The sequence below is a fragment of the Taudactylus pleione genome, unplaced genomic scaffold, assembly GCF_031769625.1.
Source record: "Taudactylus pleione unplaced genomic scaffold, aTauple2 ptg000722l, whole genome shotgun sequence".
Lineage (NCBI taxonomy): Eukaryota > Metazoa > Chordata > Amphibia > Anura > Myobatrachidae > Taudactylus > Taudactylus pleione.
The window spans coordinates 1,654,068-1,942,425 of NW_028285124.1; the positions used below are offsets into that span (position 1 = coordinate 1,654,068).

Sequence of the window (288,358 nt, forward strand, 5' to 3'; positions counted from 1 at the left end):
TACGCAGGACGACTGTGAGCTATTACAGATGTGAGATAGCAGTAGTGGGCGTCTCTATGCTGGCAGAGCTGTGTCTGATGTTACAGATGTATACACAGGACTTTGAGGTATTACAGATGTGAGACAGCAGTAGTGGGTGTCTCTATGCTGGCTGAGCTGTGGCTGATGTTACAGATGTATTTACAGGACTGTGAGGTATTACAGATGTGAGATAGCAGTAGTGGGTGTCTCTATGCTGGCTGAGCTGTGGCTGATGTTACAGATGTATATACAGGACTGTGAGGTATTACAGATGTGAGATAGCAGTAGTGGGCGTCTCTATGCTGGCTGAGCTGTGGCTGATGTTACAGATGTATATACAGGACTGTGAGGTATTACAGATGTGAGATTGCAGTAGTGGGTGTCTATGCTGGCTGAGTGGTGGCTGATGTTACAGATGTATACACAGGACTGTGAGGTATTACAGATGTGAGAGAGCAGCAGTGGGCATCTCTATCCTGGCTGAGCTGTGGCTGATGTTACAGATGTATAAACAGGACTGTGAGGTATTACAGATGTGAGAAGGCAGTAGTGGGCATCTCTATGCATGCTGAGCTGTGGCTGATGTTACAGATGTATACACAGGACTGTGAGGTATTACTGATCTGAGATAGCAGTAGTGTGAGTCACTATGCTGGCTGTGCTATGGCTGATGTTACAGATGTATACACAGGACTGTGAGGTATAACAGATGTGAGATAGCAGTGGTGGGCGTCTCTATGCTGGCTGAGCTGTGGCTGATGTTACAGATGTATACACAGGACTGTGAGGTATTACAGATGTGAGATAGTAGTAGTGGGGGTCTCTATGCTGGCTGTGCTGTGGCTGATGTTACAGATGTATACACAGGACGACTGTGAGCTATTACAGATGTGAGATAGCAGTAGTGGGCGTCTCTATGCTGGCAGAGCTGTGGCTGATGATACAGATGTATACACAGGACTGAGATATTACAGATGTGAGAAAGCAGTAGTGGGTGTCTCTATGCTGTCTGTGCTGTGGCTGATGTTACACATGTATAAACTGGATTGTGAGATATTACAGATGTGAGATAGCAGTAGTGGGTGTCTCTATGCTGGCTGAGCTGTGGCTGATGTTACAGATGTATACACAGGACTGTGAGGTATTACAGATGTGAGATAGCAGTAGTGGGTGTCTCTATGCTGGCTGTGCTGTGGCTGATGTTACAGATGTATACACAGGACTGTGAGGTATTATACAGTAGATGTGATATAGCAGTAGTGGACGTCTCTATGCTGGCTGAGCTGTGGCTGATGTTACAGATGTATACACAGGATTGTGCGGTATTACAGACGTGATAAAGCAGTAGTGGTCGTCTCTATGCTGGCTGAGCTGTGGCTGATGTTACAGATGTATACACAGGACTATGAGGTATTACAGATGTGAGATATCAGTAGTGGGTGTCTCTATGCTCTCTGAGCTGTGGCTGATGTTACAGATGTATACACAGGACTGTGAGGTATTACAGATGTGAGATAGCAGTAGTGGGTGTCTCTATGCTGACTGTGCTCTAGCTGATGTTACAGATGAATACACAGGACTGTGAGGTATTACAGATGTGAGAAAGCAGTAATGGGTGTCTCTATGCTGGCTGAGCTGTGGCTGATGTTACAGATGTATACACAGGACTGTGAGGTATTACAGATGTGAGAAAGCAGTAGTGGGTGTCTATGCTGGCTGAGCTGTGGCTGATGTTACAGATGTATACACAGGACTGTGAGGTATTACAGATGTGAGATAGCAGTAGTGGGCATCTCTATGCTGGCTGAGCTGTGGCTGATGTTACAGATGTATACACAGGACTGTGAGGTATTACAGATGTGAGATAGCAGTAGTGGGTGTCTCTATGCTCGCTGAGCTGTGGCTGATGTTACAGATGTATACGCAGGACTGTGGGGTATTACAGATGTGAGATAGCAGTAGTGGGCGTCTCTATGCTGGCTGAGCTGTGGCTGATGTTACAGATGTATATACAGGACTGTGAGGTATTACAGATGTGAGATTGCAGTAGTGGGTGTCTATGCTGGCTGAGTGGTGGCTGATGTTACAGATGTATACAAAGGACTGTAAGGTATTACAGATGTGAGAGAGCAGCAGTGGGCATCTCTATCCTGGCTGAGCTGTGGCTGATGTTACAGATGTATACGCAGGACTGTGAGGTATTACTGATCTGAGATAGCAGTAGTGTGAGTCACTATGCTGGCTGTGCTATGGCTGATGTTACGGATGTATACACAGGACTGTGAGGTATAACAGATGTGAGATAGCAGTAGTGGGCGTCTCTATGCTGGCTGAGCTGTGGCTGATGTTACAGATGTATACACAGGATTGTGAGGTATTACAGATGTGAGAAAACAGTAGTGGGCGTCTCTATGCTGGATGTGCTGTGGCTGATGTTACAGATGTGTACACAGGACTGTGAGGTATTACAGATGTGAGATAGTAGTAGTGGGGGTCTCTATGCTGGCTGTGCTGTGGCTGATGTTACAGATGTATACACAGGACTGTGAGGTATTACAGATGTGAGATAGCAGTAGTCTGTGTCTCTATGCTGGCTGAGCTGTGACTGATGTTACTGATGTATACACAGGACTTTGAGGTATTACAGATGTGAGATAGCAGTAGAGGGTGTCTCTATGCTGGCTGAGCTGTGGCTGATGTTACACATGTATAAACTGGATTGTGAGATATTACAGATGTGAGATAGCAGTAGTGGGTGTCTCTATGCTGGCTGAGCTGTGGCTGATGTTACAGATGTATACACAGGACTGTGAGGTATTACAGATGTGAGATAGCAGTAGTGGGTGTCTCTATGCTGGCTGGGCTGTGGCTGATGTTACAGATGTATACACAGGACTGTGAGGTATTATACAGTAGATGTGATATAGCAGTAGTGGACGTCTCTATGCTGGCTGAGCTGTGGCTGATGTTACAGATGTATACACAGGACTGTGAGGTATTACAGATGTGAGAAAGCAGTAGTGGGTGTCTCTATGCTGGCTGAGCGGTGGCTGATGTTACTGATATACACGCAGGATTGTGCGGTATTACAGACGTGATAGAGCAGTAGTGGTCGTCTCTATGCTGGCTGAGCTGTGGCTGATGTTACACATGTATACACTGGACTGTGAGGTATTACAGATGTGAGATAGCAGTAGTGGGCGTCTCTATGCTGGCTGAGCTGTGGCTGATGTTACAGATGTATACACAGGACTGTGAGATATTACAGATGTGAGATAGCAGTAGTGGGCATCTCTATGCTGGCTAAGAAGTGGCTGATGTTACAGATGTATACACAGGACTGTGAGGTATTACAGATGTGAGAAAGCAGTAGTGGGTGTCTCTATGCTGGCTGAGCGGTGGCTGATGTTACTGATATACACACAGGATTGTGCGGTATTACAGACGTGATAGAGCAGTAGTGGTCGTCTCTATGCTGGCTGAGCTGTGGCTGATGTTACACATGTATACACAGGACTATGAGGTATTACAGATGTGAGATATCAGTAGTGGGTGTCTCTATGCTCTCTGAGCTGTGGCTGATGTTACAGATGTATACACAGGACTGTGAGGTATTACAGATGTGAGATAGCAGTAGTGGGTGTCTCTATGCTGACTGTGCTGTAGCTGATGTTACAGATGAATACACAGGACTGTGAGGTATTACAGATGTGAGATAGCAGTAGTGGGTGTCTCTATGCTGGCTGAGCTGTGGCTGATGTTACAGATGTATACACAGGACTGTGAGGTATTACAGATGTGAGAAAGCAGTAGTGGGTGTCTATGCTGGCTGAGCTGTGGCTGATGTTACAGATGTATACACAGGACTGTGAGGTATTACAGATGTGAGATAGCAGTAGTGGGCGTCTCTATGCTGGCTGAGCTGTGGCTGATGTTACAGATGTATACACAGGAGTGTGAGGTATTACAGTTGTGAGATAGCAGTAGTGGGTGTCTCTATGCTCGCTGAGCTGTGGCTGATGTTACAGATGTATAAGCAGGACTGTGGGGTATTACAGATGTGAGATAGCAGTAGTGGGCGTCTCTATGCTGGCTGAGCTGTGTCTGATATTACAGATGTATACACTGGACTGTGAGGTATTACAGATGTGAGATAGCAGTAGTGGGCGTCTCTATGCTGGCTGAGCTGTGGCTGATGTTACAGATGTATACACAGGACTGTGAGATATTACAGATGTGAGATAGCAGTAGTGGGCATCTCTATGCTGGCTAAGAAGTGGCTGATGTTACAGATGTATACACAGGACTGTGAGATATTACAGATGTGAGATAGCAGTAGTGGGCATCTCTATGCTGGCTGAGCTGTGGCTGATGTTACAGATGTATACACAGGACTGTGAGGTATTACAGATGTGAGATAGCAGTAGTGGGCGTCTCTATGCTGGCTGTGCTGTGGCTGATGTTACTGATGTATACACAGGACTGTGAGGTATTACAGATGTGAGATAGCAGTAGTGGGCGTCTCTATGCTGGCTGTGCTGTGGCTGATGTTACAGAAGTATACGCAGGACTGTGAGGTATTATAGATGTGAGAAAGCAGTAGTGGGCGTCTCTATGCTGGCTGAGCTGTGGCTGATGTTACAGATGTGTACACAGGACTGTGAGGTATTACAGATGTGAGATAGCAGTAGTTTGTGTCACTATGCTGGCAGAGCTGTGGCTGATGTTACAGATGTATACACAGGACTGTGAGGTATTACAGATGTAATATAGCAGTAGTTGTGTCTCTATGCTGGCAGAGCTGTGGCTGATGTTACCGATGTATACACAGGACTGTGAGGTTTACAGATGTGAGATAGCAGTAGTGGGCGTCTCTATGCTGGCTGAGCTGTGGCTGATGATACAGATGTATACACAGGACTGTGAGGTATTACAGATGTTAGATAGCAGTAGTAGGTGTCTCTATGCTGGCTGAGCGGTGGCTGATTTTACAGATCTATACACAGGACATTGAGGTATTACAGATGTGAGATAGCAGTAGTGGTCGTCTCTATACTGGCTGAGCTGTGGCTGATGTTACAGATCTATAGACAGGACTATGACATATTACAGATGTGAGATAGTAGTTCTGGGTGTCTCTATGAAGGCTGTGCTGTGGCTGATGTTACAGATGTATACACAGGACTGTGAGGTATTACAGATGTGAGATAGCAGTAGTGTGTGTCACTATGCTGGCTGAGCTGTGGCTGATGTTACAGATGTATACACAGGATTGTGAGGTATTACAGATGTGAGATAGCAGTAGTGGGCGTCTCTATGCTGGCTGTGCTGTGGCTGATGTTACAGATGTATATACAGGACTGTGAGGTATTACAGATGTGAGAAAGCAGTAGTGGGCATCTCTATGCTGGATATGCTGTGGCTGATGTTACAGATGTATACACAGGACTGTGAGGTATTACAGATGTGAGATAGCAGTAGTGGGTGTCTCTATGCTGGCTGTGCTGTGAATGACGTTACTGATGTATACACAGGACTGTGAGGTATTACAGATGTGAGATAGCAGTAGTGGGTGTCTCTATGCTGGCTGACCTGTGGCTGATGTTACAGATGTATACACAGGACTGTGAGGTATTACAGATGTGAGATAGCAGTAGTGGGCGTCTCTATGCAGGCTGAGCTGTGGCTGATGTTACAGATGTATACACAGGACTGTGAGGTATTACAGATGTGAGAAAGCAGTAGTGGGTGTCTCTATGCTGGCTGAGCTATGGCTGATGTTACAGAAGTGTACACAGGACTGTGAGGTATTACAGATGTGAGATAGCAGTAGTGTGTGTCACTATGCTGGCTGAGCTGTGGCTGATGTTACAGATGTATACAGAGGACTGTGAGGTATTACAGATGTGAGATAGCAGTAGTGGTGTCTCTATGCTGGCTGAGCTGTGGCTGATGTTACAGATGTATACACAGGAGTGAGTTATTACAGATGTGAGATAGCAGTAGTGGGCGTCTCTATGCTGGCTAAGAAGTGGCTGATGTTACAGATGTATACGCAGGACGACTGTGAGCTATTACAGATGTGAGATAGCAGTAGTGGGCGTCTCTATGCTGGCAGAGCTGTGGCTGATGATACAGATGTATACACAGGACTGAGATATTACAGATGTGAGAAAGCAGTAGTGGGTGTCTCTATGCTGTCTGTGCTGTGGCTGATGTTACAGATGTATTCACAGAACTGTGAGATATTACAGATGTGAGATAGCAGTAGTGGGTGTCTCTATGCTGGCTGAGCTGTGGCTGATGTTACAGATGTATACGCAGGACGACTGTGAGCTATTACAGATGTGAGATAGCAGTAGTGGGCGTCTCTATGCTGGCAGAGCTGTGTCTGATGTTACAGATGTATACACAGGACTTTGAGGTATTACAGATGTGAGATAGCAGTAGTGGGTGTCTCTATGCTGGCTGAGCTGTGGCTGATGTTACAGATGTATATACAGGACTGTGAGGTATTACAGATGTGAGATAGCAGTAGTGGGTGTCTCTATGCTGGCTGAGCTGTGGCTGATGTTACAGATGTATATACAGGACTGTGAGGTATTACAGATGTGAGATAGCAGTAGTGGGCGTCTCTATGCTGGCTGAGCTGTGGCTGATGTTACAGATGTATATACAGGACTGTGAGGTATTACAGATGTGAGATTGCAGTAGTGGGTGTCTATGCTGGCTGAGTGGTGGCTGATGTTACAGATGTATACACAGGACTGTGAGGTATTACAGATGTGAGAGAGCAGCAGTGGGCATCTCTATCCTGGCTGAGCTGTGGCTGATGTTACAGATGTATAAACAGGACTGTGAGGTATTACAGATGTGAGAAGGCAGTAGTGGGCATCTCTATGCATGCTGAGCTGTGGCTGATGTTACAGATGTATACACAGGACTGTGAGGTATTACTGATCTGAGATAGCAGTAGTGTGAGTCACTATGCTGGCTGTGCTATGGCTGATGTTACAGATGTATACACAGGACTGTGAGGTATAACAGATGTGAGATAGCAGTAGTGGGCGTCTCTATGCTGGCTGAGCTGTGGCTGATGTTACAGATGTATACACAGGACTGTGAGGTATTACAGATGTGAGATAGTAGTAGTGGGGGTCTCTATGCTGGCTGTGCTGTGGCTGATGTTACAGATGTATACACAGGACTGTGAGGTATTACAGATGTGAGATAGCAGTAGTGGGTGACTCTATGCTGGCTGAGCTGTGACAGATGTTACTGATGTATACACAGGACTTTGAGGTATTACACATGTGAGATAGCAGTAGAGGGTGTCTCTATGCTGGCTGAGCTGTGGCTGATGTTACACATGTATAAACTGGATTGTGAGATATTACAGATGTGAGATAGCAGTAGTGGGTGTCTCTATGCTTGCTGAGCTGTGGCTGATGTTACAGATGTATACACAGGACTGTGAGGTATTACAGATGTGAGATAGCAGTAGTGGGCGTCTCTATGCTGGCTGAGCTGTGGCTGATGTTACAGATGTATACACAGGACTGTGAGGTATTACAGATGTGAGATAGCAGTAGTGGTGTCTCTATGCTGGCTGAGCTGTGGCTGATGTTACCGATGTATACACAGGACTGTGAGGTTTACAGATATGAGATAGCAGTAGTGGGTGTCTCTATGCTGGCTGTGCTGTGGCTGATGTTACAGATATATACACAGGAGTGAGTTATTACAGATGTGAGATAGCAGTAGTGGGCGTCTCTATACTGGCTAAGAAGTGGCTGATGTTACAGATGTATACGCAGGACGACTGTGAGCTATTACAGATGTCAGATAGCAGTAGTGGGCGTCTCTATGCTGGCAGAGCTGTGGCTGATGATACAGATGTATACACAGGACTGAGATATTACAGATGTGAGAAAGCAGTAGTGGGTGTCTCTATGCTGTCTGTGCTGTGGCTGATGTTACAGATGTATTCACAGAACTGTGAGATATTACAGATGTGAGATGGCAGTAGTGGGTGTCTCTATGCTGGCTGAGCTGTGGCTGATGTTACAGATGTATACGCAGGACGACTGTGAGCTATTACAGATGTGAGATAGCAGTAGTGGGCGTCTCTATGCTGGCAGAGCTGTGTCTGATGTTACAGATGTATACACAGGACTTTGAGGTATTACAGATGTGAGATAGCAGTAGTGGGTGTCTCTATGCTGGCTGAGCTGTGGCTGATGTTACAGATGTATATACAGGACTGTGAGGTATTACAGATGTGAGATAGCAGTAGTGGGTGTCTCTATGCTGGCTGAGCTGTGGCTGATGTTACAGATGTATATACAGGACTGTGAGGTATTACAGATGTGAGATAGCAGTAGTGGGCGTCTCTATGCTGGCTGAGCTGTGGCTGATGTTACAGATGTATATACAGGACTGTGAGGTATTACAGATGTGAGATTGCAGTAGTGGGTGTCTATGCTGGCTGAGTGGTGGCTGATGTTACAGATGTATACACAGGACTGTGAGGTATTACAGATGTGAGAGAGCAGCAGTGGGCATCTCTATCCTGGCTGAGCTGTGGCTGATGTTACAGATGTATAAACAGGACTGTGAGGTATTACAGATGTGAGAAGGCAGTAGTGGGCATCTCTATGCATGCTGAGCTGTGGCTGATGTTACAGATGTATACACAGGACTGTGAGGTATTACTGATCTGAGATAGCAGTAGTGTGAGTCACTATGCTGGCTGTGCTATGGCTGATGTTACAGATGTATACACAGGACTGTGAGGTATAACAGATGTGAGATAGCAGTAGTGGGCGTCTCTATGCTGGCTGAGCTGTGGCTGATGTTACAGATGTATACACAGGACTGTGAGGTATTACAGATGTGAGATAGTAGTAGTGGGGGTCTCTATGCTGGCTGTGCTGTGGCTGATGTTACAGATGTATACACAGGACTGTGAGGTATTACAGATGTGAGATAGCAGTAGTGGGTGTCTCTATGCTGGCTGAGCTGTGACAGATGTTACTGATGTATACACAGGACTTTGAGGTATTACAGATGTGAGAGCAGTAGTGGGTGTCTCTATGCTGGCTGAGCTGTGGCTGATGTTACAGATGTATACACAGGACTGTGAGGTATTACAGATGTGAGATAGCAGTAGTGGGTGTCTCTATGCTGGCTGTGCTGTGGCTGATGTTACAGATGTATACACAGGACTGTGAGGTATTATACAGTAGATGTGATATAGCAGTAGTGGACGTCTCTATGCTGGCTGAGCTGTGGCTGATGTTACAGATGTATACACAGGATTGTGCGGTATTACAGACGTGATAAAGCAGTAGTGGTCGTCTCTATGCTGGCTGAGCTGTGGCTGATGTTACAGATGTATACACAGGACTATGAGGTATTACAGATGTGAGATATCAGTAGTGGGTGTCTCTATGCTCTCTGAGCTGTGGCTGATGTTACAGATGTATATACAGGACTGTGAGGTATTACAGATGTGAGATAGCAGTAGTGGGTGTCTCTATGCTGACTGTGCTCTAGCTGATGTTACAGATGAATACACAGGACTGTGAGGTATTACAGATGTGAGAAAGCAGTAATGGGTGTCTCTATGCTGGCTGAGCTGTGGCTGATGTTACAGATGTATACACAGGACTGTGAGGTATTACAGATGTGTGAAAGCAGTAGTGGGTGTCTATGCTGGCTGAGCTGTGGCTGATGTTACAGATGTATACACAGGACTGTGAGGTATTACAGATGTGAGATAGCAGTAGTGGGCGTCTCTATGCTGGCTGAGCTGTGGCTGATGTTACAGATGTATACACAGGACTGTGAGGTATTACAGATGTGAGATAGCAGTAGTGGGTGTCTCTATGCTCGCTGAGCTGTGGCTGATGTTACAGATGTATACGCAGGACTGTGGGGTATTACAGATGTGAGATAGCAGTAGTGGGCGTCTCTATGCTGGCTGAGCTGTGGTTGATGTTACAGATGTATATACAGGACTGTGATTTATTACAGATGTGAGATTGCAGTAGTGGGTGTCTATGCTGGCTGAGTGGTGGCTGATGTTACAGATGTATACAAAGGACTGTAAGGTATTACAGATGTGAGAGAGCAGCAGTGGGCATCTCTATCCTGGCTGAGCTGTGGCTGATGTTACAGATGTATACGCAGGACTGTGAGGTATTACTGATCTGAGATAGCAGTAGTGTGAGTCACTATGCTGGCTGTGCTATGGCTGATGTTACGGATGTATACACAGGACTGTGAGGTATAACAGATGTGAGATAGCAGTAGTGGGCGTCTCTATGCTGGCTGAGCTGTGGCTGATGTTACAGATGTATACACAGGATTGTGAGGTATTACAGATGTGAGAACACAGTAGTGGGCGTCTCTATGCTGGATGTGCTGTGGCTGATGTTACAGATGTGTACACAGGACTGTGAGGTATTACAGATGTGAGATAGTAGTAGTGGGGGTCTCTATGCTGGCTGTGCTGTGGCTGATGTTACAGATGTATACACAGGACTGTGAGGTATTACAGATGTGAGATAGCAGTAGTGGGTGTCTCTATGCTGGCTGAGCTGTGACTGATGTTACTGATGTATACACAGGACTTTGAGGTATTACAGATGTGAGATAGCAGTAGAGGGTGTCTCTATGCTGGCTGAGCTGTGGCTGATGTTACACATGTATAAACTGGATTGTGAGATATTACAGATGTGAGATAGCAGTAGTGGGTGTCTCTATGCTGGCTGAGCTGTGGCTGATGTTACAGATGTATACACAGGACTGTGAGGTATTACAGATGTGAGATAGCAGTAGTGGGTGTCTCTATGCTGGCTGGGCTGTGGCTGATGTTACAGATGTATACACAGGACTGTGAGGTATTATACAGTAGATGTGATATAGCAGTAGTGGGTGTCTCTATGCTGGCTGAGCGGTGGCTGATGTTACTGATATACACACAGGATTGTGCGGTATTACAGACGTGATAGAGCAGTAGTGGTCGTCTCTATGCTGGCTGAGCTGTGGCTGATGTTACACATGTATACACAGGACTATGAGGTATTACAGATGTGAGATATCAGTAGTGGGTGTCTCTATGCTCTCTGAGCTGTGGCTGATGTTACAGATGTATACACAGGACTGTGAGGTATTACAGATGTGAGATAGCAGTAGTGGGTGTCTCTATGCTGACTGTGCTGTAGCTGATTTTACAGATGAATACACAGGACTGTGAGGTATTACAGATGTGAGATAGCAGTAGTGGGTGTCTCTATGCTGGCTGAGCTGTGGCTGATGTTACAGATTTATACACAGGACTGTGAGGTATTACAGATGTGAGAAAGCAGTAGTGGGTGTCTATGCTGGCTGAGCTGTGGCTGATGTTACAGATGTATACACAGGACTGTGAGGTATTACAGATGTGAGATAGCAGTAGTGGGCGTCTCTATGCTGGCTGAGCTGTGGCTGATGTTACAGATGTATACACAGGACTGTGAGGTATTACAGTTGTGAGATAGCAGTAGTGGGTGTCTCTATGCTCGCTGAGCTGTGGCTGATGTTACAGATGTATACGCAGGACTGTGGGGTATTACAGATGTGAGATAGCAGTAGTGGGCGTCTCTATGCTGGCTGAGCTGTGTCTGATATTACAGATGTATACACTGGACTGTGAGGTATTACAGATGTGAGATAGCAGTAGTGGGTGTCTCTATGCTGGCTGAGCTGTGGCTGATGTTACAGATGTATACACAGGACTGTGAGATATTACAGATGTGAGATAGCAGTAGTGGGCATCTCTATGCTGGCTTAGAAGTGGCTGATGTTACAGATGTATACACAGGACTGTGAGATATTACAGATGTGAGATAGCAGTAGTGGGCATCTCTATGCTGGCTGAGCTGTGGCTGATGTTACAGATGTATACACAGGACTGTGAGGTATTACAGATGTGAGATAGCAGTAGTGGGCGTCTCTATGCTGGCTGTGCTGTGGCTGATGTTACTGATGTATACACAGGACTGTGAGGTATTACAGATGTGAGATAGCAGTAGTGGGCGTCTCTATGCTGGCTGTGCTGTGGCTGATGTTACAGAAGTATACGCAGGACTGTGAGGTATTATAGATGTGAGAAAGCAGTAGTGGGCGTCTCTATGCTGGCTGAGCTGTGGCTGATGTTACAGATGTGTACACAGGACTGTGAGGTATTACAGATGTGAGATAGCAGTAGTTTGTGTCACTATGCTGGCAGAGCTGTGGCTGATGTTACAGATGTATACACAGGACTGTGAGGTATTACAGATGTAATATAGCAGAAGTTGTGTCTCTATGCTGGCAGAGCTGTGGCTGATGTTACCGATGTATACACAGGACTGTGAGGTTTACAGATGTGAGATAGCAGTAGTGGGCGTCTCTATGCTGGCTGAGCTGTGGCTGATGATACAGATGTATACACAGGACTGTGAGGTATTACAGATGTGAGATAGCAGTAGTGGGTGTCTCTATGCTGGCTGTGCTGTGGCTGATGTTACAGATGTATACACAGGACTGTGATGTATTACAGATGTGAGATAGCAGTAGTGGGTGTCTCTATGCTGGCTGTGCTGTGGCTGATGTTACAGATGTATACACAGGACTGTGAGGTATTACAGATGTGAGAAAGCAGTAGTGGGTGTCTCTATGCTGGCTGAGCGGTGGCTGATTTTACAGATGTATACACAGGACATTGAGGTATTACAGATGTTAGATAGCAGTAGTAGGTGTCTCTATGCTGGCTGAGCGGTGGCTGATTTTACAGATGTATACACAGGACATTGAGGTATTACAGATGTGAGATAGCAGTAGTGGTCGTCTCTATACTGGCTGAGCTGTGGCTGATGTTACAGATCTATAGACAGGACTATGACATATTACAGATGTGAGATAGTAGTTCTGGGTGTCTCTATGATGGCTGTGCTGTGGCTGATGTTACAGATGTATACACAGGACTGTGAGGTATTACAGATGTGAGATAGCAGTAGTGTGTGTCACTATGCTGGCTGAGCTGTGGCTGATGTTACAGATGTATACACAGGATTGTGAGGTATTACAGATGTGAGATAGCAGTAGTGGGCGTCTCTATGCTGGCTGTGCTGTGGCTGATGTTACAGATGTATATACAGGACTGTGAGGTATTACAGATGTGAGAAAGCAGTAGTGGGCATCTCTATGCTGGATATGCTGTGGCTGATGTTACAGATGTATACACAGGACTGTGAGGTATTACAGATGTGAGATAGCAGTAGTGGGTGTCTCTATGCTGGCTGTGCTGTGAATGACGTTACTGATGTATACACAGGACTGTGAGGTATTACAGATGTGAGATAGCAGTAGTGGGTGTCTCTATGCTGGCTGACCTGTGGCTGATGTTACAGATGTATACACAGGACTGTGAGGTATTACAGATGTGAGATAGCAGTAGTGGGCGTCTCTATGCAGGCTGAGCTGTGGCTGATGTTACAGATGTATACACAGGACTGTGAGGTATTACAGGTGTGAGAAAGCAGTAGTGGGTGTCTCTATGCTGGCTGAGCTATGGCTGATGTTACAGAAGTGTACACAGGACTGTGAGGTATTACAGATGTGAGATAGCAGTAGTGTGTGTCACTATGCTGGCTGAGCTGTGGCTGATGTTACAGATGTATACACAGGACTGTGAGGTATTACAGATGTGAGATAGCAGTAGTGGGTGTCTCTATGCTGGCTGAGCTGTGGCTGATGTTACAGATGTATACACAGGAGTGAGTTATTACAGATGTGAGATAGCAGTAGTGGGCGTCTCTATGCTGGCTAAGAAGTGGCTGATGTTACAGATGTATACGCAGGACGACTGTGAGCTATTACAGATGTGAGATAGCAGTAGTGGGCGTCTCTATGCTGGCAGAGCTGTGGCTGATGATACAGATGTATACACAGGACTGAGATATTACAGATGTGAGAAAGCAGTAGTGGGTGTCTCTATGCTGTCTGTGCTGTGGCTGATGTTACAGATGTATTCACAGAACTGTGAGATATTACAGATGTGAGATAGCAGTAGTGGGTGTCTCTATGCTGGCTGAGCTGTGGCTGATGTTACAGATGTATACGCAGGACGACTGTGAGCTATTACAGATGTGAGATAGCAGTAGTGGGCGTCTCTATGCTGGCAGAGCTGTGTCTGATGTTACAGATGTATACACAGGACTTTGAGGTATTACAGATGTGAGATAGCAGTAGTGGGTGTCTCTATGCTGGCTGAGCTGTGGCTGATGTTACAGATGTATATACAGGACTGTGAGGTATTACAGATGTGAGATAGCAGTAGTGGGTGTCTCTATGCTGGCTGAGCTGTGGCTGATGTTACAGATGTATATACAGGACTGTGAGGTATTACAGATGTGAGATAGCAGTAGTGGGCGTCTCTATGCTGGCTGAGCTGTGGCTGATGTTACAGATGTATACACAGGACTGTGAGGTATTACAGATGTGAGATAGCAGTAGTGGGCATCTCTATGCATGCTGAGCTGTGGCTGATGTTACAGATGTATACACAGGACTGTGAGGTATTACTGATCTGAGATAGCAGTAGTGTGAGTCACTATGCTGGCTGTGCTATGGCTGATGTTACAGATGTATACACAGGACTGTGAGGTATAACAGATGTGAGATAGCAGTAGTGGGCGTCTCTATGCTGGCTGAGCTGTGGCTGATGTTACAGATGTATACACAGGACTGTGAGGTATTACAGATGTGAGATAGTAGTAGTGGGGGTCTCTATGCTGGCTGTGCTGTGGCTGATGTTACAGATGTATACACAGGACTGTGAGGTATTACAGATGTGAGATAGCAGTAGTGGGTGTCTCTATGCTGGCTGAGCTGTGACAGATGTTACTGATGTATACACAGGACTTTGAGGTATTACAGATGTGAGATAGCAGTAGAGGGTGTCTCTATGCTGGCTGTGCTGTGGCTGATGTTACAGATGTATACACAGGACTGTGAGGTATTATACAGTAGATGTGATATAGCAGTAGTGGACGTCTCTATGCTGGCTGAGCTGTGGCTGATGTTCCAGATGTATACACAGGATTGTGCGGTATTACAGACGTGATAAAGCAGTAGTGGTCGTCTCTATGCTGGCTGAGCTGTGGCTGATGTTACAGATGTATACACAGGACTATGAGGTATTACAGATGTGAGATATCAGTAGTGGGTGTCTCTATGCTCTCTGAGCTGTGGCTGATGTTACAGATGTATACACAGGACTGTGAGGTATTACAGATGTGAGATAGCAGTAGTGGGTGTCTCTATGCTGACTGTGCTCTAGCTGATGTTACAGATGAATACACAGGACTGTGAGGTATTACAGATGTGAGAAAGCAGTAATGGGTGTCTCTATGCTGGCTGAGCTGTGGCTGATGTTACAGATGTATACACAGGACTGTGAGGTATTACAGATGTGAGAAAGCAGTAGTGGGTGTCTATGCTGGCTGAGCTGTGGCTGATGTTACAGATGTATACACAGGACTGTGAGGTATTACAGATGTGAGATAGCAGTAGTGGGCATCTCTATGCTGGCTGAGCTGTGGCTGATGTTACAGATGTATACAAAGGACTGTGAGGTATTACAGATGTGAGATAGCAGTAGTGGGTGTCTCTATGCTCGCTGAGCTGTGGCTGATGTTACAGATGTATACGCAGGACTGTGGGGTATTACAGATGTGAGATAGCAGTAGTGGGCATCTCTATGCTGGCTGAGCTGTGGCTGATGTTACAGATGTATATACAGGACTGTGAGGTATTACAGATGTGAGATTGCAGTAGTGGGTGTCTATGCTGGCTGAGTGGTGGCTGATGTTACAGATGTATACAAAGGACTGTAAGGTATTACAGATGTGAGAGAGCAGCAGTGGGCATCTCTATCCTGGCTGAGCTGTGGCTGATGTTACAGATGTATACGCAGGACTGTGAGGTATTACTGATCTGAGATAGCAGTAGTGTGAGTCACTATGCTGGCTGTGCTATGGCTGATGTTACGGATGTATACACAGGACTGTGAGGTATAACAGATGTGAGATAGCAGTAGTGGGCGTCTCTATGCTGGCTGAGCTGTGGCTGATGTTTCAGATGTATACACAGGATTGTGAGGTATTACAGATGTGAGAAAACAGTAGTGGGCGTCTCTATGCTGGATGTGCTGTGGCTGATGTTACAGATGTGTACACAGGACTGTGAGGTATTACAGATGTGAGATAGTAGTAGTGGGGGTCTCTATGCTGGCTGTGCTGTGGCTGATGTTACAGATGTATACACAGGACTGTGAGGTATTACAGATGTGAGATAGCAGTAGTGGGTGTCTCTATGCTGGCTGAGCTGTGACTGATGTTACTGATGTATACACAGGACTTTGAGGTATTACAGATGTGAGATAGCAGTAGAGGGTGTCTCTATGCTGGCTGAGCTGTGGCTGATGTTACACATGTATAAACTGGATTGTGAGATATTACAGATGTGAGATAGCAGTAGTGGGTGTCTCTATGCTGGCTGAGCTGTGGCTGATGTTACAGATGTATACACAGGACTGTGAGGTATTACAGATGTGAGATAGCAGTAGTGGGTGTCTCTATGCTGGCTGGGCTGTGGCTGATGTTACAGATGTATACACAGGACTGTGAGGTATTATACAGTAGATGTGATATAGCAGTAGTGGACGTCTCTATGCTGGCTGAGCTGTGGCTGATGTTACAGATGTATACACAGGACTGTGAGGTATTACAGATGTGAGAAAGCAGTAGTGGGTGTCTCTATGCTGGCTGAGCGGTGGCTGATGTTACTGATATACACACAGGATTGTGCGGTATTACAAACGTGATAGAGCAGTAGTGGTCGTCTCTATGCTGGCTGAGCTGTGGCTGATGTTACACATGTATACACAGGACTATGAGGTATTACAGATGTGAGATATCAGTAGTGGGTGTCTCTATGCTCTCTGAGCTGTGGCTGATGTTACAGATGTATACACAGGACTGTGAGGTATTACAGATGTGAGATAGCAGTAGTGGGTGTCTCTATGCTGACTGTGCTGTAGCTGATGTTACAGATGAATACACAGGACTGTGAGGTATTACAGATGTGAGATAGCAGTAGTGGGTGTCTCTATGCTGGCTGAGCTGTGGCTGATGTTACAGATGTATACACAGGACTGTGAGGTATTACAGATGTGAGAAAGCAGAAGTGGGTGTCTATGCTGGCTGAGCTGTGGCTGATGTTACAGATGTATACACAGGACTGTGAGGTATTACAGATGTGAGATAGCAGTAGTGGGCGTCTCTATGCTGGCTGAGCTGTGGCTGATGTTACAGATGTATACACAGGACTGTGAGGTATTACAGATGTGAGATAGCAGTAGTGGGTGTCTCTATGCTCGCTGAGCTGTGGCTGATGTTACAGATGTATACGCAGGACTGTGGGGTATTACAGATGTGAGATAGCAGTAGTGGGCGTCTCTATGCTGGCTGAGCTGTGTCTGATATTACAGATGTATACACTGGACTGTGAGGTATTACAGATGTGAGATAGCAGTAGTGGGCGTCTCTATGCTGGCTGAGCTGTGGCTGATGTTACAGATGTATACACAGGACTGTGAGATATTACAGATGTGAGATAGCAGTAGTGGGCATCTCTATGCTGGCTAAGAAGTGGCTGATGTTACAGATGTATACACAGGACTGTGAGGTATTACAGATGTGAGATAGCAGTAGTGGGCATCTCTATGCTGGCTGAGCTGTGGCTGATGTTACAGATGTATACACAGGACTGTGAGGTATTACAGATGTGAGATAGCAGTAGTGGGCGTCTCTATGCTGGCTGTGCTGTGGCTGATGTTACTGATGTATACACAGGACTGTGAGGTATTACAGATGTGAGATAGCAGTAGTGGGCGTCTCTATGCTGGCTGTGCTGTGGCTGATGTTACAGAAGTATACGCAGGACTGTGAGGTATTATAGATGTGAGAAAGCAGTAGTGGGCGTCTCTATGCTGGCTGAGCTGTGGCTGATGTTACAGATGTGTACACAGGACTGTGAGGTATTACAGATGTGAGATAGCAGTAGTTTGTGTCACTATGCTGGCAGAGCTGTGGCTGATGTTACAGATGTATACACAGGACTGTGAGGTATTACAGATGTAATATAGCAGTAGTTGTGTCTCTATGCTGGCAGAGCTGTGGCTGATGTTACCGATGTATACACAGGACTGTGAGGTTTACAGATGTGAGATAGCAGTAGTGGGCGTCTCTATGCTGGCTGAGCTGTGGCTGATGATACAGATGTATACACAGGACTGTGAGGTATTACAGATGTGAGATAGCAGTAGTGGGTGTCTCTATGCTGGCTGTGCTGTGGCTGATGTTACAGATGTATACACAGGACTGTGAGGTATTACAGATGTGAGATAGCAGTAGTGGGTGTCTCTATGCTGGCTGTGCTGTGGCTGATGTTACAGATGTATACACAGGACTGTGAGGTATTACAGATGTGAGAAAGCAGTAGTGGGTGTCTCTATGCTGGCTGTGCTGTGGCTGAAGTTACAGATTTATACACAGGACTGTGAGGTATTACAGATGTGACAAAGCAGAAGTGAGCGTCTCTATGCTGGCTGAGCTGTGTCTGATGTTACAGATGTATACACAGGACTTTGAGGTATTACAGATGTTAGATAGCAGTAGTAGGTGTCTCTATGCTGGCTGAGCGGTGGCTGATTTTACAGATGTATACACAGGACATTGAGGTATTACAGATGTGAGATAGCAGTAGTGGTCGTCTCTATGCTGGCTGAGCTGTGGCTGATATTACAGATGTATACACAGGACTGTGAGGTATTACAGATGTGAGATAGCAGTAGTGGGTGTCTCTATGATGGCTGAGCTGTGGCTGATGTTACAGATGTATACACAGGATTGTGAGGTATTACAGATGTGAGATAGCAGTAGTGGGCGTCTCTATGCTGGCTGTGCTGTGGCTGATGTTACAGATGTATATACAGGACTGTGAGGTATTACAGATGTGAGAAAGCAGTAGTGGGCATCTCTATGCTGGATATGCTGTGGCTGATGTTACAGATGTATACACAGGACTGTGAGGTATTACAGATGTGAGATAGCAGTAGTGGGTGTCTCTATGCTGGCTGTGCTGTGAATGACGTTACTGATGTATACACAGGACTGTGAGGTATTACAGATGTGAGATAGCAGTAGTGGGTGTCTCTATGCTGGCTGACCTGTGGCTGATGTTACAGATGTATACACAGGACTGTGAGGTATTACAGATGTGAGATAGCAGTAGTGGGCGTCTCTATGCAGGCTGAGCTGTGGCTGATGTTACAGATGTATACACAGGACTGTGAGGTATTACAGGTGTGAGAAAGCAGTAGTGGGTGTCTCTATGCTGGCTGAGCTATGGCTGATGTTACAGAAGTGTACACAGGACTGTGAGGTATTACAGATGTGAGATAGCAGTAGTGTGTGTCACTATGCTGGCTGAGCTGTGGCTGATGTTACAGATGTATACACAGGACTGTGAGGTATTACAGATGTGAGATAGCAGTAGTGGTGTCTCTATGCTGGCTGAGCTGTGGCTGATGTTACAGATGTATACACAGGAGTGAGTTATTACAGATGTGAGATAGCAGTAGTGGGCGTCTCTATGCTGGCTAAGAAGTGGCTGATGTTACAGATGTATACGCAGGACGACAGTGAGCTATTACAGCTGTGAGATAGCAGTAGTGGGCGTCTCTATGCTGGCAGAGCTGTGGCTGATGATACAGATGTATACACAGGACTGAGATATTACAGATGTGAGAAAGCAGTAGTGGGTGTCTCTATGCTGTCTGTGCTGTGGCTGATGTTACAGATGTATTCACAGAACTGTGAGATATTACAGATGTGAGATAGCAGTAGTGGGTGTCTCTATGCTGGCTGAGCTGTGGCTGATGTTACAGATGTATACGCAGGACGACTGTGAGCTATTACAGATGTGAGATAGCAGTAGTGGGTGTCTCTATGCTGGCTGAGCTGTGGCTGATGTTACAGATGTATATACAGGACTGTGAGGTATTACAGATGTGAGATAGCAGTAGTGGGTGTCTCTATGCTGGCTGAGCTGTGGCTGATGTTACAGATGTATATACAGGACTGTGAGGTATTACAGATGTGAGATAGCAGTAGTGGGCGTCTCTATGCTGGCTGAGCTGTGGCTGATGTTACAGATGTATACACAGGACTGTGAGGTATTACAGATGTGAGATAGCAGTAGTGGGCATCTCTATGCATGCTGAGCTGTGGCTGATGTTACAGATGTATACACAGGACTGTGAGGTATTACTGATCTGAGATAGCAGTAGTGTGAGTCACTATGCTGGCTGTGCTATGGCTGATGTTACAGATGTATACACAGGACTGTGAGGTATAACAGATGTGAGATAGCAGTAGTGGGCGTCTCTATGCTGGCTGAGCTGTGGCTGATGTTACAGATGTATACACAGGACTGTGAGGTATTACAGATGTGAGATAGTAGTAGTGGGGGTCTCTATGCTGGCTGTGCTGTGGCTGATGTTACTGATGTATACACAGGACTGTGAGGTATTACAGATGTGAGATAGCAGTAGTGGGTGTCTCTATGCTGGCTGAGCTGTGACAGATGTTACTGATGTATACACAGGACTTTGAGGTATTACAGATGTGAGATAGCAGTAGAGGGTGTCTCTATGCTGGCTGAGCTGTGGCTGATGTTACACATGTATAAACTGGATTGTGAGATATTACAGATGTGAGATAGCAGTAGTGGGTATCTCTATGCTGGCTGAGCTGTGGCTGATGTTACAGATGTATACACAGGACTGTGAGGTATTACAGATGTGAGATAGCAGTAGTGGGTGTCTCTATGCTGGCTGTGCTGTGGCTGATGTTACAGATGTATACACAGGACTGTGAGGTATTATACAGTAGATGTGATATAGCAGTAGTGGACGTCTCTATGCTGGCTGAGCTGTGGCTGATGTTACAGATGTATACACAGGATTGTGCGGTATTACAGACGTGATAAAGCAGTAGTGGTCGTCTCTATGCTGGCTGAGCTGTGGCTGATGTTACAGATGTATACACAGGACTATGAGGTATTACAGATGTGAGATATCAGTAGTGGGTGTCTCTATGCTCTCTGAGCTGTGGCTGATGTTACAGATGTATACACAGGACTGTGAGGTATTACAGATGTGAGATAGCAGTAGTGGGTGTCTCTATGCTGACTGTGCTCTAGCTGATGTTACAGATGAATACACAGGACTGTGAGGTATTACAGATGTGAGAAAGCAGTAATGGGTGTCTCTATGCTGGCTGAGCTGTGGCTGATGTTACAGATGTATACACAGGACTGTGAGGTATTACAGATGTGAGAAAGCAGTAGTGGGTGTCTATGCTGGCTGAGCTGTGGCTGATGTTACAGATGTATACACAGGACTGTGAGGTATTACAGATGTGAGATAGCAGTAGTGGGCGTCTCTATGCTGGCTGAGCTGTGGCTGATGTTACAGATGTATACACAGGACTGTGAGGTATTACAGATGTGAGATAGCAGTAGTGGGCGTCTCTATGCTGGCTGAGCTGTGGCTGATGTTACAGATGTATATACAGGACTGTGAGGTATTACAGATGTGAGATTGCAGTAGTGGGTGTCTATGCTGGCTGAGTGGTGGCTGATGTTACAGATGTATACAAAGGACTGTAAGGTATTACAGATGTGAGAGAGCAGCAGTGGGCATCTCTATCCTGGCTGAGCTGTGGCTAATGTTACAGATGTATACGCAGGACTGTGAGGTATTACTGATCTGAGATAGCAGTAGTGTGAGTCACTATGCTGGCTGTGCTATGGCTGATGTTACGGATGTATACACAGGACTGTGAGGTATAACAGATGTGAGATAGCAGTAGTGGGCGTCTCTATGCTGGCTGAGCTGTGGCTGATGTTTCAGATGTATACACAGGACTGTGAGGTATTACAGATGTGAGAAAACAGTAGTGGGCGTCTCTATGCTGGATGTGCTGTGGCTGATGTTACAGATGTGTACACAGGACTGTGAGGTATTACAGATGTGAGATAGTAGTAGTGGGGGTCTCTATGCTGGCTGTGCTGTGGCTGATGTTACAGATGTATACACAGGACTGTGAGGTATTACAGATGTGAGATAGCAGTAGTGGGTGTCTCTATGCTGGCTGAGCTGTGACTGATGTTACTGATGTATACACAGGACTTTGAGGTATTACAGATGTGAGATAGCAGTAGAGGGTGTCTCTATGCTGGCTGAGCTGTGGCTGATGTTACACATGTATAAACTGGATTGTGAGATATTACAGATGTGAGATAGCAGTAGTGGGTGTCTCTATGCTGGCTGAGCTGTGGCTGATGTTACAGATGTATACACAGGACTGTGAGGTATTACAGATGTGAGATAGCAGTAGTGGGTGTCTCTATGCTGGCTGGGCTGTGGCTGATGTTACAGATGTATACACAGGACTGTGAGGTATTATACAGTAGATGTGATATAGCAGTAGTGGACGTCTCTATGCTGGCTGAGCTGTGGCTGATGTTACAGATGTATACACAGGACTGTGAGGTATTACAGATGTGAGAAAGCAGTAGTGGGTGTCTCTATGCTGGCTGAGCGGTGGCTGATGTTACTGATATACACACAGGATTGTGCGGTACTACAAACGTGATAGAGCAGTAGTGGTCGTCTCTATGCTGGCTGAGCTGTGGCTGATGTTACACATGTATACACAGGACTATGAGGTATTACAGATGTGAGATATCAGTAGTGGGTGTCTCTATGCTCTCTGAGCTGTGGCTGATGTTACAGATGTATACACAGGACTGTGAGGTATTACAGATGTGAGATAGCAGTAGTGGGTGTCTCTATGCTGACTGTGCTGTAGCTGATGTTACAGATGAATACACAGGACTGTGAGGTATTACAGATGTGAGATAGCAGTAGTGGGTGTCTCTATGCTGGCTGAGCTGTGGCTGATGTTACAGATGTATACACAGGACTGTGAGGTATTACAGATGTGAGAAAGCAGAAGTGGGTGTCTATGCTGGCTGAGCTGTGGCTGATGTTACAGATGTATACACAGGACTGTGAGGTATTACAGATGTGAGATAGCAGTAGTGGGCGTCTCTATGCTGGCTGAGCTGTGGCTGATGTTACAGATGTATACACAGGACTGTGAGGTATTACAGATGTGAGATAGCAGTAGTGGGTGTCTCTATGCTCGCTGAGCTGTGGCTGATGTTACAGATGTATACGCAGGACTGTGGGGTATTACAGATGTGAGATAGCAGTAGTGGGCGTCTCTATGCTGGCTGAGCTGTGTCTGATATTACAGATGTATACACTGGACTGTGAGGTATTACAGATGTGAGATAGCAGTAGTGGGCATCTCTTTGCTGGCTGAGCTGTGGCTGATGTTACAGATGTATACACAGGACTGTGAGATATTACAGATGTGAGATAGCAGTAGTGGGCATCTCTATGCTGGCTAAGAAGTGGCTGATGTTACAGATGTATACACAGGACTGTGAGATATTACAGATGTGAGATAGCAGTAGTGGGCATCTCTATGCTGGCTGAGCTGTGGCTGATGTTACTGATGTATACACAGGACTGTGAGGTATTACAGATGTGAGATAGCAGTAGTGGGCGTCTCTATGCTGGCTGTGCTGTGGATGATGTTACAGAAGTATACGAAGGACTGTGAGGTATTATAGATGTGAGAAAGCAGTAGTGGGCGTCTCTATGCTGGCTGAGCTGTGGCTGATGTTACAGATGTGTACACAGGACTGTGAGGTATTACAGATGTGAGATAGCAGTAGTTTGTGTCACTATGCTGGCAGAGCTGTGGCTGATGTTACAGATGTATACACAGGACTGTGAGGTATTACAGATGTAATATAGCAGTAGTTGTGTCTCTATGCTGGCAGAGCTGTGGCTGATGTTACCGATGTATACACAGGACTGTGAGGTTTACAGATGTGAGATAGCAGTAGTGGGTATCTCTATGCTGGCTAAGAAGTGGCTGATGTTACAGATGTATACGCAGGACTGTGAGCTATTACAGATGTGAGATAGCAGTAGTGGGCGTCTCTATGCTGGCTGAGCTGTGGTTGATGATACAGATGTATACACAGGACTGTGAGGTATTACAGATGTGAGATAGCAGTAGTGGGTGTCTCTATGCTGGCTGTGCTGTGGCTGATGTTACAGATGTATACACAGGACTGTGAGGTATTACAGATGTGAGATAGCAGTAGTGGGTGTCTCTATGCTGGCTGTGCTGTGGCTGAAGTTACAGATTTATACACAGGACTGTGAGGTATTACAGATGTGACAAAGCAGAAGTGAGCGTCTCTATGCTGGCTGAGCTGTGTCTGATGTTACAGATGTATACACAGGACTTTGAGGTATTACAGATGTTAGATAGCAGTAGTAGGTGTCTCTATGCTGGCTGAGCGGTGGCTGATTTTACAGATGTATACACAGGACATTGAGGTATTACAGATGTGAGATAGCAGTAGTGGTCGTCTCTATACTGGCTGAGCTGTGGCTGATGTTACAGATCTATAGACAGGACTATGACATATTACAGATGTGAGATAGTAGTTCTGGGTGTCTCTATGATGGCTGTGCTGTGGCTGATGTTACAGATGTATACACAGGACTGTGAGGTATTACAGATGTGAGATAGCAGTAGTGTGTGTCACTATGCTGGCTGAGCTGTGGCTGATGTTACAGATGTATACACAGGATTGTGAGGTATTACAGATGTGAGATAGCAGTAGTGGGCGTCTCTATGCTGGCTGTGCTGTGGCTGATGTTACAGATGTATATACAGGACTGTGAGGTATTACAGATGTGAGAAAGCAGTAGTGGGCATCTCTATGCTGGATATGCTGTGGCTGATGTTACAGATGTATACACAGGACTGTGAGGTATTACAGATGTGAGATAGCAGTAGTGGGTGTCTCTATGCTGGCTGTGCTGTGAATGACGTTACTGATGTATACACAGGACTGTGAGGTATTACAGATGTGAGATAGCAGTAGTGGGTGTCTCTATGCTGGCTGACCTGTGGCTGATGTTACAGATGTATACACAGGACTGTGAGGTATTACAGATGTGAGATAGCAGTAGTGGGCGTCTCTATGCAGGCTGAGCTGTGGCTGATGTTACAGATGTATACACAGGACTGTGAGGTATTACAGATGTGAGAAAGCAGTAGTGGGTGTCTCTATGCTGGCTGAGCTATGGCTGATGTTACAGAAGTGTACACAGGACTGTGAGGTATTACAGATGTGAGAAAGCAGTAGTGGGTGTATCTATGCTGGCTGAGCTGTGGCTGATGTTACAGATGTATACACAGGACTGTGAGGTATTACAGATGTGAGATAGCAGTAGTGGTGTCTCTATGCTGGCTGAGCTGTGGCTGATGTTACCGATGTATACACAGGACTGTGGGGTATTAGAGATGTGAGATAGCAGTAGTGGGCGTCTCTATGCTGGCTGAGCTGTGGCTGATGTTACAGATGTATACATAGGACTGTGAGGTATTACAGATGTGAGAAAGCAGCAGTGGGTTTCTCTATGCTGGCTGAGCTGTGGCTGATGTTACAGACGTATACATAGGACTGTGAGGTATTACAGATGTGAGATAGCAGAAGTGGGTGTCTCTATGCTGGCTGTGCTGTGGCTGATGTTACAGATGTATACACAGGACTGTGAGGTATTACAGATGTGAGAAAGCAATAGTGGGCGTCTATGCTGGCTGTGCTGTCGCTGAAGTTACAGATTTATACACAGGACTGTGAGGTATTACAGATGTGACAAAGCAGAAGTGAGCGTCTCTATGCTGGCTGAGCTGTGTCTGATGTTACAGATGTGTACACAGGACTTTGAGGTATTACAGATGTGAGATAGCAGTAGTGGGTGTCTCTATGCTGGCTGAGCGGTGGCTGATGTTACAGATGTATACACAGGACTTTGAGGTATTACAGATGTGAGATAGCAGTAGTGGGTGTCTCAATACTGGCTGAGCGGTGGCTGATGTTACAGATGTATACACAGGACTGTGAGGTATTACAGATGTGAGATAGCAGTAGTGGTCGTCTCTATACTGGCTGTGCTGTGGCTAATGTTACAGATCTATAGACAGGACTATGACATATTACAGATGTGAGATAGTAGTACTGGGTGTCTCTATGATGGCTGTGCTGTGGCTGATGTTACAGATGTATACACAGGACTGTGAGGTAGTACAGATGTGAGATAGCAGTAGTGGGAGTCTCTATGCTGGCTGAGCTGTGGCTGATGTTACAGATGTATACACAGGACTGAGGTATTACAGATGTGAGATAGCAGTAGTGGGTGTCTCTATGCTGGCTGTGCTGTGGCTGATGTTACAGATGTATACACAGGACTGAGTTATTACAGATGTGAGATAGCGGTAGTAGGTGTCTCTATGCTGGCTGAGCTGTGGCTGATGTTACAGATGTATACACAGGATTGTGAGGTATTACAGATGTGAGATAGCAGTAGTGGGCGTCTCTATGCTGGCTGTGCTGTGGCTGATGTTACAGATGTATGCACAGGACTGTGAGGTATTACAGATGTGAGATAGCAGTAGTGGGTATCTCTATGCTGGCTGTGCTGTGGCTGATGTTACAGATGTATACACAGGACTGTGAGGTATTACAGATGTGAGATAGCAGTAGTGGGTGTCTCTATGCTGGCTGAGCTGTGAATGACGTTACTGATGTATACACAGGACTGTGAGGTATTACAGATGTGAGATAGCAGTAGTGGGTGTCTCTTTGCTGGCTGACCTGTGGCTGATGTTACTGATGTATACACAGGACTGTGAGGTATTACAGATGTGAGATAGCAGTAGTGCGTGTCTCTATGCTGGCTGACCTGGGGCTGATGTTACTGATGTATACACAGGACTGTGAGGTATTACAGATGTGAGATAGCAGTAGTGGACGTCTCTATGCTGGCTGAGCTGTGGCTGATGTTACAGAAGTATACACAGGACTGTGAGGTATTACAGTTGAGAGAAAGTAGTAGTGGGTGTCTCTATGCTGGCTGAGCTATGGCTGATGTTACAGAAGTGTACACAGGACTGTGAGGTATTACAGATGTGAGATAGCAGTAGTGTGTGTCACTATGCTGGCTGAGCTGTGGCTGATGTTACAGATGTATACACAGGACTGTGAGGTATTACAGATGTGAGATAGCAGTAGTGGGTGTCTCTATGCTGGCTGAGCTGTGGCTGATGTTACCGATGTATACACAGGACTGTGGGGTATTAGAGAAGTGAGATAGCAGTAGTGGGTATCTCTATGCTGGCTAAGAAGTGGCTGATGTTACAGATGTATACGCAGGACGACTGTGAGCTATTACAGATGTGAGATAGCAGTAGTGGGCGTCTCTATGCTGGCTGAGCTGTGGCTGATGTTACAGATGTATACACAGGACTGTGAGGTATTACAGATGTGAGAAAGCAGCAGTGGGTTTCTCTATGCTGGCTGAGCTGTGGCTGATGTTACAGACGTATACATAGGACTGTGAGATATTACAGATGTGCGATAGCAGTAGTGGGCGTCTCTATGCTGGCTGTGCTGTGGCTGATGTTACAGATGTATACACAGGACTGTGAGGTATTACAGATGTGAGAAAGCAGCAGTGGGTTTCTCTATGCTGGCTGAGCTGTGGCTGATGTTACAGACGTATACATAAGACTGTGAGGTATTACAGATGTGCGATAGCAGTAGTGGGCATCTCTATGCTGGCTAAGAAGTGGCTGATGTTACAGATGTATACACAGGACTGTGAGGTATTACAGATGTGAGAAAGCAGTAGTGGGCGTCTCTATGCTGGCTGTGCTGTGGCTGATGTTACTGATGTATACACAGGACTGTGAGGTATTACAGATGTGAGATAGCAGTATTGGGCGTCTCTATGCTGGCTCTGCTGTGGCTGATGTTACAGAAGTATACGCAGGACTGTGAGGTATTATAGATGTGAGAAAGCAGTAGTGGGCGTCTCTATGCTGGCTGAGCTGTGGCTGATGTTACAGATGTGTACACAGGACTGTGAGGTATTACAGATGTGAGATAGCAGTAGTGGGTGTCTCTATGCAGGCTGAGCTGTGGCTGATGTTACAGAAGTATACACAGGACTGTGAGGTATTCCAGATGTGAGAAAGCAGAAGTGGGCGTCCCTATGCTGGCTGAGCTGTGGCTGATGTTACAGATGTATACACAGGACTGTGAGGTATTACAGTTGAGAGAAAGTAGTAGTGGGTGTCTCTATGCTGGCTGAGCTATGGCTGATGTTACAGAAGTGTACACAGGACTGTGAGGTATTACAGATGTGAGATAGCAGTAGTGTGTGTCACTATGCTGGCTGAGTTGTGGCTGATGTTACAGATGTATACATGTATACATAGGACTGTGAGGTATTACAGATGTGAGAAAGCAGCAGTGGGTTTCTCTATGCTGGCTGAGCTGTGGCTGATGTTACAGACGTATACATAGGACTGTGAGGTATTACAGATGTGAGATAGCAGTAGTGGGTGTCTCTATGCTGGCTGTGTGTGGCTGATGTTACAGATGTATACACAGGACTGTGAGGTATTACAGATGTGAGAAAGAAATAGTGGGCGTCTATGCTGGCTGTGCTGTGGCTGAAGTTACAGATTTATACACAGGACTGTGAGGTATTACAGATGTGACAAAGCAGAAGTGAGCGTCTCTATGCTGGCTGAGCTGTGTCTGATGTTACAGATGTATACACAGGACTTTGAGGTATTACAGATGTGAGATAGCAGTAGTGGGTGTCTCTATGCTGGCTGAGCGGTGGCTGATGTTACAGATGTATACACAGGACTGTGAGGTATTACAGATGTGAGATAGCAGTAGTGGTCGTCTCTATACTGGCTGTGCTGTGGTTGATGTTACAGATCTATAGACAGGACTATGACATATTACAGATGTGAGAAAGTAGTACTGGGTGTCTCTATGATGGCTGTGCTGTGGCTGATGTTACAGATGTATACACAGGACTGTGAGGTATTACAGATGTGAGATAGCAGTAGTGTGTGTCACTATGCAGGCTGTGCTGTGGCTGATGTTACAGATGTATACACAGGACTGAGTTATTACAGATGTGAGATAGCGGTAGTAGGTGTCTCTATGCTGGCTGAGCTGTGGCTGATGTTACAGATGTATACACAGGATTGTGAGGTATTACAGATGTGAGATAGCAGTAGTGGGCGTCTCTATGCTGGCTGTGCTGTGGCTGACGTTACAGATGTATACACAGGAATGTGAGGTATTACAGATGTGAGATAGCAGCAGTGGGTATCTCTATGCTGGCTGTGCTGTGGCTGATGTTACAGATGTATACACAGGACTGTGAGGTATTACAGATGTGAGATAGCAGTAGTGGGTGTCTCTATGCTGGCTGAGCTGTGAATGACGTTACTGATGTATACACAGGACTGTGAGGTATTACAGATGTGAGATAGCAGTAGTGGGTGTCTCTATGCTGGCTGACCTGTGGCTGATGTTACTGATGTATACACAGGACTGTGAGGTATTACAGATGTGAGATAGTAGTAGTGCGTGTCTCTATGCTGGCTGACCTGGGCTGATGTTACTGATGTATACACAGGACTGTGAGGTATTACAGATGTGAGATAGTAGTAGTGGGTGTCTCTATGCTGGCTGACCTGTGGCTGATGTTACTGATGTATACACAGGACTGTGAGGTATTACAGATGTGAGATAGCAGTAGTGGGCGTCTCTATGCTGGCTGAGCTGTGGCTGATGTTACAGATGTATAGACAGGACTGTGAGGTATTACAGATGTGAGATAGCAGTAGTGCGCATCTCTATGCTGGCTAAGAAGTGGTTGATGTAACAGATGTATACACAGGACTGTGAGGTATTACAGATGTGGGATAGCAGTAGTGGACGTCTCTATGCAGGCTGAGCTGTGGCTGATGTTACAGATATATACACAGGACTGTGAGGTATTACAGATGTGAGATAGCAGTAGTGGGTGTCTCTATGCTGGCTGTGCTGTTGCTGATGTTACAGATGTATACACAGGACTGTGAGGTATTACAGATGTGAGATAGCAGTAGTGGGCGTCTCTATGCTGGCTGTGCTGTGGCTGATGTTACAGAAGTATACACCGGACTGTGAGGTATTACAGATGTGAGATAGCAGTAGTGGGTGTCTCTATGCTGGCTGAGCTATGGCTGATGTTACAGAAGTGTACACAGGACTGTGAGGTATTACAGATGTGAGATAGCAGTAGTGTGTGTCACTATGCTGGCTGAGCTGTGGCTGATGTTACAGATGTATACACAGGACTGTGAGGTATTACAGATGTGAGATAGCAGTAGTGGGCGTCTCTATGCTGGCTGAGCTGTGGCTGATGTTACAGATGTATACACAGGACTGTGAGGTATTACAGATGTGAGAAAGCAGCAGTGGGTTTCTCTATGCTGGCTGAGCTGTGGCTGATGTTACAGACGTATACATAGGACTGTGAGGTATTACAGATGTGCGATAGCAGTAGTGGGCGTCTCTATGCTGGCTGAGCTGTGGCCGATGTTACAGATGTATACACAGGACTGTGAGGTATTACAGATGTGAGAAAGCAGCAGTGGGTTTCTCTATGCTGGCTGAGCTGTGGCTGATGTTACAGACGTATACATAAGACTGTGAGGTATTACAGATGTGCGATAGCAGTAGTGGGTGTCTCTATGCTGGCTGTGCTGTGGCTGATGTTACAGATGTATACACAGGACTGTGAGGTATTACAGATGTGAGAAAGCAATAGTGGGCGTCTATGCTGGCTGTGCTGTGGCTGAAGTTACAGATTTATACACAGGACTGTGAGGTATTACAGATGTGACAAAGCAGAAGTGAGCGTCTCTTTGCTGGCTGAGCTGTGTCTGATGTTACAGATGTATACACAGGACTTTGAGGTATTACAGATGTGAGATAGCACTAGTGGGTGTCTCTATGCTGGCTGAGCGGTGGCTGATGTTACAGATGTATACACAGGACTTTGAGGTATTACAGATGTGAGTTAGCAGTAGTGGTCGTCTCGATGCTGGCTGAGCTGTGGCTGATGTTACAGATCTATAGACAGGACTATGACATATTACAGATGTGAGATAGTAGTACTGGGTGTCTCTATGATGGCTGTGCTGTGGCTGATGTTACAGATGTATACACAGGACTGTGTTATTACAGATGTGAGATAGCGGTAGTGGGTGTCCCTATGCTGGCTGAGCTGTGGCTGATGTTACAGATATATACACAGGATTGTGAGGTATTACAGATGTGAGGTAGCAGTAGTTGGTGTCTCTATGCTGGCTGTGCTGTGGCTGATGTTACAGATGTATATACAGGACTGTGTGGTATTACAGATGTGAGAAAGCAGTAGTGGGCGTCTCTATGCTGGATGTGCTGTGGCTGACTGTGAGGTATTACAGATGTGAGATAGCAGTAGTGGGTGTCTCTATGCTGGCTGTGCTGTGAATGACGTTACTGATGTATACACAGGACTGTGAGGTATTACAGATGTGAGATAGCAGTAGTGGGTGTCACTATGCTGGCTGACCTGTGGCTGATGTTACTGATGTATACACAGGACTGTGAGGTATTACAGATGTGAGATAGCAGTAGTGGACGTCTCTATGCTGGCTGAGCTGTGGCTGATGTTACAGAAGTATACACAGGACTGTGAGGTATTACAGTTGAGAGAAAGTAGTAGTGGGTGTCTCTATGCTGGCTGAGCTATGGCTGATGTTACAGAAGTGTACACAGGACTGTGAGGTATTACAGATGTGAGATAGCAGTAGTGTGTGTCACTATGCTGGCTGAGCTGTGGCTGATGTTACAGATGTATACACAGGACTGTGAGGTATTACAGATGTGAGATAGCAGTAGTGGGTGTCTCTATGCTGGCTGAGCTGTGGCTGATGTTACCGATGTATACACAGGACTGTGGGGTATTAGAGAAGTGAGATAGCAGTAGTGGGTATCTCTATGCTGGCTAAGAAGTGGCTGATGTTACAGATGTATACGCAGGACGACTGTGAGCTATTACAGATGTGAGATAGCAGTAGTGGGCGTCTCTATGCTGGCTGAGCTGTGGCTGATGTTACAGATGTATACACAGGACTGTGAGGTATTACAGATGTGAGAAAGCAGCAGTGGGTTTCTCTATGCTGGCTGAGCTGTGGCTGATGTTACAGATGTATACATAGGACTGTGAGGTATTACAGATGTGCGATAGCAGTAGTGGGCGTCTCTATGCTGGCTGTGCTGTGGCTGATGTTACAGATGTATACACAGGACTGTGAGGTATTACAGATGTGAGAAAGCAGCAGTGGGTTTCTCTATGCTGGCTGAGCTGTGGCTGATGTTACAGACGTATACATAAGACTGTGAGGTATTACAGATGTGCGATAGCAGTAGTGGGCATCTCTATGCTGGCTAAGAAGTGGCTGATGTTACAGATGTATACACAGGACTGTGAGGTATTACAGATGTGAGAAAGCAGTAGTGGGCGTCTCTATGCTGGCTGTGCTGTGGCTGATGTTACTGATGTATACACAGGACTGTGAGGTATTACAGATGTGAGATAGCAGTATTGGGCGTCTCTATGCTGGCTCTGCTGTGACTGATGTTACAGAAGTATACGCAGGACTGTGAGGTATTATAGATGTGAGAAAGCAGTAGTGGGCGTCTCTATGCTGGCTGAGCTGTGGCTGATGTTACAGATGTGTACACAGGACTGTGAGGTATTACAGATGTGAGATAGCAGTAGTGGGTGTCTCTATGCAGGCTGAGCTGTGGCTGATGTTACAGAAGTATACACAGGACTGTGAGGTATTCCAGATGTGAGAAAGCAGAAGTGGGCGTCCCTATGCTGGCTGAGCTGTGGCTGATGTTACAGATATATACACAGGACTGTGAGGTATTACAGTTGAGAGAAAGTAGTAGTGGGTGTCTCTATGCTGGCTGAGCTATGGCTGATGTTACAGAAGTGTACACAGGACTGTGAGGTATTACAGATGTGAGATAGCAGTAGTGTGTGTCACTATGCTGGCTGAGTTGTGGCTGATGTTACAGATGTATACGCAGGACGACTGTGAGCTATTACAGATGTGAGATAGCAGTAGTGGGCGTCTCTATGCTGGCTGAGCTGTGGCTGATGTTACAGATGTATACATGTATACATAGGACTGTGAGGTATTACAGATGTGAGAAAGCAGCAGTGGGTTTCTCTATGCTGGCTGAGCTGTGGCTGATGTTACAGACGTATACATAGGACTGTGAGGTATTACAGATGTGAGATAGCAGTAGTGGGTGTCTCTATGCTGGCTGTGTGTGGCTGATGTTACAGATGTATACACAGGACTGTGAGGTATTACAGATGTGAGAAAGAAATAGTGGGCGTCTATGCTGGCTGTGCTGTGGCTGAAGTTACAGATTTATACACAGGACTGTGAGGTATTACAGATGTGACAAAGCAGAAGTGAGCGTCTCTATGCTGGCTGAGCTGTGTCTGATGTTACAGATGTATACACAGGACTTTGAGGTATTACAGATGTGAGATAGCAGTAGTGGGTGTCTCTATGCTGGCTGAGCGGTGGCTGATGTTACAGATGTATACACAGGACTTTGAGGTATTACAGATGTGAGATAGCAGTAGTGGGTGTCTCTATGCGGGCTGAGCGGTGGCTGATGTTACAGATGTATACACAGGACTGTGAGGTATTACAGATGTGAGATAGCAGTAGTGGTCGTCTCTATACTGGCTGTGCTGTGGTTGATGTTACAGATCTATAGACAGGACTATGACATATTACAGATGTGAGAAAGTAGTACTGGGTGTCTCTATGATGGCTGTGCTGTGGCTGATGTTACAGATGTATACACAGGACTGTGAGGTATTACAGATGTGAGATAGCAGTAGTGTGTGTCACTATGCAGGCTGTGCTGTGGCTGATGTTACAGATGTATACACAGGACTGAGTTATTACAGATGTGAGATAGCGGTAGTAGGTGTCTCTATGCTGGCTGAGCTGTGGCTGATGTTACAGATGTATACACAGGATTGTGAGGTATTACAGATGTGAGATAGCAGTAGTGGGCGTCTCTATGCTGGCTGTGCTGTGGCTGACGTTACAGATGTATACACAGGACTGTGAGGTATTACAGATGTGAGATAGCAGCAGTGGGTATCTCTATGCTGGCTGTGCTGTGGCTGATGTTACAGATGTATACACAGGACTGTGAGGTATTACAGATGTGAGATAGCAGTAGTGGGTGTCTCTATGCTGGCTGAGCTGTGAATGACGTTACTGATGTATACACAGGACTGTGAGGTATTACAGATGTGAGATAGCAGTAGTGGGTGTCTCTATGCTGGCTGACCTGTGGCTGATGTTACTGATGTATACACAGGACTGTGAGGTATTACAGATGTGAGATAGTAGTAGTGCGTGTCTCTATGCTGGCTGACCTGGGGCTGATGTTACTGATGTATACACAGGACTGTGAGGTATTACAGATGTGAGATAGTAGTAGTGGGTGTCTCTATGCTGGCTGACCTGTGGCTGATGTTACTGATGTATACACAGGACTGTGAGGTATTACAGATGTGAGATAGCAGTAGTGGGCGTCTCTATGCTGGCTGAGCTGTGGCTGATGTTACAGATGTATAGACAGGACTGTGAGGTATTACAGATGTGAGATAGCAGTAGTGCGCATCTCTATGCTGGCTAAGAAGTGGTTGATGTAACAGATGTATACACAGGACTGTGAGGTATTACAGATGTGAGATAGCAGTAGTGGACGTCTCTATGCAGGCTGAGCTGTGGCTGATGTTACAGATATATACACAGGACTGTGAGATATTACAGATGTGAGATAGCAGTAGTGGGTGTCTCTATGCTGGCTGTGCTGTGGCTGATGTTACAGATGTATACACAGGACTGTGAGGTATTACAGATGTGAGATAGCAGTAGTGGGCGTCTCTATGCTGGCTGTGCTGTGGCTGATGTTACAGAAGTATACACCGGACTGTGAGGTATTACAGATGTGAGATAGCAGTAGTGGGTGTCTCTATGCTGGCTGAGCTATGGCTGATGTTACAGAAGTGTACACAGGACTGTGAGGTATTACAGATGTGAGATAGCAGTAGTGTGTGTCACTATGCTGGCTGAGCTGTGGCTGATGTTACAGATGTATACACAGGACTGTGAGGTATTACAGATGTGAGATAGCAGTAGTGGGCGTCTCTATGCTGGCTGAGCTGTGGCTGATCTTACAGATGTATACACAGGACTGTGAGGTATTACAGATGTGAGAAAGCAGCAGTGGGTTTCTCTATGCTGGCTGAGCTGTGGCTGATGTTACAGACGTATACATAGGACTGTGAGGTATTACAGATGTGCGATAGCAGTAGTGGGCGTCTCTATGCTGGCTGAGCTGTGGCTGATGTTACAGATGTATACACAGGACTGTGAGGTATTACAGATGTGAGAAAGCAGCAGTGGGTTTCTCTATGCTGGCTGAGCTGTGGCTGATGTTACAGACGTATACATAAGACTGTGAGGTATTACAGATGTGCGATAGCAGTAGTGGGTGTCTCTATGCTGGCTGTGCTGTGGCTGATGTTACAGATGTATACACAGGACTGTGAGGTATTACAGATGTGAGAAAGCAATAGTGGGCGTCTATGCTGGCTGTGCTGTGGCTGAAGTTACAGATTTATACACAGGACTGTGAGGTATTACAGATGTGACAAAGCAGAAGTGAGCGTCTCTATGCTGGCTGAGCTGTGTCTGATGTTACAGATGTATACACAGGACTTTGAGGTATTACAGATGTGAGATAGCACTAGTGGGTGTCTCTATGCTGGCTGAGCGGTGGCTGATGTTACAGATGTATACACAGGACTTTGAGGTATTACAGATGTGAGTTAGCAGTAGTGGTCGTCTCTATGCTGGCTGAGCTGTGGCTGATGTTACAGATCTATAGACAGGACTATGACATATTACAGATGTGAGATAGTAGTACTGGGTGTCTCTATGATGGCTGTGCTGTGGCTGATGTTACAGATGTATACACAGGACTGAGTTATTACAGATGTGAGATAGCGGTAGTGGGTGTCCCTATGCTGGCTGAGCTGTGGCTGATGTTACAGATATATACACAGGATTGTGAGGTATTACAGATGTGAGTTAGCAGTAGTTGGTGTCTCTATGCTGGCTGTGCTGTGGCTGATGTTACAGATGTATATACAGGACTGTGTGGTATTACAGATGTGAGAAAGCAGTAGTGGGCGTCTCTATGCTGGATGTGCTGTGGCTGATGTTACAGATGTATACACAGGACTGTGAGGTATTACAGATGTGAGATAGCAGTAGTGGGTGTCTCTATGCTGGCTGTGCTGTGAATGACGTTACTGATGTATACACAGGACTGTGAGGTATTACAGATGTGAGATAGCAGTAGTGGGTGTCACTATGCTGGCTGACCTGTGGCTGATGTTACTGATGTATACACAGGACTGTGAGGTATTACAGAAGTGAGATAGTAGTAGTGGGTGTCTCTATGCTGGCTGACCTGTGGCTGATGTTACTGATGTATACACAGGACTGTGAGGTATTACAGATGTAAGATAGCAGTAGTGGGCGTCTCTATGCTGGCTGAGCTGCGGCTGATGTTACAGATGTATACACAGGACTGTGAGGTATTACAGATGTGAGATAGCAGTAGTGGGCGTCTCTATGCTGGCTGAGCTGTGGCTGATCTTACAGATGTATACACAGGACTGTGAGGTATTACAGATGTGAGAAAGCAGCAGTGGGTTTCTCTATGCTGGCTGAGCTGTGGCTGATGTTACAGACGTATACATAGGACTGTGAGGTATTACAGATGTGCGATAGCAGTAGTGGGCGTCTCTATGCTGGCTGAGCTGTGGCTGATGTTACAGATGTATACACAGGACTGTGAGGTATTACAGATGTGAGAAAGCAGCAGTGGGTTTCTCTATGCTGGCTGAGCTGTGGCTGATGTTACAGACGTATACATAAGACTGTGAGGTATTACAGATGTGCGATAGCAGTAGTGGGTGTCTCTATGCTGGCTGTGCTGTGGCTGATGTTACAGATGTATACACAGGACTGTGAGGTATTACAGATGTGAGAAAGCAATAGTGGGCGTCTATGCTGGCTGTGCTGTGGCTGAAGTTACAGATTTATACACAGGACTGTGAGGTATTACAGATGTGACAAAGCAGAAGTGAGCGTCTCTATGCTGGCTGAGCTGTGTCTGATGTTACAGATGTATACACAGGACTTTGAGGTATTACAGATGTGAGATAGCACTAGTGGGTGTCTCTATGCTGGCTGAGCGGTGGCTGATGTTACAGATGTATACACAGGACTTTGAGGTATTACAGATGTGAGTTAGCAGTAGTGGTCGTCTCTATGCTGGCTGAGCTGTGGCTGATGTTACAGATCTATAGACAGGACTATGACATATTACAGATGTGAGATAGTAGTACTGGGTGTCTCTATGATGGCTGTGCTGTGGCTGATGTTACAGATGTATACACAGGACTGAGTTATTACAGATGTGAGATAGCGGTAGTGGGTGTCCCTATGCTGGCTGAGCTGTGGCTGATGTTACAGATATATACACAGGATTGTGAGGTATTACAGATGTGAGTTAGCAGTAGTTGGTGTCTCTATGCTGGCTGTGCTGTGGCTGATGTTACAGATGTATATACAGGACTGTGTGGTATTACAGATGTGAGAAAGCAGTAGTGGGCGTCTCTATGCTGGATGTGCTGTGGCTGATGTTACAGATGTATACACAGGACTGTGAGGTATTACAGATGTGAGATAGCAGTAGTGGGTGTCTCTATGCTGGCTGTGCTGTGAATGACGTTACTGATGTATACACAGGACTGTGAGGTATTACAGATGTGAGATAGCAGTAGTGGGTGTCACTATGCTGGCTGACCTGTGGCTGATGTTACTGATGTATACACAGGACTGTGAGGTATTACAGAAGTGAGATAGTAGTAGTGGGTGTCTCTATGCTGGCTGACCTGTGGCTGATGTTACTGATGTATACACAGGACTGTGAGGTATTACAGATGTAAGATAGCAGTAGTGGGCGTCTCTATGCTGGCTGAGCTGTGGCTGATGTTACAGATGTATACACAGGTCTGTGAGGTATTACAGATGTGAGATAGCAGTAGTGGGCATCTCTATGCTGGCTAAGAAGTGACTGATGTTACAGATGTATACACAGGACTGTGAGGTATTACAGATGTGAGATAGCAGTAGTGGGCGTCTCTATGCAGGCTGAGCTGTGGCTGATGTTACAGATGTATACACAGGACTGTGAGGTATTACAGATGTGAGAAAGCAGTAGTGGGTGTCTCTATGCTGGCTGAGCTGTGGCTGATGTTACTGATGTATACACAGGAGTGTGAGGTATTACAGATGTGAGATAGCAGTAGTGGGAGTCTCTATGCTGGCTGTGCTGTGACTGATGTTACAGAAGTATACACAGGACTGTGAGGTATTCCAGATGTGAGAAAGCAGTAGTGGGCGTCTCTATGCTGGCTGAGCTGTGGCTGATGTTACAGATGTATACACAGGACTGTGAGGTATTACAGATGTGAGATAGCAGTAGTGGGTGTCTCTATGCTGGCTGAGCTGTGGCTGATGTTACAGATGTATACATAGGACTGTGAGGTATTACAGATGTGAGATAGCAGAAGTGGGTGTCTCTATGCTGGCTGTGCTGTGAATGACGTTACTGATGTATACACAGGACTGTGAGGTATTACAGATGTGAGATAGCAGTAGTGGGTGTCACTATGCTGGCTGTGCTGTGACTGATGTTACAGAAGTATACACAGGACTGTGAGGTATTACAGATGTGAGATAGCAGTAATGGGTGTCTCTATGCTGGCTGACCTGTGGCTGATGTTACAGATGTATACACAGGACTGTAAGGTATTACAGATGTGAGATAGCAGTAGTGGGCGTCTCTATGCAGGCTGAGCTGTGGCTGATGTTACAGATGTATACACAGGACTGTGAGGTATTCCAGATGTGAGAAAGCAGTAGTGGGCGTCCCTATGCTGGCTGAGCTGTGGCTGATGTTACAGATGTATACACAGGACTGTGAGGTATTACAGTTGAGAGAAAGTAGTAGTGGGTGTCTCTATGCTGGCTGAGCTATGGCTGATGTTACAGAAGTGTACACAGGACTGTGAGGTATTACAGATGTGAGATAGCAGTAGTGTGTGTCACTATGCTGGCTGAGTTGTGGCTGATGTTACAGATGTATACACAGGACTGTGAGGTATTACAGATGTGAGATAGCAGTAGTGGTGTCTCTATGCTGGCTGAGCTGTGGATGATGTTACCGATGTATACACAGGACTGTGGGGTATTAGAGATGTGAGATAGCAGTAGTGGGTATCTCTATGCTGGCTAAGAAGTGGCTGATGTTACAGATGTATACGCAGGACGACTGTGAGCTATTACAGATGTGAGATAGCAGTAGTGGGCGTCTCTATGCTGGCTGAGCTGTGAATGACGTTACAGATGTATACATAGGACTGTGAGGTATTACAGATGTGAGAAAGCAGCAGTGGGTTTCTCTATGCTGGCTGAGCTGTGGCTGATGTTACAGAAGTATACATAGGAATGTGAGGTATTACAGATGTGAGATAGCAGTAGTGGGTATCTCTATGCTGGCTGTGCTGTGGCTGATGTTACAGATGTATACACAGGACTGTGAGGTATTACAGATGTGAGAAAGAAATAGTGGGCGTCTATGCTGGCTGTGCTGTGGCTGAAGTTACAGATTTATACACAGACTGTGAGGTATTACAGATGTGACAAAGCAGAAGTGAGCGTCTCTATGCTGGCTGAGCTGTGTCTGATGTTACAGATGTATACACAGGACTTTGAGGTATTACAGATGTGAGATAGCAGTAGTGGGTGTCTCTATGCTGGCTGAGCGGTGGCTGATGTTACAGATGTATACACAGGACTTTGAGGTATTACAGATGTGAGATAGCAGTAGTGGGTGTCTCTATGCTGGCTGAGCGGTGGCTGATGTTACAGATGTATACACAGGACTGTGAGGTATTACAGATGTGAGATAGCAGTAGTGGTCGTCTCTATACTGGCTGTGCTGTGGCTGATGTTACAGATCTATAGACAGGACTATGACATATTACAGATGTGAGATAGTAGTACTGGGTGTCTCTATGATGGCTGTGCTGTGGCTGATGTTACAGATGTATACACAGGACTGTGAGGTATTACAGATGTGAGATAGCAGTAGTGTGTGTCACTATGCTGGCTGTGCTGTGGCTGATGTTACAGATGTATACACAGGACTGAGTTATTACAGATGTGAGATAGCGGTAGTAGGTGTCTCTATGCTGCCTGAGCTGTGGCTGATGTTACAGATGTATACACAGGATTGTGAGGTAATACAGATGTGAGATAGCAGTAGTGGGTGTCTCTATGCTGGCTGTGCTGTGGCTGATGTTACAGATGTATACACAGGACTGTGAGGTATTACAGATGTGAGATAGCAGAAGTGGGTGTCTATGCTGGCTGAGCTGTGGCTGATGTTACAGAAGTATACACAGGACTGTGAGGTATTACAGATGTGAGATAGCAGTAGTGGGTGTCTCTATGCTGGCTGAGCTGTGAATGACGTTACTGATGTATACACAGGACTGTGAGGTATTACAGATGTGAGATAGCAGTAGTGGGTGTCTCTATGCTGGCTGACCTGTGGCTGATGTTACTGATGTATACACAGGACTGTGAGGTATTACAAATGTGAGATAGTAGTAGTGCGTGTCTCTATGCTGGCTGACCTGGGGCTGATGTTACTGATGTATACACAGGACTGTGAGGTATTACAGATGTGAGATAGTAGTAGTGGGTGTCTCTATGCTGGCTGACCTGTGGCTGATGTTACTGATGTATACACAGGACTGTGAGGTATTACAGATGTAAGATAGCAGTAGTGGGCGTCTCTATACTGGCTGAGCAGTGGCTGATGTTACAGATGTATAGACAGGACTGTGAGGTATTACAGATGTGAGATAGCAGTAGTGGGCATCTCTATGCTATCTAAGAAGTGGTTGATGTTACAGATGTATACACAGGACTGTGAGGTATTACAGATGTGAGATAGCAGTAGTGGACGTCTCTATGCAGGCTGAGCTGTGGCTGATGTTACAGATGTATACACAGGACTGTGAGGTATTACAGATGTGAGATAGCAGTAGTGGGTGTCTCTATGCTGGCTGTGCTGTGGCTGATGTTACAGATGTATACACAGGACTGTGAGGTATTACAGATGTGAGATAGCAGTAGTGGGCGTCTCTATGCTGGCTGTGCTGTGGCTGATGTTACAGAAGTATACACAGGACTGTGAGGTATTCCAGATGTGAGAAAGCAGTAGTGTGCGTCTCTATGCTGGCTGAGCTGTGGCTGATGTTACAGATGTATACACAGGACTGTGAGGTATTACAGTTGAGAGAAAGTAGTAGTGGGTGTCTCTATGCTGGCTGAGCTATGGCTGATGTTACAGAAGTGTACACAGGACTGTGAGGTATTACAGATGTGAGATAGCAGAAGTGGGTGTCTCTATGCTGGCTGAGCTGTGGCTGATGTTACAGATGTATACACAGGACTGTGAGGTATTACAGATGTGCGATAGCAGTAGTGGGTGTCTCTATGCTGGCTGAGCTGTGGCTGATGTTACCGATGTATACACAGGACTGTGGGGTATTAGAGATGTGAGATAGCATTAGTGGGTATCTCAATGCTGGCTAAGAAGTGGCTGATGTTACAGATGTATACGCAGGACGACTGTGAGCCATTACAGATGTGAGATAGCAGTAGTGGGCGTCTCTATGCTGGCTGAGCTGTGGCTGATGTTACAGATGTATACACTGGACTGTGAGGTATTACAGATGTGAGAAAGCAGCAGTGGGTTTCTCTATGCTGGCTGAGCTGTGGCTGATGTTACAGACGTATACATAGGACTGTGAGGTATTACAGATGTGCGATAGCAGTAGTGGGCGTCTCTATGCTGGCTGAGCTGTGGCTGATGTTACAGATGTATACACAGGACTGTGAGGTATTACAGATGTGAGAAAGCAGCAGTGGGTTTCTCTATGCTGGCTGAGCTGTGGCCGATGTTACAGACGTATACATAAGACTGTGAGGTATTACAGATGTGCGATAGCAGTAGTGGGTGTCTCTATGCTGGCTGTGCTGTGGCTGATGTTACAGATGTATACACAGGACTGTGAGGTATTACAGATGTGAGAAAGCAATAGTGGGCGTCTATGCTGGCTGTGCTGTGGCTGAAGTTACAGATTTATACACAGGACTGTGAGGTATTACAGATGTGAGATAGCACTAGTGGGTGTCTCTATGCTGGCTGAGCGGTGGCTGATGTTACAGATGTATACACAGGACTTTGAGGTATTACAGATGTGAGTTAGCAGTAGTGGGTGTCTCTATACTGGCTGTGCTGTGGCTGATGTTACAGATCTATAGACAGGACTATGACATATTACAGATGTGAGATAGTAGTACTGGGTGTCTCTATGATGGCTGTGCTGTGGCTGATGTTACAGATGTATACACAGGACTGAGTTATTACAGATGTGAGATAGCGGTAGTGGGTGTCTCTATGCTGGCTGAGCTGTGGCTGATGTTACAGATGTATACACAGGACTGTGAGGTATTACAGATGTGAGATAGCAGTAGTTGGTGTCTCTATGCTGGCTGTGCTGTGGCTGATGTTACAGATGTATATACAGGACTGTGTGGTATTACAGATGTGAGAAAGCAGTAGTGGGCGTCTCTATGCTGGATGTGCTGTGGCTGATGTTACAGATGTATACACAGGACTGTGAGGTATTACAGATGTGAGATAGCAGTAGTGGGTGTCACTATGCTGGCTGACCTGTGGCTGATGTTACTGATGTATACACAGGACTGTGAGGTATTACAGATGTGAGATAGTAGTAGTGGGTGTCTCTATGCTGGCTGACCTGTGGCTGATGTTACTGATGTATACACAGGACTGTGAGGTATTACAGATGTAAGATAGCAGTAGTGGGCGTCTCTATGCTGGCTGAGCTGTGGCTGATGTTACAGATGTATACACAGGCATGTGAGGTATTACAGATGTGAGATAGCAGTAGTGGGCATCTCTATGCTGGCTAAGAAGTGGCTGATGTTACAGATGTATACACAGGACTGTCAGGTATTACAGATGTGAGATAGCAGTAGTGGGCGTCTCTATGCAGGCTGAGCTGTGGCTGATGTTACAGATGTATACACAGGACTGTGAGGTATTACAGATGTGAGAAAGCAGTACTGGGTGTCTCTATGCTGGCTGTGCTGTGGCTGATGTTACTGATGTATACACAGGAGTGTGAGGTATTACAGATGTGAGATAGCAGTAGTGGGAGTCTCTATGCTGGCTGTGCTGTGACTGATGTTGCAGAAGTATACACAGGACTGTGAGGTATTACAGATGTGAGATAGCACTAGTGGGTGTCTCCATGCTGGCTGAGCGGTGGCTGATGTTACAGATGTATACACAGGACTTTGAGGTATTACAGATGTGAGTTAGCAGTAGTGGGTGTCTCTATGCTCGCTGAGCTGTGGCTGATGTTACAGATGTATACGCAGGACTGTGAGGTATTACAGATGAGAGATAGCAGTAGTGGGCGTCTCTATGCTGGCTGAGCTGTGTCTGATATTACAGATGTATACACAGGACTGTGAGGTATTACAGATGTGAGATAGCAGTAGTGGGCGTCTCTATGCTGGCTGAGCTGTGGCTGATGTTACAGATGTATACACAGGACTGTGAGGTATTACAGATGTGAGATAGCAGTAGTGGGCATCTCTATGCTGGCTAAGAAGTGGCTGATGTTACAGATGTATACACAGGACTGTGAGGTATTACAGATGTGAGAAAGCAGTAGTGGGCGTCTCTATGCTGGCTGTGCAGTGGCTGATGTTACAGATGTATACACAGGACTGTGAGGTATTATGGATGTGAGATAGCAGTAGTGGGCGTCTCTATGCTGGCTGTGCTGTGGCTGATGTTACAGATGTATACACAGTACTGTGAGGTATTACAGATGTGAGATAGCAGTAGTGGGCGTCTCTATGCTGGCTGAGCTGTGGCTGATGTTACAGATGTATACACAGGACTGTGAGGTATTACAGATGTGAGATAGCAGTAGTGGGTGTCTCTATGCTCGCTGAGCTGTGGCTGATGTTACAGATGTATACGCAGGACTGTGAGGTATTACAGATGTGAGATAGCAGTAGTGGGCGTCTCTATGCTGGCTGAGCTGTGTCTGATATTACAGATGTATACACAGGACTGAGAGGTATTACAGATGTGAGATAGTAGTAGTGGGCATCTCTATGCTGGCTGAGCTGTGGCTGATGTTACAGATGTATACACAGGACTGTGAGGTATTACAGATGTGAGATAGCAGTAGTGGGCATCTCTATGCTGGCTAAGAAGTGGCTGATGTTACAGATGTATACACAGGACTGTGAGGTATTACAGATGTGAGTTATTACAGATGTGAGATAGCGGTAGTGGGTGTCTCTATGCTGGCTAAGAAGTGGCTGATGTTACAGATGTACACACAGGATTGTGAGGTATTACAGATCTGAGATAGCAGTAGTGGGCGTCTCTATGCTGGCTGTGCTGTGGCTGATGTTACAGATGTATACACAGGACTGTGAGGTATTACAGATGTGAGATAGCAGTAGTGTGTGTCACTATGCTGGCTGTGCTGTGGCTGATGTTACAAATGTATATACAGGACTGTGAGGTATTACAGATGTGAGATAGCAGTAGTGGGCATCTCTATGCTGGCTAAGAAGTGGCTGATGTTACAGATGTACACACAGGATTGTGAGGTATTACAGATCTGAGATAGCAGTAGTGGGCGTCTCTATGCTGGCTGTGCTGTGGCTGATGTTACAGATGTATACACAGGACTGTGAGGTATTACAGATGTGAGATAGCAGTAGTGTGTGTCACTATGCTGGCTGTGCTGTGGCTGATGTTACAGATGTATATACAGGACTGTGAGGTATTACAGATGGGAGAAAGCAGTAGTGGGCGTCTCTATGCTGGATGTGCCGAGGCTGATGTTACAGATGTATACACAGGACTGTGAGGTATTACAGATGTGAGATAGTAGTAGTGGGTCTCTCTATGCTGGCTGACCTGTGGCTGATGTTACTGATGTATACACAGGACTGTGAGGTATTACAGATGTGAGATAGTAGTAGTGGGTGTCTCTATGCTGGCTGACCTGTGGCTGATGTTACTGATGTATACACAGGACTGTGAGGTATTACAGATGTGAGATAGCAGTAGTGGGTATCTCTATGCAGGCTAAGAAGTGGCTGATGTTACAGATGTATACACAGGACTGTGAGGTATTACAGATGTGAGATAGCAGTAGTGGGCGTCTCTATGCTGGCTGAGCTGTGGCTGATATTACAGATGTATACACAGGACTGTGAGGTATTACAGATCTGAGAAAGCAGTAGTGGGCGTCTCTATGCTGGCTGTGCTGTGGCTGATGTTACTGATGTATACACAGGACTGTGAGGTATTACAGATGTGAGATAGCAGTCGTGGGCGTCTCTATGCTGGCTGTTCTGTGGCTGATGTTACAGAAGTATACGCAGGACTGTGAGGTATTATAGATGTGAGAAAGCAGTAGTGGGCGTCTCTATGCTGGCTGAGCTGTGGCTGATGTTACAGATGTATACACAGGACTGTGAGGTATTACAGATGTGAGATAGCAGTATTGGTGTCTCTATGCTGGCTGTGCTGTGGCTGATGTTACAGAAGTATACGCAGGACTGTGAGGTATTACAGATGTGAGAAAGCAGTAGTGGGCGTCTCTATGCTGGCTGAGCTGTGGCTGATGTTACAGATGTATACACAGGACTGTGAGGTATTACAGATGAGAGAAAGTAGTAGTGGGTGTCTCTATGCTGGCTGAGCTGTGGCTGATGTTACAGAAGTATACACAGGACTGTGAGGTATTACAGATGTGAGAAAGCAGTAGTGGGCGTCCCTATGCTGGCTGTCATGTGAATGATGTTACTGATGTATACACAGGACTGTGAGGTATTACAGATGTGAGATAGCAGTAGTGTGTGTCACTATGGTGGCTGAACTGTGGCTGATGTTACAGATGTATACACAGGACTGTGAGGTATTACAGATGTGAGATAGCAGTAGTGGTGTCTCTTTGCTGGCTGAGCTGTGGCTGATGTTACCGATGTATACACAGGACTGTGAGGTATTAGAGATGTGAGATAGCAGTAGTGGGTATCTCTATGCTGGCTAAGAAGTGGCTGATGTTACAGATGTATACGCAGGACGACTGTGAGCTATTACAGATGTGAGATAGCAGTAGTGGGCGTCTCTATGCTGGCTGAGCTGTGGCTGATGATACAGATGTATACACAGGACTGTGAGGTATTACAGATGTGAGATAGCAGTAGTGGGCGTCTCTATGCTGGCTGAGCTGTGGCTGATGTTACAGATGTATACATAGGACTGTGAGGTATTACATATGTGAGATAGCAGAAGTGGGCGTCTCTATGCTACCTGAGCGGTGGCTGATGTTACAGATGTATACGCAGGACTGTGAGGTATTACAGATGTGACATAGCAGTAGTGGGGTCTCTATGCTGGCTGAGCTGTGGCTGATGTTACTGATGTATACGCAGGACTGTGAGGTACTACAGATGTGAGAAAGCAGCATTGGGTGTCTCTATGCTGGCTGAGCTGTGGCTGATGTTACAGATGTATACATAGGACTGTGAGGTATTACAGATGTGAGATAGCAGTAGTGGTCGTCTCTATGCCGGCTGAGCTGTGGCTGATGTTACAGATGTATACACAGGACTATGAGGTATTACAGATGTGAGATAGCAGTAGTGGGTGTCTCTATGCTGGCTGTGCTCTGGCTGATGTTACAGATGTATACACAGGACTGCGTTGTATTACAGATGTGAGATAGCAGTAGTGGGCGTCTCTATGCTGGCTGTGCTCTGGCTGATGTTACAGATGTATACACAGGACTGTGAGCTATTACAGATGTGAGATAGCAGTAGTGGGCGTCTCTATGCTGGCTGAGCGGTGGCTGATGTTACAGATGTATACACAGGACTGAGTTATTACAGATGTGAGATAGCGGTAGTGGGTGTCTCTATGCTGGCTGAGCTGTGGCTGATGTTACAGATGTATACACAGGACTGTGAGGTATTACAGATGTGAGATAGCAGTAGTTGGTGTCTCTATGCTGGCTGTGCTGTGGCTGATGTTACAGATGTATATACAGGACTGTGTGGTATTACAGATGTGAGAAAGCAGTAGTGGGTGTCTCTATGCTGGCTGTGCTGTGGCTGATGTTACAGATGTATACACAGGACTGTGAGGTATTACAGATGTGAGATAGCAGTAGTGGGTGTCACTATGCTGGCTGACCTGTGGCTGATGTTACTGATGTATACACAGGACTGTGAGGTATTACAGATGTGAGATAGTAGTAGTGGGTGTCTCTATGCTGGCTGACCTGTGGCTGATGTTACTGATGTATACACAGGACTGTGAGGTATTACAGATGTAAGATAGCAGTAGTGGGCGTCTCTATGCTGGCTGAGCTGTGGCTGATGTTACAGATGTATACACAGGCATGTGAGGTATTACAGATGTGAGATAGCAGTAGTGGGCATCTCTATGCTGGCTAAGAAGTGGCTGATGTTACAGATGTATACACAGGACTGTCAGGTATTACAGATGTGAGATAGCAGTAGTGGGCGTCTCTATGCTGGCTGTGCTGTGGCTGATGTTACAGATGTATACACAGGACTGTGAGGTATTACAGATGTGAGAAAGCAGTACTGGGTGTCTCTATGCTGGCTGTGCTGTGGCTGATGTTACTGATGTATACACAGGAGTGTGAGGTATTACAGATGTGAGATAGCACTAGTGGGTGTCTCCATGCTGGCTGAGCGGTGGCTGATGTTACAGATGTATACACAGGACTTTGAGGTATTACAGATGTGAGTTAGCAGTAGTGGGTGTCTCTATGCTCGCTGAGCTGTGGCTGATGTTACAGATGTATACGCAGGACTGTGAGGTATTACAGATGAGAGATAGCAGTAGTGGGCGTCTCTATGCTGGCTGAGCTGTGTCTGATATTACAGATGTATACACAGGACTGTGAGGTATTACAGATGTGAGATAGCAGTAGTGGGCGTCTCTATGCTGGCTGAGCTGTGGCTGATGTTACAGATGTATACACAGGACTGTGAGTTATTACAGATGTGAGATAGCAGTAGTGGGCATCTCTATGCTGGCTAAGAAGTGGCTGATGTTACAGATGTATACACAGGACTGTGAGGTATTACAGATGTGAGAAAGCAGTAGTGGGCGTCTCTATGCTGGCTGTGCAGTGGCTGATGTTACAGATGTATACACAGGACTGTGAGGTATTATGGATGTGAGATAGCAGTAGTGGGCGTCTCTATGCTGGCTGTGCTGTGGCTGATGTTACAGATGTATACACAGTACTGTGAGGTATTACAGATGTGAGATAGCAGTAGTGGGCGTCTCTATGCTGGCTGAGCTGTGGCTGATGTTACAGATGTATACACAGGACTGTGAGGTATTACAGATGTGAGATAGCAGTAGTGGGTGTCTCTATGCTCGCTGAGCTGTGGCTGATGTTACAGATGTATACGCAGGACTGTGAGGTATTACAGATGTGAGATAGCAGTAGTGGGCGTCTCTATGCTGGCTGAGCTGTGTCTGATATTACAGATGTATACACAGGACTGAGAGGTATTACAGATGTGAGATAGTAGTAGTGGGCATCTCTATGCTGGCTGAGCTGTGGCTGATGTTACAGATGTATACACAGGACTGTGAGGTATTACAGATGTGAGATAGCAGTAGTGGGCATCTCTATGCTGGCTAAGAAGTGGCTGATGTTACAGATGTATACACAGGACTGTGAGGTATTACAGATGTGAGTTATTACAGATGTGAGATAGCGGTAGTGGGTGTCTCTATGCTGGCTGAGCTGTGGCTGATGTTACAGATGTATACGCAGGACTGTGAGGTATTACAGATGTGAGATAGCAGTAGTGGGCATCTCTATGCTGGCTAAGAAGTGGCTGATGTTACAGATGTACACACAGGATTGTGAGGTATTACAGATCTGAGATAGCAGTAGTGGGCGTCTCTATGCTGGCTGTGCTGTGGCTGATGTTACAGATGTATACACAGGACTGTGAGGTATTACAGATGTGAGATAGCAGTAGTGTGTGTCACTATGCTGGCTGTGCTGTGGCTGATGTTACAGATGTATATACAGGACTGTGAGGTATTACAGATGTGAGATAGCAGTAGTGGGCATCTCTATGCTGGCTAAGAAGTGGCTGATGTTACAGATGTACACACAGGATTGTGAGGTATTACAGATCTGAGATAGCAGTAGTGGGCGTCTCTATGCTGGCTGTGCTGTGGCTGATGTTACAGATGTATACACAGGACTGTGAGGTATTACAGATGTGAGATAGCAGTAGTGTGTGTCACTATGCTGGCTGTGCTGTGGCTGATGTTACAGATGTATATACAGGACTGTGAGGTATTACAGATGGGAGAAAGCAGTAGTGGGCGTCTCTATGCTGGATGTGCCGAGGCTGATGTTACAGATGTATACACAGGACTGTGAGGTATTTACAGATGTGAGATAGTAGTAGTGGGTGTCTCTATGCTGGCTGACCTGTGGCTGATGTTACTGATGTATACACAGGACTGTGAGGTATTACAGATGTGAGATAGTAGTAGTGGGTGTCTCTATGCTGGCTGACCTGTGGCTGATGTTACTGATGTATACACAGGACTGTGAGGTATTACAGATGTGAGATAGCAGTAGTGGGTATCTCTATGCAGGCTAAGAAGTGGCTGATGTTACAGATGTATACACAGGACTGTGAGGTATTACAGATGTGAGATAGCAGTAGTGGGCGTCTCTATGCTGGCTGAGCTGTGGCTGATATTACAGATGTATACACAGGACTGTGAGGTATTACAGATGTGAGAAAGCAGTAGTGGGCGTCTCTATGCTGGCTGTGCTGTGGCTGATGTTACTGATGTATACACAGGACTGTGAGGTATTACAGATGTGAGATAGCAGTCGTGGGCGTCTCTATGCTGGCTGTGCTGTGGCTGATGTTACAGAAGTATACGCAGGACTGTGAGGTATTATAGATGTGAGAAAGCAGTAGTGGGCGTCTCTATGCTGGCTGAGCTGTGGCTGATGTTACAGATGTATACACAGGACTGTGAGGTATTACAGATGAGAGAAAGTAGTAGTGGGTGTCTCTATGCTGGCTGAGCTGTGGCTGATGTTACAGAAGTATACACAGGACTGTGAGGTATTACAGATGTGAGAAAGCAGTAGTGGGCGTCCCTATGCTGGCTGTCATGTGAATGATGTTACTGATGTATACACAGGACTGTGAGGTATTACAGATGTGAGATAGCAGTAGTGTGTGTCACTATGCTGGCTGAACTGTGGCTGATGTTACAGATGTATACACAGGACTGTGAGGTATTACAGATGTGAGATAGCAGTAGTGGTGTCTCTTTGCTGGCTGAGCTGTGGCTGATGTTACCGATGTATACACAGGACTGTGAGGTATTAGAGATGTGAGATAGCAGTAGTGGGTATCTCTATGCTGGCTAAGAAGTGGCTGATGTTACAGATGTATACGCAGGACGACTGTGAGCTATTACAGATGTGAGATAGCAGTAGTGGGTGTCTCTATGCTGGCTGAGCTGTGGCTGATGTTACAGATGTATACATAGGACTGTGAGGTATTACATATGTGAGATAGCAGAAGTGGGCGTCTCTATGCTACCTGAGCGGTGGCTGATGTTACAGATGTATACGCAGGACTGTGAGGTATTACAGATGTGACATAGCAGTAGTGGGGTCTCTATGCTGGCTGAGCTGTGGCTGATGTTACTGATGTATACGCAGGACTGTGAGGTACTACAGATGTGAGAAAGCAGCATTGGGTGTCTCTATGCTGGCTGAGCTGTGGCTGATGTTACAGATGTATACATAGGACTGTGAGGTATTACAGATGTGAGATAGCAGTAGTGGGTGTCTCTGTGCTGGCTGAGCTGTGGCTGATGTTACAGATGTATACACAGGACTGTGAGGTATTACAGATGTGAGATAGCAGTAGTGGGTGTCTCTATGCTGGCTGAGCTGTGGCTGATGTTACAGATGTATACACAGTACTGTGAGGTATTACAGATGTGAGATAGCAGTAGTGGTCGTCTCTATGCCGGCTGAGCTGTGGCTGATGTTACAGATGTATACACAGGACTATGAGGTATTACAGATGTGAGATAGCAGTAGTGGGTGTCTCTATGCTGGCTGTGCTCTGGCTGATGTTACAGATGTATACACAGGACTGTGAGCTATTACAGATGTGAGATAGCAGTAGTGGGCGTCTCTATGCTGGCTGAGCTGTGACTGATGTTACAGATGTATACACAGGACTGTGAGGTATTACAGATGTGAGATAGCAGTAGTGGGTGTCTCTATGCTGGCTGAGCTGTGACTGATGTTACAGATGTATACACAGGACTGTGAGGTATTACAGATGTGAGATAGCAGTAGTGGGCGTCTCTATGCTGGCTGTGCTGTGGCTGATGTTACAGATGTATACGCAGGACTGTGAGGTATTACAGATGTGAGACAGCAGTAGTGGGTGTCTCTATGCTGGCTGAGCTGTGGCTGATGTTACAGATGTATACACAGGACTGTGAGGTATTACAGATGTGAGATAGCAGTAGTGGTGTCTCTATGCTGGCTGAGCTGTGGCTGATGTTACAGATGTATATACAGTACTGTGAGGTATTACAGATGTGAGATAGCAGTAGTGGTCGTCTCTATGCCGGCTGAGCTGTGGCTGATGTTACAGATGTATACACAGGACTATGACGTATTACAGATGTGAGATAGTAGCACTGGGTGTCTCTATGCTGGCTGTGCTGTGGCTGATGTTACAGATGTATACACAGGACTGTGAGGTATTACAGATGTGAGATAGCAGTAGTGGACGTCTCTATGCTGGCTGAGCTGTGGCTGATGTTACAGATGTATACACAGGACTGTGAGGTATTACAGATGTGAGATAGCAGTAGTGGACGTCTCTATGCTGGCTGAGCTGTGGCTGATGTTACAGATGTATACACAGGACTGTGAGCTATTACAGATGTGAGATAGCAGTAGTGGGTGTCTCTATACTGGCTGAGCTGTGGCTGATGTTACAGATGTATACACAGGACTGAGATATTACAGATGTGAGATAGCAGTAGTGGACGTCTCTATGCTGGCTGAGCTGTGGCTGATGTTACAGATGTATACACAGGACTGTGAGGTATTACTGATGTGAGAAAGCAGTAGTGGGCATCCATCATCCTCTTCACCTCTTGTAGAATTAAACCCACCATCTCTTCACAAGGGAGGACCTTTTTCCTTATGGTAACAAGACACTGTGCGCCCCACGTGTGAAATCTAACTGATTAACTAACTAAATAAATTGTGTTCAAATTAAATCCACTGTACCTTCTGACTGCATCATAAGCCCATTCAGGGTAACTGAGACCCAAAAGGCATGGGATTTCAAGGGCCCTTGATACCTCCTCATAAACTTTTACATTATAGGGACACTCAAGCAGGAAATGGTCCATCGTCTCCTCCACCCCTGGACACTCCTCCCGTGGGCAACCACGATCATTGGCATTCCTCCACCTGAGGTTCCCTCCAACATAAAGCTTTCCATGAAAAGAGAGCCAGGCGATATCTTTAAACTTCTGCGGTATCCTCTGGGAATTTAACAGTTCAGCTGGTCGAAGCAACATCGTCTGGACAGTTCCTCAGTGACAGCGGAACATGGAAGTGGGTCTGCAAAATTCTCTTCCCCAACTCCCTTCTGGAAAAGTTTTTGACTTCACCCACTTCCACCCCATATTACCTTATCACCTTCAAGCTCTGGATGACATAGATCGCAAGGTAACCATGCCGAATCCGAAAGCTTCTCACTTGGCCTCCCTCTATCCACAAACTGAGGAAGAGAGACACCCACAATCTGAATCCCTCTACCCACCAAGGGGGAGTATCTAAATACATAATCCCAACATTCAGTTTTAAAAAGACTGTTACAAAAAAGATGACAGGGTTTACCATGTCTAAACCCCCGTCTCTCCTCGGTCTGTAGGTGATGCCCCTCTTGACTATATTGATCCTATTTTGCCACAACAACAGTAAGAACAAAGAATTCAATCTGGACCACATAGATTGAGGCAAAAAACAGACATAACTCACATACAAAAAAATAGGAATCAGGTAAGATTTGCACAGGTCAACCTTTTCCCTGAAAGACAAAGTCCAACTTTTCCAGCTCTCTACTTTCCTGGCTGCATCTTCCAGCTTTTTATCGCAATTTAGGCAGGGGTAATCACCATGGTTAAATTTGATACCTAGAATTTTAATTTAATTTGCGACCGCTGATTGGCTCCGGCTACTGACAGTTCCCATGTGAACCCTGTGCAGTCCCATCAGCTGGCATTCGGGAGGTATCAGTATGTGTGGCAATACACATACTGATACCGGGTGCGTGGATCGGTAATATAATTTTTCTGTTTTCCAAAGTCCATGGATTACTGCGGTGACCAGCGCCAGGATATAGGTGAGTATGAAATCTTTTTTGCAGGACCAGTCATTATGGAATCTACTGGAGAAGGGGACAGAAACATCTGGTACAGGTAAGTATGTGTGAATGGGTAGGTGTATGTAATAAAATTATACTTGGCACGGTGTGTATGTTTTGTCTTTCTTTAACTATTTATTTTACAGTGGGGGTACAGGTGCCACCCGTCTGCTGGCGCTTGTAGTTCCACAAGTGCCAAAGAGCAGCATGCTGGCACCTGTAGTCCCACTGTAAAATACAATAGTTTACTTAAATTTCCCCACTTTATTACCCCCGTACCCAATGCTCCAGGGGAGCGGGGAAGACCCCCCGGGCTTCAGACCAAGCCTGGGGTTAAGTTAGAGGGGGGACCCCTTATTTGGGGGGTCCCCACCTCCCCTGAGATCACTGGCTTGGCCTGACCAGCTTGGGCTGATAATGCTTTGGACCTGGAGCCCCGGTGAAAGGGTCTCCGGGCTGTGGCATTACAGCCCGGCCGTTTTGGGTCTGGTGCAGGTTTTAAATATAGGGGAGACCCTACGCAATTTTTCCCCGCTATATTTAAAATCAGGACTGGCCCTGCAGCCTGGTGTTGGTTTCTAAATTACGGGGGAACCCTACACATTTTGATCCCCATAATTTCAGAAACCAGGACAGGCTGGCAAGCCTGGGGCTGGTTAAGCTTTAGGGGGGGACCCTATGTCATATTTTTTTGGATATTTAATTTTTTTCTATATTTACAGGCAGAAACATACATGGATCACAGCGATCTGTGTATGTTTCTGCCAAACTCTCAGATCACAGGCAGGTGTATTTTTTTCATGAGTTATTACAGGAGAGTTTTCCCATCTCATGAGAGTTTAGAAACTCTCTGCTTGGTAAATTCCAGAATCCTATCTTCACTAGTGAAAAGGTTCTCGAGTTTTGCCGATGGTGAATTGAAGAGAGTTTGCTAACTCTCCAGTATTTTCCCGTAGCAGAGGAGATCTCTCTCCCTAGTTTTACAGTAGTAAATTTGAGAGTGGGAAAAAATGACCCAAACTCTCAGCTTAGTAAATTTACCCCCTGGTGTCCCTCTCAGAAATTCCTCCATCGTCTCTCTGACAAGTGAGTGCTCAGACAAAAGATCCAAATAATAGGACACAATTACGTCCAGAATGCACTTCTTATCAATACAAAGAACACACAGTCCGCCTACCTGTCCTCTGATCTGTTTGGCATCGACTGACCTCCTACAACTGTGGTAAGGATCTGGTGAGTGGTACATTCCGTAATCCCTTTCCAGAACCGAGGATGCCAACCGGTTATACTGAAACTCCTTCATCTGGTTTCCCCGCTTTCTCCCACTTCAGAGATCAAGAAATCCAATTTCTTTCTCAGGTTATGGTAGGCATTCTGCTTTATTAAATTTTTCTTAGCTATGAGCCCACGGAATAACGGAAGGATTCTCTTTTCTATCATCTCCCACCACTGAGATCTACTCCAACAAGATTCCAAAAGTGTCTCCTGAGATTGAAAGAAGCCATGGAAGGATTGCCTAACCCTCTCCTCCTCTAGAAGCTCTGAGTTCAAACGCCACAGGCCCCACCCTTTCTGAGGCTTTCAAAGTTACTGAGAGAAAACCATGATCGGAGAACTCCACCAACCTCACCACTAGGGATGACGTTTTAGAAGACTCCTTAACAAAAAAAACTATTCTAGACCTATGGCTACCACTAAAATAAGTGAAACCTGTGAGGTCAGGGGAGTGACGAATATGCACGTCCACCAGACCAGCCTGACTAACCGTACTAACTAAAAAATTGGAATCAGGGCCCAGAGGTCTCCTTGAACCTCCCCTGTCCTATGTCCTAACAACGGTATTAAAATCACCACCAAAGATAACCTGCTGAGCCATAAAAAGGAAAGGTTTAATCTCCATAAAGAGACATTTCCTATCCCAGGATGTCTGTGGTCCATAAACATTGATCAGCCTTAGGTCCTGTCCCTTCATGTTGATATCCAAAATCATACATCTACCTGCTTGCAATTCTATAACCTTGTGCACAGTTACCATGTCAGTAAAAAGTACTTCCACCCCACTGTACGGCTCAGCCGCAAGGGACCAGTAAGAAGGACCCCTCCTCCACTCACGCTTTGCTTTGTGGAGGATGTCCAATTTACTAATCCTAGTCTCTTGCATAAAACATAAAATCAACCTCAACTGTGTTGAAAGGTTATAAAAAAACAAGACCTTGCTTAATTTTACCCTGTACAATACCCATCACACAAAACAATACAATAATCTATAGACTAACCCCTTATGGGCCAGCCTTCCCTGCCATAGTGATTCCTGTCACTACCTGCATTTCCCCCTGATCACCTACAAGGACCTCTTCCTGCTGAAAGGATCCAGAATCAGGTGACTTAGGGACCAATTTTGTTACCTGACATCCCAACCCAGGTACATTACCACCTTGTGCCCCACTGGGCCCAACCAAGGAACCCTGAGACTCCTCCTGTTCTTCTTCCACCACCAGATCCTGAGTTTCTCCTACCACCTTAGCAGTCACCACAAGCCTATCACCTCCCCCTTTCTCCAGCTGAGCCAAACTGGGTCCCATTCCCGGCCATCCTGACCCTCCTCCTCCTGATTTTTTCTCCTTATTCTTTCTCTCACCACCCTCCACTTTCCTCATCTTCTTGCCTCCCACCTTCCTTCTTGCTTTCGTAACCAAGAATAACTCCCCATTCTCCCTTACCATGTCTCCATCTTCATCACCTGAAGAAAACACCTCAAATTTATTGCTCAATATAATTCCTCTGCCTTCACCTTTCCTTTTATTCTTTTCCCCTCTCCTAACCTCCTGAAATGGTACCTCCTCCACCCTTTCCCTCTGCTCTGATACCGCATTAATCACTACTGGTACCTGCGTCCTTCTTCTTACAGCCCCCCCCCCCTCTCTTCCTGCATTGGTTCGCTATTGTGGCTGGCCCAGGGGCATCTGCTATAAGGGTGCCCATCTTCCCCACAGAGATTACATTTTACACTGCAGCACTCCCTGGAAACATGTCCCACTTTCCCATATAAGGAACACTTTATTACGTTGCATAGTGTTCACTCTAGCTCCGGCGGGAGGCAGGGCGCCGGAGCTAGAGAGGGCACGTTTGCGCGCGCGCCCGAGAAGGGGGAGTGGTCATCGAAAAGGGGGCGTGTCTATAAGACGCATCCCCTTTTCGTCACTCTTGGGGGCGTGCCCTGCACTTACGGACACGCCTGGCAGCCCCCAAGCCCTGCAGACAGGGAGAATAGATGCCGGGCGCATGCGCCCGGCGTCTATTCTCAGGCGGTGACCAGGTCACCGCACATTTCTTCACCCGCGGGACACTGCGACCCGCGGGTGAAGACAGCTCCCGCAGGCTGTTAGGGCAGGGCACTTTTTGCCTTCCAGAAGGAGGGCAGGGCGCCACGCCCCGCTAGAACAGCCTAGCGGGAACGCTAGTTGCAGTTACTGCTTAGGTGCCTGAAGTCATCACATTTAAAGCAAGTCCGCATCTGTCCATTATAAAAACATTGTACCCTATCACGTCCAATGTATGCCGCTGAGGGTACATGCACAAATCTAGAATCAGAATAACGTAACTTAATCATCACCTCCCAAACTCCGCCCCATACCCCCAAAGTATATCCTGATTTCACAAGGTCAGATTGCACATCACAAAATCTCGTTAACCAATACTTTATATCCTGGACTGGGATAGATTCATTTTTTACTAATATTGTTGCTTTCACTCTATCGTGTTTTGTTACTAAACTCGCCCTGTATACCTTGAATGGGTCAACTGCCTTATGCGCCTGCCATTTGCCCCAGAATGCTTGTAATCCTCTAGCCAAAGCTGTGCCAAAATGATGCCCATTTCTGCCCTAAACACATCTACAGCCGCCTCATCAGCCACACCACTTCCCCCCCCCCCTCCAGCAGAACTGGTCCATATGGGGCACCTTTGGGCACACCAGACAAAGAGAGACCCTCACCAGCCATGCCCCCCGCACCCTGCATACCATCACTCACCTGGGGGTCTGTTGGTTCACTGGAATTGCCCTCCACTGATCCTCTCCTTTCCATGCTGGAATCCTTCCTCTCTGGCCCCTGCACCTCCAGTCACTTGCTGGAATCTGCCATGTCAGCACAATCCACTTCATTACTGCCTTCAGCACCACACTCCACAGCAGCCTGCAGCTGCTCTGCCTAATTGGAAACTCCTTCAATGCAGATGTTTGCAGTAATTCAGCCTGCCTTTGCTCAGCCACTTCATTCTCTTTCTTAATGCTTTTTAATGCAACAATACTTGCTTTAACCCTTTCAAGGGCTGTCAGTATCAACTGAACTTCATCATTTAATGCTGGCATTTCCCACTTATAGCAGTGGTTGTGTTTTTTCTCCTTAGCATTTATCTTAGCAATAACTTTTTTGATTCTTTCACTAACTCCTCAGTTGTTTGCCCAGCATACTCTTCATCCTCCTCACTGAGGACACTTTCTGCTGCTGACTCCATGTCACTGTCCACAGCTCACTCTCCCTCCATCTCAGGCCAAACAGACCCCCCTGCTTCAGTCCTGTTAGGGCAGGCGGGCGCCGCTGCCCCTCCACACTGAGTTACTTCACTTGGGGGAGCACCCTCCGGAGGTTTGGGGGGAGCCATCCACAGCTCCAATTGCTTCATTGGAACTGCGTCAGCACCGCTGTCTCTTCTAGCACTGGGCTGGCCAGCTGCCAACAACACCCGGGCACTTGTCCTCCTCAGCTTCGCAGACCCCTGATCAGCACAGGGTTGGGGATTCTTTCTCCCAGGAGGATTCATCCCTCCTGGGGAAGCTGAAAAGGAAGCCCACGCTCCACTGCCATGTCAGCAGCACACCAGCAGCACAGCAATCCAGCACGGTTGCTCACAGAAATGACCTCCTTCCAGGACACACCTCTCCAAAATAGGGGCAGTGACATGATGTGAGGAGGGGAATGGAGGCAGCAGGAAGTCACACACTGCGAGTTATATAGCGGGAGGAGCAGTGTCCCCAGCAGCACAGAGTATATCAGGAGATGAGTGACGTGTCAGTGAGGACAGGGGCAGTGACATGATGTGAGGAGGGGAATGGAGGCAGCAAGAAGTCACAGACTGAGAGTTATATAGTGGGATGAGCAGTGTCCCCAGCAGCACAGAGTATATCAGGAGATGAGTGATGTGTCAGTGAGGACAGGGCTGCATGTGACAGGGGCAGTGACATAATGTGAGGAGGGGAATGGAGGCAGCAGGAAGTCACAGACTGAGAGTTATATAGTGGGAGGAGCAGTGTCCCCAGCAGCACAGAGTATATCAGGAGATGAGTGATGTGTCAGTGAAGACATGGCTGCATGTGACATGGGCAGTGACATAATGTGAGGAGGGGAATGGAGGCAGCAGGAAGCCACAGACTGAGAGTTATATAGTGGGAGGAGCAGGCTCCACAGCAACACAGAGTATATCAGGAGATGAGTGATGTGTTAGTGAGGACAGGGCTGCATGTGACAGGGGCAGTGACATGATGTGAGGAGAGGAATGGAGGCAGCAGGAAACCACATGCTGAGAGTTATATAGTGGGAGGAGCAGGGTCCCCAGCAGCACAGAGGATATCAGGAGATGAGTGATGTGTTAGTGAGGACAGGGCTGCATGTGACAGGGGCAGTGACATGATGTGGAGAGGAATGGAGGCAGCAGGAAACCACATACTGAGAGTTATATAGTGGGAGGAGCAGGGTCCCCAGCAGCACAGAGTATATCAGGAGATGAGTGATGTGTCAGTGAGGACAGGGCTGCATGTGACAGGGGCAGTGACATGATGTGAGGAGGGGAATGGAGGCAGCAGGAAGCCACAGACAGTGTTATATAGTGGGAGGAGCAGGGTCCCCAGCAGCACAGAGTATATCAGGAGATGAGTGATGTGTCAGTGAGGACAGGGCTGCATGTGACAGGGGCAGTGACATGATGTGAGGAGGGGAATGGAGGCAGCAGGAAGCCACAGACTCAGAGTTATATAGTGGGAGGAGCAGTGTCCCCAGCAGCACAGAGTATATCAGGAGATGAGTGATGTGTCAGTGAGGACAGGGACAGTGACATGATGTCAGGAGGGGAATGGAGGCAGCAAGAAGTCACAGACTGAGAGTTATATAGTGGGATGAGCAGTGTCCCAAGCAGCACAGAGTATATCAGGAGATGAGTGATGTGTCAGTGAGGACAGGGCTGCATGTGACAGGGGCAGTGACATAATGTGAGGAGGGGAATGGAGGCAGCAAGAAGTCACAGACAGAGTTATATAGTGGGAGGAGCAGTGTCCCCAGCAGCACAGAGTATATCAGGAGATGAGTGATGTGTCAGTGAAGACATGGCTGCATGTGACATGGGCAGTGACATAATGTGAGGAGGGGAATGGAGGCAGCAGGAAGCCACATACTGAGAGTTATATAGTGGGAGGAGCAGGGTCCCCAGCAACACAGAGTATATCAGGAGATGAGTGATGTGTGAGGACCGGGCTGCATGTGACAGGGGCAGTGACATGATGTGAGGAGAGGAATGGAGGCAGCAGGAAGCCACAGACTGAGAGTTATATAGTGGGAGGAGCAGGGTCCCCAGCAGCACAGAGGATATTAGGAGATGAGTGATGTGTTAGTGAGGACAGGACTGCATGTGACAGGGGCAGTGACATGATGTGAGGAGAGGAATGGAGGCAGCAGGAAACCACATACTGAGAGTTAAATAGTGGGAGGAGCAGGGTCCCCAGCAGCACAGAGTATATCAGGAGATGAGTGATGTGTTAGTGAGGACAGGGCTGCATGTGACAGGGGCAGTGACATGATGTGAGGAGAGGAATGGAGGCAACAGGAAGCCACAGACTGAGAGTTATATAGTGGGAGGAGCAGGAGGCCCCAGCAGCACAGAGTATATCAGGAGATGAGTGATGTGTCAGTGAGGACAGGGCTGCATCTGATAGGGACAGTGACATGATGTGGGGAGGGGAATGGAGGCAACAGGAAGCCACATACTGAGAGTTATATAGTGGGAGGAGCAGGGTCCCCAGCAGCACAGAGTATATCAGGAGATGAGTGATGTGATAGGACAGGGCTACATGTGACAGGGGCAGTGACATGATGTGAGGAGGGGGATGGAGGCAGCAGGAAGCCACAGACTGAGAGTTATATAGTGGGAGGAGCAGGAGGCCCCAGCAGCACAGAGTATATCAGGAGATGAGTGATGTGTTACTGAGGACAGGGCTGCATGTGACAGGGGCAGTGACATGATGTGAGGAGGGGGATGGAGGCAGCAGGAAGCCACAGACTGAGAGTTATATAGTGGGAGGAGCAGGGTCCCCAGCAGCACAGAGTATATCAGGAGATGAGGGATGTGTCAGTGAGGACAGGGCTGCATGTGACAGGGGCAGTGACATGATGTGAGGAGGGGGATGGAGGCAGCAGGAAGCCACAGACTGAGAGTTATATAGTGGGAGGAACAGGATCCCCAGCAGCACAGAGTATATCAGGAGATGAGTGATGTGTCAGTGAGGACAGGGCTGCATGTGACAGGGGCAGTGACATGATGTGAGGAGGGGAATGGAGGCAACAGGAAGGCACAGACTGAGAGTTATATAGTGGGAGGAGCAGGGTCCCCAGCAGCACAGAGTATATCAGGAGCTGAGGGATGTGTCAATGAGGACAGGGCTGCATGTGACAGGGGCAGTGACATGATGTGAGGAGGGGAATGGAGGCAACTGGAAGCTACAGACTGAGAGTTATATAGTGGGAGGAGCAGGAGGCCCCAGCAGCACAGAGTATATCAGGAGATTAGTGATGTGTTACTGAGGACTGGAACAGGGACAGTAACGTGATGTGAGGAGGAGAATGATGGCATCAGGAAGCCACAGACTGAGAGTTATATAGTGGGAGGAGCAGGGTCCCCAGCAGCACAGAGTATATCAGGAGCTGAGGGATGTGTCAGTGAGGACAGGGCTGCATGTGACAGGGGCAGTGACATGATGTGAGGAGGGGAATGGAGGCAACTGGAAGCTACAGACTGAGAGTTATATAGTGGGAGGAGCAGGAGGCCCCAGCAGCACAGAGTATATCAGGAGATTAGTGATGTGTTACTGAGGACTGGAACAGGGGCAGTGACATGATGTGAGGAGGGGAATGGAGGCAACAGGAAGGCACAGACTGAGAGTTATATAGTGGGAGGAGCAGGGTCCCCAGCAGCACAGAGTATATCAGGAGCTGAGGGATGTGTCAGTGAGGACAGGGCTGCATGTGACAGGGGCAGTGACATGATGTGAGGAGGGGAAAAGAGGCAACTGGAAGCTACAGACTGAGAGTTATATAGTGGGAGGAGCAGGAGGCCCCAGCAGCACAGAGTATATCAGGAGATTAGTGATGTGTTACTGAGGACTGGAACAGGGACAGTAACGTGATGTGAGGAGGAGAATGATGGCATCAGGAAGCCACATACTGAGAGTTATATAGTGGGAGGAGCAGGGTCCCCAGCAGCACAGAGTATATCAGGAGATGAGTGATGTGTTAGGACAGGGCTACATGTGACAGGGGCAGTGACATGATGTGAGGAGGGGAATGGAGGCAACAGGAAGCCACAGACAGAGTTATATAGTGGTAGGAGCAGGGTCCCCAGCAGCACAGAGTATATCAGGAGATTAGTGATGTGTTACTGAGGACAGGGCTGCATGTGACAGGGGCAGTGACATGATGTGAGGAGGGGGATGGAGGCAGCAGGAAGCCACAGACTGAGAGTTATATAGTGGGAGGAGCAGGAGGCCCCAGCAGCACAGAGTATATCAGGAGATGAGTGATGTGTTACTGAGGACAGGGTTGCATGTGACAGGGGCAGTGACATGATGTGAGGAGGGGGATGGAGGCAGCAGGAAGCCACAGACTGAGAGTTATATAGTGGGAGGAGCAGGGTCCCCAGCAGCACAGAGTATATCAGGAGATGAGGGATGTGTCAGTGAGGACAGGGCTGCATGTGACAGGGGCAGTGACATGATGTGAGGAGGGGGATGGAGGCAGCAGGAAGCCACAGACTGAGAGTTATATAGTGGGAGGAACAGGGTCCCCAGCAGTACAGAGTATATCAGGAGATGAGTGATGTGTCAGTGAGGACAGGGCTGCATGTGACAGGGGCAGTGACATGATGTGAGGAGGGAAATGGAGGCAACAGGAAGGCACAGACTGAGAGTTATATAGTGGGAGGAGCAGGGTCCCCAGCAGCACAGAGTATATCAGGAGCTGAGGGATGTGTCAGTGAGGACAGGGCTGCATGTGACAGGGGCAGTGACATGATGTGAGGAGGGGAATGGAGGCAACTGGAAGCTACAGACTGAGAGTTATATAGTGGGAGGAGCAGGAGGCCCCAGCAGCACAGAGTATATCAGAAGATTAGTGATGTGTTACTGAGGACTGGAACAGGGACAGTAACGTGATGTGAGGAGGGGAATGGAGGCAGCAGGAAGTCACACACTGCGAGTTATATAGCGGGAGGAGCAGTGTCCCCAGCAGCACAGAGTATATCAGGAGATGAGTGACGTGTCAGTGAGGACAGGGGCAGTGACATGATGTGAGGAGGGGAATGGAGGCAGCAAGAAGTCACAGACTGAGAGTTATATAGTGGGATGAGCAGTGTCCCCAGCAGCACAGAGTATATCAGGAGATGAGTGATGTGTCAGTGAGGACAGGGCTGCATGTGACAGGGGCAGTGACATAATGTGAGGAGGGGAATGGAGGCAGCAGGAAGTCACAGACTGAGAGTTATATAGTGGGAGGAGCAGTGTCCCCAGCAGCACAGAGTATATCAGGAGATGAGTGATGTGTCAGTGAAGACATGGCTGCATGTGACATGGGCAGTGACATAATGTGAGGAGGGGAATGGAGGCAGCAGGAAGCCACAGACTGAGAGTTATATAGTGGGAGGAGCAGGCTCCACAGCAACACAGAGTATATCAGGAGATGAGTGATGTGTTAGTGAGGACAGGGCTGCATGTGACAGGGGCAGTGACATGATGTGAGGAGAGGAATGGAGGCAGCAGGAAACCACATGCTGAGAGTTATATAGTGGGAGGAGCAGGGTCCCCAGCAGCACAGAGGATATCAGGAGATGAGTGATGTGTTAGTGAGGACAGGGCTGCATGTGACAGGGGCAGTGACATGATGTGGAGAGGAATGGAGGCAGCAGGAAACCACATACTGAGAGTTATATAGTGGGAGGAGCAGGGTCCCCAGCAGCACAGAGTATATCAGGAGATGAGTGATGTGTCAGTGAGGACAGGGCTGCATGTGACAGGGGCAGTGACATGATGTGAGGAGGGGAATGGAGGCAGCAGGAAGCCACAGACAGTGTTATATAGTGGGAGGAGCAGGGTCCCCAGCAGCACAGAGTATATCAGGAGATGAGTGATGTGTCAGTGAGGACAGGGCTGCATGTGACAGGGGCAGTGACATGATGTGAGGAGGGGAATGGAGGCAGCAGGAAGCCACAGACTCAGAGTTATATAGTGGGAGGAGCAGTGTCCCCAGCAGCACAGAGTATATCAGGAGATGAGTGATGTGTCAGTGAGGACAGGGACAGTGACATGATGTCAGGAGGGGAATGGAGGCAGCAAGAAGTCACAGACTGAGAGTTATATAGTGGGATGAGCAGTGTCCCAAGCAGCACAGAGTATATCAGGAGATGAGTGATGTGTCAGTGAGGACAGGGCTGCATGTGACAGGGGCAGTGACATAATGTGAGGAGGGGAATGGAGGCAGCAAGAAGTCACAGACAGAGTTATATAGTGGGAGGAGCAGTGTCCCCAGCAGCACAGAGTATATCAGGAGATGAGTGATGTGTCAGTGAAGACATGGCTGCATGTGACATGGGCAGTGACATAATGTGAGGAGGGGAATGGAGGCAGCAGGAAGCCACATACTGAGAGTTATATAGTGGGAGGAGCAGGGTCCCCAGCAACACAGAGTATATCAGGAGATGAGTGATGTGTGAGGACCGGGCTGCATGTGACAGGGGCAGTGACATGATGTGAGGAGAGGAATGGAGGCAGCAGGAAGCCACAGACTGAGAGTTATATAGTGGGAGGAGCAGGGTCCCCAGCAGCACAGAGGATATCAGGAGATGAGTGATGTGTTAGTGAGGACAGGACTGCATGTGACAGGGGCAGTGACATGATGTGAGGAGAGGAATGGAGGCAGCAGGAAACCACATACTGAGAGTTAAATAGTGGGAGGAGCAGGGTCCCCAGCAGCACAGAGTATATCAGGAGATGAGTGATGTGTTAGTGAGGACAGGGCTGCATGTGACAGGGGCAGTGACATGATGTGAGGAGAGGAATGGAGGCAACAGGAAGCCACAGACTGAGAGTTATATAGTGGGAGGAGCAGGAGGCCCCAGCAGCACAGAGTATATCAGGAGATGAGTGATGTGTCAGTGAGGACAGGGCTGCATCTGATAGGGACAGTGACATGATGTGGGGAGGGGAATGGAGGCAACAGGAAGCCACATACTGAGAGTTATATAGTGGGAGGAGCAGGGTCCCCAGCAGCACAGAGTATATCAGGAGATGAGTGATGTGTTAGGACAGGGCTACATGTGACAGGGGCAGTGACATGATGTGAGGAGGGGGATGGAGGCAGCAGGAAGCCACAGACTGAGAGTTATATAGTGGGAGGAGCAGGAGGCCCCAGCAGCACAGAGTATATCAGGAGATGAGTGATGTGTTACTGAGGACAGGGCTGCATGTGACAGGGGCAGTGACATGATGTGAGGAGGGGGATGGAGGCAGCAGGAAGCCACAGACTGAGAGTTATATAGTGGGAGGAGCAGGGTCCCCAGCAGCACAGAGTATATCAGGAGATGAGGGATGTGTCAGTGAGGACAGGGCTGCATGTGACAGGGGCAGTGACATGATGTGAGGAGGGGGATGGAGGCAGCAGGAAGCCACAGACTGAGAGTTATATAGTGGGAGGAACAGGATCCCCAGCAGCACAGAGTATATCAGGAGATGAGTGATGTGTCAGTGAGGACAGGGCTGCATGTGACAGGGGCAGTGACATGATGTGAGGAGGGGAATGGAGGCAACAGGAAGGCACAGACTGAGAGTTATATAGTGGGAGGAGCAGGGTCCCCAGCAGCACAGAGTATATCAGGAGCTGAGGGATGTGTCAATGAGGACAGGGCTGCATGTGACAGGGGCAGTGACATGATGTGAGGAGGGGAATGGAGGCAACTGGAAGCTACAGACTGAGAGTTATATAGTGGGAGGAGCAGGAGGCCCCAGCAGCACAGAGTATATCAGGAGATTAGTGATGTGTTACTGAGGACTGGAACAGGGACAGTAACGTGATGTGAGGAGGAGAATGATGGCATCAGGAAGCCACAGACTGAGAGTTATATAGTGGGAGGAGCAGGGTCCCCAGCAGCACAGAGTATATCAGGAGCTGAGGGATGTGTCAGTGAGGACAGGGCTGCATGTGACAGGGGCAGTGACATGATGTGAGGAGGGGAATGGAGGCAACTGGAAGCTACAGACTGAGAGTTATATAGTGGGAGGAGCAGGAGGCCCCAGCAGCACAGAGTATATCAGGAGATTAGTGATGTGTTACTGAGGACTGGAACAGGGGCAGTGACATGATGTGAGGAGGGGAATGGAGGCAACAGGAAGGCACAGACTGAGAGTTATATAGTGGGAGGAGCAGGGTCCCCAGCAGCACAGAGTATATCAGGAGCTGAGGGATGTGTCAGTGAGGACAGGGCTGCATGTGACAGGGGCAGTGACATGATGTGAGGAGGGGAAAAGAGGCAACTGGAAGCTACAGACTGAGAGTTATATAGTGGGAGGAGTAGGAGGCCCCAGCAGCACAGAGTATATCAGGAGATTAGTGATGTGTTACTGAGGACTGGAACAGGGACAGTAACGTGATGTGAGGAGGAGAATGATGGCATCAGGAAGCCACATACTGAGAGTTATATAGTGGGAGGAGCAGGGTCCCCAGCAGCACAGAGTATATCAGGAGATGAGTGATGTGTTAGGACAGGGCTACATGTGACAGGGGCAGTGACATGATGTGAGGAGGGGAATGGAGGCAACAGGAAGCCACAGACAGAGTTATATAGTGGTAGGAGCAGGGTCCCCAGCAGCACAGAGTATATCAGGAGATTAGTGATGTGTTACTGAGGACAGGGCTGCATGTGACAGGGGCAGTGACATGATGTGAGGAGGGGGATGGAGGCAGCAGGAAGCCACAGACTGAGAGTTATATAGTGGGAGGAGCAGGAGGCCCCAGCAGCACAGAGTATATCAGGAGATGAGTGATGTGTTACTGAGGACAGGGTTGCATGTGACAGGGGCAGTGACATGATGTGAGGAGGGGGATGGAGGCAGCAGGAAGCCACAGACTGAGAGTTATATAGTGGGAGGAGCAGGGTCCCCAGCAGCACAGAGTATATCAGGAGATGAGGGATGTGTCAGTGAGGACAGGGCTGCATGTGACAGGGGCAGTGACATGATGTGAGGAGGGGGATGGAGGCAGCAGGAAGCCACAGACTGAGAGTTATATAGTGGGAGGAACAGGGTCCCCAGCAGTACAGAGTATATCAGGAGATGAGTGATGTGTCAGTGAGGACAGGGCTGCATGTGACAGGGGCAGTGACATGATGTGAGGAGGGAAATGGAGGCAACAGGAAGGCACAGACTGAGAGTTATATAGTGGGAGGAGCAGGGTCCCCAGCAGCACAGAGTATATCAGGAGCTGAGGGATGTGTCAGTGAGGACAGGGCTGCATGTGACAGGGGCAGTGACATGATGTGAGGAGGGGAATGGAGGCAACTGGAAGCTACAGACTGAGAGTTATATAGTGGGAGGAGCAGGAGGCCCCAGCAGCACAGAGTATATCAGAAGATTAGTGATGTGTTACTGAGGACTGGAACAGGGACAGTAACGTGATGTGAGGAGGAGAATGATGGCATCAGGAAGCCACAGACTGAGAGTTATATAGTGGGAGGAGCAGGGTCCCCAGCAGCACAGAGTATATCAGGAGATGAGGGATGTGTCAGTGAGGACAGGGCTGCATGTGACAGGGGCAGTGACATGATGTGAGGAGGGGAATGGGGGCAACAGGAAGCCACAGACTGAGAGTTATATAGTGGGAGGAGCAGGGTCCCCAGCAGCACAGAGTATATCAGGAGGTGAGGGATGTGTCAGTGAGGACAGGGCTGCATGTGACAGGGGCAGTGACATGATGTGAGGAGGGGAATGGAGGCAACAGGAAGCCACAGACTGAGAGTTATATAGTGAGAGGAGCAGGGTCCCAAGCAGCACAGAGTATATCAGGAGATGAGTGATGTGTCAGTGAGGACAGGGCTGCATCTGATAGGGACAGTGACATGATGTGAGGAGGGGAATGGAGGCAACAGGAAGCCGCAGACTGAGAGTTATATAGTGGGAGGAGCAGGGTCCACAGCAGCACAGAGTATATCAGGAGATTGGTGATGTGTTACTGAGGACTGGAACAGGGACAGTAACGTGATGTGAGGAAGGGAATGATGGCATTAGGAAGCCACAGACTGAGAGTTATATAGTGGGAGGAGCAGGAGGCCCCAGCAGCACAGAGTATATCAGGAGATGAGTGATGTGTTACTGAGGACAGGGCTGCATGTGACAGGGGCAGTGACATGATGTGAGGAGGGGAATGGAGGCAACAGGAAGCCACAGACTGAGAGTTATATAGTGGGATGAGCAGTGTCCCCAGCAGCACAGAGTATATCAGGAGATTAGTGATGTGTTACTGAGGACTGGAACAGGGGCAGTGACATGATGTGAGGAGGGGAATGGAGGCAACAGGAAGGCACAGACTGAGAGTTATATAGTGGGAGGAGCAGGGTCCCCAGCAGCACAGAGTATATCAGGAGCTGAGGGATGTGTCAGTGAGGACAGGGCTGCATGTGACAGGGGCAGTGACATGATGTGAGGAGGGGAAAAGAGGCAACTGGAAGCTACAGACTGAGAGTTATATAGTGGGAGGAGCAGGAGGCACCAGCAGCACAGAGTATATCAGGAGATTAGTGATGTGTTACTGAGGACTGGAACAGGGACAGTAACGTGATGTGAGGAGGAGAATGATGGCATCAGGAAGCCACATACTGAGAGTTATATAGTGGGAGGAGCAGGGTCCCCAGCAGCACAGAGTATATCAGGAGATGAGTGATGTGTTAGGACAGGGCTACATGTGACAGGGGCAGTGACATGATGTGAGGAGGGGAATGGAGGCAACAGGAAGCCACAGACAGAGTTATATAGTGGTAGGAGCAGGGTCCCCAGCAGCACAGAGTATATCAGGAGATTAGTGATGTGTTACTGAGGACAGGGCTGCATGTGACAGGGGCAGTGACATGATGTGAGGAGGGGGATGGAGGCAGCAGGAAGCCACAGACTGAGAGTTATATAGTGGGAGGAGCAGGAGGCCCCAGCAGCACAGAGTATATCAGGAGATGAGTGATGTGTTACTGAGGACAGGGTTGCATGTGACAGGGGCAGTGACATGATGTGAGGAGGGGGATGGAGGCAGCAGGAAGCCACAGACTGAGAGTTATATAGTGGGAGGAGCAGGGTCCCCAGCAGCACAGAGTATATCAGGAGATGAGGGATGTGTCAGTGAGGACAAGGCTGCATGTGACAGGGGCAGTGACATGATGTGAGGAGGGGGATGGAGGGAGCAGGAAGCCACAGACTGAGAGTTATATAGTGGGAGGAACAGGGTCCCCAGCAGTACAGAGTATATCAGGAGATGAGTGATGTGTCAGTGAGGACAGGGCTGCATGTGACAGGGGCAGTGACATGATGTGAGGAGGGAAATGGAGGCAACAGGAAGGCATAGACTGAGAGTTATATAGTGGGAGGAGCAGGGTCCCCAGCAGCACAGAGTATATCAGGAGGTGAGGGATGTGTCAGTGAGGACAGGGCTGCATCTGATAGGGACAGTGACATGATGTGAGGAGGGGAATGGAGGCAACAGGAAGCCGCAGACTGAGAGTTATATAGTGGGAGGAGCAGGGTCCACAGCAGCACAGAGTATATCAGGAGATTGGTGATGTGTTACTGAGGACTGGAACAGGGACAGTAACGTGATGTGAGGAAGGGAATGATGGCATTAGGAAGCCACAGACTGAGAGTTATATAGTGGGAGGAGCAGGAGGCCCCAGCAGCACAGAGTATATCAGGAGATTAGTGATGTGTTACTGAGGACTGGAACAGGGACAGTAACGTGATGTGAGGAGGAGAATGATGGCATCAGGAAGCCACAGACTGAGAGTTATATAGTGGGAGGAGCAGGGTCCCCAGCAGCACAGAGTATATCAGGAGATGAGGGATGTGTCAGTGAGGACAGGGCTGCATGTGACAGGGGCAGTGACATGATGTGAGGAGGGGAATGGGGGCAACAGGAAGCCACAGACTGAGAGTTATATAGTGGGAGGAGCAGGGTCCCCAGCAGCACAGAGTATATCAGGAGGTGAGGGATGTGTCAGTGAGGACAGGGCTGCATGTGACAGGGGCAGTGACATGATGTGAGGAGGGGAATGGAGGCAACAGGAAGCCACAGACTGAGAGTTATATAGTGGGAGGAGCAGGGTCCCAAGCAGCACAGAGTATATCAGGAGATGAGTGATGTGTCAGTGAGGACAGGGCTGCATCTGATAGGGACAGTGACATGATGTGAGGAGGGGAATGGAGGCAACAGGAAGCCGCAGACTGAGAGTTATATAGTGGGAGGAGCAGGGTCCACAGCAGCACAGAGTATATCAGGAGATTGGTGATGTGTTACTGAGGACTGGAACAGGGACAGTAACGTGATGTGAGGAAGGGAATGATGGCATTAGGAAGCCACAGACTGAGAGTTATATAGTGGGAGGAGCAGGAGGCCCCAGCAGCACAGAGTATATCAGGAGATGAGTGATGTGTTACTGAGGACAGGGCTGCATGTGACAGGGGCAGTGACATGATGTGAGGAGGGAAATGGAGGCAACAGGAAGCCACAGACTGAGAGTTATATAGTGGGATGAGCAGTGTCCCCAGCAGCACAGAGTATATCAGGAGATGAGTGATGTGTCAGTGACGACAGGGCTGCATCTGATAGGGACAGTGACATGATTTGAGGAGGGGAATGGAGGCAACAGGAAGCCACAGACTGAGAGTTATATAGTGGGAGGAGCAGGGTCCCAGCAGCACAGAGTATATCAGGAGATGAGTGATGTGTTACTGAGGACTGGAGCAGTAACATTACGTGAGAAGGTGAATGGAGGCAGCAGTGATGCTAAAAGTGTACATCTCTGAATCATGCCGTTAGTGAGGAGAGCTGCATGACACAGAGGCATATACACGTGTAATAGATGCATGCCAGGAGAAATGAAGCACAAAATGTATTTGAGCTGCATCCCTAATATTCTCCTAATTTACCCGGTTTCTCCAAAAATGCACATGTGCTGACAAATGCTACCGGAGGAAGTCTCGTTCCTCGACAGACTTCCTCCACTTCAAATCCATCTTCTCAACAAGGGTTCAAATGTCCAATCTCAAAAGTATGTGAGTTATTTCTCAAACAGCAAGAGATATGGCCATTCAGCAGCCCGGATATGTATTCTATTCATGCAGTATATTAACCTATTCCAAGGTAGAGATGAATATTCCCTCCATTCTCTCGGAACCCCGGCATGTAGCGCCATTTTGCACATTGCCTTATACGTCTGTCCAGCAGTCTTCGTTGGGCAGTAGTACTAGTAATGAGTCGCTAAGGAACCAAACATTAGCAATTTGTTCAATCAGGTCTGACGTATTATTCACAAATTGCGCATCCCTCCAAATATGGAGACACGTACCCACACCTCCACATTGTCCCCAACACTAATTACAGCCATCTCAGCCTTCTGCAAATAAAGCGAGGACCCATCTGTACATGTGGCTCAGAGGTGCGTCTGCAGTCCGCTCACAATACCAGCCCTGGGCCTACATTCAGCTCACAATACCAGCCCTGGGCCTACATTCAGCTCACAATACCAGCCCTGGGCCTACATTCAGCTCACAATACCAGCCCTGGGCCTACATTCAGCTCACAATACCAGCCCTGGGCCTACATTCAGCTCACAATACCAGCCCTGGGCCTACATTCAGCTCACAATACCAGCCCTGCGCCTACATTCAGCTCACAATACCAGCCCTGGGCATATATTCCGCTCACAATACCAGCCCTGGGCCTACATTCCGCTCACAATACCAGCCCTGGGCCTACATTCAGCTCACAGAGGAAGATATCAGGGTTTGCGGAGGAGCTGGAAAATTGCTGGGGCACTTGGGAAAGCTCTGCAGCAGAGTACGGAGTACATAGTGGCACTGTGCCCACTCAATGCTGGCACTCTTCAGGACCAGTTGCATACATTTAATGGGGCATGTTTTCCTACACATTTTGTTTGTCGGTGGATGACAAATTTCAGTTGCCCTCTAAACAATGTAATAAAAGAACTTTCACACACAAAATAGTCCCATGTAATGAAGACCGTCCCTCTCATCCCTCTAATCATATTAATGACAGGAGTGGTGGTAAAGTGGTTGGAGGGTGGACATTGATGTGACACGCGTGTGCACCACGCTCCTTTGGGGATTATTCATCCTCTCCTCGCACACGGGCCTATATACCATTAAATATGTGCATATTTCCCAAAAACACCTGTTTTGGGGGGACAGCCTTAAATATTTAATAACACCCAGATGTATTGTAGAGGGATAGCAGATATCCCTACATTTCTGACAGGAACTGCAGCCCCGAAAGGTTTCTATGGGGGATGCGATGCTGTTAGATTTGACCCTCACAGCTTACGCCCTCTGAAGACGGCATTGTGCTGCTGTAGCCTGTGGGCTACACTCCATAAAATTTACCGGGAGAGGGTTCCCGGAGAAAACCCCCGGCAATGGCTGCCATGTTCGTGGTCTGTAGACCGCACATGCGCAGGAGTCCGGCACAGCCCAGTCTCTTCACTCGGAGCTTATTGCGCGGGAGGGGCTCATTTTGGAGCCCCTGTCCCTGCAGATGCTGTTTCATACATTCCTGCGCTGTCACTGCATCTGCAATTCAATCATGGGCGCTAATAGGGCGCCCAGGTTAGATTGCAAAAGTGATTATTTATGAATGAGCCCCAAAGACGCTCTCATAGTTTGCGGATGAGAGTAGATATTTATATTGTTGTGTGCAGGGTGAAATATCAGGATTTACTGGCAGAAAACCAGAGCACTGTATGGTGCACCATCGTATTTGTGGGTAGGGGGCAGGAAAATACATTCTACGAGTGGGGGGAGACTCCAGCTGCTAGATTGCAATGAGGGACTGTGAGAAGCAGAGACCACTCAGGCAACTACGGACTGAACAAGGCTTCTTCTGTCTGCCCCATTCATCCAACAATCTTGTGGCTGCATTTCCAGCTGCTCTGTCCTAGGATGGGTCTCAGGATGGGAGTCATTACTAAGAGCCGAGAGGTCTAACTCTGGATGGCTCCTTATAGGAGAACCCTGGGACGTATTAGAGAGAAGGAGGCCTGTGTGCATTCCCTGTCCGGAGACCCCTCCGCTCTCCCCGGCGGCCAGCAGCAAACTGATGCGACTGTCCGGCGATCGCAGCATCAGTAGACTCTGGGCACTAGTCTGTGCCCAAAGTCTACTGCGCATCGTGCAGGCGATTTTTTTAATGCGCATGCACAAAAATGCCAGAAAAATGGACGCGGCAGCCATTTTCCAGTGTTTTGTGCAGGGCTGAGACACCCAAGGTACCTCGGAGAGGTAAGTATTAGATACTATGGGTGCAGGGTGTACGGTGCCAGCTCATGTGCACCCGTTATAGATACATTATAGATACGCCCCTGGGAGAACCACTATATACAAAGCAAACCCTACAATGTATCAATGTACGGAAACATTGTATAATACACTTTACAGTGAGTAATTTCAGAAGTATAAACACACCGGTGCTGATGCGGCGTAGGATGACTCTCCATTCACCCACTGCAGGAGCCGGGAGGCGGAGCTCATGAGTGAGCTCCAGCCCAGATCCGGCCCTGGGTGCAGCAGCCAATGAGAGTCTGACTGACTCTCATTGGCTGCTGAAACAAACACACTGCCGCCAAGCAGTACATCGGTGGCGGTGTGTTTGTTTTACTGTGTAGTGCGGACCGCACTACACACTGAAACCACTGACCTGGGCACGCCTCCGTCTGGGCAGCAACGCCCCCGGCACACCCACCAAAGGGGGCGTGCTGTCACTCACCATCGACAGCACGCCCCCTTTGGTGCGAGACCCATAGCGACGGCTTGGCCGTCGCTATTCGGGTCTCGCACATGCACACGATGGTCTTGACCATCGCGACCATCATCATGGACGCTCGCATAAGCTGTGGGTGGTAACCCACAGCTATGCGAGCGTCCAAGAGGCCGCTCCATTTTTAGGGAGGAGGGCACTGATTCAGAGCGAGCGCTCTGGTCAGAGCGTCCGGCTCTGAATCAAGCCCTCTGATCACTAAGACCTGCAGAGAAGGTAACACTAAAAAACAAACAAAAAAAAAACCCAGATAATCCAAATGCTGTAGTCGGTTACCCAGAGCAACAGAATAACAGAGTATTACTCCGCCATGTACCAGACAGTGCTCACAGGTTGCATGTTATATTGTAAGAGATGTATTTTAGGATTGGGGTTGTATCGCTATATTGGAGGATTTTGGGGTATCTTCAGGTAAGTTCCCTCTCAATATGAAAACGCATGAATGACCCAATGTCGGGGCTCACATTGTTCAGTGTTAGGACCACTCCTAGCAGAGGCGCCTTGATGTAGCCGGTGGCTTATCCTATATTTGTGTGTAACTGATTCAGAGGTGGGTGTGCAAGAGCCCAATAATTCTGTGCATGTGTCTGACATACTGTGAATGCGTCCCAATGTTACCGGCGGGAGACGCAGATCGGAATTGTGGAGACCCATGTAATACCGATATGCGTTCCTGGGCGGTGGATTGGTGAGCGGGCCTGTGTCAGCATACACATATAGTGTACTAGGTACTTAGGATTAGTACTCTTGTGGCAAAGGAATAAAGTTGAAGATTGAGCACGGTGATGCGCGGCGCGGGTCACTTGTACCGGAACCTGTCTTTTGCGCTTTTTTCTTACCCAGATTGTGGGCTTTTTCTCCAAGTTTGCCCCCTAGCTCACTTATAGTGTACTGGGTACCTAGGATTAGTGGTGCGGCTAAGCCCGTGGTGCGATACATAGGGCTGTTTGGCACAATTTGAGGATAGGTGGATGTGGACGTGTCTATAAGCATTTTCGCTGAGCTATCTTCATCTCCCCCGAGCTACCACCATCTACTATAACCAGCAAATTACACATTTGTTGTCTTACTCGTCCATTACACACCGATCACAGATCCGTTACCATCAGTCACACACCGACCACACATCCGTTACCATCAGTCACACATCCGTTACCATCAGTCACACACCGATCACACATCCGTTACCGTCACACATCCGTTACCATCAGTCACACATCCGTTACCATCAGTCACACACCGATCACACATCCGTTACCGTCACACCGATCACACATCCGTTACCATCAGTCAAACACCGATCACACATCCGTTACACACCGATCACACATCCGTTACCATCAGTCACACACCGATCACACATCCGTTACCATCAGTTACACACCGATCACACATCCGTTACCATCAGTTACACACCGATCACACATCCATTACAGTCAGTCACACACCGATCACACATCCATTACAGTCAGTTACACACCGATCACACATCCATTACAGTCAGTTACACACCGATCACACATCCATTACAGTCAGTCACACACCGATCACACATCCGTTACCATCAGTCACACATCCATTACCATCAGTTACACACCGATCACACATCCATTACCATCAGTTACACACCGATCACACATCCGTTACCGTCAGTTACACACCGATCACACATCCGTTACCGTCAGTTACACACCGATCACACATCCGTTACCGTCAGTTACACACCGATCACACATCCGTTACTATCAGTTACACACCGATCACACATCCGTTACCGTCAGTTACACACCGATCACACATCCGTTACCGTTAGTCACACACCGATCACAGATCCGTTACCATCAGTCACACACCGATCACACATCCGTTACCATCAGTTACACACCGATCACACATCCGTTACCGTCAGTTACACACCGATCACACATCCGTTACCGTCAGTTACACACCGATCACAGATCCGTTACCGTCAGTTACACACAGATCACACATCCGTTACCATCAGTCACACACCGATCACAGATCCGTTACCATCAGTCACACACCGATCACAGATCCGTTACCATCAGTCACACACCGATCACAGATCCGTTACCATCAGTCACACATCCGTTACCATCAGTTACACACCGATCACAGATCCGTTACCGTCAGTTACACACCGATCACAAATCCGTTACCGTCAGTTACACACCGGTCACAGATCCGATACCGTCAGTTACACACAGATCACACATCCGTTACCGTCAGTCACACACCGATCACACATCCGTTACCATCAGTCACACACCGATCACACATCCGTTACCATCAGTCACACACCGATCACACATCCGTTACCATCAGTCACACATCCGTTACCATCAGTCACACACCGATCACACATCCGTTACCATCAGTCACACACACCGATCACACATCCGTTACCATCAGTCACACACCGATCACACATCCGTTACCATCAGTCACACACCGATCACACATCCGTTACCATCAGTCACACACCGATCACACATCCGTTACCATCAGTCACACACCGATCACACATCTGTTACCGTCACACACCGATTACACATCCGTTACCATCAGTTACACACCGATCACACATCCGTTACCATCAGTTACACACCGATCACACATCCGTTACAGTCAGTCACACACCGATCACACATCCATTACCATCAGTCACACACCGATCACACATCCGTTACCATCAGTCACACACCGATCACACATCCATTACCATCAGTTACACACCGATCACACATCCATTACCATCAGTTACACACCGATCACACATCCGTTACTATCAGTTACACACCGATCACAGATCCGTTACCGTCAGTTACACACCAATCACACATCCGTTACCATCAGTTACACACCGATCACAGATCCGTTACCATCAGTTACACACCGATCACACATCCGTTACACACCGATCACAGATCCGTTACCGTCAGTTACACACCGATCACACATCCGTTACCATCAGTTACACACCGACGACAGATCCGTTACCATCGGTTACACACCGATCACACATCCGTTACACACCGATCACAGATCCGTTACCGTCAGTTACACACCGATCACAGATCCGTTACCATCAGTTACACACCGATCACAGATCCGTTACCATCAGTTACACACCGATCACACATCCGTTACCATCAGTTACACACCGATCACACATCCGTTACCATCAGTTACACACCGATCACAGATCCGTTACCGTCAGTTACACACAGATCACACATCCGTTACCGTCAGTCACACACCGATCACGCATCCGTTACCGTCAGTCACACACCGATCACGCATCCGTTACCGTCAGTCACACATCTGTTACCGTCAGTCACACACCGATCACGCATCCGTTACCGTCAGTCACACACCGATCACGCATCCATTACCGTCGGTCACACACCGACGACAGATCCGTTACCATCGGTTACACACCGATCACACATCCGTTACCATCGATTACACACCGATCACACATCCGTTACCCACCGACGACAGATCCGTTACCATCGGTTACACACCGATCACACATCTGTTACTGTCAGTCACACACCGATCACACATCCGTTACCGTCAGTTACACAACAATCACACATCCGTTACTATCAGTTACACACCAATCACACATCCGTTACCGTCAGTTACACACCGATCACACATCCGTTACCGTCAGTTACACACCGATCACACATCTGTTACTATCAGTTACACACCAATCACACATCTGTTACTATCAGTTACACACCGATCACACATCTGTTACTGTCAGTCACACACCGATCACACATCTGTTACCGTCACACACCGATCACACATCCGTTACCATCAGTCACACATCCGTTACCATCAGTCACACACCGATCACACATCTGTTACCGTCAGTCACACACCGATCACACATCCGTTACCATCAGTTACACACCGATCACACATCCATTACAGTCAGTCACACACCGATCACACATCTGTTACCATCAGTTACACACCGATCACACATCCATTACCATCAGTTACACACCGATCACAGATCCGTTACTATTAGTTACACACCGATCACACATCTGTTACTAGGCAGAACCATTATGTGCCAGACCTGGGGTGTACAGAGATATGATATCAGCCTGGGAGACAGAGGAGACCAGACACAGACTTTCATACATATGCTTTAATATTGTCATGTTACACTACACACACCAGTGACATTAATAAATACTGCAATGGAAATGTTAAAAAATAATATTATACATGTTTACATATTTCAACAGAAAAACACGCGTCCTGTTTTCAAATAAATAGTACATAAAAAAATAAAGAACTAAAAATGACATTTAATTTAACCTATCTTGTGCCACAGGTAATGTAATGCGATCAGCAAATGCGTCGCTGCGCTGGGTGAGTGGCGTTAACCCCAACTGACCCGGCAAGAGGCGTCCAGTGTATGGCGGCAATGCTCCTGATACAGCGATATCCTACATGAGTATTGTATACAGCAATAGGACACTAATCTCGTACTAATGGTGGAGCAACCGAAGCGTGCAGTGGGAGGAGCCATATACTGGTTGGCCGATGTGGTCTGCACCAATCCTGGCTGAGGCTGGTGATACATTTGCGATGGAGTTACACGCTGGAGGAGAATAAGACGGTCTGCGTTCTGCTGGTCTCCACTTGTGACACCTTCCTGTGCGGTACGGACATGCTGCCCGTGATACAGTGTAACATCTTGTAAGAATATGGTAACATACAATATACAGCTCCTGTTTCTATTACATTTTGTTGTAAAATGAGAAGGAAGCGACAAGTAATATCCCAGCAGAGTTGGTACGAGCCGGCTGAACAATCACAATAAGTAATATAATATTTATACAAGGGTTACTCTGAGGCTGGATAACTATACAGATAATCCCTTGCAGAGATATAATGTGAGTGTTAGGATGGAATGGACTGATGAAAGCATTCATATATAGAACAATATTCCCTCTAAACCATCACTGACCTGTAGAGGGCGCTGTAACTACCTCAGATTCCGCTGGTTACTGGGCCATAAGTCACATATACCGTAAACCAGTTTGTCTAGACCGTAAACCATTATCTAGACTGTAAACCAGTTTGTAATACCTTAGTTTATATGTCCTACAGATATCAGATTTCACCTACAGTATTTGCCAATAGAAGGTCTGGTCCGCTGGCCGTGCTGGGACTTGTAGTTTCACAGCAGGTGGAGAGAGAGTGAGTTACAGGCTGCTCGTGGGAGGGTATGAAATACGACGTTTTCTACAGAGCTTCCCAATCATGCAGTGAAGTCTAATCCGGTCACGGTCTTTGTACTAACATGTAAGGTATAGGATCAGTACAATATGGCTGCAATAACCCAGGAGATGTACATGTGATACCTACACGCCACTCGCTGTGCGGGGACATAGCATGCACTGCCCTCACTATATTAACATGTCTGCAGACGACCGTCCGTTCACTCAGCACAAGCGTCCCTCAGCTGCTCACACTATGGCGCACATACGTGTAATGGCTCGCAGACGACCGTCCGTTCACTCAGCACAAGAAGCATCCCTCAGCTGCTCACACTATGGCGCACATACGTGTAATGGCTCGTGTGATGTCAGGTGCCTTTTGTACGCATGCTGGCGATATACGTTGCACAGTGTAATAGGTGAGTAAGCGGCGTTCCTCGCCGTGTATGGATAATCAGACCCCTGGCTGCGCCTACTGTTACACCAACATGCAGAGTCTAGATGTACTTTGCACTGTGACATTGAAATGAGTGGCCAGGGGTGGAAAACACGAATTAGGGGGCAGATTTGTCTCTTTTTTTTTACCCCACATAATTCTCATTAATTCTCTGCCACCTGGGAGTTTGAGTTGCCCGGGCACACAGTGGGCGTGCGCTATACAGAGAAGCACGTTTATAGACGCACTTCAACTAATGTGCTTAAAACATTCAAACACACAAGAGTACTGCACGTTATAGAGAGCCCAATGTGCCCTCATGGGTTCATGTTCCCCTGGGAAGTCCAAGGTCCAGGGAGATAATATAGATCTTAAAAGGCATGAAGCGGACAATAGGCACAAATAAAAGAGGACAGGCATCACTTTCTGAAGTTTATAAATTATCTCATCAGGAGGCATTACATTTCCCAATGAGAGCTTGGGTGGGAGAAGGGAATGGGGATGAGAGCCCGGTTGGGAGGATGGAATGGGGATGAGAGAGCCCGGTTGGGAGGGTAGAATGGGGATGAGAGCCCGGTTGGGAGGGTAGAATGGGGATGAGAGCCCGGTTGGGAGGATGGAATGGGAATGAGAGCCAGGTTGGGAGGATGGAATGGGGATGAGAGCCAGGTTGGGAGGATGGAATGGGGATGAGAGCCCGGTTGGGAGGATGGAATGGGGATGAGAGCCCGGTTGGGAGGGTAGAATGGGGATGAGAGCCCGGTTGGGAGGGTAGAATGGGGATGAGAGCCCAGTTGGGAGGATGGAATGGGGATGAGAGCCCGGTTGGGAGGGTAGAATGGGGATGAGAGCCCGGTTGGGAGGGTAGAATTGGGATGAGAGCCCGGTTGGGAGGATGGAATGGGGATGAGAGAGCCCGGTTGGGAGGATGGAATGGGGATGAGAGCCCGGTTGGGAGGATGGAATGGGGATGAGAGCCCGGTTGGGAGGATGGAATGGGGATGAGAGCCCGGTTGGGAGGATGGAATGGGGATGAGAGCCCGGTTGGGAGGATGGAATGGGGATGAGAGCCCGGTTGGGAGGATGGAATGGGGATTGAGAGCCCGGTTGGGAGGATGGAATGGGGATGAGAGCACGGTTGGGAGGGTAGAATGGGGATGAGAGCCCGGTTGGGAGGGTAGAATTGGGATGAGAGCCCGGTTGGGAGGATGGAATGGGGATGAGAGAGCCCGGTTGGGAGGATGGAATGGGGATGAGAGCCCGGTTGGGAGGATGGAATGGGGATGAGAGCCCGGTTGGGAGGATGGAATGGGGATGAGAGCCCGGTTGGGAGGATGGAATGGGGATGAGAGCCCGGTTGGGAGGATGGAATGGGGATGAGAGCCCGGTTGGGAGGATGGAATGGGGATTGAGAGCCCGGTTGGGAGGATGGAATGGGGATGAGAGCACGGTTGGGAGGACGGAATGGGGATGAGAGCCCGGTTGGGAGTGTGGAATGGGGATTGAGAGCCCGGTTGGGAAGATGGAATGGGGATTGAGAGCCCGTTGGGATGATAAAATGGGGATGAGAGCCCGGGTGGGAGGATAAAACTGGGATGAGATCCCGGGTGGGAGGCTGGAATGGGAATAAGAGCCCGGGAGGGAGGGAGGGAGGGAGGATGGAATGGGAATGAGAGTTTGGATGGAAGGAATGGGGATGAGAGCCAGGTTGGAAGGATGGAATGGGGATTGAGAGCCCATTTGGGAGGATGGAATGGGGATTGAGAGCCTGGTTGGGAGGATGGAATGGGGATTGAGAGCCCGGTTGGGAGGATGGAATGGGGATTGAGAGCCCGGTTGGGAGGATGGAATGGGGATTGAGAGCCCGGTTGGGAGGATGGAATGGAGATTGAGAGCCCTGTTGGGAGGATGGAATGGGGATTGAGAGCCCGGTTGGGATGATAAAATGGGGATGAGATCCTGGGTGGGAGGCTGTAATGGGGATGAGAGCCCGGTTGGGAGGATAAAATGGGGATGAGAGCCCGGGTGGGAGGATAAAACTGGGATGAGATCCCGGGTGGGAGGCTGGAATGGGAATAAGAGCCCGGGTGGGAGGATGAAATGGGAATAAGAGCCCGGGAGAGAGGGAGGATGGAATGGGAATGAGAGTTTGGATGGAAGGAATGGGGATGAGAGCCCGGTTGGAAGGATGGAATGGGGATTGAGAGCCCATTTGGGAGGATAGAATGGGGATTGAGAGCCCGGTTGGGAGGATGGAATGGGGATTGAGAGCCGGTTGGGAGGATGGAATGGGAATAAGAGTCTGGGAGGGAGGGAGGATGGAATGGGAATGAGAGTTTGGATGGAAGGAATGGGGAATGAGAGCCCGGTTGGGAGGATGGAATGGGGATTGAGAGCCAGGTTGGGAGGATGGAATGGGGATTGAGATCCCGATTGGGAGGATGGAATGGGGATTGAGAGCCCGGTTGGGAGGATGGAATGGGGATTGAGATCCCGGGTGGAAGGATGGAATGGGAATGAGAGGTTGGATGGAATGAATGGGGATGAGAGCCCAGGTGGGAGGCTGGAATGGGGATGGGAGCCCGGTTGGGAGGATAAAATGGGGATGAGAGCCCGGTTGGGAGGATAAAATGGGGATGAGAGCCCGGTTGGGAGGGAGGGTGGAATGGGAATGAGAGTTTGGATGGAAGGAATGGGGATGAGAGCCCAGGTGGGAGGAAGGAATGGGAATGAGAGCCTGGGAGGGAGGGAGGCTGGAATGGGAATAAGAGCCCGGGAGGGAGGATGAAATGGGAATAGAAGCCCGGGAGGGAGGGAGGATGGAATGGGAATGAGAGTTTGGATGGAAGGAATGGGGATGAGATCCTGGGTGGGAGGAAGGAATGGGGATTGAGAGCCCGGTTGGGAAGATGGAATGGGGATTGAGAGCCCGTTGGGATGATAAAATGGAGATGAGAGCCCGGGTGGGAGGATAAAACTGGGATGAGATCCCGGGTGGGAGGCTGGAATGGGAATAAGAGCCCGGGAGGGAGGGAGGATGGAATGGGAATGAGAGTTTGGATGGAAGGAATGGGGATGAGAGCCAGGTTGGAAGGATGGAATGGGGATTGAGAGCCCGTTTGGGAGGATGGAATGGGGATTGAGAGCCCGGTTGGGAGGATGGAATGGGGATTGAGAGCCCGGTTGGGAGGATGGAATGGGGATTGAGAGCCTGGTTGGGAGGATGGAATGGGGATTGAGAGCCCGGTTGGGAGGATGGAATGGAGATTGAGAGCCCTGTTGGGAGGATGGAATGGGGATTGAGAGCCCGGTTGGGATGATAAAATGGGGATGAGATCCTGGGTGGGAGGCTGTAATGGGGATGAGAGCCCGGTTGGGAGGATAAAATGGGGATGAGAGCCCGGGTGGGAGGATAAAACTGGGATGAGATCCCGGGTGGGAGGCTGGAATGGGAATAAGAGCCCGGGTGGGAGGATGAAATGGGAATAAGAGCCCGGGAGAGAGGGAGGATGGAATGGGAATGAGAGTTTGGATGGAAGGAATGGGGATGAGAGCCCGGTTGGAAGGATGGAATGGGGATTGAGAGCCCATTTGGGAGGATAGAATGGGGATTGAGAGCCCGGTTGGGAGGATGGAATGGGGATTGAGAGCCGGTTGGGAGGATGGAATGGGGATTGAGAGCCAGGTTGGGAGGATGGAATGGGGATTGAGATCCCGATTGGGAGGATGGAATGGGGATTGAGAGCCGGTTGGGAGGATGGAATGGGGATTGAGATCCCGATTGGGAGGATGGAATGGGGATTGAGAGCCCGGTTGGGAGGATGGAATGGGGATTGAGATCCCGGGTGGAAGGATGGAATGGGAATGAGAGGTTGGATGGAATGAATGGGGATGAGAGCCCAGGTGGGAGGCTGGAATGGGGATGGGAGCCCGGTTGGGAGGATAAAATGGGGATGAGAGCCCGGTTGGGAGGATAAAATGGGGATGAGAGCCCGGTTGGGAGGGAGGGTGGAATGGGAATGAGAGTTTGGATGGAAGGAATGGGGATGAGAGCCCAGGTGGGAGGAAGGAATGGGAATGAGAGCCTGGGAGGGAGGGAGGCTGGAATGGGAATAAGAGCCCGGGAGGGAGGATGAAATGGGAATAGAAGCCCGGGAGGGAGGGAGGGAGGATGGAATGGGAATGAGAGTTTGGATGGAAGGAATGGGGATGAGATCCTGGGTGGGAGGAAGGAATGGGAATGAGAGCCCAGGCGGGAGGAAGGAATGGGAATGAGATCCCGGATGGGAGGCTGTAATGGGAATGAGAGGTTGGATGGAAGGAATGGGGATGAGAGCCCAGGTGGGAGGCTGGAATGGGAATGAAAGGTTGGATGGAAGGAATGGGGATGAGAGCCCAGGTGGGAGGCTGGAATGGGAATGAGAGGTTGGATGGAAGGAAGAAAGTAATGGGTCTGAGACCCCGTCGGGGGCAGGAGATTCCCCCTACAACTGAAAACAACTCTGAAATAAACAACACAGAAAATGACTGATGTATAAATGTAACCAGCTCAGAAAGCTGAATACTATAATAAGTAGACAGCGAAGCTACTGCTGAAATCCTCAAATCCGGACAAGGCTATAAATCTTTATGTCCACAATAATAATTTTAATCTTGTAGATTTAAGACGAGCAGATGGTCTCCGGCCTCCTGGGAAATGGCCCAGCTTTTATTAGGTAAAACATATTGTGAGTTATATCAAAATCATATGTACAGAAGAAATAAAGAAAAAGACGTGACTTATATCCCAGGGTACTACGCGGCCATCTGCTGAGACTACGCGACAGGAGACTGAATTACTAAGTGGCCGTCTCTCCTGTGTGACTGTCATTCTCTGCCCGAGACCATGAGATTAGTTCAGGGGACCCTCCGGCTGTGACTAACGTATACACTATGTAACAGTCACCTAACGCCACCAGTAACAGTGACATTCCCCAGGTAATATACTGTAACACTGTAGAGTGATGGTGGGAGACTGAGAAGAAAGGAGCTAGTGACACAAATTAGAGGGGACCCTACATAGATATTAGGGTGAGGGGTGCCAGTGTCTCTGTGTATACCCCATATTTCGGCGTATATAATGTCAGTGGCATTGCTGCCTTTCCACTCTCTCGCGCATGCGATCACTTAGCTCGGTATTCCTGAAATGAATACTACGCCATGCGCACCCCAAAAATCAATCCAGCCAATTTATTACAGGTCACACTGGGGTTCTGCACCCCGATACTCCAGTCACTGCTACAACTTCCAGTTACTTATCACGTTACAGCAGAACTTCCTGTGAAATATGGCACTGGTCAGCATCACCTTATAACAACAATGTACCAAAATAATAACAATAAAAACCACAAGTGCAAACGCAGAACATCACACGCGTCTCTCTGCAACATGCCATCTTGTGACAAACGTTTACTGAGCAATGTGTGATCCTGTAACAAAATTGTATTACACAATTATATATTTTACAATTCACCGCCGGGTATGTATAATGGTGTCCCCTATGTAAGAAGGATCCTCTGAGTAGCTATATGCACACCCCAGACACTCCGTAGGGGAAAATTATTATTATACATGGACAGTAATTCATGGTGGTCAGAATTATGTCACCCACTTGTTTCTGTACCAACCACGTTATAATGAGCTATTTATCAATAAATATATCAAAACTCTTCTCCGTTCAGTCTTACACCAGCCACCATGTGCCTGTGTACTTAGTTACTGGCTTTTGACAGGGAGGCTCTGCCCCTATACCATCTCGCCAGAAGAAGCCATTACAGCTCTCAGGGTGGATTTGGCGTCCTGTAATATTGCCAAGGGACTAACATCAGAGCAGAGAGTCAGATCCTTTGCTGTACAAAAAGCCTCACAAGAATAGTTGGGGTCCTGTACTGTAGAGTAAGATGGGGCAGTGTCACCCCCTGGTGGCAGCTCTAGGCTAGTACATGCAGTAAGAGGGAGCTGTTCTCCTCCTTAGTGCTGAACCTTCCACCCTGTCTGCAGAGAGCTGCACTGTGATACATCACCACCAGCCTCAATTATCAACATGTTTAACACATGATCAGAGATTTCCACTGGAAAGTCAGAATCTACATAATGACAATATTACTGTATTTCCTTATGGCACGGGAATTATCACCCATTATATGCTGCCGCAATGCAGGTAACGGGGGAGCTGCTCGCTAGGAGTGGGAATTATGGCGATACATTAAATACAATGTAGACGTCACACTGTTTTCATTGTACAGTGTTTGGTCCTGAGGCTCCTCCTCTTTAATATGTTGTATACAGAGATATTTTAGTCACTGACTAAATCTCTGGAACCTCAGCAGCAGCAACACTGACATCTGCAGGTCTTTAAACGTGTATGAACCCGTGGGCAGTGAAGATGCCGTATAACATCACAGGACAATCATATGAAAGCTATAGAAGGATATTTATGAAGCCCAGGTCCCTGCGAAGTGCAGTGGATCCAAAGTCTATTTGCTAAAGTGCGTCAGGATTTCCGCCAAGGCTGCGCGGCTCTACGAGGGGAAAAGCGCGGCGGCCCGAGGACAACCTCTTGTGCAGAAACAAGATTTTATGGGGCGGAACAAGATTATTGTAATACGATAAAGGGGGGTGGGCGAGCAGCATTTACAGGGGTCTTCTGTATGGAGGGGGAACGGCCGATTCACTCAGCAACTCTCAGCTGGCCGAGATCAGATCTCCGGCAATATTCTCATAGGGACACGTCCTGCAGTTTAATGCTGAGAGGCGTAGTTCCAGACTAAGGGGGAGATGTATCAAGCCTCGGATCAGCAGCCGTCATTTCATAGACTCTGCCAAATAAATAATGACTGTTAGATGCGATAGGTTCCTTTGGGCAACTTCTGCACTTTATCTCCCCCCCAAGGCTTGTTACATCTCCCCCAAATACGCACAACACTGACACCAGTAATATCGGTCTTCGCTGTAAATAAAAAGGTATAAATAAGACCAAACCCATCAGAAAGTTAGGAGGGGAACAGAGAAGGTGACTGATAGAGGTGGGGGCTGTAAAGAGGTCAGAGGTTGGACCAGAATGTTAGTAAATGTGCAAAACAGAACAACAATATAATAGGGGCGGAATCTCTCCAGGCGTCTTTGTCCAGGATCCCTGAGGCGATATGAGACGACCATCACCTGACTGCATGCGGCACGGCTGGGGTCACAGGGGCCATTTCCGGCACTATGCAGGCACAACACGCGTACGTGGGTGCATATTATATATTATACAGGTGAAATGTCTCTGTCTGTCTGTACACTTACATGGGGATGTCTCTCTAGTGCCGGGACGGCCTCCATGCTGTGAGAGCTACGCATGGGGGCCTGGTGTGTAATTACAGAACGGACACATTACCATCCTGCCGCTACATTAACCTTTATACACCGATAACCTAACCACACGCGTTCAGCATGCAAAATACTACCTTCCTCAGAGAGCCCTCTCCCACCCTCACAGCAATGGGGTGGGTGCCTCACACTATACTACACGAGGGTGATACACATGGAGCAGCAGAGGGGGGGCGATGGCGGAGAGTGTATGCGGCGTTTGGGGGTATTGTCTCTATAAAATACGGACATAAAATAGGGAGACAGAAGAAACCTAACAAGGAGTGGATTATGGGGGAGTCCAAAACCGCAGATTCCCCAGCGCTGAACACAGACACACATCACACGTAATAATACACATTTGCAGCCTTACAGCGGTGGCAGCACTCGGTGGAACGTGGCTTTGCAGAAGGTAAAGTGACCATTTGTGGTAGGTGACAATATCATCCCTAAATGTGAGGTCTCTGAGCGATGTCCGATTATGTCCTGTATGTTATAATATGGATGAGTTTGCCACGACAGCTGACAGAGAACATTATATCGTATATACGTAGTGTGACGCGGCTGAGGCTGGGCAACGCCATGTATGCCGCGCTCAGCACTCTCACTAAGAGCAGAACATGGAGGGGGATATAAATACAGTTCCTCTTCCTCGTCTAATGCTACATGATATTGCTAAAGTCGTGTTCCTCATCCGGCACATGGCGGGAACCCCACGTATGTTATGATGCATCTACACTGACACGTGACCCTCCCCGTCTACAGGAAACCAGCGTCATATCCTCAGATCTACAGACACGAGATGTCTCCACCCACCGCGACGCCTCTCTCTCCGGAGACTGATCTGTGTGTTCGCCAGAGATTATTGGAGGTGTCCTATGATTAGCAGCTCTGGAGACCAGAGATGGACCTTGTATCCCTCTCAGCGGCCACTCTTCCGATGGCATCACAATAGGAATCCCATAAAATAAGAGAATAGACATTTTGGTTTCTCCTGGCCCCATGAACACAAATAGGTGCGTGTCCTACCATAGGAGGAAGCAATGGCTGTTAAGATTTACAGTTATCGTGGAACACACAAACCCGTGGCCCCTCCCTCATTACTGGATATGGCAGGCGGTGGAGGAGGTGGCTTGGCAACACATGCAGGTGGGGTTGACAGATTTTGGGGGTATAAGATCCAGATCTTCGTCGTCTGGAATCTCGTCTAATCGGTAGCCGTCCTTCAGCAGCTGGATGTTCAAGTCCTGGTTGATCTGCTGTAGAGGAGAAGAAATATAGTCAGGATTCCAGGTGGAGCCAGATAACCGGTCACAACAGTGATAAACAGAAGGCGATAGCGGGGCAAAGGCACAGCGCCACGTCAGTGGTCAGAACAGATCATTGCCGGTTGTCCGTCTGCTGTGAGTCATTCCCACAGTACCACCCAGAGGCAACTCATACTGGGACATGTTAGGTGTCACCAGCACCTGAGCAATAAGGCGCCAGGAACAGCCAATCACCACCCACCACCTTTCCCAGTTATCTCAGGATCACAACAACCCCCAATATAAGAACAATACAGACCCCTCTGTCTTATAGCAGACACGGCTCTTATAACGCAAGACCTTTAGGCAGCGCCACCCTGCAATGTACAATATGCGTCACCAATGCCGGCTACAATGTCACACGTTACACAATACATACACAACGGGCTACAATGTCACATGTTACACAATACATACACAACGGGCTACAATATCACATGTTACACAATACATACACAACGGGCTACAATGTCACATGTTACACAATACATACACAACGGGCTACAATATCACATGTTACACAATGGGCTACAATGTCACATGTTACAGAATACATACACAATGGGCTACAATGTCACACGTTACACAATACATACACAACGGGCTACAATGTCACATGTTACACAATACATACAGAACGGGCTACAATGTCACATGTTACACAATACATACACAACGGGCTACAATGTCACACGTTACACAATACATACACAATGGGCTACAATGTCACATGTTACACAATACATACACAATGGGATACAATGTCACACGTTACACAGTACATGCACAATGGGCTACAATGTCACACGTTACACAGTACATGCACAATGGGCTACAATGTCACACGTTACACAGTACATGCACAATGGGCTACAATGTCACACGTTACACAATACATGCAAAATGGGCTACAATGTCACACGTTACACAATACATACACAATGGGCTACAATGTCACATGTTACACAATATATACACAATGGGCTACAATGTCACACGTTACACAGTACATACACAATGGGCTACACTGTCACACGTTACACAGTACATGCACAATGGGCTACAATGTCACACGTTACACAATACATACACAATGGGCTACAATATCACACGTTACACAATACATACACAATGGCCTACAATGTCACACGTTACACAATACATACAGAACGGGCTACAATGTCACATGTTACACAATGGGCTACAATGTCACACGTTACACAATACATACACAATGGGCTACAATGTCACACGTTACACAATACATACACAATGGGCTACAATGTCACACGTTACACAATACATACACAACGGGCTACAATGTCACATGTTACAGAATACATACACAATGGGCTACAATGTCACATGTTACACAATACATACACAATGGGCTACAATGTCACATGTTACACAATACATACAGAACAGGCTACAATGTCACATGTTACAGAATACATACACAATGAGCTACAATGTCACACGTTACACAATACATACACAATGGGCTACAATGTCACATGTTACACAATGGGCTACAATGTCACACAATACATACACAATGGGCTATAATGTCACATGTTACACAATACATACACAATGGGCTACAATGTCACATGTTACACAATACATACACAATGGGCTACAATGTCACATATTACACAATACATACACAATGGGCTACAATGTCACATGTTACACAATACATACACAATGGGCTACAATGTCACACAATACATACACAACGGGCTACAATGTCACATGTTACACAATACATACACAATGGGCTACAATGTCACATATTACACAATACATACACAATGGGCTACAATGTCACATGTTACACAATACATACACAATGGGCTACAATGTCACACGTTACACAATACATACACAACGTGCTACAATGTCACACGTTACACAATACATACGCAACGGGCTACAATGTCACACGTTACACAATACATACACAATGGGCTACAATGTCACATGTTACACAATACATACACAATGGGCTACAATGTCACACGTTACACAATACATACACAACAGGCTACAATGTCACACGTTACACAATACATACACAACGGGCTACAATGTCACACGTTACACAATACATACACAATGGGCTACAATGTCACACGTTACACAGTACATACACAACGGGCTACAATGTCACACGTTACACAATACATACACAACGGGCTACAATGTCACACGTTACACAATACATACACAATGGGCTACAATGTCACACGTTACACAGTACATACACAACGGGCTACAATGTCACATGTTACACAGTACATACACAACGGGCTACAATGTCACATGTTACACAATACATACACAACGGGCTACAATGTCACACGTTACACAATACATACACAACGGGCTACAATGTCACATGTTACACAATACATACACAACGGGCTACAATGTCACACGTTACACAATACATACACAATGGGCTACAATGTGAGCTGATGGTTGCCCTGCTTTTCCTGTATTATATATGTTATCAGAGGATTCTCCTATAACCCTAATGGCCATCAGTAGTAAGCAGATAAGTACATCAGTAGTAAGCAGATAAGTACATCAGTAGTAAGCAGATAAGTACGTCAGTAGTAAGCAGATAAGTACATCAGTAGTAAGCAGATAAGTACATCAGTAGTAAGCAGGTAAGTACATCAGTAGTAAGCAGGTAAGTACATCAGTAGTAAGCAGGTAAGTACGTCAGTAGTAAGCAGGTAAGTACATCAGTAGTAAGCAGATAAGTACATCAGTAGTAAGCAGGTAAGTACATCAGTAGTAAGCAGATAAGTACATCAGTAGTAAGCAGGTAAGTACATCAGTAGTAAGCAGGTAAGTACATAAGTAGTAAGCAGGTAAGTACATCAGTAGTAAGCAGGTAAGTACACATCCCATGTGAGGATGTGGTTTGTGTAACAGCACCTTTATCTCCTCCATGTTATATGTGTCTCCGGCCCCATCTCTCCCATCTGCTGGGAAATTTGCAGCTCAAAGAAAATGACCTTCTCTGGGGAAATGATGACTGACAGCTGGAGCATTAGAGGGCTGTGTATTCCAGGAATACATCTACTGTGTGTGTATATAGCAGAGAACAGTGTCTCCTGTTCAGTGTGTGTGTACAGTGTGTATAGTGTGTGTGTGTACAGCATGGATGTATAGCAGGGTATAGTGTGTGTATAGCAGGGTATAGCGTGTGTGTGTATAGCAGGGTATAGTGTGTGTGTGTGTACAGCAGGGTATAGTGTGTGTACAGCAGGGTATAGTGTGTGTGTGTACAGCAGGGTATAGTGTGTGTGTGTGTACAGCAGGGTATAGTGTGTGTACAGCAGGGTATAGTGTGTGTGTGTACAGCAGGGTATAGTGTGTGTGTGTACAGCAGGGTATAGTGTGTGTACAGCAGGGTATAGTGTGTGTACAGCAGGGTATAGTGTGTGTGTGTGTGTGTACAGCAGGGTATAGTGTGTGTACAGTGTGTATAGTGTGTGTACAGCAGGGTATAGTGTGTGTACAGCAGGGTATAGTGTGTGTGTGTGTACAGTGTGTATAGTGTGTGTACAGCAAGGTATAGTGTGTGTACAGCAGGGTATAGTGTGTGTACAGCAGGGTATAGTGTGTGTACAGCAGGGTATAGTGTGTGTACAGCAGGGTATAGTGTGTGTGTGTGTACAGCAGGGTATAGTGTGTGTACAGCAGGGTATAGTGTGTGTGTGTGTGTACAGCAGTGTATAGTGTGTGTGTGTGTACAGCAGGGTATAGTGTGTGTGTGTGTACAGCAGGGTATAGTGTGTGTGTGTGTACAGCAGGGTATAGTGTGTGTGTGTGTGTACAGTAGTGTATAGTGTGTGTACAGCAGGGTATAGTGTGTGTGTGTGTGTGTGTGTACAGTAGGGTATAGTGTGTGTGTGTGTACAGCAGGGTATAGTGTGTGTGTGTGTGTACAGTAGTGTATAGTGTGTGTACAGCAGGGTATAGTGTGTGTACAGCAGGGTATAGTGTGTGTACAGCAGGGTATAGTGTGTGTACAGCAGGGTATAGTGTGTGTGTGTACAGTAGTGTATAGTGTGTGTACAGCAGGGTATAGTGTGTGTGTGTGTACAGTAGTGTATAGTGTGTGTGTGTGTACAGCAGGGTATAGTGTGTGTGTGTACAGTAGTGTATAGTGTGTGTACAGCAGGGTATAGTGTGTGTGTGTGTACAGCAGGGTATAGTGTGTGTGTGTGTGTGTACAGCAGGGTATAGTGTGTGTGTGTGTACAGTAGTGTATAGTGTGTGTACAGCAGGGTATAGTGTGTGTGTGTGTACAGCAGGGTATAGTGTGTGTGTGTGTGTGTGTGTACAGTAGGGTATAGTGTGTGTACAGTAGTGTATAGTGTGTGTGTGTACAGTAGTGTATAGTGTGTGTGTGTGTACAGCAGGGTATAGTGTGTGTGTGTGTACAGCAGGGTCTAGTGTGTGTGTGTGTACAGCAGGGTATAGTGTGTGTGTGTGTGTGTACAGTAGGGTATAGTGTGTGTACAGTAGTGTATAGTGTGTGTGTGTACAGTAGTGTATAGTGTGTGTGTGTACAGTAGTGTATAGTGTGTGTACAGCAGGGTATAGTGTGTGTGTGTACAGTAGTGTATAGTGTGTGTGTGTGTACAGTAGTGTATAGTGTGATTAGTGCAGTATCTCTACATATTTTAGTAACTGGTGTGATATCTGTAGTGAGTTACTCACCTCGGCTGAGGAGTACCCTGATGAGGAGTATCTGGACATATCAAAATCATCATCACTTGTGGGGAATAAAAAAGGAGATAATCATTAGATCTCACTAGCTAAAAAATAAATATATATATACTGTATATATATGTACAGATATGTTCACATATATCTTACGTCCGTGCACTACAAGTCGCATTAAACAAAACCTGTGAGCACCGTGCAACTTGGTAGCGCCACGTGTCTTTTTGTGCAACAGTTTACCTTCAAATGCATCCTATTCACAAAGCAAATACAATGCAAAAGCAGCTTCTGCTGAATACAATTATATGCGGCATGCCTGTATACTGTATGTGACTGCGGCTATATCTGCATGCCTGTATACTGTATGTGACTGCGGGTATATCTGCATGCCTGTATACTGTATGTGACTGCGGCTATATCTGCATGCCTATATTCTGTGTGTGACTGTGGGTGTATCTGCATGCCTATATTCTGTGTGTGACTGCGGGTGTATCTGCATGCCTATATTCTGTGTGTGTGACTGCGGGTGTATCTGCATGCCTGTATACTGTATGTGACTGCGGCTATATCTGCATGCCTATATTCTGTGTGTGACTGTGGGTGTATCTGCATGCCTATATTCTGTGTGTGACTGCGGGTGTATCTGCATGCCTATATTCTGTGTGTGACTGTGGGTGTATCTGCATGCTTATATTCTGTGTGTGACTGTGGGTGTATCTGCATGCTTATATTCTGTGTGTGACTGCGGGTGTATCTGCATGCCTATATTCTGTGTGTGACTGCGGGTGTATCTGCATGCCTATATTCTGTGTGTGACTGCGGGTGTATCTGCATGCCTATATTCTGTGTGTGACTGTGGGTGTATCTGCATGCTTATATTCTGTGTGTGACTGCGGCTGTATCTGCATGCCTATATTCTGTGTGTGACTGTGGGTGTATCTGCATGCCTATATTCTGTGTGTGTGACTGCGGCTGTATCTGCATGCCTGTATACTGTGTGTGACTGCGGCTATATCTGCATGCCTATATTCTGTGTGTGACTGCGGGTGTATCTGCATGCCTATATTCTGTGTGTGACTGCGGGTGTATCTGCATGCCTATATTCTGTGTGTGACTGAGGCTGTATCTGCATGCCTATATTCTGTGTGTGACTGCGGGTGTATCTGCATGCCTATATTCCGTGTGTGACTGCGGGTGTATCCGCATGCCTGTATACTGTGTGTGACTGCGGGTGTATCTGCATGCCTGTATACTGTGTGTGACTGCGGGTGTATCTGCATGCCTATATTCTGTGTGTGTGACTGCGGGTGTATCTGCATGCCTATATTGTGTGTGTGACTGCGGGTGTATCTGTATGTGAAATGCTACGTTACAGTCTCATACACAGTCACAGCCACTGACACTGTAACGTAGCATTTTGCGTGCAGATACAGGCGCACACAGAATATCGGCATGCCGCAGTAGCTGCTGGTGCTATATATTCAGATTCACTTTGCAAAAAATACGCTTTTGAATGTAAAAAGTCACTCAAAAAGATGCTCAGCGCTAGAGTCACCGCCACGGTGCGACTAGAAGGTCTGTTTATAGTGCAAGGAAAAAATTGTTATGAGGACACATCTGTATATGTAAAAGATAGATATGAGAGATAGATAGATAGATAGATAGATAGATAGATAGATAGATAGATAGATAGATAGATAGATAGATAGATAGATATGAGATAGAGATAGATAGATAGATAGATAGATAGATAGATAGATAGATAGATAGATAGATAGATAGATAGATAATGAGATAGATAGAGATAGATGATAGATAGATATGAGCTAGATAGATAGATAGATATGAGATAGATATGAGATAGATAGATAGATATGAGCTAGATAGATATGAGCTAGATAGATAGATAGATATGAGATAGATATAGATATGAGATAGATAGATAGATATGAGCTAAATATATATGAGATAGAGATAGATAGATATGAGACAGATAGATATGAGATAGATGATAGATAGATATGAGATAGATAGATATTAGAGAGATAGATATGAGCTAGATAGATATGAGATAGATATATAGATAGATGAGATATGAGATAGAGAGATAGATAATGAGAGAGATATGAAATAGATACATAGATATGTGATAGATATGAGATAGATAGATATTAGAGAATTAGATAGATATGAGCTAGATAGATAGATATGAGATAGATGATAGATGGATATGAGATAGATAGATATGAGCTAGATAGATATGAGCTAGATAGATAGATAGATATGAGATAGATAGAGATAGATATGAGATAGATAGATAGATATGAGCTAGATAGATAGATAGATATGAGATAGAGATAGATATGAGATAGATAGATAGATATGAGCTAGATAGATCTGAGATAGAGATAGATAGATATGAGATAGAGATAGATATGAGATAGATGATAGATAGATATGAGACAGATAGATAGATAAATAGATAGATATGAGATAGATAGATAGATAAATAGATAGATATGAGATAGATGATAGATAGATATGAGATAGATAGATATGAGCTAGATAGATATGAGATAGATAGATATGAGACAGATAGATAAACCGATAGATAGATATGAGATAGATACGAGAGAGATATTAAATAGATACATAGATATGAGAGATAGATAGATATGAGATAGATATGAGATAGATACAAGAGAGATATGAAATAGATAGATATTATAAAGATAGATATGAGATAGGTAGATATTAGAGAGATAGATAGGTATGAGCTAGATAGATATGAGATAGATATATAGATAGATGAGATATGAGATAGAGAGATAGATATGAGAGAGATATGACATAGATACATAGATATGTGATAGATATGAGATAGATAGATATTAGAGAATTAGATAGATATGAGCTAGATAGATAGATATGAGATAGATATGAGATAGATAGAGATAGATATGAGATAGATGATAGATAGGTATGAGCTAGATAGATATGAGATAGATATATAGATAGATGAGATATGAGATAGAGAGATAGATATGAGAGAGATATGACATAGATACATAGATATGTGATAGATATGAGATAGATAGATATTAGAGAATTAGATAGATATGAGCTAGATAGATATGAGATAGATATATAGATAGATGAGATATGAGATAGAGAGAGAGATATGACATAGATACATAGATATGTGATAGATATGAGATAGATAGATATTAGAGAATTAGATAGATATGAGCTAGATAGATAGATATGAGATAGATATGAGATAGATAGAGATAGATATGAGATAGATGATAGATAGGTATGAGCTAGATAGATATGAGATAGATATATAGATAGATGAGATATGAGATAGAGAGATAGATATGAGAGAGATATGACATAGATACATAGATATGTGATAGATATGAGATAGATAGATATTAGAGAATTAGATAGATATGAGCTAGATAGATATGAGATAGATATATAGATAGATGAGATATGAGATAGAGAGAGAGATATGACATAGATACATAGATATGTGATAGATATGAGATAGATAGATATTAGAGAATTAGATAGATATGAGCTAGATAGATAGATATGAGATAGATATGAGATAGATAGAGATAGATATGAGATAGATGATAGATAGGTATGAGCTAGATAGATATGAGATAGATATATAGATAGATGAGATATGAGATAGAGAGATAGATATGAGAGAGATATGACATAGATACATAGATATGTGATAGATATGAGATAGATAGATATTAGAGAATTAGATAGATATGAGCTAGATAGATATGAGATAGATATATAGATAGATGAGATATGAGATAGAGAGAGAGATATGACATAGATACATAGATATGTGATAGATATGAGATAGATAGATATTAGAGAATTAGATAGATATGAGCTAGATAGATAGATATGAGATAGATATGAGATAGATAGAGATAGATATGAGATAGATGATAGATAGGTATGAGCTAGATAGATATGAGATAGATATATAGATAGATGAGATATGAGATAGAGAGATAGATATGAGAGAGATATGACATAGATACATAGATATGTGATAGATATGAGATAGATAGATATTAGAGAATTAGATAGATATGAGCTAGATAGATATGAGATAGATATATAGATAGATGAGATATGAGATAGAGAGAGAGATATGACATAGATACATAGATATGTGATAGATATGAGATAGATAGATATTAGAGAATTAGATAGATATGAGCTAGATAGATAGATATGAGATAGATATGAGATAGATAGAGATAGATATGAGATAGATGATAGATAGGTATGAGCTAGATAGATATGAGATAGATATATAGATAGATGAGATATGAGATAGAGAGATAGATATGAGAGAGATATGACATAGATACATAGATATGTGATAGATATGAGATAGATAGATATTAGAGAATTAGATAGATATGAGCTAGATAGATATGAGATAGATATATAGATAGATGAGATATGAGATAGAGAGAGAGATATGACATAGATACATAGATATGTGATAGATATGAGATAGATAGATATTAGAGAATTAGATAGATATGAGCTAGATAGATATGAGATAGATATGAGATAGATAGAGATAGATATGAGATAGATAGATATGAGATAGAGATAGATAGATATGAGATAGATAGAGATAGATATGAGATAGATGATAGATGGATATGAGATAGATAGATAGATAGATATGAGCTAGATAGATATGAGCTAGATAGATAGATATGAGCTAGATAGAGATAGATATGAGATAGATAGATAGATATGAGCTAGATAGATATGAGATAGAGATAGATAGATATGAGATAGAGATAGATATGAGATAGATGATAGATAGATATGAGACAGATAGATAGATAAATAGATAGATATGAGATAGATGAAAGATAGATATGAGATAGATATGAAATAGATAGATATGAGATAGATAGATATGAGATAGATAGATAGATGAATAGATAGATATGAGAGATAGATAGATAGATAATGAGGTAGATAGATGGGATAGATATGAGATAGATATGAGACAGATAGATATGAGATAGATGATAGATAGATATGAGATAGATAGATATTAGAGAGATAGATATGAGCTAGATAGATATGAGATAGATATATAGATAGATGAGATATGAGATAGAGAGATAGATAATGAGAGAGATATGAAATAGATACATAGATATGTGATAGATATGAGATAGATAGATATTAGAGAATTAGATAGATATGAGCTAGATAGATAGATATGAGATAGATAGATATGAGATAGATAGAGATAGATATGAGATAGATGATAGATAGATATGAGCTAGATAGATATGAGATAGAGATAGATAGAGATAAATATGAGATAGATGATAGATGGATATGAGATAGATAGATAGATAGATAGATAGATAGATAGATAGATATGAGCTAGATAGATAGATAGATATGAGATAGATAGAGATAGATATGAGAAAGATAGATAGATATGAGCTAGATAGATATGAGATAGATAGAGATAGATAGATAGATAGATATGAGATAGAGATAGATGATAGATAGATATGAGATAGATGATAGATAGATATGAGAGAGATAGATAGATATTAGAGAGATAGATAGATATGAGAGAGATATGAAATAGATACATAGATGTGTGATAGATATGAGATAGATAGATATTAGAGAGATAGATATGAGCTAGATAGATATGAGATAGATATGAGATAGAGAGATAGATAATGAGATAGATATGAGAGAGATATGAAATAGATACATAGATGTGTGATAGATATGAGATATAGATAATGAGATAGATATGAGAGAATTATGGAATAGATAGATATTATAAAGATAGATATGAGATAGATAGATATTAGAGAGATAGATATGAGCTAGATAGATAGATATGAGCTAGATAGATATATAGATAGATGAGATATGAGATAGATATGAAATAGATAGATATGAGATAGATAGATAGATATGAGCTAGATGATAGATAGATATGAGCTAGATAGATATGAGATAGAGATAGATATGAGATAGATATGAGATAGATGATAGATGGATATGAGATAGATAGATAGATAGATAGATAGATAGATATGAGCTAGATAGATAGATATGAGCTAGATAGATAGATAGATATGAGATAGATTGAGATAGATATGAGATAGATGATAGATAGATATGAGCTAGATAGATATGAGATAGATAGAGATAGATAGATAGATAGATAGATAGATAGATAGATATGAGATAGATAGATATGAGATAGATAGATAGATAGATATGAGCTAGATAGATATGAGATAGATGATAGATAGATATGAGACAGATAGATAAATAGATAGATAGATATGAGATAGATAGATATGAGATAGATAGATATGAGATAGATGATAGACAGATCGATAGATAGATATGAGATAGATACGAGAGAGATATTAAATAGATACATAGATATGAGAGATAGATAGATATGAGATAGATATGAGATAGATACAAGAGAGATATGAAATAGATAGATATTATAAAGATAGATATTAGAGAGATAGATAGGTATGAGCTAGATAGATATGAGATAGATATATAGATAGATGAGATATGAGATAGAGAGATAGATATGAGAGAGATATGACATAGATACATAGATATGTGATAGATATGAGATAGATAGATATTAGAGAATTAGATAGATATGAGCTAGATAGATAGATATGAAATAGATAGATAATAGATAGATAGATATGAAATAGATAGATAGATCGATAGATATGAGATAGATAGATCGATAGATCGATATGAGACAGATAGATATGAGACAGATAGATAGATATGAGAGAGATATGAAATAGATACATAGATGTGTGATAGATATGAGATAGATAGATAGATCGATAGATAGATATGAGATAGATAGATATGAGACAGATCGATAGATCTGAGATAGATAGATATGAGATAGATGATAGGTAGATATGAGATAGATGATAGATAGATATGAGACAGATAGATAGATAAATAGATAGATATGAGATAGATAGAGAGATAGATATGAGATAGATCGATAGATAGATATGAGATAGATGATAGGTAGATATGAGATAGATATGAGATAGATGATAGATAGATAGATATGAGACAGATAGATAGATAAATAAATAGATAGATATGAGATAGATAGAGAGATAGATATGAGAGAGATATGAAATAGATAGATATGAGAGAGATAGATATGAGATAGATAGAGATAGATATGAGATAGATGATAGATAGATATGAGCTAGATAGATATGAGATAGAGATAGATATGAGATAGATATGAGATAGATGATAGATGGATATGAGATAGATAGATAGATAGATATGAGCTAGATAGATAGATATGAGCTAGATAGATAGATAGATATGAGATAGATATGAGATAGATTGAGATAGATATGAGATAGATGATAGATAGATATGAGCTAGATAGATATGAGATAGATAGAGATAGATAGATAGATAGATATGAGATAGATAGATATGAGATAGATAGATAGATAGATATGAGCTAGATAGATATGAGATAGATGATAGATAGATATGAGACAGATAGATAAATAGATAGATAGATATGAGATAGATAGATATGAGATAGATGATAGACAGATCGATAGATAGATATGAGATAGATACGAGAGAGATATTAAATAGATACATAGATATGAGAGATAGGTAGATATGAGATAGATATGAGATAGATACAAGAGAGATATGAAATAGATAGATATTATAAAGATAGATATTAGAGAGATAGATAGGTATGAGCTAGATAGATATGAGATAGATATATAGATAGATGAGATATGAGATAGAGAGATAGATATGAGAGAGATATGACATAGATACATAGATATGTGATAGATATGAGATAGATAGATATTAGAGAATTAGATAGATATGAGCTAGATAGATAGATATGAGATAGATAGATAATGAGATAGATATGAAATAGATAGATATGAGATAGATAGATAGATATGAGATAGATAGATGAATAGATAGAAATGAGAGATAGATAGATAGATAATGAGGTAGATAGATGGGATAGATATGAGATAGATATGAGACAGATAGATATATAAATATGAGACAGATAGATATTAGAGAGATAGATAGATATGAGAGAGATATGAAATAGATACATAGATGTGTGATAGATATGAGATAGATAGATATTAGAGAGATAGATATGAGCTAGATAGATAATGAGATAGATATGAGAGAGATATGAAATAGATACATAGATGTGTGATAGATATGCGATAGATAGATAATGAGATAGATATGAGAGAATTATGAAATAGATAGATATTATAAAGATAGATATGAGATAGATAGATATTAGAGAGATAGATATGAGCTAGATAGATAGATATGAGATAAATAGATATATAGATAGATGAGATATGAGATAGATAATGAGATAGATATGACATAGATAGATATGAGATAGATAGATATGAGATAGATAGATATTAGAGAGATAGATAGATAGATAGATAGATAGATATGAGATAGATGATAGACAGATGGATAGAGAGATAGATAGATAGATAGATATGAAATAGATAGATAATAGATAGATAGATAGATATGAAATAGATAGATAATAGATAGATAGATATGAAATAGATAGATAGATCGATAGATATGAGATAGATAGATATGAGATAGATAGATCGATATGAGACAGATAGATATGAGATAGATAGATAGATAGATATGAGAGAGATATGAAATAGATACATAGATGTGTGATAGATATGAGATAGATAGATATGAGATAGATCTATAGATAGATCGATAGATAGATATGAGATAGATAGATATGAGACAGATCGATAGATCTGAGATAGATAGATATGAGATAGATGATAGATAGATATGAGATAGATGATAGGTAGATATGAGATAGATGATAGGTAGATATGAGATAGATGATAGATAGATATGAGAAAGATAGATAAATAGATAGATATGAGATAGATAGATAATGAGATAGATATGAAATAGATAGATATGAGATAGATAGATATGAGATAGATAGATGAATAGATAGAAATGAGAGATAGATAGATAGATAATGAGGTAGATAGATGGGATAGATATGAGATAGATATGAGACAGATAGATATATAAATATGAGACAGATAGATATTAGAGAGATAGATAGATATGAGAGAGATATGAAATAGATACATAGATGTGTGATAGATATGAGATAGATAGATATTAGAGAGATAGATATGAGCTAGATAGATATGAGATAGATATGAGATAGAGAGATAGATAATGAGATAGATATGAGAGAGATATGAAATAGATACATAGATGTGTGATAGATATGCGATAGATAGATAATGAGATAGATATGAGAGAATTATGAAATAGATAGATATTATAAAGATAGATATGAGATAGATAGATATTAGAGAGATAGATATGAGCTAGATAGGTAGATATGAGATAAATAGATATATAGATAGATGAGATATGAGATAGATAATGAGATAGATATGAAATAGATAGATATGAGATAGATAGATATGAGATAGATAGATATTAGAGAGATAGATAGATAGATAGATAGATAGATATGAGATAGATAGATAGATATGAAATAGATAGATAATAGATAGATAGATATGAAATAGATAGATAATAGATAGATAGATATGAAATAGATAGATAGATCGATAGATATGAGATAGATAGATCGATATGAGACAGATAGATATGAGATAGATAGATATATAGATATGAGACAGATAGATAGATATGAGAGAGATATGAAATGGATACATAGATGTGTGAGAGATATGAGATAGATATGAGATAGATCGATAGATCTATAGATAGATCGATAGATAGATATGAGATAGATAGATATGAGACAGATCGATAGATCTGAGATAGATATGAGATAGATGATAGATAGATATGAGATAGATGATAGGTAGATATGAGATAGATGATAGGTAGATATGAGATAGATGATAGATAGATAGATAGATATGAGAAAGATAGATAAATAGATAGATATGAGATAGATAGATAGAGAGATAGATAGATATGAGAGAGATAGATATGAGATAGATCGATAGATCTATAGATAGATCGATAGATAGATATGAGATAGATAGATATGAGACAGATCGATAGATCTGAGATAGATATGAGATAGATGATAGATAGATAGATATGAGATAGATGATAGGTAGATATGAGATAGATGATAGGTAGATATGAGATAGATGATAGATAGATAGATAGATAGATATGAGAAAGATAGATAAATAGATAGATATGAGATAGATAGATAGAGAGATAGATAGATATGAGAGAGATAGATATGAGATAGATCGATAGATAGATATGAGATAGATGATAGGTAGATATGAGATAGATATGAGATAGATGATAGATAGATATGAGACAGATAGATAGATAAATAAATAGATAGATATGAGATAGATAGAGAGATAGATATGAGAGAGATATGAAATAGATAGATATGAGAGAGATAGATATGAGAGAGATAGATATGAGATAGATAGATAGATAATAGATAGATAGATAGATAATAGATAGATAGAGAGATAGATAGATGAGAGAGATATGAAATAGGGGAAGCAATCGGGAAGCAGACTGCCTAAAAACCGGTAGCCGGCTTCCCGACTGTCTTATCCTGGCATGGGTGAAATCATACCAATTCCATGATAGATAGATAGATAGATAGATAGATAGATAGATATGAGTTAGATCGATAGATAGATATGAGATAGATCGATAGATCGCTAGATAGATATGAGATAGATAGATCGATAGATATGAGACAGATAGATATGAGATAGATAGATAGATAGATAGATAGATAGATAGATTACCTGTCTGTGTCCAGTGCTACAAGCGGTTTTTCGTCTGGACTTTGGTCCAGTGAGGAGTAACCTTTGTTTGGGACTACCAATCTGGAAAGCAAATTAATAATATTATTACACAAAGAAGTATTACTCAGAGGCACATTGGTATTACTCCGGGGGTTTCGGTATTACAGGGTATTACTTCTGTAGGTATATAGGTATCACTCAAAACGGTATTGTTTTTACTCAGAGGGGTACAGGTGTCACTCAGCTATTCAGCTATACATCTACAGGAATATGTACAGTAGATGAGGGTCGGGCTGGTGATACAATGAGGAATATGTACAGTAGATGAGGGTCAGGCTGGCGATACAATGAGGAATATGTACAGTAGATGAGGGTCAGGCTGTTGATACAATGAGGAATATGTACAGTAGATGAGGGTCGGGCTGGTGATATAATGAGGAATATGTACAGTAGATGAGGGTCGGGCTGGCGATACAATGAGGAATATGTACAGTAGATGAGGGTCGGGCTGGCGATACAATGAGGAATATGTACAGTAGATGAGGGTCAGGCTGGCGATACAATGAGGAATACATACAGTAGATGAGGGTCGGGCTGGCGATACAATGAGGAATATGTACAGTAGATGAGGGTCAGGCTGGTGATATAATGAGGCATATTGTACAGTAGATGAGGGTCAGGCTGGTGATATAATGAGGAATATGTACAGTAGATGAGGGTCGGGCTGGCGATACAATGAGGAATATGTACAGTAGATGAGGGTCGGGCTGGCGATACAATGAGGAATACATACAGTAGATGAGGGTCGGGCTGGCGATACAATGAGGAATATGTACAGTAGATGAGGGTCAGGCTGGTGATATAATGAGGCATATTGTACAGTAGATGAGGGTCAGGCTGGTGATATAATGAGGAATATGTACAGTAGATGAGGGTCGGGCTGGCGATACAATGAGGAATATGTACAGTAGATGAGGGTCGGGCTGGCGATACAATGAGGAATATGTACAGTAGATGAGGGTCGGGCTGGCGATATAATGAGGAATATGTACAGTAGATGAGGGTCGGGCTGGCGATACAATGAGGAATACATACAGTAGATGAGGGTCGGGCTGGCGATACAATGAGGAATATGTACAGTAGATGAGGGTCAGGCTGGTGATATAATGAGGCATATTGTACAGTAGATGAGGGTCAGGCTGGTGATACAATGAGGAATATGTACAGTAGATGAGGGTCAGGCTGGTGATATGAGGAATATGTACAGTAGATGAGGGTCGGGCTGGTGACACAATGAGGAATACGTACAGTAGATGAGGGTCAGGCTGGTGATACAATGAGGAATATGTACAGTAGATGAGGGTCGGGCTGGCGACACAATGAGGAATATGTACAGTAGATGAGGGTCGGGCTGGTGACACAATGAGGAATATGTACAGTAGATGAGGGTCAGGCTGGCGATACAATGAGGAATATGTACAGTAGATGAGGGTCGGGCTGGTGACACAATGAGGAATATGTACAGTAGATGAGGGTCAGGCTGGTGATATAATGAGGAATATGTACAGTAGATGAGGGTTAGGCTGGTGATATAATGAGGAATATGTACAGTAGATGAGGGTCGGGCTGGTGATATAATGAGGAATATATACAGTAGATGAGGGTCGGGCTGGTGATATAATGAGGAATATGTACAGTAGATGAGGGTCGGGCTGGTGATATAATGAGGAATATGTACAGTAGATGAGGGTCGGGCTGGTGATATAATGAGGAATATGTACAGTAGATGAGGGTCGGGCTGGTGATATGAGGAATATGTACAGTAGATGAGGGTCGGGCTGGTGATATAATCAGGAATATGTACAGTAGATGAGGGTCGGGCTGGTGATATAATCAGGAATATGTACAGTAGATGAGGGTCGGGCTGGTGATATAGGCCTCATTCGGAGATGGATGCGTTACCGATATTCACACAAGTGATTGTTTTTTGAACTACGCATGCGTCTAATTAGCTAAAATGTCGCACAGCGAATGCCCCCATGGTGTGTAGGCACAGAGACGTGGTATCAATAGAGATACAAGAACTCCGAAATGTATTGGGCTTTCCTGGGCAGCGACTATTCAGACGCACGGATGGTCCATCTTATGGGAGTGTCGCGGGCGTGACGCATAAATCGTAAAGTCGCAGACAGGACTACGGCAAAAGATGGTCGCAGCAGCGCGCGACTCTGAATGAGCCCCGCTATGAGGTTATAGACTAGTCCTGTGCTCTGCGCTGGGGAACCACATCCACTGTCTAAGCTGCAATTACATGAATCAGGGCTTAGAGACCATGTGATAAGGGTCCAGCGGAGGCAGCCACAGATAACAGCGCCCCCTATAGCTGCAACACAAGCTAGAACCTGCTCCACTTGCACAGCCCCCAATGAAGGCCATAGTAGAACTGGCAGTGCCACCTATATGCAGGGCAGGGTATTACAGGGAAACATCCAGCCTATAGGAAGCATGCTCATAATTCCCTTAGAATCTATGTGGGACAGGCAGGGGGAACGGGAACTTCCCCAGCTGAAATTCAGTGCCAACCAGTACCTAGCCCCAGGGGGCGGCACAGCCACTGCGGCACTGTCCTGGCTCATAACCTTAATGGTGCCCACTGGGTCATTCCAAGTGGCGTGGTCCAGCCCTGGTTGCTTGACCATTTACATTTTTGTGTGTGTGTGATGACCCCTGTAAGTTAGTAGTCAGAGACCACACCCACTTTATCTGTATTTAGCGTCATATGAAGATGGCGGCCATTTCTGTATCATGGCGTATGACATTTATCACTGCTGCGGGCGTTTGGGATAAACGCAATATCTCAGCTCAGAAAAGTCATAGAAAGCCGGGATACACAGTATTATTCTCAGCACATTTCACACTACATTCTGCCATAAAACCACGTCCGTACCTCACTTCATTATCCCTGACATTTACGCCCAAATTTAATTGTCAGATTATAAATAAAAGTCTATTTTTTGGATTATATCTCAGTGGGAAGGAATAAAATATCAGAGCCGTCATTGTGTTTGGTAACAGCTGTATATACTGTATATACTCAACGAGTTGCCAAACTAATTCTGAGTTATTGACCTTGTCTACATTTTATATTAGAAATTCCTTGTTTTTCCATTTTTCACCTAAATTGACTCTGGTGGGAGACATGACAAACATGTCACATTCACAGCATACACACTACACAACATATACACAGTATACACACTACACAACATATACACAGTATACACACTACACAACATATACACAGTATACACACTACACAGCATATACACACTACACAGCATACACACACTACACAGCATACACACACTACACAGCATACACACTACACAGCATACACACACTACACAGCATACACACACTACACAGCATACACACTACACAACATATACACAGTATACACACTACACAACATATACACAGTATACACACTACACAGCATATACACACTACACAGCATACACACACTACACAGCATACACACTACACAACATATACACAGTATACACACTACACAACATATACACAGTATACACACTACACAACATATACACAGTATACACACTACACAGCATATACACACTACACAGCATACACACACTACACAGCATACACACTACACAGCATACACACACTACACAGCATACACACACTACACAGCATACACACTACACAACATATACACAGTATACACACTACACAACATATACACAGTATACACACTACACAACATATACACACTACACAGCATACACACACTACACAGCATACACACTACACAACATATACACAGTATACACACTACACAACATATACACAGTATACACACTACACAACATATACACAGTATACACACTACACAGCATATACACACTACACAGCATACACACACTACACAGCATACACACTACACAGCATACACACACTACACAGCATACACACTACACAGCATACACACACTACACAGCATACACACTACACAGCATACACACACTACACAGCATATACACACTACACAGCATACACACTACACAGCATACATACTACACAGCATACACACACTACACAGCATACACACACTACACAGCATAGACACTACACAACATATACACAGTATACACACTACACAACATATACACAGTATACACACTACACAGCATATACACACTACACAGCATACACACACTACACAGCATACACACTACACAGCATACACACACTACACAGCATACACACTACACAGCATACACACACTACACAGCATACACACTACACAGCATACACACTACACAGCATACACACTACACAGCATATACACACTACACAGCATACACACTACACAGCATACACACTACACAGCATACATACTACACAGCATACACACACTACACAGCATACACACACTACACAGCATAGACACTACACAACATATACACAGTATACACACTACACAACATATACACAGTATACACACTACACAGCATATACACACTACACAGCACACACACTACACAGCATACACACACTACACAGCATACACACTACACAGCATAAACACACTACACAGCATACACACACTACACAGCATACACACTACACAGCATACACACTACACAGCATACACACACTACACAGCATATACACACTACACAGCATATACACACTACACAGCATACATACTACACAGCATACATACTACACAGCATACACACACTACACAGCATACACACTACACAGCATACACACACTACACAGCATACACACTACACAGCATACACACACTACACAGCATACACACACTACACAGCATACACACACTACACAGCATACACACTACACAGCATATACACACTACACAGCATACACACACTACACAGCATACACACACTACACAGCATACACACACTACACAGCATATACACTACACAGCATACACACACTACACAGCATACACACACTACACAGCATACACACTACACAGCATATACACAATACACAGCATACACACTACACAGCATATACACACTACACAGCATATACACACTACACAGCATATACACTACACAGCACACACACTACACAGCATATACACACTACACAGCATATACACTACACAGCATATACACACTACACAGCATATACACTACACAGCATACACACTACACAGAGTACACACTACACAGCGTACACACTACACAGCATACACACTACACAGCATATACACACTACACAGCATATACACTACACAGCATACACACTACACAGAGTACACACTACACAGCATATACAGTATACACACTACACAGCATATACACACTACACAGCGTACACACTACACAGCATACACACTACACAGCATATACACACTACACAGAGTACACACTACACAGCGTACACACTACACAGCATATACACACTACACAGCATATACACACACTACACAGCATACACACACTACACAGCATATACACACTACACAGCATATACACTACACAGCACACACACTACACAGCATACACAGTACACAGCATACACACTACACAGCATACACACTACACAGCATACACACTACACAGCAAACACACTACACAGCATACACACTACACAGCATATACACACTACACAGCATATACACACTACACAGCATACACACTACACAGCATATACACTACACAGCATATACACACTACACAGCATACACACTACACAGCATACACACTACACAGCATATACACACTACACAGCATATACACTACACAGCGTACACACTACACAGCATACACACTACACAGCATACACACTACACAGCATATACACACTACACAGCATACACAGTACACAGCATACACACTACACAGCATATACACACTACACAGCGTACACACTACACAGCATACACACTACACAGCATATACACACTACACAGCATACACACTACACAGAGTACACACTACACAGCGTACACACTACACAGCATATACAGTATACACACTACACAGCATATACACACTACACAGCGTACACACTACACAGCATACACACTACACAGCATATACACACTACACAGCATACACACTACACAGCATATACACACTACACAGCATACACACTACACAGCATACACACTACACAGCATACACACACACTACACAGCATACACACTACACAGCATACACACACTACACAGCATATACACAGTACACAGCATACACACTACACAGCACACACACTACACAGCATACACACTACACAGCATATACACAGTACACAGCATACACACACTACACAGCATACACACACTACACAGCATATACACACTACACAGCATACACACTACACAGCATATACACACTACACAGCATATACACTACACAGCATACACACTACACAGCATACACACTACACAGCATATACACACTACACAGCATACACACTACACAGAGTACACACTACACAGCATATACAGTATACACACTACACAGCATATACACACTACACAGCGTACACACTACACAGCATACACACTACACAGCATATACACACTACACAGCATACACACTACACAGCATATACACACTACACAGCATACACACACACTACACAGCATACACACTACACAGCATACACACACTACACAGCATATACACAGTACACAGCACACACACTACACAGCATATACACTACACAGCATATACACACTACACAGCATATACACTACACAGCATACACACTACACAGAGTACACACTACACAGCGTACACACTACACAGCATACACACTACACAGCATATACACACTACACAGCATATACACTACACAGCATACACACTACACAGAGTACACACTACACAGCATATACAGTATACACACTACACAGCATATACACACTACACAGCGTACACACTACACAGCATACACACTACACAGCATATACACACTACACAGAGTACACACTACACAGCGTACACACTACACAGCATATACACACTACACAGCATACACACTACACAGCATATACACACTACACAGCATACACACACTACACAGCATATACACACTACACAGCATATACACTACACAGCACACACACTACACAGCATACACAGTACACAGCATACACACTACACAGCATACACACTACACAGCAAACACACTACACAGCATATACACACTACACAGCATACACACTACACAGCATATACACACTACACAGCATATACACACTACACAGCATACACAATACACAGCATATACACTACACAGCATACACACTACACAGCATATACACACTACACAGCATACACACTACACAGCATATACACACTACACAGCATATACACTACACAGCATATACACTACACAGCGTACACACTACACAGCATACACACTACACAGCATACACACTACACAGCATATACACACTACACAGCATACACAGTACACAGCATACACACTACACAGAGTACACACTACACAGCATATACACACTACACAGCGTACACACTACACAGCATACACACTACACAGCATATACACACTACACAGCATACACACTACACAGAGTACACACTACACAGCGTACACACTACACAGCATATACAGTATACACACTACACAGCATATACACACTACACAGCGTACACACTACACAGCATACACACTACACAGCATATACACACTACACAGCATACACACTACACAGCATATACACACTACACAGCATACACACTACACAGCATACATACACACTACACAGCATACACACACTACACAGCATATACACAGTACACAGCATACACACTACACAGCACACACACTACACAGCACACACACTACACAGCATACACACTACACAGCATACACACTACACAGCATATACACAGTACACAGCATACACACACTACACAGCATACACACACTACACAGCATATACACACTACACAGCATATACACACTACACAGCATATACACTACACAGCATACACACTACACAGCATATACACACTACACAGCATACACACTACACAGAGTACACACTACACAGCGTACACACTACACAGCATATACAGTATACACACTACACAGCATATACACACTACACAGCGTACACACTACACAGCATACACACTACACAGCATATACACACTACACAGCATACACACTACACAGCATATACACACTACACAGCATACACACACACTACACAGCATACACACTACACAGCATACACACACTACACAGCATATAAACAGTACACAGCATACACACTACACAGCACACACACTACACAGCATACACACTACACAGCATATACACAGTACACAGCATACACACACTACACAGCATACACACACTACACAGCATATACACACTACACAGCATATACACACTACACAGCATATACACTACACAGCATACACACTACACAGCATACACACTACACAGCATATACACACTACACAGCATATACACTACACAGCATATACACTACACAGAGTACACACTACACAGCATACACACTACACAGCATATACACTACACAGAGTACACACTACACAGCATACACACTACACAGCATATACACTACACAGAGTACACACTACACAGCATATACAGTATACACACTACACAGCATATACACACTACACAGCGTACACACTACACAGCATACACACTACACAGCATATACACACTACACAGCATACACACTACACAGCATACACACTACACAGAGTACACACTACACAGCATATACAGTATACACACTACACAGCATATACACACTACACAGCGTACACACTACACAGCATACACACTACACAGCATATACACACTACACAGCATACACACTACACAGCATATACACACTACACAGCATACACACTACACAGCATATACACACTACACAGCATATACACTACACAGCATACACACTACACAGCATACACACACACTACACAGCATACACACTACACAGCATACACACACTACACAGCATATACACAGTACAGAGAATACACAGTACACAGCATATACACGGTACACAGAGTACACACTACACAGCATGTACACTACACAGCATATACACTACACAGCATACACACTACACAGCATACACACACTACACAGCATATACACAGTACACAGAATACACAGTACACAGCATATACACGGTACACAGAGTACACACTACACAGTATATACACAGTACACAGAGTACACTACATAGCATACACAATACACAGCACATACACACTACACAGCATACACACTACACAGTACACAGCATATACAAAGTACACAGAGTACACACTACACAGCATATACAAAGTACACACTACACAGCATACACTCTACACACACACTACACAGCACACAGAATACACAACATACATACTACACAGCATACACACTGCACACACACTACACAGCACACACACTACACAGCATACACACTACACACACACAATACACAGCATACACTCTACACAGCATACACAGCACACAGCATACACTCTACACAGCATACACACTACACAGCACACACACTACACAGCATACACACTACACAGCACACAGAATACACAGCATATACACAGTACACAGCATACACAGTATACACTCTACACAGCATATACACAGCATACACTCTACACAGCATACACACTACACAGAACACACAGTACACAGAATACACACTACACAGAACACACAGTACACAGCATACACACTACACAGCATACACACTACACAGAGTACACACTACACAGCGTACACACTACACAGCATATACAGTATACACACTACACAGCATATACACACTACACAGCGTACACACTACACAGCATATACACACTACACAGCATATACACACTACACAGCATACACACTACACAGCATATACACACTACACAGCATATACACTACACAGCATACACACTACACAGCATACACACACACTACACAGCATACACACTACACAGCATACACACACTACACAGCATATACACAGTACACAGAATACACAGTACACAGCATATACACGGTACACAGAGTACACACTACACAGCATGTACACTACACAGCATACAAACCACACAGCATACACACACTACACAGCATATACACAGTACACAGAATACACAGTACACAGCATATACACGGTACACAGAGTACACACTACACAGTATATACACAGTACACAGAGTACACTACACAGCATACACAATACACAGCACATACACACTACACAGCATACACACTACACAGTACACAGCATATACAAAGTACACAGAGTACACACTGCACAGCATATACAAAGTACACACTACACAGCATACACTCTACACACACACTACACAGCACACAGAATACACAACATACATACTACACAGCATACACACTGCACACACACTACACAGCACACACACTACACAGCATACACACTACACACACACAATACACAGCATACACTCTACACAGCATACACAGCATACACTCTACACAGCATACACACTACACAGCACACACTCTACACAGCATACACACTACACAGCACACAGAATACACAGCATACACTCTACACAGCATATACACAGTACACAGCATACACAGTATACACTCTACACAGCATATACACAGCATACACTCTACACAGTATACACACTACACAGCATACAAAGTACAAAGAATACATACTACACAGCATATACAGTATACACACTACACAGAACACACAGTACACAGAATACACACTACACAGAACACACAGTACACAGAATACACACTACACCGCATATACGCTACACAGAATACACAGTACACAAAATACACAGCATATAAACTACAAAGAATACACAGCATACACACTACACAGCATATACAGTATACACAGTACACAGAATACACACTACACAGCACACACACTACACAGCATATACAGCACACACACTACACAGCATATACAGTATATACAATACACAGTACACAACATACACAGTGCACAACATACACAGAATACACACTACGCAGCATATACAGTATACACAGAATACACACTACACAGCATACACTACACAACATATACAATATACACACTACACAGTATACACACTACACAGCATATACAGTATACACACTACACAGAATACACAGTGCACAACATACACAGCATATACAGTATACACACTACACAGAATACACAGTACACAGCATACACACTACACAGCATATACAGTATACACACTACACAGAATACACAGTACACAGCATACACACTACACAGCATATACAGTATACACACTACAAAGAATACACACTACACAGCATACGCTACACAGTATATACAGTATACACACTACAGAGAATACACAGAATACACAGTACACAGAATACACACTACAAAGTACACAGAATACAAAGTACACAGAATACACACTACACAGCATATACAGAATACACTCTACACAGAATACACACTACACAGCACACACTACACAGCATATACAGTATACACACTACACAGAATACACAGTACACAGAATACACACTACACAGCATACACACTACACAGCATACACACACACTACACAGCATACACACTACACAGCATACACACACTACACAGCATATACACAGTACACAGAATACACAGTACACAGCATATACACGGTACACAGAGTACACACTACACAGCATGTACACTACACAGCATACACACTACACAGCATACACACACTACACAGCATATACACAGTACACAGAATACACAGTACACAGCATATACACGGTACACAGAGTACACACTACACAGTATATACACAGTACACAGAGTACACTACACAGCATACACAATACACAGCACATACACACTACACAGCATACACACTACACAGTACACAGCATATACAAAGTACACAGAGTACACACTACACAGCATATAGAAAGTACACACTACACAGCATACACTCTACACACACACTACACAGCACACAGAATACACAACATACATACTACACAGCATACACACTGCACACACACTACACAGCACACACACTACACAGCATACACACTACACACACACAATACACAGCATACACTCTACACAGCATACACAGCATACACTCTACACAGCATACACACTACACAGCACACACTCTACACAGCATACACACTACACAGCACACAGAATACACAGCATACACTCTACACAGCATATACACAGTACACAGCATACACAGTATACACTCTACACAGCATATACACAGCATACACTCTACACAGCATACACAGTATACACACTACACAGCATACAAAGTACAAAGAATACATACTACACAGCATATACAGTATACACACTACACAGAACACACAGTACACAGAACACACAGTACACAGAATACACACTACACCGCATATACACTACACAGAATACACAGTACACAAAATACACAGCATATACACTACAAAGAATACACAGCATACACGCTACACAGCATATACAGTATACACAGTACACAGAATACACACTACACAGCACACACACTACACAGCATATACAGCACACACACTACACAGCATATACAGTATATACAATACACAGTACACAACATACACAGTGCACAACATACACAGAATACACACTACGCAGCAAATACAGTATACACAGAATACACACTACACAGCATACACTACACAACATATACAATATACACACTACACAGTATACACACTACACAGCATATACAGTATACACACTACACAGAAAACACAGTGCACAACATACACAGCATATACAGTATACACACTACACAGAATACACAGTACACAGCATACACACTACACAGCATATACAGTATACACACTACACAGAATACACAGTACACAGCATACACACTACACAGCATATACAGTATACACACTACAAAGAATACACACTACACAGCATACGCTACACAGTATATACAGTATACACACTACAGAGAATACACAGAATACACAGTACACAGAATACACACTACAAAGTACACAGAATACAAAGTACACAGAATACACACTACACAGCATATACAGAATACACTCTACACAGAATACACACTACACAGCACACACTACACAGAATACACAGTACACAGAATACACACTACACAGCATACACACTACACAGCATACACAGCATATACTGTATACACAGTACAAAGCATACACAGTACACAGAACACACCGCATACACACTACACAGCATATACTGTATACACAGTACACACACAATACACACTCTACACAGCATACACAGTACAAAGAATACACACTACACAGCATATACAGTATAAACACTACACAGAATACACACTACACAGCATATACAGTATACACACTAAACAATACACAGCATACACACAACACAGCATATACAGTATACACACTACACAGAATACACAGTACACAGCATACACTCTACACAGCATACACAGTATACACACTACACAGCATACACACTACACAGAACACAGAATACACACTACACAGCATATACAGTATACACACTAACCAGTACACAGCATACACACTACACAGCATATACAGTATACACACTACACAGAAAACACAGTGCACAACATACACAGCATATACAGTATACACACTACACAGAATACACACTACACAGCATACACAGTACACAGCATATACACAGTACACAGCATATACACAGTACACAGCATATACAGTATACATACTATACAGCATACACACTACACAGCATATACTGTATACACAGTACAAAGCATACACAGTACTCAGAACACACAGCATACACAGTACACAGAGCATACACAATACACAGCATATACTGTATACACAGTACACAGAATACATAGCACTCTATGAGGGGAACAGTAAAAAAAAATATTGAAGTTTGATACTCCATGAGCAAAATATTACGTATATATAATTCCTCTATAGGTAAATATTAGTCAGAATGTAAAATAGTGATTAACAAACAGAGAAATGGCTAGCTGCTGGTATACTAATGATAATGATTTCACGTGCAAATTCTGAAACATGGTGGGTGGCGATAAAAATACAATAATATATTGTGATAGGATCACTGGTAAAGTGGTCTGTGGCAGGTACATTTGTCCCAGATTCCTGTCTTATGTGTTTTAAACCCCCAGGAGAAAGTCTGCAGTGTAGCAGGCTTGAGTCTCGGCTTTTTGAAAAGCCGGTTTGGGACCTGGGGGTTGTGGGTGAGAGGAGAGGGAGGGCTCCACCCACGGCCACTCCAGGTTTTGGTTCTCGCATCCTGGTAACAGGCTTGTTAGGGTTTCCACCTGAGAGTGGCCAATATAAGCCTAGTGTGTTTAGGGCTGAGTGTCTCACCTGGGAGAGCAGACAGGGAGTTTGCTCAGAGACACTTGAAAACCCTATTTGTAAGTACTGTGCTGTGCCTTGTTGCTGGTGAGGGCATTAGGCCCTGCCAGGTTCTTGTAGTGAGGGAACCACCTGTAAAGTTAGAGCCCAGCCAGGGCTAGGATTTACGTTTATGATTTCTTTATGTTATTTCTGTTTTGCACAATAAAGGAGTGGCGCCGACCAGCTTGTACTCAAATCCAGTCTGGCATACTGTTTCCCAGCTGCTGTGTGTGTAAGGAAGGAGTCCTCTACCCAGGAGAGGAACCCCTAATCTGACTGTGTCACAATATGGTGGAGAATGCGGGCAACCACACACACTGAAGTTGCAGCGAGAGGAAAACTTTCAGTTTAAAAATTAAAGGGACAGACACCCAATTTGTGAGTGTGGAAATAACACTGTCCTTGGAGTCCCATAGAGGAGGCGTCAGCCAATCCTCAGAGAGGCAAGGTTCAGCTTCCAACCTACACCCCAGGACAAAATGGAGGACATTATTAAGGCCTTGCTCCAAGCTACCAGAGCTCAGCAGGAATCTACCAGAGCTCAACAGGAGACAAACAAACTTCAGCAGGAATCTACCTGGGCTCAGCAGGAGTCCACCAGGGTGCAACTGTTGGCCTTGGAGACAGCCCAGAGGCAACAACAGGTCGCCATCGAGGAAACCTGCCAGGCCATAAAAGAGGTGGTACAGCACCTGGTCGCCCGGCCCAGATATGTTACTACTGGTCCATCCACTACCACTCACTCCATACGAGCCAGTCACTTCCTCCAAAAGATGACTTCGGGCGATGATGTGGAGGCCTATCTCACCGCATTTGAAAGAACGGCTGAAAGGGAGAGTTGGCCCAAGGAGCAGTGGGCAAGTCTGGTGGCACCTTTTCTGTCTGGGGAGCCACAAAAGGCCTATTTCGACTTATGCCTGGCTGATGCCAAGGACTATAAAAAACTAAAACAGGAGATCCTAACGCGCTTGGGAGTCACCACCTTTGTTCGTGCCCAACGGGTCCACCGCTGGGAGTTCCATATGGACAAGCCTCCACGTTCACAGATGCATGACCTCGTCCATCTGTCCTCAAAATGGCTACAACCCGAGACGCTGATGGGACCACAGATCGTGGAAAGGGTCGTGATGGACCGGTACCTGCGATCATTACCTGTGACTCTGCGCAAGTGGGTGAGCCATGCAGACCCTAAGTCCGCGGACCAGTTGGTCGAGCTGGTGGAGAGGTACGTGGCGGCTGAGGAGCTGATGAGTATGCCCCACCGAGCCCCGATGGTGCACCGGCGAACTCCCACAGACACTGGTAAGACTGTTCCAGGGGAGAAGGGTGCTGGGCGGTGGAATGTACCTAAGACTGAGGGAGTAGAACCTGGAGACAGGCCTGCCAGGCCGGGAAGGTTCTTGCCCCGTAAACGACTAGACATTAATATGACTCAGTGTTTCCGATGTGGTGGCTTCGGCCATATTGCCGCTAATTGTTCACTTACAACTGAACCTATGCAATGTGATACTGCTCATGTCTACCGCAGGGGGTCTTTCTTTGCAGAGACAGCCTGTACGGCTGACCGGCAGGCTGAGACTGATAAGCACATGTGTGTACTCACTGTAGATGGCAACCGAGTAGAGGCACTGTTAGACTCTGGTAGCTTGGTGACACTTATAAAAGCTGAGCTGGTGAACCCCTTGCGGCGTGAGGGGAAAACTGTTGGTGTGACCTGCATACATGGGGATACTCGATATTATGTTACTGCCGAGGTGAACATCGAGACACCATGTGGTTCTGCTATAGTTTCTGTGGGTTTGGTGCATGGTCTGGTGTACGATGCAATATTGGGGAGAGACTTTGCTCACTTCTGGAAGTTGTGGGAAAGCCGTTTTGTTCCAGAGGTGAACAACCCCGATCCACTTGAGAAGGTTGTCGATGTAGTGGAGGAGGGAGTTTCTTCTGAGTCAGAGTTATTCCCTTTTTCTACTATGATTGGCGAACTAGAGAATGCGGAGCGTGACGGTGGCCCGCCAACTGATGTGCCTCCCATTAAGGTGGGAAGTGTTGTTGGGCCAGGTGATCGTCTGCCTGATTTAGAGGTCAGAAGAGAGGTCTTTGCCGTGGAGCAGTTGAATGACCCTACTTTGGTAAAAGCCAGGGAGAATGTAAAAGTAGTTGATGGTAAACCCGTAGACCCTGATAGTCCTTTGTCCTATCCCCACATGGCAATGTGTCAGGATTTGTTATATCAGGTGACTAAGAAGGGGGAAGATATTGTGGAACAACTAATAGTTCCCAAAGCCTACAGAAGAACAGTGTTGGATCTGGCCCATGGTCATATAACGGCAGGCCATCTAGGGGTAGAGAAAACCACTGAGCGAATAATGCAGAGGTTTTTCTGGCCCGGGCTTCATAAAGAGGTGTCTGACTTTTGCGCATCCTGCCCTGAGTGTCAGTATCATGCTCCCAGGCCACATTTTAAGGGTCCACTAGTTCCATTGCCTATCATAGAGGTGCCGTTTGAAAGAATAGCGATGGATTTGGTGGGACCCTTAATGAAGTCTGCCAGGGGACACCAGTATATTCTGGTCATAATGGATTACGCTACCAGGTACCCGGAAGCGATCCCGTTGCGCAATACGTCAACCAAGACCATTGCCAGAGAGCTAGTTCATGTCTTTAGCAGGCTGGGTATACCCAAGGAGATACTAACTGACCAGGGTACACCGTTTATGTCAAAAGTCATGAAAGAGTTATGTCGCCTGTTCAAAATTGAACAGTTAAGAACTTCAGTTTATCACCCCCAAACCGATGGGCTGGTCGAGAGGTTTAACAAGACGTTAAAACACATGCTTAGGAAAGTGGTCGACAAGGATGGTAGGGATTGGGATTACTTATTGCCGTATTTATTGTTGGCCATAAGAGAAGTTCCCCAGTCCTCCACCGGGTTTTCACCCTTCGACTTGTTGTATGGGAGACACCCAAGGGGGTTACTAGACATTGCCAAAGAGACATGGGAGGGGCAGTCTAGTCCTTACAAAATGGTGATTGAGTATGTTTCTCAAATGCAGGAGAGAATTGCTGCGGTAGTGCCGATAGTGAGAGAGCACCTGGAACAGGCTCAACAGGCACAGCAGAGGGTATACAACCGCAATGCTCGGTTACGCAGCTTTGCTCCTGGGGACAAAGTGTTAGTGTTGGTTCCCACTGTGGAAAATAAACTTTTGGCTAAATGGCAAGGGCCCTTTGAAATCTTAGAAAGAGTGGGACAGGTCAATTACAAAGTTTACCAGCCGGGGAAAAGAAAGCCGGAACAGATATACCATATAAATCTGTTAAAGCCCTGGAAAGATAGAACGGTACTGTCGGCCGTCCGAGCCCCTCCAGTAAATCCAGGGCCCTTAGTTCCCGAAGTGACAGTGGCAAAAACTCGTTCGGCAATTCAACAACAAGAGGTCAAGGAGTTTCTGATCAGAAATAGGGTGCTGTTCTCTGACGTACCTGGGAAAACCTCGGTCACTAAATATGACATAATCACTGACCCAGGGGTTAAAGTTAATCTAAAGCCCTAGAGGTTACCAGAAGCACAAAGAGGATCGGTGTCGAAAGAAATTAAAAATATGCTAGAGTTAGGGGTTATTGAAGAATCACATAGTGAATGGTCAAGTCCCATTGTGTTGATTCCAAAGCCCGACGGGAGTGTGCGTTTCTGCAATGACTTCCGAAAGTTGAATAGTGTTTCAAAATTCGATGCCTACCCGATGCCAAGAGTGGATGAACTGATTGAGAGACTAGGGACGGCAAGGTATTTAACCACTCTTGACCTAACCAAAGGGTATTGGCAAGTACCGTTAACCGAGAGCGCCAAACAAAAGACAGCTTTTTCAGCGCCAGAGGGCTTGTTTCAGTACAAGATGTTGCCCTTCGGGCTACATGGGGCACCTGCTACCTTCCAAAGAATGATGGACAGGATTCTAAGGCCCCATAGACGGTATGCGGCTGCTTATCTGGATGAAGTGGTCATTCATAGTCCCGATTGGCAGTCTCACTTACCCAGGGTACAAGCAGTGTTGGACTCCATCTATAAGGCAGGTTTGACAGCCAACCCAAAAAAGTGTTGTCTAGGCATGGAGGAAGTAAAATATCTGGGATACACCATTTTCAGAGGCCTGATAAAGCCTCAGCTCAATAAGGTTGATGCCATACAAAACTGGCCACGGCCTCTGAATAAGAAGCAGGTGAGAGCCTTCTTGGGAATTACGGGGTACTACAGGAGGTTTATACCCAACTTTGCCACCATGGCAGTCCCACTGACTGACCTGACCAAAGGCAAACAAAAAGTCATGGTGGAATGGAGTCCTGAGGCAGAAAAAGCTTTTCAGGAGTTGGAAGTAGCGTTGTGTTCCCAACCAGTCCTGATGACTCCTAATTTTGACAGGGAATTCATAGTACAAACCGATGCATCAGAAGTAGGTATAGGAGCGGTCCTGTCCCAGAACAAGGAGGGTGAGGAACACCCTATTTTCTATCTAAGCAGAAAGTTGAATATACATGAGAGAAACTATGCCACAGTGGAGAAGGAGGCGTTGGCCATAAAGTGGGCGTTAGAGGCTCTCAGGTACTACTTGGTCGGAAGAAAGTTCAAATTGATCACTGACCATGCCCCTTTGAAGTGGATGTCCGAAAATAAGGACAGTAATGCGAGAATTACGAGATGGTTCTTGGCGTTACAAACTTTTACATTTTCAGTGGAACACAGGCCAGGAAGCCAGCTGGCCAATGCAGACGCGTTGTCACGCGTTCATTGTTTGGGGGCTTCAGTTGTTCCGCCCCACAGGTCGAAACAAAGGGGGGGGGATATGTGATAGGATCAATGGTAAAGTGGTCTGTGGCAGGTACATTTGTCCCAGATTCCTGTCTTATGTGTTTTAAACCCCCCAGGAGACAGTCTGCAGTGTAGCAGGCTTGAGTCTCGGCTTTTTGAAAAGCCGGTTTGGGACCTGGGGGTTGTGGGTGAGAGGAGAGGGAGGGCTCCACCCACGGCCGCTCCAGGTTTTGGGCCTTGCAGCCTGGTAACAGGCTTGTTAGGGTTTCCACCTGAGAGTGGCCAATATAAGCCTAGTGTGTTTAGGGCTGAGTGTCTCACCTGGGAGAGCAGGCAGGGAGTTTGCTCAGAGACACTTGAAAACCCTATTTGTAAGTACTGTGCTGTGCCTTGTTGCTGGTGAGGGCATTAGGCCCTGCCAGGTTCTTGTAGTGAGGGAACCACCTGTAAAGTTAGAGCCCAGCCAGGGCTAGGATTTACGTTTATGATTTCTTTATGTTATTTCTGTTTTGCACAATAAAGACTGGCGCCGACCAGCTTGTACTCGAATCCAGTCTGGCGTACTGTTATATATATAGTGGGGCCTCTGGAGGTGAGAAATTATTATTGTCCTTTATGTATATGGCAACACCAGGGTACATAAACACCTTACACGGTACATACACACCTTACACTGTGCATACACACCTTACATGGTACATAAGCACCTTACACGGCACATACACACCTTACACGGTACATACACACCTTACACGGTACATAAGCACCTTACACGGTACATAAGCACCTTACACGGAACATACACACCTTACACGGTACATACACACCTTACACGGTACATAAACCTAAGGTGTCTACACAATTGGGAGATTTTTTTTATTTTTTTTTTACACGATTTGCCCGATTTCTACGAATCGTGATTATAAATCGTGTAAAATATGCCCAAATCGTGAGTTTCCACTCATGATCACGAAGCGCATACCCACTCGTCGTACATCGCATCTTCAGATCTGCCGTGCTGTAGGGTAAATTTGCCAATCTGGTACACAATGCGGTGACTATCTTATTTATTTACTCACGATCTATCGCACGATTCATCGTACGTCGCGTATTTTGAATGACAGGACCCTGTACATGCCCAATCGCTATCTTGTGCAGCAACGTGGATTGAAGGAGAAGGACGCGATTGCACAACTGTAGTTTGCTATTCCTGGTTTTGGTGAGTATTGCTACTGCAACTCCACTGCCCACCAATGTGCGCCAACCACCTACCCAAAAATGTGTGCCACCCACCCATAAATGCATAACCCAGCCACTGCCTGCCTATATGAGGGGGGCAGTGGCTAGGTCATGCATTAAACTCCCATGCCCACCATTTTGTGCCAACCACCTACCCACTCACTGCCCACCAATGTCACGGCCCACCTAACACCTAGAAAATATGAAAGCACTCCAAATATATTAAAATGCAATAAACAAATATATTACAACAACATAAACATATATATTACATAAGCAAAAACAAACATATTAAAATACTATTACAAACATTAAAATCCTGTAAAAAAAAAAACACATTAAAACATTAACATTCAAAATAAAAAACATTTACAATTATAGCTAAAAATGTATATGTCCATATTTTTCTTCTTCCTAGGAATGTCTATGGATAGCGAGCAGGAGTTAGAGACTGGATTCCTGGAGATCCTGCAGTCCAAAGAGTGTCTATGGCGGATAAGCTGTAGACAATACCATAATAAGTCCCAAAATTGGCAGCTTTGGAGGTGTTGGAGTACACCAAAAAGTTTGTAGCGGATGATACCCTGAAATCAGTCCGCCAGAAAATCCAGAACTTGCGTACAGTGTACATAAAGGAAAAGAAAAAAGTGAACGATTCCAAGGTTTCCAGAAGCGGCCGCTCTATCATCCAACGCTGTGGTACTATAACATGAGGAGCTTCAACAGCGATCAGGAGCCACAACGCCAGTCTGTTGCCCTGATGGCCGAGTGAGAGGGAGAAGAGGCGGCAGAAGTGAGTGGACCGTCTGAGGAAGTTTTGGTAAGTAGAGACACAGGGCCTGATTCAGACCTGGAAGCTATTTGCGGCCACTCGCTCTCAAAAAGGGGCCGGATATTTAAATTGAGCGCTCACTCTTTGCGGTGTGAGGACGCCTCTATGTTTGTGCGAGCGTCCGCTAAATGCGCTCGCTAGTTTTTCAAGACGCCCCTTTGCCGTTCGCATCACACGTCATCTCCGGTATTTATTAGATTAATCGGAAACATCGAAAGGCATCTGAACTGCTCGCAGTGCTTGTGGTAGGAACTACTTCCCGTAATCACTGCGAGCAGTTCAGGCTAAAAGACAACCAAGTGACGTGGTCGATGACGCTCCTTTACTAATTATGCACTCCCATTAAACGCCGTTTTGACTGTTGGGCACGCCTGCGTTCGCACAACCACTCCCCCGTTTTGAAGCACCTTCCCCTGTTACCACCCACAAACGGCACATTCTGTCACTCAAAACAGCAGCCACTCTGTGTTTTACGAGCGCACGATTTCCGACCGCAATGACTGGTTTGCGCACGCGCATTGCGAACCATGCGCAGTTGTGCGACCATTGCTCAGAGCGAGCGTGCGGACGCTTACGATCGGGTCTGAATCAGGCCCACAGTTCATAAACCAAAACATTTTAGATCAATCCCAATTGTCCACTATAGTCAGTTATCTCACAGACAGTCCACCTGCCATGGCGCCGCACCTGGTCCGTTGAAATAGGCCATATACTCCTCCCTCACTTCTTTGGCACATGCGGTCAATGTTGTTGGAATTGGAGGTGCAGACACTGATGTAAACTGGGCAATCTACTGCGGATGTCCTGCATCTTCTGGTCCAGCTGTGACTGGTCCTCGTTGTGTAGTTTTCCTTCGCAAAAAGTTATGCAGCACACAGCACGCCATCACGACCCAATCTATCTTCTCCACACGTAGGTTTATGGTGGTGTGGAAAATGCGGAACCGGTTACTCAGTATTCCAAATGCATTTTTCACAAAACGCCGTGCCCGGTATAGACGACAGTTGTAGATACTCTTCTTTCTGGTCAGGCCCCTGTGTGCAAATGGCTTCATCATATGTTCATGTAAAGCAAAAGCCTCGTCTGCTACGAAAACGTAATTTAGGCCGTGCTTTGTCTCATCCAGTGAGGGCTAAAGGGGGTTTTGTTGGTGAGTCTCTGGTAGAATGCCGTCTGTTTGAAGGACCCACCATCCGAAGCATGGACATTCTTGACATCATCCACAAACAGAAATTCGTAGTTGGCATTCACCACTGCCATGAGAACGATGCTGAAGAAGCCTTTATAGTTGTAGTAATATGATCCGGTGTTGGCAGGTGGGTTGAGGCGTATATGTTTTCATTCGATGGCTCCTACGCAGTTAGGGAAATTCCAACGTTGTTCAAACTCTTCAGCGATGCTCTTCCACTCCTCCACGGTGTTTGGAAACAAGAAAAAAATTTAAAAATGGGTTAAAACATGACATATAATATTTTTTCTCCATTTTTTTTCCTATATAGACTCCCACCCAAGAGCCTGATATGTCCTCAATGCCGGACATCGGTCTGATCGTAGACAGCGAGGTGGATAGTTCAACCCCATTGTCAACGACCATTCAACCCCCCCGATCATCTTTCGCACCTCCCCAAACGAAAAAGAAAAGGCAGGGATAAAAGCAGCGCGACAGCACTACACAGAGCAGGAGGACATATTCCTGCACCAAGCAGAACGCATCCTGCAAAAAGAGCCGGACGACAGTGATGATTTCATAGCGCACATAAATAGCGCAATGCGTACAATGGATGACCTAACAAAGAAAAATGTCCAGGGGCTGGAGCATGAGCTCTTAATAAGGTCCCTAAATTCAAATTTGCATGGGTCAAAATACATAGCAGACACACGTCTGTATTCACCTGCCCAACCCGCCTCTGTGAAAGCCCCCCCAACCCAGTTGGAGGCTAATCCCCCACCCAGTACCCCATCCACAAGCCAGGCTATCTACACTGCTCTGCTGGAGGCAGACAATGATTTGCCCCATTATTAGCAAATGTAAAGTCTTTTTTTGTATTATTGTTGCCTTTACTATCACCAAATGTTATCACTCCCAATAGGTGCTGTATGCTATACGGTGGTGATGATGCTGATTGGACAAGGTCTCTACACCCATGGCGCAAGTACAGACTGATGGAAGCCGGGGCCACAATCTGTACTTGCGCCATGTGTGTATTGGCCGGTTCAATCTGGCGTCTGACCCACCGTATAGCAAACAGCAGCCTAGCTATTGGGAGTGATAACATTTGGTGATAATGCTGTTTTCTACATTTTATATGCAGAATTTAAAATTTATATATTACAAAAAAAAAAAACACAAACAAATTGAATTTACTCCTGTGCAGTGTTGTTGGCACAGTCTTATTAATGCTGCCTTATTGGCTGATACACAGTTATATAAAGAGTTAAAAAAAAGCAAAAAAAAAAAAAAACTTTCTCTTTGACTTGAAACAAATGTGTAGTGTGTTTTTTTTCCGTACCTTCCAATACTGGTCCTGCAGCACTTTAGCGATAGCCTTACAGGTCTCCGGGGTGATGACGACGCCCAAGGACTGAGGGGAGATGAGGGTCCCAAACTTCAGGTCTTCCAGTGACCTTCCTGTAGCCAGATACCTCAGGGTAGCCACCAGCCTCTCCTCAGCAGGGATTGCCCTCTGCAGATCGTGAGATCGTGAATAAAATTGGAAGCTTTTTTTGACCTAATCGTGCCCACGACTGCCGGGGAGAGTTCAGGGGAAATCATACACGATGTCGGATCGTGAGCAAATCGCCAAGTGTGTAGGCACCTTAACATAGTACATACGCACCTTACACGGTACATACGCACCTTACACGGTACATACGCACCTTACATGGTACATAAGCACCTTGAACTCTTTTTTCATGTTCCTCAAACCATTCCTGAGCAATGTCTGCCGTGTGGTGGTCAGGTGCATTATCCTGCCGAGAGAGGCCACTGCCATGAAGGAATACCGCTGCCATTAGGTGTACTTAGGGGCTGATTCAGCAATGATTGCAACTGCAATTACGCACGCAATCGGCCAATTGTGTTCTGTGCATGCATCGCAGTGACTACGCAGACCTATCGCAGAGTGATTTGAAGAATTACCATTTGGGGGTGGTGATGGGGGGTGGTCGGCGAAATGCAGGCGTGCCAGGGCATTTGAACGCCATTGCAGTGGTGTACATAAATTAGTCACTGCGACGGCATACACAGCTTGAGTTTACACTGCATGCGCTGAGGTTAGTAATTCCTGAGTAAGGTCAGAGCCTGTGTAAGTGTGTGTGAGGATTGGATGGTACTCCATGTTACCGATGGTCTCTCAGTCTTGTGTAATCACTGCGTGTGATGAGGTTAGTAATTCCTGAGTAAGGTCAGAGCCTGTGTAAGTGTGTTTGAGGCTGTGATAGTACTCCATGTTACTGATGATCTCTCAGTCTTGTGTAATCACTGTGTGTGATGAGGTTAGTAATTCCTGAGTAAGGTCAGAGCCTGTGTAAGTGTGTGTGAGGCTGTGATGGTACTCCATGTTACTGATGGTATCTCAGTCTTGTGTAATCACTGTGTGTGATGAGGTTAGTAATTCCTGAGTAAGGTCAGAGCCTGTGTAAGTGTGTGTGAGGCTGTGATGGTCCTCCATGTTACTGATGGTATCTCAGTCTTGTGTAATCACTGCGTGTGATGAGGTTAGTAATTCCTGAGTAAGGTCAGAGCCCGTGTAAGTGTGTGTGAGGCTGTGATGGTACTCCATGTTACTGATGGTCTCTCAGTCTTGTGTAATCACTGTGTGTGATGAGGTTAGTAATTCCTGAGTAAGGTCAGAGCCTGTGTAAGTGTGTGTGAGGATGTGATGGTACTCCATGTTACTGATGGTGTCTCAGTCTTGTGTAATCACTGTATGTGATGAGGTTAGTAATTCCTGAGTAAGGTCAGAGCCTGTGTAAGTGTGTGTGAGGCTGTGATGGTACTCCATGTTACTGATGGTATCTCAGTCTTGTGTAATCACTGCGTGTGATGAGGTTAGTAATTCCTGAGTAAGGTCAGAGCCTGTGTAAGTGTGTGTGAGGCTGTGATGGTACTCCATGTTACTGATGGTATCTCAGTCTTGTGTAATCACTGTGTGTGATGAGGTTAGTAATTCCTGAGTAAGGTCAGAGCCTGTGTAAGTGTGTGTGAGGCTGTGATGGTACTCCATGTTACTGATGGTATCTCAGTCTTGTGTAATCACTGTGTGTGATGAGGTTAGTAATTCCTGAGTAAGGTCAGAGCCTGTGTAAGTGTGTGTGAGGCTGTGATGGTACTCCATGTTACTGATGGTATCTCAGTCTTGTGTAATCACTGTGTGTGATGAGGTTAGTAATTCCTGAGTAAGGTCAGAGCCTGTGTAAGTGTGTGTGAGGATGTGATGGTACTCCATGTTACTGATGATCTCTCAGTCTTGTGTAATCACTGTGTGTGATGAGGTTAGTAATTCCTGAGTAAGGTCAGAGAATGTGTAAGTGTATGTGAGGCTGTGATGGTACTCCATGTTACTGATGGTGTCTCAGTCTTGTGTAATCACTGTGTGTGATGAGGTTAGTAATTCCTGAGTAAGGTCAGAGCCTGTGTAAGTGTGTGTGAGGCTATGATGGTACTCCATGTTACTGATGGTGTCTCAGTCTTGTGTAATCACTGCGTGTGATGAGGTTAGTAATTCCTGAGTAAGGTCAGAGCCTGTGTAAGTGTGTGTGAGGCTGTGATGGTACTCCATGTTACTGATGGTCTCTCAGTCTTGTGTAATCACTGTGTGTGATGAGGTTAGTAATTCCTGAGTAAGGTCAGAGCCTGTGTAAGTGTGTGTGAGGCTGTGATGGTACTCCATGTTACTGATGGTCTCTCAGTCTTGTGTAATCACTGCGTGTGATGAGGTTAGTAATTCCTGAGTAAGGTCAGAGCCTGTGTAAGTGTGTGTGAGGCTGTGATGGTACTCCATGTTACTGATGGTCTCTCAGTCTTGTGTAATCACTGTGTGTGATGAGGTTAGTAATTCCTGAGTAAGGTCAGAGCCTGTGTAAGTGTGTGTGAGGCTGTGATGGTACTCCATGTTACTGATGGTATCTCAGTCTTGTGTAATCATTGTGTGTGATGAGGTTAGTAATTCCTGAGTAAGGTCAGAGCCTGTGTAAGTGTGTGTGAGGCTGTGATGGTACTCCATGTTACTGATGATCTCTCAGTCTTGTGTAATCACTGTGTGTGATGAGGTTACTAATTCCTGAGTAAGGTCAGAGCCTGTGTAAGTGTGTGTGAGGATGTGATAGTACTCCATGTTACTGATGATCTCTCAGTCTTGTGTAATCACTGTGTGTGATGAGGTTAGTAATTCCTGAGTAAGGTCAGAGCCTGTGTAAGTGTGTGTGAGGCTGTGATGGTACTCCATGTTACTGATGGTATCTCAGTCTTGTGTAATCACTGCGTGTGATGAGGTTAGTAATTCCTGAGTAAGGTCAGAGCCTGTGTAAGTGTGTGTGAGGATGTGATAGTACTCCATGTTACTGATGATCTCTCAGTCTTGTGTAATCACTGCGTGTGATGAGGTTAGTAATTCCTGAGTAAGGTCAGAGCCTGTGTAAGTGTGTGTGAGGCTGTGATGGTACTCCATGTTACTGATGGTATCTCAGTCTTGTGTAATCACTGCGTGTGATGAGGTTAGTAATTCCTGAGTAAGGTCAGAGCCTGTGTAAGTGTGTGTGAGGCTGTGATGGTACTCCATGTTACTGATGGTCTCTCAGTCTTGTGTAATCACTGCGTGTGATGAGGTTAGTAATTCCTGAGTAAGGTCAGAGCCTGTGTAAGTGTGTGTGAGGCTGTGATGGTACTCCATGTTACTGATGGTATCTCAGTCTTGTGTAATCACTGTGTGTGATGAGGTTAGTAATTCCTGAGTAAGGTCAGAGCCTGTGTAAGTGTGTGTGAGGCTGTGATGGTACTCCATGTTACTGATGGTCTCTCAGTCTTGTGTAATCACTGCGTGTGATGAGGTTAGTAATTCCTGAGTAAGGTCAGAGCCTGTGTAAGTGTGTGTGAGGCTGTGATGGTACTCCATGTTACTGGTGGTGTCTCAGTCTTGTGTAGTCACTGTGTGTGATGAGGTTAGTAATTCCTGAGTAAGGTCAGTGCCTGTGTAAGTGTGTGTGAGGATGTGATGGTACTCCATGTTACTGATGATCTCTCAGTCTTGTGTAATCACTGTGTGTGATGAGGTTAGTAATTCCTGAGTAAGGTCAGAGCCTGTGTAAGTGTATGTGAGGCTGTGATGGTACTCCATGTTACTGATGATCTCTCAGTCTTGTGTAATCACTGCGTGTGATGAGGTTAGTAATTCCTGAGTAAGGTCAGAGCCTGTGTAAGTGTGTGTGAGGCTGTGATGGTACTCCATGTTACTGATGGTATCTCAGTCTTGTGTAATCACTGCGTGTGATGAGGTTAGTAATTCCTGAGTAAGGTCAGAGCCTGTGTAAGTGTGTGTGAGGCTGTGATGGTACTCCATGTTACTGATGGTTTCTCAGTCTTGTGTAATCACTGTGTGTGATGAGGTTAGTAATTCCTGAGTAAGGTCAGAGCCTGTGTAAGTGTGTGTGAGGATGTGATGGTACTCCATGTTACTGATGGTCTCTCAGTCTTGTGTAATCACTGCGTGTGATGAGGTTAGTAATTCCTGAGTAAGGTCAGAGCCTGTGTAAGTGTGTGTGAGGCTGTGATGGTACTCCATGTTACTGATGGTTTCTCAGTCTTGTGTAGTCACTGCGTGTGATGAGGTTAGTAATTCCTGAGTAAGGTCAGAGCCTGTGTAAGTGTGTGTGAGGCTGTGATGGTACTCCATGTTACTGATGGTCTCTCAGTCTTGTGTAATCACTGCGTGTGATGAGGTTAGTAATTCCTGAGTAAGGTCAGAGCCTGTGTAAGTGTGTGTGAGGCTGTGATGGTACTCCATGTTACTGATGGTCTCTCAGTCTTGTGTAATCACTGTGTGTGATGAGGTTAGTAATTCCTGAGTAAGGTCAGAGCCTGTGTAAGTGTGTGTGAGGCTGTGATGGTACTCCATGTTACTGATGGTCTCTCAGTCTTGTGTAATCACTGTGTGTGATGAGGTTAGTAATTCCTGAGTAAGGTCAGAGCCTGTGTAAGAGAGTGTGAGGATGTGATGGTACTCCATGTTACTGATGATCTCTCAGTCTTGTGTAATCACTGTGTGTGATGAGGTTAGTAATTCCTGAGTAAGGTCAGAGCCTGTGTAAGTGTGTATGAGGCTGTGATGGTACTCCATGTTACTGATGGTCTCTCAGTCTTGTGTAATCACTGCGTGTGATGAGGTTAGTAATTCCTGAGTAAGGTCAGAGCCTGTGTAAGTGTGTGTGAGGCTGTGATGGTACTCCATGTTACTGATGGTATCTCAGTCTTGTGTAATCACTGTGTGTGATGAGGTTAGTAATTCCTGAGTAAGGTCAGAGCCTGTGTAAGTGTGTGTGAGGCTGTGATGGTACTCCATGTTACTGATGGTATCTCAGTCTTGTGTAATCACTGTGTGTGATGAGGTTAGTAATTCCTGAGTAAGGTCAGAGCCTGTGTAAGTGTGTGTGAGGCTGTGATGGTACTCCATGTTACTGATGGTCTCTCAGTCTTGTGTAATCACTGCGTGTGATGAGGTTAGTAATTCCTGAGTAAGGTCAGAGCCTGTGTAAGTGTGTGTGAGGCTGTGATGGTACTCCATGTTACTGATGGTATCTCAGTCTTGTGTAATCACTGTGTGTGATGAGGTTAGTAATTCCTGAGTAAGGTCAGAGCCTGTGTAAGTGTGTGTGAGGCTGTGATGGTAATCCATGTTACTGATGGTCTCTCAGTCTTGTGTAATCACTGCGTGTGATGAGGTTAGTAATTCCTGAGTAAGGTCAGAGCCTGTGTAAGTGTGTGTGAGGCTGTGATGGTACTCCATGTTACTGATGGTTTCTCAGTCTTGTGTAATCACTGTGTGTGATGAGGTTAGTAATTCCTGAGTAAGGTCAGAGCCTGTGTAAGTGTGTGTGAGGATGTGATGGTACTCCATGTTACTGATGGTCTCTCAGTCTTGTGTAATCACTGCGTGTGATGAGGTTAGTAATTCCTGAGTAAGGTCAGAGCCTGTGTAAGTGTGTGTGAGGCTGTGATGGTACTCCATGTTACTGATGGTTTCTCAGTCTTGTGTAATCACTGCGTGTGATGAGGTTAGTAATTCCTGAGTAAGGTCAGAGCCTGTGTAAGTGTGTGTGAGGATGTGATGGTACTCCATGTTACTGATGGTGTCTCAGTCTTGTGTAATCACTGTGTGTGATGAGGTTAGTAATTCCTGAGTAAGGTCAGAGCCTGTGTAAGTGTGTGTGAGGCTGTGATGGTACTCCATGTTACTGATGGTATCTCAGTCTTGTGTAATCACTGTGTGTGATGAGGTTAGTAATTCCTGAGTAAGGTCAGAGCCTGTGTAAGTGTGTGTGAGGCTGTGATGGTAATCCATGTTACTGATGGTCTCTCAGTCTTGTGTAATCACTGCGTGTGATGAGGTTAGTAATTCCTGAGTAAGGTCAGAGCCTGTGTAAGTGTGTGTGAGGCTGTGATGGTACTCCATGTTACTGATGGTTTCTCAGTCTTGTGTAATCACTGTGTGTGATGAGGTTAGTAATTCCTGAGTAAGGTCAGAGCCTGTGTAAGTGTGTGTGAGGATGTGATGGTACTCCATGTTACTGATGGTCTCTCAGTCTTGTGTAATCACTGCGTGTGATGAGGTTAGTAATTCCTGAGTAAGGTCAGAGCCTGTGTAAGTGTGTGTGAGGCTGTGATGGTACTCCATGTTACTGATGGTTTCTCAGTCTTGTGTAATCACTGCGTGTGATGAGGTTAGTAATTCCTGAGTAAGGTCAGAGCCTGTGTAAGTGTGTGTGAGGATGTGATGGTACTCCATGTTACTGATGGTGTCTCAGTCTTGTGTAATCACTGTGTGTGATGAGGTTAGTAATTCCTGAGTAAGGTCAGAGCCTGTGTAAGTGTGTGTGATGCTGTGATGGTACTCCATGTTACTGATGGTTTCTCAGTCTTGTGTAATCACTGTGTGTGATGAGGTTAGTAATTCCTGAGTAAGGTCAGAGCCTGTGTAAGTGTGTGTGAGGATGTGATGGTACTCCATGTTACTGATGGTGTCTCAGTCTTGTGTAATCACTGTGTGTGATGAGGTTAGTAATTCCTGAGTATGGTCAGAGCCTGTGTAAGTGTGTGTGAGGATGTGATGGTACTCCATGTTACTGATGATTTCTCAGTCTTGTGTAATCACTGTGTGTGATGAGGTTAGTAATTCCTGAGTAAGGTCAGAGCCTGTGTAAGTGTGTGTGAGGATGTGATGGTACTCCATGTTACTGATGGTCTCTCAGTCTTGTGTAATCACTGTGTGTGATGATGTTAGTAATTCTTGAGTAAGGTCAGAGCCTGTGTAAGTGTGTGTGAGGCTGTGATGGTACTCCATGTTACTGATGGTGTCTCAGTCTTGTGTAGTCACTGTGTGTGATGAGGTTAGTAATTCCTGAGTAAGGTCAGAGCCTGTGTAAGTGTGTGTGAGGATGTGATGGTACTCCATGTTACTGATGGTTTCTCAGTCTTGTGTAATCACTGTGTGTGATGAGGTTAGTAATTCCTGAGTAAGGTCAGAGCCTGTGTAAGTGTGTGTGAGGCTGTGATGGTACTCCATGTTACTGATGGTCTCTCAGTCTTGTGTAATCACTGCGTGTGATGAGGTTAGTAATTCCTGAGTAAGGTCAGAGCCTGTGTAAGTGTGTGTGAGGCTGTGATGGTACTCCATGTTACTGATGGTATCTCAGTCTTGTGTAATCACTGTGTGTGATGAGGTTAGTAATTCCTGAGTAAGGTCAGAGCCTGTGTAAGTGTGTGTGAGGATGTGATGGTACTCCATGTTACTGATGGTCTCTCAGTCTTGTGTAATCACTGCGTGTGATGAGGTTAGTAATTCCTGAGTAAGGTCAGAGCCTGTGTAAGTGTGTGTGAGGCTGTGATGGTACTCCATGTTACTGATGGTTTCTCAGTCTTGTGTAGTCACTGCGTGTGATGAGGTTAGTAATTCCTGAGTAAGGTCAGAGCCTGTGTAAGTGTGTGTGAGGCTGTGATGGTACTCCATGTTACTGATGGTCTCTCAGTCTTGTGTAATCACTGCGTGTGATGAGGTTAGTAATTCCTGAGTAAGGTCAGAGCCTGTGTAAGTGTGTGTGAGGCTGTGATAGTACTCCATGTTACTGATGGTATCTCAGTCTTGTGTAATCACTGCGTGTGATGAGGTTAGTAATTCCTGAGTAAGGTCAGAGCCTGTGTAAGTGTGTGTGAGACTGTGATGGTACTCCATGTTACTGATGGTATATCAGTCTTGTGTAATCACTGTGTGTGATGAGGTTAGTAATTCCTGAGTACGGTCAGAGCCTGTGTAAGTGTGTGTGAGGATGTGATGGTACTCCATGTTACTGATGGTCTCTCAGTCTTGTGTAATCACTGCGTGTGATGAGGTTAGTAATTCCTGAGTAAGGTCAGAGCCTGTGTAAGTGTGTGTGAGGCTGTGATGGTACTCCATGTTACTGATGGTCTCTCAGTCTTGTGTAATCACTGTGTGTGATGAGGTTAGTAATTCCTGAGTAAGGTCAGAGCCTGTGTAAGTGTGTGTGAGGCTGTGATGGTACTCCATGTTACTGATGGTATCTCAGTCTTGTGTAATCACTGCGTGTGATGAGGTTAGTAATTCCTGAGTAAGGTCAGAGCCTGTGTAAGTGTGTGTGAGGATGTGATGGTACTCCATGTTACTGATGGTATCTCAGTCTTGTGTAATCATTGTGTGTGATGAGGTTAGTAATTCCTGAGTAAGGTCAGAGCCTGTGTAAGTGTGTGTGAGGCTGTGATGGTACTCCATGTTACTGATGATCTCTCAGTCTTGTGTAATCACTGTGTGTGATGAGGTTAGTAATTCCTGAGTAAGGTCAGAGCCTGTGTAAGTGTGTGTGAGGATGTGATAGTACTCCATGTTACTGATGATCTCTCAGTCTTGTGTAATCACTGTGTGTGATGAGGTTAGTAATTCCTGAGTAAGGTCAGAGCCTGTGTAAGTGTGTGTGAGGCTGTGATGGTACTCCATGTTACTGATGGTATCTCAGTCTTGTGTAATCACTGCGTGTGATGAGGTTAGTAATTCCTGAGTAAGGTCAGAGCCTGTGTAAGTGTGTGTGAGGATGTGATAGTACTCCATGTTACTGATGATCTCTCAGTCTTGTGTAATCACTGCGTGTGATGAGGTTAGTAATTCCTGAGTAAGGTCAGAGCCTGTGTAAGTGTGTGTGAGGCTGTGATGGTACTCCATGTTACTGATGGTATCTCAGTCTTGTGTAATCACTGCGTGTGATGAGGTTAGTAATTCCTGAGTAAGGTCAGAGCCTGTGTAAGTGTGTGTGAGGCTGTGATGGTACTCCATGTTACTGATGGTCTCTCAGTCTTGTGTAATCACTGCGTGTGATGAGGTTAGTAATTCCTGAGTAAGGTCAGAGCCTGTGTAAGTGTGTGTGAGGCTGTGATGGTACTCCATGTTACTGGTGGTGTCTCAGTCTTGTGTAGTCACTGTGTGTGATGAGGTTAGTAATTCCTGAGTAAGGTCAGTGCCTGTGTAAGTGTGTGTGAGGATGTGATGGTACTCCATGTTACTGATGATCTCTCAGTCTTGTGTAATCACTGTGTGTGATGAGGTTAGTAATTCCTGAGTAAGGTCAGAGCCTGTGTAAGTGTATGTGAGGCTGTGATGGTACTCCATGTTACTGATGATCTCTCAGTCTTGTGTAATCACTGCGTGTGATGAGGTTAGTAATTCCTGAGTAAGGTCAGAGCTGTGTAAGTGTGTGTGAGGATGTGATGGTACTCCATGTTACTGATGGTTTCTCAGTCTTGTGTAATCACTGTGTGTGATGAGGTTAGTAATTCCTGAGTAAGGTCAGAGCCTGTGTAAGTGTGTGTGAGGATGTGATGGTACTCCATGTTACTGATAGTTTCTCAGTCTTGTGTAATCACTGCGTGTGATGAGGTTAGTAATTCCTGAGTAAGGTCAGAGCCTGTGTAAGTGTGTGTGAGGCTGTGATGGTACTCCATGTTACTGATGGTTTCTCAGTCTTGTGTAGTCACTGCGTGTGATGAGGTTAGTAATTCCTGAGTAAGGTCAGAGCCTGTGTAAGTGTGTGTGAGGCTGTGATGGTACTCCATGTTACTGATGGTCTCTCAGTCTTGTGTAATCACTGCGTGTGATGAGGTTAGTAATTCCTGAGTAAGGTCAGAGCCTGTGTAAGTGTGTGTGAGGCTGTGATGGTACTCCATGTTACTGATGGTATCTCAGTCTTGTGTAATCACTGTGTGTGATGAGGTTAGTAATTCCTGAGTAAGGTCAGAGCCTGTGTAAGTGTGTGTGAGGCTGTGATGGTACTCCATGTTACTGATGGTCTCTCAGTCTTGTGTAATCACTGTGTGTGATGAGGTTAGTAATTCCTGAGTAAGGTCAGAGCCTGTGTAAGTGTGTGTGAGGCTGTGATGGTACTCCATGTTACTGATGGTCTCTCAGTCTTGTGTAATCACTGTGTGTGATGAGGTTAGTAATTCCTGAGTAAGGTCAGAGCCTGTGTAAGAGAGTGTGAGGATGTGATGGTACTCCATGTTACTGATGATCTCTCAGTCTTGTGTAATCACTGTGTGTGATGAGGTTAGTAATTCCTGAGTAAGGTCAGAGCCTGTGTAAGTGTGTGTGAGGCTGTGATGGTACTCCATGTTACTGATGGTCTCTCAGTCTTGTGTAATCACTGCGTGTGATGAGGTTAGTAATTCCTGAGTAAGGTCAGAGCCTGTGTAAGTGTGTGTGAGGCTGTGATGGTACTCCATGTTACTGATGGTATCTCAGTCTTGTGTAATCACTGTGTGTGATGAGGTTAGTAATTCCTGAGTAAGGTCAGAGCCTGTGTAAGTGTGTGTGAGGCTGTGATGGTACTCCATGTTACTGATGGTCTCTCAGTCTTGTGTAATCACTGCGTGTGATGAGGTTAGTAATTCCTGAGTAAGGTCAGAGCCTGTGTAAGTGTGTGTGAGGCTGTGATGGTACTCCATGTTACTGATGGTATCTCAGTCTTGTGTAATCACTGTGTGTGATGAGGTTAGTAATTCCTGAGTAAGGTCAGAGCCTGTGTAAGTGTGTGTGAGGCTGTGATGGTAATCCATGTTACTGATGGTCTCTCAGTCTTGTGTAATCACTGCGTGTGATGAGGTTAGTAATTCCTGAGTAAGGTCAGAGCCTGTGTAAGTGTGTGTGAGGCTGTGATGGTACTCCATGTTACTGATGGTATCTCAGTCTTGTGTAATCACTGCGTGTGATGAGGTTAGTAATTCCTGAGTAAGGTCAGAGCCTGTGTAAGTGTGTGTGAGGATGTGATGGTACTCCATGTTACTGATGGTGTCTCAGTCTTGTGTAATCACTGTGTGTGATGAGGTTAGTAATTCCTGAGTACGGTCAGAGCCTGTGTAAGTGTGTGTGAGGATGTGATGGTACTCCATGTTACTGATGGTCTCTCAGTCTTGTGTAATCACTGTGTGTGATGAGGTTAGTAATTCCTGAGTAAGGTCAGAGCCTGTGTAAGTGTGTGTGAGGATGTGATGGTTCTCCATGTTACTGATGGTTTCTCAGTCTTGTGTAATCACTGTGTGTGATGAGGTTAGTAATTCCTGAGTAAGGTCAGAGCCTGTGTAAGTGTGTGTGAGGATGTGATGGTACTCCATGTTACTGATGGTCTCTCAGTCTTGTGTAATCACTGCGTGTGATGAGGTTAGTAATTCCTGAGTAAGGTCAGAGCCTGTGTAAGTGTGTGTGAGGCTGTGATGGTACTCCATGTTACTGATGGTATCTCAGTCTTGTGTAATCACTGTGTGTGATGAGGTTAGTAATTCCTGAGTAAGGTCAGAGCCTGTGTAAGTGTGTGTGAGGCTGTGATGGTACTCCATGTTACTGATGGTTTCTCAGTCTTGTGTAATCACTGCGTGTGATGAGGTTAGTAATTCCTGAGTAAGGTCAGAGCCTGTGTAAGTGTGTGTGAGGATGTGATGGTACTCCATGTTACTGATGGTGTCTCAGTCTTGTGTAATCACTGTGTGTGATGAGGTTAGTAATTCCTGAGTAAGGTCAGAGCCTGTGTAAGTGTGTGTGATGCTGTGATGGTACTCCATGTTACTGATGGTTTCTCAGTCTTGTGTAATCACTGTGTGTGATGAGGTTAGTAATTCCTGAGTAAGGTCAGAGCCTGTGTAAGTGTGTGTGAGGATGTGATGGTACTCCATGTTACTGATGGTGTCTCAGTCTTGTGTAATCACTGTGTGTGATGAGGTTAGTAATTCCTGAGTATGGTCAGAGCCTGTGTAAGTGTGTGTGAGGATGTGATGGTACTCCATGTTACTGATGGTTTCTCAGTCTTGTGTAATCACTGTGTGTGATGAGGTTAGTAATTCCTGAGTAAGGTCAGAGCCTGTGTAAGTGTGTGTGAGGATGTGATGGTACTCCATGTTACTGATGGTGTCTCAGTCTTGTGTAATCACTGTGTGTGATGAGGTTAGTAATTCCTGAGTAAGGTCAGAGCCTGTGTAAGTGTGTGTGAGGATGTGATGGTACTCCATGTTACTGATGGTCTCTCAGTCTTGTGTAATCACTGCGTGTGATGAGGTTAGTAATTCCTGAGTAAGGTCAGAGCCTGTGTAAGTGTGTGTGAGGCTGTGATGGTACTCCATGTTACTGATGGTATCTCAGTCTTGTGTAATCACTGTGTGTGATGAGGTTAGTAATTCCTGAGTAAGGTCAGAGCCTGTGTAAGTGTGTGTGAGGATGTGATGGTACTCCATGTTACTGATGGTTTCTCAGTCTTGTGTAGTCACTGCGTGTGATGAGGTTAGTAATTCCTGAGTAAGGTCAGAGCCTGTGTAAGTGTGTGTGAGGCTGTGATGGTACTCCATGTTACTGATGGTCTCTCAGTCTTGTGTAATCACTGCGTGTGATGAGGTTAGTAATTCCTGAGTAAGGTCAGAGCCTGTGTAAGTGTGTGTGAGGCTGTGATGGTACTCCATGTTACTGATGGTATCTCAGTCTTGTGTAATCACTGCGTGTGATGAGGTTAGTAATTCCTGAGTAAGGTCAGAGCCTGTGTAAGTGTGTGTGAGACTGTGATGGTACTCCATGTTACTGATGGTATATCAGTCTTGTGTAATCACTGTGTGTGATGAGGTTAGTAATTCCTGAGTACGGTCAGAGCCTGTGTAAGTGTGTGTGAGGATGTGATAGTACTCCATGTTACTGATGGTATCTCAGTCTTGTGTAATCACTGCGTGTGATGAGGTTAGTAATTCCTGAGTAAGGTCAGAGCCTGTGTAAGTGTGTGTGAGACTGTGATGGTACTCCATGTTACTGATGGTATATCAGTCTTGTGTAATCACTGTGTGTGATGAGTTTAGTAATTCCTGAGTAAGGTTAGAGCCTGTGTAAGTGTGTGTGAGGCTGTGATGGTACTCCATGTTACTGATGGTCTCTCAGTCTTGTGTAATCACTGCGTGTGATGAGGTTAGTAATTCCTGAGTAAGGTCAGAGCCTGTGTAAGTGTGTGTGAGGCTGTGATGGTACTCCATGTTACTGATGGTCTCTCAGTCTTGTGTAATCACTGCGTGTGATGAGGTTAGTAATTCCTGAGTAAGGTCAGAGCCTGTGTAAGTGTGTGTGAGGCTGTGATGGTACTCCATGTTACTGATGGTCTCTCAGTCTTGTGTAATCACTGTGTGTGATGAGGTTAGTAATTCCTGAGTAAGGTCAGAGCCTGTGTAAGTGTGTGTGAGGCTGTGATGGTACTCCATGTTACTGATGGTCTCTCAGTCTTGTGTAATCACTGCGTGTGATGAGGTTAGTAATTCCTGAGTAAGGTCAGAGCCTGTGTAAGTGTGTGTGAGGATGTGATGGTACTCCATGTTACTGATGGTGTCTCAGTCTTGTGTAATCACTGTGTGTGATGAGGTTAGTAATTCCTGAGTAAGGTCAGAGCCTGTGTAAGTGTGTGTGATGCTGTGATGGTACTCCATGTTACTGATGGTTTCTCAGTCTTGTGTAATCACTGTGTGTGATGAGGTTAGTAATTCCTGAGTAAGGTCAGAGCCTGTGTAAGTGTGTGTGAGGATGTGATGGTACTCCATGTTACTGATGGTGTCTCAGTCTTGTGTAATCACTGTGTGTGATGAGGTTAGTAATTCCTGAGTAAGGTCAGAGCCTGTGTAAGTGTGTGTGAGGCTGTGATGGTACTCCATGTTACTGATGGTTTCTCAGTCTTGTGTAATCACTGTGTGTGATGAGGTTAGTAATTCCTGAGTAAGGTCAGAGCCTGTGTAAGTGTGTGTGAGGATGTGATGGTACTCCATGTTACTGATGGTGTCTCAGTCTTGTGTAATCACTGTGTGTGATGAGGTTAGTAATTCCTGAGTATGGTCAGAGCCTGTGTAAGTGTGTGTGAGGATGTGATGGTACTCCATGTTACTGATGGTGTCTCAGTCTTGTGTAATCACTGTGTGTGATGAGGTTAGTAATTCCTGAGTATGGTCAGAGCCTGTGTAAGTGTGTGTGAGGCTGTGATGGTACTCCATGTTACTGATGGTGTCTCAGTCTTGTGTAATCACTGTGTGTGATGAGGTTAGTAATTCCTGAGTATGGTCAGAGCCTGTGTAAGTGTGTGTGAGGATGTGATGGTACTCCATGTTACTGATGGTATCTCAGTCTTGTGTAATCACTGTGTGTGATGAGGTTAGTAATTCCTGAGTAAGGTCAGAGCCTGTGTAAGTGTGTGTGAGGATGTGATGGTACTCCATGTTACTGATGGTGTCTCAGTCTTGTGTAATCACTGTGTGTGATGAGGTTAGTAATTCCTGAGTACGGTCAGAGCCTGTGTAAGTGTGTGTGAGGCTGTGATGGTACTCCATGTTACTGATGGTCTCTCAGTCTTGTGTAATCACTGCGTGTGATGAGGTTAGTAATTCCTGAGTATGGTCAGAGCCTGTGTAAGTGTGTGTGAGGATGTGATGGTACTCCATGTTACTGATGGTATCTCAGTCTTGTGTAATCACTGTGTGTGATGAGGTTAGTAATTCCTGAGTAAGGTCAGAGCCTGTGTAAGTGTGTGTGAGACTGTGATGGTACTCCATGTTACTGATGGTGTCTCAGTCTTGTGTAATCACTGCGTGTGATGAGGTTAGTAATTCCTGAGTACGGTCAGAGCCTGTGTAAGTGTGTGTGAGGCTGTGATGGTACTCCATGTTACTGATGGTATCTCAGTCTTGTGTAATCACTGTGTGTGATGAGGTTAGTAATTCCTGAGTAAGGTCAGAGCCTGTGTAAGTGTGTGTGATGCTGTGATGGTACTCCATGTTACTGATGGTATCTCAGTCTTGTGTAATCACTGCGTGTGATGAGGTTAGTAATTCCTGAGTAAGGTCAGAGCCTGTGTAAGTGTGTGTGATGCTGTGATGGTACTCCATGTTACTGATGGTATCTCAGTCTTGTGTAATCACTGCGTGTGATGAGGTTAGTAATTCCTGAGTAAGGTCAGAGCCTGTGTAAGTGTGTGTGAGGATGTGATGGTAATCCATGTTACTGATGGTATCTCAGTCTTGCTAAGTATTAAGGATGTGTGTAAGGTAAGGTATGCGTCCTTATGTTAGGCTGCGATCTCAGACATTAGCATATATGTGCAGTGAGACTGCGGGCGTAATCGCTATTGCCATCACAGTTGTGGTCTATGCTGAATCGGGCCCTTGGATCTGCAGCAATGTGTAAGAAGCTGCGATGCTCTGTGTGTCCTGGCGCTTTTATATTATAGCCAGTTACCTCTTCCAGCAATTAGTGCTACAGCAGCTCTTCAGTTCGATGGGAGCAGAGGGGCGAGCCTTCACTCCCCACACACATCAGTGATCCTTAGCACCCGTGACCATGATGTTGGCTCACCAGTCGTCCTTCCTTGAACCACCTTTGGTAGGTACTAACCACTGCATACTGGGAACACCCTACAAGACTGTGCTGGACATGCTCTGACTCAATCCTTACTCTCACCCATTTCTTCTGCTTCTAACACAATAACTTAGTGTTCACTTGCTGCTATATATCTCTACCTGTGCTGGACCCATACTCACTACACAGCAGAGGGAGGGCAATAGGGCCATGTGGGGAGCATCATGAGCCTTTGAGTGGTACATGGGAAACCCCACGGCCTGGGGAGCCTATTTTCTATGTTCGCTCCCCCTCTGCACCACTGCTCAGGAGGGGTCTATCGCCTCATAGCGGGAGTGGGGTCTTGGCTCTATAGCATTTACAGAGTCTCCAACATGAACCTTTCCATCAGGTACACAACGCTCTGCTCCTGGACTTCCCTCTTACTCTATGATTGCTGTCACCTGCACTGAACTAGTTAATTCAGGAGAAAGGTGACGGCAATCACAGAGCAAGAGGGAAGTCCAGGAGCAGAGCGTTGTGTACCTGATGGAAGGGGTCATCTTGGAGGGTCTGCATTTATTTACCTCAACGTCCCCAGCACAGTGTTTTTGTGTCACCGTGACACCGTGTGACAGGGACACTGCGTTCCCGCTCAGCCCTGTATGTGACAAGTAACACAGGCCTCATAGTCAAGCGGACCTGTAAGATCCCGCGGAGATAAGACAATGAACACTGACATCTGAGCCTACTAGAGGTCGCTGAGGTGAAGGCAGGGGAGACGTCCAGAATTATCTTTTTGTCACGTTTGAGACCATCGTAATATTTTCTACTCTCCCTACATTACCTATGGGTCTGTCTATCAGATTCTCCTCAGACTACCAGCTTTAAAAGCAATCTAAGGACCCGTTTCCCTAATAAAGCCTCTACCCTCCACGGTCCCCATCATTACCTACGTGATTCTGCACTGGCTGCAATGGATAATGAGAGAAAGTGCAGGATTTTCGGCTTTCCTCTGCCTGGCCGGCTCCCAGTGCACTCTGGGGGGGGGCTGACCGGTGACTACAGGGCAGATTGGCCGCACGCTAGGTATCAGGGACAGCCAGCTCTCCGTACCCCCAGTGCTGAGAGAGGGCAGTAAGGAGCTCCCGCAGCCCAGACAGAGTCCAGTGTCTCTGGTGCTCGGGCAACATGCACTTAGCCCCCCGCGGGAGTGAGCATGTACAACTGCTGCAGCCAGGACATAGTGTGAGGCTGCAGGGCTGTGGTAATAAAGCCCAATGCTGAGTGCTGGGCACAGTAACAAAATATTCAAAGGTTTAAATAAAGTATGTTTAAAATGAATGTGTAACTTTGTAACTAAATACAGTATACTAATACTACCAGTATGAGAGAAGCCGTGACGTTGGCCTGCTGGCTTACCGTCCCTGTGCAAATGCCTGCAACAAGTATATCTCTGAATTTCTATTAACATATAGTTTTCAAGGATTGCTGCAGTTACAATTTAGTATGACGGGGACATCTGGGGGACAACCTCCCTCTTGTTTTTTTGTTTAGCAGGACCCCTCCCTTTAATGCACCTGAAGAGTATCGCCAAATTGATTTGAGCAGCTTCCACTGTTATATATATATATATATACATACACACACATATATATACACACATATACACACACACATCACTATAAAGCACTGTAGCTGAGCTGCATTGCGTTTGTATGAAAGTCGCACAAAGGGTGTAAATATATATTTGATGTAAAGAGGGTTTCTATGTATATATAAGTGGAAGTTACTTTTTTTTCCTAGGGGTCCAAGGGATCCGGAGCACCCTGTGGTCTACTTTGTTCCCCTGTCCCCCTCCCAGGAAATGGGAGCGTGTTCCTCTGCAGCCTCATGCCTGGAAGTGACATGAGAAGGGGCAGAGAGACCATCACTGGCAGCTGACGGTTATCTGGGAGCTCCAAAGAGCCTCCTCTCGGCAGCCAGGACATCTCTGCCTGGGGATCCTGCCTGCTTGTTCATGGAGCTTAGATTTCGGGTAGAGGAGAAAGCAACGTCCCCTGGCAGAATCCTGGAGTAAACCATTACCCTCTCCTAGACTGCTCCATTCTCTGCCTGTTCTCTGATATCTATCCTGCAGTGACTGCTTCATTCTCTGCCTGTTCTCTGATATCTATCCTGCAGTGACTGCTCCATTCTCTGCCTGTTCTCTGATATCGATCCTGCAGAGACTGCTCCATTCTCTGCCTGTTCTCTGATATCTACCCTGCAGAGACTGCTCCATTCTCTGCCTGTTCTGACATCTATCCTGCAGTGACTGCTCCATTCTCTGCCTGTTCTCTGATATCTATCCTGCAGAGACTGCTCCATTCTCTGCCTGTTCTCTGATATCTACCCTGCAGAGACTGCTCCATTCTCTGCCTGTTCTCTGACATCTATCCTGCAGAGACTGCTCCATTCTCTGCCTGTTCTCTGATATCTATCCTGCAGTGACTGCTCCATTCTCTGCCTGTTCTCTGATATCTATCCTGCAGTGACTGCTCCATTCTCTGCCTGTTCTCTGATATCTATCCTGCAGAGACTGCTCCATTCTCTGCCTGTTCTCTGATATCTATCCTGCAGAGACTACTCCATCCTCTGCCTGTTCTCTGATATCTATCCTGCAGAGACTACTCCATCCTCTGCCTGTTCTCTGACATCTACCCTGCAGTGACTGCTCCATTCTCTGCCTGTTCTCTGATATCGATCCTGCAGAGACTGCTCCATTCTCTGCCTGTTCTCTGATATCTACCCTGCAGTGAATGCTCAATTCTCTGCCTGTTCTCTGATATCTATCCTGCAGTGACTGCTCCATTCTCTGCCTGTTCTCTGACATCTATCCTGCAGTGCCTGCTCCATTCCCTGCCTGTTCTGACATCTATCCTGCAGTGACTGCTCCATTTTCTGCCTGTTCTCTGATATCTATCCTGCAGAGACTGCTCCATTCTCTGAAATCTATCCTGCAGAGACTGCTCCATTCTCTGCCTGTTCTCTGATATCTATCCTGCAGAGACTGCTCCATTCTCTGAAATCTATCCTGCAGAGACTGCTCCATCCTCTGCCTGTTCTCGGATATCTATCCTGCAGTGACTGCTCCATCCTCTGCCTGTTCTCGGATATCTATCCTGCAGTGACTGCTCCATCCTCTGCCTGTTCTCGGATATCTATCCTGCAGTGACTGCTCCATTCTCTGCCTGGTCTCTGATATCTATCCTGCAGTGACTGCTCCATTCTCTGCCTGTTCTCTGATATCTATCCTGCAGAGACTGCTCCATTCTCTGAAATCTATCCTGCAGAGACTGCTCCATTCTCTGCCTGTTCTCTGATATCTATCCTGCAGAGACTGCTCCATTCTCTGAAATCTATCCTGCAGAGACTGCTCCATCCTCTGCCTGTTCTCGGATATCTATCCTGCAGTGACTGCTCCATCCTCTGCCTGTTCTCGGATATCTATCCTGCAGTGACTGCTCCATCCTCTGCCTGTTCTCGGATATCTATCCTGCAGTGACTGCTCCATTCTCTGCCTGTTCTCTGATATCTATCCTGCAGAGACTACTCCATTCTCTGCCTGTTTTCTGATATCTATCCTGCAGTGACTGCTCCATTCTCTGCCTGTTCTCTGATATCTATCCTGCAGAGACTACTCCATTCTCTGCCTGTTCTCTGATATCTATCCTGCAGGGACTGCTCCATTCTCTGCCTGTTCTCTGATATCTATCCTGCAGTGACTGCTCCATTCTCTGCCTGTTCTCTGATATCTATCCTGCAGAGACTGCTCCATTCTCTGCCTGTTCTCTGATATCTATCCTGCAGTGACTGCTCCATCCTCTGCCTGTTCTCTGATATCTATCCTGCAGAGACTGCTCCATTCTCTGCCTGTTCTCTGATATCTATCCTGCAGTGACTGCTCCATTCTCTGCCTGTTCGCTGATATCTATCCTGCAGTGACTGCTCCATTCTCTGCCTGTTCGCTGATATCTATCCTGCAGTGACTGCTCCATTCTCTGCCTGTTCTCTGACATCTATCCTGCAGAGACTGCTCCATCCTCTGCCTGTTCTCTGATATCTATCCTGCAGTGACTGCTCCATTCTCTGCCTGTTCTCTGACATCTATCCTGCAGAGACTGCTCCATTCTCTGCCTGTTCTCCGACATCTATCCTGCAGAGACTGCTCCATTCTCTGCCTGTTCTCCGACATCTATCCTGCAGAGACTGCTCCATTCTCTGCCTGTTCTCCGACATCTATCCTGCAGAGACTGCTCCATTCTCTGCCTGTTCTCCGACATCTATCCTGCAGAGACTGCTCCATTCTCTGCCTGTTCTCTGATATCTATCCTGCAGTGACTGCTCCATTCTCTGCCTGTTCTCCGACATCTATCCTGCAGTGACTGCTCCATTCTCTGCCTGTTCTCTGATATCTATCCTGCAGTGACTGCTCCATTCTCTGCCTGTTCTCTGATATCTATCCTGCAGTGACTGCTCCATTCTCTGCCTGTTCTCTGATATCTATCCTGCAGAGACTGCTCCATTCTCTGCCTGTTCTCCGACATCTATCCTGCAGAGACTGCTCCATTCTCTGCCTGGTCTCTGATATCTATCCTGCAGAGACTGCTCCATTCTCTGCCTGTTCTCTGATATCTATCCTGACAGTGAGAAGGAATCCCTAATACCCCAAAATCCTGTAAAAACAAAAATAATCTGTATTTACGCGGTGAGGCGAGGTCATCCGGTCACATATCCTAATACTCGTTAGCAACTTCCATCTACATCTCTGGTAACCGACAGCCTTCCTATTACATCTCTGGTAACCGGCAGCCTTCCTATTACATCTCCTGTAACCGGCAGCCTTCCTATTACATCTCCTGTAACCGGCAGCCTTCCTATGACATCTCCTGTATATTGCAGTCTTCCTATTACATCTCCGGTAACTGGCAATCTTCCTATTACATCTCTGGTAACTGGCAGCCTTCCTATTACATCTCCGGTAACTGGCAATCTTCCTATTACATCTCCGGTAACCGGCAGCCTTCCTATTACATCTCCTGTATATTGCAGTCTTCCTATTACATCTCCGGTAACTGGCAATCTTCCTATTACATCTCTGGTAACTGGCAATCTTCCTATTACATCTCCGGTAACCGGCAGCCTTCCTATTACATCTCCTGTATATTGCAGTCTTCCTATTACATCTCCGGTAACTGGCAATCTTCCTATTACATCTCTGGTAACTGGCAGCCTTCCTATTACATCTCCGGTAACTGGCAATCTTCCTATTACATTTCTGGTAACCGGCAGCCTTCCTATTACATCTCCGGTAACTGGCAATCTTCCTATTACATCTCTGGTAACCGGCAGCCTTCCTATTACATCTCCGTTAACCGGCAATCTTCCTATTACATCTCTGGTAACCGGCAGCCTTCCTATTACATCTCCGGTAACTGGCAGCCTTCCTATTACATCTCCGGTAACCGTCAGCCTCCCTATTACATCTCCTGTATATTGCAGCCTTCCTATTACATCTCCGGTAACCAGCAGCCTTCCTATTACATCTCCGGTAACCGGCAGCCTTCTTATTACATCTCCGGTAACCGGCAGCCTCCCTATTACATCTCCTGTATATTGCAGCCTTCCTATTACATCTCCGGTAACCAGCAGCCTTCCTATTACATCTCCGGTAACCGGCAGCCTTCTTATTACATCTCCGGTAACCGGCAGCCTCCCTATTACATCTCCGGTAACCGGCAGCCTTCTTATTACATCTCCGTTAACCGGCAGCCTTCTTATTACATCTCCTGTATATTGCAGCCTCCCTATTACATATCCTGTATATTGCAGCCTCCCTATTACATCTCCTGTATATTGCAGTCTCCCTATTACATCTCCTGTATATTGCAGTCTCCCTATTACATCTCCTGTATATTGCAGCCTTCCTATTCATCCTGTACATCTCTTCCTTGTGGGAACAGATGGGACTCTTTAGAATGTAAGCTCTCACGAGCAGGGCCCTCTTCCCTCATGTGCTTTTCCTTCCCTCACTTACACCACCATCTCCTCCACCCTGCCTACATTGGCACCTTTCCCTGGGGTCCTGCCACCGTCCTTGGGCACGGTGACTGCAGATGCAGAAGTGTTTATAACCTCGTCCATGTCCTGCAATGTTCTGTAATGTACAGTAAGTAAACTTTGTCTTGTTTCCTGAATACGGTTTATGTACTGTGTAAGGCGCTGCGGGCACCTTGTGGCGCCATATAATAATAATAACAATAATAAAGTCACCTTGTCCTCGCCATGACATTGTTCTTCTTGGGCTGCTGGTTCACTGGGCTGCCGGCGTTACCGTTCTTCAGAGAACCCTTCCTGGCCATCTCCCGCTGCTTCTCTGTGGGCACAGAGGATAAAGTCACCACATCTCGCAGTGTAATATGGGGAGAGAATAAAGTCATTATCTCTGTCACACACGCTTATAAATAATCTCCTCCATTGGTGTATTATCGTCCCTTCTTTACATTATAACATGGAGTAGGGAATAACGGTTTCATCATTTATTTCTTATAACAAAGCATCTACAGAGACTAAATTCTGACCATCGTATAGTAGCACAATAAGAGCATTAATAAAGTCACCCTGAAGTTGATGTGTTGGAAGCAGAACAAATGGGCGAACGTAAGGACCTGAGCGACTTTAACAAGGGCCAAATTGTGATGGCCAGACGCTGGGTCCAAGTAACGACAACCAGTGATCTGGCAATAGGGTGGTGGAGCCCCAAGGCTCATTGTTACGCGCTTAGGGGGAGGGGGGGAAGCCCATCTGGACCTATCATACAGAAGAACGGCTGCAGCACAAATTCCTCCTGAAAAGGCTAATGCTCTATGATAGAGAGATATCAGGACACACAAAGCATCGCGGCTTGCTGAGTATGGGGGTACGTAGCCATAGACCGGTCAGAGAGCCCATGCTGATCCTTGTCCACCACCGAGGGAGCCTACAATGGACGCATGAGCAACAGAAGAAGGGGTCTGGTCTGATGAGTCACGTTTTCTCTTTCATCATTTGGACGTGTGCGTCATGTAACTGGGGAAGAGATGGCACCAGGGTTCACTATGGGAAGAAGGCAGCCGGCAGGGGCAGTGTGATGCTTCTGTTGGGAAACTTTGGGTCCTGCCAATCATGTGGATGTTACCATGACCCGTACCACCTACCTAACCATTATTGCAGACCAAGTATACCCCTTCATGGTAATGATATTCCCTGATGGCGGTGGCCTCTTACAGCAGAATACTGCGCCCGGCTGTCACACTGCAGAGATTGATCAGGAATGGTCTGAGGAACATGACAAAGATCTAGGTGATGATTTGGCCTCCAACCTCCCCAGATCTCCATCCGATTCAGCATCTGTGAGATGAGCTGGAAAAACAAGTACAAGCCACAGAGGCCGCACCTCGCACCTCACAGGACTTAATAGGATCTGCTGCTAATGTCTCTGTGCCAGATACCACATGACACCTTTATGCCTTCAGACAGAGGCGTAACTAGGGCAGGGCCGCCGGGATCGTGCCCTGGGCGCCACTGGACCGGCGGCGCAGGGGTACCGGCCAGTCCTAGTTAGCCAGTGTTGTGCAGACCGCAGTGAGTGCGGTCACACTACACATTTACACACACATCGGCGGCGATGTGCGTGCTTAGGCAGCCAATGAGAGTCAGACAGACTCTGCGCCCACTGCAAGAGCCGGGCTGGAGCTCAATCATGAGCTCTGCCTTCCGGCTCCTGCAGTTGATGATGGGAGAGACGTCATGACATCTCTCCCATAATGCAGAGCATGCCAGCCGGGTAGGACTGCTGTGTGGACGGGGGCGAGAGCAGGAGCCGGAATTCAGGTAAGTTGGGTTTTTTTTCACTCGTGTGTTTGCCTGCATCAAGGGGGGGAGACTACCATTGGGGGCACTGCATCGGTGGGGGGACCACTACTGGGGACATTGCATACTGGGGGTACTGTATAAGGGGCACTGCATTAAGGTGCATATGGAGTGGAAAGGAATGTTCAGAGGGACGAGAAAGGAGTGTGTGATGTTGAACCCTCCATTTTTAAGTGGCCATGCTCCTTGTAACCATGCCCATTTTTGGCACCTGCACTTGCGGAAGGGGGGGGGGGCGGGGGGTGTCAGAGCTGTTGTGCCACAAAGGGGACCCAGACAATATTAGTCAGGTGGTTTTAATGTTTATGGCTGATCGGTGTATACAGACACACACACACCCCCACCCATTCATCTGTAAGTTAGATGATCTGATCAGGTTAAATTTATTTATTAGTGATATCCGCTATTTCCATCTGAGGCTCGGAACACTGGATACATGAAATGTGGAACAGAGTGATGAATCTGCTCACAAGAGCTTACAATCTAAAACGAAACAAGATATATCAAAAGGGATACAAAATAAAACATGATAATGGTTGAAGCTTGGCTCAACAACCTGTAGCTCTACAGCTGTTATGGCACTTAGAATCCCAGCATGACATACATTGGGGCACTTAGAATCCCAGCATGACACACGTTGTGGCACTTAGAATCCCAGCATGACATACGTTGCGGCACTTAGAATCCCAGCATGACATACGTTGGGGCACTTAGAATCCCAGCATGACATACGTTGGGGTACTTAGAATCCCAGCATGACACACGTTGGGGCACTTAGAATCCCAGCATGACATACGTTGGGGCACTTAGAATCCCAGCATGACACACGTTGGGGCACTTAGAATCCCAGCATGACACACGTTGCGGCACTTAGAATCCCAGCATGACATACGTTGGGGCACTTAGAATCCCAGCATGACACACGTTGGGGCACTTAGAATCCCAGCATGACACACGTTGGGGCACTTAGAATCCCAGCATGACACACGTTGGGGCACTTAGAATCCCAGCATGACACACGTTGGGGCACTTAGAATCCCAGCATGACATACGTTGGGGCACTTAGAATCCCAGCATGACACACGTTGGGGCACTTAGAATCCCAGCATGACATACGTTGTGGCACTTAGAATCCCAGCATGACATACGTTGTGGCACTTAGAATCCCAGCATGACATACGTTGTGGCACTTAGAATCCCAGCATGACACACGTTGGGGCACTTAGAATCCCAGCATGACACACGTTGCGGCACTTAGAATCCCAGCATGACACACGTTGCGGCACTTAGAATCCCAGCATGACATACGTTGCGGCACTTAGAATCCCAGCATGACATACGTTGGGGCACTTAGAATCCCAGCATGACACACGTTGGGGCACTTAGAATCCCAGCATGACACACGTTGGGGCACTTAGAATCCCAGCATGACACACGTTAGGGCACTTAGAATCCCAGCATGACATACGTTGTGGCACTTAGAATACCAGCATGACATACGTTGGGGCACTTAGAATCCCAGCATGACATACGTTGTGGCACTTAGCATCCCAGCATGACACACGTTGTGGCACTTAGAATCCCAGCATGACACACGTTGTGGCACTTAGAATCCCAGCATGACACACGTTGTGGCACTTAGAATCCCAGCATGACATACGTTGTGGCACTTAGAATCCCAGCATGACATATAGAATCCCAGCATGACATACGTTGTGGCACTTAGCATCCCAGCATGACACACGTTGTGGCACTTAGAATCCCAGCATGACACACGTTGTGGCACTTAGAATCCCAGCATGACATACGTTGCGGCACTTAGAATCCCAGCATGACATACGTTGGGGCACTTAGAATCCCAGCATGACATACGTTGGGGCACTTAGAATCCCAGCATGACACACGTTGGGGCACTTAGAATCCCAGCATGACATACGTTGGGGCACTTAGAATCCCAGCATGACACACGTTGGGGCACTTAGAATCCCAGCATGACACACGTTGCGGCACTTAGAATCCCAGCATGACATACGTTGGGGCACTTAGAATCCCAGCATGACACACGTTGGGGCACTTAGAATCCCAGCATGACACACGTTGGGGCACTTAGAATCCCAGCATGACACACGTTGGGGCACTTAGAATCCCAGCATGACATACGTTGTGGCACTTAGAATCCCAGCATGACATACGTTGTGGCACTTAGAATCCCAGCATGACATACGTTGTGGCACTTAGAATCCCAGCATGACACACGTTGGGGCACTTAGAATCCCAGCATGACACACGTTGGGGCACTTAGAATCCCAGCATGACACACGTTGCGGCACTTAGAATCCCAGCATGACATACGTTGCGGCACTTAGAATCCCAGCATGACATACGTTGGGGCACTTAGAATCCCAGCATGACACACGTTGGGGCACTTAGAATCCCAGCATGACACACGTTGGGGCACTTAGAATCCCAGCATGACACACGTTAGGGCACTTAGAATCCCAGCATGACATACGTTGTGGCACTTAGAATACCAGCATGACATACGTTGGGGCACTTAGAATCCCAGCATGACATACGTTGTGGCACTTAGCATCCCAGCATGACACACGTTGTGGCACTTAGAATCCCAGCATGACACACGTTGTGGCACTTAGAATCCCAGCATGACACACGTTGTGGCACTTAGAATCCCAGCATGACATACGTTGTGGCACTTAGAATCCCAGCATGACATATAGAATCCCAGCATGACGTACGTTGTGGCACTTAGCATCCCAGCATGACACACGTTGTGGCACTTAGAATCCCAGCATGACACACGTTGTGGCACTTAGAATCCCAGCATGACACACGTTGTGGCACTTAGAATCCCAGCATGACACACGTTGTGGCACTTAGAATCCCAGCATGACATACGTTGTGGCACTTAGAATCCCAGCATGACATATAGAATCCCAGCATGACATACGTTGTGGCACTTAGCATCCCAGCATGACACACGTTGTGGCACTTAGAATCCCAGCATGACACACGTTGTGGCACTTAGAATCCCAGCATGACATATAGAATCCCAGCATGACATACGTTGTGGCACTTAGCATCCCAGCATGACACACGTTGTGGCACTTAGAATCCCAGCATGACACACGTTGTGGCACTTAGTATCCCAGCATGACACACGTTGTGGCACTTAGAATCCCAGCATGACATACCAACCCACTAGGCCACCAACTGTTAGTGTCCAGTCACTTTTGTCTATATAGTGTAGGTAATGACAGCAAACAAGATGTTAGTGACCTCAGTACTGTGTATATCCCCCACATACAGTGATTACTGCAGACGCCCTTCTTAGCAAACTGTCCACAAGTTCCTGGACAGCAGCAGGCGGTATGTTCTGCCAATATTCCGCCTCCCTATGAAGTGCACGGGCCTCCCTATGAAGTGCACTCCCTGCCAAGTGCACGGGCCTCCCTATGAAGTGCACTCCCTGCCAAGTGCACGGGCCTCCCTATGAAGTGTTCTGTGTTCTTGTAGAAACTGCCGCATTAGTGGCCATTTGGAACTCGTGCGCAATGGTCTGCAGTACGCATTTCGTTGCGTGGGGCTGTCCAATCACATTTGTCTACATAGTGTACATGTACATGCCTTTCAGTCTAAAGCTTTTTCAGCTGTTGTGGGACTACACATACCAGCATTACCTGCAAAGGAAAGATTGGCATTGCATGCTGGGACATACATGACAGAGTGTTACTGATTGCGTGTCACACCACATCATATGTATTCATTAATATAGTAACATGTGAAACATTCGCTGCTTCAGGCCTGGGCATATTCCCTTATTATAATTATAATGTTCTATAAATAAAATAATGAATCATTTACCCAGAACAGAGGGCCTGATTCAGAGCCGCTTGTAAGCGGCCGCTCGTTCGCTCCGAGCGATGTTCGCACAACTGCGCATGCGTACGGCTCCAACCACAAGCACTGCGAGCAGTTCAGGCGCCTTTCGATGTACTCGATTAATCAAATAAATAGCGGAGATGACGTAGGATGCGAGCGACCAGGGGGCGTTTTTTACAAAAAAACGACCGCATGTTTTGTTCGCTCGTTCAGACATAGAGGAGTCAACAGACCGCAAAGAGCGAACGGTCAATTGAAATAGCTTGCCCCTTTATCTGGACGAGCGAGCGCAAATAGCGTCCGACTCTGAATCAGGCCCAGAAACCGTTTAAGAATGGCCGGGAATTAGGTTGAACCATGTAGAAATATTGAAATTTATATATGAAATAAAATACAGCCGGGAACATCAGAATTAGAAATTATTTATTCACAAAAAGCTTCTTCGTTCTAGACATCAAGAGAACACAAATCCCTCCTAAATGTGCTCATGAATATGATCGATTCAATTAGAGGCGAAAACCCTTTATCGTCTGTTTTTTTTTTTTTTTTGCGAAAATTTTGCCTACAAAAATTTCACCAAAATCAATTCCAGGACAATTTCGCCTAAGAGGAAACTCTCCAAAAAAGATTCCCCGATGAATAGCAGGTGAAAGGAAGTGCAAAATCTTTATTTTGGGGTGCAAATGTAGGAAAAAGACTCAGAACCCTTGGGACAGCCCCCCAAAAGACAAATCTGCAAAAAAAACAAAAACCTATGAACACCCCATAAAAGACATGACATTTTTGGGGTAAATATTTAAAAAGTGGGGGGACAAGCATAAAAACTAGCGAAATAGGCTTCTTGGGGGGCTGCAAGGATGGGTCAGGTGTTTTTGGGATCGCAGGTGCATGAAGCAGGTGGATTTTTCACTTTTATAAAAAGTTCACTTTACAGACATAAAAATATGCTAGCACCCATTGTCAAGGGGATGCAATCGGGAAGCCGGCTGACATTATACCGACTGTCATATCCCGGCGAGGGTGAAATGACGGGCGTATAGATGTAGACGCCGCTCATTTTACCAACGCCGGGAGACCGGCGCCCAGCAACCCGATCGAAGGGATGCCGGGTGCCGCGAGCGGACAGCCGCGGGGGGGGGGGGGGGGGGAGGGCAAGGGCTCCCAGGGGAGACTTAGGGTTATGCACCCCCCCCCCCGGGAGGTTAGGCTTAGGCTAGGGGGAGGGAGGGTTAGGGTTAGGCACCCACCTGGGGGACAAGTTTAGGCAGCGGGGAAGGGGGGGGGGTTAGGTTTAGGCACTTAGAGGGGGGATTAGGGTTAGGCACTTGGGGGGGAGGTTAGGGTTAGGGGGGTAGGTTAGTTAGTACTTACCTGGGGACGATCGGGATTTCCAGCGCTGTCGGGCTGCCGCGATCTGTTCCTCTGTTTTGTTTTCACCAAAAAATACAGCTTTGTGCCATTCTTCACCACTTTTACAAAGGCGCTAATAGCAAGCTAATTACACAACTTAAGTACCCCAAACACATTTATTAGGGCTATTAGTACACATCTACATTCATTCCCTATGTTACTGCATCTTTTTTGGGGGTACAGACTGATTTCCCAAATTCTTTCAGTACTTTTTGCCTGTTCCGCATTCACCTAATTCCGTTTTCACCTGTTTTGCAATTGAATTAGGCGAAAAGCGGGGACGCACATGGAATGATTTTGCCTCTGAAACAGGCGAATGAGCAAAAAGTCGGACAGGCGAAAATGTTCCGACTTCTCGTATCTAATTGAATATTTATAGGAAGAGCGCTGTAATTTAGTACATAATCGCCATTCTGTATTTGGTGTGGGATGAGACACACAAGTAATCTGTCTGCAGTAACAGACAGAGGCGGGAGAGATCTGTGCGCTGCCCCAGTATATAGATGGTTACAGCACGTGCGCCTGCGGGAGAGATCTGTGCGCTGCCCCAGTATATAGATGGTTACAGCACGTGCGCCTGCGGGAGAGATCTGTGCGCTGTCCCAGTATATAGATGGTTACAGCACGTGCGCCTGCGGGAGAGATCTGTGCGCTGCCCCAGTATATAGGTGGTTATAGCACGTGCGCCTGCGGGAGAGATCTGTGCGCTGTCCCAGTATATAGATGGTTACAGCACGTGCGCCTGCGGGAGAGATCTGTGCGCTGTCTCAGTATATAGATGGTTACAGCACGTGCGCCTGCTGCCCCAGTATATAGATGGTTATAGCACGTGCGTCTGCGGGAGAGATCTGTGCGCTGCCCCAGTATATAGATGGTTATAGCACGTGCGCCTGCGGGAGAGATCTGTGCGCTGCCCCAGTATATAGATGGTTACAGCACGTGCGCCTGCGGGAGAGATCTGTGCGCTGCCCCAGTATATAGATGGTTATAGCACGTGCGCCTGCGGGAGAGATCTGTGCGCTGCCCCAGTATATAGATGGTTATAGCACGTGCGCCTGCGGGAGAGATCTGTGCGTTGCCCCAGTATATAGATGGTTATAGCACGTGCGCCTGCTGCCTCAGTATATAGATGGTTATAGCACATGCGCCTGCGGGAGAGATCTGTGCGCTGTCCCAGTATATAGATGGTTACAGCACGTGCGCCTGCGGGAGAGATCTGTGCGCTGCCCCAGTATATAGATGGTTATAGCACGTGCGCCTGCTGTCCCAGTATATAGATGGTTACAGCACGTGCGCCTGCGGGAGAGATCTGTGCGCTGCCCCAGTATATAGATGGTTACAGCACGTGCGCCTGCGGGAGAGATCTGTGCGCTGCCCCAGTATATAGATGGTTATAGCACGTGCGCCTGCGGGAGAGATCTGTGCGCTGCCCCAGTATAAAGATGGTTATACACGTGCGCCTGCGGGAGAGATCTGTGCGCTGCCCCAGTATATAGATGGTAACAGCACGTGCGCAAGTGGGAGAGATCTGTGCGCTGCCCCAGTATATAGATGGTTACAGCATGTGCGCCTGCGGGAGAGATCTGTGCGCTGCCCCAGTATATAGATGGTTACAGCACGTGCGCCTGCGGGAGAGATCTGTGCGCTGCCCCAGTATATAGATGGTTATAGCACGTGCGCCTGCGGGAGAGATCTGTGCGCTGCCCCAGTATATAGATGGTTATAGCACGTGCGCCTGCGGGAGAGATCTGTGCGCTGCCCCAGTATATAGATGGTTATAGCACGTGCGCCTGCGGGAGAGATCTGTGCGCTGCCCCAGTATATAGATGGTTACAGCACGTGCGCCTGCGGGAGAGATCTGTGCGCTGCCCCAGTATATAGATGGTTATAGCACGTGCGCCTGCGGGAGAGATCTGTGCGCTGCCCCAGTATATAGATGGTTATAGCACGTGCGCCTGCGGGAGAGATCTGTGCGCCTGCTGTCCCAGTATATAGATGGCTATAGCACGTGCGCCTGCAGGAGAAATCTGTGCGCTGCCCCAGTATATAGATGGTTATAGCACGTGCGCCTGCGGGAGAGATCTGTGCGCTGCCCCAGTATATAGATGGTTACAGCACGTGCGCCTGCGGGAGATCTGTGCGCTGCCCCAGTATATAGATGGTTATAGCACGTGCGCCTGCGGGAGAGATCTGTGCGCTGCCCCAGTATATAGATGGTTACAGCACGTGCGCCTGCGGGAGAGATCTGTGCGCTGCCCCAGTATATAGATGGTTATAGCACGTGCGCCTGCGGGAGAGATCTGTGCGCTGCCCCAGTATATAGATGGTTATAGCACGTGCGCCTGCTGTCCCAGTATATAGATGGTTACAGCACGTGCGCCTGCGGGAGAGATCTGTGCGCTGCCCCAGTATATAGATGGTTATAGCACGTGCGCCTGCTGTCCCAGTATATAGATGGTTATAGCACGTGCGCCTGCGGGAGAGATCTGTGCGCTGCCCCAGTATATAGATGGTTATAGCACGTGCGCCTGCGGGAGAGATCTGTGCGCTGTCCCAGTATATAGATGGTTATAGCACGTGCGCCTGCTGCCCCAGTATACAGATGGTTATAGCACGTGCGCCTGCTGTCCCAGTATATAGATGGTTATAGCACGTGCGCCTGCTGCCCCAGTATATAGATGGTTATAGCACGTGCGCCTGCTGCCCCAGTATACAGATGGTTATAGCACGTGCGCCTGCTGTCCCAATATATAGATGGCTATAGCACGTGCGCCTGCTGTCCCAGGTGTATATCTGGCAGGTTGGGGGATGATACCTGTAATTATTCCTGGATAGTAACCAGGGAAGCAGTAATCACTGGCCGGCAGCTACTGTCACTCTCAGACCAGGCAGGAGAGCAGTAATACGGGTGTGTGAGAATCCGGGCACCACACCTGCCACTCAGACGGGGAAAACCCAGGAACCGGGGCCTGCAGCCCCTCTGTATATACGGAGACAGGAGACGCAGACATCTGTAATGTGCAGGGAGGAAGCTACAGAATATCCTCTGACCATATAATGTATATATCTGTCAGCACTATGGGAGCCAGGTATCAGCTAATAAGGGGAATGTCAGGCACTACTGTACAGTATGTATAACACAGCGTGCGCGTATGGCTGTGTATAGGGAATGCGGGGCGCGTATGGCAGTGTATAGGGAACGCGGGGTGCGCATAGGGCTGTGCACAGGGAATGCGGGGTGCGCACTAATATGCACCAGCAGACTGTGCTGAGTAATGTGATAGGTGACACCTGTATATCTGTGTGCTCCTGAGTCTGTATATAGGAGACTGCGCTGAGTAATGTGATATGTGACACCTGTATATCTGTGTGCTCCTGAGTCTGTATATGGGAGACTGCGCTGAGTAATGTGATATGTGACACCTGTATATCTGTGTGCTCCTGAGTCTGTATATGGAGACTGCGCTGAGTAATGTGATATGTGACACCTGTATATCTGTGTGCTCCTGAGTCTGTATATGGGAGACTGTGCTGAGTAATGTGATATGTGACACCTGTATATCTGTGTGCTCCTGAGTCTGTATATGGGAGACTGCGCTGAGTAATGTGATATGTGACACCTGTATATCTGTGTGCTCCTGAGTCTGTATATGGGAGACTGCGCTGAGTAATGTGATATGTGACACCTGTATATCTGTGTGCTCCTGAGTCTGTATATAGGAGACTGTGCTGAGTAATGTGATATGTGACACCTGTATACCTGTGTGCTCCTGAGTCTGTATATGGGAGACTGTGCTGAGTAATGTGATATGTGACACCTGTATATCTGTGTGCTCCTGAGTCTGTATATGGGAGACTGCGCTGAGTAATGTGATATGTGACAACTGTATATCTGTGTGCTCCTCAGTCTGTATATAGGAGACAGCGCTGAGTAATGTGATAGGTGACACATGTATATCTGTGTACTCCTGAGTCTGTATATGGGAGACTGCGCTGAGTAATGTGATATGTGACACCTGTATATCTGTGTGCTCCTGAGACTGTATATAGGAGACTGTGCTGAGTAATGTGATAGGTGACACCTGTATATCTGTGTGCTCCTGAGTATGTATATGGGAGACTGCGCTGAGTAATGTGATAGGTGACACCTGTATATCTGTGTGCTCCTGAGTATGTATATGGGAGACTGCGCTGAGTAATGTGACACCTGTATATCTGTGTGCTCCTGAGTCTGTATATAGGAGACTGCGCTGAGTAATGTGATATGTGACACCTGTATATCTGTGTGCTCCTGAGTCTGTATATGGGAGACTGCGATGGGTAATGTGATATGTGACACCTGTATATCTGTGTGCTCCTGAGTCTGTATATGGGAGACTGCGCTGAGTAATGTGATATGTGACACCTGTATATCTGTGTGCTCCTGAGTCTGTATATGGGAGACTGCGCTAAGTAATGTGATATGTGACACCTGTATATCTGTGTGCTCCTGAGTCTGTATATGGGAGACTGCGCTGAGTAATGTGATATGTGACACCTGTATATCTGTGTGCTCCTGAGTCTGTATATAGGAGACTGCGCTGAGTAATGTGATATGTGACACCTGTATATCTGTGTGCTCCTGAGTCTGTATATAGGAGACTGCGCTGAGTAATGTGATATGTGACACCTGTATATCTGTGTGCTCCTGAGTCTGTATATGGGAGACTGTGGTGAGTAATGTGATATGTGACACCTGTATATCTGTGTGCTCCTGAGTCTGTATATAGGAGACTGCGCTGAGTAATGTGATATGTGACACCTGTATATCTGTGTGCTCCTGAGTCTGTATATGGGGAGACTGTGCTGAGTAATGTGATGTGTGACACCTGTATATCTGTGTGCTCCTGAGTCTATATATGGGAGACTGTGCTGAGTAATGTGATATGTGACACCTGTATATCTGTGTGCTCCTGAGTCTGTATATAGGAGACTGCGCTGAGTAATGTGATATGTGACACTTGTATATCTGTGTGCTCCTCAGTCTGTATATAGGAGACTGCGCTGAGTAATGTGATATGTGACACCTGTATGTCTGTGTGCTCCTGAGTCTGTATATAGGAGACTGCGCTGAGTAATGTGATATGTGACACCTGTATATCTGTGTGCTCCTGAGTCTGTATATGGGAGACTGCGCTGAGTAATGTGACATCTGTATATCTGTGTGCTCCTGAGTCTGTATATGGAGACTGCGCTGAGTAATGTGATATGTGACACCTGTATATCTGTGTGCTCCTGAGTCTGTATATGGGAGACTGTGCTGAGTAATGTGATATGTGACACCTGTATATCTGTGTGCTCCTGAGTCTGTATATGGGAGACTGCGCTGAGTAATGTGATATGTGACACCTGTATATCTGTGTGCTCCTGAGTCTGTATATGGGAGACTGTGCTGAGTAATGTGATATGTGACACCTGTATATCTGTGTGCTCCTGAGTCTGTATATGGGTGACTGCGCTGAGTAATGTGATATGTGACACCTGTATATCTGTGTGCTCCTCAGTCTGTATATGGGAGACAGCGCTGAGTAATGTGATAGGTGACACATGTATATCTGTGTACTCCTGAGTCTGTATATGGGAGACTGCGCTGAGTAATGTGATATGTGACACCTGTATATCTGTGTGCTCCTGAGACTATATATAGGAGACTGTGCTGAGTAATGTGATATATGACACCTGTATATCTGTGTGCTCCTGAGTATGTATATGGGAGACTGCGCTGAGTAATGTGACACCTGTATATCTGTGTGCTCCTGAGTCTGTATATAGGAGACTGCGCTGAGTAATGTGATATGTGACACCTGTATATCTGTGTGCTCCTGAGTCTGTATATGGGAGACTGCGATGGGTAATGTGATATGTGACACCTGTATATCTGTGTGCTCCTGAGTCTGTATATGGGAGACTGCGCTGAGTAATGTGATATGTGACACCTGTATATCTGTGTGCTCCTGAGTCTGTATATGGGAGACTGCGCTAAGTAATGTGATATGTGACACCTGTATATCTGTGTGCTCCTGAGTCTGTATATGGGAGACTGCGCTGAGTAATGTGATATGTGACACCTGTATATCTGTGTGCTCCTGAGTCTGTATATAGGAGACTGCGCTGAGTAATGTGATATGTGACACCTGTATATCTGTGTGCTCCTGAGTATGTATATGGGAGACTGCGCTGAGTAATGTGACACCTGTATATCTGTGTGCTCCTGAGTCTGTATATAGGAGACTGTGCTGAGTAATGTGATATGTGACACCTGTATATCTGTGTGCTCCTGAGTCTGTATATGGGAGACTGCGCTGAGTAATGTGATATGTGACACCTGTATATCTGTGTGCTCCTGAGTCTGTATATGGGAGACTGCGCTAAGTAATGTGATATGTGACACCTGTATATCTGTGTGCTCCTGAGTCTGTATATGGGAGACTGCGCTGAGTAATGTGATATGTGACACCTGTATATCTGTGTGCTCCTGAGTCTGTATATAGGAGACTGCGCTGAGTAATGTGATATGTGACACCTGTATATCTGTGTGCTCCTGAGTCTGTATATAGGAGACTGCGCTGAGTAATGTGATATGTGACACCTGTATATCTGTGTGCTCCTGAGTCTGTATATAGGAGACTGCGCTGAGTAATGTGATATATGACACCTGTATATCTGTGTGCTCCTGAGTCTGTATATAGGAGACTGCGCTGAGTAATGTGATGTGTGACACCTGTATATCTGTGTGCTACTGAGTCTGTATATGGGAGACTGTGCTGAGTAATGTGATATGTGACACCTGTATATCTGTGTGCTCCTGAGTCTGTATATAGGAGACTGCGCTGAGTAATGTGATATATGACACCTGTATATCTGTGTGCTCCTGAGTCTGTATATGGGAGACTGCGCTGAGTAATGTGATAGGTGACACCTGTATATCTGTGTGCTCCTGAGTCTGTATATAGGAGACTGCGCTGAGTAATGTGATATGTGACACCTGTATATCTGTGTGCTCCTGAGTCTGTATATAGGAGACTGCGCTGAGTAATGTGATATATGACACCTGTATATCTGTGTGCTCCTGAGTCTGTATATAGGAGACTGCACTGAGTAATGTGATGTGTGACACCTGTATATCTGTGTGCTCCTGAGTCTGTATATGGGAGACTGCGCTGAGTAATGTGATATGTGACACCTGTATATCTGTGTGCTCCTGAGTCTGTATATGGGAGACTGCGCTGAGTAATGTGATATGTGACACCTGTATATCTGTGTGCTCCTGAGTCTGTATATGGGAGACTGTGCTGAGTAATGTGATATGTGACACCTGTATATCTGTGTGCTCCTGAGTCTGTATAGGGGAGACTGCGCTGAGTAATGTGATAGGTGACACCTGTATATCTGTGTGCTCCTGAGTCTGTATATGGGATAATGTGCTGAGTAATGTGATATGTGACACCTGTATATCTGTGTGCTCCTGAGTCTGTATATAGGAGACTGCGCTGAGTAATGTGATATGTGACACCTGTATATCTGTGTGCTCCTGAGTCTGTATATGGGAGACTGTGCTGAGTAATGTGATATGTGACACCTGTATATCTGTGTGCTCCTGAGTCTGTATATAGGAGACTGCGCTGAGTAATGTGATATGTGACACCTGTATATCTGTGTGCTCCTGAGTCTGTATATAGGAGACTGCGCTGAGTAATGTGATATATGACACCTGTATATCTGTGTGCTCCTGAGTCTGTATATAGGAGACTGCGCTGAGTAATGTGATGTGTGACACCTGTATATCTGTGTGCTCCTGAGTCTGTATATGGGAGACTGTGCTGAGTAATGTGATATGTGACACCTGTATATCTGTGTGCTCCTGAGTCTGTATATAGGAGACTGCGCTGAGTAATGTGATATGTGACACCTGTATATCTGTGTGCTCCTGAGTCTGTATATAGGAGACTGCGCTGAGTAATGTGATATATGACACCTGTATATCTGTGTGCTCCTGAGTCTGTATATGGGAGACTGCGCTGAGTAATGTGATAGGTGACACCTGTATATCTGTGTGCTCCTGAGTCTGTATATAGGAGACTGCGCTGAGTAATGTGATATGTGACACCTGTATATCTGTGTGCTCCTGAGTCTGTATATAGGAGACTGCGCTGAGTAATGTGATATATGACACCTGTATATCTGTGTGCTCCTGAGTCTGTATATAGGAGACTGCGCTGAGTAATGTGATGTGTGACACCTGTATATCTGTGTGCTCCTGAGTCTGTATATGGGAGACTGCGCTGAGTAATGTGATATGTGACACCTGTATATCTGTGTGCTCCTGAGTCTGTATATGGGAGACTGCGCTGAGTAATGTGATATGTGACACCTGTATATCTGTGTGCTCCTGAGTCTGTATATGGGAGACTGTGCTGAGTAATGTGATATGTGACACCTGTATATCTGTGTGCTCCTGAGTCTGTATATAGGAGACTGTGCTGAGTAATGTGATATGTGACACCTGTATATCTGTGTGCTCCTGAGTCTGTATATAGGAGACTGCGCTGAGTAATGTGATAGGTGACACCTGTATATCTGTGTGCTCCTGAGTCTGTATATAGGAGACTGCGCTGAGTAATGTGATATGTGACACCTGTATATCTGTGTGCTCCTGAGTCTGTATATAGGAGACTGCGCTGAGTAATGTGATATGTGACACCTGTATATCTGTGTGCTCCTGAGTCTGTATAGGGGAGACTGCGCTGAGTAATGTGATAGGTGACACCTGTATATCTGTGTGCTCCTGAGTCTGTATATGGGAGACTGCGCTGAGTAATGTGATATGTGACACCTGTATATCTGTGTGCTCCTGAGTCTGTATATAGGAGACTGCGCTGAGTAATGTGATATGTGACACCTGTATATATGTGTGCTCCTGAGTCTGTATATAGGAGACTGCGCTGAGTAATGTGATATGTGACACCTGTATATCTGTGTGCTCCTGAGTCTGTATATAGGAGACTGCGCTGAGTAATGTGATATGTGACACCTGTATATCTGTGTGCTCCTGAGTCTGTATATAGGAGACTGCGCTGAGTAATGTGATATATGACACCTGTATATCTGTGTGCTCCTGAGTCTGTATATGGGAGACTGCGCTGAGTAATGTGATAGGTGACACCTGTATATCTGTGTGCTCCTGAGTCTGTATATAGGAGACTGCGCTGAGTAATGTGATATGTGACACCTGTATATCTGTGTGCTCCTGAGTCTGTATATAGGAGACTGCGCTGAGTAATGTGATATATGACACCTGTATATCTGTGTGCTCCTGAGTCTGTATATAGGAGACTGCGCTGAGTAATGTGATGTGTGACACCTGTATATCTGTGTGCTCCTGAGTCTGTATATGGGAGACTGCGCTGAGTAATGTGATATGTGACACCTGTATATCTGTGTGCTCCTGAGTCTGTATATGGGAGACTGCGCTGAGTAATGTGATATGTGACACCTGTATATCTGTGTGCTCCTGAGTCTGTATATGGGAGACTGTGCTGAGTAATGTGATATGTGACACCTGTATATCTGTGTGCTCCTGAGTCTGTATATAGGAGACTGTGCTGAGTAATGTGATATGTGACACCTGTATATCTGTGTGCTCCTGAGTCTGTATATAGGAGACTGCGCTGAGTAATGTGATAGGTGACACCTGTATATCTGTGTGCTCCTGAGTCTGTATATAGGAGACTGCGCTGAGTAATGTGATATGTGACACCTGTATATCTGTGTGCTCCTGAGTCTGTATATAGGAGACTGCGCTGAGTAATGTGATATGTGACACCTGTATATCTGTGTGCTCCTGAGTCTGTATAGGGGAGACTGCGCTGAGTAATGTGATAGGTGACACCTGTATATCTGTGTGCTCCTGAGTCTGTATATGGGAGACTGCGCTGAGTAATGTGATATGTGACACCTGTATATCTGTGTGCTCCTGAGTCTGTATATAGGAGACTGCGCTGAGTAATGTGATATGTGACACCTGTATATATGTGTGCTCCTGAGTCTGTATATAGGAGACTGCGCTGAGTAATGTGATATGTGACACCTGTATATCTGTGTGCTCCTGAGTCTGTATATGGGAGACTGCGCTGAGTAATGTGATATGTGACACCTGTATATCTGTGTGCTCCTGAGTCTGTATATGGGAGACTGCGCTGAGTAATGTGATATGTGACACCTGTAGATCTGTGTGCTCCTGAGTCTGTATATGGGAGACTGCGCTGAGTAATGTGATATGTGACACCTGTATATCTGTGTGCTCCTGAGTCTGTATATAGGAGACTGCGCTGACAGTTACCTTCACAGAACAGATATTAACTAAAGACACTCCAAGAACAGGGCATGGACTGTCAGCATATATGACATTTATTATCCTTTATTTACATAGCATCTACATGATTTGTAGCACTTTGCAGTGAATGATTAATCAGACCCATCATCACACAAAAACACAGCTTAAATTAATCAGAAAATTAATTAACCTACAAGTGGAAAGTAGAAAAAACCCATGGAAACAAGGGGAAGATCGTACAAACCCCACACAGATAGTGCGCCATGGTCAGAACACAGCCCGTGACCCCAGTGCTATAAGGCAGACATTATGCTACATTGCCAAACATATGAAGAGCTTATGGCCATGGACAGTGGGTATCTGCATATTATGCCGGGCGGGGAAGCTGTAAACCTGCTGTTACCCATATACAGGAGACTGGTATAGAGCGGGTTCTTGTGAAGCAGTCAGGGCACAGGCTGTGGTACTGTAGGAGAGCTGCATGCTATGACTAAAGCAGAACCGCTCTGTGTGCTCTGCTATCGTAGGGCCTTGTACGGCCAATGTATAACATTGGGGAAGTCTGTAGAAATAGCCATGCCGACCCACGTCCTCACTAGTCGCACATACCATCTCCCCGCACAGCAGCGACAGTCTCCGCGACTATGGAGAATAACAGTCATCTTACTTCAGAAACAGCTTATAAACCAGCTGGAGGGAGTGTGGGGACTATCATCATTAACTATGCAGGAACCGCCGTAACGCAGCGCTAGCTGAATACGTTCTCTAACGTGAGGTCACTCTCCGGTCAGTGGTCACACACAGGCACCGTCTGCATGGAGAGGGCCCTCAGACCGCCATAACACAACAGTAGCAAAATACGCTTGTGACCGGACACCTTTCGCCTAGGCCGGCTCTGGTCACGGTTTTGCGCTTTTGGACTCCCACTCACCATCAGTGACCGCCTGTCACTGACTCCGCCCACTGCGCCGTGGGCGTGTAAAGATGCTGCCACTATCAAACTCTACCATCGGCGTTTGGAACCGCTTTCTACGTTACCCTCAGGCTCCTCCCTCGGCACCTGGAACCGCTTCTGCTTGTGTATGCGTTTGACTAGCTGCGGCCACACCCCCTGATTGGTGTCGGCTGTTCCCACCTGATCCCTCGCAATGGACCAGGTCTGCACGGTAGCTGGCAGAGGGCTTGAACTTGGAGACGCAGAGCTCTTACCCAGAACAGCAGGAGAACGGAATAACGGTGTTTATTTGCTCAATGTCTTAAAGAAGACCCTCCATTCCGTCTGAAGGGGAATATCACACAGAATCAAACAGCAATTCTCCACAAAGGATTTTCAAAGATGTACCACAAAACAGAGGCTCACAAGCCCTGTATATATAGTCAGAACACATAATACAGCATGGTGACATCCACCCACAGTTGGTCTTGTAACCCAATCAGACCATCTATCCCAAATGTAATTACAACTCACATTCCACAGGAACTGGTCATTTACTTTCATCCTTTGATACATGTATCACACAGTGACACAATATCTATGTAGGATAACCAGCAATAATATTCGCTTTGGTCTTCCTGCAATAATCATGAAAAACAAACACTTCTCTCCCCCAGAAGTGCAGACACACAGGAGATAGTCTCAGGGCATCTCACCCTCTTCTCACCACACAGAGACATTCCAGCCAGATCTAATCTGGGATGCACTACATAGAAAGCTTAGTTACACAATGGTCTGACCACTATCATAGGTCAGGACAAATAACATATCACTTCCTATGTCAGGAGGTGAGAAGGTCTCATAACCATTTGACTTATCTGTTACAGCCTTCTAACACACAACAACTTATACAATCCTTATAAGTGCATTTTCTCTACAAAATATACATTTAAACCATATAGTGCATAGCCTATTAAATATACGTTGCTTCATGCACTAATGCATTGCAGATCAGCTGCAGTGCATTACAGCAATACATATATACTTTAATACAGTTTATTATAAACCATGTGCAGTGTGCTTTTACACTGTCCTTTTAAAAATGGCGCAATGGCATGAGGGTTAATCCCCACGATGCCTTGGCAGCCATTTTAATCACGTGTGGTCGGCCTCCGGCCACACTTCTCACTCCCCCCCCCCCCAAGCGGGCTACCAGAGGGCCATGTCCCTACGATTTGGCTCCTGGTCCCGCAGTCTCTTGGGGGGGTTCAGGGAAGCTACCTGGGGGGCTTCGGCTCTGGCCTTGACAGTTCATCCATATTGCAGTGGGCCTTTCCTTGTCGGTGCACAATGTCCAAATAGTCACACTGAAGTGCAAGTGCTCCACCACAACAGTCTGTCCGTTACCCTTTTGGGGGACCAGCCCAATGCCAAAACAATTGCCAACCACTGTGTTCCAATTGTGGCATACCCCACCTCCCACCGTAGCAGTATCCTGCTCAAACAAGCCAAAGGGTGCTCCTGCCCATATGGCTCCTCCTGGCTCCGTACTGCTCCCAGCCCGTGCAATGACACATTAGTTCGTACCACAATGTCCTGGTCCTGAATTTGCGCCATCTGCATGGAGAGGGCCCTCGGACCGCCATAACTCTGGGGACTAAACCTCTCTGATCACTCACAAGAGCACAGGAGAGACTGATGGGATTGTGGACAATCTCCGGCAGTAACATATTAATCATTTCCAGCAGCTCCATAGCTCCATTAGTGTTGATTGAATTATGTTGACTGCAGGTGCTAAGTGCTAAGAGGGTCTTGCGGCCCACCATGAAGGCTGGCGAAAATGGCAGAAAGCACATAAAGGAGAATCTACAAAATAATGCCGCAAGTCAGTGCCAGGAGCCTACCGCATGTTTATTTAATGGTCACTACGGCAGCATGGTTGCCAAAGAGTCAGCACCACCTCCACCCACATTGCTCCTGGCCCTCATCCATAACACCCCAAGCATGTAGTGATCACAATTCCAAATAACCAAAGGCACTGAGACGTACAGCCAGCATACAGAGCATGAGAAGTGGTACTGTGTGCAACTGTCCACACATAGAGAGTAATAACATATGCAGGGAATTACAGCCAGCATACAGAGCATGAGAAGTGGTACTGTGCAACTGTCCATACATAGAGAGTAATAACATATACAGGGAATTACAGCCAGCATACAGAGCATGAGAAGTAATACTGTGCAACTGTCCATACACAGAGAGTAATAAAATATACAGGGCATTACAGCCAGCATACAGAGCATGAGAAGTGGTACTGTACAACTGTCCATACACAGAGAGAAATAACATATACAGGGAATAACAGCCAACATATAGAGCATGAGAAGTGGTACTGTACAACTGTCCATACACAGAGAGTAATAACATATACAGGGAATTACAGCCAGCATACAGAGCATGAGAAGTGGTACTGTGCAACTGTCCATACACAGAGAGTAATAACATATACAGGGAATTACAGCCAGCATACAGAGCATGAGAAGCTGTACTGTGCAACTGTCCATACACAGACAGTAATAACATATGCAGGAAATCACAGCCAGCATACAGAGCATGAGAAGTGATACTGTGCAACTGTCCATACACAGAGAGTAATAACATATACAGGGAATTACAGCCAGCATACAGAGTATGAGAAGTGGTACTGTGCAACTGTCCATACACAGAGTAAGAACATATGCAGGAAATTACAGCCAACATATAGAGCATGAGAAGTGGTACTGTGCAACTGTCCATACACAGACAGAAATAACATATACAGGGAATTACAGCCAGCATACAGAGCATGAGAAGTGGTACTGTGCAACTGTCCATACACAGAGAGTAATAACATATACAGGGAATTACAGCCAACATATAGAGCATGAGAAGTGGCACTGTGCAACTGTCCATACACAGACAGAAATAACATATACAGGGAATTACAGCCAACATACAGTGCATGAGAAGTGGTACTGTGCAACTGTGAATACAAGGATAATAACACACTAATACTGAGAATTACAGCAAAGGATAAGTGATACTGTGCAGCTGTCCATACACAGAGAATAAACACTAATACTGAGAATTACATCCAGCATACAGCACAGGAGAAGTGATACTGTGCAGCTGTCCATACCCAGAGAATAAACACTAATACAGAAAATTACATCCAGCACACAGCACAGGAGAAGTGATACTGTGCAGCTGTCCATACACAGAGAATAAACACTAATACTGAGAATTACATCCAGCACACAGCACAGGAGAAGCGATACTGTACAGCTGACCATACACAGAGAATAAAGACTAATACTGAGAATTACATCCAGCATACAGCACAGGAGAAGTGATACTGTGCAGCTGTCCATACCCAGAGAATAAACACTAATACTGAGAATTACATCCAGCATACAGCACAGGAGAAGTGATACTGTGCAGCTGTCCATACCCAGAGAATAAACACTAATACTGAGAATTACATCCAGCACACAGCACAGGAGAAGTGATACTGTGCAGCTGTCCATACACAGAGAATAAACACTAATACTGAGAATTACATCCAGCACACAGCACAGGAGAAGTGATACTGTACAGCTGTCCATACCCAGAGAATAAACACTAATACAGAGAATTACATCCAGCATACAGCACAGGAGAAGCGATACTGTGCAGCTGTCCATACCCAGAGAATAAACACTAATACTGAGAATTACATCCAGCACACAGCACAGGAGAAGTGATACTGTACAGCTGTCCATACCCAGAGAATAAACACTAATACAGAGAATTACATCCAGCACACAGCACAGGAAAGTGATACTGTGCAGCTGTCCATACCCAGAGAATAAACACTAATACTGAGAATTACATCCAGCACACAGCACAGGAGAAGTGATACTGTGCAGCTGTCCATACACAGAGAATAAAGACTAATACTGAGAATTACATCCAGCACACAGCACAGGAGAAGTGATACTGTGCAGCTGTCCATACACAGAGAATAAAGACTAATACTGAGATTACATCCAGCACACAGCACAGGAGAAGTGATACTGTACAGCTGACCATACACAGAGAATAAAGACTAATACTGAGAATTACATCCAGCACACAGCACAGGAGAAGTGATACTGTACAGCTGTCCATACACAGAGAATAAAGACTAATACTGAGATTACATCCAGCACACAGCACAGGAGAAGTGATACTGTACAGCTGACCATACACAGAGAATAAAGACTAATACTGAGAATTACATCCAGCACACAGCACAGGAAAGTGATACTGTTCAGCTGACCATACACAGAGAATAAAGACTAATACTGAGAATTACATCCAGCATACAGCACAGGAGAAGTGATACTGTGCAGCTGTCCATACCCAGAGAATAAACACTAATACTGAGAATTACATCCAGCATACAGCACAGGAGAAGTGATACTGTACAGCTGACCATACACAGAGAATACTAATACTGAGAATTACATCCAGCATACAGCACAGGAGAAGTGATACTGTGCAGCTGTCCATACACAGAGAATAAACACTAATACTGAGAATTACATCCAGCACACAGCACAGGAGAAGTGATACTGTGCAGCTGTCCATACACAGAGAATAAACACTAATACTGAGAATTACATCCAGCATACAGCACAGGAGAAGTGATACTGTACAGCTGACCATACACAGAGAATAAACACTAATACAGATAATTACATCCAGCATACAGCACAGGAGAAGCGATACTGTGCAGCTGTCCATACCCAGAGAATAAACACTAATACTGAGAATTACATCCAGCATACAGCACAGGAGAAGTGATACTGTACAGCTGTCCATACACAGAGAATAAACACTAATACTGAGAATTACATCCAGCACACAGCACAGGAGAAGTGATACTGTGCAGCTGTCCATACACAGAGAATAATGACTAATACTGAGAATTACATCCAGCACACAGCACAAGAGAAGTGATACTGTGCAGCTGTCCATACACAGAGAATACTAATACTGAGAATTACATCCAGCATACAGCACAGGAGAAGTGATACTGTGCAGCTGTCCATACACAGAGAATAAACACTAATACTGAGAATTACATCCAGCACACAGCACAGGAGAAGTGATACTGTGCAGCTGTCCATACACAGAGAATACTAATACTGAGAATTACATCCAGCATACAGCACAGGAGAAGTGATACCTGGTTTGTCCAGGTGTGAAACTGCTCTAATGCTGCATCTTACCCATAGTATATAAGATGGGGCCTCTCAGTATTACACCACTGACTGTATATGTAACACACTGTACAGTACTATCACTCTGATCCTCAGGTGCTGTCTGATGAAGTAGGAGGTGTGTGGTTTCCATCATTATTTTGCCATGCAGTTAGTTACATTTAGTCTATACACAGCACATTGTGCTCAGTAGGGAGGGAGAAGTGACACACATAATTGTGCAACAACAGAATTACAGCGCTAGAGACATATACTGATCAAATTAGGTATATTTAATAATGAATGAATGAAAAGAAGTACTAAATAAAAACATGTACATTGAATTCAATCGTGAGTAAAATTAAAATAAAAACATCGGGGGTCATTCCGACCCACTCGCGAGCGGCAGTACGCTCGCAAGTGGGTCGATGTTCCCCACTGCGCATGCGCACGATGGAGGGAGCTCCGTCGTTCGCATGCGCGAGACCCGGCGAGCGACGGGCTTTCCATCGCTCGGGGTCTCGCACCAAAGGGGGCGTGCTGTCGATGTTGATTGACAGCACGCCCCCTTTGGTGGGCGTGCCGGGGGCGTGCCTGCCAGACGGAGGCGTTCCCATGGGAACGCCTACCGTCTGAAGCCGGCCCCACTGACATCACTAGTGATGTCAGTGGGAGTGATTTTGGCTCTGATAGAGCCAAAATCACTCCAGGGCTTGTGGTTGGGAAACCCGACCACAGGGTTTCCCTCGCAAGTCCGATGGTCGCGATGGTCAAGACCATCGCGACCATCTTTTTGGACGCTCGTATATGCTGTGGGTGGTGACCCACAGCTATACGAGCGTCCAGGAGGACGTTCCATTTTAACGGAAGAGGGCCCTGATTCAGAGCGAGCGCTCTGGTCAGAGCGTCCGGCTCTGAATCAGGCCCATCATCCGATCCACCATAAATAACTATTCCATAGGTGCTTAACGGTATGTAATAGGCCAACTTTATTGGTGCTCAAATGCTGTATAGTCCAAGCCAGATAATTACCAAGTCCAATGTCCAATGTAAATATGGGGTCCTAATTAGCAATGCTGGCAGGCCTTCGCATAAGTCCGGTCCCCTGGTCACAGGTATGGCGATGGGCTGGTACAGCTAATTACGGCACGTGGATGAATCATGCAGCTGGTGCTCCTTGGTTATAAGTAGCGCTGTAATTCTGTTGTTGCATGATTTCCCTGTTTGAGGTCTGACTAACCTCTGTATACAGCTGCTCACCTTGTGTGGAAAATTCATCCCCTGTTAGCGCTCCTTCAGTATTTACTGTGGTTGTTGGTTCATGGATCACACACAATTACTGTATAAGGGATAATGCACGGCCTGCTGTCAGATATACAGTACAGGGTCAGTGTAATGTCCGACTAAGGTGTAACAGCAGGAATGAACGGCCCAAGCTATAATTAATGTTATGTGACATATACCATCAGTGACGGATACAATTGTTGCAGACGTAACATCACCCCCTCAGTCTGTGGCCTCCGAATACAACTACTACAGAAAACCGCAATATATGACCTACAGGAAACAGGATGCATGTACCCTGCACCCAGGGACACGGGTGTCCTCCTCTAATGACTCCTGGGGCTATAAATATTACAGCACACACCTGATCCTAGCACTGTCATTATTCCAGTGTGATCAGGGAGATTCATTCATGCAGACCTGCAGAGGAGAACATTGCACTGCATTCACGGATGCTAGCTATAGATTACCATAAATACACAGCCCATTACACACATGATGTAAGATGCCAAGTTATAAGTGCACCCATTTCCTATGGTTATCGTATGCAACTGCTGTGTGTGATGGACTGAATATTACACTAAGAATGCAGCCTATATACAGTCACTAGAAACCAGTGACATCACTGAGAATGCAGCCTATATACAGTCACTAGTAGCCAGTGACATCACTGAGAATGCAGCCTATATACAGCCACTAGTAACCAGTGACATCACTGAGAATGCAGCCTATATACAGTCACTAGTAGCCAGTGACATCACTGAGAATGCAGCCTATGCAGTCACTAGTAACCACTGACATCACTGAGAATGCAGCCTATCCAGTCATTAGTAACCAGTGACATCACTGAGAATGCAGCCTATACAGTCACTAGTAACCAGTGACATCACTGAGAATGCAGCCTATCCAGTCACTAGGAGCCAGTGCCATTACTGAGAGTGCAGCCTATCCAGTCACAAGGAGTCAGTGACATCACTGAGAATGCAGCCTATACAGTCACTAGTAACCAGTGACATCACTGAGAATGCAGCCTATACAGCACTAGGAGCCAGTGACATCACTGAGAATGCAGCCTATACAGTCACTAGGAGCCAGTGCCATTACTGAGAGTGCAGCCTATCCAGTAACTAGGAACTAGTGACATCACAGAGAATACAGCCTATCCAGTCACTAGTAACCAGTGACATCACTGAGAATGCAGCCAGTGACATCACAGAGAATGCAGCCTATACAGTCACTAGTAACATCACTGAGAATGCAGCCAGTGACATCACTGAGAATGCAGCCTATACAGTCACTAGGAACCAGTGACATCACTGAGAATGCAGCCTATACAGCACTAGGAGCCAGTGACATCACTGAGAATGCAGCCGAGCCAGTGACATCACTGAGAATGCAGCCTATACAGTCACTAGTAACCAGTGACATCACTGAGAATGCAGCCTATACAGTCACTAGGAGCCAGTGACATCACTGAGAATGCAGCCTATCCAATCACTAGGAAATAGTGACATCACTAAGAATGCAGCCTATACAGTCACTAGGAGCCAGTGACATCACTGAGAATGCAGCCGATAGTCACTAGGAGCCAGTGCCATTACTGAGAGTGCAGCCTATCCAGTAACTAGGAACTAGTGACATCACCGAGAATGCAGCCTATCCAGTCACAAGGAGTCAGCGACATCACTGAGAATGCAGCCTATACAGTCACTAGTAACCAGTGACATCACTGAGAATGCAGCCTATACAGTCACTAGTAACCAGTGACATCACTGAGAATGCAGCCTATACAGTCACTAGTAACCACTGACATCACTGAGACTGCAGCCTATACAGTCACTAGTAACCACTGACATCACTGAGAGTGCAGCCTATACAGTCACTAGTAACCACTGACATCACAGAATGCAGCCTATACAGTCACTAGGAGCCAGTGCAATTACTGAGAGTCCAGCCTATCCAGTAACTAGGAACTAGTGACATCACCGAGAATACAGCCTATCCAGTCACTAGTAACCAGTGACATCACTGAGAATGCAGCCAGTGACATCACAGAGAAAGCAGCCTATACAGTCACTAGTAACATCACTGAGAATGCAGCCTATACAGTCACTAGTAACCACTGACATCACTGAGACTGCAGCCTATACAGTCACTAGGAACCAGTGACACCACTGAGAGTGCAGCCTATACAGTCACTAGTAACCACTGACATCACAGAGTGCAGCCTATACAGTCACTAGTAACCACTGACATCACAGAATGCAGCCTATACAGTCACTAGGAGCCAGTGCCATTACTGAGAGTCCAGCCTATCCAGTAACTAGGAACTAGTGACATCACCGAGATACAGCCTATCCAGTCACTAGTAACCAGTGACATCACTGAGAATGCAGCCAGTGACATCACAGAGAATGCAGCCTATACAGTCACTAGTAACATCACTGAGAATGCAGCCTATACAGTCACTAGGAGCCAGTGCCATTACTGAGAGTGCAGCCTATCCAGTCACAAGCAGTCAGTGACATCACTGAGAATGCAGCCTATACAGTCACTAGTAACCAGTGACATCACTGAGAATGCAGCCTATACAGTCACTAGGAGCCAGTGACATCACTGAGAATGCAGCCTATCCAATCACTAGGAAATAGTGACATCACTGAGAATGCAGCCTATACAGTCACTAGGAGCCAGTGACATCACTGAGAATGCAGCCTATACAGTCACTAGGAGCCAGTGCCATTACTGAGAGTGCAGCCTCTCCACTAACTAGGAACTAGTGACATCACCGAGAATACAGCCTATCCAGTCACTAGTAACCAGTGACATCACTGAGAATGCAGCCAGTGACATCACAGAGAATGCAGCCTATACACACTAGTAACATCACTGAGAATGCAGCCTATACAGTCACTAGGAACCAGTGACATCACTGAGAATGTAGCCTATACAGTCACTAGGAGCCAGTGACATCACTGAGAATGCAGCCTATCCAGTCACTAGGAGCCAGTGACATCACTTAGGATGCAGCCTATACAGTCACTAGGAGCCAGTGCCATTACTGAGAGTGCAGCCTATCCACTAACTAGGAACTAGTGACATCACCGAGAATACAGCCTATCCAGTCACTAGTAACCAGTGACATCACTGAGAATGCAGCCAGTGACATCACAGAGAATGCAGCCTATACAGTCACTAGTAACATCACTGAGAATGCAGCCTATACAGTCACTAGGAACCAGTGACATCACTGAGAATGTAGCCTATACAGTCACTAGGAGCCAGTGACATCACTGAGAATGCAGCCTATCCAGTCACTAGGAAATAGTGACATCACTGAGAATGCAGCCTATACAGTCACTAGTAACCACTGACATCACTGAGAATGCAGCCTATACAGTCACTAGGAACCAGTGACATCACTGAGAATGCAGCCTATACAGTCACTAGGAACCAGTGACATCACTGAGAATGCCGCCTATACAGTCAATAGTAACCAGTGACATCACTGAAAATGCAGCCTATACAGTCACTAGGAACTAGTGACATCACTGAGAATGCAGCCTATACAGTCACTAGGAACCAGTGACATCACTGAGAATGCAGCCTATACAGTCACTAGGAACCAGTGACATCACTGAGAATGCAGACTATACAGTCACTAGTAACCAGTGACATCACTGAGAATGCAGCCTGTCCATCACTAGTACCCAGTGACATCACTGAGAATGCAGCCTATCCATCACTAGTACCCAGTGACATCACTGAGAATGCAGCCTATCCCATCACTAGTACCAGTGTGGCCAGGGACCGGGCGCACATGTGTAAAATGGCTGCCGCCACTGAAGGGGTTAAACCTCATGCTGCTGCGCCATTTTTAAATGGAACAATAGGCGCTAGGCGACATTTGGCTTTAGTGTATTACCAGCGCTGGGTGGGGGCTACATGTAAGGAGTCGCTGAGCTCCCAGCAGTATGCTCCACAGGGCTGGATGCATACACGCTGGGGGAAAGGGAGAGCCCACTCCCCGAACCCCCAGCGCAGAGGGTGGCAGGAAGCCGCTGCAGCTGGGAAAAGTGTCCTGGACTGCAGGGATGAGAACCACACACAGGAGAGCCGCACACAGGAGAGCCGGGCTAGCCGGTTCTGTGTGCGATGCAGGGCAGGGGCTGTGCACTAAGGTCCGACCGCCGATGGAAGGCTGGCTGTGTGCCACAACACGGAACCCCCCCTCCTCCTCCAGCAGCCACAGTGCAGATTAAAGTCCAGGCACTGAGAGCAATCGGCACAGCGCCGGGACATGTAGAAGCTCACCCCTGGTGCCCCAAGAGCTGCTGCAGCCAGGAGTTCAATCCCAGGGCTGCAGGGCATTGTGCCGCACTAGGGGGAGTGAGGGCAGAGGCAATCGGTGCCCAGCAGTACCAAACTGCAGGGCTAAGGGAGTCCAGCGCTGAGCGCTGGGTAATGTGTATAAACATTAAAGTGTATGTGCAGCACTGACCCAGGACAGCATGTCTCGTGCTGCAATGCTGGTCTGGCTAAAACCTTGTGCAGGGCACCAGGCACAAAGTATGTATTTAAAATTGTGATTTTAAATGTATTTTAAAAGTAAAGTGCACTTACCTTTGTTTCCCTGGAAGTCCCAGGAGATCCAGGGCTCCATGTGGGTTGCTGGATCCCCCAACAACTTCCAGGGAAACAGGCTGCCCGCCAATGCAGCCTCGTGCCTGAGAGTGGTATGAGGAGGTGTATGGGGAGCTGGCCAATACAGCCTCGTGCCTGAGAGTGGTATGAGGAGGTGTATGGGGAGCTGGCCAATGCAGCCTCGTGCCTGAGAGTGGTATGAGGAGCTGTATGGGGAGCCGGCCAATGCAGCCTCGTGCCTGAGAGTGGTATGAGGAGGTGTATGGGGAGCTGGCCAATGCAGCCTCGTGCCTGAGAGTGGTATGAGGAGGTGTATGGGGAGCCGGCCAATGCAGCCTCGTGCCTGAGAGTGGTATGAGGAGCTGTATGGGGAGCCGGCCAATGCAGCCTCGTGCCTGAGAGTGGTATGAGGAGGTGTATGGGGAGCCGGCCAATACAGCCTCGTGCCTGAGAGTGGTATGAGGAGGTGTATGGGGAGCTGGCCAATGCAGCCTCGTGCCTGAGAGTGGTATGAGGAGGTGTATGGGGAGCTGGCCAATGCAGCCTCGTGCCTGAGAGTGGTATGAGGAGGTGTATGGGGAGCTGGCCAATGCAGCCTCGTGCCTGAGAGTGGTATGAGGAGGTGTATGGGGAGCTGGCCAATGCAGCCTCGTGCCTGAGAGTGGTATGAGGAGGTGTATGGGGAGCTGGCCAATACAGCCTCGTGCCTGAGAGTGGTATGAGGAGGTGTATGGGGAGCTGGCCAATGCAGCCTCGTGCCTGAGAGTGGTATGAGGAGCTGTATGGGGAGCTGGCCAATGCAGCCTCGTGCCTGAGAGTGGTATGAGGAGGTGTATGGGGAGCTGGCCAATGCAGCCTCGTGCCTGAGAGTGGTATGAGGAGGTGTATGGGGAGCTGGCCAATGCAGCCTCGTGCCTGAGAGTGGTATGAGGAGGTGTATGGGGAGCTGGCCAATACAGCCTCGTGCCTGAGAGTGGTATGAGGAGGTGTATGGGGAGCTGGCCAATGCAGCCTCGTGCCTGAGAGTGGTATGAGAAGGTGTATGGGGAGCTGGCCAATACAGCCAGCTAATTATTTTCAGGGAGCTCCAAAGAGCTTCCCCTCCGTGGCCAGGAAACCCTGCCTGGAGAACCTGCTTGCCCACCTCTGGAGCTTTGTTTCAGGCAGAGGTAGCAGGTTTTAGAGGGCTCAGGGGAGTGACCACTCCCCACTGCCCATAGGAGACAATGATAAAACGTGAGCATGCAAGGAAAATGCACGTAACTTGATTGGATAAAAACCACAGGGCGCACTTACCCCCTGTGGCGTGGTAATGTGTATTGGAGTGGCATAAAAGAAGGCATGTGAGCCTGGTTATATGTAGATCTTTTTGAATATCAAGGATTGTACGCTGTGAAACATCTGTATGCTGGGAAACCCCCTTTAAGCTGAGGAGGAAGAATCTTTTTTAAGACTACTTGGGCAATAAACATTTTTGCCTTTACAACGACTACATCTGAATCCTACGACAACAGAATTGCGCCAAACGCTATTCGTTTCTCCGGCTGTTCTGGATTAAGCCCAGTACCTCCAAGCTCAAGCCCTCTGCCTGCTACCATGCAGGTGGTTACTGACAGTAAGAGGGAATCCTTCATACCCCAACAACCGGTGTGGATCGAAACAAACCAGTGATCGGGTGGCGAGTAAGGTCCTCCGGTCACAACCAGTGATACCATTGAGAGCGCAGCCTATCCCATCACTAGTAACCAGTGATATCACTGAGAGTGCAGCCTATCCCATCACTAGTAACCAGTGAAACCATTGAGAGTGCAGCCTATCCCATCACTAGTAACCAGTGATACCATTGAGAGTGCAGCCTATCCAGTCACTAGTAACCAGTGACATCATTGAGAGTGCAGCCTATCCCACCACTAGTAACCAGTGACATAATTGAGAGTGCAGCCTATCCCATCACTAGTAACCAGTGATATCATTGAGAGCGCAGCCTATCCCACCACTAGTAACCAGTGATATCATTGAGAGTGCAGCCTATCCCATCACTAGTAACCAGTGATACCATTGAGAGTGCAGCCTATCCCATCACTAGTAACCAGTGATATCATTGAGAGTGCAGCCTATCCCATCACTAGTAACCAGTGATATCATTGAGAGTGCAGCCTATCCAGTCACTAGGAGCCAGTGACATCAGAAGAGAGCTGCCTATCCAGTCACTAGTAACCAGTGATACCATTGAGAGTGCAGCCTATCCCATCACTAGTAACCAGTGATATCATTGAGAGTGCAGCCTATCCCACCACTAGTAACCAGTGATACCATTGAGAGCGCAGCCTATCCCACCACTAGTAACCAGTGACATAATTGAGAGTGCAGCCTATCCCACCACTAGTAAACAGTGATATCATTGAGAGTGCAGCCTATCCCACCACTAGTAACCAGTGATACCATTGAGAGTGCAGCCTATCCCATCACTAGTAACCAGTGATATCATTGAGAGTGCAGCCTATCCCATCACTAGTAACCAGTGATATCATTGAGAGTGCAGCCTATCCAGTCACTAGGAGCCAGTGACATCAGAAGAGAGCAGCCTATCCAGTCACTAGTAACCAGTGACATCATTGAGAGTGCAGCCTATCCAGTCACTAGGAGCCAGGGACATCAGAAGAGAGCAGCCTATCCAGTCAGTAGTAACCAGTGACATCACTGTTAGTGCAGCCTATCCAGTCACTAGTAACCAGTGACATAACTGAGAGTGCAACCTATCCAGTCACTAGTAACCAGTGACATCACTGTTAGTGCAGCCTATCCAGTCACTAGTAACCAGTGACATCAGAAGAGAGCAGCCTATACAGTCACTAGGAGCCAGTGACATCAGAAGAGAGCAGCCTATCCAGTCAATAGAAGCCAGTGATATCAGAAGAGAACAGACTATCCGAAGAGAACAGCCTATCCAGTCACTAGTAACCAGTGACATCAGAAGAGAACAGCCTATCCAGTCACTAGTAACCAGTGACATCAGAAGAGAGCAGCCTATCCAGTCACTAGGAGCCAGTGACATCAGAAGAGAGCAGCCTATCCAGTCACTAGGAGCCAGTGACATCAGAAGAGAGCAGCCTATCCTGTCACTAGTAACCAGTGACATCAGAAGAGTGCAGCCTATCCAGTCAGTACAAACCAGTGACATCAGAAGAGTGCAGCCTACCCAGTCAGTACAAGCCAGTGACATCAGAAGAGAGCAGCCTATCCAGTCACTAAGAGCCAGAGACATCAGAAGAGTGCATAGTTCCAAGTGAAGTTTAGTCTGCAGTCAGGAGTATTGGCTCAGCCCACCAGTGTCTGCTTGCTCTGTCTGTCCCTTTGATACCTGCCCTAGTTTCTAGTTAATGTAAGATACTCTGCTACAGTATGGGCAATCACACAGCGTCCAGCCTAGTCCAGCATACTCTATTCTGGTGTCACCACAAATGATGTCACCGACATCTCCACATCAAGCTCTCCTCTTGCTGGTCAGATCAGCAGTGATCCCGGAATAGGCTAAGGACTCAGGAACGCGCCCGCTGGCTTTGCGTTTGGCTTTCTTCTGTGTCGAGGATCTACTGGAATACAATACACATTTCCTAATTACAGTGATTAAATCAGGCAGAGTCGAACAGTCTGGCCTGTGAGTACGCTGTAACCCTCATCTAAACTGCCTAGAGATGTATGGTATCTCTACCAGGTAATGTCACGCGGCACCCCATAACCATAATATATCATATGTACAGAGCCGGCATAATCACCGGGGTATGAAGTAATTACAAAGTACGGGTAGGGACTGGAACAAGGCGCAGTAACTTTAGTCTAATACACAATCCCCATTACCTTTATAATGTACAGAGGAATCCTGACTCTCCTGCCAGGCAGAACATTGGGCTGTGTGCGCTCTGCTGCCTGGGGAGGACCAAATACTCAGATTATTCCATCAATCTTTACACATTCAGTCTCATTTTAGATTAAAGTAGTAATACTGGATAAGCTACTGAGCTGAGTTATTCTTTTATAGCCACATGAAGAAGGGGCAGTAACAGGGAACGAGGAAATAATGAGTATTTGTATCGTGATGACTAAGCAGATAAATCTATATTAGTCTGTCTAATGTAGTGTTCATTCTAGCACCCTGCAGCTGTCAACTCTTTCCTGCCTGGGGTGTCACTCTGTGCTCTGGTGCTTCTAGCACACTGAGCTGATGCAACAAACTGCTGAGCTACAACCAGAGTGTGCTAGAAGCACCAGAGTGTCAGCCCACTAGCGAATGAACAAATAGAAGATGCAATATCATCAGGAGAGACTGACAGCTGTACACGGCTCTTACTGTGATACAGGAGATCTTCAGGAACAACAAATACCGCGGTAATAATAGCATATTACTCATTCACTTACATCACACATTTCAACATGGACAAAATATGATTTGCAGAGTACAGCAATGTGACACCTGGGCATGTAATGTACATATTCTCTGACTATCGGCTAGATGACTATCAGGGTCAGGCAGCAAACAGCGGAGCCTTGAGCCGTTCCCAGCAATAAGTGCTCCTCACTCACATTAACCAATAATAAGTGCTCCTCACTCACATTAACCAATAATAAGTGCTCCTCACTCACATTAACCAATAATAAGTACTCCTCACTCACATTAACCAATAAGTGCTCCTCACTCACATTAACCAATAATAAGTGCTCCTCACTCACATTAACCAATAATAAGTGCTCCTCACTCACATTAACCAATAATAAGTGCTCCTCACTCACATTAACCAATAATAAGTACTCCTCACTCACATTAACCAATAAGTGCTCCTCACTCACATTAACCAATAATAAGTGCTCCTCACTCACATTAACCAATAATAAGTGCTCCTCACTCACATTAACCAATAATAAGTGTTCCTCACTCACATTAACCAATAATAAGTGCTCCTCACTCACATTAACCAGTAATAAGTGCTCCTCACTCACATTAACCAATAATAAGTGCTCCTCACTCACATTAACCAATAATAAGTGCTCCTCACTCACATTAACCAATAATAAGTGCTCCTCACTCACATTAACCAGTAATAAGTGCTCCTCACTCACATTAACCAATAATAAGTGCTCCTCACTCACATTAACCAATAATAAGTGCTCCTCACTCACATTAACCAATAATAAGTGCTCCTCACTCACATTAACCAATAAGTGCTCCTCACTCACATTAACCAGTAATAAGTGCTCCTCACTCACATTAACCAGTAATAAGTGCTCCTCACTCACATTAACCAATAATAAGTGTTCCTCACTCACATTAACCAATAATAAGTGCTCCTCACTCACATTAACCAGTAATAAGTGCTCCTCACTCACATTAACCAATAATAAGTGCTCCTCACTCACATTAACCAATAATAAGTGCTCCTCACTCACATTAACCAATAATAAGTGCTCCTCACTCACATTAACCAATAATAAGTGCTCCTCACTCACATTAACCAATAATAAGTGCTCCTCACTCACATTAACCAGTAATAAGTGCTCCTCACTCACATTAACCAGTAATAAGTGCTCCTCACTCACATTAACCAATAATAAGTGCTCCTCACTCACATTAACCAATAATAAGTGCTCCTCACTCACATTAACCAATAATAAGTGCTCCTCACTCACATTAACCAATAATAAGTGCTCCTCACTCACATTAACCAATAATAAGTGCTCCTCACTCACATTAACCAATAATAACTGCTCCTCACTCACATTAACCAATAATAACTCCTAATCACTCACATTAACCAATAATAAGTGTTCCTCACTCACATTAACCAATAATAAGTGCTCCTCACTCACATTAACCAATAATAAGTACTCCTCACTCACATTAACCAATAATAAGTGATCCTCACTCACATTAACCAATAATAAGTGCTCCTCACTCACATTAACCAATAATAAGTGTTCCTCACTCACATTAACCAATAATAACTGTTCCTCACTCACATTAACCAGTAATAAGTGCTCCTCACTCACATTAACCAATAATAAGTGCTCCTCACTCACATTAACCAATAAGTGCTCCTCAGCGTAACCTCACTCATAGTAACCAATAAGTGCTCCTCACTCACATTAACCAATAACAAGTGCTCCTCAGAGTAACCACACTCACATTAACCAATAATAACTGCTCCTCAGAGTAACCTCACTCACATTAACCAATAATAAGTGCTCCTCAGAGTAACCTCACTCACATTAACCAATAATAAGTGCTCCTCTGAGTAACCTCACTCACATTAACCAATAAGTGCTCCTCAGAGTATCCTCACTCACATTAACCAATAACAAGCTGCTCCTCAAAGTAACCTCACTCACAGCAACCAATAATAAGTGCTCCTTGGAGTAACCTCACTCACACTACCCAATAAGCTGCAACTTAATGTAACCTCACTCACATTAACCAATAATAAGTGCTCCACAGAGTAACCTCACTCACATTAACCAATAATAAGTGCTCCTCGGAGTAACCTCACTCACATTAACCAATAAGTGCTCCTCACTCACATTAACCAATAATAAGCTGCTCCTCAAAGTAACCTCACTCACAGTAACCAATAATAAGTGCTCCTCGGAGTAACCTCACTCACATTAACCAATAATAAGTGCTCCTCACTCACATTAACCAATAATAAGTGCTCCTCACTCACATTAACCAATAATAAGTGCTCCTCTGAGTAACCTCACTCACATTACCCAATAATAAGCTGCTCCTCAGCGTAACCTCACTCACATTAACCAATAACAAGCTGCTCCTCAGAGTGACCTCACTAACATTAACCAATAATAAGTCCTCCTCAGAGTAACCTGACTCACATTAACCAATAATCAGTGCTCCTCAGAGTGACCTCACTCACATTAAGCAATAATAATTGCTCCTCACTCACATTAACCAATAATAACTGCTTCTCACTCACATTAACCAATATTAAGTGCTCCTCACTCACATTAACCAATAATAAGTGCTCCTCAGAGTAACCTCGCTCAAATTAACTAATAAGTGCTCCTCAGAGTAACCTCACTCACATTAACCAATAATAAGTGCTCCTCAGAGTAACCTCGCACAAATTAACTAATAAGTCCTCCTCAGAGTAACCTGACTCACATTAACCAAAAATCAGTGCTCCTCAGAGTGACCTCACTGACATTAACCAATAACAACTGCTCCTCACTCACATTGACCAAAAATAACTGCTCCTCACTCACATTAACCAAAAATAACTGCTCCTCACTCACATTAACCAATAATAAGTGCTCCTCACTCACATTAACCAATAATAAGTGCTCCTCACTCACATTAACCAATAATAAGTGCTCCTCAGAGTAACTCACTCACATTAACCAATAATAAGTGCTCCTCACTCACATTAACCAATAAGTGCTCCTCACTCACATTAACCAATAATAAGTGCTCCAGAGTAACCTCACTCACATTAACCAATAATAAATGTTCCTCACTCACATTAACCAATAAGTGCTCCTCACTCACATTAACCAATAATAAGTGCTCCTCACTCACATTAACCAATAATAAGTGCTCCTCACTCACATTAACCAATAATAAGTGCTCCAGAGTAACCTCACTCACATTAACCAATAATAAATGTTCCTCAGCGTAACCTCACTCACATTAACCAATAATAAGTGCTCCAGAGTAACCTCACTCACATTAACCAATAATAAGTGCTCCAGAGTAACCTCACTCACATTAACCAATCATAAGCTGCTCCTCACTCATATTAACCAATAATAAGTGCTCCTCAGAGTAACCTCACTCACATTAACCAATAATAAGTGCTCCACAGAGTAACCTCACTCACATTAACCAATAATAAGTGCTCCTCACTCACATTAACCAATAATAAGTGCTCCTCACTCACATTAACCAATAATAAGAGCTCCTCACTCACATTAACCAATAAGTGCTCCTCACTCATATTAACCAATAATAAGTGCTCCTCACTCACATTAACCATTAATAAGTGCTCCTCACTCACATTAACCAATAATAAGTGCTCCTCACTCACATTAACCAATAATAAGTGCTCCTCACTCACATTAACCAATAAGTGCTCCTCACTCACATTAACCAATAATAAGTGCTCCTCACTCACATTAACCAATAATAACTGCTCCTCACTCACATTAACCAATAATAAGTGCTCCTCACTCACATTAACCAATAATAAGTGCTCCTCACTCACATTAACCAATAATAAGTGCTCCTCACTCACAATAACCAATAATAAGTGCTCCTCACTCACATTAACCAATAATAAGCTGCTACTTAGCGTAACCTCATTCACATTAAGCAATAATAAGCTGCTACTTAGCGTAACCTCATTCACATTAAGCAATAATAAGCTGTGCCTATATAATCACTGTATAGGGGTCCTGTAATTGCTCCGATGTGTGAGGTCCATCACAGAAACAACTCACTATTATCTCCAGAATGAATGACTCGCAGAGAGAAAATCCTAAAACAAAAACAAAAAACCGGTTGCTGACAAGCCCAAAGTAACTCTCCCCTCTCCCCCCCACCAGGTCTTCTAAAGAAAAGATTCCGGAATACTGCAGGAGGGTAAATGGTCATTATTCATGTGAGGGCTGGCTGGCGGAGAGGTCTGACCTGCATAACAATCACCAAATGCAAATTCTCAGAGCATTATCTCTGTATCAGCTCATCAATCTCTCCTCAGGAACATCACATAGAGCAAATTATTCAGATCTTCCTAACAAGTCTATCTGCATCTAAGAGGCAGCCGTCACCAGGGAGAGAATGAAGACACACATTAGTCTGATCATTATCCTGAAAACTGTGCTCATCATCCTGAGACCCCAATACTGTGCTCGTCATCCCGACAACCCAATACTGTGCTCGTCATCCCGAGACCCCAATACTGTGCTCGTCATCCCGAGACCCCAATACTGTGCACGTCATCCCGAGACCCCAATTCTGTGCTCGTCATCCCGAGACCCCAATACTGTGCTCGTCATCCCGACAACCCAATACTGTGCTCGTCATCCCGAGACCCCAATACTGTGCTCATCATCCTGAGACCCCAATACTGTGCTCATCATCCCGAGACCCCAATTCTGTGCTCATCATCCCGAGACCACCCCAATACTGTGCTCATCATCCCGAGACCACCCCAATACTGTGCTCATCATCCCGAGACCACCCCAATACTGTGCTCACCATCCCGAGACGCCAATACTGTGCTCATCATCCCGAGACCCCAATAATGTGCTCATCATCCCGAGACGCCAATACTGTGCTCATCATCCCGAGACCACCCCAATACTGTGCTCATCATCCCGAGTCCCCAATAATGTGCTCATCATCCCGAGACCCCAATACTGTGCTCATCATCCCGAGACTCCAATTCTGTGCTCATCATCCCGAGACCCCAATTCTGTGCTCATCATCCTGAGACGCCGATAATACTGTGCTCGTCATCCCGAGAACCCCAATACTGTGCTCGTCACCCCGAGACCCCAATACTGTGCTCGTCATCCCGAGATGCCAATACTGTGCTCATCATCCCGAGACCCCAATATCATATCATTATCCTGAGACCCCAATACTGTGCTCATCATCCCGAGAACCCAATACTGTGCTCATCATCCCGAGAACCCAATACTGTGCTCATCATCCCGAGACCCCAATACTGTGCTCATCATCCCGAGACCCCAATTCTGTGCTCATCATCCCGAGACCCCGATACTGTGCTCATCATCCCGAGACCCCGATACTGTGCTCATCATCCCGATACGCCAATACTGTGCTCATCATCCCGAGACCCTAATACTGTGCTCATCATCCCGAGACCCTAATACTGTGCTCATCATCCCGAGACCCCAATACTGTGCTCATCATCCCGAGACCCCAATACTGTGCTCATCATCCCGAGACCCCAATTCTGTGCTCATCATCCCGAGACCCCAATTCTGTGCTCATCATCCCGAGACCCCAATTCTGTGCTCATCATCCCGAGACGCCAATACTGTGCTCATCATCCCGAGACCCCAATACTGTGCTCGTCATCCCGAGACCCCAATACTGTGCTAGTCATCCCGAGACCCCAATACTGTGCTCGTCATCCCGAGACCCCAATACTGTGCTCGTCATCCCGAGACCCCAATACTGTGCTCATCATCCCGAAACCACCCCAATACTGTGCTCATCATCCCGAGACCCCAACACTGTGCTCATCATCCCGAGACCCCGATACTGTGCTCATCATCCCGAGACCCCAATACTGTGCTCATCATCCCGAGACGCCAATACTGTGCTCATCATCCCGAGACCACCCCAATACTGTGCTCATCATCCCGAGACCCCAATAATGTGCTCATCATCCCGAGACGCCAATACTGTGCTCATCATCCCGAGACCACCCCAATACTGTGCCCATCATCCCGAGTCCCCAATAATGTGCTCATCATCCAGAGACCCCAATACTGTGCTCATCATCCCGAGACCCCAATTCTGTGCTCATCATCCTGAGACGCCGATAATACTGTGCTCGTCATCCCGAGAACCCCAATACTGTGCTCGTCATCCCGAGACCCCAATACTGTGCTCGTCATCCCGAGATGCCAATACTGTGCTCATCATCCCGAGACCCCAATATCATATCATTATCCTGAGACCCCAATACTGTGCTCATCATCCCGAGAACCCAATACTGTGCTCATCATCCCGAGAACCCAATACTGTGCTCATCATCCCGAGAACCCAATACTGTGCTCATCATCCCGAGACCCCAATTCTGTGCTCATCATCCCGAGACCCCGATACTGTTCTCATCATCCCGAGACCCCGATACTGTGCTCATCATCCCGATACGCCAATACTGTGCTCATCATCCCGAGACCCTAATACTGTGCTCATCATCCCGAGACCCTAATACTGTGCTCATCATCCCGAGACCCCAATACTGTGCTCATCATCCCGAGACCCCAATACTGTGCTCATCATCCCGAGACCCCAATACTGTGCTCATCATCCCGAGACCCCAATACTGTGCTCATCATCCCGAGACCCCAATTCTGTGCTCATCATCCCGAGACCCCAATTCTGTGCTCATCATCCCGAGACCCCAATTCTGTGCTCATCATCCCGAGACCCCAATACTGTGCTCGTCATCCCGAGACCCCGATACTGTGCTCGTCATCCCGAGACGCCGATACTGTGCTCATCATCCCGAGACCCCAATATCATATCATTATCCTGAGACCCCAATACTGTGCTCATCATCCCGAGAACCCAATACTGTGCTCATCATCCCGAGAACCCAATACTGTGCTCATCATCCCGAGACCCCGATACTGTGCTCATCATCCCGAGACCCCGATACTGTGCTCATCATCCCGAGACCCCGATACTGTGCTCATCATCCCGAGACCCTAATACTGTGCTCATCATCCTGAGACCCCGATACTGTGCTCATCATCCCGAGACCCCAATACTGTGCTCATCATCCCGAGACCCCAATACTGTGCTCATCATCCCGAGACCACCCCAATACTGTGCTCATCATCCCGAGACCCCAATAATGTGCTCATCATCCCGAGACCCCAATTCTGTGCTCGTCATCCCGAGACGCCAATACTGTGCTCGTCATCCCGAGACCCCGATACTGTGCTCGTCATCCCGAGACCCCGATACTGTGCTCGTCATCCCGAGACCCCGATACTGTGCTCATCATCCCGAGACCCCGATACTGTGCTCATCATCCCGAGACGCCGATACTGTGCTCATCATCCCGAGACCCTAATACTGTGCTCATCATCCCGAGACCCCGATACTGTGCTCATCATCCCGAGACCCCAATACTGTGCTCATCATCCCGAGACCCCAATACTGTGCTCATCATCCCGAGACCCCAATACTGTGCTCATCATCCCGAGACCCCAATTCTGTGCTCATCATCCCGAGACCCCAATTCTGTGCTCATCATCCCGAGACCCCAATACTGTGCTCGTCATCCCGAGACCCCGATACTGTGCTCGTCATCCCGAGACGCCGATACTGTGCTCATCATCCCGAGACCCCAATATCATATCATTATCCTGAGACCCCAATACTGTGCTCATCATCCCGAGAACCCAATACTGTGCTCATCATCCCGAGAACCCAATACTGTGCTCATCATCCCGAGACCCCGATACTGTGCTCATCATCCCGAGACCCCGATACTGTGCTCATCATCCCGAGACCCCGATACTGTGCTCATCATCCCGAGACCCTAATACTGTGCTCATCATCCCGAGACCCCGATACTGTGCTCATCATCCCGAGACCCCAATACTGTGCTCATCATCCCGAGACGCCAATACTGTGCTCATCATCCCGAGACCACCCCAATACTGTGCTCATCATCCCGAGACCCCAATAATGTGCTCATCATCCCGAGACCCCAATTCTGTGCTCGTCATCCCGAGACGCCAATACTGTGCTCGTCATCCCGAGACCCCGATACTGTGCTCGTCATCCCGAGACCCCGATACTGTGCTCGTCATCCCGAGACCCCGATACTGTGCTCATCATCCCGAGACCCCGATACTGTGCTCATCATCCCGAGACGCCGATACTGTGCTCATCATCCCGAGACCCTAATACTGTGCTCATCATCCCGAGACCCCGATACTGTGCTCATCATCCCGAGACCCCAATACTGTGCTCATCATCCCGAGACCCCAATACTGTGCTCATCATCCCGAGACCCCAATACTGTGCTCATCATCCCGAGACCCCAATACTGTGCTCATCATCCCGAGACCCCAATTCTGTGCTCATCATCCCGAGACCCCAATTCTGTGCTCATCATCCCGAGACCCCAATTCTGTGCTCATCATCCCGAGACCCCAATACTGTGCTCGTCATCCCGAGACCCCAATACTGTGCTCGTCATCCCGAGACCCCAATACTGTGCTCGTCATCCCGAGACCCCAATACTGTGCTCGTCATCCCGAGACCCCAATACTGTGCTCGTCATCCCGAGACCCCAATACTGTGCTCGTCATCCCGAGACCCCAATTCTGTGCTCGTCATCCCGAGACCACCCCAATACTGTGCTCATCATCCCGAGACCACCCCAATACTGTGCTCATCATCCCGAGACGCCAATACTGTGCTCATCATCCCGAGACGCCAATACTGTGCTCATCATCCCGAGACGCCAATACTGTGCTCATCATCCCGAGACCCCAATACTGTGCTCATCATCCCGAAACCACCCCAATACTGTGCTCATCATCCCGAGACCCCAACACTGTGCTCATCATCCCGAGACCCCGATACTGTGCTCATCATCCCGAGACCCCAATACTGTGCTCATCATCCCGAGACGCCAATACTGTGCTCATCATCCCGAGACCACCCCAATACTGTGCTCATCATCCCGAGACCCCAATAATGTGCTCATCATCCCGAGACCCCAATTCTGTGCTCGTCATCCCGAGACGCCAATACTGTGCTCGTCATCCCGAGACCCCAATACTGTGCTCGTCATCCCGAGACCCCGATACTGTGCTCGTCATCCCGAGACGCCGATACTGTGCTCGTCATCCCGAGACCCCGATACTGTGCTCGTCATCCCGAGACCCCGATACTGTGGTCCTCATCCCGAGACCCCGATACTGTGCTCATCATCCCGAGACCCCGATACTGTGCTCATCATCCCGATACGCCGATACTGTGCTCATCATCCCGAGACCCTAATACTGTGCTCATCATCCCGAGACCCTAATACTGTGCTCATCATCCCGAGACCCCAATTCTGTGCTCATCATCCCAAGACCCCAATTCTGTGCTCATCATCCCGAGACCCCAATTCTGTGCTCATCATCCCGAGACGCCAATACTGTGCTCATCATCCCGAGACCCCAATACTGTGCTCGTCATCCCGAGACCCCAATACTGTGCTCGTCATCCCGAGACCCCGATACTGTGCTCATCATCCCGAGACCCCAATACTGTGCTCATCATCCCGAGACGCCAATACTGTGCTCATCATCCCGAGACCCCGATGCTGTGCTCGTCATCCCGAGACCCCGATACTGTGCTCTTCATCCCGAGACCCCGATACTGTGGTCATCATCCCGAGACCCCGATACTGTGCTCATCATCCCGAGACCCCGATACTGTGCTCATTATCCCGAGACGCCAATACTGTGCTCATCATCCCGAGACCACCCCAATACTGTGCTCATCATCCCGAGACCACCCCAATACTGTGCTCATCATCCCGAGAACCCCAATACTGTGCTCATCATCCCGAGAACCCCAATACTGTGTTCGTCATCCCGAGAACCCCAATACTGTGCTCATCATCCCGAGACCCCAATACTGTGCTCATCATCCCGAGACGCCAATTCTGTGCTCATCATCCCGAGACCCCGATACTGTGCTCATCATCCAGAGACCCCGATACTGTGCTCATCATCCCGAGACGCCAATACTGTGCTCATCATCCCGAGACGCCAATACTGTGCTCATCATCCCGAGACCCCAATTCTGTGCTCATCATCCCGAGACCCCAATACTGTGCTCGTCATCCCGAGACGCCAATTCTGTGCTCATCATCCCGAGACCCCGATACTGTGCTCATCATCCAGAGACGCCGATACTGTGCTCATCATCCAGAGACCCCGATACTGTGCTCATCATCCCGAGACCCCGATACTGTGCTCATCATCCCGAGACGCCGATACTGTGCTCATCATCCCGAGACGCCAATACTGTGCTCATCATCCCGAGAACCCAATATCGTATCATTATCCTGAGACCTGATAAATCTGCTGTAGGGAGGACACTGATGTGCTGTAATGGGTGCACTGGTCATGTGTACAGATTGACTGTACTCGGTGCACTGATCAGGTGCACTGATTGGCTGTACCGAGGGAACTGATGGGCTGTAGCTGGAGCACTGATCAGGTTTATTTATTGACTTTTGCTGGGGCACAAAAATGAGACACTGGCTAATCGGTTGCAGTTCCTGCACTGAATAATGGAGTCTGGCAGATTATAGCCACATATTACACATTACAGAAGTAGAAGAAGAGTCACTATCACACAGAGGTAAATACTAACATCTTATTACATGTACAATATTACAGTCTATCAGCAAAGGACAGAACATTATCAGACCTATGTACATGGAGGGTAAGGAGAAGCTCTGCAGGTCTCCTATTCCCAGTGATGGGAGAGGTCAGTGCTCAGGCAGGTACTGATGACGGCCAGTCTCCTGGATGCAGCCCAGGAAACTCACCATCCGCTATAATGACAATGAGCAGTGAGGCAGAGCGGCTCTGTCTACGGAGTAATAGCCGCTTCACGCCAAGGTGGCCGAGGAGGAAGCGCGTTCAGAAGGTCAAAGTCATTCACGGAGGAGAGTAATAAGGTAGAGAAAATACAATACACAGCGAGAACTGTCTCATAGTCCAACCCAGGCACTGTGCATACTGAGCCAGTCTACCCTACACTGTGTGCATGCACTCTGTGCCAGGCTGTGTACATGCATACTGAGCCAGTCTACCCTACACTGTGTGTATGCACTCTGGTTCAGTATGCATGTACACAACCTGGCACAGTCTGCACTACACTATGCAAATTCACACTGACCCTGTTTGCCCTACACTGTGTGCATGCTTACTGAGCCAGTCAGCCCCACACTGTGCGCATGCATACTGAGCCAGTCAATCCCACATTGTGCATGTGCATTCTGAGCCAGTCAGCCCCACATTGTGAGCATGCATACTGAGCCAGTCAGTCCCACGTTGTGCATGTGCATTCTGAGCCAGTCAGCTCCACATTGTGCGCATGCATACTGAGCCAGGGGAGATTTGCGAAAAATAGGAAAAAAAAGTGACCCCTGCAGTACATCCCATTATACCCACAGGCATCTGTGCCCACCTAGCGGCTACTACGGTATCACTTTAGGACCCCCCTTATATCTGAAGATACTGCTCAGCTGATCCTTACTGACTAAAGGGCATTTAGAGGTCTCGTCTTCAGTACAGGTGATCAGTCATCATTCAGACCCCTATATGTCCAGCAACACTGCTGTAAAATCTTAAAGACTTAACTATAGTAAATGCCCCCTATCTGCCCATTCTCCCATCTCCGGCAGATGCTGCCATCTGGCACAATCACGCCCCCTATAGGCAGCCTCCTGTCACTGCGGCTCAGACAGGTATATTGTTGCGCTGTCCTGAAGGTCTTTCATGTTCACAGTACAGAAGTGTGAGGGGGCGAGAGGTGCAGCTTATAAGGGACACATCCGGGGCCTATTCACAGCCTCTCATTGGTCGCTGCTGGTCTACAACAGGTGGTTTCCAGATCCTCTTATCCCGTTACAGACAGAAATGTCCGGAAGTCTCTATACCACAGAGAACATTAATCATTCACGAGAGACAGTCTTCTTTTCAGTGTACGGTCTCTGTGCTTATTCCCCTGGAAGACGGTAATGCAACATCTGGTGCGTTTACCGAGACAAAACAAATGTCGCTAACTAGTAACACATATACCTACTGTATACAGCAAAGCTCAGAAACAACCTGAGGAACATCAGCACAACAAACTGTATCACTCTGTATACGGTGTAATAGATGTGTATTATGGTCATGTACAGCGGTCAGGACATGTTGGGGGTGTAGTGTCCTATGTCTGTATACAGTGTAATAGATGTATTATGGTCATGTACAGTGGTCAGGACATGTTGGGGGTGTAGTGTCCTATGTCTGTATACAGTGTAATAGATGTGTATTATGGTCATGTACAGTGGTCAGGACATGTTGGGGGTGTAGTGTCCTATGTCTGTATACAGTGTAATAGATGTGAATTATGGTCATGTACAGCGGTCAGGACATGTTGGGGGTGTAGTGTCCTATGTCTGTATACAGTGTAATAGATGTGTATTATGGTCATGTACAGCGGTCAGGACATGTTGGGGGTGTAGTGTCCTATGTCTGTATACAGTGTAATAGATGTGTATTATGGTCATGTACAGCGGTCAGGGCATGTTGGGGGTGTAGTGTCCTATGTCTGTATAGTGTGTAATAGATGTGTACAGCGGTCAGGACATGTTGGGGGTGTAGTGTCCTATGTCTGTATACAGTGTAATAGATGTGTATTATGGTCATGTACAGCGGTCAGGACATGTTGGGGGTGTAGTGTCCTATGTCTGTATACGGTGTAATAGATGTGTATTATGATCATGTACAGCGGTCAGGACATGTTGGGGGTGTAGTGTCCTATGTCTGTATACGGTGTAATAGATGTGTATTATGATCATGTACAGCGGTCAGGACATGTTGGAGGTGTAGTGTCCTATGTCTGTATACAGTGTAATAGATGTGTATTATGGTCATGTACAGCGGTCAGGACATGTTGGGGGTGTAGTGTCCTATGTCTGTATACAGTGTAATAGATGTGTATTATGGTCATGTACAGTGGTCAGGACATGTTGGGGGTGTAGTGTCCTATGTCTGTATACGGTGTAATAGATGTGTATTATGATCATGTACAGCGGTCAGGACATGTTGGGGGTGTAGTGTCCTATGTCTGTATACGGTGTAATAGATGTGTATTATGATCATGTACAGCGGTCAGGACATGTTGGAGGTGTAGTGTCCTATGTCTGTATACAGTGTAATAGATGTGTATTATGGTCATGTACAGCGGTCAGGACATGTTGGGGGGTGTAGTGTCCTATGTCTGTATACGGTGTAATAGATGTGTATTATGGTCATGTACAGCGGTCAGGACATGTTGGGGGTGTAGTGTCCTATGTCTGTATACAGTGTAATAGATGTGTATTATGGTCATGTACAGTGGTCAGGACATGTTGGGGATGTAGTGTCCTATGTCTGTATACAGTGTAATAGGTGTGTATTATGGTCATGTACAGTGGTCAGGACATGTTGGGGGTGTAGTGTCCTATGTCTGTATACGGTGTAATAGATGTGTATTATGATCATGTACAGCGGTCAGGACATGTTGGGGGTGTAGTGTCCTATGTCTGTATACGGTGTAATAGATGTGTATTATGATCATGTACAGCGGTCAGGACATGTTGGGGGTGTAGTGTCCTATGTCTGTATACAGTGTAATAGATGTGTATTATGGTCATGTACAGCGGTCAGGACATGTTGGGGGTGTAGTGTCCTATGTCTGTATACGGTGTAATAGATGTGTATTATGATCATGTACAGCGGTCAGGACATGTTGGGGGTGTAGTGTCCTATGTCTGTATACGGTGTAATAGATGTGTATTATGATCATGTACAGCGGTCAGGACATGTTGGAGGTGTAGTGTCCTATGTCTGTATACAGTGTAATAGATGTGTATTATGGTCATGTACAGCGGTCAGGACATGTTGGGGGGTGTAGTGTCCTATGTCTGTATACGGTGTAATAGATGTGTATTATGATCATGTACAGCGGTCAGGACATGTTGGGGGTGTAGTGTCCTATGTCTGTATACAGTGTAATAGATGTGTATTATGGTCATGTACAGCGGTCAGGACATGTTGGGGGTGTAGTGTCCTATGTCTGTATACAGTGTAATAGATGTGTATTATGGTCATGTACAGCGGTCAGGACATGTTGGGGGTGTAGTGTCCTATGTCTGTATACAGTGTAATAGATGTGTATTATGGTCATGAACAGCGGTCAGGACATGTTGGGGGTGTAGTGTCCTATGTCTGTATACAGTGTAATAGATGTGTATTATGATCATGTACAGCGGTCAGGACATGTTGGGGGTGTAGTGTCCTATGTCTGTATACGGTGTAATAGATGTGTATTATGGTCATGTACAGCGGTCAGGACATGTTGGGGGGTGTAGTGTCCTATGTCTGTATACGGTGTAATAGATGTGTATTATGATCATGTACAGCGGTCAGGACATGTTGGGGGTGTAGTGTCCTATGTCTGTATACAGTGTAATAGATGTGTATTATGGTCATGTACAGCGGTCAGGACATGTTGGGGGTGTAGTGTCCTATGTCTGTATACAGTGTAATAGATGTGTATTATGGTCATGTACAGCGGTCAGGACATGTTGGGGGTGTAGTGTCCTATGTCTGTATACAGTGTAATAGATGTGTATTATGATCATGTACAGCGGTCAGGACATGTTGGGGGTGTAGTGTCCTATATCTGTATACAGTGTAATAGATGTGTATTATGATCATGTACAGTGGTCAGGACATGTTGGGGTGTAGTGTCCTATGTCTGTATACAGTGTAATAGATGTGTATTATGGTCATGTACAGCGGTCAGGTCATGTTGGGGGTGTAGTGTCCTATGTCTGTATACAGTGTAATAGATGTGTATTATGATCATGTACAGTGGTCAGGACATGTTGGGGGTGTAGTGTCCTATGTCTGTATACAGTGTAATAGATGTGTATTATGGTCATGTACAGCGGTCAGGACATGTTGGGGGTGTAGTGTCCTATGTCTGTATACAGTGTAATAGATGTATTATGATCATGTACAGTGGTCAGGACATGTTGGGGGTGTAGTGTCCTATGTCTGTATACAGTATAATAGATCTGTATTATGGACATGTACAGCGGTCAGGTCATGTTGGGGGTGTAGTGTCCTATGTCTGTATACAGTGTAATAGATGTGTATTATGGTCATGTACAGTGGTCAGGACATGTTGGGGGTGTAGTGTCCTATGTCTGTATACAGTGTAATAGATGTATTATGATCATGTACAGTGGTCAGGACATGTTGGGGGTGTAGTGTCCTATGTCTGTATACAGTGTAATAGATGTGTATTATGGTCATGTACAGCGGTCAGGTCATGTTGGGGGTGTAGTGTCCTATGTCTGTATACAGTGTAATAGATGTGTATTATGGTCATGTACAGTGGTCAGGACATGTTGGGGGTGTAGTGTCCTATGTCTGTATACAGTGTAATAGATGTGTATTATGGTCATGTACAGTGGTCAGGACATGTTGGGGGTGTAGTGTCCTATGTCTGTATACAGTGTAATAGATGTGTATTATGGTCATGTACAGCAGTCAGGACATGTTGGGGATGTAGTATCCTATGTCTGTATACAGTGTAATAGATGTGTATTATGGTCATGTACAGTGGTCAGGACATGTTGGGGGTGTAGTGTCCTATGTCTGTATACAGTGTAATAGATGTGTATTATGGTCATGTACAGTGGTCAGGACATGTTGGGGGTGTAGTGTCCTATGTCTGTATACAGTGTAATAGATGTGTATAATGGTCATGTACAGTGGTCAGGACATGTTGGGGGTGTAGTGTCCTATGTCTGTATACAGTGTAATAGATGTGTATTATGGTCATGTACAGCGGTCAGGACATGTTGGGGGTGTAGTGTCCTATGTCTGTATACGGTGTAATAGATGTGTATTATGGTCATGTACAGTGGTCAGGACATGTTGGGGGTGTAGTGTCCTATGTCTGTATACAGTGTAATAGATGTGTATTATGGTCATGTACAGCAGTCAGGACATGTTGGGGATGTAGTATCCTATGTCTGTATACAGTGTAATAGATGTGTATTATGGTCATGTACAGTGGTCAGGACATGTTGGAGGTGTAGTATCCTATGTCTGTATACAGTGTAATAGATGTGTATAATGGTCATGTACAGTGGTCAGGACATGTTGGGGGTGTAGTGTCCTATGTCTGTATACGGTGTAATAGATGTGTATTATGGTCATGTACAGCGGTCAGGTCATGTTGGGGGTGTAGTGTCCTATGTCTGTATACATGTAATAGATGTGTATTATGATCATGTACAGGGGTCAGGACATGTTGGGGGTGTAGTGTCCTATGTCTGTATACAGTGTAATAGATGTGTATTATGATCATGTACAGCGGTCAGGTCATGTTGGGGGTGTAGTGTCCTATGTCTGTATACAGTGTAATAGATGTGTATTATGGTCATGTACAGCGGTCAGGTCATGTTGGGGGTGTAGTGTCCTATGTCTGTATACATGTAATAGATGTGTATTATGATCATGTACAGGGGTCAGGACATGTTGGGGGTGTAGTGTCCTATGTCTGTATACAGTGTAATAGATGTGTATTATGATCATGTACAGCGGTCAGGACATGTTGGGGGTGTAGTGTCCTATGTCTGTATACAGTGTAATAGATGTGTAGTATGGTCATGTACAGCGGTCAGGACATGTTGGGGGTGTAGTGTCCTATGTCTGTATACAGTGTAATAGATGTGTATTATAGTCATGTACAGTGGTCAGGACATGTTGGGGGTGTAGTGTCCTATGTCTGTATACAGTGTAATAGATGTGTATTATGGTCATGTACAGTGGTCAGGACATGTTGGGGGTGTAGTGTCCTATGTCTGTATACAGTGTAATAGATGTGTATTATAGTCATGTACAGTGGTCAGGACATGTTGGGGGTGTAGTGTCCTATGTCTGTATACAGTGTAATAGATGTGTATTATGGTCATGTACAGTGGTCAGGTCATGTTGGGGGTGTAGTGTCCTATGTCTGTATACAGTGTAATAGATGTGTATTATGATCATGTACAGCGGTCAGGACATGTTGGGGGTGTAGTGTCCTATGTCTGTATACAGTGTAATAGATGTGTATTATGGTCATGTACAGCGGTCAGGACATGTTGGGGGTGTAGTGTCCTATGTCTGTATATAGTGTAATAGATGTGTATTATGGTCATGTACAGCGGTCAGGACATGTTGGGGGTGTAGTGTCCTATGTCTGTATACAGTGTAATAGATGTGTATTATGATCATGTACAGCAGTCAGGACATGTTGGGGGTGTAGTGTCCTATGTCTGTATACAGTGTAATAGATGTGTATTATGGTCATGTACAGCGGTCAGGACATGTTGGGGGTGTAGTGTCCTATGTCTGTATACAGTGTAATAGATGTGTATTATGGTCATGTACAGTGGTCAGGACATGTTGGGGGTGTAGTGTCCTATGTCTGTATACGGTGTAATAGATGTGTATTATGGATCATGTACAGCGGTCAGGACATGTTGGGGGTGTAGTGTCCTATGTCTGTATACAGTGTAATAGATGTGTATTATGATCATGTACAGTGGTCAGGACATGTTGGGGGTGTAGTGTCCTATGTCTGTATACAGTGTAATAGATGTGTATTATGGTCATGTACAGCGGTCAGGACATGTTGGGGGTGTAGTGTCCTATGTCTGTATACAGTGTAATAGATGTGTAGTATGATCATGTACAGTGGTCAGGACATGTTGGGGGTGTAGTGTCCTATGTCTGTATACAGTGTAATAGATGTGTATTATGGTCATGTACAGCGGTCAGGACATGTTGGGGGTGTAGTGTCCTATGTCTGTATACAGTGTAATAGATGTGTTGTATGATCATGTACAGTGGTCAGGACATGTTGGGGGTGTAGTGTCCTATGTCTGTATACAGTGTAATAGATGTGTATTATGGTCATGTACAGCGGTCAGGACATGTTGGGGGTGTAGTGTCCTATGTCTGTATACAGTGTAATAGATGTGTATTATGGTCATGTACAGCGGTCAGGACATGTTGGGGGTGTAGTGTCCTATGTCTGTATACAGTGTAATAGATGTGTAGTATGACCATGTACAGGGGTCAGGACATGTTGGGGGTGTAGTGTCCTATGTCTGTATACAGTGTAATAGATGTGTATTATGGTCATGTACAGCGGTCAGGACATGTTGGGGGTGTAGTGTCCTATGTCTGTATACAGTGTAATAGATGTGTATTATGATCATGTACAGCGGTCAGGTCATGTTGGGGGTGTAGTGTCCTATGTCTGTATACAGTGTAATAGATGTGTATTATGGTCATGTACAGCGGTCAGGACATGTTGGGGGTGTAGTGTCCTATGTCTGTATACAGTGTAATAGATGTGTAGTATGACCATGTACAGGGGTCAGGACATGTTGGGGGTGTAGTGTCCTATGTCTGTATAGAGTGTAATAGATGTGTATTATGGTCATGTACAGCAGTCAGGACATGTTGGGGGTGTAGTGTCCTATGTCTGTATACAGTGTAATAGATGTGTATTATGGTCATGTACAGCGGTCAGGACATGTTGGGGGTGTAGTGTCCTATGTCTGTATACAGTGTAATAGATGTGTATTATGATCATGTACAGTGGTCAGGACATGTTGGGGGTGTAGTGTCCTATGTCTGTATACAGTGTAATAGATGTGTATTATGATCATGTACAGGGGTCAGGACATGTTGGGGGTGTAGTGTCCTATGTCTGTATACAGTGTAATAGATGTGTAGTATGATCATGTACAGTGGTCAGGACATGTTGGGGGTGTAGTGTCCTATGTCTGTATACAGTGTAATAGATGTGTATTATGGTCATGTACAGTGGTCAGGACATGTTGGGGGTGTAGTGTCCTATGTCTGTATACGGTGTAATAGATGTGTATTATGATCATGTACAGCGGTCAGGACATGTTGGGGGTGTAGTGTCCTATGTCTGTATACAGTGTAATAGATGTGTATTATGGTCATGTACAGTGGTCAGGACATGTTGGGGGTGTAGTGTCCTATGTCTGTATACAGTGTAATAGATGTGTATTATGGTCATGTACAGTGGTCAGGACATGTTGGGAATGTAGTGTCCTATGTCTGTATACAGTGTAATAGATGTGTATTATGATCATGTACAGCGGTCAGGACATGTTGGGGGTGTAGTGTCCTATGTCTGTATACAGTGTAATAGATGTGTATTATGGTCATGTACAGTGGTCAGGACATGTTGGGGGTGTAGTGTCCTGTGTCTGTATACAGTGTAATAGATGTGTATTATGATCATGTACAGCGGTCAGGACATGTTGGGGGTGTAGTGTCCTATGTCTGTATACAGTGTAATAGATGTGTATTATGGTCATGTACAGCGGTCAGGACATGTTGGGGTGTAGTGTCCTATGTCTGTATACAGTGTAATAGATGTGTATTATGATCATGTACAGCGGTCAGGACATGTTGGGGGTGTAGTGTCCTATGTCTGTATAGAGTGTAATAGATGTGTATTATGGTCATGTACAGTGGTCAGGACATGTTGGGGGTGTAGTGTCCTATGTCTGTATACAGTGTAATAGATGTGTATTATGGTCATGTACAGCGGTCAGGACATGTTGGGGGGTGTAGTGTCCTATGTCTGTATACAGTGTAATAGATGTGTAGTATAATCATGTACAGTGGTCAGGACATGTTGGGGGTGTAGTGTCCTATGTCTGTATACAGTGTAATAGATGTGTATTATGGTCATGTACAGTGGTCAGGACATGTTGGGGGTGTAGTGTCCTATGTCTGTATACAGTGTAATAGATGTGTATTATGGTCATGTACAGCGGTCAGGACATGTTGGGGGTGTAGTGTCCTATGTCTGTATACGGTGTAATAGATGTGTATTATGACCATGTACAGCGGTCAGGACATGTTGGGGGTGTAGTGTCCTATGTCTGTATACAGTGTAATAGATGTGTATTATGGTCATGTACAGCGGTCAGGACATGTTGGGGGTGTAGTGTCCTATGTCTGTATACAGTGTAATAGATGTGTATTATGGTCATGTACAGCGGTCAGGACATGTTGGGGGTGTAGTGTCCTATGTCTGTATACAGTGTAATAGATGTGTATTATGATCATGTACAGTGGTCAGGACATGTTGGGGGTGTAGTGTCCTATGTCTGTATACAGTGTAATAGATGTGTATTATGGTCATGTACAGCGGTCAGGACATGTTGGGGGTGTAGTGTCCTATGTCTGTATACAGTGTAATAGATGTGTATTATGATCATGTACAGCGGTCAGGACATGTTGGGGGTGTAGTGTCCTATGTCTGTATACAGTGTAATAGATGTGTATTATGGTCATGTACAGCGGTCAGGACATGTTGGGGTGTAGTGTCCTATGTCTGTATAGAGTGTAATAGATGTGTATTATGGATCATGTACAGCGGTCAGGACATGTTGGGGGTGTAGTGTCCTATGTCTGTATACAGTGTAATAGATGTGTATTATGATCATGTACAGCGGTCAGGACATGTTGGGGTGTAGTGTCCTATGTCTGTATGCAGTGTAATAGATGTGTATTATGGTCATGTACAGCGGTCAGGACATGTTGGGGGTGTAGTGTCCTATGTCTGTATACAGTGTAATAGATGTGTATTATGGTCATGTACAGTGGTCAGGACATGTTGGGGGTGTAGTGTCCTATGTCTGTATACAGTGTAATAGATGTGTATTATGATCATGTACAGTGGTCAGGACATGTTGGGGGTGTAGTGTCCTATGTCTGTATACAGTGTAATAGATGTGTATTATGATCATGTACAGGGGTCAGGACATGTTGGGGGTGTAGTGTCCTATGTCTGTATACAGTGTAATAGATGTGTATTATGGTCATGTACAGCGGTCAGGACATGTTGGGGGTGTAGTGTCCTATGTCTGTATACAGTGTAATAGATGTGTATTATGATCATGTACAGCGGTCAGGACATGTTGGGGTGTAGTGTCCTATGTCTGTATACAGTATAATAGATCTGTATTATGGACATGTACAGTGGTCAGGACATGTTGGGGGTGTAGTGTCCTATGTCTGTATACGGTGTAATAGATGTGTATTATGATCATGTACAGCGGTCAGGACATGTTGGGGGTGTAGTGTCCTATGTCTGTATACAGTGTAATAGATGTGTATTATGATCATGTACAGCGGTCAGGACATGTTGGGGTGTAGTGTCCTATGTCTGTATACGGTGTAATAGATGTATTATGGTCATGTACAGCAGTCAGGACATGTTGGGGGTGTAGTGTCCTATGTCTGTATACGGTGTAATAGATGTGTATTATGATCATGTACAGCGGTCAGGACATGTTGGGGGTGTAGTGTCCTATGTCTGTATACGGTGTAATAGATGTGTATTATGGTCATGTACAGTGGTCAGGACATGTTGGGGGTGTAGTGTCCTATGTCTGTATACAGTGTAATAGATGTGTATTATGATCATGTACAGTGGTCAGGACATGTTGGGGGTGTAGTGTCCTATGTCTGTATACAGTGTAATAGATGTGTATTATGGTCATGTACAGCGGTCAGGACATGTTGGGGGTGTAGTGTCCTATGTCTGTATACAGTGTAATAGATGTGTATTATGGTCATGTACAGAGGTCAGGTCATGTTGGGGGTGTAGTGTCCTATGTCTGTATACAGTGTAGTAGATGTGTATTATGGTCATGTACACTGTCAGGTCATGTTGGGGGTGTAGTGTCCTATGTCTGTATACAGTGTAATAGATGTGTATTATGATCATGTACAGCGGTCAGGACATGTTGGGGGTGTAGTGTCCTATGTCTGTATACGGTGTAATAGATGTGTATTATGACCATGTACAGCAGTCAGGACATGTTGGGGGTGTAGTGTCCTATGTCTGTATACAGTGTAATAGATGTGTATTATGGTCATGTACAGCGGTCAGGACATGTTGGGGGTGTAGTGTCCTATGTCTGTATACAGTGTAATAGATGTGTATTATGATCATGTACAGTGGTCAGGACATGTTGGGGGTGTAGTGTCCTATGTCTGTATACAGTGTAATAGATGTGTATTATGGTCATGTACAGCGGTCAGGACATGTTGGGGGTGTAGTGTCCTATGTCTGTATACAGTGTAATAGATGTGTATTATGGTCATGTACAGTGGTCAGGACATGTTGGGGGTGTAGTGTCCTATGTCTGTATACGGTGTAATAGATGTGTATTATGATCATGTACAGCGGTCAGGACATGTTGGGGGTGTAGTGTCCTATGTCTGTATACAGTGTAATAGATGTGTATTATGATCATGTACAGTGGTCAGGACATGTTGGGGGTGTAGTGTCCTATGTCTGTATACAGTGTAATAGATGTGTATTATGGTCATGTACAGCGGTCAGGACATGTTGGGGGTGTAGTGTCCTATGTCTGTATACAGTGTAATAGATGTGTATTATGGTCATGTACAGTGGTCAGGACATGTTGGGGGTGTAGTGTCCTATGTCTGTATACAGTGTAATAGATGTGTATTATGATCATGTACAGTGGTCAGGACATGTTGGGGATGTAGTATCCTATGTCTGTATACAGTGTAATAGATGTGTATTATGATCATGTACAGCAGTCAGGACATGTTGGGGGTGTAGTGTCCTATGTCTGTATACAGTGTAATAGATGTGTATTATGGTCATGTACAGCGGTCAGGACATGTTGGGGGTGTAGTGTCCTATGTCTGTATACGGTGTAATAGATGTGTATTATGATCATGTACAGCGGTCAGGACATGTTGGGGGTGTAGTGTCCTATGTCTGTATACAGTGTAATAGATGTGTAATATGATCATGTACAGTGGTCAGGACATGTTGGGGGTGTAGTGTCCTATGTCTGTATACAGTGTAATAGATGTGTAGTATGGTCATGTACAGCGGTCAGGTCATGTTGGGGGTGTAGTGTCCTATGTCTGTATACAGTGTAATAGATGTGTATTATGACCATGTACAGTGGTCAGGTCATGTTGGGGGTGTAGTGTCCTATGTCTGTATACAGTGTAATAGATGTGTATTATGATCATGTACAGCGGTCAGGACATGTTGGGGGTGTAGTGTCCTATGTCTGTATACAGTGTAATAGATGTGTATTATGGTCATGTACAGCGGTCAGGACATGTTGGGGGTGTAGTGTCCTATGTCTGTATACGGTGTAATAGATGTGTATTATGACCATGTACAGCAGTCAGGACATGTTGGGGGTGTAGTGTCCTATGTCTGTATACAGTGTAATAGATGTGTATTATGGTCATGTACAGCGGTCAGGACATGTTGGGGGTGTAGTGTCCTATGTCTGTATACAGTGTAATAGATGTGTATTATGGTCATGTACAGCGGTCAGGACATGTTGGGGGTGTAGTGACCTATGTCTGTATACGGTGTAATAAATGTGTATTATGGTCATGTACAGCGGTCAGGACATGTTGGGGGTGTAGTGTCCTATGTCTGTATACAGTGTTATAGATGTGTATTATGGTCATGTACAGCGGTCAGGACATGTTGGGGGTGTAGTGTCCTATGTCTGTATACGGTGTAATAGATGTGTATTATGGTCATGTACAGCGGTCAGGACATGTTGGGGGTGTAGTATCCTATGTCTGTATACAGTGTAATAGATGTGTATTATGGTCATGTACAGCGGTCAGGACATGTTGGGGGTGTAGTATCCTATGTCTGTATACAGTGTAATAGATGTGTATTATGGTCATGTACAGCGGTCAGGACATGTTGGGGGTGTAGTATCCTATGTCTGTATACAGTGTAATAGATGTGTATTATGATCATGTACAGCGGTCAGGACATGTTGGGGGTGTAGTGTCCTATGTCTGTATACAGTGTAATAGATGTATTATGATCATGTACAGCGGTCAGGTCATGTTGGGGGTGTAGTGTCCTATGTCTGTATACAATGTAATAGATGTGTATTATGGTCATGTACAGCGGTCAGGACATGTTGGGGGTGTAGTGTCCTATGTCTGTATACAGTGTAATAGATGTGTATTATGGTCATGTACAGTGGTCAGGACATGTTGGGGGTGTAGTGTCCTATGTCTGTATACAGTGTAATAGATGTGTATTATGACCATGTACAGCAGTCAGGACATGTTGGGGGTGTAGTGTCCTATGTCTGTATACAGTGTAATAGATGTGTATTATGGTCATGTACAGCGGTCAGGACATGTTGGGGGTGTAGTGTCCTATGTCTGTATACAGTGTAATAGATGTGTATTATGGTCATGTACAGCGGTCAGGACATGTTGGGGATGTAGTATCCTATGTCTGTATACGGTGTAATAGATGTGTATTATGATCATGTACAGTGGTCAGGACATGTTGGGGGTGTAGTGTCCTATGTCTGTATACGGTGTAATAGATGTGTATTATGATCATGTACAGTGGTCAGGACATGTTGGGGGTGTAGTGTCCTATGTCTGTATACGGTGTAATAGATGTGTATTATGATCATGTACAGCGGTCAGGACATGTTGGGGATGTAGTATCCTATGTCTGTATACAGTGTAATAGATGTGTATTATGATCATGTACAGTGGTCAGGACATGTTGGGGGTGTAGTGTCCTATGTCTGTATACGGTGTAATAGTTGTGTATTATGATCATGTACAGAGGTCAGGACATGTTGGGGGTGTAGTGTCCTATGTCTGTATACAGTGTAATAGATGTGTATTATGATCATGTACAGCGGTCAGGACATGTTGGGGGTGTAGTGTCCTATGTCTGTATACGGTGTAATAGTTGTGTATTATGATCATGTACAGTGGTCAGGACATGTTGGGGGTGTAGTGTCCTATGTCTGTATACAGTGTAATAGATGTGTATTATGGTCATGTACAGTGGTCAGGACATGTTGGGGGTGTAGTGTCCTATGTCTGTATACAGTGTAATAGATGTGTATTATGGTCATGTACAGCGGTCAGGACATGTTGGGGGTGTAGTGTCCTATGTCTGTATACGGTGTAATAGATGTATTATGGTCATGTACAGCGGTCAGGACATGTTGGGGGTGTAGTATCCTATGTCTGTATACAGTGTAATAGATGTGTATTATGATCATGTACAGCGGTCAGGACATGTTGGGGGTGTAGTGTCCTATGTCTGTATACAGTGTAATAGATGTGTATTATGGTCATGTACAGCGGTCAGGTCATGTTGGGGGTGTAGTGTCCTATGTCTGTATACAGTGTAATAGATGTGTATTATGATCATGTACAGCGGTCAGGACATGTTGGGGGTGTAGTGTCCTATGTCTGTATACAGTGTAATAGATGTATATTATGATCATGTACAGCGGTCAGGACATGTTGGGGGTGTAGTGTCCTATGTCTGTATACAGTGTAATAGATGTACATTATGGTCATGTACAGTGGTCAGGACATGTTGGGGGTGTAGTGTCCTATGTCTGTATACAGTGTAATAGATGTGTATTATGGTCATGTACAGCGGTCAGGACATGTTGGGGATGTAGTGTCCTATGTCTGTATACAGTGTAATAGATGTGTATTATGGTCATGTACAGTGGTCAGGACATGTTGGGGGTGTAGTATCCTATGTCTGTATACAGTGTAATAGATGTGTATTATGATCATGTACAGCGGTCAGGACATGTTGGGGGTGTAGTGTCCTATGTCTGTATACAGTGTAATAGATGTGTATTATGATCATGTACAGTGGTCAGGACATGTTGGGGGTGTAGTGTCCTATGTCTGTATACAGTGTAATAGATGTGTAGTATGATCATGTACAGCGGTCAGGACATGTTGGGGATGTAGTGTCCTATGTCTGTATACAGTATAATAGATGTAATAGATGTGTATTATGGTAATATATATAACTTACCTAGCTTGACTTGTAGTGGAGAAGGTTTATAATTCATTGACACCGTCTCCCCCTCTCTGATGTCGCAGTCTCCATCTGAGATTGCTGCTGCCGCAGGGTCCTGTGGGACAAGGAGAAATGTCAGATTACAGTTATATAGCCTCCGTCACAGTGCACACAAATAAGAACATTATTTTTATTATTATTGGTTTGAGCACACTGAGTATGTTACACCTCCCTCTTTGGACTGTTCCGTAAGCGCCTGAGCAGGTGAGTTGCGGAGCCGTTCGCACTACTGGGGACAAGCAGAGCAACTTACATATTGAGGGGCTCACCCTAGAAAATGTGCGCAGAGCGACTCGCCCAGTAATGCTTGTACTAATAGGCGCATTAATAATGAGAGGCCGGATGTGGCCGCGCCATATTCATCAAACTGAAAGATTTTAGGTGTTTGCGTATCGGAGCAAACGTCATCATTACATGTCGTCATTTCCCGATGGCCCACTCCTTATGTGAAGGAGCTTTGGGGTTCGAGGTGGGATTTAAATGGACCCAGATAATGAATTGGCCCCACAGTGATATAATAACACAGTCATATAATGGCACAGTGATATACTGACACAGTGATATAATGGCACAGTGATATAATGACACAGAGATATAATGACACAGTGATATAATGACACAGTGATATAATGACACAGTGATATAATGACACAGAGATATACTGACACAGTGATATAATGACACAGAGATATAATGACACAGTGATATACTGACAGTGATATAATAACAGTCATATAATGACACAGTGATATAATGACACAGAGACATAATGACACAGAGATATAATGACACAGAGATATAATGACACAGTGATATAATGACACAGTGATATAATGACACAGAGATATAATGACACAGTGATATAATGACAGTGATATAATGGCACAGTGATATAATGACACAGAGACATAATGACACAGTGATATAATGACACAGTGATATAATGACACAGTGATATAATGACACAGAGATATAATGACACAGTGATATAATGACAGTGATATAATGGCACAGTGATATAATGACACAGTGATATACTGACAGTGATATAATAACAGTCATATAATGACACAGTGATATAATGGCACAGAGATATAATGACACAGTGATATAATGACACAGAGATATAATGACACAGTGATATAATGACACAGTGATATAATGACACAGAGATATAATGACACAGTGATATAATGACAGTGATATAATGACACAGTGATATACTGACAGTGATATAATAACAGTCATATAATGACACAGTGATATAATGACAGTGATATAATGGCACAGAGATATAATGACACAGTGATATAATGACACAGAGATATAATGACACAGTGATATACTGACAGTGATATAATAACAGTCATATAATGACACAGTGATATAATGACACAGAGACATAATGACACAGTGATATAATGACACAGAGATATAATGACACAGTGATATAATGACACAGTGATATAATGACACAGAGATATAATGACACAGTGATATAATGACAGTGATATAATGGCACAGTGATATAATGACACAGAGACATAATGACACAGTGATATAATGACACAGAGATATAATGACACAGTGATATAATGACACAGAGATATAATGACACAGTGATATAATGACAGTGATATAATGGCACAGTGATATAATGACACAGTGATATACTGACAGTGATATAATAACAGTCATATAATGACACAGTGATATAATGGCACAGAGATATAATGACACAGTGATATAATGACACAGAGATATAATGACACAGTGATATAATGACACAGTGATATAATGACACAGAGATATAATGACACAGTGATATAATGACAGTGATATAATGGCACAGTGATATAATGACACAGTGATATACTGACAGTGATATAATAACAGTCATATAATGACACAGTGATATAATGACAGTGATATAATGGCACAGAGATATAATGACACAGTGATATAATGACACAGAGATATAATGACACAGAGATATAATGACACAGTGATATACTGACAGTGATATAATAACAGTCATATAATGACACAGTGATATAATGACAGAGATATAATGACACAGAGATATAATGACACAGAGATATAATGACACAGTGATATAATGACACAGTGATATAATGACAGAGATATAATGACACAGAGATATAATGACACAGTGATATAATGACACAGAGATATAATGACACAGAGATATAATGACACAGTGATATAATGACACAGTGATATAATGACAGAGATATAATGACACAGTGATATACTGACAGTGATATAATAACAGTCATATAATGACACAGTGATATAATGACAGAGATATAATGACACAGAGATATAATGACACAGAGATATAATGACACAGTGATATAATGACAGAGATATAATGACACAGAGATATAATGACACAGAGATATAATGACACAGTGATATAATGACACAGTGATATACTGACATACTAGGTGATTACAATTCCCATTGTCACTTTGTATAACAAATGGTGACCAGAACAAGAGATGCATTGTATCCCCTCCAACCAGTGACCAGTAACATGAAACACATCCACATCTGTCACTACACCTGCAGGCACACCCCTCCCTCCTGTAACCCTGCAGGCACACCCCTCCCTCCTGTAATCCTGCAGGCACACCCCTCCCGCCTGTAATCCTGCAGGCACACCCCTCCCTCCTGTAATCCTGCAGGCACACCCCTCCCTCCTGTAATCCTGCAGGCACACCCCTCCCTCCTGTAATCCTGCAGGCACACCCCTCCCTCCTGTAATCCTGCAGGCACACCCCTCCCTCCTGTAATCCTGCAGGCACACCCCTCCCTCCTGTAATCCTGAAGGCACACCCCTCCCTCCTGTAATCCTGCAGGCACACCCCTCCCTCCTGTAATCCTGAAGGCACACCCCTCCCTCCTGTAATCCTGAAGGCACACCCCTCCCTCCTGTAATCCTGCAGGCACACCCCTCCCTCCTGTAATCCTGCAGGCACACCCCTCCCTCCTGTAATCCTGCAGGCACACCCCTCCCTCCTGTAATCCTGAAGGCACACCCCTCCCTCCTGTAATCCTGAAGGCACACCCCTCCCTCCTGTAATCCTGTAGGCACACTCCCCCCCCCCCTCCTGTAATCCTGCTCACCTGCAGGCACACCCCTCCCTCCTGTAACCCTGCAGGCACACCCCTCCCTCCTGTAATCCTGTAGGCACACTCCCCCCCCCCCCTCCTGTAATCCTGCTCACCTGCAGGCACACCCCCCCTCCTGTAATCCTGTAGGCACACTCCCCCCCCTCCTGTAATCCTGCTCAGCTGCAGGCACACCCCTCCCTCCTGTAATCCTGCTCACCTGCAGGCACACCCCTCTCTCCTGTAATCCTGCTCACCTGTAGGCACCCCCCCCTCCTGTTTTCCTGCTCACCTGTAGGCACCCCCCCCTCCTGTATTCCTGCTCACCTGTAGGCACCCCCCCCTCCTGTAATCCTGCTCACCTGTAGGCACCCCCCCTCCTGTATTCCTGCTCACCTGTAGGCACCCCCCCCTCCTGTAATCCTGCTCACCTATGAATACCATAGTAACATCTGACACTTATGTAATGCTGTAATGTTACCTCAGTATACCATAGTAACATCTGACACTTATATAATGCTGTAATGTTACCTCAGTATACCATAGTAACATCTGACACTTATGTCATGCTGTAATGTTACGTCAGTATACCATAGTAACATCTGACACTTATGTAATGCTGCAATGTTACCTCAGTATACCATAGTAACATCTGACACTTATGTAATGCTGTAATGTTACCTCAGTAATCATAGTAACATCTGACACTTATGTAATGCTACCTCAGTATACTATAGTAACATCTGATACGTAATGCTGTAATGTTACCTCAGTATATCATACTAACATCTGACACTTATGTAATTCTGTAATGTTACCTCAGTATACCATAGTAACATCTGACACTTATGTAATGCTGTAATGTTACCTCAGTATACTATAGTAACATCTGATACGTAATGCTGTAATGTTACCTCAGTATACCATAGTCACATCTGACACTTACGTAATGCTGTAATGTTACCTCAGTAATCATAGTAACATCTGACACTTATGTAATGCTGTAATGTTACCTCAGTATATCATAGTAACATCTGACACTTATGTAATGCTGTAATGTTACCTCAGTATACCATAGTAACATCTGACACTTATGTAATGCTGTAATGTTACTATGGTATACTGAGGTAACATCTGACAAAAAGGTCTAATAACACTGGAGCAGCAGACTTTGTGAAAACCAATACTTGTGTCATTCTCATACCTTTTGGCCATGGCTGTACAGTAGTGCTTTGTGTATTATATGTTAATAGAACAATTGGGGCGTCCGATGTGCCCAATATATAAGCTGGTGATACGTTGTCTTTATAATGTGATGTATTGGACGGGGCAGAGGTGACCCCACTCTGTGACGTCATTACTTTGTATTATGTAGACATGAAATGTAAGGACCTGGAAACATGCTCCGTATGTGTGAGCTCTGCAATGTACGGAGCCAATATCTATGTGCACCAATAGCTTCTCGTTAGCCATAGTTCTCCTGCCAATGCAGCAAGCAGCCGGGAACTCTGTGTACCATGAAAGCTGCTCTACATGGAAACTCCGCAGCCCAGATTCTTTCTGCATGGTCCTGTGTGCGTGATGGGCAGATTGGCTGGAGAGGGGAGGGAGGGCGATGCTGGGTCCTTGGATCTCAGCCTGCCACGATGTTCTCTCCACAGCTCAGGCCAAGTCACTGCTTTCTATATAGAGCCTTGCTGACTGAATGCCCGGGGTACAGCGTGTGCCGGACGCGTATCTGTGCTCTGCCCGCACAGCTGTGGTGTAACTAAGCTTTAATTACACCACACAAATGTGTGCGCTCTGCTGCTTATCTAATAAACAGCTTTTATTATTCTGCCCTGACCGATGATGCCCGTTAATCTGCAGAACCAGAGCTAAGGTAAAATGAAGGGCCGTAGCTAGGGTAGTGCGGCTGGTGCCAAGGCAGTGGGCACCGCAGAGCAGGGTGCGCTGCTTGGGCCTGTCAATTTCCTGTTTATCATTCTCACATGTAGCTTCCTCTTATTCATCCCCAGCATCTCCTGGCCTCCCCTATCTCTTCCCTGGTCCTTCCCCATGAGGCCATGGCCCTCTCTCAGGTGCACTATATTATGTCCCTATTTATCCCCAGCATCTCCTGCCCTCCCCTATCTCTTCCCTAGCCCTTCCCCATGAGGCCATGGCCCTCTCTCAGGTGCACTATATTATGTCCCTATTTATCCCCAGCATCTCCTGGCCAATCCTATCTCTTCCCTGGCCCTTCCCCATGAGGCCATGGCCCTCTCTCAGGTGCGCTATATTATGTCCCTATTTATCCCCAGCATCTCCTGGCCAATCCTATCTCTTCCCCGGCCCTTCCCCATGAGGCCATGGCCCTCTCTCAGGTGCACTATATTATGTTCCTATTTATCCCCAGCATCTCCTGGCCTCCCCTATCTCTTCCCTGGCCCTTCCCCATGAGGCCATGGCCCTCTCTCAGGTGCACTATATTATGTCCCTATTTATCCCCAGCATCTCCTGGCCTCCCCTATCTCTTCCCTGGCCCTTCCCCATGAGGCCATGGCCCTCTCTCAGGTGCACTATATTATGTCCCTATTTATCTCCTGGCCTCCCCTATCTCTTCCCTGGCCCTTCCCCATGAGGCCATGGCCCTCTCTCAGGTGCACTATATTATGTCCCTATTTATCCCCAGCATCTCCTGGCCTCCCCTATCTCTTCCCTGGCCCTTCCCCATGAGTACATTCCCCCTTTTTTGGGTGCATTTTGTCCCTTTAAAAAATGAGGGGGTGTCAGGTGATGGTTTAATTATCGCGATGAGGACGGGGGGATTCTCTGCCGCTTATCGCTTAGCACTGGTTGACATTTTGGTCACTTTAAATCCCCTTTTAAATGACAACAAAGCATGGGGTCTCCTGTCTAAGAGGGATTGTACCGCTGCGATCGCCCTCTCGCTAGCTCAAGGTGCGCACAAGAGAACATGCTTTACTACTTAGATACATTAAATATATTAGAATGATGCTTTATTTATTTTTTTAATTAATTTGTTATGGTAAGTGGAAATATACATACATATATATATATATATATATATATATACACACACACACACACACACACACACACACACACAACACACAGTGGGGCAAAAAGGTATTTGTACAGCCAGCGATTGTGCAAGTTGTTGCACTGTAAAAGATGAGAGAAGTCTGTAATTTCCATCATAGGTTACACTGCAACTGTGAGAGACAGAATCAGAACAAACAATTCCGGAAATCACATTGTATGATTTTGAAACAATTTATTTGTATATTCTTGCAGAATATAAATATTTGGACAATCAAAAACTTTAACTCAATACTTTGTAAAGTAACTTCGGTTGGCAATTACAGAGGTCAAACGTTTCCTGTAGTTCCTGACCAGGTTTGCACACACTGTAGCAGGTAATTTAGCCCACTCTTCAATGCAGACCTTCTCTAGATGGGTCATATTCTGGGGCTGTCGCCTGGCAACACGGACTTTCAACTCCCTCCACAGATTTTCTATTGGGTTGAGGTCTGGAGACTGGCTAGGCCAATCCAGGACCTTGAAATGCTTCTTACGGAGCCACTCCTTAGTTGCCCGGGCGGTGTGTTTGGGGTCATTGTCATGCTGGAAGACCCAGCTACTTTGCATCTTCAATGCTCTTACTGAGGGAAGGAGGTTTTTCCCCAAAATGTCACAATACATGGCCCCATTCATCCTCTCCGTAATACGGATGTCGTCCTGTCCCCTTTGCAGAAAAGCAACCCCAAAGCATGATGTTTCCACCTCCATGCTTCACAGTGGGTATGGTGTTTTTGGGATGCCACTCATCATTCTTCTCCCTCCAAACACGGCGTGTGGAGTTTATAACAAAAAGTTCTATTTTGGTCTCCTCTGACCACATGACATTCTCCCAATCCTCCTCTGGATCATCCTGATGGTCACGGGCAAACTTTAGACGGGCCTGGACATGTGCTGGCTTAAGCAGGGGGACCTTTCGGGCGCTGCAGGATTTGAATCCATGACAACGTAGTGTGTTACTAATGGTAACCTTTGTGACTGTGGTCCCAACTCTCTTGTGGTCATTCACCAGGTCCCTTCGTGTAGTTCTGGGCTGATCCCTCAACGTTCTCAAGATCATTGATACCCTACGAGTTGAGATCTTCCATGGAGCCCCTGGTCGAGGGGGATTGTCAGTGATCTTGTATTTATTCCATTTTTTAATAATTGCGCCAACAGTTGATCTCTTCTCACCAAGCTGCTTGCCTATTGTCGAGTAGCTCATCCCAGCATTGGTATCTCTATCAGAAGCACCCCTATCCCCAGCTTAGAGCTTATCTCCATAATCCTAAAATGACCCCTTAGTTTGAAAAGCCTATGGGCCTATTTCAGAGATGGACGCTGTGGCCGGAGGCCGGCCACACTTGGTTAATGGAGGCCACAGCACTGAAGAGGTTAACCCCATGCCGCCGCGCCATATTTGAAATGTATAGGCACTAGGCGCCCATTCTAAATGTGTACTCTGCGCTAGGCACCAAATGTTAATAATGTGCCTTTAATGATTTAGATAACTTTTTCGCCTGGGCGATACTTTTCCGCCAAAGCAAAACTTTTTCGCTTGCGTAATACTTTTTCGCCAAAGCGAGACCTTTTCGCATATGCGAGGTTTCGGGGAAAGCGAAACTTTTATGTGTAAAGGGTATTTTGCTGAGTTCCCTTCGTCAGTGATATCACAGGAAAGTTGGCTGCAGGTTATCCATTTCCTGTAGTTCATTACACGCCTAGTGAGTACTGCGACCTTACCCATGTTCTCTCATATGCTACATATCGCAAATAAGTACTTTGTTGGAAATCCATATACACCCTTACGGGGGGGGGGGGGGCTTCCAGACCAGCTATGACTAAGCTGGGTAGCCAGAGAATGGAACAGGGGGCAGATGCCTTGGATCCATATATGTTAATGAGGCAGCCTTAGTTATAGGTCTCCTCACTTCTAGAATTTCCTCGGCAGCAGTGGCGGCGTGCCGCTCCCTGTGGTGGCGATCATGGAGAGCTGATGCAGACTCCAGGAATGGGTTGGAAGGCTTACCCTTTAATGGTGAGGTCCTCTTTTTGGCCCTGATCTGGGAAAAAATTGTGAACACTTTGGCAGCAGCTAAATTTGCATGTTTGCCATCAGCCCAAGTTCCTTCAGGGTCTGGGACTTTGTCCTTTAGGCCCTGTTGGGCCCAGGGTAAGCCCAGAGAACAGTCCTGACGGGATGGGCCTCACCCTGGGGGACCCCAGGGTGGGAGGCTGACTTCTATACCCAGTGCTGGTATCAGACTACTACAGACACTTGGGTAGGAGAAGTGGTCTCTCACTGGTACGCCCTCTCCTTTATGCAATAGGTCTCCCAGACGGTTTTTCATCACAGGCCTTCAGTCAGTTCAAGACAAGGCCCTGGAATTCCAGAAAGTAGGGCACTCTATGCTCCAAGTGGGGGTTATAGTGCCTGTTTTGTTGCCTCTGAGAGGAACAGGGTTTTACATCCAACCCCTTTCTGGTTCTGACACCCAATGGTTCCTAACGGCCTATTCTCAACCTCAAGTCCCTCAACAAGTCTTTGAGGGTCCCTTGGTTCAGGATGGGTACCCTGCAGTCCATCATATTGGCTATGGAGCTTGGGGATTTTATGGTGTTCTTGGACATTCAGAATGCCTACCTGCATGTCCCAGTTGCTTTAGCTCACCAGCGGTTCCTCAGGTTCGCAGTGGTCAATCAACATTTCCAGTTTCAGGTACTGCCCTTTGGCCTTTCCACGGCAACTCGGGAGTTTACCAAGGTCATGGCAGTTATGGCAGCCCACCTGCGGATGCAGGGAGTCCGCCTGTTACCCTATCTGGATGACCTTCTGCTACTTGCAGGGTCTATGGGGGTACTTCAGGGCCGTCTGCAACTGACAATATCTGTGTTGCAGAATCACGGCTGGCTGATAAACTGGAAGTGGTTCCTTACAGACAACGAAGGATCTTTGTGACAGAGGAAAAGATCTCTGCGTTACAGGCAAAGATTCATATTTGTCTTCAGAGTCGCCGAGTGTCTCTTCACTCGGCAATGAGGTTATTGGGATCCATGGTGTCGAAGTTCACCATGGTAGAATTTGCCCAGTTTTCAGTCCAGACCTCTGCAGAAGTTGATCTTCTCCAGATGGAATGGGTTGCCCCATCGGATAAAGACACTGACAATGGTGCTTTCTCCAGAGGTACGGCTGTCTGTGGCCTGGTGGCAACACACGTCCCACCTCAACAAGGGATGCCCCTTTGGATCTCGGACTGGGTCCTCCTGACGACGGACGCCAGTCTCCGAGGTTGGGGGGGCTGTGACAGGTCCACACTTCTTTAAGGAAGGTGGCCGACAGCAGAATCTGCTCTTCCAATCAACCTATTGGTACTTCAAGTGGTATTCAGAGCTCTTCAGCAAGCCAGACTAGTTATTCACGGAAATCCCGTGCAAGTCCAGTTAGACTACGCCACCACAGTGGCTTACATAAACCGCCAAGGGGGAACCAGAAGTCAGGCAGCACTGACACAGGTGTCCCGCATTCTGGCTTGGGCGGAAGGCATTCTCCCAGCCGTCTCGGCAGTGTTCATACCAGGAGTCTCCAACTGGGAAGCAGACTTCCTCAACCGTCAGGATGTGCATCCAGGGAATGGTCTCTTCACCAGGAGGTGTTTTAATTCCTAGTGAACAAATGGGGCCTTCCAGAGATAAACCTCATGGTCTCCTGACTATGTACGGGTCAACAACAAGAGACGAGGAAGCTCTTCTGGTAGACGCTCTGTCGGTCCGGTGGATCTTCCGGTTTGAGTACATCTTCCATCCTTTCTCCCTTCTTCCTCGAGTACTTCGGAAGTTCAAGCAAGAAGGAGGCACGCTCCTGTTGATAGCTCCAGTGTGGACCAAACGTCACTGGTACTCGGATCTTCGGAGACTCTCCATAGACACTCAGATGCTGTTGCCTCAAAGTCCGAACCAATTGTCTCAAGGTCCTTGCCATTACCCGGACCTGGGTCGTCTGTCTTTGATGGCGTGGCTGTTGAGAAAGCCCTTTTAAGGTCCAGGGGTTTTTCCAGCTCTGTAGTTAACCATAGTAACATCTGACACCTATGTCATGCTGTAATGTTATTTCAGTATACCATAGTAACATCTGACACTTATGTAATGCTGTAATGTTACCTCAGTATACCATAGTAACATCTGACACTTATGTAATTGTCACAGTCGTGGGATTTTGAGGCTGTGTTCCCACGCTGGGCCTTGGACCTGTATTACTCAGTTAAGATGCTCGCTGAAGGAGACTTGGTTTGATGAAGTTCCTCCACATGAGAGTGTGCAGACGACTGGTAGGGGATTGATGTAACACGGAAGTTGCTTGATGCGACTGGAAAGCTGTATAATGGATGGTGGAAGCACGGACTGCTAGGTGCGGCTAAGGAGCCGTATGGTAAAAGTAGCAGCACGGGCTGCTGGGTGCAGCTATGGAGCTGTAAGGTGATGGTGGTAGCTTGGACACTACTTGGAGCGGCTGAGAAGCCGTATGGAGACGGTGGTAGCGTGGAAGCTACTTGGAGCGGCTGGGTAGCCGCATGGAGATGGAGATAGCGTGGAAGCTACTTGGAGCGGCTGGGTAGATGTATAGAGCTGTGACAACACCACCTACGGAGCGCAGTGGTAAGGCTCACTTAGTTAGACTAAGGGACTTGTTGCACTGGCAACTTGTGTCAGCCATAGGGATCCTTTTATAGGGAACACAGGGTGCTGGTAGGCTGAGAGAGAAGGAGAAGCCTCCTCATTGGTGGTAGTGGAGACATGGGAAAATCCAAGATGGCCACACCCATGGACCGGAGGACAGAACTTCCTGGATGTGAGCAGCGGGGACCAGGCAGTCAGCAGGAGCCGGCGTAGAGACAGAACACCCTTCGGGGAACAACAGTGGGATCCGCCCTGAGGGAGTAGAGAGCAGCGCACAGCGCGGGAGCCTGTAGACACTGCAGGTCAGCGCCCGCAAAGGTAAGTGACGGGGTCTAATCCTGGGGTCTCTGGTGTGGCGTGTGACAGTAATGCTACCTCAGTATACCGTAGTAACAGCTGACACTTATGTAATGCTACCTCAGTATACCATAGTAACATCTGACACTTATGTAATGCTACTACCTCAGTATACCATAGTAACATCTGACACTTATTTCATGCTGTAATGTTACCTCAGTATACCATAGTAACATCTGACACTTATTTCATGCTGTAATGTTACCTCAGTATACCATAGTAACATCTGACACTTATGTAATGCTGTAATGTTACCTCAGTATACCATAGTAACATCTGACACTTATTTCATGCTGTAATGTTACCTCAGTATACCATAGTAACATCTGACACTTATGTAATGCTGTAATGTTACCTCAGTATACCATAGTAACATCTGACACTTATGTAATGCTGTAATGTTACCTCAGTATACCATAGTAACATCTGACACTTATGTAATGCTGTAATGTTACCTCAGTATACCATAGTAACATCTGACACTTATGTAATGCTACTACCTCAGTATACCATAGTAACATCTGACACTTATTTCATGCTGTAATGTTACCTCAGTATACCATAGTAACATCTGACACTTATTTCATGCTGTAATGTTACCTCAGTATACCATAGTAACATCTGACACTTATGTAATGCTGTAATGTTACCTCAGTATACCATAGTAACATCTGACACTTATGTAATGCTGTAATGTTACCTCAGTATACCATAGTAACATCTGACACTTATGTAACGCTGTAATGTTACCTCAGTATACCATAGTAACATCTGACACTTATGTAATGCTGTAATGTTACCTCAGTATACCATAGTAACATCTGACACTTATGTAATGCTGTAATGTTACCTCAGTATACCATAGTAACATCTGACACTTATTTCATGCTGTAATGTTACCTCAGTATACCATAGTAACATCTGACACTTATGTAATGCTGTAATGTTACATCAGTATACCATAGTAACATCTGACACTTATTTCATGCTGTAATGTTACCTCAGTATACCATAGTAACATCTGACACTGATGTAATGCTGTAATGTTACCTCAGTATACCATAGTAACATCTGACACTTATGTAATGCTGTAATGTTACATCAGTATACCATAGTAACATCTGACACTTATGTAATGCTGTAATGTTACCTCAGTATACCATAGTAACATCTGACACTGATGTAATGCTGTAATGTTACCTCAGTATACCATAGTAACATCTGACACTTATGTAATGCTGTAATGTTACCTCAGTATACCATAGTAACATCTGACACTTATTTCATGCTGTAATGTTACCTCAGTATACCATAGTAACATCTGACACTTCTGTAATGATGTAATGTTACCTCAGTATACCATAGTAACATCTGACACTTATGTAATGCTGTAATGTTACCTCAGTATATCATAGTAACATCTGACACTTATGTAATGCTGTAATTATACCTCAGTATATCATAGTAACATCTGACACAAAGGTCTAATAACACTGGAGCAGCAGACTTTGTGATAACCAATACTTGTGTCATTCTCATAACTTTTGGCCATGGCTGTACATTAATGATGTAATAAACCAGAAGCCACAATTGCAGTGAACATTGCACCCTATGTAAGATTAGTCATGGATAAGACTGACAATTATAAAACGGTTGTGTTAATGACATTTTTTTGGTGTTATTCCATGAATATGACCCCAGTAAAACTTAATGGCGCACCAATTTAAATATGTATTGTAAATGCTGCTCTATTAATCCTATACTTCCAACTTTTAATTACTAGGAGTAGCCACAATTATTTTGAGACATGTTCTGTTTTACATACACATACCATACGTTACTGCAGCTATTGTACCTATCGGAGCCCAGCATTAGGGATGTCGCACAGAAATATGGCAATGTGCACTGAGCAACATCCACATAATGCTCTCCGTAAGCGGAGCTGATCTGACATCCAGGGACAGGGAAGACCATCCAGGCTATAGTGTGAGGAGGGCGATAGGAGGGCACGACCAGCCCCTGGGCTATAGCATACATCTACAGTGATAGGACCTTTAGTATTCAGATGGTCTCTTGAAGCATCACCAGATAATGGCCTGTGTAAGGTCCCTGATGGAGGTACTGGGTGGGGAGACATCAGCTCCCGCAGGCCCCTGACTCCAATCTGTATGAATCAGGTCCTGGAGATGACATTATAGAACAGATGTACAGAAGCAGGACCTTCCAGTCACCCAGAAAGATCACGGAGACGGGCATCTGCGTGAATCCGGCTTTTCATGGCACAGAACTGCGCGGAGAGAAGCCGGTTCTAAATACTAAACCGTGCCGGGAATACAACAACCAGGACTTGATGACAGATTAGTCTCCAGAGAGCAAGCCCCCGATCAGCAGGCTCATCCGTATGCAGCGTGACGCGTTACAGGCTCTTAGGTTACAGGAAGGGTTAATAAGGCCCCGAATTCTACAGGAGCATAAAATGCAACACTAAAAGAGCGTCAGTGTCCAGCGCAGAAACCACCAAGCCCACGCAGGATTCCACCCGCCCAAATAACTTTATATCAGAATAATATACAGATAAAATGACCCCAAAGCTGGCAGGAGCGGCTGTACGATGGGCTGTAAAAACACATCCACGATGGAGATTGGAGTAAGGGGTCAGTTAGAACAAGTCCAAGGTCCCGTGTCACACAGAGAGGCGTTATGGTCCTGCCACAAACTCAGCGCACGTCCAGCCGCAATGCCCCAAGATCAAATGTCACAAATAATCCTAATTTATTTTTGGATAAACAGGAAACAGCTGGTGCGCTGTCGATAACTCCCAAAACCAACGGTGTCTGCGGCAGCTCACCAGAGGATTCTGCGCCTCACAGACAATGAACAAAAGTGGAAAAATGTAAAGTGATCAATACGGACAGCGCTGATGAGGCCAATATCGCTCTTTTTATTTAAATATAGTTCAAATATAATTATAAAACATACATAAATACACAAATAGATATTGGTATAAAATTCTAACTGTAGCTTTAAAATGTAAAAAAACAAATCAATATGGAGTAACAAGCCTCAAAGCTGACACAATAAATAAGAAAGTGCGCAGTCTGTAGGGTATAATCTCTTACCGCTTACTGACAATGAAATCACGTTTGTAGTAGGTCCCATAAGGTGCTGCTTCCACTCATATACAGTCAGGTGCATAAATATTGGGACATTGACAGAGTTTTCATATTTTGGCCTCTATTCACCACCACAATGGCTTTGACATGAAACAAACAAGATGAGCGTTACCTGCAGACTTTCAGATTTAATTTGAGGGTAATTACATCCAAATCAGGTGACCGGTGCAGGAATTACATCGGTTTCTATATGTGCCTCCCACTTTTTAAGGGGCCAAAAGTAATGGGACAAACTAAACAATCCTAAATCTAACTTTCACTTTTTAATACTTTGTTGCAAATCCTTTGCAGGCAATTACAGCCTGAAGTCTGGAACGCATAGACATCACCAGACCCTGGGTTTCATCCCTGGTGATGCTCTGCCAGGCCTCTACTGCAAATGTCTTCAGTTCCTGCTTGTTCTTGGGGCATTTTCTCTTCAGTTTTGTCTTCATCAAGTGAAATGCATGCGCAATCGGATTCAGGTCAGGGGATTGACTTGGCCATTGCATAACATTCCACTTTTTAGCCTTAAAAAACTCTTTGGTTGCTTTTGCAGTATGCTTCGGGTCATTGTCCATCTGCACTGTGAAGCGCCATCCAATGAGTTCTGAAGCATTTGACTGAATATGAGCATATAATATTGCCCAAAACACTTCAGAATTAATTCTCCTGCTTTTGGCAGCAGTCACATCATAAATAAATACAAGGGAACCAGTTCCATTGGCAGCCATACATGCCCACGCCATGTTACTAGCACCACCATGCTTCACTAATGAGGTGGTATGTTTTGGATCATGAGCAGTTCCTTTCCTTCTCTTCTCATCACTCTGGTACAAGTTGATCTTTGTCTCATCTGTCCATAGGATGTTGTTCCAGAACTGTAATGGCTTTTTTAGATGTTGTTTGGCAAACTCTAATCTGGTCTTCCTGTTTTTGAGGCTCACCAATGGTTTACATCTTGTGGTGAACCCTCTATATTCACTCTTGTGAAGTCTTCTCTTGATTGTTGACTTTGACACATATACACCTACCTCCTGGAGAGTGTTCTTGATTTGGCCAACTGTTGTGAAGGGGTTTTTCTTCACCAGGGAAATAATTCTTCTGTCATCCACCACAGTTGTTTCCCGTGGTCTTCCGGGTCTTTTGGTGTTGCTGAGCTCTCCGATGCGTTCTTTCTTTTTAAGAATGTTCCAAACAGTTGATTTGGCCACACCTAATGTTTTTGCTATCTCTCTGATGGGTTTGTTTTGATTTTTCAGCCTAATGATGGCTTGCTTCACTGATAGTGACAGCTCTTTGGATCTCATATTGAGAGTCGACAGCAACAGATTCCAAATGCAAATGTCACACCTAGAATCAACTCCAGACCTTTTACCTGCTTAATTGATAGTGAAATAACGAGGGAATAGCCCACACCTGTCCATGAAATAGCTTTTGAGTTGATAGTCCCATTACTTTTGGCCCCTTAAAAAGTGGGAGGCACATATAGAAACCGTTGTAATTCCTACACCGTTCACCTGATTTGGATGTAATTACCCTCAAATTAAATCTGAAAGTCTGCAGGTAAATCACATCTTGTTTGTTTCATTTCAAAGCCATTGTGGTGGTGAATAGAGGCCAAAATCTGAAAATTCTGTCAATGTCCCAATATTTATGGACCTGACTGTATTTATTGTCATCTGCCAGAGAAGTATGTTCCTCACCCCAAGCAGCAGGTGTGGTTCTGAGATATGCACTCCATGTAATAATAATGTGGGTCCTTAATTACAGACAATATGATTTTCAAATGTCCATCTACCTTGTAGTGCTGGGGTGGGCCTCAGCGGTCAGCACATTGCCATGCAGCCCTGTAGTGCTGGGGCGCCAGAAGCCAGCAGTTGGCACACGGCCCTGCAGCCCTGGGACTAAATCCTGGCTGCTGCGGCTCAATGTTCACCTGTTCCCACCCCGCTGTGGTGCAATTTAGCACACTGCATCGCTGTACCGGGAGCCAGGCTCTCAGGGCCTGATTCAGAACCGAACACTCTGACTCAGAGCCCTCCTCCCTCAACTTGGAGCGGCCTCATGGACGCTCGCATAGCTATAGCGAGCGTCCATGATGATGGTCGCGATGGTCTGCGGTAGGGTTTCGCTGCCGCAAGCCCTGGAGTGATTTTGGCTCTATCAGAGCCAAAATCACTCCCACTGACATCACTAGTGATGTCAGTGGGGCCGGCTTCAGACGGGAGGCGTTCCCATAGGTATGCCTCTGTCTGGCAGCCACGCCCCCAGCACGCCCACCAAAGGGGGCGTGCTGTCAATCAACATTGACAGCACGCCCCCTTTGGTGCGAGACCCGGAGCGACGGAGAGCCCGTCGCTATCCGGGTCTCGCGCATGCGCACGACGGAGCTCCCTCCGTCGTGCGCATGCGCAGTGGGGCAACATCGACCCGCTCGCGAGTGGGTCTGAATGACCCCCTCAGTCCCCAGCGTGGAGCCCTCAGCCTTTCATTGCCGCCGCAGATCTAGATATACTGTATACATATTCACCGACAGGAATCGGTATGAAATACCGCCAGCCGCATGGCAGGCGGTTCGATTCCCGGCAGCGGCAGCCCGAGAGCTGAACAGATCCCCGGCAGCGGCAGCCCGACAGCGCTGGAAATCCCGATGGTCCTAAGGTAAGTAATCACTAACCTAACCCCCCTAACCCTAACCCTTCCTTAGGGGTGCCTAACCCTAACCTCCCCCCCAAGTGTCACATACACACACACATACATACACACACACACACACACACACACACACACACACACACACACACACACACACACACACACACACACACACACACACACACACATACACACACACACATACACACACACACACACACACACACACACACACACACACACACACACACACACACACACACACACACACACACACACACACACACACACACACACACACACACACACATACACACACACACATACATACACACACACACACACATACACACACACACACACACACACACACATACACACACACACACACACACACACACACACACACACACACACACACACACACACACACACACACACACACACACACACACACACACACATACACACACACACATACATACACACACACACACACATACACACACACACACACACACACACACATACACACACACACACACACACACACACACACACACACACACACACACACACACACACACACACACATACGGCCAAATTTATTTATTTATTTATTTTATTTATTAACAGTTTCTTATATAGCGCAGCATATTCCGTTGCGCTTAAATTAAAATATTCTACCGCAGCTCGACTAACCACATGTATGCGGGGTCCTGCTTGACGCACAATTCAATTTGAACAGGCTTATCCTGGCACCAGCGTTAAGTGTGGGGGAAAATGGGGAAATCAACCTGTACCCCCCAAAAAGTGCAAACTAACATTGGATAACAGTATAAAAGTCTATTGGTGGCCAAAAAAAAACTTTTTTAGGGCTCTTAAAAGGTATCGAATGGCCGATTACTGCATTTAATTTTTTTTAAAACAATGAATGATAAAAAAGCAAATTTTACAATTTGTTTAAAAAAAAAAAACACCTGTAACTCCCACTTGCCTGCCTAGACCCCGTCCCATCAATATAGCATCCCCACATACCTGTCCCATTTCTACAGCATCCCCAGTGTACCTTTCCAATTTATACAGCACCCCCATATACCTGTCCCACAAGGTTTCACCCATTATTCTGCATTTGGAAGAATATCACCCCAAAAATGACATGTCATTATTGGCCAAATTAAGCCAATTAAAAAAAAAGTGCCTAATAAATCATTAGGAGGGAGTCCCTGGCGTTCTGACAATGTTACCTTAAAAAAAGGGATTTTCAACCAACTTATCACCTGCTCAGGGGCAGCGGACAAAGGCCCTGATTCAGAGCCGCTCGTAAGCGGCAGTACACTCGTTCCGAGCGATGTTCGCACTTCACCGCATGCGTACGGTTGATAATACGCATGCGCGAACCAGTCAGTGCGGCTGAAAATTGTTTGTTCGCTATATAGCGAATGCCTGCTACTTTGAGTGACAGAAGGAGGCGTATGTGGGTGGTAACAGGGGAAGGTGCTTGAAAACGGGGAGTGGAATTAAGAACGCAGGCGTGCTTAAAGGTCAAAACGGGCGTTTTATGGGAGTGCATAATTAAAACAGCAGCGTCATTGATCACGTCACCTGGTTGTTTTACAGTCAAAACTGCTCGCAAGATTGTGGCAGCAAAAACCAACCACAAGAATAGTGAGCAGCTCATACCCTGGTCGATGTACTCGATTAATCTAATAAATAGCGGACATGACGTAGGATGCGAGCGGCCAGGGGGCGTATTTTTCAAAAAAACGTCCGCAAGTTTTGTTCGCTCGTTCAGACATGGAGGCGGCAACAGACCGCAAAGAGTGAACGGTTCATTTGAATAGCCACCCCCTTTTTCTGAACGAGCGAGCGCTAATTGCGTCCGGCTCTGAATCAGGCCCAAAGATCCAAGTTACATCTTACGGAAAGTTCAGATAGGTAAAGTGTAAACGGGAAATCGTGGCAAATGGAATTATATGCACATATACAGACACACATATATACAGACATTCATAGAGCCAGCGTGAGAGTGTGCGCTGTGGCGTGAGGCAGCGTTATCCTGCTGGTAGTGCCCATTAGAGGATGGCAGACCGTGGCCATAGATGGATGCCCATGGTCAGCAATAATATTCTGTAGCACATAAATGATGCTCGGTTGATATTAAAGGATTTAATCTGTACCAAATGAACATTCCCCGCGCCACCTCCATCGCCAGGGCTGACAGAAGGCAGGATCATGGATTCATGGCGATAAATTCTGACCCTACCATCTCCATTTTCCGACAGTAGTTGAGATCCATCGGACCAGGTGAGATTTTCCAATCTCCAGCAGTGCCCCTGTGCCCTGCCCCCTGTGCCCCTTGTAGCCTCAGTACAATACACTTTGCACAGACATCACCCACGCTATGCACAGAATACACCGTCGTGAGACACAAGTAAATCACTTGGTGACTATTTCTATGTATTTATAAACACAACACTCTGATGTCGCACAAATATAAAAAGTAGGATTATAGAGAGGCACAAAGGTATCAATCACCCATTGGAGCGCAGTTCTGCCCATAGTACCCACAACACGCAGCTGGCGGACTAGGAGGAGCAGTTATCCTATGAGCAACTGTGAGGCCAAATGGGACGTTGCACGAGCAGGACAAAGGGCCTCATTCAGAGATGGTTTGTGTACATTTCCATTGGTGAGGCGCCTGCGCAGGACACGTTCTGTGCACCTGCATATTGGGTCCCGCGTCACTGCACGCAGCGCCCTTTCTGATCTGGAAAATAGAGAATCTCCCAGACAGTTTTTGGAAGTGCCAAGGCCAGAATCAGCGTCTTCTAACACAGACTCCCCGGCCCTGGCTACGGAGCTGCAAGCGCCAAGCGTAGTAACCTCAGGGTTATTCGGATGGCCGATGGCCTTGCAGAAGATCCAATGCTGCATTTTAGGGCGCAGCACACAGACCTGCAATACAGTCAGCAGACGCAGCACACGGACCGGCAATACCGTCAGCAGTGATTTGAACAGCGCCCATCTGTGAATCAGGCCCAAAGATCCAAAGCAACACCAGATGGGCATTACCACCCTGAGCCGGCTCATGCCACTCTACCAGGACAAATATTGCTCCCTCTCAGGGTTCACCTGTGATATCTTTCAGGGGGGGGTCTCAGTAATGGATGATAATTACACGATGTGATTTCAGTTATTATTTAGCAGAGACCCCTATAAAAGACCCCTATAAAATGACCTCCATTATCATCTCTATGCTGATTATACTCAGATCTACCTCTCCTCCCCTGACTTCTCCCCCTCTCTCCTCACTCGTGTCTCCAACTGTCTCTCTGCTGTCTCTTCCTGGATGTCCCAGCGATTTCTTACACTTAATATGTCTAAGACTGAGCTGATCATCTTCCCACCCTCCAACATAATCACACTTCCCACTATTTCTTTAACATTGACGGCACAACTATCGCCTCTAGTCCCAAAGTGCGCTGTCTTGGAGTTATCCTGGACTCATCCCTCTCCTTCAAACCACATATCCAGAACCTCTCACAGTCCTGTCGCTTCCATCTCAAAAATATTTCTAAGATCAGACCCTTTCTCACCCAGGATGCCACCAAAACCCTCATACACTCACTGGTCATCTCCAGATTGGACTACTGTAACCTTCTCCTATCTGACCTCCCCAACTCCCATCTCTCTCCTCTCCAGTCTGTACTCAATGCTGCTTCTCGGCTTATCTTCCTCTCCAAACGCTCTGCATTTGTCTCCCCTCTCCTACAAGCTCTCCACTGGCTCCCCTTCCCTCTTAGAGCCCAATTTAAGGTTCTCACACTCACTTACAAAGCCCTCACCCATTCCTCTCCCATTTACATCTCTGATCTCATCTCCCTTCACTCTCCTCTCCGCCCTCTTCATTCAACAAATGCATGCCGCCTCTCATGCCAGCTGATTACTTCCTCTCACTCCCGCCTCCAAGACTTTGCCCGCGCTGCTCCCCACCTCTGGAACTCTCTCCCTCTCCCCATCAGACTCTCCTCCTCTTTACAATCCTTCAAATGGGCTCTCAAGACCCCACTACTTCATCAAAGCCTTCCAGCTCCCATCCTAACTTGCTGCAACATGCTCCTTCCTCAGTTTACCCCATCTGTGTCACCCCTGTTTGTCTGCCCCTCCCCTTTAGAATGTAAGCTCTTACGAGCAGGGCATCTACCCTCTTGTGCTTCTCCTTACTTTACTTTCACCTACTTCTTACCCCCCACTAGGGCACCTAACACTTGGTTGCTTACGCTCTGTTGCATATCTAGGTGTTATGGTCACTTATGTATCAATGTATATTATCCATGTCCTTGTCCTATTTTTTACTCTAAGTCCATTGTCAAATTATTTGTTTATGTACTATGTAAAGCGCTGCGGAACTCTTGTGGCGCCATATAAATAAACGATAATAATAATAGTAATAAAAGGACAGTGTATAATTGCACGGTACAGCCCGCGCCCTTGCCCCTCACTGACACATCCCTGGTTGGTTTGAGTAGTTTAGTGATTGGTTTTGTGACCGGATGACCTGACTCGCCACCAGATCACTGATTAGTTTACGGTTACTGACTCCACCCAATGCGCAGCGGGCATCACCAAACTTCTACCATCGACACTTGGAACCACCTCTGCTGCACATGAGTGGGCAAACTGCAGCCACACGTCCTGATTGGTGCCAGCTGATACCCACTGATCCCTCACAATGGACCAGGCTATGCACGGTAGTTGGCAGAGGGATTGAGCTTGGAGACGCTGGGCCCAATCCAGAACAGCCGGAGAACGGAATAGCGGTTGGCGCAATTCTGTTATCGCAGGATTCAGATGTAGTCATCTTAAAAGCAATATGTTTATTGCTCAAATATTCTTCAAAAAGACTCTTCCCCTTGGGGGTATCCCAGCATACAGATGTTACAGCATACAATACGATTTGATGTTCAAAAAGATACACACTACCAGGCTCTCAGGCCTTTTCTATGTCACTCCAATACACATTACCATAGGGGGTTACTCCGCCCTGTGGTTTTTACCCAATCAAATTAAGTGCAAGTACCTTCCATGCTCACCTTAATCATTGTCCCCTTTGGACAGTGGGGAGTGGTCACTCCTCTGTGCCTGAGCCCACCCATAGGGCTCAGTGATGCCCAGGCTCTGTTACGTCTGGGATGAAAAAATGTTCCCTCCAAAACGTACTTCCAGGATTCTGCTAAGTGACCAAGCCTGCCACCACTAGCCTGAATCTGAGCTCCAGAGGTGGGCAACCAAGGTTCCCAGGCAGGCTTTCCTGGCCACGGACGGGAAGCTATTTGGAGCTCCCTGAAAATAATTAGCTGGCTGTATTGGCCAGCTTCCCATGCATCTCCTCAAACCACTTTCAGGCACGAGGTTGCATGGGAGGGAAGCCTGTTTCCCTGGAAGGGGCAGGGGGATCCAGCAACCCACACGGAGCCCTGGCTCACCTGGGACTTCCAGGGAAACATTTTACTTTCACTTATCCATTTAAAATACAAACAGTGCCTTGCAAAAGTATTTCCCCCCCCCTTTGTATTTTTCATGTTTTGTTTCCTCACAACCTTGTATTACAATGGATTGTGTGAAGGTGTGCATCATGTTACTCACAGAACATGCCGACAACTGTGACGTTGGTTTTTTTTTTATATTGTGAATCAAACATTTAGGACAACATAACAGAAAACTTCAGCGTGCATAAGTATTCACCCCCCTAAAGTCAGTACTTTGTCAAGCCACCTTTTGCGGCAATTACAGCTGCAAGTCGCTTTGGATAAGTCTCTATGAGCTTGCCACATCTTGCCCCTGGGATTCTTGCCCATTCCTCAAGGCGACACTGCTCCAGCTCCTTCATGTTGGATGGTTTCCGCTTGTGACCAGCAATCTTCAAGTCTGACCACAGATTCTCAATTGGATTGGGATCTGGGCTGTGACTCGGCCATTCCAACACATTTATATGTTTCCCCTTAAACCATCGAGTGTTGCTTTAGCAGTATGCTTCAGGTCATTGTCCTGCTGGAAGGTGAATCTCCGTCCCAGTCTCAGATCACAGGCAGACTGACACAGGTTTTGCTGAAGAATATCCCTGTATTTAGCACCATCCATCTTTCCCTCGACTCAAATCAGTTTCCCAGTCCCTACTGCTGAATACATCCCCCCAGCATGATGCTGCCACCACCATGTGTCACTGTGGGGATGGTGGTCTTGTGGTGATGGGATGTGTTGGGTTTGCGCCAGAAATAGCGTTTTCCTTGGTGGCCGAAAAGTTCAGTTTTAGTCTCATCTGACCAGAGCACCTTCCTCCATACATTTGGGGAGTCGCCAACATGCCTTTTGGCAAACTCAAATCGTGTCTTCTTATTTTTATCACTAAGTAATGGCTTTTTTCTGGCCACTCTTCCATAAAGCCCAGCTCTATGGTGTGTGCGGCTTATTGTGGTCACATGCACAGGTACACCAGTCTCTGCTGTGGACAGTGGCAGACTGGGCCGGGGGGCAGGGTGCCATGTGCACCCCGGGCAGTCTGTGTCACTGACACAGACTGCACCGCGTGTGCAGCGCTGACCGGACGGAGTGACAAACACAAAGCCACCGGCTCCGGCAGCTGTGTGTTTGTTGTGATCAGCAGCCAATGAGAGTCTGTCAGACTCACATTAGCTGCTGCTGCGCCCACTCCATCTTCCGGCTCCCGCAGTGGGCAATGGGAGAGGAGTCATGACGTCATATGACGTCTCTCCCATAATGCAGAGCGGCCCGGCCCGGGAGGACAGGGAGGAGCGGATGGCGACGGCGGGAGCGGGGATTCAGGTAAGTGGGTTTTTTTTGTTTGTTTTTACTACGTGTGTCTACTGGGGGGGGGGCTGGCACTACAAGGGGGAGACCACTACTGGAGGCACTGCAAGGGGGGAACCACTACTGGAGGCACTGCAAGGGGGGAACCACTACTACTGGGGGCACTACAAGGGTGGGACTACTACTACTTGTGGCACTACAAAGGGGGAACCACTACTGGACTGGGGGCACTACAAGAGGGGACCACTACTGGGGATTATAACTGGGGGCACTTCAAGGTGGGGACTACTATTACAAGGGGGGGACTACTACTACTAGGGGCAGTACATAGGGGGGAGGGGACTACCACTGGGGTCACTGGATTGAGGGACCACTGCTGGGGGATCTATAAAAAGGGCAATACTGGGGGTACTGCATAGGGGGAGACTACAACTAGGGGCACTGCATAAGGGTTACCACTATTGGGGGCACTGCATGAGGTGTGGACTGCTTCTGGGGGCACTATATAAGAAGCACTGCATAGGGGGTACCACTACTGGGGGCACTATATAAGGGGCTTAACTACTGGGGGCACAGGGGGGACCACTACTGGGGGCACTGTATAAGGGGGTCCTCTCGCACGCATGTTCTTCGGACACCCTGGCTACACGCTACCCCTCTGCCAGGGCCGCCTGCATGCATTTGCCCCCCAGGCTAAAAGTTGCCAGCCAGCCCCTGGCTGTGGAACTCTGCAGCTCCTTCAGGGTTACCTTTGGTCTCTGTGCTGACTCTCTGATTAATGCCCTCCTTGCCCGGTCTGTGAGTTTTGGTGGGCGGCCCTCTCTTGGCAGGTTTGTTGTGGTACCATGTTCTTTCCATTTGATGATGATGGATTGGATGGTGCTCCGGGGGATCATCAGAGAGTTGGATATTTTTATATAACCCAACTGAGAATTGTACTTCTCATCACTTTGTCCCTGACTTGTTTGGAGAGCTCCTTGGTCCTCATGGTGTGATGCCTCTTGCTTAGTGGTGTTGCAGCCTCTGGGGCCTCTCAGAAAAGGAGCGTTTATACTGACGGATCATGTGACATACAGGGGTATTCAATATGGGAGCGATAACATCGTTTTTGCGTTAATATCGCACTTTTGACGTCATTATCGCAGGTTTGAAAAGTCTTTGATAAAAAACGGGGATAACTTTTCACCATTGAATAGGTGTCGAAAAAAAGGGCAGAATTGGGGTTTAGGGGTGCAGGCTTAAAAAAAATTGCCTGCACCCCTGGGAATGACATTTAAAAAAGAACTGTCAAAAAAAGTTTAAAAAAAAAATAAAAATAGGGACACCCCAAAAAATTAATTTAGAATAGATTATTAGCGGCAGGTGTTTTCTAGAATAGAAATTAAAGGCTAAAACGGGGGTACCCATAGTGATCCCCCATGTATTTACAACTTTAGGGGGGTCCTACAATTATTTTAAGGGAAAATTCGTAACTTTACGCAAATCCAACTTCGGAGTTTCCCGTTTTCGTTAATTTTATATTGAATACGGGGATAAGCGGGAGCGCGCACCATACCTTTACGTAGAAAAAAACTCCGATATGAAAAGTTAAGGTTTCATATTGAATACCCCTCATAGATGTCACACAGGTGGACTTCATTTCACTAATTATGTGACTCCTGAAGGTAATTGGTTGCACCAGAACTTTTGAGGGGCTTCATATTAAAGGGGGTGATTACATATGCACATGGCAATTTTCAGAATTTTATTTATAAAGATTATTTTTTATATATATTTTTCTCATTTCACTTCACCGAATTAGACTATTTTGTGCAGATCCATCACATAAAATTCAGATTAACAAAATAAATAAATGTACAGGTTGTAATGCATCAAAAAAGGTAAAAAGCCAAGGGGGTTTGAATACTTTTGCAAGGCACTTTAAAGTCACATTTTAAATACATTATATGTTAAACCATATACACGGAGCCTGTGCCCTGTTGCTGGGGTCTCGGGCTCAGTGCTGCACATACCTTTTTAAATCCAGTTATATATATTTTATTGATCACTGTATTTTTAAATGTGTGCTGGTGCCTTTATACACTGTGTGCCCAGCGCTGGGCTTCCCTCGCCAAGCTCCCAGTGCCCAGCGTGAGGTACTCAGCACTTCCATCTAATTAGTGCTGGGGCTCTCCCCCGCCCCCACTCAGCGCTGGGAGCTACCAGCAGCCGGTCTTCCTACTGGTCCCCTACCGCAGAGTTACAGCAGCCACTGGAGCTGGTCTGGGGCGCATCTGGCCCTCCTCAGCACCGGGGGTACAGGGAGCTGGCTCTTCCTGCCCTCCCCCACCCAATGTGTGGCAAGTCTACCTGAGGCACCGGGGATAGCGCTCCCAACCCCCAGTGGTCATCACACAGCCCCCCCCCCACGCTACACTGGGAGCCGGCAGTCCCGGTCTCACAGCGGGTGGCCACTGAGCCCTGCAGTCCGGGACGAGAGTCCTGACTCCTGGCTGCAGCGATCCTTGCTGTCCTGTGCGCTGGGAGCTCAGCTCCTGATCCCCAGCTGTTGGTACATAGCCCTGCACCTCGGGACTACATCCCGGCAGCAGCAGCTCTGGCTGAGCAGTCCGGCTTTGCCGCAGCTGCCGATGTTCGTCCGGGGCTGCGGTACCGAGATACAGGGGAGAGTGATAAACCACCAACCAATCAGCTCCCAACTGTCATTTTTCAAACACGGCCTGTGAGATGACAGTAAGGAGCTGAGTGGTTGGGCATTTATCACTCTGCACTTTATCACTACCCAGAGCTTCATACATCTACCCCACAGTCCCCTGGTGCAGTGCAGCGGGGGTTAACGAGAAGCCGCCGCAGAGGGTTCGGGGCCCACGGTACTACACACAGGTTAGCGAAAGAATAATTTTTAAACACTTAGCGCCCAGCGCCAGCCATACATTTTACACATGGCGCCTATATGCCCTTTTAAAAATGGCGACGTAGCCTCAGTGCTGCGGCAGCCATTTTACCCACGTGTGCCAGTCTCCAGCCACACCACCTGAATCCACTGAGCATAACTGACAGCTGAGATGGCATTGGCTGGCATACACATTTCCTGTGCACTCCGCTCTGCCGCACATGGAAAACCTCCATGATGTGCCAGGGTAATGACACGCCTGAGTCTGACACATGAGCGAGACACATACAGGATCATTATTCAGTCACCTGCCAGCTGGCCACACGTACAGCCTAACTCGCACTAACATCTCCGGAAGCTCGGTCACAAGCCTGGAGGTCTGGGGGGGGGGGGGGGGGGGGAGAGGTCTCGTTACAGGACACACACCCCACATAGAGCACCAACAGCTTCACAAGCACTAACATCAGAGTGCAGGAAACAGCACTCGCTGCACACGTCATATAACAAAGCAGAGGTCCTAAGTCTACACTCGCTGCACACGTCATATAACAAAGCAGAGGTCCTAAGTCTACACTCGCTGCACACGTCATATAACAAAGCAAAGGTCCTAAGTCTACACTCGCTGCACACGTCATATAACAAAGCAGAGGTCCTAAGTCTACACTCGCTGCACACGTCATATAACAAAGCAGAGGTCCTAAGTCTACACTCGCTGCACACGTCATATAACAAAGCAGAGGTCCTAAGTCTACACTCGCTGCACACGTCATATAACAAAGCAGAGGTCCTAAGTCTACACTCGCTGCACACGTCATATAACAAAGCAGAGGTCCTAAGTCTACACTCGCTGCACACGTCATATAACAAAGCAGAGGTCCTAAGTCTACACTCGCTGCACATGTCATATAACAAAGCAGAGGGCCTAAGTCTGATTCCGAACGCACAGAGAATTCATTCACAAATAGAGTGACAGGCTGCCAGCGTTTGGGGGATGTAACTAGGGGGTGGCCATTAAAACGCAGACGTATTTGTCTGGTTAAACACCATTACATGGGCGTGCAAAAATTAGAGTCAGTCTCTGAATCAGGCCCACAGCCTGTAACTTCCAGCAAAAGCACAAAGAGTTAACTAAGTAAAGGCAGGAACCGGGGCTGGAGAAGAGGGACGGGAACCGGGGCTGGAGAAAAGGAGGGACTGGAACCGACGCTGGAGAAAAGGAGAGACGAGAATCGGAGTTGGGGGAAAGGGAGAGACGGGAATCGGAGTTGGGGGAAAGGGAGAGATGGGAATCGGAGTTGGGGGAAAGGGAGAGACGGGAATCGGAGTTGGGGGAAAGGGAGAGATGGGAATCGGAGTTGGGGGAAAGGGAGAGACGGGAATCGGAGTTGGGGGAAAGGGAGAGACGGGAATCGGAGTTGGGGAGGGAGAAACTTTAAATAGAAAATCTATGTAAACACAAAGACAGGGAGGAGATACTGTAGTACATGAAGAAGAAATTACAACCTGCAGATCACTCCGAGCAATAAGGAAAATAAGCTACAAAAGGGTAAATCCCATATTTTGCCCGTGATGCTTTTCAGACACTAATCATCCATCCTGCTGGAATAAGCCGACTGACAGCTCATAGTGAGAGAGACAGCCCCGAGCTCATAGACTGCAGGGAGACATCAGGGGACTTCAGAAGATGAAATTGGTGTACAAACATCACACCTCCCAACAATCCCTATGTAAAAGTAGGGCAGTCCCTACATTAGGATCATGTCACAGTGCTGTAGAGCACATATATGCACATACATGTGTGACTGCATGGAACCATGCCATGTTCAGCATGCTCTCCCCGCGCTCTGCGTCCTTCAGCTCCCGGAGATTATGAGCCTGATTCAGAGATGGACGCAGGGCCGATTACGTACACAGATCAGGCGATTGTTTGCCATGACTCATGCGTATAATTCGCACTGCGCGTGTACAGTGATCGGACTGTGATTACAGACGCACAGAGGAATCCATCGCAAAGTGAGTGACATGTTGTCAGCATTCGTGGGTGGTAACAGGGGAGTGGTCAGAAAAACGCAGGCGTGTCTGCCAGTGTAAACGCCGTTACATGGGCGTGCATAAATTAGCCACTGCGAGTGCCTACGCAGCATGAAGGAGAGCTCCCGAGTCTGTGGCTTGTCAGACCTGCGGCAAAGGCAAGATGGCCGCTGATGTGCAGCGATGTTACCGATACTGATGCCGGTACGCATCGTTGCACGCAGGTAAGAAGGCAGCAGTGAGCGTCTTTATGCTCAGGTGATCTTTGCAGATATTAGCAAATGTTTGCAGCTGCGTTGCGTATGGAAACACAGCTACGATCGCATTAGCGCCCGTCTCCCTATGTCAGTGATCACTCGCTGATGAGATAGAGATGCCACCGGCTGTACCCGCTCAGAAATTAGCTGCCCACCTAAAGCTACCAGCTTTACACGTGATATATATGACCAGAGTGTTCACTCACTGACGGCACCGTGCCGAGGCCGCCTAACGCATCAGTATTATTGGGTACCAGTAATATAGACGCGTAATATATGCAGCCTCTCTCTCTCGAGAGAGAGAGAGAGAGAGACAGAGAGAGAGACAGAGAGAGCGCGAGAGACAGAGCGCGAGGACACACAGAGAGAGAGATGACATGTACACCCAGGACAGTGGCGTTAGGAGGACCTGACAGCTCACTAAGGTGACACAGGACACACATAGCAATTTGCAGGTTATACATTTCTTTCTCGGAGAGCCCAGTGTTCCCAGTAATTACAGAGACAGATGGATGGGGGACAGCAGGTCCTGTGCACAGTGACATCTCCATACACAGCCTTCTCTGAGACACATATGTGACCGGCACTTTCCAATTAATGTGCCGTCTCCTACAGATAATGGGATTACAGAGTCACTATCTGCTCCTGGGCCAGCTGTGACCAGGCCCCAAAACGTACAGAAGCGATGAGAATGTTCTAAACATGGCGGATAGAGCAGGCGTCCCAAATCCCCGATATATTCACAGCACACGGACACACAGCGCTGATTCACTGTGCTATGTCCTTATCCATGGAGGAAGCCGTGTTATGTGTAGCACACACACATATGTAAGTGGTATGTCCTTATCCGTGGAGGAAGCCGTGTTATGTGTAGCACACACACATATGTAAGTGGTATGTCCTTATCCATGGAGGAAGCCGTGTTATGTGTAGCACACACACATATGTAAGTGGTATGTCCTTATCCGTGGAGGAAGCCGTGTTATGTGTAGCACACACACATATGTAAGTGGTATGTCCTTATCCATGGAGGAAGCCGTGTTATGTCTAGCACACACACATATGTAAGTGGTATGTCCTTATCCATGGAGGAAGCCGTGTTATGTGTAGCACACACACATATGTAAGTGGTATGTCCTTATCCATGGAGGAAGCCGTGTTATGTGTAGCACACACACATATGTAAGTGGTATGTCCTTATCCGTGGAGGAAGCCGCGTTATGTGTAGCACACACACATATGTAAGTGGTATGTCCTTATCCGTGGAGGAAGCCGTGTTATGTGTAGCACACACACATATGTTAGTGTTATGTCCTTGGCGCAGGGCATTATACCGTAAGTAGCAAATGCGTCTGAGTTTCAGGCTAAAGTCACCGTGTAATAGGCCGTGTATTAATGAAGATGTCTGATGTACGCAAGTACAGAAGAACGGCATAATTACCCAGGAGCCGATGAGACTCGGGGGCCCACGGGGAAGAAATTAGGGCCCTGAATAATTATATCCAGTATCCCCCATGCAGGGAAGCACAGCACAATTATCTGTATTTACCGAGACTCAGGGCCTGTCAGAGATGGACGCCATGCCGATGGTTGCGCAGTTGAGCAAATATCGGTGTTGTACTGCGCATCTGTCAAGTTTCGTTTCCGTTGTTGCTCGCAGTGATGATTTATTTGCAAAGTGAATGATAGGCAGAGATAGTTTGTGGGCGGGGACAGGGGGTGACGTGACTCGCTGTAGCTCTATAGGTAAGCACTCAGAGCCTGTACCCAGCAAAGATGAGACAGGGGACAAGGAGCACTATGGAGGAACGTGAAGCGTTGCCAGGTCCCGCGTCACTCTGCAGTGTTCTCCCCAGGCTCTCTGTTCCCAGCGAAACCGCTACCGCCCGACACTTCGCATTCCCCCCTTCCCCCACCCCAATGCACGTCTCCTGTCACCCGGTCACCCTTAATGTGTCCCTGTTGCCACGGAGGCCGGATTAGACGCCGACGTTACATGTTCACGTTAGTGAGGTGTTCCAAGACATGGCGCATTGGGGCAAGGGGAGGTGTCAGGCAGGGGATGTCGCATTGGAGCGGGTGAGAGTCCCGGGCAGGGGATGCTGCTATGCGACGAGGTAGGTGCCAGGCAGGGGATGCTGCATTGGGACGGGGGGGGGGGGAGGCGCCAGGCAGGGGACGCTGCATTGGGACAGGGGGGGGGGGGGGGGAGGTGCCAGGCAGGGGATGCGGCATTGGGGCGGGTGAGAGTCCCGGGCAGGGGATGTCGCATTGGGGCGGGTGAGAGTCCCGGGCAGGGGATGCTGCAACCGGGCGGGGGTGACGTTGTCCATCACAGTGCAGGGGCGGTGTCAGACTGCAGGGCAAACATCCCTCCCCCTGTATAAAAGCACAGGTGCCTGAACTGATTAATGAGAGTAGACCTGCGGCCACTCTCTCTGTGCTGGAGCTTAAATGGGGACAGCATTTGGGAGCCTTAAAGTGGGGAAAGTATCTGAGGAGCTGTATAAAAACTACACTCTGTGGTGCCTGCAATCGGGGCCGGTATCTGAGGGCTGTTTAAAAAAATATACAGTATATTCTGTGGTGCCAGCAAGTGGGGACAGTATCTGTGGAGCTGTTTAAAAGTGTTATTTCAAGTTTAAATCATTATAAGGTCAAGATTTAAAACATTTTATTATTGCGAAGGCCCCGACCCGACCACCCGGCTGGGAACATTTTCTGGGGAGAACGCTGCTCTGCATGACCAAAGTGGATTTTTTTTCCGTCTTTTTCATCCGAAAACGCATCTTAGTCGCTTCAGGAGACCGCTCGGATTATTCCAATATGTGACGCTTTTATATCTGTGCGTGACGAAGCACAAAGGGCGCATGGAAGAAGGACGCGACCGCTGTGTCGTAGCACTCCGTATACAGATTCAGAGAGACAGTCGCACACACTGCAGACTGCTGATGCCATTTGCCACTTAGACGCATTTTTAGTTAAAAAAAAAAAAAAAAAAAGACGCCGACGTTTCGGCCCTTCCCGGAGCCATTCTCTGTGACCGGCTGAGATGTTGCTGCTCCCAGACGTTTCCAGGTCACAATAGGAGTATTTATAGGTTACCGGGCAGCTACAGAAGGACAGCCCTCACACATCACTGTACCTTCACCTCGCACCTCGCATTGCTCTCACCTCACACCTCGCTGTACCTTCACCTAACACCTCGCATTGCTCTCACCTCAAACCTCACTGTACCTTCACCTCGCACCTCTCATTGTGCTCACCTCACACCTCGCTGTACCTTCACCTAACACCTCGCATTGCTCTCACCTCAAACCTCGCTGTACCTTCACCTCGCACCTCTCATTGCTCTCACCTCAAACCTCGCTGTACCTTCACCTAACACCTCTCATTGCTCTCACCTCAAACCTCGCTGTACCTTCACCTAACACCTCTCATTGCTCTCACCTCAAACCTCGCTGTACCTTCACCTAACACCTCTCATTGCTCTCACCTCAAACCTCGCTGTACCTTCACCTAACACCTTGCATTGTTCTCACCTCAAACCTCGCTGTACCTTCACCTAACACCTCATTGCTCTCACCTCAAACCTCGCTGTACCTTCACCTAACACCTCTCATTGCTCTCACCTCAAACCTCGCTGTACCTTCACCTAACACCTCTCATTGCTCTCACCTCAAACCTCGCTGTACCTTCACCTAACACCTCTCATTGCTCTCACCTCAAACCTCGCTATACCTTCACCTAACACCTCTCATTGCTCTCACCTCAAACCTCACTGTACCTTCACCTAACACCTCGCATTGCTCTCACCTCACTGCCCCCTCACCTCACACATCACTGTACCTTCACCTCGCACCTCGCATTGCTCTCACCTCACACCTCGCTGTACCTTCACCTAACACCTCGCATTGCTCTCACCTCAAACCTCACTGTACCTTCACCTCGCACCTCTCATTGCTCTCACCTCAAGCCTCGCTGTACCTTCACCTAACACCTCTCATTCCTCTCACCTCAAACCTCGCTGTACCTTCACCTAACACCTTGCATTGTTCTCACCTCAAACCTCATTGTACCTTCACCTAACACCTCATTGCTCTCACCTCAAACCTCGCTGTACCTTCACCTAACACCTCTCATTGCGCTCACCTCAAACCTCGCTGTATCTTCACCTAACACCTCTCATTGCTCTCACCTCAAACCTCGCTGTACCTTCACCTAACACCTCGCATTGCTCTCACCTCAAACCTCGCTGTACCTTCACCTAACACCTCTCATTGCTCTCACCTCAAACCTCGCTATACCTTCACCTAACACCTCTCATTGCTCTCACCTCAAACCTCACTGTACCTTCACCTAACACCTCGCATTGCTCTCACCTCACTGCCCCCTCACCTCACACATCACTGTACCTTCACCTCGCACCTCGCATTGCTCTCACCTCACACCTCGCTGTACCTTCACCTAACACCTCGCATTGCTCTCACCTCAAACCTCACTGTACCTTCACCTCGCACCTCTCATTGCTCTCACCTCAAACCTCGCTGTACCTTCACCTAACACCTCTCATTGCTCTCACCTCAAACCTCGCTGTACCTTCACCTAACACCTCTCATTGCTCTCACCTCAAACCTCGCTGTACCTTCACCTAACACCTCTCATTGCTCTCACCTCAAACCTCGCTGTACCTTCACCTAACACCTTGCATTGTTCTCACCTCAAACCTCGCTGTACCTTCACCTAACACCTCATTGCTCTCACCTCAAACCTCGCTGTACCTTCACCTAACACCTCTCATTGCTCTCACCTCAAACCTCGCTGTACCTTCACCTAACACCTCTCATTGCTCTCACCTCAAACCTCGCTGTACCTTCACCTAACACCTCTCATTGCTCTCACCTCAAACCTCGCTATACCTTCACCTAACACCTCTCATTGCTCTCACCTCAAACCTCACTGTACCTTCACCTAACACCTCGCATTGCTCTCACCTCACTGCCCCCTCACCTCACACATCACTGTACCTTCACCTCGCACCTCGCATTGCTCTCACCTCACACCTCGCTGTACCTTCACCTAACACCTCGCATTGCTCTCACCTCAAACCTCACTGTACCTTCACCTCGCACCTCTCATTGCTCTCACCTCACACATCACTGTACCTTCACCTCGCATCTCTCATTGCTCTCACCTCAAACCTCGCTGTACCTTCACCTAACACCTCTCATTCCTCTCACCTCAAACCTCGCTGTACCTTCACCTAACACCTCGCATTGCTCTCACCTCAAACCTCGTTGTACCTTCACCTAACACCTCATTGCTCTCACCTCAAACCTCGCTGTACCTTCACCTAACACCTCTCATTGCGCTCACCTCAAACCTCGCTGTACCTTCACCTAACACCTCGCATTGCTCTCACCTCAAACCTCGCTGTACCTTCACCTAACACCTCTCATTGCTCTCACCTCAAACCTCGCTGTACCTTCACCTAACACCTCTCATTGCTCTCACCTCAAACCTCGCTGTACCTTCACCTAACACCTCTCATTGCTCTCACCTCAAACCTCGCTGTACCTTCACCTAACACCTCGCATTGCTCTCACCTCACACATCACTGTACCTTCACCTAACACCTCGCATTGCTCTCACCTCAAACCTCGCTGTAACTTCACCTAACACCTCTCATTGCTCTCACCTCAAACCTCGCTGTACCTTCACCTAACACCTCTCATTGCTCTCACCTCAAACCTCGCTGTACCTTCACCTAACACCTCGCATTGCTCTCACCTCAAACCTCGCTGTACCTTCACCTAACACCTCGCATTGCTCTCACCTCAAACCTCGCTGTACCTTCACCTAACACCTCGCATTGCTCTCACCTCAAACCTCGCTGTAACTTCACCTAACACCTTGCATTGCTCTCACCTCAAACCTCGCTGTAACTTCACCTAACACCTTGCATTGCTCTCACCTCAAACCTCGCTGTACCTTCACCTAACACCTCGCATTGCTCTCACCTCACACCTCGCTGTACCTTCACCTAACACCTCGCATTGCTCTCACCTCACACAACTCTTCCGTAAGTCAATGACTCTTTACCCCATGGATAAAGTATAAAACTTCCCAAAAAGTTTGAGCCAGATTGAAGCCATGTAAACAGTTTGGACCGCGTTAGCGCTGCTTCGCTTCGATCTGAATTGTCAGATATATTATTTCCAGGCAAATTACAAATTCAAAAACATTTCAGAATAAAAAAAAAAAACACAAAACCAACTACAGCAGAAAAAGGCAGACATATAGTTTAGCGCAATGTCTTATCTGCATGTAGAGAATGTGAACTGCGAGCGTTGGTCGTTATACGGGGGAATTCAAATGTTTTTGGGTACCCGTGGCTCCTGCCTAAAGTGACGGGAGCTGTTCAATTGTTTGGTGCTGGTCGCGACGGACGCATTCTCGCATCCAAAATACATGGGATTAGCAACGTGAAGCAGCTTCTTCCATGCAAAGCGCCAGTTAAGGCGCCAAAAGGCATGGCGCGCTTCGCTTAAGTGGGTCCAAAAGCCCTACTGTGGGTACATGTCTGCTGGTACCTCAGGAGGCTGCGAACAGAAATATGCGATAAGTAACGCTAACACCTGAATAGCTCCCGGTCACTTCAAATGTGAGATACAGGCGTCCATAACAATTGCATTCCAACCCCCTGGAACACACGTCACGCCAAGAACAAATGTTACTAATCAGAATCTCAAATATCTGACAAATATCATCTATCTATATGGTTCCACAAGGTACATGCACTGCCGCACGGTGAATTGTCCAGCGCTGCTCATTGCGGGAGGTTAAGCTATATATGGAATCGCAAATAGTTTACCGACAGGAAATTACCTCAGACGCTAAATCAAGCAAACAGCAAATTCTATAGACATGAGCTGAAGAGTTTTACCTCAGTCACCCTCTGTCCTGCACAACATGTGCGTGTGCAGGAATACCAGATTCCCAGTGTAATACTATCCTACGGAAGAGGCAGATCCAGCATTATTGCGCCTCGCTCTTTCCAAGATGAAGCCTATTATTGACATCCCGGAGGTACGAGGCGCTCCATAGAAAATACATAATACGTACAAGCAGCCAATGACCTCTCTAAGACATGAGTTTAAGCTTAGAAAAACATTTACAGGGGTGGAGCTATGCCTGATAAAATGGCCGCCATCTGTGCGTGTGGTTACTAATTCCAGGAGAGTAAAAGGGAAATAGGCTCCAGCACTGCAGCAATATCAGGAGAAGATGAATTTCTGGTATCTGTGTGATGTCTCCTGTGGGAATGAGCTGCAGCATAATCCCATTACACAGAGCTCAGACAGATCAATATCCCCGGCCGGAATTCCAGGATCATCCGTCTGTCAGTGACGGCTTCCGAAGAATCATATCAGCGCTGGTCTAAGGGGGCCATTTATCACATGGTTTGCTACTAAAATATTGTGAAACGGATGTTTTCATACTCTTTTTACATTACATTAGTTTCACTGAAAAGTATTAAAGAGCTTTTGAAATAGTTTTCGTGAAAAAACGACTCCAAGCCCTTTACGTCCCATTTCTTTAGCAAGCAGACCACATTTCCCACACCTGTAATGGGAATACCTGTAATAGAAAATGTGATCTGCTTGAAATGTACTAAAGGTGGAGTTGTGAAAATGTACCAGGTGGGAGCCCTGCTATAACATCGCCATCTGGGTATGGAGTTAGGAAGGGTTCCCCCCATTCCCCAGCTCCTACTCGGCTCTGACAGGCAGAGCAGAGTCGGCCCCCTGTGATCAGCTGTGTGATCTAAATAAATCATACATACATATATACACACACACACACATACACATATACGCACATATACACACACACACAGTATATCCATCATATACCCAACATATATCCAACATATATCCATTATATATCCAACATATATCCGTCACATACCCAACATACTGTATATCCAACATATATCCATTATATATCCATCATATATCCAACATACTGTATATCCATATATCCATCATATACCCAACATACTGTATATTCAACATATATCCATCATATACCAAACATACTATATATCCATCATATATCCAACATACTGTATATCCAACATATATCCATTATATATCCAACATACTGTATATCCAACATATATCCATCATGTGTCCAACATACTGTATATCCAACATATATCCAATATACTGTATATCCAACATATATCCAACATATATCCAATATACTGTATATCCAACATATATCCAATATACTGTATATCCAACATATATCCAATATACTGTATATCCAACATATATCCAACATATATCCATCATGTGTCCAACATACTGTATATCCAACATATATCCAAAATACTGTATATCCAACATATATCCAATATACTGTATATCCAACATATATCCAACATATATCCAATATACTGTATATCCAACATATATCCAATATACTGTATATCCAACATATATCCAATATACTGTATATCCAACATATATCCAACATATATCCATCATGTGTCCAACATACTGTATATCCAACATATATCCAAAATACTGTATATTCAACATATATCCAACATACTGTATATCCAACATATATCCATCATGTGTCCAACATACTGTATATCCAACATATATCCAACATACTGTATATCCAACATATATCCAACATACTGTATATCCAACATATATCCAACATATATCCATCATATACCCAACATATATCCAACATACTGTATATCCAACATATATCCAACATACTGTATATCCAACATATATCCAACATATATCCATCATATACCCAACATATATCCAACATACTGTATATCCAACATATATCCAACATACTGTATATCCAACATATATCCAACATACTGTATATCCAACATATATCCAACATATATCCATCATATACCCAACATATATCCAACATACTGTATATCCAACATACTGTATATCCAACATATATCCAACATATATCCATCATGTGTCCAACATACTGTATATCCAACATAAATCCAACATATATCCATCATGTGTCCAACATACTGTATATCCAACATATATCCAAGTGGAAGGAGTGTGTCTGAAGTTGTTCCCTGGTGGGAAGTCCTGAAGCTGATGATTTGCTTTATACTGACTGTGTATCCATGGTACGCATATGTGGCCGGAGGCAGACCACACGTGCGTAAAATGTTTGCCACAGCGCTGAAAGGGTTAACCCCCTGTGCTGCGGCGTCATATTTAAAGAGACAAAGGGCCCTTGGCGCCATGTTTAAATGTATTACCGGTGCTAGGCGCTGAGTGTTTAAACATAAAAACGTATTCAAGATGGTATGTGCAGCACTGAGCCAGGACTTGTATTTAAAATGTATGATTTTAAATGTAAAATGGTTTTAATGCACTTCTCGAATATGCCTGTATAAGACATGACCAGCTTGTGACTGTAGGAAACCAGATGCTAATTGTGATTGCCTAGCAGGAGGTCTGATGAAAAGAAAGACCTGTTATGGTCAGTGAACTCTGGCTGGAAGCTTTCTGTGTGAAGGTGTGAAGACAGTCAAATGGCCAAGTCTTCCTGTGATATGTCCCTGAGATTGTCTCTTGTGTGTTTGCACTTTTGGGGAGAAAAGTGTTTGATTAATTTATCATTTCCTGAATATTGCAGGAGACGAAAGCGAATATTATTGCTGGTATCAAAGGATGAAAGTAAATTACCAGGTCTGCACGGTAGCTTGGCAGAGGGCTTGAACTTTGAGACACGGAGCTCTTACACAGAACAGCAGGAGAACGGAATAGCGTTTTGGCGCAATTCTATTGGTCGCAGGATTGAGTCAATTGAAGTAAAGGCAAATGGTGTTTATTTGCTCAATGTCTTAAAGAAGACCCTCCCTTCCGTTTGAAGGGGAATATCACACAGAAATCAAACCGCAATTCTCCACAAAGGATTTTCAAAGATGTACCACATACAGGAATCATATCAGCAGCTCTTCTCCTCAAAGAAGTTACAGGGTTGTACCACATACAGGGCTCACAGTCCCTCTTTTTATGTCATTCTTACACACAACATCACAGGGGGGCAAATCCACCATGTGTTCCTTCTAGCCAATCAGGCTCTCTCAGAAAACATAAATTAACAACATATTACATTTCAAAGGAGTCACCCAAATATCCTTCTTCCTAATCCACCATCCAAACTTTATACACACACTGATTTATCATACATTATACTGTCTCCTAAAATGTTGATATAACATTTCACAGGAAATAGTAAATGACATTCATCAATCAGTTTGGCATTTCCAACCTTAACACATTCAGTGACATCCAAAAGGTTCTTAACAACAAATTGTCTTTTCAAAGGAAGTTCTGTACATGAAGGGTTTGGCTATATGACACCATTCACACCTTCACACAGAGAACTTCCAGTCATTCCTATTCATCAGATCTCCTGCTAAGGGAATGACAATTAGCATCTTGTTTCTGCAACAATCATGAAAAAACAAAACTTTTCCCTCAGAAATGCACACACAGGAGATAGTCTCAGGCCTTTTGACTTAAATGTTACAGCCTTCTAAAACAAAACAACTTATACAATCCTTATAAGTGCATTTTCTCTACAAAATATACATTTAAACCATATAGTGCATAGCCTACTAAATATACGTTGCTTCATGCACTAATGCATTGCAGATCAGCTGCAGTGCATTACAGCAATACATATATACTTTAATACAGTTTATTATAAACCATGTGCAGTGTGCTTTTACACTGTCCTTTTATAAATGGCGCAATGGCATGAGGGTTAATCCCCTCAATGCCTTGGCAGCCATTTTAATCACATGTGGTCGGCCTCCAGCCACAAGCACTAATCACGGCACTCACCATTCCTAGTTTTGGGGTGCAACATGGTATGTGACCACATTGTTTAAGCCACAGGGGCTCTGCACTCAACATAATAACTAATAATAATAATAAACATAATAAATAGTGGGGTTTTGGTAAATGAATTGATCAATGCATTTAAGCTTGCAGCCCATCGTCACAGGACCCCACTTTACTGCAAGTCCCTACTCTATTGCTCAGAATTATAACATGGACACAGCCATCACATTATATATATATATATATATAAAAATAAAATCTCAAAACAAACATTTACCTGCAGCCAGCGGGCTGCTGATTGGTGCTCTCTCTGGTCAGCTGGTTGCCGGGGCTCCTGCACTGTGACCCCGGTCAGCTGTAATGTAAACCGGCTTCTATGTTATCAGCACAGCTGACCGGGGTCATAGACCAGGAGCCCAGAGGAGAGAGATCACTGATCACCGAGGTGTTAGGTGGGGGAATGCAGGGGGGCGGGGTGTACTGCTAGCTGCGTTGGCGCATTCGCAATGAGAATAGTGCTGTGATGACTTGCAGGGACAGGGCTTTCTCGCGATAATTATCACACTACAATCCACATTTGAAATGCAGATTGTAGTAAATAGGAGGGTTAGACTGGTGGTGACGGACAACATACAGTCAGGTGCATAAATATTGGGACAGTGACAGAATTGTCATATTTTGGCCTCTAGTCACCACCACAATGGCTTTGAAATGAAACAAACAAGATGTGCTTTACCTGCAGACTTTCAGATTTATTTTGAGGGTAATTACATCCAAATCAGGTGAACGGTGTAGGAATTACATCGGTTTCTATATTTTTAAGGGGCCAAAAGTAATGGGACAAACTAAACAATCCTAAATCTAACTTTCACTTTTTAATACGTTGTTGCAAATCCTTTGCAGGCAATTACAGCCTGAAGTCTGGAACGCATAGACATCACCAGACACTGGGTTTCATCCCTGGTGATGCTCTGCCAGGCCTCTACTGCAAATGTCTTCAGTTCCTGCTTGTTCTTGGGGCATTTTCCCTTCAGTTTTGTCTTCATCGAGTGAAATGCATGCTCAATCGGATTCAGGTCAGGGGATTGACTTGGCCATTGCATAACATTCCACTTTTTAGCCTTAAAAAACTCTTTGGTTGCTTTTGCAGTATGCTTCGGGTCATTGTCCATCTGCACTGTGAAGCGCTGTCCAATGAGTTCTGAAGCATTTGACTGAATATGAGCATATAATATTGCCCGAAACACTTCAGAATTCATTCTCCTGCTTTTGTCAGCAGTCACATCATCAATAAATACAAGGGAACCAGTTCCATTCGCAGCCATACACGCCCACGCCATGACACTACCACCACCATGCTTCACAGATGAGGTGGTATGTTTTGGATCATGAGCAGTTCCTTTCCTTCTCCATACTCTTCTCTTCCCATCACTCTGGTACAAGTTGATCTTTGTCTCATCTGTCCATAGGATGTTGTTCCAGAACTGTAATGACTTTTTTAGATGTTGTTTGGAAAACTCTAATCTGGTCTTCCTGTTTTTGAGGCTCACCAATGGTTTACATCTTGTGGTGAACCCTCTATATTCACTCTTGTGAAGTCTTCTCTTGATTGTTGACTTTGACACATATACACCTACCTCCTGGAGAGTGTTCTTGATTTGGCCAACTGTTGTGAAGGGGTTTTTCTTCACCAGGGAAATAATTCTTCTGTCATACACCACAGTTGTTTTCCGTGGTCTTCCGGGTCTTTTGGTGTTGCTGAGCTCTCCAATGCGTTCTTTCTTTTTAAGAATGTTCCAAACAGTTGATTTGGCCACACCTAATGTTTTTGCTATCTCTCTGATGGGTTTGTTTTGATTTTTCAGCCTAATGATGGCTTGCTTCACTGATAGTGACAGCTCTTTGGATCTCATATTGAGAGTCGACAGCAACTGATTCCAAATGCAAATGTCACACCTAGAATCAACTCCAGACCTTTTACCTGCTTAATTGATAATGAAATAAGGAGGGAATAGCCCACACCTGTCCATGAAATAGCTTTTGAGTTGGTAGTCCCATTACTTTTGGCCCCTTAAAAAGTGGGAGACACATACAGAAACAGTTGTAATTCCTACACCGTTTACCTGATTTAGATGTAATTACCCTCAAATTAAATCTGAAAGTCTTCAGGTAAATCACATCTTGTTTGTTTCATTTCAAAGCCATTGTGGTGGTGAATAGAGGCCAAAATATGAAAATTCTGTCAATGTCCCAATATTTATGCACCTGACTGTACGTCCAATTCTGCAAGGGTAGTATATGTGCCTGTGTTACACCAGGAGAGAACAGTAGTATATGTGCCTGGGTTACACCAGGAGAGAACAGTAGTGTATGTGCCTGGGTTACACCGGGAGAGAGCAGTAGTATATGTGCCTGGGTTACACCGGGAGAGAGCAGTAGTGTATGTGTCAGGGTTACACCAGGAGAGAGCAGTAGTGTATGTGCCTGGGTTACACCAGGAGAGAACAGTAGTGTATGTGCCTGGGTTATACCAGGAGAGAACTGTAGTATATGTGCCTGGGTTACACCAGGAGAGAACTGTAGTATATGCGCCTGGGTTACACCAGGAGAGAACTGTAGTATATGCGCCTGGGTTACACCAGGAGAGAACAGTAGTATATGCGCCTGGGTTACACCAGGAGAGAACAGTAGTATATGCGCCTGGGTTACACCAGGAGAGAACAGTAGTATATGCGCCTGGGTTACACCAGGAGAGAACAGTAGTGTATGCGCCTGGGTTACACCAGGAGAGAACAGTAGTGTATGCGCCTGGGTTACACCAGGAGAGAACAGTAGTGTATGCGCCTGGGTTACACCAGGAGAGAACAGTAGTGTATGCGCCTGGGTTACACCAGGAGAGAACAGTAGTGTATGCGCCTGGGTTACACCAGGAGAGAACAGTAGTGTATGCGCCTGGGTTACACCAGGAGAGAACAGTAGTATATGCGCCTGGGTTTCACCAGGAGAGAACAGTAGTGTATGCGCCTGGGTTACACCAGGAGAGAACAGTAGTGTATGCGCCTGGGTTACACCTGGAGAGAACAGTAGTGTATGTGCCTGGGTTACACCAGGAGAGAACAGTAGTGTATGTGCCTGGGTTACACCAGGAGAGAACAGTAGTGTATGTGCCTGGGTTACACCAGGAGAGAACAGTAGTGTATGTGCCTGGGTTACACCAGGAGAGAACAGTAGTGTATGTGCCTGGGTTACACCAGGAGAGAACAGTAATGTATGTGCCTGGGTTACACCAGGAGAGAACAGTAATGTATGTGCCTGGGTTACACCAGGAGAGAACAGTAATATATGTGCCTGGGTTACACCAGGAGAGAACAGTAATATATGTGTCTGGGTTACACCAGGAGAGAACAGTAGTGTATGTGCCTGGGTTACACCAGGAGAGAACAGTAGTGTATGTGCCTGGGTTACACCAGGAGAGAACAGTAGTGTATGTGCCTGGGTTACACCAGGAGAGAACAGTAGTGTATGTGCCTGGGTTACACCAGGAGAGAACATACACTATATGGACAACAGTATTTGACCACACCTCCTAATTATTGAATTGAGGTGTTTCAATCAGACCTGTTGAAACAGGTGTATAAATTTATGCACGTAGCCCTGTAGTCTCGATTTGCAAACATTTGATACACAGAACTGGTCGTTCTGGGGAGCTCAGTGACTTCAAGGATGGTACTGTAATAGGAATGCGTGGTACTGTAATAGGAATGCGTGGTACTGTAATAGGATGCCACCTTTGCAATAAGACTGTCCATGAAATTTTATCCCTGCTGGATATTCCACGGTCAACTGTAAGTGATATTATTTAGGGATATGCGCCGACCCAGTGTTTTGGTTTTGGATCTGTATCTTCTTCAAGGTTTTGGATCTGGTGTTACAAATCTACACTTGCGTCTTTTTGGTTTTGGATCTGTATTTTTTTCTAAAAAAAAAATCATAAGAACAGCTGAAATCACATAATTTGGGCCTGTTTTTGTTCCTAGTATTAATAACCTTAATAACATTTATTTCCTGTCAATTTTGACCACCACACAGCTCACAATATTGACTTTATCCAGTTTATAATATTACACTGCGTTTCCACTGAGGGCCGTATTCAATTTGAAGCAAAAAGTCCAAGACCGAACTTTTCGCCGTCATCGGAAAATCTTGCCGGCGAAAAAGTAACACGCGCGTCCCCGCGTATCCTCATATTCAATTGCAAATGTGCGAAAACTGGACCCAGGGAACTGGAAATCGCCAATAGTTCTGACAGTTTTGGTGAAATTATCCCGACACCCCCCTCTGACATGGGGGCTCACTATGGGTACCCCCAAATAGCCCTGCTAAAGGTATTTGGGCTTTTTAATTGGTCTAAATAGGAGCTATTTAGAGTCATTGAGCAAGTGGTGAAGAAGCACATTTTGCAACTTTTTTGGGGGAAATTTAGTCCCATCAAATTTTGGGTACATGGGGAAAATGGGTGCAAGCATAGTTCTAAATCACAATAAAGAAAAGCTTTAAAGTGCACCAAAAAACGCACCTTCAGCAAACATCTGCCATTTAAAGAAAAACTCCCCCATACTTCCAAACCCCCCCCCCCAAAGGCCATGTCACTAGTTTTTGAGGTTGTACCCCCACTTTGAAAAAATGGGTGAAAAAATTCAAAGTGCTATTTTGGGGTATCCTTTGTGTATTCTTTTGCATTTTTTTATGCAGTTAGCGTCGTGGGGGGGGGGGGGGGTGTCCACAGGGTACAGGATGGTTCCCTCAACATTGCACTCCAATTCTGCATTATTTTCCGCCGGGTATTCATAGGCAGAACTTTTTAGCCCATCGCATTGCGTTATCGCACCGCCAAAAAGACGCTAAATTGAATACGGGGATAAGTTGAAACCAGCGAAAATGACGGCTTTACGCTGCAAATTGAATGCGGCCCTTAGTGTCACAATACTTGTATGAATAATAATACACTGTGGTATTACTGACCGAAAGCGTCACTCACAATATTTTACGAATTATACACTTCGGTATGATGAATCTACAGCGTCACTCACAATATGGGCAACAGCGTCACAGTGCTTTGGATACATTGGGGGGGGGGGGGGGGGCCAGAACAACCCTGGATTGGCAATGATAATAACACAGCCCCCTGGACAGAGCACAGCACACACAAAAATAAATAAAAATCTATATCCAACCAGGTAAGGGTGTTCGTAAATGCTGGCAAGATGCTGGACCAGGTCATTGTCAATAAATGCCGGAGTCACCGCCAATTAGCATTGCCAGCATTTACTGACTGTGACCTGGTCCAGTGTCTCTCCAGCATTTATGGATATTGTCCAGCATTTATTGACAGTGACCTGATCCAGTGTCTCTCCAGCATTTATGGATATTGTCCAGCATTTATTGACAGTGACCTGATCCAGTGTCTCTCCAGCATTTACTAAAATGGTGACCTGGTCCATCATCTCTCCAGCATTTACAGATATGGTTCAGCATCTACCCAGCATTTACTGACTGTGACCTGCTCCAGTGTCTCTCCAGCATCTACGGACAATAACCTGGTCTAGCGTATCTCTAGCATTTACTGACACTGTGACCTGGTCCAGCATCTCTCCAGCATTTACAGATATGGTTCAGCCTCTACCCAGCATTTACTGACAGTGACCTTCTCGAGTGTCTCTCAGCATCTACGGACAATAACCTGGTCTAGCGTATCTCCAGCATTTACGGACACTGTGACCTGGTCCAGCATCTCTCCAGCATTTACAGATATGGTTCAGCCTCTACCCAGCATTTACAGACACTGTGACCTGGTCCAGCATCTCTGCAGAAAATTCTGACGGTTGTCTGGTGTAGAGCTTCTCCGGCACTTACTGACACACATGAACATAGGAGACAACGATCCTGATCAGCGCAGTTTGTGGCTTTGTTGGCTGGTTTCCCAGAGAGATAGCAGATTATTTCCATCTATTTCAAGGTTTCCATTCACTTTCCAGCAGTATTCAGAGAACAGGCACTTGGGAGCATCAATTTCAATTTAGAAACGACATGTCTGACAAGCACTTTACAAATTAAGTGACCACGTTAAAGGGCAGGATAACTGCTCCATCCGTGCTGTGGAAGGAGAACATAAACCACATGCCAGCTCTGTGTAGCGTGCAAGAGGCCCATAAACTGCAGCTAATGGCCCAGAGATAGCTCGGCCTGTAACACAGGCGGCTGTAATTCAGAGACGTCTGTCTTTTACTTATCCACAAATATCAATACAATGGTGCGAGCACTACCGGCTGTCCTCATCTAACAATACCCATGTGATTGTACTACCGCCTGTCCTCATCTATAAATACCCATGTGATTGTACTACCAACTGTCCTCATCCACAAATACCCATGTGATTGTACTACCGGCTGTCCTCATCTAACAATACCCATGAGATTGTACTACCGGCTGTCCTCATCCACAAATACCCATGTGATTGTACTACCGACTGTCCTCATCCACAAATACCCATGTCATTGTACTACCGGCTGTCCTCATCTAACAATATCCATGTCATTGTACTACTGCCTGTCCTCATCTAACAATATCCATGTCATTGTACTACTGCCTGTCCTCATCTAACAATATCCATGTCATTGTACTTCCGCCTGTCCTCATCTATAAATACCCATGTGATTGTATTACCGCCTGTCCTCATCTAACAATATCCATGTGATTGTACAACCGGCTGTCCTCATCTATAAATACCCATGTGATTGTATTACCGGCTGTCCTCATCTAACAATACCCATGTGATTGTACTACCGGCTTTCCTCATCTAACAATATCCATGTCATTGTACTACAGCCTGTCCTCATCTAACAATATCCATGTCATTGTACTTCCGCCTGTCCTCATCTATAAATACCCATGTGATTGTATTACCGCCTGTCCTCATCTAACAATATCCATGTGATTGTACTACCGGCTGTCCTCATCCACAAATACCCATGTGATTGTACTACAGACTGTCCTCATCCACAAATACCCATGTGATTGTACTACCGGCTGTCCTCATCTAACAATACCCATGCAATTGTACCACCGGCTGTCCTCATCTAACAATATCCATGTGATTGTACTACCGGCTGTCCTCATCTAACAATATCCATGTCATTGTACTACCGCCTGTCCTCATCTAACAATATCCATGTCATTGTACTTCCGCCTGTCCTCATCTATAAATACCCATGTGATTGTATTACCGGCTGTCCTCATCTAACAATATCCATGTGATTGTACTACAGACTGTCCTCATCCACAAATACCCATGTGATTGTACTACCGGCTGTCCTCATCTAACAATACCCATGAGATTGTACTACCGGCTGTCCTCATCTAATGGAGGGTATCCACTACCCGACAGTGAAAAGACTGAACGATAACGATATCGTTAACTACACTGCAGGGTGCCCACACTGAACGATATGTCGTTCAGTGCAGGTACAATCAATCATCTGCATACATGGTGAACCTGACGATATCGTCAGGTTGACCAGCATGTTTGAACGATGATAGATGTCTAAAAGACCACATTTTCAAATGATGTTCAAACGATTATCGAACGATTTTATCGTTATCGTTCAACTTTATCGTGTAGTGGATACCCCCCTTTACAACACCCATGTGATTGTACTACCGGCTGTCGACATCCACAAGCATCCATGTGATTGTACTACCGGCTGTCCTCATCTAACAATACCCATGTGATTGTACTACCGGCTGTCCTCATCTAACAATACCCATGTGATTGGACTACTGCCTGTCCTCATCTAACAATATCCATGTCATTGTACTACTGCCTGTCCTCATCTAACAATATCCATGTCATTGTACTTCCGCCTGTCCTCATCTATAAATACCCAAGTGATTGTACTACCGCCTGTCCTCATCTAACAATATCCATGTGATTGTACTACCGCCTGTCCTCATCTAACAATACCCATGTGATTGTACTACCGACTGTTATCATTACCAGTCTGACTGTACTGCCTGCTGGGCTATATTCAGTTACCAGTCCGACTACTACCTGCTGTGCCGTGTTCTATTCAGTTACCAGTCTGACTGTACTAATAGGTGCTGCTATCCACCTGATTGCCAACATAACCCTTTTGTAAGGAATCCAGAAAGATGGGCATTGTCTGACACGGGCAATCAGCTTAATTAGCTGCTTTCAGCTGGCTGTATGAACCTGGGATGGGAAGACTGGCAATATGCACAGGCCCTGTGGGCAACTCATTAGCTGTAGAAATGTTTTTCTTCTCTGAGCACAAGGCGACCTTGAAGTTGCAGCAGCTCCTCTAGGTGCGCAGACCGGCATTATACCCCCACTGCCATAGCTCAACACTGGCACTATCCCCCCACTGCCATAGCTCAACACTGGCACTATCCCCTCCACTGCCATAGCTCAACACTGGCACTATCCCCTCCACTGCCATAGCTCAACACTGGCACTATCCCCCCACTGCCATAGCTCAACACTGGCACTATCCCCTCCACTGCCATAGCTCAACACTGGCACTATCCCCTCCACTGCCATAGCTCAACACTGGCACTATCCTCTCCACTGTCATAGCTCAACACTGGCACTATCCCCTCCACTGCCATAGCTCAACACTGGCACTATCCCCTCCACTGTCATAGCTCAACACTGGCACTATCCCCTCCACTGCCATAGCTCAACACTGGCACTATCCCCTCCACTGCCATAGCTCAACACTGGCACTATCCCCTCCACTGCCATAGCTCAACACTGGCACTATCCCCCCACTGCCATAGCTCAACACTGGCACTATCCCCTCCACTGCCATAGCTCAACACTGGCACTATCCTCTCCACTGTCATAGCTCAACACTGGCACTATCCTCTCCACTGTCATAGCTCAACACTGGCACTATCCTCTCCACTGTCATAGCTCAACACTGGCACTATCCCCCCACTGCCATAGCTCAACACTGGCACTATCCCCCCACTGCCATAGCTCAACACTGGCACTATCCCCTCCACTGCCATAGCTCAACACTGGCACTATCCTCTCCACTGTCATAGCTCAACACTGGCACTATCCCCTCCACTGCCATAGCTCAACACTGGCACTATCCCCTCCACTGCCATAGCTCAACACTGGCACTATCCTCTCCACTGCCATAGCTTAACACTGGCACTATCCCCTCCACTGCCATAGCTCAACACTGGCACTATCCCCTCCACTGCCATAGCTCAACACTGGCACTATCCTCTCCACTGCCATAGCTCAACACTGGCACTATCCCCTCCACTGCCATAGCTCAACACTGGCACTATCCCCTCCACTGCCATAGCTCAGCACTGGTTTATAAGACAGGGCAGAGACATGCGGTGGTGTCAGGGGAGAACATTAGTGACAAGGAGCCTGGTGAAGGATTCTGCACTCAAGACTTAAATCCAGAAACTGAAAGAATAGACGTGGCATGTTTTCCAGATATACTTATCAGGGGAACTATGCATTAGTGACTTAGGGACTGAATTAGAGATGGACACTAATGGAATTATCACGCAGTTCAAGCGATTGTTTGCATTCGCGCATGCGTATAATTCGCACTGCCCATGCTCAGCGATCGCACTGCCATCACAAACGCACATAGGAATCTGTGTCAGACGAGCTCCCAAGGCTGCAGCCGGCCACACCAGCCGCAAGGGTAAGATGGCCGCCGATGTGCTTCGATATTATCGATATTTACACAGGCATGCGTCGTCACGCGCAGGTAAAAGGCAGCAGTGGGCGTTTCTATGCACAGGTGATCTTAGCATATTTTCGCTGCTGCGCTGCGTATATGTAATCACAGCTGCGATCGCATTAGCGTCTGTCTCTGAATCAGGCCCTTAGTACTAGGGGTGTGCACCGGCCACTTTTCGTGTTTTGTGTTTTGGTTTTGGATCTTTCTTCGTGTTTTGGATCTGGATTGGTTTTGCCAAAACCTCCCTTCCCTGTTTTGGGTTCTGGGTTTTGTGTTTTGGATCTGTATTTTTTTTTTTAAAAAGCATAAAAACAGCTAAAATCACAGAATTTGTTGGTTTTTCTGCTCCTATGCTATTATTAACCTCAATAACCTTAATTTCCACTCATTTCCAGTCTATTCTGAACACTGAACACCTCACAATAGTGTTTTTATGTCCAAAAGGTTGCACCGAGGTAGCTGGATGACTATGCTAAGCGACAAGAGTGGGCGGCACAAACACGTGGCCCATTTAGGAGTGACACTGCAGTGGCAGGCAGGATGGCAGTTTGAAAAACTAGGCCCCAAACTGTACATAATTCAAAGAAAAAAAAAGAGGTGCAAGATGGAATTGTCCTTGGGCCCTCCCACCCACGTTTATGTTGTATAAACAGGACATGCAGACTTTAACAAACCAATCATATTCAGCGCCAGGGTCTGCCACATGACTGTGGATGAAATGATTGGTTCGTTTGGGCCCCCACAAAACAAGCTGGCAATTAATCTGTCCCTGCACAAACTGGCTCTACGGAGGCAAGATGTCGTCCTCATCCTCCTCATCCACCGATTCCTCACCCTCTTCAGTGTTGTGTACATCCTCATCCTCACAGAGTATTAACTCGTTCCCGCTGGAATCCACCACCACAGGTCTCTCTGTACGTTCTGGAGGCTGGTCTCCCTGGACGAGTTGATAATTCATTTTTATGAACATCATAGTCTCCACATTTTGTGGAAGCAACCTCCTACGCCTTTCGCTGACAAGGTTCCCGGCTGCACTAAACACTCTTTCGGAGTACACACTGGAGGGGGGCAACTCAGGTAAAATAGAGCCAGTTTGTACAGGGGCCTCCAAATTGCCTCTTTTTCCTGCCAGTACAGGTACGGACGGTCTGACATGCCTACTTGGATGCTGTCACCAATGTAATCCTCCACCATTCTGTCAATGGTGACAGTATCATATGCAGTGACAGTAGACATGTCAGAAATTGTTGCCAGGTCCTTCAGTCCGGACCAGATGTCCAAACTTGGTCCTGCCTGCCCTGCATCACCGCCAGCGGGTTGCTTAGGATACCTAAGTTTTTTCCTGGCAGCCCCAGTTGCGGGAGAAAATGAAGAAGGAGCTTTTGACGTGTCATGTTCTGCTTCAGCTGACAGTGTTTTCACCAGCAGGTCTTTGCACCTCTGCAGGCTTGTGTCGGCCGGAAAGAGAGACACCACATAGGCTTTAAACCTAGGATCGAGCACGGTGGCCAAAATGTAGTGGTCTGATTTCAACAGATTGACCACCCTGGAATCCTGGCAAAGCGAATGAAGGGCTTCATCCACAAGTCCCACATGCCGAGCGGAATCGCTCCGTCTTAGCTCCTCCTTCACTTTCTCCAGCTGCTTGTGCAAAAGCCTGATGAGGGGAATGACCTGACTCAAGCTGGCAGTGTCTGAACTGACTTCACGTGTAGCAAGTTCGAAGGGCTGGAGAACCTTGCACAACACGGAAATCATTCTCCACTGCGCATGAGTCAGGTGCATACCCCCTCCTTTGCCTATGTCATAGGTGGATGTATAGGCTTGTATGGCCTTTTGCTGCTCCTCCATCCTCTGAAGCATATAGAGGGTCACAACCTCTTGCTTCAGGTGATGGCGGGGCAGGTTCAAGAGTGTTTGCTGGTGCTCCAGTCTTCGGCACGCAGTCGCTGAATGGCGAAAGTGGCCAGAAATTTTTCGGGCCACCCAAAGCGTCTCCTGCACGCCCCTGTCGCTTTTCAGAAAATTCTGCACCACCAAGTTTATTGTGTGAGCAAAACATGGGACGTGCTGGAATTTGCCCAGATGTAATACCCGCACAATATTGGTGGCGTTGTCAGATATCACAAATCCCCAGGAGAGTCTAAGTGGGGTAAGCCACTGGGCGATGATTTCCCTCAGTTTCTCTAAGAGGTTGTCGGCGGTGTGCCTCTTACTGAAACCGGTGATACACAGCGTAGCCTGCCTTGGAACGAGCTGGCGTTTCTGAGATGCTGCTACTGGTGACGCTGCTGCTGTTGCTGCGTAAGGTGATACATCTACCCAGTGGGCTGTCACAGTCATATAGTCCTTAGGCTGCCCTGTTCCACATGTCCGTGGTTAAGTGGACATTGTGTACAACGGCATTTTTCAGGACATTTTTTCTGACATTTCTGTACAGTCTCGGTATCGCCTGCCTAGTGAAGTGGAATCTAGACGGGATTTGGAACCGGGGACACACTACCTCCATCAATTGTCTAAATCCCACTGCACTAATGGCGGATACCGGACGCACGTCTAAGACCAACATAGCAGTCAAGGCCTCAGTTATACGTTTTGCTTCAGGATGACTGCTGTCGTACTTCATCCTCCTCGCTAAGGACTGTTGGAGGGTCAATTGTTTAGTAAAAGTAGTGGTGTCCCTACTTCCTCTCTGGGATGATGAACGACTCCCAGCAGCAGCGGCAGCAGTAGGCGTAGCAATGCAGGATCCTCCGGAGGAATCCAGGATAGGAGAGTCAGTCATGCCAGTGACATGGCCTGCAGGACTACTTCCGATCCTGACTAAGGAGGAAATTGACGAGGAGGGAGTTGACGGTGTGGTTTGCAGGCGCTTGGATACAACAGGACAACGGGATTTAGGTGTCCCTGGACTGCTTACGGTCTTAGCCAAAGTTTCTGAACTTGACAGTAACTTTTTATGAACGCGCTGCAGGTGCCGTATAAGGGAGGATGTTCCTAGGTGGTTGACGTCCCTACCCCTACTTATTTCACCTTTACATATGGTACATATGGCAAGACAGTTGTTGTCCGGATTTGGATAGAAATATTGCCAGACCAAAGAGGTGGAATGTTTGGTCTTCTGCCCAGGCATGACCTTGATGGGCTTTTTCATCCCACGGACAACAACTGTCTCCCCTGGAGCCTGATTTAAACAAACCACATCACCATCAGAATCCTCCTCGCCAACTTCCTCCTCAGCGCCAGCTACACCAGTATCCTCATCCTGTTGTACTTCAACAGTGACATCTTCAATTTGCATATCAGCAAGTGGACTGTGGGTGCTCCTTTCAGCACTTGCAGGGGGCGTGCAAATGGTGGAAAGAGCTACCTCTTCCCGTCCAGTGCTGGGAAGGTCAGGCATCGCAACCGCCACCACACTTGGACTCTCCTTGGGGATTTGTGATATCTTCTTAGAACGCACAGTTCTTCGCTGTGCTTTTGCCAGCTTAACTCGTTTGATTTTTTTAGTGGGAGGAGGGCTTCCATCATCATGTGAAGCTGAACCACTAGTCATGAACATACTAGGGATCGACCTTAGCCGTTCCTTGCCACTCCGTGTCATAAATGGCATATTGGCAAGTTTACGTTTCTCTTCAGATGATTTAAATGTTTTTTTCAAGGTAATTTTCCTGAACTTTGTCATTTGGGATTGTATGCGCCCTCTACTATGACATTGGGCATCGGCCTTGGCAGACGACGTTGATGGCATGTTATCGTCTATGTCATGACTAGTGGCAGCAGCTTCAGCACTAGCAGGAAGTGGTTCTTGATCTTTCCCTATTTTATTTTTATCGGAGAAAGTTTGGTCCTCCATGTAAGTTATATTGATATATACGTGCAGCTAAGGCGCACACAAACACAGAAAATTATTTTTTATTTTTGTTGGAGACTAGTGCACTTTGTGGGTTACACCACCCTTTAAGAAATGAGCCAGCCGGCCCTCTTCTTATGGGACACAGGCGCACGCTTTGCACTGCTCCTTCGTTGATGCACGTGCAGCTACAGCCCACACAATTCACAAACACAGAAAATATTTTTTTTATTTTGTTTGGAGTGCCTTTTGGGGGTTACAGCACCCTTTAACGGACAAGCCAGCCGGCCTTTCACTTATGGGATACAGGCGCACGCTTGACGCTGCTCCTTTGTTGATGCACGTGCAGCCACAGTGCACACAATTCACAAACACAGAAAAAATATTTTTTATTTGCACTTGGGGGGAGCACCCCAGATGGACAGAGCACCCCCTGGACAACACTACAGCACCCCTTTAGGACTGGGACACTGCACAGGACTTTGGAGTGGACACAGCCCCTATGGACAACTGACTGCACAACACAGTCCAGCCAGCCCCTATGGACTTTGAAGTAGTGGACACAGCCCCTATGGACAACAGCAGTACAGCGCAGCACAGCACAGCACAGCACAACACTACACTACACTACAAAGCCCAGCCCAGCCCAGCCCAGCCCAGCCCAGCCAGCCCTAACTCCAACCCTCCCTCTTCACTGTCCACAGCCGAGTGAGAAAATGGCGCCGACGCAGGTACCTTATATAGGATCCAAAACCCGCGAGACCCGGAAGGCGGGATGATGACGTTTTGCCTCGATTTCAGATCCGAGTCAGGCGGGAAAAGTCGAGCCCGACTCGGATCGGCATCGGATCGGGGAGGCTCGGATTTCAGAAATCCGAAACCCGCTCACCCCTACTTAGTACATTAGTGAACTCTAAAATAAAACAATCCTCATTACACTATTATTAGCGGAGGCCCCAGATATGCCAAGGAAGGCGCTCTCCCACCCTCATCAGCCAACGACATTTTGTATTATACAACAGAATCCCGCAATGTCTAATAGATCTGCAGACTGGATGGCATGTGGGGTGTTACACTTCTACAGATAGAAATCTATATGTACACAACTAATGTCTGTACACGTATGACCAACGTCTGTACACATATGACCAATGTCTGTCGCATGCAGTCCTCGGCGTGGGCCCTATTCAAGCATCTGTACAGGGATTGCGGAGTTCTGCTGATGCACCCTGAAGGTTATTAGTACCAGCAATGAGGGTGATGCATGAAGAGCATCCATGTGGCATCTGCACAGACAGAGGGGACATTAATATGCAGCGCACACACATCTGTCTCCCGTCTCTGTACGGATGATAAATGCACATTAATACTGCAGGGCCTCCTGTCTCACCACAGACCTCGCAGCGCCAGAGCAGCGACAGTGAGGGCCATACAGCTTATGGGACAGGTAACAGAACTGTGAACCATGGCAGGAAGTTATTACATGAAGGATAAATTGGGTGTCAGTGTATGGTGAAGAGCCATAGAAGACATTTTGTGTTTAAGTGCAGTTACCTGATCCTACTGACACTTAGGGATATTGGTTCAGGCCACAAAATAGCTTCCTACAGACATGACAACATCATTAATGTGTAAGGAGAGTGTAGGAGCCTATTAGTGGCCATAAGGACAGCGTAGGAGGCTGTTAGTGGCCATAAGGACAGCGTAGGAGGCTGTTAGTGGCCATAAGGACAGCGTAGGCGCCTGTTAGTGGCCATAAGGACAGCGTAGGAGCCTGTTAGTGGCCATAAGGACAGCGTAGGAGGCTCTTAGTGGGCATAAGGACAGCGTAGGAGGCTCTTAGTGGCCATAAGGACAGCGTAGGAGGCTCTTAGTGGCCATAAGGACAGCGTAGGAGGCTCTTAGTGGCCATAAGGACAGCGTAGGAGGCTCTTAGTGGCCATAAGGACAGCGTAGGAGGCTCTTAGTGGCCATAAGGACAGCGTAGGAGGCTCTTAGTGGCCATAAGGACAGCGTAGGAGGCTCTTAGTGGCCATAAGGACAGCGTAGTAGGAGGCTCTTAGTGGCCATAAGGACAGCGTAGGAGGCTCTTAGTGGCCATAAGGACAGCGTAGGAGGCTCTTAGTGGCCATAAGGACAGCGTAGGAGGCTCTTAGTGGCCATAAGGACAGCGTAGGAGGCTCTAAGTGGCCATAAGGACAGCGTAGGAGGCTGTAAGTGGCCATAAGGACAGTGTAGGCGGCTCTTAGTGGCCATAAGGACAGTGTAGGAGGCTCTTAGTGGCCATAAGGACAGTGTAGGAGGCTACACTGTCCTACATCATGTACACCGCCACACACCTGTTCCCCATCATTTACACCTCCAGAATAGAGAAGGGTCTCTCTGCTATAACCAGTAGTATAACAGGCAGGCAGCAGCGAATCACCACCTGTAGACCCAGTGAGTCAAGCTTCTATACCTGCAGCCTATATACATGTGGTCAGTCATACGGTATGGCGACAATAGTCAGGTGACGTTCCAGACTTACTCCTATTGGCTGCTCCATCCCAGCTATACAGCCACAGTGCTCTCCCCAGAAATATTTTCCAGCCGGATGGCATAAGAAGTAGCCGGGTGGGGCCTTCGCAATAATAGGTTTTAAACCTTGACCTTTATAATGGTTTGAAATAACATTTTATATATTAATTCTCCTCTTCTTATTAGAGGCCCAGTCGTCTGATTATGAAAAAGCTGCAAAGTCTGTAGGATCTGGTCCTATTTATACAGCTCCCAGATACTGTCCCCACTCGCAGGTTCCCACAGTGCCGGGTGGTGCACCCACAAAATACAGCCTGGGGAGAACACTGCGCCACATGAACGTTCTGATGGATACTGACCAATGACTAATGCAGCAGGAAAGTCATAACTGTAATATCCAATGTATTGTGTGTATGACCACGTAACACACGGCTCTTCAGCGACGTACACTGGGCGTCATCGTGACGTTCATTTACATATAATTTGTTCTATAAAATGTAAATATTCACGCCCTTATTAAGCCAGCAGTTCCCAAAAATTGTTAAATAATAATCTTATGGTCAGTTACGTGGTGGAGGACAGAGCTGCTCTACTGTGTGACCAAATATTGTAAGGATAGCACCGGTTTAGCCAGTCACATTGACCTCCACCCCGTGGCACCCCTGTATATCCCCTGCAGTACCCACTGAGAAACTATTGGTATTACAGAGTGTGACGGGATGCCTTTCGCCTAGGCCGTCCCTGGTCACGGGTTAGCGCTTTTGGACTCCCACTCACCGTCAGTGACCACCTGTCACTGGCTCCGCCCACTGCGCCGTGGGCGTGTAACAATGCTGCCACCACCAAACTCTACCATCGGCGTTTGGAACCGCTTATTGGGTACACTCAGGCTCCTGCCTTGGAACCTGGAACAGTTTCTGCTGCGTATGCGTTTGACTAACTGCGGACACACCTCCTGTTTGGTGTCGGCTGTTCCCACCTGATCCCTCGCAATGGACCAGGTCTGCACGGTAGCTGGCAGAGAGTTTGAACTTGGAGACACGGAGCTCTTACCCAGAACAGCTGGAGAATGGAATTGCGTTTCAGCGCAATTCTGTTGGTTGCAAGATTGAGGCAATTGAAGTAAAGGCAAACAGTGTTTATTTGCTCAATGTCTTAAAGAAGACCCTCCCTTCCGTCTGAAGGGGAATATCACACAGAAATCAAACAGCAATTCTCCATAAAGGATTTTCAAAGATGTACCACATACAGGAATCTTATCAGCAGGTCTCCTCCTCAAAGAAGTTACAGGGTTGTACCACATACAGTAGCGTTCCCGCTAGGCTGTTCTAGCGGGACACGGTGCCCTGCCCTCCTTCTGGAAGGCAAAAAGCGCCCTACCATCCAGAAGGAGGGCAAAAAGCGCCCTGCCCTAACAGCCTGCGGGAACAGTCTTCACCCGCGGGTCGCAGTGTCCCGCGGGTGAAGAAATGTGCGGAGACCCGGTCACCGCCGGAGAATAGACGCCGGGCGCACGCTCCCGGCATCTATTCTCCCTGTCTGCAGGGCTTGGGGGCTGCCCGGCATGTCCGTAAGTGGCCGGGCACGCCCCCAAGAGTGACGAAAAGGGGGACGTGTCTTATAGACACGCCCCCTTTTCGATGACCACGCCCCCTTCTCGGGCGCGCGCACGAACGTACCCTCTCTAGCTCCGGTGCCCTGCTTCACGCCGGAGCTAGAGTGAACACTATACAGGGCTCACAGTCCCTCTTTTTATGCCACTCTAACACACACTTCCACAGGGGGTAAGTCTGCCCTGTGGTTTCCAACCAATCATCATAAGTGCATGACCTGTGCATGTGCTTGCCACATGCACATTTAACATTGTCCCCTATAGTCAGTGGGGAGTGGTCACTCCCCTGAGCCGGAGACTACCTGGTGTTTTGGTCACCACCCAAACTTTAAACACAAACTGATTTATCATACATTATACTGTCTCCTAAAATGTTGGTATAACATGTCACAGGAAATGGTAAATGACATTCATCCTTATCAATCACTTTGGCATTTCCAACCTTAACACATTCAGCTTTTAGAAGTGGCATCCACAAGGATCTTCTTAAAAACAAATTGTCTTTTCAAAAGGAAGTTCTGTATGTGAAGTGTTTGGCTATATGACACCATTCACACCTTCACACAGTAACCTTCCAGCCAGAGGTCACTGACCACAACAGGTCTCTTCCTATTCATCAGACCTCCTGCTAGTTTCTGCAGCCACAGAGGCTGCTCATGTCATATTCAGGTATATATTCAAGAAGTGCATTTTCTCTACAAAATATACATTTAAACCATATAGTGCATAGCCTATTAAACATATGTTGCTTCATGCACTAATGCATTGCAGATCAGCTGCAGTGCATTACAGCAATACATTTAAACTTTAATACAGTTTATTATAAACCATGTGCAGTGTGCTTTTAAACTGTCCACTTTAACGCTGGTCGCAGTGGGAGCTGGCTCTCCCTGTCCCGCAGCAGCCATGACACACTCTACCTACACTCCCCCAGTGCAGCAAGTCCAGGCCACGGCATATAGAACATTAAAAACACACTTAACACTCAGCGCGTAGCGCAGAGTATACATTTACAATGGGCGCCTGGCGCCTTTTTGTCCTTTTAAAAATGGCGGCACAGCACGGGGGTTAACCCCTTCACTGCTGTGGCAGCCATTAACCCTGTGTGACCTGCCTCCGGCCACACAGAGCAATTATCTGATTAAATCACAGGTTTATGGTCTTTGTGTCATTGGTAAATCTCTTCCCTCCTTGGTGCCATCACAAACCAGATCCAGCAGCCCATTGGCACAGTCTGCCTGCCGCAGGGACAGAACAAGGGATGAGGAGAGAGGTCGTCACCCATCTGTACCCTTACGGACCATAACAAAGCGACTGTGGGAAGGTCTGTGTCATGGTGCACGTGACCATGTCTTCTTACTACTACTACTGGCTGCTCCCTGGGTGACCTACGCCAGTAACCCTGTGACCATAAGAGGACTGCACCCAATCCTCACATGTCCCTCTACCCACAGTCCTCCATTACCCAACCCCCCCCTCTACATCTGCCTCATCTATACACCCTAGAGCACAAAGCTCTGTACAGCACATGGCAGCTATCTGTTATAGAATAGGCTTAAGCAGCTGTGCAGGAAGGAGCTAAAGGGAGGAATTGGGGGGAGACTGGTGAGAGATGGGACAGTGATTAGGGGAGAGGAATAGGGGGAGACAGGAGAGAGATGGGACAGTGATTAGGGGGAGACAGGAGAGAGATGGGACAGTGATTAGGGGAGAGGAATAGGGGGAGACAGGAGAGAGATGGGACAGTGATTAGAGGAGAGGAATAGGGGGAGACAGGAGAGAGATGGGAAGGTGATTAGGGGAGAGGAATAAGGGGAGACAGGAGAGAGACGGGACAGTGATTAGGGGGAGACAGGAGAGAGATGGGACAGTGATTAGGGGGAGACAGGAGAGAGACGGGACAGTGATTAGGGGAGAGGAATAGGGGGGAGACCGGTGAGAGATGGGACAGTGATTAGGGGAGAGGAATAGGGGGAGACAGGAGAGAGACGGGACAGTGATTAGGGGGAGACAGGAGAGAGACGGGACAGTGATTAGGGGAGAGGAATAGGGGGAGACCGGTGAGAGACGGGACAGTGATTAGGGGGAGACAGGAGAGAGACGGGACAGTGATTAGGGGGAGACAGGAGAGAGACGGGACAGTGATTAGGGGAGAGGAATAGGGGGGAGACCGGTGAGAGATGGGACAGTGATTAGGGGAGAGGAATAGGGGGAGACAGGAGAGAGACGGGACAGTGATTAGGGGGAGACAGGAGAGAGACGGGACAGTGATTAGGGGAGAGGAATAGGGGGAGACCGGTGAGAGATGGGACAGTGATTAGGGGAGAGGAATAAGGGGAGACAGGAGAGAGATGGGACAGTGATTAGGGGAGAGGAATAAGGGGAGACAGGAGAGAGATGGGACAGTGATTAGGGGAGAGGAATAGGGGGAGACGGGACAGTGATTAGGGGGAGACAGGAGAGAGACGGGACAGTGATTAGGGGGAGACAGGAGAGAGACGGGACGGTGATTAGGGGAGAGGAATAGGGGGAGACAGGAGAGAGACGGGACAGTGATTAGGGGAGAGGAATAGGGGGAGACAGGAGAGAGACGGGACAGTGATTAGGGGGAGACAGGAGAGAGATGGGACGGTGATTAGGGGAGAGGAACAGGGGGAGAGGAGAGAGACGGGACAGTGATTAGGGGAGAGGAATAGGGGGAGACGGGACAGTGATTAGGGGAGAGGAATAGGGGGAGACAGGAGAGAGATGGGACAGTGATTAGGGGAGAGGAATAGGGGGAGACAGGTGAGAGATGGGACAGTGATTAGGGGAGAGGAATAGGGGGAGACAGGTGAGAGATGGGACAGTGATTAGGGGAGAGGAATAGGGGGAGACAGGTGAGAGATGGGACAGTGATTAGGGGAGAGGAATAGGGGGAGACAGGAGAGAGACGGGACAGTGATTAGGGGAGAGGAATAGGGGGAGACAGGAGAGAGATGGGACAGTGATTAGGGGGAGACAGGTGAGAGACGGGACAGTGATTAGGGGGAGACAGGAGAGAGATGGGACAGTGATTAGGGGAGAGGAATAGGGGGAGACAGGAGAGAGACGGGACAGTGATTAGGGGGAGACAGGAGAGAGATGGGACAGTGATTAGGGGAGAGGAATAGGGGGAGACAGGAGAGAGATGGGACAGTGATTAGGGGAGAGGAATAGGGGGAGACAGGAGAGAGATGGGACAGTGATTAGGGGAGAGGAATAGGGGGAGACAGGAGAGAGAAGGCACAGTGATTAGGGGAGAGGAATAGGGGGAGACAGGAGAGAGACGGGACGGTGATTAGGGGAGAGGAATAGGGGGAGACAGGAGAGAGACGGTACAATGATTAGGGGAGAGGAATAGGGGGAGACAGGAGAGAGATGGGACAGTGATAAGGGGAGAGGAATAGGGGGAGACAGGTGAGAGATGGGACAGTGATTAGGGGGAGACAGGAGAGAGACGGGACAGTGATTAGGGGAGAGGAATAGGGGGAGACAGGAGAGAGACGGGACATTGATTAGGGGAGAGGAATAGGGGGAGACAGGAGAGAGACGGGACGGTGATTACGGGAGAGGAATAGGGGGAGACAGGTGAGAGTTGGGAAGGTGATTAGGGAAGAGGAATAGGGGGAGACAGGTGAGAGATGGGACAGTGATTAGGGGAGAGGAATAGGGGGAGACAGGAGAGAGACGGGACAGTGATTAGGGGGAGAGGAATAGGGGGAGACAGGTGAGACATGGGACAGTGATTAGGGGAGAGGAATAGGGGGAGACAGGTGAGAGATGGGACAGTGATTAGGGGGAGACAGGAGAGAGACGGGACAGTGATTAGGGGAGAGGAATAGGGGGAGACAGGAGAGAGATGGGACAGTGATTAGGGGAGAGGAATAGGGGGAGACAGGAGAGAGACGGGACGGTGATTAGGGGAGAGGAATAGGGGGAGACAGAACAGTGATTAGAGGAGAGGAATAGGGGGAGACAGGTGAGAGATGGGAAGGTGATTAGGGGAGAGGAATAGGGGGAGACAGGTGAGAGATGGGACAGTGATTAGGGGAGAGGAATAGGGGGAGACAGGAGAGAGACGGGACAGTGATTAGGGGAGAGGAATAAGGGGAGACAGGAGAGAGATGGGACAGTGATTAGGGGAGAGGAATAGGGGGAGACGGGACAGTGATTAGGGGGAGACAGGAGAGAGACGGGACAGTGATTAGGGGGAGACAGGAGAGAGATGGGACGGTGATTAGGGGAGAGGAATAGGGGGAGACAGGAGAGAGACGGGACAGTGATTAGGGGAGAGGAATAGGGGGAGACAGGAGAGAGACGGGACAGTGATTAGGGGGAGACAGGAGAGAGATGGGACGGTGATTAGGGGAGAGGAACAGGGGGAGAGAGGAGAGAGACGGGACAGTGATTAGGGGAGAGGAATAGGGGGAGACGGGACAGTGATTAGGGGAGAGGAATAGGGGGAGACAGGAGAGAGATGGGACAGTGATTAGGGGAGAGGAATAGGGGGAGACAGGTGAGAGATGGGACAGTGATTAGGGGAGAGGAATAGGGGGAGACAGGTGAGAGATGGGACAGTGATTAGGGGAGAGGAATAGGGGGAGACAGGAGAGAGACGGGACAGTGATTAGGGGAGAGGAATAGGGGGAGACAGGAGAGAGATGGGACAGTGATTAGGGGGAGACAGGTGAGAGACGGGACAGTGATTAGAGGAGAGGAATAGGGGGAGACAGGAGAGAGATGGGACAGTGATTAGGGGGAGACAGGTGAGAGATGGGACAGTGATTAGGGGGAGACAGGAGAGAGATGGGACAGTGATTAGGGGAGAGGAATAGGGGGAGACAGGAGAGAGACGGGACAGTGATTAGGGGGAGACAGGAGAGAGATGGGACAGTGATTAGGGGAGAGGAATAGGGGGAGACAGGAGAGAGATGGGACAGTGATTAGGGGAGAGGAATAGGGGGAGACAGGAGAGAGATGGGACAGTGATTAGGGGAGAGGAATAGGGGGAGACAGGAGAGAGAAGGCACAGTGATTAGGGGAGAGGAATAGGGGGAGACAGGAGAGAGACGGGACGGTGATTAGGGGAGAGGAATAGGGGGAGACAGGAGAGAGACGGTACAATGATTAGGGGAGAGGAATAGGGGGAGACAGGAGAGAGATGGGACAGTGATAAGGGGAGAGGAATAGGGGGAGACAGGTGAGAGATGGGACAGTGATTAGGGGGAGACAGGAGAGAGACGGGACAGTGATTAGGGGAGAGGAATAGGGGGAGACAGGAGAGAGACGGGACATTGATTAGGGGAGAGGAATAGGGGGAGACAGGAGAGAGACGGTACGGTGATTACGGGAGAGGAATAGGGGGAGACAGGTGAGAGTTGGGAAGGTGATTAGGGGAGAGGAATAGGGGGAGACAGGTGAGAGATGGGACAGTGATTAGGGGAGAGGAATAGGGGGAGACAGGAGAGAGACGGGACAGTGATTAGGGGGAGAGGAATAGGGGGAGACAGGTGAGACATGGGACAGTGATTAGGGGAGAGGAATAGGGGGAGACAGGTGAGAGATGGGACAGTGATTAGGGGGAGACAGGAGAGAGACGGGACAGTGATTAGGGGAGAGGAATAGGGGGAGGCAGGAGAGAGATGGGACAGTGATTAGGGGAGAGGAATAGGGGGAGACAGGAGAGAGACGGGACGGTGATTAGGGGAGAGGAATAGGGGGAGACAGGAGAGAGACGGAACAGTGATTAGAGGAGAGGAATAGGGGGAGACAGGTGAGAGATGGGAAGGTGATTAGGGGAGAGGAATAGGGGGAGACAGGTGAGAGATGGGACAGTGATTAGGGGAGAGGAATAGGGGGAGACAGGAGAGAGACGGGACAGTGATTAGGGGGAGACAGGTGAGAGACGGGACAGTGATTAGGGGAGAGGAATAGGGGGAGACAGGTGAGAGATGGGAAGGTGATTAGGGGGAGACAGGTGAGAGACGGGACAGTGATTAGGGGAGAGGAATAAGGGGAGACAGGAGAGAGACGGGACAGTGATTAGGGGAGAGGAATAAGGGGAGACAGGAGAGAGACGGGACAGTGATTAGGGGGAGACAGGAGAGAGATGGGACGGTGATTAGGGGAGAGGAATAGGGGGAGACAGGAGAGAGACGGGACAGTGATTAGGGGAGAGGAATAGGGGGAGACAGGAGAGAGACGGGACAGTGATTAGGGGGAGACTGGAGAGAGATGGGACGGTGATTAGGGGAGAGGAACAGGGGGAGAGAGGAGAGAGACGGGACAGTGATTAGGGGAGAGGAATAGGGGGAGACGGGACAGTGATTAGGGGAGAGGAATAGGGGGAGACAGGAGAGAGACGGGACAGTGATTAGGGGATAGGAATAGGGGGAGACAGGAGAGAGACGGGACAGTGATTAGGGGGAGAGGAATAGGGGGAGACAGGAGAGAGACGGGACAGTGATTAGGGGAGAGGAATAGGGGGAGACAGGTGAGAGTTGGGAAGGTGATTAGGGGAGAGGAATAGTGGGAAACAGGTGAGAGATGGGAAGGTGATTAAGTGAGAGGAATAGGGGGAAACAGGTGAGAGATGGGAAGGTGATTAGGGGAGAGGAATAGGGGGAGACAGGAGAGAGTTGGGACATTGATTAGGGGAGAGGAATAGGGGGAGACAGGTGAGAGATGGGACAGTGATTAAGTGAGAGGAATAGGGGGAAACAGGTGAGAGATGGGAAGGTGATTAGGGGAGAGGAATAGGGGGAGACAGGTGAGAGATGGGACAGTGATTAGGGGAGAGGAATAGGGGGAGACAGGAGAGAGACGGGACAGTGATTAGGGGGAGACAGGAGAGAGACGGGACAGTGATTAGGGGAGAGGAATAGGGGGAGACAGGTGAGAGACGGGACAGTGATTAGGGGAGAGGAATAGGGGGAGACAGGTGAAAGGTGGGACAGTGATTAGGGGAGAGGAATAGGGGGAGACAGGAGAGAGACGGGACAGTGATTAGGGGGAGACAGGAGAGAGACGGGACAGTGATTAGAGGAGAGGAATAGGGGGAGACAGGAGAGAGACGGGACAGTGATTAGGGGAGAGGAATAGGGGGAGACAGGTGAAAGATGGGACAGTGATTAGGGGGAGACAGGAGAGAGACGGGACAGTGATTAGGGGGAGACAGGAGAGAGATGGGACAGTGAATAGGGGAGAGGAATAGGGGGAGACAGGTGAGAGACGGGACAGTGATTAGGGGAGAGGAATAGGGGGAGACAGGAGAGAGACGGGACAGTGATTAGGGGAGAGGAATAGGGGGAGACAGGAAAGAGACGGGACAGTGATTAGGGGAGAGGAATAGGGGGAGACAGGAGAGAGACGGGACAGTGATTAGGGGAGAGGAATAGGGGGAGACAGGAGAGAGACAGGACAGTGATTAGGGGAGAGGAATAGGGGGAGACAGGAGAGAGATGGACAGTGATTAGTGGAGAGGAATAGGGGGAGACAGGAGAGAGACGGGACAGTGATTAGGGGAGAGGAATAGGGGGAGACAGGAGAGAGACGGGACAGTGATTAGGGGGAGACATTAGAGAGACGGGACAGTGATTAGGGGGAGACAGGAGAGAGATGGGACAGTGAATAGGGGAGAGGAATAGGGGGAGACAGGTGAGAGACGGGACAGTGATTAGGGTAGAGGAATAGGGGGAGACAGGTGAGAGACGGGACAGTGATTAGGGGAGAGGAATAGGGGGAGACAGGAGAGAGACGGGACAGTGATTAGGGGAGAGGAATAGGGGGAGACAGGAGAGAGATGGGACAGTGATTAGGGGGAGACAGGAGAGAGACGGGACAGTGATTAGGGGAGAGGAATAGCGGGAGACAGGAGAGAGAAGGGACAGTGATTAGGGGAGAGGAATAAGGGGAGACAGGTGAGAGACGGGACAGTGATTAGGGGGAGAGGAATAGGGGGAGACAGGTGAGAGACGGGACAGTGATTAGGGGGAGAGGAATAGGGGGAGACAGGAGAGAGACGGGACAGTGATTAGGGGAGAGGAATAGGGGGAGACAGGTGAGAGATGGGACAGTGATTAGGGGAGAGGAATAGGGGGAGACAGGTGAGAGATGGGACAGTGATTAGGGGAGAGGAATAGGGGGAGACAGGAGAGAGACGGGACAGTGATTAGGGGAGAGGAATAGGGGGAAACAGGAGAGAGACGGGACAGTGATTAGGGGGAGACAGGAGAGAGACGGGACAGTGATTAGGGGGAGACAGGAGAGAGACGGGATAGTGATTAGGGGAGAGGAATAGGGGGAGACAGGAGAGAGATGGGACAGCGATTAGGGGAGAGGAATAGGGGGACAGGAGAGAGACGGGACAGTGATTAGGGGAGAGGAATAAGGGGAGACAGGAGAGAGAAGGGACGGTGATTAGGGGAGTGGAATAGGGGGAGACAGGTTAGAGATGGGACGGTGATTAGGCGAGAGGAATAGGGGGAGACATGAGAGAGACGGGACAGTGATTAGGGGAGAGGAATAGGGGGAGACAGGAGAGAGACGGGACAGTGATTAGGGGAGAGGAATAGGGGGAGACAGGAGAGAGACGGGACAGTGATTAGGGGGAGACAGGAGAGAGACGGGTCAGTGATTAGAGGAAAGGAATAGGGGGAGACAGGAGAGAGACGGGACAGTGATTAGGGGAGAGGAATAGGGGGAGACAGGAGAACGAGGGACAGTGATTAGTGGAAAGGAATAGGGGGAGACAGGAGAGAGACGGGACAGTGATTAGGGGAGAGGAATAGGGGGAGACAGGAGAACGAGGGACAGTGATTAGGGGAGAGGAATAGGGGGAGACAGGTGAGAGACGGGACAGTGATTAGGGGAGAGGAATAGGGGGAGACAGGAGAGAGAGGGACAGTGAGTAGTGGAGAGGAATAGGGGGAGACAGGTGAGAGATGGGACAGTGATTAGGGGAGAGGAATAGGGGGAGACAGGTGAGAGATGGGACAGTGATTAGGGGAGAGGAATAGGGGGAGACAGGAGAGAGACGGGACAGTGATTAGGGGGAGAGAGGAGAGAGACGGGACAGTGATTAGGGGAGAGGAATAGGGGGAGACAGGAGAGAGATGGGACAGCGATTAGGGGAGAGGAATAGGGGGACAGGAGAGAGACGGGACATTGATTAGGGGAGAGGAATAAGGGGAGACAGGAGAGAGAAGGGACGGTGATTAGGGGAGTGGAATAGGGGGAAACAGGTTAGAGATGGGACGGTGATTAGGCGAGAGGAATAGGGGGAGACAGGAGAGAGACGGGACAGTGATTAGGGGAGAGGAATAGGGGGAGACAGGAGAGAGACGGGAGAGGAATAGGGGGAGACAGGAGAGAGACGGGACAGTGATTAGGGGGAGACAGGAGAGAGACGGGTCAGTGATTAGAGGAAAGGAATAGGGGGAGACAGGAGAGAGACGGGACAGTGATTAGGGGAGAGGAATAGGGGGAGACAGGAGAACGAGGGACAGTGATTAGTGGAGAGGAATAGGGGGAGACAGGAGAGAGACGGGACAGTGATTAGAGGAGAGGAATAGGGGGAGACAGGAGAGAGACGGGACAGTGATTAGGGGGAGACAGGAGAGAGACGGGACAGTGATTAGGGGGAGACAGGAGAGAGACGGGACAGTGATTAGGGGGAGACAGGAAAGAGACGGGACAGTGATTAGGGGAGAGGAATAGGGGGAGACAGGAGAGAGATGGGACAGCGATTAGGGGAGAGGAATAGGGGGACAGGAGAGAGACGGGACAGTGATTAGGGGAGAGGAATAAGGGGAGACAGGAGAGAGAAGGGACGGTGATTAGGGGGAGACAGGAGAGAGAAGGGACAGTGATTAGGGGAGAGGAATAGGGGGAGACAGGAGAGAGATGGGACAGTGATTAGGGGGAGACAGGAGAGAGAAGGGACAGTGATTAGGGGAGAGGAATAGGGGGAGACAGGAGAGAGATGGGACAGTGATTAGGGGAGAGGAATAGGGGGAGACAGGTGAGAGACGGGACAGTGATTAGGGGAGAGGAATAGGGGGAGACAGGAGAAAGACGGGACAGTGATTAGGGGGAGAGGAATAGGGGGAGAGGAATAGGGGGAGACAGGAGAGAGACGGGACAGTGATTAGGGGAGAGGAAAAGGGGGAGACAGGAGAGAGACGGGACAGTGATTAGGGGAGAGGAAAAGGGGGAGACAGGAGAGAGACGGGACAGTGATTAGGGGAGAGGAATAGGGGAGACAGGAGAGAGACGGGACAGTGATTAGGGGAGAGGAAAAGGGGGAGACAGGAGAGAGACGGGACAGTGATTAGGGGAGAGGAATAGGGGGAGACAGGAGAGAGACGGGACAGTGATTAGGGGAGAGGAATAGGGGGAGACAGGAGAGAGACGGGACAGTGATTAGAGGAGAGGAATAGGGGGAGACAGGTGAGAGACGGGACAGTGATTAGGGGGAGACAGGAGAGAGAAGGGACAGTGATTAGGGGGAGACAGGAGAGAGACGGGACAGTGATTAGGGGAGAGGAATAGGGGGAGACAGGAGAGAGACGGGACAGTGATTAGGGGAGAGGAATAAGGGGAGACAGGAGAGAGACGGGACAGTGATTAGGGTGAGAGGAATAGGGGGAGACAGGTGAGAGATGGGACAGTGATTAGGGGAGAGGAATAGGGGGAGACAGGAGAGAGACGGGACAGTGATTAGGGGAGAGGAATAGGGGGAGACAGGAGAGAGATGGGACAGTGATTAGGGGGAGACAGGAGAGAGACGGGACAGTGATTAGGGAAGAGGAATAGGGGGAGACAGGAGAGAGACGGGACAGTGATTAGGGGAGAGGAATAGGGGGAGACAGGTGAGAGACGGGACAGTGATTAGGGGAGAGGAATAGGGGGAGACAGGAGAGAGACGGGACAGTGATTAGGGGAGAGGAATAGGGGGAGACAGGAGAGAGATGGGACAGTGATTAGGGGGAGAGGAATAGGGGGAGACAGGAGAGAGACGGGACAGTGATTAGGGGAGAGGAATAGGGGGAGACAGGAGAGAGACAGGACAGTGATTAGGGGAGAGGAATAGGGGGAGACAGGAGAGAGACGGGACAGTGATTAGGGGGAGACAGGAGAGAGATGGGACAGTGATTAGGGGAGAGGAATAGGGGGAGACAGGAGAGAGACGGGACAGTGATTAGGGGAGAGGAATAGGGGGAGAGAGGTGAGAGACGGGACAGTGATTAGGGGAGAGGAATAGGGGGAGACAGGAGAGAGACGGGACAGTGATTAGGGGGAGACAGGAGAGAGACGGGACAGTGATTAGGGAAGAGGAATAAGGGGAGACAGGAGAGAGACGGGACAGTGATTAGGGGAGAGGAATAAGGGGAGACAGGAGAGAGACGGGACAGTGATTAGGGGAGAGGAATAGGGGGAGACAGGTGAGAGATGGGACAGTGATTAGGGGAGAGGAATAAGGGGAGACAGGAGAGAGACGGGACAGTGATTAGGGGAGAGGAATAGGGGGAGACAGGAGAGAGACGGGACAGTGATTAGGGGGAGACAGGAGAGAGACGGGACAGTGATTAGGGGAGAGGAATAGGGGGAGACAGGAGAGAGACGGGACAGTGATTAGGGGAGAGGAATAGGGGGAGACAGGAGAGATGGGACGGTGATTAGGGGAGAGGAATAGGTGGAGACAGGTGAGAGATGGGACAGTGATTAGGGGAGAGGAATAGGGGGAGACAGGAGAGAGACGGGACAGTGATTAGGGGGAGACAGGAGAGAGACGGGACAGTGATTAGGGGGAGACAGGAGAGAGATGGGACGGTGATTAGGGGGAGACAGGAGAGAGATGGGACAGTGATTAGGGGAGAGGAATAGGGGGAGACAGGAGAGAGACGGGACAGTGATTAGGGGAGAGGAATAGGGGGAGACAGGAGCCAGACGGGACAGTGATTAGGGGAGAGGAATAGGGGAAGACAGGAGAGAGACGGGACAGTGATTAGGGGGAGACAGGAGAGAGACGGGACAGTGATTAGGGGAGAGGAATAGGGGGAGACAGGAGAGAGATGGGACAGTGATTAGGGGAGAGGAATAAGGGGAGACAGGAGAGAGACGGGATAGTGATTAGGGGAGAGGAATAAGGGGAGACAGGAGAGAGACGGGAGTGATTAGGGGAGAGGAATAGGGGGAGACAGGAGAGAGACGGGACAGTGATTAGGGGAGAGGAATAGGGGGAGACAGGAGAGAGACGGGACAGTGATTAGGGGGAGACAGGAGAGAGACGGGACAGTGATTAGGGGAGAGGAATAGGGGGAGACAGGTGAGAGATGGGACAGTGATTAGGGGAGAGGAATAAGGGGAGACAGGAGAGAGACAGGACAGTGATTAGGGGAGAGGAATAGGGGGAGACAGGTGAGAGACGGGACAGTGATTAGGGGAGAGGAATAGGGGGAGACAGGAGAGAGATGGGACAGTGATTAGGGGGAGACAGGTGAGAGATGGGACAGTGATAAGGGGAGAGGAATAGGGGGAGACAGGAGAGAGACGGGACAGTGATTAGGGGAGAGGAATAGGGGGAGACAGGAGAGAGATGGGACGGTGATTAGGGGAGAGGAATAGGTGGAGACAGGTGAGAGATGGGACAGTGATTAGGGGAGAGGAATAGGGGGAGACAGGAGAGAGACGGGACAGTGATTAGGGGGACACAGGAGAGAGACGGGACAGTGATTAGGGGGAGACAGGAGAGAGATGGGACGGTGATTAGGGGAGAGGAATAGGGGGAGACAGGAGAGAGATGGGACAGTGATTAGGGGAGAGGAATAGGGGGAGACAGGTGAGAGACGGGACAGTGATTAGGGGAGAGGAATAGGGGGAGACAGGAGAAAGACGGGACAGTGATTAGGGGGAGAGGAATAGGGGGAGAGGAATAGGGGGAGACAGGAGAGAGTCGGGACAGTGATTAGGGGAGAGGAATAGGGGGAGACAGGAGAGAGACGGGACAGTGATTAGGGGAGAGGAATAGGGGGAGACAGGAGAGAGACGGGACAGTGATTAGGGGAGAGGAATAGGGGGAGACAGGAGAGAGTCGGGACAGTGATTAGGGGAGAGGAATAGGGGGAGACAGGAGAGAGACGGGACAGTGATTAGGGGAGAGGAATAGGGGGAGACAGGAGAGAGACAGGACAGTGATTAGGGGAGAGGAATAGGGGGAGACAGGAGAGAGACGGGACAGTGATTAGGGGAGAGGAATAGGGGAAGACAGGAGAGAGACGGGACAGTGATTAGGGGGAGACAGGAGAGAGACGGGACAGTGATTAGGGGAGAGGAATAGGGGGAGACAGGAGAGAGACAGGACAGTGATTAGGGGAGAGGAATAAGGGGAGACAGGAGAGAGACGGGATAGTGATTAGGGGAGAGGAATAAGGGGAGACAGGAGAGAGACGGGACAGTGATTAGGGGAGAGGAATAGGGGGAGACAGGAGAGAGACGGGACAGTGATTAGGGGAGAGGAATAGGGGGAGACAGGAGAGAGACGGGACAGTGATTAGGGGGAGACAGGAGAGAGACGGGACAGTGATTAGGGGAGAGGAATAGGGGGAGACAGGTGAGAGATGGGACAGTGATTAGGGGAGAGGAATAAGGGGAGACAGGAGAGAGACAGGACAGTGATTAGGGGAGAGGAATAGGGGGAGACAGGTGAGAGACGGGACAGTTATTAGGGGAGAGGAATAAGGGGAGACAGGAGAGACGGGACAGTGATTAGGGGAGAGGAATAGGGGGAGACAGGAGAGAGATGGGACAGTGATTAGGGGGAGACAGGTGAGAGATGGGACAGTGATAAGGGGAGAGGAATAGGGGGAGACAGGAGAGAGACGGGACAGTGATTAGGGGAGAGGAATAGGGGGAGACAGGAGAGAGACGGGACAGTGATTAGGGGAGAGGAATAGGGGGAGACAGGAGAGACGGGACAGTGATTAGGGGAGAGGAATAGGGGGAGACAGGAGAGAGATGGGACAGTGATTAGGGGGAGACAGGTGAGAGATGGGAAGGTGATTAGGGGAGAGGAATAGGGGGAGACAGGAGAGAGATGGGACAGTGATTAGGGGAGAGGAATAGGGGGAGACAGGAGAGAGACGGGACAGTGATTAGGGGAGAGGAATAGGGGGAGACAGGAGAGAGACGGGACAGTGATTAGGGGGAGACAGGAGAGAGACGGGACAGTGATTAGGGGAGAGGAATAGGGGGAGACAGGTGAGAGATGGGACAGTGATTAGGGGAGAGGAATAGGGGGAGACAGGAGAGAGATGGGACAGTGATTAGGGGAGAGGAATAGGGGGAGACAGGTGAGAGATGGGACAGTGATTAGGGGAGAGGAATAGGGGGAGACAGGAGAGAGACGGGACAGTGATTAGGGGAGAGGAATAAGGGGAGACAGGAGAGAGATGGGACGGTGATTAGGGGAGAGGAATAGGTGGAGACAGGTGAGAGATGGGACAGTGATTAGGGGAGAGGAATAGGGGGAGACAGGAGAGAGACGGGACAGTGATTAGGGGGAGACAGGAGATAGATGGGACAGTGATTAGGGGAGAGGAATAGGGGGAGAGGAATAGGGGGAGACAGGAGAGAGACGGTACAGTGATTAGGGGAGAGGAATAGGGGGAGACAGGAGAGAGATGGGACAGTGATTAGGGGAGAGGAATAAGGGGAGACAGGAGAGAGACGGGACAGTGATTAGGGGAGAGGAATAGGGGGAGACAGGAGAGAGACGGGACAGTGATTAGGGGAGAGGAATAGGGGGAGACAGGTGAGAGATGGGAGAGCGATTAGGGGAGAGGAATAAGGGGAGACAGGAGAGAGACGGGACAGTGATTAGGGGAGAGGAATAGGGGGAGACAGGAGAGAGATGGGACAGTGATTAGAGGAGAGGAATAGGGGGAGACAGGAGAGAGACGGGACAGTGATTAGGGGAGAGGAATAGGGGGAGACAGGAGAGAGACGGGACAGTGATTAGGGGAGAGGAATAGGGGGAGACAGGAGAGAGACGGGACAGTGATTAGAGGAGAGGAATAGGGGGAGACAGGAGAGAGACGGGACAGTGATTAGGGGAGAGGAATAGGGGGAGACAGGAGAGAGATGGGACAGTGATTAGGGGAGAGGAATAGGGGGAGACAGGAGAGAGACGGGACAGTGATTAGGGGAGAGGAATAAGGGGAGACAGGAGAGAGACGGGACAGTGATTAGGGGAGAGGAATAAGGGGAGACAGGAGAGAGACGGGACAGTGATTAGGGGAGAGGAATAGGGGGAGACAGGAGAGAGACGGGACTGTGATTAGGGGGGAGGAATAGGGGGAGACAGGAGAGAGACGGGACTGTGATTAGGGGGGAGGAATAGGGGGAGACAGGAGAGAGACGGGACAGTGATTAGGGGGAGACAGGAGAGAGACGGGACAGTGATTAGGGGGAGACAGGAGAGAGACGGGACAGTGATTAGGGGAGAGGAATAGGGGGAGACAGGAGAGAGATGGGACAGTGATTAGGGGAGAGGAATAGGGGGAGACAGGTGAGAGATGGGAGAGCGATTAGGGGAGAGGAATAAGGGGAGACAGGAGAGAGACAGGACAGTGATTAGGGGAGAGGAATAGGGGGAGACAGGAGAGACGGGACAGTTATTAGGGGAGAGGAATAAGGGGAGACAGGAGAGACGGGACAGTGATTAGGGGAGAGGAATAGGGGGAGACAGGAGAGAGATGGGACAGTGATTAGGGGGAGACAGGTGAGAGATGGGACAGTGATAAGGGGAGAGGAATAGGGGGAGACAGGAGAGAGACGGGACAGTGATTAGGGGAGAGGAATAGGGGGAGACAGGAGAGAGACGGGACAGTGGTTAGGGGAGAGGAATAGGGGGAGACAGGAGAGAGACGGGACAGTGATTAGGGGAGAGGAATAGGGGGAGACAGGAGAGAGACGGGACAGTGATTAGGGGGAGACAGGAGAGAGACGGGACAGTGATTAGGGGAGAGGAATAGGGGGAGGGAGGGAGGAGAGAGACGGGACAGTGATTAGGGGAGAGGAATAGGGGGAGACAGGTGAGAGATGGGACAGTGATTAGAGGAGAGGAATAGGGGGAGACAGGAGAGAGACGGGACAGTGATTAAGGGGAGACAGGAGAGAGATGGACAGTGATTAGGGGAGAGGAATAGGGGGAGACAGGAGAGATACGGGACAGTGATTAGGGGGAGACAGGTGAGAGATGGGACAGTGATTAGGGGGATACAGGAGAGAGACGGGACAGTGATTAGGGGAGAGGAATAGGGGGAGACAGGAGAGAGACGGGACAGTGATTAGGGGAGAGGAATAGGGGGAGACAGGAGAGAGACGGGACAGTGATTAGGGGGAGACAGGTGAGAGACGGGAAGGTGATTAGGGGAGAGGAATAGGGGTAGACAGGAGAGAGACGGGACAGTGATTAGGGGAGAGGAATAGGGGGAGACAGGAGAGAGACAGGACAGTGATTAGGGGAGAGGAAAAGGGGGAGACAGGAGAGAGACGGGACAGTGATTAGGGGAGAGGAATAAGGGGAGACAGGAGAGAGATGGGACAGTGATTAAGAGAGAGGAATAGGGGGAGACAGGAGAGAGACGGGACAGTGATTAGGGGAGAGGAATAGGGGGAGACAGGAGAGAGACGGGACAGTGATTAGGGGGAGAGGAATAGGGGGAGACAGGTGAGATGGGACAGTGATTACGGGAGAGGAAAAGGGGGAGACAGGAGAGATGGGACAGTGATTAGGGGGAGACAGGAGAGAGACGGGACAGTGATTAGGGGAGAGGAAAAGGGGGAGACAGGAGAGATGGGACAGTGATTAGGGGGAGACAGGAGAGAGATGGGACAGTGATTAGGGGAGAGGAATAGGGGGAGACAGGAGAGAGACGGGACAGTGATTAGGGGAGAGGAATAGGGGGAGACAGGAGAGAGACGGGACAGTGATTAGGGGGAGACAGGAGAGAGACGGGACAGTGATTAGGGGAGAGGAATAGGGGGAGACAGGAGAGAGACGGGACAGTGATTAGGGGGAGAAAGGAGAGAGACGGGACAGTGATTAGGGGGAGACAGGAGAGAGACGGGACAGTGATTAGGGGAGAGGAATAGGGGGAGACAGGAGAGAGATGGGACAGTGATTAGGGGAGAGGAATAGGGGGAGACAGGAGAGAGACGGGACTGTGATTAGGGGAGAGGAATAGGGGGAGACAGGAGAGAGACGGGACAGTGATTAGGGGAGAGGAATAGGGGGAGACAGGAGAGAGACGGGACAGTGATTAGGGGGAGACAGGTGAGAGATGGGAAGGTGATTAGGGGAGAGGAATAGGGGGAGACAGGAGAGAGATGGGACAGTGATTAGGGGAGAGGAATAGGGGGAGACCGGTGAGAGATGGGACGGTAATTAGGGGAGAGGAATAGGGGGAGACAGGTGAGAGACGGGACGGTGATTAGGGGAGAGGAATAGGGGGAGACAGGTGAGAGACGGGACAGTGATTAGGGGAGAGGAATAGGGGGAGACAGGAGAGAGACGGGACAGTGATTAGGGGGAGACAGGAGAGAGACGGGACAGTGATTAGGGGAGAGGAATAGGGGGAGACAGGTGAGAGATGGGACAGTGATTAGAGGAGAGGAATAGGGGGAGACAGGAGAGAGATGGGACAGTGATTAGGGGAGAGGAATAGGGGGAGACAGGAGAGAGATGGGACAGTGATTAGGGGAGAGGAATAGGGGGAGACAGGAGAGAGACGGGACAGTGATTAGGGGGAGACAGGTGAGAGATGGGACAGTGATTAGGGGGATACAGGAGAGAGACGGGACAGTGATTAGGGGAGAGGAATAGGGGGAGACAGGAGAGAGACGGGACAGTGATTAGGGGAGAGGAATAGGGGGAGACAGGAGAGAGACGGGACAGTGATTAGGGGGAGACAGGTGAGAGACGGGACAGTGATTAGGGGAGAGGAATAGGGGGAGACAGGAGAGAGACGGGACAGTGATTAGGGGAGAGGAATAGGGGTAGACAGGAGAGAGACGGGACAGTGATTAGGGGAGAGGAATAGGGGAGACAGGAGAGAGACAGGACAGTGATTAGGGGAGAGGAAAAGGGGGAGACAGGAGAGAGACGGGACAGTGATTAGGGGAGAGGAATAGGGGGAGACAGGAGAGAGACGGGACAGTGATTAGGGGAGAGGAATAGGGGGAGACAGGAGAGAGACGGGACAGTGATTAGGGGGAGAGGAATAGGGGGAGACAGGTGAGATATGGGACAGTGATTACGGGAGAGGAAAAGGGGGAGACAGGAGAGATGGGACAGTGATTAGGGGGAGACAGGAGAGAGACAGGACAGTGATTAGGGGAGAGGAAAAGGGGGAGACAGGAGAGAGATGGGACAGTGATTAGGGGAGAGGAATAGGGGGAGACAGGAGAGAGACGGGACAGTGATTAGGGGAGAGGAATAGGGGGAGACAGGAGAGAGACGGGACAGTGATTAGGGGGAGAGGAATAGGGGGAGACAGGTGAGATATGGGACAGTGATTACGGGAGAGGAAAGGGGGAGACAGGAGAGATGGGACAGTGATTAGGGGGAGACAGGAGAGAGACGGGACAGTGATTAGGGGAGAGGAAAAGGGGGAGACAGGAGAGATGGGACAGTGATTAGGGGGAGACAGGAGAGAGATGGGACAGTGATTAGGGGAGAGGAATAGGGGGAGACAGGAGAGAGACGGGACAGTGATTAGGGGGAGACAGGAGAGAGACGGGACAGTGATTAGGGGAGAGGAATAGGGGGAGACAGGAGAGAGACGGGACAGTGATTAGGGGGAGACAGGAGAGAGACGGGACAGTGATTAGGGGGAGACAGGAGAGAGACGGGACAGTGATTAGGGGAGAGGAATAGGGGGAGACAGGAGAGAGATGGGACAGTGATTAGGGGAGAGGAATAGGGGGAGACAGGAGAGAGACGGGACTGTGATTAGGGGAGAGGAATAGGGGGAGACAGGAGAGAGACGGGACAGTGATTAGGGGAGAGGAATAGGGGGAGACAGGAGAGAGACGGGACAGTGATTAGGGGGAGACAGGTGAGAGATGGGAAGGTGATTAGGGGAGAGGAATAGGGGGAGACAGGAGAGAGATGGGACAGTGATTAGGGGAGAGGAATAGGGGGAGACCGGTGAGAGATGGGACGGTAATTAGGGGAGAGGAATAGGGGGAGACAGGTGAGAGACGGGACGGTGATTAGGGGAGAGGTATAGGGGGAGACAGGTGAGAGACGGGACAGTGATTAGGGGAGAGGAATAGGGGGAGACAGGAGAGAGACGGGACAGTGATTAGGGGAGAGGAATAGGGGGAGACAGGAGAGAGATGGGACAGTGATTAGGGGAGAGGAATAGGGGGAGACAGGAGAGAGATGGGAAGGTGATTAGAGGAGAGGAATAGGGGGAGACAGGAGAGAGACGGGACAGTGATTAGGGGAGAGGAATAGGGGGAGACAGGAGAGAGATGGGACAGTGATTAGGGGAGAGGAATAGGGGGAGACAGGAGAGAGATGGGAAGGTGATTAGAGGAGAGGAATAGGGGGAGACAGGAGAGAGACGGGACAGTGATTAGGGGAGAGGAATAGGGGGATACAGGAGAGAGATGGGACAGTGATTAGGGGGAGACAGGTGAGAGATGGGACAGTGATTGGGGGATACAGGAGAGAGATGGGACAGTGATTAGAGGAGAGGAATAGGGGGAGACAGGTGAGAGATGGGACAGTGATTAGGGGAGAGGAATAGGGGGAGACAGGAGAGAGACGGGACAGTAATTAGGGGAGAGGAATAGGGGGAGACAGGAGAGAGACGGGACAGTGATTAGGGGAGAGGAATAGGGAGAGACAGGAGAGAGATGGGACAGTGATTAGGGGAGAGGAATAGGGGGAGACAGGTGAGAGACGGGACAGTGATTAGGGAGAGAGGAATTGGGGGAGACAGGAGAGAGACGGGACAGTGATTAGGGGAGAGGAATAGGGGGAAACAGGTGAGAGATGGGAAGGTGATTAGGGGAGAGGAATAGGGGGAGACAGGTGAGAGATGGGACAGTGATTAG

The 288,358-nt window shown here is 46.6% G+C and overlaps 1 protein-coding gene across 1 annotated transcript; it reads right to left on the bottom strand.

Moving 5' to 3' along the window:
• Nucleotides 1–84,635: 84,635 nt before the first annotated feature.
• Nucleotides 84,636–210,507, bottom strand: FAM219A (family with sequence similarity 219 member A). Its single transcript, XM_088456851.1, has 5 exons — nt 210,408–210,507; nt 150,439–150,541; nt 104,670–104,750; nt 93,694–93,748; nt 84,636–88,899 (listed from the first exon to the last, which is right to left on the bottom strand). Exons 1-5 carry the CDS (start codon nt 210,442–210,444, stop codon nt 88,741–88,743), a joined length of 435 nt encoding a protein of 144 aa, XP_088312977.1. The 5' UTR covers nt 210,445–210,507; the 3' UTR covers nt 84,636–88,740.
• Nucleotides 210,508–288,358: the final 77,851 nt, after the last annotated feature.

What these genes read in the sequence shown, in the direction of transcription:
- FAM219A (XM_088456851.1), bottom strand. Translation starts at nt 210,444, where the DNA reads ATGAATTATAAACCTTCTCCACTACAAGTCAAGCTAG. An exon ending in TCCACTACAAGTCAAGCTAG is followed by an intron (nt 150,542 to 210,407) that starts GTAAGTTATATA and finishes CTGTGCCCACAG; the next exon opens with AGAAGCAGCGGGAGATGGCC. An exon ending in AATGTCATGGCGAGGACAAG is followed by an intron (nt 104,751 to 150,438) that starts GTGACTTTATTA and finishes TTTGCTTTCCAG; the next exon opens with ATTGGTAGTCCCAAACAAAG.